Source organism: Ambystoma mexicanum, chromosome 11 (assembly GCF_040938575.1).
Source record: "Ambystoma mexicanum isolate Mex_15411 chromosome 11, UKY_AmexF1_1, whole genome shotgun sequence".
NCBI classification, from domain to species: domain Eukaryota; kingdom Metazoa; phylum Chordata; class Amphibia; order Caudata; family Ambystomatidae; genus Ambystoma; species Ambystoma mexicanum.
The window spans coordinates 149,124,172-149,412,529 of record NC_090934.1 but is presented as its reverse complement, the minus strand read 5'-3'; positions in this window follow the sequence as shown (position 1 = coordinate 149,412,529).

The following is a 288,358-nucleotide window of genomic DNA, read 5'->3' as shown; positions in this document are numbered from 1 at the left end:
TGATCTCTACATTCTCCTCTAACTTTCAGTGTTATGCGGATGACACTCCGCTTTCCTTCAGGCTCCACTCAGACTCCTCATCTCTCGCTCATTCCCGACTGTCTATCCGCGATTCAGGATTGGTGTGCCTCCAACTATCTCTGCCTTAATGTCAGTAGGATGGAGATCCTTCTCATTTGGACTCCTGCCTCTGCTTTCCCTCTCTCACTCTGGCCGCCCGCCTTGGGCCCTCTTCCTTCTCCTTCCTGTGAGGCAAACAACAGTGGTGTCATCTTTGACTCCACTCTCTTTCTCTCCTCACATCTCATACGTTGCCAAGAAGTCCCACAACCAGCTCCTCCTCCTCAAAGGGACTCTTCCCTTTCTCACTTTCCCCCAGAAGCTCACTGTCTGCAGAGCCCTGGTTCTCTCTAGGCTGGACTACTGCAACAGCCTCTTTCTCAATCTGCCTTCCTCTACTATCCAGCCCCTGCAACTAATACAGAAAAGGACTGCAAGACTTATCCTTGGCCTCAAGCACAAGGATCGTATCTCTCCAGTCCTGAAATCTCTCCACTGGCTCCAAGTTTCTGCAAGTATCAAGTTCAAGACCATCAAGGCTTTCCGACTGGTTGCTTGGCTACCCTCAGAGTCTCACTGAGTCGAGACTCTTTCTTGATCAGTCACCCTTGCACTGCCTCTGGTCCTACCATGCACTTAGGGGCTGTAACTGTAACCCTACAGTCCCTTGTTCTCCTTGCACTACCCAGAGCTGTGCTGCCCTGACAGCACTTACTCAGAGCATTGCTGCCCTGTTTTCCCCTACCCTCTCCCTTGCACTTCCCCCGTCCCTTTCCCCTTGCACTTCTCGTTATCGCACTTGCACGATCTGAATGACACAAGGCCTAGTAAGATTGTTTGTCTTGTCCTCCCTCTATCATCCATCCCTTGTCTTGTCACGCCTAGAAACACTTGTGTGCAGGTGCGTTATAAATGACTTATATCATATCATTTGATCACAGATGCCCAGAAAAATATACAATTCTGCAGTAAGAAACGGCTGACTGGCAGCACCCAAATGGCAGTCTAGTCAGGTAATTCACTTAGCAGGACTGCTTTATCATAAAAGCCCCATTAAAACAAAGTCATACCAAACTGAGGAATGACTAGACTGGCTGCACCAAAATGCCTCTCTAGCCACTAATACCACATATCATGCCTGCTTAGCCTGGACATGCACAGCCATTATGATTTGTCGTATAATCCTGCCCCCCCACACATCCCCTCTCCCTCCCACTCCAACCTCCAAAATCAGCTCTTTGGCCCAGAATTACCTCCACGTCCCTCTTCCTTGCCCCAGAGCTTACGGTTGAGGCTCCTTGCCTCATAGGTAAGTACTGGGATGAGGAAAAGTGGGACTAGGAGTAATGAAGATTACATGTAGCTAAATCAAGCATTACTTCCATGTACCTCTACCTCATCCCAGTACTTGTGTTTGAGGCAGAGTGCCTTATACACAAGCACTGTCTCATACACACTGGGACGAGGAAGAATAGGGCTAGGAGTAATGAAGATTACCAATAAGTAATCCAGGCATTAAACACAAGTATTGGTGCAACACCGTTAAGTTGACTGGGATTCAGCACTCCCCCCTCCCCCTGAAATGTTGGGCTATGTTGACCAGACCTGGCGGACCTTCAGAGCAGTTGCCAGACAGAAAAGGACACAGATGTTAAACGGCACCTGGGTTTCTCTGTTAACAAGAACCCACCAATTACTAACATAAAGCATTTCACTGTTAGTACCGGCATTCAAATGCCAAATTTTTTAGGCAAATGAATTCGTGATGTGGGTTTAATACTTGCATGCCAGGGGAGTGATTGGAAGGGTAGAGAGGGAACAGGAGACCACTCATTCTCACAGCAGTCCATAAGTGGGTGCCTTAAACCTTAAAGGAGACAGTTAACTGCTTGTAACATTGAAGCTGCACTAGAATAGTCTCATAAAAATGCATAAAGAAATTAGATGACCCAAACAAATAAGTTTGCCCCTCCCCCACCACCCATGAAGTTGGCACCCCTCCCAACATTTGAAGGGTTAGCCCCCGAAATGTAGGTTTTGTTGCGCCCCTGAATGCAAGCACACACACCATTCACCATATAAACACACACACACACACACACACACACCCAGCCATCCATACATTTAAGTGTGCATTCTTTCACCATACTGGCACACCCAGGCAGCCATCCATACATTTAAGTGTGCACCCTTTCACCATACAGGCACACCCAGGCAGCCACCCATAAAATTACGTGTTCACCCTTTCACCATACAGGCACAAACACCCAGGCACCCACCCATACATTTAAGTGTGCACCCTTTCACCATACACTCACACAAGCAGCCACCTATACATTTAAGTGTGCACCCTCTTTCACCATACAGGCACACCCAGGCAGCTACCCGTATATTAAAGTGTGCACCCTATCACCATACACTTGCACAGGCAGCCACCTATACATTTAAGTGTGAACCCTTTCAACATACACTAGCACACGCACACATCATGGTGTTGAAGGGAGCTCTAACACTTAAAAAAGAAATTGGGCCTCATTACAACTATGCCGGTCTCTAAACAACGGTGCTGATAAGCTCACCGGCACTGTGGTTTCCGGGCCGGCATATTACAGCTCTGCGGGCGGTTGCCGTCCTGCCCAGCAGGTCAGACCTGCCGGGCAGAATGGCACCCACCTGCATAGTTTTCACGGAAGCACCGGCACAGTTATTAACGGTGCTGGTGCTTCTATGGTCCCTATTCCCATAGAGTCCGATAGGACTTTATGGAAATGGGCACTTACCATTTGCCGGCGCCTGACTTCCCAGACCGCCGGGGTTGTAATCCCCTGGTGTTACCGGGAAGTCGGGCGCAGGTAAATCATTATGGGTCTGGTGGCAACCTGCTGTTAGCAATGGCACGGTTGCCGCCAAGCCCGTAATGAGGCCCATCATTTCTTTTTGAAGTCACTCTGACTTCATAAAGAAATTATTTCTGTTACAGAAATAATTTCTTTATAAATGCAGAGGGAATTCAAAAAGAAAAAAAATATTTTCTTTTTTGGAAAAAAAATGTTTTTTATTTTTCTACAAGTGGGGGCCCCTCTCAGGACATGTGCTGGCGGGCCCCCCGCACCGCGGGGGATTTGGGGGCCCCTGTTATGCCAGTGATAAGCCATTAAAGCCAAAACAAGTGACTAAGTAGGGCAAATACATTTCTGTACTTAGAATCCTGCCTGTTTTATTAAAGGTGAAATGACATTTGACGGTACTTGTGCATGTCGGTTGCTATTTGAAGGACAATATCATTAAATGTGCAACTTGAAGTTTAGTGTTCTACATTGACAGGAAATAATGTGAAATATTTGCAAATGAATAATATTCATCATAAACCACAACATATATATATATATATATCTGTTGATGGACCCATTCATTGTCATTTTATTATTATAAGTAAAAATGCTTTAAATTGCACATTTTCTCTTACATGGGACAAAATATACCAATCGTGTTGTATTGACATTCTGTGAACTCTAATTCACCTGATACCTTATGCTCAAGCAGAAGCAACAAATAATTAAGCGCTGTGTAAACAACAATCTCAGACTCCAATTAACATAGCCTACATCAGTGAAGCTATGTAATTTAACTATGACTGTTATCGTGGATCAGACCTTGAGAGGATCTGTTATGGATAAGAGACATTTTATAATTACTAATGTAGAAAAACCAGCAGGGCTGGAACCAAAGGATGCACTCAGAAACAAAGTGCTGGCATGGTTACACCAGAAGAGTGGGCTTGGGGTTTGCAGAACCTCCGACATTAAGGTTGTTTGGCGAAATGAGATAGACAAATGGAGTTATCAGAAAAACAGGGGCTGTCTTGTGGGTTGCGGTAATAGCTATCTCACATTTTTCTTGAGCATCTGCAAAGATTTACCCCATGGCCCTCTAACCTGCAATTTGTAGTTGAGTATATGCAGAACATTTAATATGAACTGTGGCATTCCTATTGTTTTAATATAATATGGCACAGACAGTCCTGAATGTCATTTTGTCTGCTGGGAAGCTTGGTCCTGGTTTTAGTTTGATCAGGCTTCTTTCGAACTTCGTGTGGTACTTCTGCTTTTATGTATCTTCAGTTTCACGTGGTCATGTTTTTATTATTGCTGTTGTCTGTTTGTTTAGTTCTCTGAGTTGGGTGAGTTGGTTAGCGCTTTATAAAAAATAAATCAAATCAAACCCATAAACTTGAGAATTTTTTTCTTAGGAGAGCAGATGGTTGCCATTGATAATAAACAGACCAAATGTAGGAAATGCACTTGTATATGATTTGATGTATACCAAAATCCTATTTAAAAAGTGCACAGCACAGCATAAATACATTATCCATAGTATTAGAGCCATGGAGCAATTTGTCTCCATGAATAATCAAACACAGATCTGCATTTCGATTAAAGAAATCAACACAATGTATACAGTGGAGACATTTTATAATCTCTATTTTATTAATAATGTTCATATTTGAATAACTCCATCAAACATGTAGTGACAATGAATCTGAATGTGTGTTTTTCAAAGTGTCGTGGAAAAATGACCTCTGACGATTCTGGTGGATTAGTGAACAATTGAACAATTTATTAGTAAAAAGAAATCAATAGGACAACAATAAACTAATGACAACACATGACTTTGATGCAAGAGTGTACCCCTCTCCCTCCGTGCACATTTCTCTTATACTGAAAGGAACACATGTATTTTAATGGAAGGGGTGGTCCAGACAAAACAAGGAAGCATACTTAATCATGGTTGCAAACAGGGAGCAAATCCTCCCTATACAAGTCTTTGATACCAGCTGTGTTCTTACATGTTAGTCAGTGTTATTAGGAGGACAACATACTGTGATACATTTAGTGAAGGTGAATATACCGCTTAAAGATTCACACATGCTCTGAGGCAGGCAAGCATGCTTACTGTATGTTGACTCCTGTCTACTAACGCCGCATTTCCTATGAATGCGGGAGCCTAAAATCGACTTACATATGCCAAAAGGAAATCCCATACGAAGCACAGATGTGAAGGCAAGCATTGATACACACTAATCGAAGAGCCTTCATCGTAAAGACATATGCAGTCAAGCCTAGGCCTCACTTCGCACAAGCAAGAAACAGTTGTTTAAACATGGCAGTTTGCAATATCTGCTCAATATTATAATGCAGCAATGTACAAGCAGAGTACATAACATATTCAATTCCAAACTTTCCACCACACCCAACATCACGTTTCCATGTACACAATTATTAGAAAAATGTATATTCCAGTACACTATTGTTTTCATTGTAAAGTAGGGGGCTGGTTTGTAGATGGCACGTCCCCATAGGACACATTATTTCCAAAGGGCTAACAAAAGAAAGAAGAGTGTTTCAGGTATGTGCGAGAAAGTGAAGGGAACTGTTTTGCCTTCCTGTTTTCTCAGTAATTTAAAGATATATTGTTTAACTTAAGGGGTGCCCCTCTGAACTTACAAAAAAGCCTGAAAGGCAATGTTCTTTATCTTGGAATGCAAAGAATTCATTCACACTTCATTTACACTTTGAAATAGACCTGTCTCAGGTCTCTTTATTATCACAATTAAAGATAATCATAGTAAAAGACAGAAATGAAACAGAAATATATCACCATTAGTGTTTCTCTAACATTCTTCATCTCTGCCAAGCCTTCGCTGGGAATCACGAGGATGGGAGAGAGAATAATTTGCCAACACGAACAGGCTAACGGAAACACGTCTGCTTCAGTCAGCCCAGCCGGAGTTCAAAGTAAGAAGTCAAGAAATGAAGTGACTTGCTCTTTCCCTGTCTGTGTGATGTCTTTCCCTCCAAATATAATCCAGTATCTGTCCAGAGATGGCTACCATCAGTAGAAACCAACTGCTGTGCAGTCGTTGCAGCTACTGGACTCAACTGAATTTGTAAATAATCTCTGGATTCTCATGAGAAGCCAAAGGACTTTGCTCTCGGCTGCTAAAAGAATGCAAAACAGGCTTCATCTGAACACATAAACAAGCTGTCTTTCTATGGCTATATCAAACACACAGTTTGCTTAGAGAAATGGGCCTTTCTTTAAGCTTGAAGTCAAAAGTTCACATGTCTTCACTGAATGCATTTCACTTCGAATCCATCTTGGAATCATAGGTTACTTTTTTGTATTGCATTACAGGTTCCTTACACATGGGCCCTCATTACAACCCAGGCGTTAAGGGGTTAACGGTGCCGTAAAAGATGTCGGCGCCGTTAAACCCTTAACGCCTGATTACGAGGTCCCTTTGCGGGTGGCACTTTAACGCCTGCTTTTAGCAGGCGTTGAAAAACCAACCTGCAAAGGGACCTAGGAGCTAATTACGGCACCGTAATTTACGGTGCCGTAATTAGCGCCTTCCCCAGTCCCATTGAGCCCTATGGGGCAAAAATGGGAATGGGGAAGGGCCATGGCGGCATGGGGAATTACCGCCCTGCCAACCTTGGAATGGGGCGGTATTTCCCCATTCCACCATGGCGGACTCGTTACAACACCGGCACCAACCATGGTGCTAATAGCGCCATGGTTTAGCGCCGGGGTTGTAATGAGGGCCATGGTCTCTCCAGTCCAAAACTCTCTGTCAAATAAGGATGTATGTGTAAAGTTGGCTTACTAATTAAGCTGAAAGACATTAGGGAGAAGAGGGTTTTTGTGGTGAGAGGGGGGCGACAGACAGGAATGATAGCAGACCTTGGAGAAGAAAAGCAGATTTGGATTCCAACTGAATGCAGCTGATGGGGAAATCTCTTTAAAATGGACTGATCTAGATTAGACGACAGCAGAGAGGTCTTCCCCAAAGCAGGACCAGATTACCAGCAGGATGTTGGGAGCAGATTCACCGACTGGAGGAAAATCTTACCTGATAGAGCTGTCCAAAGCCAGTCAGTGTCCCTACTGTCTTGGACATTTATCAAACGAAAAGTGAGACCATCTGAACTCCAGATTATTTAGACTTTTTCTGGAGAATTAATTAAATCCCAGCTAGCATTAAAATCATTTTGGGAACCCTGTTTAAAACTTACAGCATTAAACAAAGGAATATAGTGCAAGGGGTATGGGGCTTGTGAATAAAATACTAAACCTATGTAGCATCACTGTAATTGGACATTCCCCCTGCATTGTAAGCTCTCAGTAAGCTTTAGACTGTAATGAGGAAAAGCAATGCTTTTGATTGGTGTCTATCATAGTCAATAATTTTCTTGAAATGAATTTCTAAATGAACACTTGGAAATTGGATTAGGTGACAGTGAACCTGATCCCTTGAAAATAGTGAGTGTGTTAGGCTCTGCTGTCCCAGCATTCCTAAGGTAAAAGAAATCCTGAGAAACCCAAGCCTTTACAATTATTTGCAAAAAATCCAACATTATACAAGATTAAATGAAGTGCTGTCTATGGTAGCCAGTGATATTATCATTACAATACACATTGTTGGGGAATTCATATATTTCATCCACTATCCAGCACTTTCCCAATATATTCTAGTATTGGAGTGTGTTTATATAAGTGTATCAGTACTAGGAAATGCTAAGACGCGTGTTTAGTGAGTAAAAAAGAAATGTTACTTTTATTGGTAAAATCACATACTAATGTGTCTATGCCCAAGCTAAGAACCACATGTTTGTCACAGATAGTGTCCAACAAGGTAGGTTTAAGAATTGGCGAGTCTTATGTTAAAGCAAGCATATTTCTCTGATGCCAATACGTGTTAATGGTTTCAGAGACAACTAAGTCAATTCACTTGTTTTAAACTTGATTCTGAGAACTGCTTGTCTAAATTAAACATAACTCTCTACTTTAGCTTGTTTGATTTAATCTCTGTGAACACATCTATGTCACTTTGTGTGTCTACCTAAAATATCTGAGCCCACTGTTTATAATAGTTCATATTTGTTTCTCAAAGTATGGATGTTTGTGTGAAGTTGCAAAGAAGACTGGATATGTTATGTTAGATGGAAATGTGAGACAAAAGTAGGCAGGCTGCAATCTAGTCATTAGCACTGTACTTAAGAGTTATTTGCATGTTCTTGATTTAAATATTTTTGTGTTTACACAACAATACAATGTTATGAATACAACTGCCTGGGAAAGGGAACAGAAGAAAGACATTGAAAATTGTTATGAAAAAGGGGGAAAAGACCAAGGATAGCTAACAGCTGGCTTCCATTTCTTCAATAAGGAATAAGGCCCCACACATGTTTTCAAAGAATATATGTTTTAAGTAAGCCACACATAGGCTATTGATAGCATGTGCAATTTGCTCAAAGATACAGCATGGCCACATTGAGGTGTGGTCCACCTCCATATGAAAGTAGGTTGTGAATAAAGTATGTTCTGTGACCCCCTGTCACTTTGTGATCTATGTTGCAGGACATTAACATTCTGAGTATTTTAGTTACATTACATTGATTTTTTCAATGTTTGTCAGCAGGTGCAGCAATTTATTGATCTTAGAAACACAGATTATAGTAAGTATCAGCATTCAATGAATTTAATTAATTTCACTACAAAATGTGAATATAAGCATTTTCATTATGATGATCATATTGTTATTATTATAAATGGTCTGTCCAATAATTACAGATCCTGGCAATGAATCGATCAACTAATACGACACCAACATGCAGGATGTATGCCTGGTACATGAGAGAGACGGTTATTAACCTCTAAATGGCAAACACTACACCATATATATATATATATATATATATATATATATATATATATATTCACTGAAGTCACTTTGTTAAAGGGGCGTTATGGTTAAGTTGCAATAATAAAAACCTATTAATTTCAATAAATAAACTTGTTAAAAGGACATTATTGTTACCAGTTATGGAAAGCTAAGCAACCATAACCATAACACAATACAAGAGACTATTAATCCACTGCTTTAAAAACAACAGTGCTTTTGAAGCTGTAATCAAGGAGCATGAGAAACACTGCTCCCTGCCATATATTTAACACATGTGCAACATATTCCCCTGTCCATCTTCCCCTGCATATATGTGGTTGGTGCCCCTTCCCAGATTTACCTCCCACCTTACATTCTGGCCTCTCCTTAAAAAAAAAAAAGAAATATATACATTAAAAAAAACTTTAAATAAAAGGTTCTTTTAGGCACCACCTTTCACAGTTAAACTATAGAACAAAAAAAGCCTATAGACTCCACCTACTTTACATTTTTCAGTGATGTAGTTAGATTCAATAACATTCTCCTACGTTCCCATTGGCATTTTCTACTATACTAATGGAAATAACGGACAGTTGTATACTAGAGAAAAACAAAAAAGCATAGAAACAATTTTCTGTCTGAAATTCTTCTCTCTAGTATACAATAAAGACCATAATCCATTGCCCATTTTAACTATCCACAGTCTCGGCATTCCCCTGTCTAGCCCATGCCTTATTGGAAAACCCAGATTGCACATGCACACCATCCCACAAGGCAGCTCATCTACTCTTTTTACTGTTATGTTTGTAACACTCAATCATTGCCTGCTTTAAACCATTCAGACACATATCCACCAATCAGTTAAAAACAACTGTACATATAGCCTTTCAACATATAAAATGTCCACTTGCCACTTAGCAATGTTCTGTAACTCTTTTGCATCTGCATTTCCTATACTTACACCAAACTATTGTACATAGTGCTCATATAAATGCACATATGCTTTGTGCAGTGAGAGAAGTGCATAAATAAAAGGGTCATTACAGATGGGCGAGTGCTCATGGGAGCCCAGGAGGGAAGTGCCAAGTGGTACCAAGGTGGGAGGCCACTAGCTAACTGCTGGGGCAGAGAATTCCCAAGGGTGGGTTACATCTTAACCGTAAGGTACTTTAACAAAGTCTTTTCTGTGAAGTAAATAGGGTTTTATAAGTGAAAATGTTTCCTAATGTTACATCACTGTATATATGTTATTAATATTTCCTCTTTTAACCTATACAATAACTACAAACCTTCTTTAATAAACATTTTTTTTGCAATGCATATTTATGTGTGTCATTATTAGCAGCGCATGCTGATGATTCAAGTCATTGTTCAATTGCCGACGGCATTATGCTCGATCATGTCCCTATCCCCACCAAACCACCCCATTATCCACTGCACCTATCCAGCATCCTAGTTCAGTGTCCACTATTCCTTATAATGTGACCAATGGCCATTGCTTATAGCATACATGGACAGTCTCCACAATCCATTGGGCATGGGCTTTGGCCATGTCACATTCCTCAATAGGCAAATCAGAAGAGACATTTGTCCTTGCCGAGGGCCAGGCCCAGTGCCCACTGCAGCAAAGTTTTATCAATATGATTTCTACTTACATTTTGACATTTTCAAAAAAGTAAAACACAGGACCGATTTGTTAACGCATGCTTTCAGAATCAGAGAACACATATGCCCTTGCTCAGTGCCATGCCCATTGCCCAGGCACCAAAGTTAATCACAGGTTTGTGTACTTACATTTTCACACTTTAGAAAAAATAAAATACTGGACAGATTTGCAAAACCATGCTTTCAGGTCCTTGCTAATACTCCTCACGAGTTTTTGCCACAATTGTGTCCGACACTTCGGGCTGTTGTCACGAGAAGTATTTTGTTCCCATTCAAACCTATCCTGATTTTGAAAAACATTGCCACTGGTGGCCATGCCCACTTTAATCCCATTGCTGGTCCCTCATAGTTATGGACAGTAGCCAGATTTTCTGGGTCATGACCTTTGGCCATGACTCAGACAATCTGGCCACTGCCCATGAACACACATTATATCTCAGTCACCAAAGGTACTTTTTTCCGATTGAAACCGATCCAGATTTCGATAAACTTGACCACATAGCCAATCCCTGCACCAGACTTTGTAGAACCATTCAAAGTGAAGTCTAGAATGATATCACACATTGTCTTGCTTTTTGATTGAGTGACGCCAAAGTTATAAGCCATCCAAAAACTGCTTTTCATCAACCCTGTAATCCAAAAATATGCATGGATGCCCCCAAACATCTTACATGTTTGCGGACTTCATAGGAGACAAACGCCAGTTTTTTGGCTTGTTATGGCCATATCCCATCCCATCATCATCACCCCTCAACTCCCCACGAACAATGGCAACAGTTCACGGATCCAACATGGTGTCATTTCAAAATGGCTGACGCACCTCACGTTTTTGAATATCCAAACAACCGGCAACAAAACATTTTCTTTTTAAATAAGTAAAGGGATCTCAAAGAGTAGAAGTCCAGGTTTCGTAACATCAATGCACTGTAACCATGAGCCTGTGTCTAATTTTATATAACCATTCAATGGAGGTATGCAGTAGGTGCACATAGAATATGAACTCTCCATGTTAAAAAACATCTAATCTGCTTGACTGAGTTCATTTTTACAAAAAGTCACTCAAGTGGTGACCTTTTCAATAATGAGTCAAATGTGACATGGGTGATTTTCCCTTGTTTACAGTATTTCTGTGATTTATACACATTTCACAAGCTGTTTAGTTGAGTTCCTTCTGGGATACCCTTGGTTAATACAAACACAAAACAGGCAAAAGGGGGAAAATAGAATACTACAATCGGGACAGCAGACCGGGGACTGCACACAACTCCCCTGCCTGCCTGCCCTCTCAGAAGAAATTCATCCCAATACGCTGATGCCTCGGATGCCGCCTCATCATGTAGGTAGGCCCACATGGGCTTATGTGAATATCGTTTCTTAAACATAAGATCGCTGCTCCCTTCACAAGCTGCGTACAGCCTTTCTTGAGCCCGGAGCCTGCCGCATTCTGATTGGTCGCATTTGATTCTTACTGGGCAATTGAGGGAGCCTTTTTATAATCAATCAGTGCACACCCATATGCAAAACATGTTCAACCAGATATTCATAATGATATTTCAAAACTATATGGGTGCAGTGGAGGAATACGAGCCCTTGCACAGAGCTGTAACATAAAATAACAACAGATATTGTCCAATCCTTAGACACTCCCGTCCCCTGCACACTGTAAAGCTGAATACCAGCCAAAACTTTTTCTTAAATAGCAAACATAATTTAATACAGTTTCAACAAAAATGGCATATTCATATATTCCTGAATTTAACTTCCAATCTTGTTTAAATAATGTTCTATTCTTTCATAAATTCCTTAAAGGTCTACTCTACGCATTTTGGGGTAATGAGCTCCTTCTTCAGGAGCAGACTTCTGTGGGTACAAAACATAGACGAGGATCAGTTTCAAAAGTGTACAAATCAACATGTAAACAACCATAGTTAACATGGTCCAGAGCTAATTTCCTCATTCCACTTGCCCCAAAGTGCAAATAATGAACATGCTTTTTCAATGATATAAGGCTTAATTTTAAGCCCATCACCAAATTTATATCCCCCTTATGTTGGGGCTCACATGTCAAATGTTTCATAAGAACACAAGGACTGAAGTGGGTATTGACAATTCCAACTATAGCGTCTCTAGTGTACATTTAAACCATTCCCTTGTGTGTCATCATGCACATGCATGGAATATGTGTTACAGGGTGATTTCCCTCACCTACCTGCACACCCATGTATCCTTAATTTGTTCACACACTTAATGTAGATGGGCCGGTATGGCAATTCTACCTTTTCCTTTCGAAAATGGCAGAGTCATCTGTATTCCTGAAGAGGTAGATCAAATCATAGTCACAATTGTATTCTGGCTATACTCGGTCATTGATAGATAATCTGACAATCCCTCAATCAATAGAAGGCTGAACAAACAGCCCATTACATGTATTCATTCACATATCGTAACTGGGTGTGTGACAAAATGTGTCTGGGTGTGTGACAAATGTATCCCAATGGAGATAATGAAGTTTCAAGCCTAGAGTAACGGATACATAACTCATGAGTCTCTATTGGGAAAAACCGTGTAGATCCCTTTCTGGTACTGTGAATAGTAAAAAGGCTAAGTGTATCCCTCCTATTAAAGTCAATATTAACCAGGGAGGTGAGTGCACTTCGTTCTCAGCCAAACTTAACTAAAACAGTTCAGACTATATTCTTCGTTCATCCCCCTGGGATAGATCGTGTCAAGGAGATGTATCCAAATCATTTCTCTTTGTGCTAACAAGTTATTGAAATCTCCCACTCTGTGAGGACGTTTCACTGCTTCTAGCATGGCAAACTGCAATTGTGTAATGGAATGTCTTTGCTCCTTATAATGTTTCGCCACTGGTGATTTCATATTCATGCAGCATACATTGGACTTGTACTCTTTCCATCTTTCTCGTGCAGTTCTTGCCATATGTCCTATATATAGGAGGCCACAAGGGTATTGCATGCTGCATATTCCCCCTGCAGTCCTGCATGTGATGTTGTTACAATTACTACTTCTTTGCTGTTCACAACACCAATTGTTTGTCTCTTTGTGGTCTTTCTGATCGTACATGTTTGTCCCATAGATTGCTACCAGGTTTGTAGGCCCTCATCAGTGGTGTGGGGAACATTTTAAGGAGTGTCGGGTCATGCTTTAGAATAGCCCAGGTTTTTTAAGTATGTTACCAGTCTAGAATTTCTGTATGGAATACTTAGAGATGTATAATATGGGTGGTATGGTTTCTTTATGCTTAAGTGTTAATATTTATTCTTTGGGCTTTCATGGTGCTATAGCTTCCACCTCACTGAATACTTCCTCCGGATACCCTCTTTTGGAAAATCTCTTGCTGAGTTCTGAGCTTTTTGTCTCATAGGATTTCAAATCTGAGATGATCCTCCTGAGTCTCACCATCTGACTGTGGGGTAAGCCCTGAATCATGGCCTTAGGGTGAAAACTCGCAAAATGTAGTAAGTTATTTACATCTGTAGGTTTGTGATACACCATGGTAATAATTATATTCCCTGCAATTGACAGTTGTACGTCCAAAAAATAGATAAAGTGTGGGTGCCTACCTCCAGGGTAAACTTGATGCATGTGCGTACTTGGTTCAGATACTCAAAGAAGCAGAAAAGTTCTTGTCTGGATCCCACCAAATTCCAAAAATATCATCAATGTACCTCTTCCAAATCTGTATCTTAGATGACCATTCTGGTTTCTCCAATATATGCATTTTTCCAAAAATGTACATACGTATGTTTGCGTATGCAGGGGCCGATCCCATAGATGTACCAGAAGCTTGTGCATAGAATTTCCCTCGGTAGTGTAAAGAATTGTTGAATAAGATGAGTCTATGACAAATAGTTTTTCACATACCACATTCCTAGACATTAGCAATAGCCATTTTATTGCCTCAATGTCCTCATCATGGGGAATTGACGTGTAGAGACTACTCACATCAAGGGAGAAGAGTAAACATTTCAAAGTTAAGGTGTAAATATCTTGAATACATTTCAAGAAATCTGTTGTGATCCTCAAATAGTGTCATGATCCCTAGCATGACCCCTAGTAGAACAGAACACATACATGTAGTGTAGGCAGGGCCTGGACACTAAGGGTTGCTGGCTGGCGCAAGTTGCAGTGTGTCAATACTGCCCACTGCCACCACCAAAATGGCCCCCAGAGCCGGATCCCATACAGGAACCAAGATGGACCGAGGCAATCCTTATCAAATTATCCTTGGTGGTCTAGTGGTGCTGGGTACAGCCTAGGGCTATATAAGCCCCACCCTGGGCCACACCCAGCACTTAGCGTTTTTTCCTAGCTGAAGATTGCAAGCAGCTTAACGCTCACTGTGGATTCCACGTGCTACCTGGCTTCTCTTGCAGTACCCTTGCTTACCTGATCAAGCCACTCTGCATAGAATACTCACCATAGGCTTTCCAGATTCACGGAAGAGCCTTGTTCCATTGCAGCAGTCCACATTTCCTACGAGACAAGAAACAACATGCAGTAAGCTGTCAGTAGTATCCGAAGTGTTCACAGCATGCACCCGCTTCCCCACTTACCTCCGATCATAGACCAGCAGCATTGCAGGCGTTTCACGCATAGGGGGGGTTCTTCCAGCATCAGCAGGCAAACCAAAAGCATTGTGCTGCAGAAAGCTTGCAAAGGAAAGATACTGTAAGCAGCGCTTGACAAAGTAACAGGCATTCAGAACTCCAAACCAACTATGATAGGACACCTTTACAACGCTTATTGCGCCACACAAGCTCGGTAAGCTTATGGAAAATAATAAAGTTAAGAAGGACATCAAACAACATGCGTGGACACTGCTCTAAAGCGCGCAAAGCAGGAACCCTCACCACTGGAATCACGTGCGCCGCAGCAGGTCTCGGACTCCACCTCAATGAAGCAACTGGGAGACAGATGTCAACCTGATGTCCTGCACATTGTTTGTGACTACAAGGAGAGCATATTACCCACATTTCCAGACAGCCAGCATATCAAGGGGAGCGTTGCGGTGGTGCAGAGGACGTCTTCTAGTTTGTCCACCTGTAGGTTCACCCAGAGGGCCCCACACCAGAGCCATCCCATCAAGGTCCTCCAACTCATTCCCAACCTAACAGCATGCTGGGCAATTAGCCTTTCAGCAGAACAGTGGGAAGGGAGTGATTTGGATTAGCAGCATACCACCAGGAACCAAACAGCAGGCGATCCGGACCAGGCACTCCTACAGCTCACCAGTGTTACAAACAGATAGGGATATTCTGGACCAAGGGTTGTACAATTGTATCCACATATACAGCCAATGGGTCGAAGGCACTATCATTGCCTGCCACAATTGGTCTCAATTTTGGTCTTAACTGGTCCTAATGAATTAGTGCCAATCCATAGAAAACCGCTATAATAGGGACCAGTTCAATAGATACATCTTAGGGCCTCATTCCGACTTTGGAGGCAGCCGCTATTAGCGCCATGGCTGCCTCCAGAATCCTGTCCGGGTCGGGTCTAGTGGAGGGGGGACTTACCGGGACATTCCGCCTTAGGTGGACCCGGTAAGTCCCCATTCCAAAAGCCATTCTCCATTCCCATTTGAGCCCCCTTAGGGCTCAATGGGAAGGCGCTAATAACGGGCCCGCTAATTGCGGGCCGGTTATTAGCTCCAAGGTCCCTTAACGGGTCCTGTAAAGAACGTTTGGTCCGACCACAAGTCATTTACAGTCCCTGCGAAGGGACCTTGGAATTGGGCGGTAAGGGATTACCGTCACCGGTCTCCTTACCGGTGCCCGGTATCCCTTGCCGCCCAACTTGGAATGAGGCCCTTAGTCTTTTCAGTGATTCAATCATATTCATATGCTTTCTCGATTGTGGTGTTTATCAATGTTTTTATCTTTATGGTAGGATCCTGGCAGAATGGTATATATGTAGATTCATCATTAAGTAAAGAGATGCACCTTTCATGATAAAATGTAGAATCCATAACTACAATAGCACCCCCTTAGTCTGCAGGTTTTAAGGTCAGCTGCTCATTCTTAGATAATAGTTCAATCCCTCTCAATTGACAGTCCTTGATATTGCAAGGAGTCTTTTTTGGGTAATCCATTTTCTTTATGTCCAATCTTACTTAATGTTCAAACATATTTAACGCCGGCCCCCTCTTCAAGACTCACTTACTAGGCCCCTGTCTGGCCTGTTTGGCCATGGCCACCTGGCTGGGCTACTCTTCACTCTGCATTCCTTTCCATTTTATCCTTTTCCTGTTTTGAGCTGCTTGTGAGAGAAGTCAATGGGCCTGCACCCTTTCTCCAGCCCAGCACTCTAGCCATGACCCAGTGGGTAAGCGTTGCCTCCAGACTGCCTCCCCTCCTCATCACGGCTGGTCTACTGCTTGTGCTCATATCCCTGCTCTCAGGGAGCCTGCCTCTAACCTCGCCCCAAAATCACTTATTGCATACTTGCTGGTGTGTCTTTTCATGACTTTGCCTAATACTCTAATGAACTAACATCCGAATCATTCTACTCTGCCTTTCTGAGTCCCATACTAATTACTTACACGTGTGATCCGAGTCCACCTTACCTCAATGTTGTGTTTACCTACTGATGCCATAATATAACTTGTGCTGCTGCAACACTACTGGGCTCTTCAGCTCGGCATGCACTGACCTCCACTTGCCCTCTTCAAGTACTTTTACTGTTGCGTGCATTTCAGGCCTTCTCTCACCGTTCTGGAATGCTATGGTATTTTATCCTGAAACCTCTGAATGTGGGATTGCGGCTATGAAACGGTGACCTTATTCTAATTGCTGCTTCTTATCTATTTTTCCTGTTTTTCGTTCAGAGTAATGTTGCACAGGTTTCTGCTGTTTGCATTTCGTCTACATGCCTGCAATTTCTGATTCTAGTTGCTTGATCCTTACTGTCCTTCCGATATTAATGCATTATTGCATATATGTCTAATCATCGAACCTGCCTATGCTGATTTTAACTGCCCTTCCCACATTACCACTGCATTTCTGCATACATCTCTGTATATCAAATCTGCCTATTATGATTTTAACTGGCCTTCCCACATAACTGCATGTCTGCCGATATGTCTGCATATCGAATTTGCCTATATGATTTTAACTGTCCTTCCTACATTACTTCATTTTATCTGTCTTTAATTTGCAACCTTTGCCCTACACAATCCTGCTGACTGTATCTTGTTAAATTAATCTCTCATGTTCCTTTGGTAACTCTTTCCTTGAAACACCTGTGTATAGGCGTGTTACAAATACCATATCATATCATATCATATCATCTGACTCCTCCTTTGCTGACTGCTGTGAGGCCACCTGGTAAGTTCCTCGTGCATTGTGCAGCTCCCCCCCACTTCGACTCACCTTCCTCCTCTGCCCTTTTTCCTCATATATGGCACTCTCCATCCCTCCTATCGTTTCTAATTGCTACTCTATCTCCTTTCCTACCTCTCTAACAAAGTCTGGAAGAAAACAATTCAAGCCAGCACTCCTGGTCTCCAACCCTGGACTGACCATTGCTGACACCTATGTCAATGCTTCCTCCATACAATCACTGAATCCTCTTCACCGTCCTTTCACCTGACCTATGGACTTCCCATATGGTCTCTGTCTTTTCACCTTTGTCATCCTCATCCATTAATGGTGGAACCAGATGGGAACTGTTCTTGGCTCACTTCACATCGTCTAGGTGCATCATTAATGTATACCTGAATGACACTGTCATGGTCCAGGGCTCTCAGCCCAATCTCCTCCTTCTGTATTGGTGTCTCCTGTCTCTCCTTAACTACCCCCTTTCTCCTTCTACTTCCCCCTCCAACACCCCTCTGGCCTCCATGCCCCATCCGAGGGCTGTAACGAACCCCTGTATACCTCATTGGAAAACCTTTAAAGGAGGCAGTCAGCTTCATTTAGCTACCCTCAACTCTTGCTCTGCTGTCAAACATGCTGACATCTGTCATCTCTTTGAAGACCTTGATCTTGATGTCCTTACTCTCACTCAGCCTTGGTTCAAGGCCAGCTCAGTCACTGCTTTAGACACTCTCCTCACTGATGCTACAAGATCCTCACCAATTCATGGCCAAACCTGTCCGGTGAGGGAATGGCCCTGATTTTCTCACTAAATCCTACTCCTCCTTTCAATGCCTCATCTGTAGCCTTGGTGTCTCTCACTCTCACCACCATATGTATGCACCCTGGATGCACCACCCTTTTTCTCTCAGAATGGGGCAACCTCTCCTCTTCTCATCTGTCCACCTACCAAAAACTTCTCTTCCTTAGAGATTTCAATATTCATCTTGACTCTCCTGGCACAGCCACTTTACTCTTCTGCGACCTCTGTGAATCTCTTTTCCTCACAATTCTTCCCTCTGGTCCGACACACTCAGCAGACACACTTTGCATGTGCTAATTCCACAGATATCCCTGTCTCTAACCCTCTCACCACACCTCTCTCCTGGTCTGACCATGCTCTCCTCTCCTCCCACCTGGAGCTCTCAGGTCCTCTGGCTATGCCTTTGCCCCCACTGCCAGTCGCCTTCGCTGTCTTTCAACCAATGAACTAAGTGTCAGTTAATGCATTTGCTGCCACCTTCATTCAGCCTTCCACCCTGTTCTTGACACTGACACTGACTCTGCTGTTGCCAACCTGAATCTCTCCATCTTCAACACCCTGGATATCCTTGCCCCTGTCATGAGGATCTGCATAAAGGCTGCCTCCAAATGCAATTACTGGTATGACTCAAACCCTCTGACAAACTGTCCTGCCGCCTGCTCCAAAGACAATACTGACTCTCCATTCACTCTAGGAAGACGGCCAATTTCCAAGCATGCATCTTTGGGGCCACCAATAACACAGCAGAACTTTTCAAAATCTGTAAGGAACTTGACATTGCTACTGCGGTATCCAACTCTTTTCTGCCTTCCCAGGCCCACTACACTGCACTGGCCACCCACTTCACCTCCAAAACTCAGGACATTCGGTCCTCACTCTCCTCTTCTCCCCACCCGACCCCCTACCCTCATGCCTCCCTTGGCCTCCGTCTCTCCTTCGCCCATACTCTCCTCCTTATCTCCTATTACACTGGATGAGTTCTCTAAAGTACTCCGCTCTATGAAAGTCTCCTCCAAAGAGGTGATCCTTGCTCTTACAGAACCATCAAGGACAACATCTCCTCTCTCGCCCCTGACTTGGCTGACATCTGTAACCACTATTTTGTCACAAGCTCTTTTCCACTACGCCTCAAGCACTCCATTATGCACACTCTCTTAAAAAAACCATCTGCAGACCCTGCCTGCCTGTCTAACTATCACCCTACGTCCATCCCCCTTCCTTGGGCAATCACCTGGAGAAGTTGGTCATCCCACAACTGATCCTCCACACTGGATCTGTTGTCTGTCTACACGACCACTAGTCTGGCTTCAGGCATGGAAACTGCTCTCCTGAACACCCGTGATGTCCTGCTCATCCTTATTCCAACACCCCCTCCACTCTCGTCCTCATAGATCTTTCCTCTGCCTTTGCCATGCTCAATCATGCCACCCTCATAAAACGTCTCCATGATACACTTGGCATAAGAGATCGGGCACTGGCTTTGCTGACCATCTTTCTATCAAACCGATTTTCCCAGGTGCAACTGTTCCCTTTGCTCTCCTCCACATCTCTCTCTACCTGCACAGTCCCTCAGGGCTCTATCATATCACTGTGGCTTTTCAACATTTGCCTCGCCCCTTTGGCCCACTTCATCTCCACCTTCTCCTTTCACGTCCAGTGCTATGCTGATGATACATAGCACTTCTTTGAGCTTCATGCCAACAATCTCTGCCTTAATACTAGTAAAACTGAGATCCTTCTCATTGGGATCCCTGCCTGCTCTTTCCATGCCACTCTCTGGCCATCCTCCTCGGGCCCCCCTTCATCCTCTTGTGAGCTAAAAAACCTTGGTGTCACCTTTGACTCTTCTCTCTCCTTCTCCCCTCACATCACGGCCCTTGCCAAGAAGGCCACCTTTCAGCTCCACCTTCTCAGAGGCATTCTCCCTCTCTTCACCATCCCCAGAAGCTCAATGTATCCAGAGCTCTTGTCCTCTCAAGACTGTACTACTGCAACAGTCCCTTCCTCAATCTGCTTCTTTCCTCTCTTCGCCCCTCCAACTAATCCAGAATAAATCTGCAAGTCTTATCCTTGGCCTCAAGTGCAAAGACCACATCTCTCCAGCTCCGGTGGCTGCAAGGATCGAATTCAAGACACTCTGCATCATCGACAAGCCTTTCTGCGGCCTTGGACCCCGCTACATTAAACTATCTCTCCCTAAATACCTCCCGGCTCAAGCACTCAGGTCTGCTGGATCCAACTCTCTGCAGATTCATTGTTTCTCCAAGCAGAGAGTGGGGGGTAGATCTCTATCTTCGAAAGGAGCCTCCCTCTGTAATGACCCCCCTGCCTCTCTCAGACTTGAGCCAGATCTCTTTATGTTCCAGAAGCAGCTCAAGACCCTACTCATGTCTTCCTCTTTCCCTCTCACCCTCTTGTGCTAATTCCCAGTTATATCTGCTGTGACTGGTGGCCTGGTCACATATGAGTCTGACAAGGCATCAGATGCTCTTCGTTCTAGTCTTCCTCTCCACCCTCCCAACCTAGCACTGCCCTTGCCGGGCCCCCTGCACTGACCAGCCTGAATGGCTGATACACCCCTCCTGTCCCCGGTCCACCCCCTTCCACGCACTAGTGGGCAGATCCCCGTCACACCTCGGAAAATGCCCTCTGGGGCTCCCCATAGCGCGTGCCCTCCTGGGCTCCCCATAGCACCTGCCCAACCCTGGGCCCTCCCCCACCTCTTCCCTTTCTCACCCCAACCCCTGCACTTCTTGTTGCTGCACTTGCATGATCCGAATATCACAAGGCCTAGCAGAACCATTATTGTTTCTATTCCCTTGTTCCCCCACCCCTTTTTGTCTTGTGGTGCCTGGAAACACAATGTGTATAGGCACCATATAAATACGCAATAAATAAATAAAATAATAAACAAATCAATCGCAGCTAATGCACCATCAAGACAGATCACCAAACTCCTCCAAAATCCTCCCCAAATCCTACAAAATCTCTCTAAAACACAAGCTGGTGGCACTCCCATTAAACCCATGCTCCCACAGCTTAACAAAACCCACAAACAGAAAACAAAAAGGGATGTTTCCTTTTATAGCGCTCCTAAACCTAAAAACACAAACGATTTCACCTGTTGATTCAGTGACTCGGATTGGATGGCAAAACAGACCTCTTTCTCCCAAATCCTGCCTGATAGGATCTGGCACCATTCTTGGTTGCCGAATCTCACAGGAACTCGGAATCTTGAGGTGCGCATTCTGTTTGAGCTATGTGCCTGGCAGGGCCGAGAATGCCCCAGCCTTCACCTTGATTGCCAACGAGTGCGTCTCCCATATGATGAAGAGCACCTAGTATCCAATGCTATGATTTCAATGGGAGAGTTTGGACCCAAGCCTCAACTTCGCGATCCTTTTTCAAAAGACCAACATTCAGAGTAGATTAATTGATCTATCTAAATTAGACATTGCGGATATGGTCAGTGGGGCATATCACTTTCAGCTCAATTCAGATGTCAGCATAGAGATGTGGAAGGGATTGTGCTGTTATGTCAAAGGCTGCATCATTGAAAGTTAGACCAAGTACTCTTTAAATGTGGCACCAAAGCTGCAAAGCGCCACCCTGTGGAGAGAGAGGATGGATGCTGTGGTTTCTTACTAGCGCCACCCTGTGGAGAGAGAGGATGGATGCTGTGGTTTCTTACTAGCGCCACCCTGTGGAGAGAGAGGATGGATGCTGTGGTTTCTTACTAGCGCCACCCTGTGGAGAGAGAGGATGGATGATGTGGTTTCTTCCTAGCGCTACCCTGTGAAGAGAAAGGCTGGATGTTGCGGTTTCTGACTAGCGCCACCCTGTGGAGAGAGAGGATGGATGCTGTGGTTTCTTACTAGCGCCACCCTGTGGAGAGAGAGGATGGCTGCTGTGGTTTCTTCCTAGCGCTACCCTGTGGAGAGATAGGATGGATGCTGTGGTTTCTTACTAGCGCCACCCTGTGGAGAGAGAGGATGGATGCTGTGGTTTCTTACTAGCGCCACCCTGTGGAGAGAGAGGATGGATGCTGTGGTTTCTTCCTAGCGCTACCCTGTGGAGAGAGAGGATGGATGCTGTGGTTTCTTACTAGCGCCACCCTGTGGAGAGAGAGGATGGATGCTGTGGTTTCTTCCTAGCGCTACCCTGTGGAGAGAGAGGATGGATGCTGTGGTTTCTTACTAGCGCCACCCTGTGGAGAGAGAGGATGGATGCTGTGGTTTCTGACTAGTGCCACCCAGTGGAGCGAGAGGATGGATGATGTGGTTTCTTCCTAGCGCTACCCTGTGAAGAGAAAGGCTGGATGTTGCGGTTTCTGACTAGTGCCACCCTGTGGAGAGAGAGGATGGATGCTGTGGTTTCTTACTAGCGCCACCCTGTGGAGAGAGAGGATGGATGCTGTGGTTTCTTCCTAGCGCTACCCTGTGGAGAGAGAGGATGGATGCTGTGGTTTCTTCCTAGCGCCACCCTGTGAAGAGAAAGGCTGCATGTTGCGGTTTCTGACTAGTGCCACCCAGTGGAGAGAGAGGATGGATGTTGCGGTTTCTTACTAGCGCCACCCTGTGGAGAGAGAGGATGGATGCTGTGGTTTCTTACTAGCGCCACCCTGTGGAGAGAGAGGATGGCTGCTGTGGTTTCTTCCTAGTGCTACCCTGTGGGGAGAGAGGATGGATGCTGTGGTTTCTTCATAGCGCTACCCTGTGAAGAGAAAGGCTGGATGTTGTGGTTTGTGACTAGCGCCACCCAGTGGAGAGAGAGGATGGATGCTGTGGTTTCTTCATAGCGCTACCCTGTGAAGAGAAAGGCTGGATGTTGTGGTTTGTGACTAGCGCCACCCAGTGGAGAGAGAGGATGGATGCTGTGGTTTCTTACTAGCGCCACCCTGTGGAGAGAGAGGATGGCTGCTGTGGTTTCTTCCTAGTGCTACCCTGTGGGGAGAGAGGATGGATGCTGTGGTTTCTTCATAGCGCTACCCTGTGAAGAGAAAGGCTGGATGTTGTGGTTTGTGACTAGCGCCACCCAGTGGGGAGAGAGGATGGATGCTGTGGTTTCTTCATAGCGCTACCCTGTGAAGAGAAAGGCTGGATGTTGCGGTTTCTGACTAGTGCCACCCAGTGGAGAGAGAGGATGGATGCTGTGGTTTCTTCCTAGCGCTACCCTGTGAAGAGAAAGGCTGGATGTTGCGGTTTCTGACTAGCGCCACCCTGTGGAGAGAGAGGATGGATGCTGTGGTTTCTTACTAGCGCCACCCTGTGGAGAGAGAGGATGGATGCTGTGGTTTCTTCCTAGCGCCACCCTGTGAAGAGAAAGGCTGCATGTTGCAGTTTCTGACTAGTGCCACCCAGTGGAGAGAGAGGATGGATGTTGTGGTTTCTGACTAGCGCCACCCTGTGGAGAGAGAGGATGGATGTTGCGGTTTCTGACTAGCGCCATCCTATGGAGAGAGAGGGTGGATGTTGTGCTTTCTGACTAGCGCCATCTGACTAGCGCCACCCTGTGGAGAGAGAGGATCGGTGTCATTAGATTCTGACTAGCGCCACCCTGTGGAGAGAGAGGATGGATGTTGCGGTTTCTGACTAGCGCCATCCTATGGAGAGAGAGGGTGGATGTTGTGCTTTCTGACTAGCGCCATCTGACTAGCGCCACCCTGTGGAGAGAGAGGATCGGTGTCATTAGATTCTGACTAGCGCCACCCTGTGGAGAGAGAGGTTGGATGTTGCGGTTTCTGACTAGCGCCACCCTGTGGAGAGAGAGGCTAGATGTTGCGGTTTCTGACTAGCGCCACCCTGTGGAGAGAGAGGATAGATGTTGTGGTTTCTGACTAGCGCCACCCTGTGGGGAGAGAGGATGGATGTTGCGGTTTCTGACGAGCGCCACCCTGTGGAGAGAGAGGATGGATGTTGCGGTTTCTGACGAGCACCACCCTGTGGAGAGAGAGGATGGATGTTGCGGTTTCTGACTAGCGCCACCCTGTGGAGAGAGAGGATGGATGCTGCGGTTTCTTACTAGCGCCACCCTGTGGAGAGAGAGGATGGATGCTGTGGTTTCTTCCTAGCGCCACCCTGTGGAGAGAGAGGATGGATGCTGTGGTTTCTTCCTAGCGCTACCCTTTGAAGAGAAAGGCTGGATGTTGCGGTTTCTGACTAGTGCCACCCAGTGGAGAGAGAGGATGGATGTTGAGGTTTCTGACTAGTGCCACCCTGTGGAGAGAGAGGATGGATGCTGTGGTTTCTTCCTAGCGCTACCCTGTGAAGAGAAAGGCTGGATGTTGCGGTTTCTGACTAGTGCCACCCAGTGGAGAGAGAGGATGGATGTTGTGGTTTCTTCCTAGCGCCACACTGTGAAGAGAAAGGCTGGATGTTGCGGTTTCTGACTAGTGCCACCCAGTGGAGAGAGAGGATGGATGTTGTGGTTTCTGACTAGCGCCACCCTGTGGAGAGAGAGGATGGATGTTGTGGTTTCTGACTAGCGCCAGAGAGGCTGGATGTTGCAGGTTCTGACTAGCGCCACCCTGTGGAGAGAGAGGGTGGATGTTGCGTTTTCTGACTAGCGCCACCCTATGGAGAAAGAGGGTGGATGTTGTGCTTTCTGACTAGCGCCACCCTGTGGAGACAGAGGATCGATGTCATTAGATTCTGACTAGCGCCACCCTGTGGAGAGAGAGGTTGGATGTTGCGGTTTCTGACTAGCGCCACCCTGTGGAGAGAGAGGCTAGATGTTGCAGTTTCTGACTAGCGCCACCTTGTGGAGAGAGAGGTTGGATGTTTTGGTTTGTGACGTGGAGAGAGAGGATGGATGTTGCGGTTTCTGACTAGAGCCACCCTGTGGAGAGAGAGGATGGATGTTGTGGTTTCTGACTAGCGCCACCCTGTGGAGAGAGAGGATGGATGTTGCGGTTTCTGACGAGTGCCACCCTGTGGAGAGAGAGGATGGATGTTGCGGTTTCTGACAAGCGCCACCCTGTGGAGAGAGAGGATGGATGTTGCGGTTTCTGACTAGCGCCACCCTGTGGAGAGAGAGGAGGAATGTTGCGGTTTTTGACTAGCACCACCCTGTGGAGAGAGAGGATGGATGTTGCGGTTTTTGACTAGCGCCACCCTGTGGAGAGAGAGGATGGATGTTGCGGTTTTTGACTAGCGCCACCTTGTGGAGAGAGAGGATGGATGTTGCGGTTTCTGACGAGCGCCACCCTGTGGAGAGAGAGGATGGATGTTGCGGTTTCTGACTAGCGCCACCCTGTGGAGAGAGAGGAAGGATGTTGCGGTTTTTGACTAGCGCCACCCTGTGGAGAGAGAGGATGGATGTTGCGGTTTTTGACTAGCGCCACCCTGTGGAGAGAGAGGATCGAAGTCATTCGATTCTGACTAAGCCTATCGGCGATGGAAAACATACATACAGTCACCAGTGGTCACTCCACAACAAATGCATGCGCGTTCCTCAATTTACTGCGAGTATTACACATTTCGATGGCAATATCTGTATGTGCAACACGAATGCAACGTTTTTCATGAAGTACTTTTAGCAGGTGAATTTTGAACACATGGGTCTTCAAGGCCTCAGGAAACCGAAGAAGCTCTCGTGATTGTGAAATGTTCGATATTCGGAGTCTATGCAAGAAAACATATTTAAAATGGTAAATTATTCACTTAGCATGCGTTCCTATAGGCCAGATAATCTCACTGGTGTAATCTCTGTTGTTTATACATGTTTACATTCTCCCCCCTCCTGTTTCATGCTGCCAATTACCCCACTCCCTTAAAATGTAAGACACTCCGCGGGGCACTGAGCAGAGTGGGGCCGAAGTACATTATAGACAACATTTTGAGTCTAATCAAAATGACCTCTGCATGTGGACTGCTCGCAGATAACTACTTCCCTGCACTGCTTTCAACGATCACTCCGCGTTGGTTAATTGGGACGTTGATTGCGGCGCGCGTCCCTTTTACGGCGCGCCGGACACTAGGGCCCCATAGGGAGTTATTACGGGGTGTGAAAGGCAGCTAATTGGTAAAGAATAACGCCTTGTTAACATCAATATGTGTCTTGTTATGGTGATATGCAGAAGCGCATTTCCCAAGTGTGTTTGCATATATTTTAAGTTATATTTTCTGCTTAAATATTTATAGAACGCTGCGGCCCCCCGCCCCCTCTGGTTTTCTGTAACAACAAAGTAAAAAAAAAAAAAAAACAAGAGAAAAACAACACTTGCTTGTAGCAAGTGTCTTTTTTTCTCTTGCTTTTTTTTTGGGGATACATATCTTTCTACTTTGTTTACATGGTTTCATGTAACAGTTGTAAGGGTATTACATAATTAAATGTTATATATATTTACACACTATACTTGAACTTTTTTCTTTGTAGAGCAGCATAGTTTTTTGTGTGCCAGAATTGTTTGCTTGCAGTCATTGGACAACAGGTTACATCTTTTAATTGATGTGTGACCTTCAGGGGTCATAGTTGATTTTAAAAGGTGTGCCCTAATAACATATACATGAAAAATACAGATGTTGTGCTTTGTTCTGACAATACAATTTCTTTGTAGGCTTGATTCCCTTCTAGACCCTAACACTTTGAATCTGAATCTCAAAGGGCTTTGTCAGTGCAAGCAAACAATGCACTTCTGCATGTCTTACAAAATGCACAAGTGCAGAATGTGCCGTTTTCACACCAGCCTAGGTCAGAGATGTACAGACCCAAAGCAAAATGTCCTTAAAATGTCAAAAATGCACAAATGTAATGGTGGCAATGGCGGGATACGATGTAAGCTATGCAAAGGACCAGAATTAGTCCTGCAAATAGGGAGTGGGCATATAAGTACATCAGGCGTGCAGAAGAACCGACCTGCCTGTGGAAGGAGGACAACAATGCATTTTCACTAAAAGGACCTTTTGGTTTAAGAGTACTTCAGATGGAATAAAGTGCTGGATATTTTGTTCATGGCCTCGGACCAAGAATAATACCAGCTACTAATTCCAGAGGGGTTGAAGAGTTGGACTTTATGCTTATGTTCTTGGAGTAGGAAACATATTAGAACTTACTACTAGATGGAGTAAAAAGTGGGAATTTGTGCTAATAGTCTAATCATGTGTAAAGATGTGCCCAGGATCACACAATTAGTCAGAATAATACTCTTTGATGGAGGACTCAGGTGCATGTCAAAACCCAAGCTTTATTCAAACAACGAATCTAAGCTGGGACAGCATACACACATCTTCATTCTCATAGCTCTCTACTTTTACAATGATTTAAAGCAGGCTTTGTACCAAAACTACATCAGCAATGATATCAAATGTCAATATCAGTTTACAAAACCTACAGGGAAGTTGGGTTGGTTAATAGTCCAAGCTACATATAGGATGTATAAGGGTTAGTCATTTTATTGGTCAATGTCTATCTGATAGCTCTGCCTTGACCTATCCTTCTACAAATACTATTTCTAATAGATCATTTACAGGACAGCCTATTGGATGGCATTGTTCATAATAGGTGGTGTGGCAAAGGGGTTTATCATTGGTTGGAATCTAGCTTACCAACCAGGGTCATTTTGACAAGGCGTAAGGTATGGGTCAGACACAAGTGGGGGATCGAACTCCGTTGTCTGGCATAATTGCAATTAAAAGAATACTTCTGATCATCCCGAGGCGATGAGGCCTTCCCTCTCCTTTTGAACTTGGTTTTGTGTGTGCTCTGGTGTCTGCATGTGCTTTGAGGGAGTTCTGTAGGTGTTGCATCAGTGTTTGACTTGCAATGAATAGCTGGTGATTTAATGTATGGATCACATATTAGGGTACTGTGTTTCAGGGAAGTCATTTTACCAAAATGCCATGTGTAGTGGAAGTGACATCAAATGACCCATGTCCTCTGATGACATCACAGGAAGTGATGCCATTTGATCCCACTCCAAAGTGACATCACTGGAAGCAATGGAACACAAGATTTCACCCATTGACAAAACAGGATGTTGCATCACATAGCATTGTTTCTAAGTACACTATGAAAAATATGGTTAAAATATCACTGTAATGTGATATACATTTCCTGCATGAGTGGATCGTCATACGTATCGTTAATATCAATGTGTATAAACGCATGTTACCAAATTACTGTGAATGCAAGCAGATGCCCAGGGCCAAATGATAATGATGCATTATTATGTAGCAATAATGCTTACTCGCTTTATAGAGAACACATATACGTACAATATTACCCAATCTGCGTTGCTACTCATTTATCAACCCCAGAAGGGTAAATGGCTGAGTTAGCCTTGTTGGGATTCGACCCTGCATCCTGCCGATCACAAACACATCACTGCGGCGACCGCTCAACCCCCTGAGCTATCTTACCATCTATAGATGTCTTACCGGTTATAGTAAAATTAGCAATTAGATTTCTGAATGTTCTCAAAGTCACAAAGCAGATTACACTCTGTCGTGGATACCATTAAAATGGTAACAGATTTAACGTCAGGCCAGTTCATCTGCAGGTCTGGTGCAAAGTTGGCCACATGTCAAGCCGGCATGGATCTACTTTTCAGGCTCAGAGGTTGGTCTCACATGGCATACCATACTCTGGGCACTGGTTACCTTATGCATGCAAAGAAGCATCCTGAACAGTATGCCATTGAAATAGGAAATAAAGACACATTACAACAAGGCATTCAATGTGGCACAATGAAATCAAGGGCCATTTTATGTCCTATGGTCAAGCATTTCTACATTGTACACAAGCTTTACGGCATAAGGATGTTGTCAAGTGACCGAGGACACTGAAATGGAATGTCATGTGATGATCATAACAGAGAGACAGCAGCAGAAAAAAATCATGCTATAATTGCAACTTGCAAAAAGCAAAATACATAGTCCAAAATGGATGCTTATTCTACGCTAAATGCTTTGTGGAAGTTTTTGTCTGCATTGTACATTTGAGGTCTTTAATAGCAAACTAGACCAGTAACTCACTCTCTGAAGTGTTCCTGAAATAAACATTTGAGCCTAGTAATTATTTATATAGAATTCCAGAAAGACACATTATTCGTAATTCCTATTCTTTCCTATTTAGGGTCATGGGTCAAAGTGGTACACTTGTGGAACCCCCTGTTTGTTTTTTTTTTTTTTTTTTTTTTTTTTTTTAATGTAGACTGAACAACAACGCCAGCCACTCCAGAAACAAAGAGCCATATGTTGCTGGACCCAGCCCAGGAGTTTCCATTTTTAGGGGTAGCAAGGGAGACCTCAGGGGTCGTTGTTGTGACCCCTGCAACCTCTAAATGATATCCCTGCTGTGTTTGAGAGTTTCCTTCTATATATTAAGATTTTAGCTAATTCAAACATGAATGTTGTGTTCTCTATGTCCCTTTTCATATTCTCTATGGAGTCTCTTGGCATGGTACTCTTGTGGACCTGGACATGAAGTGTTGGTTGTTTCTATTAATTCAATGAACTTGGAAGGATACTGCTTTGGCTCCTGGGAACACTTATCTTGTATTTGTGCTCACTCTGCAAGCCCACTTCTCCTTTCTGTTCCTGACCTCTAAGTCTACTATGGATACTGATCTGGGCAGCTTCATAGCATCTAAAATAAATGTGTCTTTGAAAGTCCAGCATTCCTCTGAGGTCTTGTTACTTCTGGGATCACTGCGGTCTTTGTGCTAGGAAAAGGGCTGCACCTTGGTTAATTCTCTTTCACGCTGTGCTTTGTACCTCATATATGTTATAGTGGTTAAAAATTCAAATGGATGAACTAAAGGACAATGGCAACTTAGCTTTCCTCCTCCTACTGGATCTATCAACGGCTTTCGATTTAGCTGCAAACACCTGACATCAGCAGCCCATTTCTCCTCCAAAGCTTCTACATGGATACAGGCCTTCCTGACAGATGACAGTTCTCAGTTTTAAAGATGACAGAATGACACGATTCTACGAGGCAGTTCTAATAGGCTAAAATAGTTTGAATTCGATTATTTTAAACTAAGAGATTGGTTTTGGCACAGTGAGTACTCACACTATATTTTTGAAATAAGCCGTCAAGGTCTGGTCAGGTTGGACGGGACTTCCGGCGGGTGGTTCTGAAGTCCCGGCTATCTGGGTCAGCTCTGCTCTCTGGGTCTGTCAAGCTCTGGTTCTGCTCACAGCACTGCACAGTTCTAGTCTCTCTGGATCTCTGGTCTCTCTGGATCTCTGGTCTCTCTGGATCTCTGGTCTCTGGAGGTTGATGGATTTGAAGTCTGGAGTCTCCCGGCAAAGCGCCCCGCAAGAAAGTGGAAAGTGAATTCCCTACCTGGGTTTCAGTGGCCCTTTTTATGTGTTTTGAAAATGGGTGTGTGCCTGGGCCTAGCTAAGCCTGCCCCTCTCACTTATCATTGGCCAAGCTTTCCTCCCTCCCTTGATTGGGGGGAAGAAATGGAGTGTCAGAGTGATGCTGTAGGTTTTATGGTCAGAGGAACCTCCCCTTGTCAAATTGCAGACAAATCTATTTCTGATCCAAATACATATTTATCTATGTACCATTTTTCTCATATTATAGGTCCAGTTAACATATTTTCTGTAGCACCAAACCATCCGATCCCTGTCTTTGTACGATGTTGTGTCCACTGATGACAGAATTCTCCCCTTTTCATCCAGATAACGACCTCTAAACCTTTCCAGATTTTACACAAATATGCACCAGGGATATGGATTACAGATGATAAAGCGTCAGATTTTTAACATGCAGACATTTCAGTAACAACCTTTTTTTCCGCTACTATCCCCAGGAAATACCACAAGGTCCTAACACCTCTTAAAATGTGCACCGAAAAATCACAAGAATAATGGTATTAATTATATAATTCTGAACAGTCTGCACTATGAGTTATCTATCTTTTTAAAATTATGCCCTGGTCAAAAAGGGGTGTGGCTTCCCACATCACAGGGTGGAATAACTGGTTTATCCACTTCCCCCAAGCTCAGCTGCTAGCAGAGGCACTGCCCCTCCCAGTTTCCCCGAAGAGGAAGCCATTTTAAGACCCCCCCAATATAACATTTGCCTGCAGTCCCCAGGTGCCACTCCCCTTTCAATCAACAGGGCCATGTGATCTCCTTTTGGTGGGGCCAGCAGGATGCAGCCAGGCCTGGGAAGAGTTGTTGAGCCAGTTCAACTCCTGTCGGGGGTAGTTGTCAGGCAGAATTCAGCTAAATGTCACTTTAGTTCCCAGTTTTCTACATTCAAATCCAACTTACATGCAGCTATTTTTTATATATACATTAAATAATGACTTCCTTCAAGTCATTTCAGAATATAGTTTTACATTGTATCCACCTCTTAGCAAGTCTTTCTTTGGCCTGGTTTCGGTTAATTTGTTCAGTTTTACACAAAGGTCTGGTGGTTTTAAAACGCTGGCTTTCTGATAGTGGTGAGCACCGGTACTGCATCCATTTTTGACATTAAGAAAATGAATTCCCCACAGTTTGCTTTTGGGTTGCTTTTGGCAATCAGCATTGCCATTCCCAATGGTTTCAGGCTACTGTGTGTGTAGCCCAATGGTGGTTTTAGGCGGTGCCCTCATGTGCTCACAACATAGGCAAAAATGGGTGGCAGCCTATTCTTCATGTTTTCCCTGTGCACTCTCTGCGGAGTTCTGGCCATCATGATGTTTTCCATGCCAGTACTGCACAGTTTTATGGTAGGGCTTGGATGCATGGGTAAAAAAATACCACAAGCCCCCCCTCTTGCGATGGCCATTCTGAGCTTTCACTGATGGAACTCGCAAGATCTGGGATGTTCGCCTCATCTTCTTCCAATTCCGTAGATGGCACAGTTCAGCATCTTTTCCTCCCTCCAGTTGATCAATCAGTTCTCCTTCCCGGTCCTGATGGGAATATTGGGCGGTACCCCGGGCCCCTCAGATCTTCGCTCCCGGTCCCCCAGGTCGCCTTCCGTGGTCAGTCTCCATGGTTTCATCTCTCCTAGGATGATAAAGCAAAGCGGCAATACACATTCCTAGACATTTTTACACCACTATTAATGGTGTGGCGAACATATACATTTTATAAATCAGAAGATATGAACATATACATTTTCTTTTTTAAATTAGGAGACAAGAACATATACAAGAATCACAGAATTTTATATGCTATATGTGGATTATTTTAGGGTTGGAATTGAATTACTCTGGAGCGGCCCCCTCTGGGATTCCAGTGGATTCCTCCAGTTGTTGCAGAGTGTGCCTGGGATGGCAACACTTCAGCTGATTAATATGGACCCACTTATCTTCCCCTTCCGCCAAATTACCTTTGGGGATGCAGATTTTGTAGGCAACAGGGGAGATCTTGTCTATAATTTCAAAGGGTCCCTTCCATGTAGGCAAACATTTTCGCTGTTTGGCCTGGTTCCTTTGGAAATTGTATAGATAGACCCGGTCCCCCACAGTATATTCCTTCCTGGTGGTCTTCAGGTCGTAGTGGGTTTTCATGCTATCAGCTGATCTTTCTAGATTCCGCTGAGCATAGGCAAAAGCATGCTGAAGGTGTTTCCTTAAATTCTCCACATACTCATGAGTTGTGGAGGCATTTATCAGTGTCTGCTCTTGGGTACTGTAGAGCAAATGCTGAGGAAGCACCATCTTGCGTCCAGTCATCAACTCAAATGGTGACATTTTAGTTGCAGATGAAGGGGTAGATCTGATGGCCATTAGGACCAGAGGTAATCGGATATCCCAACTTGGCCCAGAATCTGTCACAAACTTTTTTAAGATGCTCACAATGGTTCAGTTGTAGCGTTCTACTGCCCCAGAGGAAGCTGGCCGGTAAGCAATATGTAACTTCCTTTTGACCCCCAGTATTTCCCACATCTTTGTCATTACTTCACTGGTGAAGTGGCTACCCCTGTCTGACTCAATCCTTTGAGGAAGACCAAAACGGGAAAAGATGTGGTTAATCATCAGGGCAGCTGCTGTTTCTGCCTTGCAGTTTGGGGCCGGGAGACATTCCACCCACTTGGTAACCAAGCATGTAACGGTCAACATGTACTTGTTTCCTCTAGACGAGCGAATTACAGGTCCTACAAAGTCGATTTGCAAATCTGACCATGGCAGTGTCATCCCCCTCTTTTGGAGAGGCGCACAGTGTGTGAGGGATGATGGCTGAAATTGTGCACACACAAGACAACCCTTCAAATATTGGTTGAGGTCCTGGACCATGTGCGGCCAGTATGCAACCTCTCTTAAGATTTCAAGTGTTGTGTGAAACCCCCTATGACCGGCTGTGGCCGCATCATGGGCGTGACTTAACATCAGGCTTCGGAATGAGGTAGGAACCACCCACTGATCATGGCCAGCTTGGGATTTCCTGACTAGTTCGTGGAGTTGATGTTGGACGGCAGTGAGGATGGCCTGATGCACAGCCATCAACTCTGCCACCTGACTACTTCGGGGACCAATTTTGTATCCAGCAGAGGGTTCTGGGGACTCATTCACCCATGCGTTCCTTACACTGGCCACCAGTTATTTCTCCCCGTTGTTGTCAACATGGTAAGAGCATCCATCCACATAAACAGTGGGCATTCCCTCACACTTGTCTTCTTCAAAGACTTTGTGTGGGGAATTAAGGTATGCCTCCATGTTGTCCTTGATTTTTAGACTTTCGTCCTCGAGACAGTTTTCTCTGGCACAATCATGCAAGTCAGCCAGACCTTGCGCGAGGGGACTCTTCTTGTTTTGGCCATATCTGACCTCTACAGGAAAGCCTTGCATTGACAGAATCCAGGAAGTAATTCGGGAATTACTCACATTTCCGGCCCGGATTCTGTCACTTTGGAGATATTGCAGAGGCTGGTGTGGAGTCTCCACTATGATGTGTTCCCCCTGGATAAACGGGTGGTAATTCTTCAATGCCCACACCGTTGCCAGGAGTGCCTTCTCACAATCGTTGAATTTTCCCTCCACAGAGGATAAAATTTTGCTCGCATAGGAGATTACTTTATTGACCTTGTCATGCTTTTGGTATAATACTGCCCTCAAGCACATATTAGAAAACCCTGTCTCCAGGAAGAACTCCTTGTTTCTGACAGGGTAAGCTAGGCAAGGCGCTTGTGAGAGGCTTCTTTTGAGTTGTCTTACTGCCTCAGATTGTTCTGGACCCCATGCTCACTTGCCTCCCCCTTCAGGAGATGAAACAGGGGTCTAGTGATCTCTGCGTAGCCCTCAATGAACTTTCGCTGTAATTAGTCAGTCCAAGGAGGCTCCTTAGTTCCCGCAGAGTTGTGGGATCCTTCAGTTTCTGAAGTGCTTCCACTTTCTTTACTTGGGGACAGAGACCCTGAGTAGTAATCTCATGCCCCAAGAAATTAACACGGGTTCTACAGCACTGTGCTTTCTGAAAGGAAATTTTCGCTCCGGCGGCCCTCAACTGTGTCAGAACATAACGGATCTCCGCTATGTGTTCTTCCACAGATGAACTTTTGATGAGGACATCATCTACATAAGACAGGTTACCCCTCGCACCCAGGTCGGGCATGGCCTTATGTAGGAAAATGTTGAATTCATTGCCGGAGTTGAGGTATCCGAAGGGAGTCCGGGTCCATGTGTACTGCTGGCCCCCAAAGGTAAAAGCCAGTTTGTATTGGTCCTCCCTACTGACAGGCACGGTCCAGTATCCATTGGTCAGGTCTATTGCAGTGAATACCTGTGACCCCTGAATCTGCGCCAGCCTTTGGTCAATGTAGGGCAGAGGCCATCAGGAAGTATGGACCCGTTTGTTGAGCTCCCTAAGGTCAGCGCAGAGTCTCCATTGGCCGTTTGGCTTCAATATTCCCAGCACCGGATTATTGAAGGTGCTGTGGACTGGACGGATTATCCCCCGGGACTCAAGGTTCTTAATTATTTCAGTAAGGGACTCCATGGATGCAAGATGTAAGTGATATTGCTTCACAAACACTGGAGTCATGCCAGGGTCCGTGGGAATTGTTGTTGTGCGGATGTTGGTGCGACCACAGTCATATGAGTCTACCGCAAAGAGATCTTGGAAATCCAAGAAAACTTGTTTCAACTTTTGCTTTTGTTCCAGAGTCACGCAGGCATCAGCTAGGTTGACTCTCTCTTCCACCATCTGCCTGAAGCCTGGAAAGACATCTGGTTTGGCTATCTCAGCGGCCTCCTCCAGCTGGGTGGAGAAGTCCCTGGTCAGAGTGCTGATTTGGACTGGAGGCTTCAGGTGGGAAAGGCAGCCCTCATGGACCTGGAAAATCAGCTCATCCCTCCTGAAGTCACAAGTCACATCTTCCTTACCATAAGGGCAGGAAGTGTACACCAGGAAGTTCCCCCCATGCCTGGTGAAGATCATGTCTGGTGTTGTATTGTCCTCACTCTCACTGTCAAAACAGTCCTTGGGGATCGGTCCTAACAGTTAATTTCCTAGATCAATGGAAAAATGTCGGTCATCAACCGCCATTCCAATAATGGTGCCTGCGGCTAGAGTAATGCTCTTTAAGTCACTGTTATCCACCTCTATTGGAATGGTGTCATGTTCTATGTTGACTAATGGAGTTGGGTTTACCCCCAACCCTTGCTGTTGGAGAGAACCATTTAGATATATGTAAGCATCAGGGTTTTTCAATTTTTGTCCTCTTTTAACTTTCACTTCCAGGGAGAATTGTCGGGTCCTTTCCGGGATGGTGACTTCCTCTTTAATCTGAATTTCAACTGCATAAGGTAGCAATTGAGCTGACCTAAATGCTTTTTCTGGATCATCAAAGCCCATGGGATTATCCGCTAATCGGAACCAAGCTTTGAAGTTTATTAGGTCCAAACTAATGGCAAAGCGATTGAGAATGTCACTGCCTAAGTAAAAGTTGGCAGTGATGTCTCGCACGCCCCAACAATTATGGACTATGCTCTTGCTGCCAATGGAGATTTTGAGCATGCACCTGCTTGGCAGGAGATGTTTGGAATTGGGTGCTTCCAGGTCCATTTCCCATTTGTCTATCAGTTTGAATGTGGGAATGGCTGAATCTTTTGGGAGTTGGCGGAACATGGCTTTGCTAATGAAGATCTTACCGTTGTTCACACGGATGTATACAAATTGTTCGAACTACAATTGTTCGAATTACAATTGACCTTTGCACAATTGACCGAATTGTGAAGGTCAATTGTTACATATGTGCGGGGGGAAACCCCCCGTAACCCCCATTATATATATAAATATATATATATACATATATATATATATATATTACCAAACCAATATATATATATATATATATATATATATATATATATATATATATATATATATATATATATATATATATATATATATATATATATATATATATATATATATGTGCGGTCAATTGTGCAAAGGTCAATTCGGACCCTCGACTTTCGGTCAATTCGGTAATTCGAACAATTGTGTTCGAACAATTTGGGTAATACCGTTAACACACACTCGAGCGAGAACAGAGTCCTTCCCATCATTTAACTGAACAGGGATGAACAACTGCTCTCCAATTTGCTGGATATCATTCAGGCTCTGAGCTGATTTCACATCTTTCTGGACTATAGGAGTGGGAGTGTCTGATTGTGGATTGGTAAAGAATTTCAGAGTGTTTCCTTCCAGTGTGGAATACCACCTTAAACTGGAAGGAAGGTGGATTTTCAGAAATAGAGAGGACCCCCCACCACCAGTCTGTTGTCCTACTGCTATTACTGTCACGTCTGGAATTTGGTTGTTCTGGAAGGGAAATTCTACTTGGCCACATTTTTGTTCAACCATGTGGCAGGTGCCATTTAAACTAACATGGTTGACACTCTGTTTTAATTTTATTGGTCGGCTAGTCTGGGTCCAGAGGACCTTGTTTATGCAATCTATTAGGGGTGACAACCTTCTCAGGAGGTCATTCCCTAGTAAACAAGGGGTGCCCTCTGGAGTCACTACTATGACCGGGTGTTTCACCTTGTGTCGCCCAATTTTGATGTCCAAATCTGCAGTCCCCTCGACATGAATTTCCTTCCCGTCAAAGTTCTGCAGTTGTCCAGGAAGAGAGTTGAGAGGAATACGGTAATTCTCCCCCCTTCCTGCATTTACTTAATCAAAGGCCCTTTTGGACAGAAGGGTAGCTTGGGATCCAGTGTCCACCAGTGCCGAAATTGTACCCTGCCCCTGTATTTGTACCAGGGCATAATATCTTCCCTCCTTCTCCTCAAGGGGGCACAGATAATGCACATTTTTGGACAACTGGTGGGCTAACTTTCTGGTTTTGGACATTGCTAGCGAAGAGATTTGGGCAGAATTCTGTGGAGAGCCTGGGGAATCTGAAAGAAAAGGTTGGCAACTGGAATGGTTTCGGGTCTGGTCCGCCCCCCCCCCCCTTTTTGGAGGCAGTCATCAGGATGGGTTTGACCCATGGGATTTTGGTATTGTCGGTTCTGGGATGAGATGATGGGCGGCGTTAGCTCAGTCTCCACATCTCCCCAGTCTGAATTGGCATACCTTGGGACCCATTTTTCCTTGGGAGGAGTTCCCCCATCTCTGAAGGAGAAGATCCTTTTGCCAGGATCTTCTGAGGATCCCTCTCCCTCAAATTGGAAGACCTGTACCTCCTCCACAAAGTGGGTCTGTTTGGGTCCTTTGTTTATCCTACCTCCTCTCTGCTCCTTGGGTGGCAGACTTTCAGGGGTAGGAGATTTTATTTCCGGCTCCTGGTTTTCCAGGGGCTGTTTACAAGTTGGGAAGGACGCTTCCTCCAAGGCTTTACACTCCCCTTCCTCTTGTGCCTCCTCCCTGGGAACCGGTGGGTTATCGGGGTGCTGCCCCCGTCATTGTTCTGGAGCACCAGGTCCAGAGTTTGGGGCATTCTGCGGTGGCATGCTCATCTGAGGGTTCTGTTGAGCCCTCAGTATGAGACCCAGATCTCGTGTCATATTTTGGACCTGGCGCTCAAGTTGTGAAACCCAGTCAGGCTGATACGTGGCTCTATTTTCTCCCCTGGGCTGATCCCGGGAAGGGTAGCTATCCCTTCTCTGGTAATACCCCGGATTGGGAAGATTTGGGTACCCCTCCACCCTTTGCCTCCCCTTTCCGGATTAGGTTGTCTGGGCTCAGGGAATTGGGGAAAGAAGGATGGATGATTTTGGGGCTGGGAATTGGGTGGATACCTGGGGAAAAGGTTCTGCCCAGGATTTGGTGAATTTCTGCCCTCCTGGGGGAAGTTAGGAGGGAAGTTCCCCGGGTCAGGTGCTTGGCTGGGTCCCCCCCTTGGGCTGGAGGAGTCCACACATAACCCAGGATTGGTCGGTTTCCCTTGTAGCGGGGACTTACATAGTCAAGGGAGCGGGGGACCCCATTTGTGGGACTACCTCCTCGACTCCCTGTCTGTGACTGGCCCGAGGGCCTTCTGGGCTGTGAATTATTTGGTGCAGGCAGGTTTTTAATCCTTCCATCTCCAAATCTAAAACGGGGACAACCTTTACCTCCGCCACCTTGGCAGCAGCAGGGGTGCTGTTGGTTTTGGGGTTTTTCTGCGCATTACTTTTATTTTCTATAGGCTTCTGCGCCTCATAGATCCGGGTAGCCTGTTCAATGACCCAGTCTAGTGACCTCTTCTCGTGAAAATCTCTCACTAGCTGGGTCATGATGTATTTGGGCAAGGCATGGAAAAAATAATTGACAAATTCTCTGCTGTCCGTGCGCACCCTTCTGGTGATCTGCGCAAAGGCACGCTTCAATTCTTGCACGAATTCTTGTGGGGCCTGATCCTCCCCACATTGCAAATTGTAGGCTGCCTTGCGAGCCTCTTGAGGATTTCTGTGCACAGAAAAATGTTTCAAGATGGCCGCCCTGTATGTGGACCACCTTGAATGGTTTTGATCCTCCAGCCCCGCAAAGAAACTGGAGTATTCTGGTGAGAAGGTCCACTTTACATATTGAATACAGCTTTGGCTGTCCTTCAAATGGAAAGTCTACATCATTTGCTCATAGAGCTCCAAGTGTTCCCAAACAGAATACTTGGCATTCTTATGATAAGGCGTGATGACACTCCTTATTGCCTTTATTTGTTTCAATGGGTCCTTAAGCAAGGACCTTTTTGCCTTATTGGCCTTTTTGGTTCGGGTAACCCTGGTCCATTCATCCTCCGACTCAGAAGCGCTGCTCCCAGAGGTGCCCGTCTGATCTTCCAGGTTTTCCCGGATTCTGCGAGCCTGGGAATGGCTGGCAGAATGTGGGGACCTGGTCTCCTGTATCCTGTGACGCTCAGAGGAGTCTTCAGATCCCTCCTTGCTACCAGGATTTGATGGGTATCCCCCCACTGATCTACCTGGGCAGAGGTTTTCAGGATGGCCTTAGTGGGCCTACTCTCCTGGGGTTCCCCACTAAATTGCACTGTGCTTGGGTGCCCATACCCGGATGCCCGCCCCTCCATCCTGGGTGGTACTGGCCTATGAGCCCCATACTTTTAGCTGGATAGTAATCTGCCATCCCTGTGGCCCCGTGCTCATGTGCGCCAGGGAACATGGGGGTGGCAGAGTCCAGGGACTGGTAGAGGTGAAGGCCTCTGGCACTAGGGCTCCTGAGGTTATGCTCAGGAGTTTCTCTTTCCCAGCGAACCTCATCACTATCCGCCCCTGATCCCTGTTGCAATGCAAGAGCCTGCGCTTTCAGTTCCTCAGTTAAGGCCTAACTAGAATCTATCAGTCTCTCCTGCATCGCTACCTGTTGCTGGAGCCTATCATTGTGCTGGCAGAGAGCCTCATTCTCTCTCTGTGCCTCCTGATTGGTCCTGGACTACTGGGCCAGTCTTTGCTGCAGGAGGGTTACCGCCTGCGCTGTGTCCATATTGGCCTGCTCCTTTCTTGCCAGAGCATCCTCCACCCTCCTGGTGTGCTCTATCAAGTTCTGGTGTTCTTTTTGGAGGTCACCCAGTCCCTGGAGGGCCAGGTGATTTTCTTCCATTTTCCTTTTTAAATGGCAGACTTCCTGGCCTAAGGTATCCCTTTCCTGACTAAGAGCCTGCATCTGTGCCGCCAGGTCGTCCCTTTGCCTTTGGAAGGCACCAGCTTTCTGGCGCTCCTGATCAAACTCTGCCTGGGTATCCAGGTCTTTCAGAATCAATTTATTGATTTCCTCTTTCTCTCTGTCTAATCAAATTTGCAGGGTGGCTACCTGCTCTGTGCATGCCCTGTTGAAGTCCAGTTGTTGCTCCAGCTTTTTCTGGCTCTGCAGAAGGGAGTCCAAACCTTCGTGGTACTCCTTCTGCAAGGCCAGAAATCTGGTATCCTGGTCAGCCTTTTCCTGTTGCAGCCTATCCATATCCTCCTTTGTTTTAGTGATGTACTGTCTGCTGTCATTTTCTGACTCCTGGCTCCCGTGCAGCCTCTGCTCAGAAGAGACCAGGTCAGATTGGGCCTTTTATAACGCCATCTGTTGCCTATTTGCCAGATCTTGGCCTTCAGCACATTTGTCCTGCGTGACTTCCATATATAGATACAAATATGCCGCTATCCTGGCAATCTTATTGTGTTCATCTTTTGCCTTAGGAGCCATATATATTTCGCTCAGGGCCACATGTAGGGGACCCTGATGTCTCCATATATCTGACCCTGTTTCAGTGACCTGTTCCGCGATTGCCTGCAACCAGACCGCCTGGTCCTGATGAGTCCACTCACCTCTCACAAATAGCTTATGTAAGAGGTGCTCCCTCGCTATTTTCATATCTACCACGGTCGTCATGCTGGTGATTGATCTCCCTCCTGACTTACAACAGTTAGTATTTTATTTTGCAAAACAGACCGTTTCCTTAGAGCGTTCCTTTGAGGGGTGCTTCCACAGTATAAAACAGCGTGGTGATCTAACCGGATATGTGTATCTGGTCAGTTGGCACACTGTATTAATCTGCACAAGTGGTAAATCTAACCCAGAATATCCCGGCTCCGAGCCCCCACTTTGTAAGCGGATTCAATTCAACAATACAGCTAAGTCAATGCCTAGTCTGGGATGCTGATGGAAACCCTTATTTATATATTTTATGGCAAGTTATAATCTGGATGATGAACCCTTGTATAACACACCTCTCTTAGAATCCCCCTTGACCCCACTGAGCCCAAGAAGTAGGCTTGTTTTGCAAATTTAAAAGGTATATTTGAAAATTAAACAATATATATATATATATATGTATATATATATATATATATATATATATCACTTCTGTAAATAAATTGATAATGGATATTACACTTGTGAATATGAGCAGTAATCAGCAAGAGGTAACTTATGAATAGGAACAGAAGAATAAGGTGGGAAAGAATGCTTTATATGGTTCAAGGAAATGCAATGATGAATGAAATGCAGTACAGAAAATAACTTGATATGGCTTCAACAAAAGACAATGTAATCACTTTTCCTTGACAATTCACTCCCCCCCTATGCAATGTAAGAAATGGAAGGAGAGCACACAGTCTTCAAGAATCCCAACAAAATGCAATACGAAATGCAGTTCCCCCAGCAAGCTTAGAGGAAAACAGGTAGAGGTTTGAAACACAGGCCCAAAATGCTTTGAATGTGATGACAATGAATTGAGAAATGTGCTAAAAATGGTTTTAATTCCCTCTAGAGGTTCAGGGTGGGTGATATCTAGTTTATATTAGTTCAGGCTCACTTTAGCAATGCTCTATGTGTAACCAGCATGTTAAAACGAATTTTAGCAAAGGAAAGCAAGAAGCTACTGATTTTTACACGTGGCTGAAATTGTGCAAAATGTCAAATCGCGGCAAATTTACTCGCGCGCGTCGAGCGTAATTACGGAGGCACTATACGTTTCCGGAGATACGGACGATTTTGTGAAAGTAGTTTTTCGGATTTTAAATTTTAAAGCTCAGAATGACAGATGACAGTTCTCAGTTTTAAAGATGACAGAATGACACGATTCTAGGAGGCAGTTCTAATAGGCTAAAATAGTTTGGATTAGATTATTTTAAACTAAGAGATTGGTTTTGGCACAGTGAGTACTCACACTATATGTTTGAAATAAGCCGTCAAGGTCTGGTCAGGCTAGACGGGACTTCCGACGGGTGGTTCTGAAGTCCCGGCTATCTGGGTCAGCTATGCTCTCTGGGTCTGTCAAGCACTGGTTCTGCTCACAGCACTGCACAGTTCTGGTCTCTCTGGATCTCTGGTCTCTCTGGATCTCTGGTCTCTCTGGATCTCTGGTCTCTGGAGGTTGATGGATTTGAAGCCTGGAGTCTCCCGGCAAAGCGTCCCGCAAGAAAGTGGCAAGTGAATTCCCTACCTGGGTTTCAGTGGCCCTTTTTATGTGTTTTGAAAATGGGTGTGTGCCTGGGCCTAGCTAAGCCTGCCCCTCTCACTTATCATTGGCCAAGCTTTCCTCTCTCCCTTGATTGGGGGGAAGAAATGGAGTGTCAGAGTGATGCTGTAGGTTTTATGGTCAGAGGAACCTCCCCATGTCAAATTGCACACAAATCTATTTCTGATCCAAATACATATTTATCTATGTACCATTTTTCTCATATTATAGGTCCAGTTAACATATTTTCTGTAGCACCAAACCATCCGATCCCTGTCTTTGTACGATGTCGTGTCCACTGATGACAGAATTCTCCCCTTTTCATCCAGATAACGACCTCTAAACCTTTCCAGATTTTACACAAATGTGCACCAGGGATATGGATTACAGATGATAAAGCGTCAGATTTTTAACATGCAGACATTTGGAGTAACAACCTTTTTTTCCGCTACTATCCCCAGGAACATACCACAGGGTCCTAACACCTCTTAAAATGTGCACCGAAAAATGACAAGAATAATGGTATTAATTATATAATTTTGAACAGTCCGCACTATGAGTTATCTATCTTTTTAAAATTATGCCCTGGTCAAAAAGGGGTGTGGCTTCCCACATCACAGGGTGGAATAACTGGTTTATCCACTTCCCCCAAGCTCAGCTGCTAGCAGAGGCACTGCCCCTCCCAATTTCCCCCAAGAGGAAGCCATTTTACGACCTCCCCAATATAACATTTGCCTGCAGTCCCCAGGTGCCACTCCCCTTTCAATCAACAAGGCCATGTGATCTCCTTTTGGTGGGGCCAGCAGGATGCAGCCAGGCCTGGGAAGAGTTGTTGAGCCAGTTCAACTCCTGTCGGGGGTAGTTGTCAGGCAGAATTCAGCTAAATGTCACTTTAGTTCCCAGTTTTCTACATTCAAATCCAACTTACATGCAGCTATTTTTTATATATACATTAAATAATTACTTCCTTCAAGTCATTTCAGAATATAGTTTTACATTGTATCCACCTCTTAGCAAGTCTTTCCTTGGCCTGGTTTCGGTTCATTTGTTCAGTTTTACACAAAAGTCTGGTGGTTTTAAAACGCCGGCTTTCTGATAGTCGTGAGCACCGGTACTGCATCCATTTTTGACATTAAGAAAATTAATTCCCGACAGTTTGCTTTTGGGTTGCTTTTGGCAATCAGCATTGCCATTCCCAATGGTTTCAGGCTACTGTGTGTGTAGCCCAATGGTGGTTTTAGGCGGTGCCCTCCTGTGCTCACAACATAGGCAAAAATGGGTGGCAGCCTATTCTTCATGTTTTCCCTGTGCACTCTCTGGGGAGTTCTGGCCATCATGATGTTTTCCATGCCAGTACTGCACAGTTTTATGGTAGGGCTTGGATGCATGGGTAAAAACATCCCACAGGGTTGGTGAAATGCAGTTCTTGAATGGCTTATAACTTTGGCGCCACTTAATAGAACTGCATGAAATACTGCATGTATTTTTCTGACCTGATTCTGAATGAGTTTTCAAAGTTTGGTAGGATTCTGTCATGAGGGGGCAAAATTAGAGGGAGGTCCCAAAATAATGTAATGGCTTATAAATGAGGTGCCATTTGACAAATCTACACAAAGGTTTTCAAACAGATTATAGATCTAGATATGAATGTTTTCACAGGTGTCACGGTGAAGGAAGAAAAATCCTCTTTTTTAGTACCCCGGGTTCCCGCTTTGGGAACCTAGTCTGCTAATGGCCTTCATCCCCCATTTCAGGGACTGGAATGGGGGGATAATGGTCCAGACACCTTGTTATCCACCCTCGCTTCGCTTGGGCTGTTAACTTCGGCTGCTGGGCCGGTATCCACCGTTCCAGTCCCTTGGAACAGAGGATCAACGCCAGAATATTCCCATTAGCGTAACACAAAATGGAAATGAGAATGTTGGAAATACTTATTGAGTCAATGGCCCTCATTACGAGTTCAGCGTTAACCATGCCGCTATTGGCGGCATGGCTGCATCCAAAATCGCGTCGGGCTCCGGGTCCTCGGAATGAGGACTTACTGGGCCATTCCGAGTTCAGAAGGCCCTGTAATTCCTCCCTCAAAGGACCCGGACACCGTCCTTCCCCATTCCCATTTCAGCCCCCATAGGGCTGAATGGAAGTGGGAGAGGGAGCAAACAACGGGCCATTACGAGATGGCCCATTGTTTGCTCCCTCTTCCCCTCACAGGACCCGCTAAGCACGCCTGCTTTTCCCAGGCGTGCTTACCGTGTCCCATGAGGGGAACTCGTAATGCGGCGGTACGGGGTGAACGGCGCCAGCACCTTTTACGGCGCCGTTCACTCCGTACCTCCAGGGTCATAATGTGGCCCAATGTATTTTACTGAGAAATATAAAGTAGATGGAGTCTATATGTTTTTTTTTTTTAGTTCTATTTTTTAACTGTGAAAGGTGGTTCCTAAAGGAACATTTATTTTGTTTTTGGATGCATTTCTTTTTGGCAGGAGAGCTTAGAACGAAAGCTGGGGAGGGAAATGAGGGAAGAGACACCAAACACTAATAATATGGAGGGGCAGCTGGACAGGGGGAAATGTTGCGCGTGTGTTATTTCTAAGGTAGGGGGCAGTGTTTCTCATGCTCCTTGATTACAGCTTTGGTGGTGTCTCTTGGGGAGGAGGGATGGCATTAGCTGATTCTATTTTAAGATAAATAGCAGTTGTGCTAAAAGTATGTACTGTGTACTAGATTGTTAATGGACGAGTAGGAATAGGTGTTGGAGCTGTGCAAGGGAAATTTTGAAGTTGAAAGTTCCTAGATCAGTAGAAAATGCAGTTCCGAACTGTCTGTGAATCACAGATCTTATTGTGAAGTGCTTACGGGTTCTCGGACACGTCATCATGCCGCGCGCCAGCATATTGTCATGTGGCACACTCCGGAAGCTCTGCAATGAAGTCAGATTTCCGTAGACATTATGGTTAAGTTGCACTAATAAAAACCAATGAAATTCAATGAAAAAACTTTTTTAAGGGGACGTTATGGTTAAGTTGCACTAATAAAAACCAATGAAATTCACTGAAAAACCTTTGTTAAAGGGACGTTATGGTTAAGTTGCACTACTAAAACCAATGAAATTCAGTGAAAAAACGTTGTTAAGGGGACGTTCTGGTTTCAAGTAAAACCGGAAAACCACTGAAATTCACCAGTTATGGTAAGCTAAGCAACCATAACTCGCACCACCACCGTGCACTGCTAAGACTAACACCCAGGACATCAAAGATGACATCACAAATGTCATTGATGACATCACTGATGACATGACATGTCTGGCTCACTCTTTTTTCCTATACTGATATATCTATGCCAGTAACAGCCAGGAACTAAAAATTCACTATACTATAGTACAAAGTACTATGTTTGTAGACTTATACTTCAAATTCTTACGGTAATTCATTTAGGGTCTACTCAAAGCATATGAAACATATACAAAGGGGAAAACACAGTCTTGGAAGATAGCAATGTTTTCAATGTATGAAGATGATTAGTAAGGTTATCAACACTGTCTTATAGTTCTGTTCTTTTTTTTATTACTGTACTTTCCCTGGATATGCTTATATTTGTACACATTGCACTTACACTACTTTCCTTAGGGTCTAGTCACAATATGTGATAGTTATACATAAGGAAGTGGTAGCTTTGAAGCAGAGCAATCATTTCTGTGCATGAAGATAATCAGTTAGGTTATGAAGATTGTCGGGTGATACTGCTGTTTTTTTGTTTACTTCACTTTCCCTGTATATGCTCTATTTGTATGTGTTGTTGTCTATTTGTGTTTTGTGTGCAGTAATGCAGTAATGTAGTAAGTGGGTTTGATTAGGTACTTATGAAATGTTCCACAGTATGCAAGACTCTAATAAGAAAGCATTTATAATTTTAGTATTTAACATGGCAAGGTTATTAATATTGCATCTCCATCATGTCTTCTGCACACTATGCCTATGTTACTATATGTGTACCTTAGTATATTGTAAAAAACTTCATAATACAATGCTATTTGGATTAATGCATTACTTAATGCACTATGTACCTCATGATATGTATTCCAATGATCCTTGACACTTTTTTATTAACATTACAATAAGAATCCCTTGTTCAGATTTTTCGTGAAAGGTAAATGCACATGTGATGTCATCAGTGATGTCATCAATGACATTTGTGATGTCATCTTTGATGTCCTGGGTGTTAGTCTTAACAGTGCACGGTGGCGGCGCGAGATATGGTTGCTTAGCTTACCATAACTGGCGAATTTCAGGGGTTTTTCGGTTTTACTTCGGACCATAACGTTCCTTTAACAAAGATTTTTTACTGAATTTCATAGGTTTTTAGTAGCGCAACTTAACCATAACGTCCCTTTAACAACGTTTTTTTTAGTGAATTTCATAGGTTTTTAGTAGCGCAACTTAACCATAACCTCCCTTTATCAAAGTCTTTTTACTGAATATACATTTTCATAGAGTGAATTTGATATATGTTTACTAGGATACCCTTACTTTATATACATGTATCATTTAACATGCTGAATCCCCTGTTATTGATTTTGACATGATGGAGATGCAATATTAATAATCTTGCCATGTTAAATACTAAAATTATAAATGCTTTCTTATTAGAGTCTTGCATACTGTGAAACATTTAATAAGTACCTAATAAAACCCACTTACTACATTATTGCATTACTGCACACAAAACACAGACAACAACACATACAATTAGAGCATAAACAGGGAAAGTGAAGTAAACAAAAAAAACAGCAGCATTACCCAACAATCTTCATAATCTAACTCATTATCTTCATGCACAGAAATGATTGCTCTGCTTCAAAGCTACTACTTCCCTACTGTGAAAACAGATAAATAATATGAGGCCGGGAAGCCCAAAGGAAACACACCAAACACCGGTTACAAAGGAACATACAAAGTACATTATTTTAAGCTCAAGCAGTGACAAAGTCAATGACAGATTGGATAGCTATCGGCCCTCAGTACAACACAACGAACTTCAACGGGGTTCGATGTATTCAGTGAGAGACTATTCATTGGGACAATCAGGCTTTTATACATTTCTCCAGCCTTTTGTCCAACCCCTTCGCGGGTTAACCAGTCCATGAATGTATTACTCGTCTAGGGTCTCTGCCAGGTCAACTTTTAATATATTTATCAGTATGTGCATAGATCAGTTCCGTTGATACAGGTAATCCATTTACACACAGGTCAACAGAAGGACAAGGTCTCAGTTCATGACCCTAACAAGTGGCCTGTAGGCAAGTTATGCATTAGCTGTACGGAGGTCATGACTACCAGATTCTGTTCGGAATGGCATTGTCCGCCATTTTGATGTACAGGGTGACTTTTACACAGCAAGAGAACCTAAAATGGTGGCTTGATTCAAGATGGCGGCTTACATCAATTTCTAAGGTCAAGACCTTGCCATAGAGAGTTATTCGCGTACAGTTTTAAGCAACTTGGCGTAGGCCAATATACATACAATCGTTACAATAGGAGGCATAATTTAATATCCAGTTTGACAAACCCTCCCTTTGGCCTATGCCAAGTGCTAAAACTACTTCTGATCTCCTTGCAAGTAACTCCATACGTCATCGTCCATACACCCTGAATCACTGTCAGAGATATCTATGGCCATCAGGTCGTTCACTAAGATCTCTTTTTACACATACTCCATGGAAGTTTTATCCGGGGCATATACTTTATGTCCTATCGTACCTATCGCCTGAGCACAACATCCCCCTAGCATCGAACATATACTAGGTAGACATTGGATACAACAACAAAGGAATAGCAGAATTCCCAAAATGATCAGCAAGACTGAAGGCACCTTCCAACCCCAAGATCGCAAGAAATCCCAAAACCAAGCACTAAGATTCCAGTTCCCTACGGGAACATGCACTTCTGAGCTAAGGACGTGCAGATTCTGAATTGCTTTGAAAATGGTTGGGGAGGAATCTGGTGCGAAAACACAGCAAGCGGACCCCACTAATTTACATACTCCACCACGTTCAGCCAGAATGAAATCTAATGCCATCCGGTTCTGGATTGCTACTAATCTTATCGCTTTCTGCTCTAATGTCATGTTATAGAGTATATCTGTGGTCCGGTTGATGGTTCTCACCAGTACTCTCGCTAGTCTCCTGATATCTTCGGAATTTGCTATCTGCCCCGTAAATGGCACAACTGATTTTGCTATATCTCCCAGGATTTGTGCGGGAGTATCACCATTCTCGTCCCGCCGTTGACGAGCCTTTGAAACTTCCAAAGTGCTTGCTATGAACACCCCAGGTAACAGGATCCCTAGATAAGAGGTTCCCTGCCAGTTCCTGGGCAACCATGGAAATGCGACATTACTGCAAACGAAATAGACAGGTTCTCCTACATACAAAGGTCTGTTTTCCCCAGTCAAATTTGCAACGTTGGCACAACTTTTAAAATCTCCCATTGACCGGGTGCCATTCCTCTGTATGCAAAAAGAAACTGAATCGGGGCTATGGTTAACAGAGTAAGAAGGAGGCACAGCATCCTTATTGCCTATCGGATCCATTTTAAAGGAAATCAAAGATTGGAACGGACGAGATAGTCTATCAGAAGGTCTAATAGAAGCAACGTTGAGCTTACTCCTATTTGCGAAAAGCGAGCATCCCAGGGAGTCAGAACACGTTTTTCAAAACTATTCAAATTAGTTCCATCAAAATTCCCCGAGATGCTATCATTCCATCGGCCAAAGAACAGTGCTCTAAGAGAGGCATAACAAGCAGTCGTCAAACGTAAGGGATGAATATATCAACCTAGCCCCTTATCCCCATGTTGCGGTAAATGCGAGCAGACCCAGCAATTGGTTTTGTTAAAAATGGCATGTGTCGAATTCATAATCAACATCAAAGTATTGTTGTGATACGTCTGTCTATGCTGAGAGTGCCTAGGTGACAGAGTATGCAAATGTACAAAAGGAGTAAAAACAGTAGGTACAATTTCAGTTGGCAAAAGAGGCTCTAGAGGATAAATCTCCTCGACGTACCAGAATCCTAAAGCAGTTACTATAAAACCCCCAATTATTATCATCAAAACACAGCAATACGTTTTCGGGGGCCCAGACACATTGTTCATTGTCCAAGTTGGTCACCCCCTTATTTACAAGTCCAATACGAGCAATAGCGGTGGCAGGCATGGTCTTCGGATGGAAACCCCAATGTTTGTTGCTGGCGACCCCCGGTCGCGCGGCTTCTTAGTCCTTCTCCAACCCTAGCCAACAGAATCCCCTTTCTCAAATTTGGGCAAAAGCAAGCCCTCAATGATCCTTTCCTTCTTTGAATGCACAGTCGAACCGTGTCGTAGGTCTATTTTCTCTGCCGGAGATTATATCTGGTGGTTCCCGGTACTGTTTGATCCAGAAATAAGGTAACGTCACTTCCTGAGGGAAGCAACGTATCAGGAGCAACGGAAGTTGCAGAATTCGGAGCAATGGTTTCCGGAAATGACTTTTCCAAAGAGTGTGGAGACAAAATGGAAGGTTCCCAAGCCCCACAGGCTCAGAGAGATTCTCTGACTCACTCACAGTGCTATTTGCTGCTTCAGGATCATCGATTGCAGCGTTAGCGAGGGGTTCTGTTTCTTCTGTAACGTGCAGCTTTGGGTGAGGAAGTTTCTTGACATGCGTCGCGTGGATCCAATTCTTCTTTCCAGCCACCCGCACTGCCGTTTGGGTGACCAACAAAACCTGGAATGGTCCCCGCCAGCGAGGCGCGAGGCAAGAGGACTGCTCGTATGCTCTCACCAGGACCCAGCTTCCAGGCTGGATGTTGTAACCTGGGCCCTCGTAGCATACAGGTAAATCTGATCGTACCTGATGATAAATGAAATACAGATTTTTAGTCAACTGGTTACAGTAGTCTGAAAGCAATACATTCTCAACACTTCTCAGTGCTTTAGGTTTCAGAAGACCCCAAATATTGGCAGGCCTCCCCATCACTACCTCAAATGGAGAGAGTCCAGTCTTAGTTTGAGGGGTAGTGCGCATGGCTAGTAACACGATCGGTAAGGCATCCGGCCATTTTAGTTTGGTGTCGGCACACGTCTTAGCGAGCTTGTTCTTTAGGATACCGTTATGTCTCTCTACCAACCCGGCACTTTGAGGATGTCTGCCCGAATTAAATCGATTATCAATATGTAGTGCCGTACATATCTGAAAAATTACAGCAGCAACAAAATGTGGACCGTTGTCCGACCAAATGACTCTTGGCAACCCAAACCACGGGAAGTACTCCTTTATCATAATTTTCACAGTGGTCATGGCTGTAGCATCTTTGACAGGGAAAGCCTCAACCCATTTACTAAAGGCACAAATGACCACAAGGACATATTTTAAGCTATTGCACCGCTCCATCTCAATAAAATCAAAATGAATCACTTCAAACAGGACAGAAGGAGGCCCAAAGCTACCCCTTGGAGTTACTGTCCCCATCCCCACATTGTGCTGTAGGCAAATCATGCAATTTAGGACATAATGCTGAGCAATTTTCGAAATCTTATAATTTACCCAGACTTTCTCTAACATTTTCATGATCTGTTGAGCACACACATGTGTGGGACCGTGTGCCATAGTAACCATCATGACTATGTAGGCATTAGGAAGCAACCTTTTCCCTTCAACTGTGTCCAACCAACACCCATCATTATCTAATTTCCCCAAGCCTTCAGCCCATTTCTTACATTCTTCCATTGTGGCATCAGCTTGGATATCCCGCACAGACCCAATATCCTCGTCCATTACGTAGATATCCCTAGTTTCTCTTAGAGCATACATTTCTGTGCGAAGATCTATGGCAGTTTGTCTGGCCATCTGATCAGCGAAAGCATTCCCTTTTCCTACATCGTCTGTGATCTTGCGATGCACTGCGCATTTCATGATCGCTAACTGACTGGGGAGCGCGAGCGCCGAGAGCAATTGTACTATTAGGGGGCCATGCTGAATCTTGGTCCCATGTGAAGTTAGAAACCCTCTCTCTGACCAAAGTCTCCCAAAGTTGTGAGCCACCCCAAAAGCATACTGACTGTCAATATATATATTCACCGTTAGCCCTTCGGAAAGCTCACAAGCTCGGGTTAATGCTGTAATCTCTGCGGCCTGCGCGGAGTTATGCGTAATTCTCTTGGTCTCTACAACCGTACTTAATGTAGTGACTGCATAAGCAGCTGTGGATGTACCATCCGAAAGGTTGAAGCAGGAGCCATCACAAAATAGCTCCCCTTCCGCATTATCCAAAGGAGTGTCCTTAAGATCAATTCTGCCCTTTGTTTCTTGTTCAGTAGTATACAGGTAGTCATGTGACTCATCATCACCGCAAACAGTATTTTGTGGGAAAGGTAGGAGTTCAGACGGATTAAGAACGCAACACCTCCTAATTTGGATGTGGAGAGCAAACAAGATCAATTCATATCCCGTAAATCGTGCGGAAGTGAGGTGTTGCGTTTGGGTTTGTTCAATAGAACATCTACAGAGTGAGGCACCATCAGGGTTAGATCATGGCCTACGACCATTCCCTCACTCTGCTTTACAGACGCGGCAGCAGCAGTGACAGCTCGCAAACATCTTGGCAAAGCGCATGCGACAGGATCAAGGGCGGAAGAGTAGTAACCGCACGGCCTATTCTTCCCTCCATGTTCCTGCATTAATACAGATAAAGCAGATCCATCACATTCATGGACAAACAACACAAAGGCCTTGTTGTAATTTGGTGTACCCAAAACCGGTGCAGAGCAGAATGCAGTCTTGAGAAGCTCAAATGATTGTTGATGTTCTGATTTCCATGGCAATGGCAAAGAAATGCCCTTCTTTGTCAAGGCCAACATCGGTTTTATCACTAGTGAAAAGTTCAGGATCCATAACCTACAGTAAGAAGCCATACCTATTAAGGCTCTGACTTCCTTCTGTGTATTTGGGACAGACATGCCAGAAATGTGTTTTATTCTTTCAGGTGTCAATCTTCTTCCCTCCTTTGACAGGAGGTAGCCTAAATAGGCAACCTCATGGCAACAATATTGAAACTTTTTAAGCGAAGCTTTGTGACCATGCTTAGCTAGATGGATGAGCAACAATACAGTGCCCTCTTTACAAGAGCTCTCAGAATCTGCTGCTAAAAGCACGTCGTCAACGTACTGAAGCAGCGTACAAGTATGGGGTAATTCAAGAGTATCAAGCTGTTCTTTCAAGGCCCTACTATAAATGCTAGGACTCTCGGGGTAACCTTGAGGTACACGAGTAAATGTGAACGAGCGTCCCCCTAAGGTGAACGCGAACAAATATCTACTGTCTTTGTGTATAGGAATACTGAAGAAAGCATTCTTCAGGTCCACAACACTGAAGTAAGTAGCCGTAGCTGGAATCATAGTTAATATCGTCGTCACATGAGGCACAATTGGAAATTGCGGAGCGACAACTCTATTGATGGCGCGCAAATCAATTATAAAACGAAACGGAATGGCATTATCGCCTTTTTTGTACATGGGTAAAATCGGACTATTGCACAAACTTCCAGCAATCTCCTCAATCACCCCACGATGCCCAAAATCGGAAACAATGCTCTCCAAAGCTCGCTCACCTTCAACCGAGATCATATAATGTGGAATGCGTGGCAGCTTAATTGACTATTTTAACAGGCTCAATCTGTAGAACACCGACATCATTGTCGTCAGTTGCCCATAAACACTCTGGTACATCAATGAATTCTGGCGGAAAAGGTCTAGTCAAGAATTGAGAGACAGAAAATTGCTGTGGTCAAATCGTCAAACGCACTCCATCAGACGAACCATGAATTACCGCATTTAATTCCTTAAACAGATTCAACCCCAACACATTTTCTCCACAATTCGAAGTCAAAAGGAATGGACAGTGGTCCGTAAAGGGACCCAAAGAAATAGGTACCGGCGAAGAAACCGGACAAATGACTGGTGTGCCAGAAAACCCTACGGAGACATTGGTTTGCCCTGACAGTGGAATGTTTGGAACCAGAGAATGATCAATGGGGCACTTCTGTGCTCCAGTGTCTATCAAGAACTGATGTTTCCTATTTCCCACTACCATTTCAACGTAGGGACCTTTCTGACTAACAGGAATAGGTGTAGGTTCCAAACCCTGCTTCGGGCAATTCTAACGAAACAGAATATCATCAAAAGGAAGCTCCTCAGAGAGGTAAGCAGCAGAAGGGTGATCGAATATGTTTCTAGCATCCACACTCGAAGTCTGATTGTCCTGTGAAAAAGGTTGCTGAGGAACCTGCAAAAACTGACCTCTACCAGGGCCACCCACCCCGGGGCGACCTCTGGGTCATCTACCCATACTCCCAAATGTGTTATTCGACCTCTGTCGAAGGATGGGGCATTGTGCACGCCAATGACCCTCCTTGCGACAATAGGCACACTGGTTAATGTTCACAGGACCCAAGGGCACGTTCCCTTGTGGAACATACTGACCTCTAATCTGCGAACTGCCCCCTCTGGGGCCTCTAACAATTTGTTGTAACAATACTTTAGTCTTTAAGTCTCCTTTTCTCTTCTCAACTCTATCTTTTTCATTATTGACACGGTTCTCGTAGTACTGAGCCATGTGCAGTACTTCTGATTGGGATTTCGCCTGCCAAGCGCTCTCGGAAGACATAATCTGTGACTGGATGTCAGGCAGCAATCCACGCATGAATTTGTCCACAAATAACCTTTTCCCAGACTCTGTGCCTAAATCTTGTCCACTGAAGTCCGAGAATACTTGTTTGAACTGATTAAAGAACTCAATGGCACCCTCAGATTTCCCTTGGACACAGGCCGTAAGCTTGGCCCAAATAAAAATTCTTTTTTCGGGAATTATAGTTTTTAATTTTGCAATGATTCTGTCAGGTAAAGTGAGTATCGCCTGAGGCGGTCTCTCACCAGCTGGCCTTTCCCCGTCAAGCCTAGTTATATTAGCCCACGTATCTCCCAACCCAGGTGCATCATCTATTGTTCTAACCTGCTTCCACAAATCTACGGGCAGGAGTACAGGGAATAACAAGTCAATATCGCCTAGGGTGAACACTGAGGACTGCAAGACGGACTCTATCTCTTTATAGAATTCTGTCGGATTTTTCCTAATGTCGGGAATAGATTGCCTAATAGTGTTCACTTCCTGTCGCAAAAACGGGACATGAACAAACTGTGATACATAATGTGCGGGAATGTCCACAGCAGGTGTACCTGCTGCAACATTAGCGGGAATCTCAACTTTGGGACAAATGTCAGAGGTACCTCTCTCATAGGCAACTGAGATATAGGCAACTCCGAAAGCTTACTAAGCAACAGAGCCAAGTCGAGCGCTAAAGCAGTCGAAGAAGTGTCAAGTGAAAAAGCTCTTATAAATACCTAGTAATTCTGTGGGACAACTAACCTTCTTCCTTACACATTCATCCTGCAGGTACTCTACCATTACCTGAATCACCTTCCTCTGCATTTCTAGCGTATATTGACAGTATGTGTCATATACTTCAACTGGAGTTATCGATAAATCCGAAATCCACCTAATCGCATCTTTTGTACAAATTTGCGCTTCCTCAGATGCCGATTTACGACACGGAAGAAATCGTTTCTGTACATACATACTCTCCTCTTCGTCATCTACATTCCGTAACTTTTCCAAATCTCTCCTATACTCAAATAACCTCTCGACATGCTCATGTACTTTCTCCACAGTGTCTCTTGAAAGTGCTAAAGTATTCAGATCCCTCAGCCCTTGTGGGAGATCCACATTATTTAATTTACCCCACATTACGCATAAATGAATCCCTAAACCTTCAATGAAAACATTTTCCTCAGGAAAATTATCCATATTAGACAGTGTGGCAAAAACATTAGCTCGATCATCTCTCTCCATACAATGCTTAGCCCATGCAAACAAATCCCGCTTCTTATCTGTAGGGACAGTATTACGAGTAACAACCTTCGACCCCGCACCCCAATCAACTATAGTCGGTACGGAACCACTCAGGAGTGGAGGTGCAGGCAGATTCAATGGAGGTGTTATTACTGGTGCAATGGGAAGAGGTGGTAGAGCAGGCGGTAGGAACAACAGCCGGGAGAATAGGAACAACAGGTTGAGCAGGGAGAGCAGGAATAACAGCACGAAGAGGCAAAGCAACAGGAAGAGGATCATACGGAGGTGGTGCAGAGGCACCAGGCCTTCGCTCGTTTAACAATTTGTCGAGAAACTTGTCAGAAACATGAAGGTCTTTAGAAGGAAAGATTTTCTGAATACCGAGTGAGAAAGCCCTATCCATATTCCTAACCGACTCAAACTGTTTGTCCTGATCATATAACAACGCCTTTTCAGCATTCCTTTTATGACGGCGCGCATGTTTTTCCCTACTCTTAAGCTGCTGCAACGCTTCTCTTTTCCAATTCTGCAGAACATCAAATGCTGCGGGTCTGGCCTTTTTCTTTAACAAGACTGACCCTAAGTATTCAAAACTACCATTGATTGGCCACTGAAGTTCGGAGGCATGTCTGGTTTGTCTGTGCCAAATATCATTAAATACTACACTTCCAATGCCATGCTTACAATACATAGTAAACGCCGGCGACCCCTCCTGTGGTGCCGGGTGGCTAAATTCCAAAGATTGTCGATCGCTGCGGAATAATGCGCTAAAGCAGCTAGACCATTTCCCAGGCATTTCTCAAATACTTGGTGTTACCTGGTCAATAATTGTGTCTCCAGAATCAATGCGCCAAATTCAAATTGTCAGGGTTAAATTAAGAGTCGGGTCATGACTCACCTGACCAAACCTAAGGAGGACCGTACGGTTTATCAAAAAACGTACCTAACGGATTTTACCTTGTGTTTGGTGATTTCGGCAAATCTGCCCGCCTCAAAAGTGGACCCTCGTCAAGATGCCGTCTCAGACCACACGGCTATCGTCCAAGGATCGGATCGTGCAGCGCTGTAGAGGTGTTGCATCTCGTTCAGTCGGGCCTGTAGTATCACACCATCCGATCCCAGTCCGATAGCATGCGTCAACCTTCAATGGTCCGGCATCAATCTTGAGGGTCCCTATTCAGGCGCCAACTGTGAAAACAGAAAAATAATTTGAGGCCGGGAAGCCCAAAGGAAACACACCAAACACTGGTTACAAAGGAACATACAAAGTACTTTATTTTAAGCTCAAGCAGTGAAAAAGTCAATGACAGATCGGATAGCTATCGGCCCTCAGTACAACACAGCAAACTTCAATGGGGTTCGATGTATTCAGTGAGAGACTATACATTAGGACAATCAGGCTTTTATACATTTCTCCAGCCTTTTGTCCAACCCCTTCGCGGGTTAACCATTCCATGAATGTATTACTGGTGTAGGGTCTCTGCCAGGTTAACTTTTAATATATTCATCAGTATGTGCATAGATCAGTTCCATTGATACAGGTAATCATTTACACACAGGTCAACAGAAGGACAAGGTCTCAGTTCACAACCCTAACAAGTGGCCTGTAGGCAAGTTATACATTAGCTGTACGGAGGTCATGACGACCAGATTCTGTTCGGAATGGCATTGTCTGCCAATTTGATGTACAGGGTGACTTTTACACAGCAAGAGAACCTAAAATGGCGGCTTGATTCAAGATGGCGGCTTACATCAATTTCAAGAAGGTCAAGACCTTGCCGTAGAGAGTTATTCGCGTACAGTTTTAAGCAACTTGGCGTAGGCCAATATACATACAATCGTTACAATAGGAGGCATAATTTAATATCCAGTTTGACACTATGTATAAGTATCACATATTGTGCTAGACCCTAAGGAAAGTAGTATAAGTGTAAGTGTAAGGGATGTTATGGTTCCAAGTAAAACCGAAAAACCCCTGAAATTCACCAGTTATGGTAAGCTGTGCATCCATAACTCGCGCCACCACCATGCATTGCTAAGACTAACACCCAGGACATCAAAGATGACATCACAAATATCATTGATGACACCATTGATGACATCACATGTCTAAATCGCTGTTTTTTTCTTTTAGTGATATATCTTAGACAGTTTTAGGAACAAAGAAATCAAAAAGTACTATATTTGTAGACTTATATTTCAAATGTGTCCTTACAATAATTCAGTTAGGGTCCACTCACAGCATATGAAATTTATACATAAGAAAAATACACACTTAAAAGATAGCAATGAACTCCCCATTGTGTATAGTTTGTTAATAGTGGGTCACTGCATAGGAACTGCCATGGGACACCTACAGGTTTAAAAAAAAATAGCAATGCTTTCTGTGTATGAAGATGATCAGTAAGGTTATGAACACTTTCATATTGTTCTGTTTTTTTATTTTTATTACTGTACTTTCTCTGGATGTGTTCATATTTGGATTTGCACTACTTTTTTAGGGTGCAGTCACATCATGTGATATTTGTACAAAGGAAAGTACTAGGCTTGAAGCAGAGCATTCTTTTCTGTGCATAACGATAATCAGTTAGGTTGTTCTTCTTCTCCTGCTGCTTTTTTTGCGCACTTCACTTTCTCCATACATATGTATATTTGCGTGTGTTGTTGTGTCATTCTGTTTTGTATGTAGTAATGAAATGATGTAGTCAATGGTTTTATTAGCTACTTATTACATGTTGCACAGTACAGAAAACTCAAATAAGAAAGCATTTATTATTTCACTATTCAACATGGGAAAATTATGAATATTGCACTTGCATTATGCATGCTGCACACAATCCTCATATTTATACATGAATAGCTTAGTATATTCTTAAGAACTTCATAATAGAATGCAATTTATATCAATGCACAATAATAATACGAGCTACTAATTCCAGAGGGGTTGAAGAGTTGGACAGCATACACACATCTTCATTCTCATAGCTCTCTACTTTTACAATGATTTAAAGCAAGTTTTGTACCAAAACTACATCAGCAATGATATCAAATGTCAGTATCAGTTTACAAAACCTACAGGGAAGTTGGGTTGGTTAATAGTCCAAGCTACATATAGGATGTATAAGGGTTAGTCATTTTATTGGTCAATGTCTATCTGATAGCTCTGCCTTGACCTATCCTTCTACTAATACGATTTCTAATAGATCATTTACAGGACAGCCTATTGGATGGCATTGTTCATAATAGGTGGTGTGGCAAAGGGGTTTCTCATTGGTTGGCATCTAGCTTACCAAACATGGTCATTTTGACAAGGCGTAACGTGTGGGTGAGACACAAGTGAGGGATCAAACTCCGTTGTCAGGCATAATTGCAATTAAAAGAATACTCCTGATCATCCAGAGGCGATGAGTCCTTCCCTCTCCTTTGAACTTGGTCTTGTGTGTGCTCTGGTGTCTGCATGTGCTTTGAGGGAGTTCTATGGGTGTCGCTTCAGTGTTTGACTTGCAATGAATAGCTAGTGATTTAATATATGGATCACATGTTAGGGTACTGTGTTTCAGGGAAGTCATTTTACCAAAATGCCAGGGGTAGTGGAAGTGACATCAAACGACCCATGTCCTCTGATGACATCACAGGAAGTGATGTAATTTGATCCCACCCCAAAGTGACATCACGGGAAGTGATGGAATACAAGATTTCACCCATTGACAAAACAAAACAGGAAGTGGCATCACATAGCATTGTTTCTAAGTACACTATGAAAAATATGGTTAAAATACCACTGTGATGTGATATACATTTCATGCAAGAGTGGATCGTCATACGTATCATTAATATGAATGTGTATAAACCCATGTTACCAAATTACTGTGAATGCAAGCAGCTGTCCAAGGCCAAATGATAATGATGCATTATTATGTAGAAATCATGCTTGCGCGCTTTATATAGAACACATATACGTACAATATCACCCAACCTGTGTTGGTACTCATTTATCAACCTCAGAAGGATGAATGGCTGAGTTGGCCTTGTTGGGATTCGACACAAAGGAGATTACACTCTGTCGTGGATAGCATTAAACTGGTAACAGATTTAACGGCAGGCCAGTTCATCTGCAGGTCTGGTGCAAAGTTGCCCACATGTCAAGCCTGCATGGATCTACTTTTCAGGCTCAGAGGTTGGCCTCACATGGCATACCATACTCTGGGCACTGGTTACCTTATGCATGCAAAGAAGCATCCTGAACAGTATGCCATTGAAATAGGAAAGAAAGACACATTAAAACAAGGCATTCAATGTGGCACAATGAAATCAAGGGCCATTTTATTTTTGTCCCACCTCACCAATTGCAAAACCAAAAATGTAGTTTACTGCATTGAATGTCCTTGCGGATTAAGATATATCGGACAAACAAGCAGAGCTATACATATCAGAATTGCGGAACATCGATCCCGCATTAGATGTAAAACTTTGACGGCTCCTCTTCTCAACCATTATGTGACTTTAAAACACTTGCCAAATGACATGCTATGGTGGGTAGTGGAAACGGTCAGAAACTCGATTAATATACATAAGAGCTTGCTAGAGAAAGAGGCACGTTGGATTTTCTGACTAGGCACTCACACTCATGGATTAAATGAGGAATTTATTCCACCTTTGTAACTGTGTAATACCCCTAAATTACATTGCCCTCTGTGAGTATTTGCAGATGGTTTTCTCTATTGCAGCCTCTGACCTATTTTCGATTTTTCGGTCTTTTTGTTTCTTGCCTTGAGCACGTAGCCAACTTCTCTGCATTATATTTACTAAGATATCAGTTGATAATCGCCTTTAGTATTCTTGCAGGTACTTTTTCATTTTTTATTCAAGACCACTTGATGTTTCCAGTTTGACCAACACTTACGTTACGTGCTGGACCGTGTTTTACTTTTAGCTCTACTGTCCGGTCTTTTTCTTTGCTTTTCCTTTTACTTGCGCATTTTCCGCAGGTTCTTATTATTTTTTGAGACAGTACATGACTTCAGTCATTTGTAACTGATACTTACGTTTTGTGCACAGTCAAGTTCCACTTGTGCAGGGGCTTTTCTAGATACAAGGGTTCCTCCCACATCAATATATCTACGTACGAAGTTTTTCCTGCAAGGTGCCTACAACTCCGTCCGCACTTTCAATTTGGCCCGCATCGCTCGGACGATAAAAGACACTCTGTTTTTTCGAAAGGGTGTGCATTGGCCATCACATTTCGGTTGGCGATGTCCCTTGAGCAACTCCAGCAATGGTTGTGTTGGTCTCTGTTTAGTGAGGCCGTAAAGCAACAGTTCCCATTTGAAGACACCAAAAGGGTGTGTCTTGGCTATCACATTCGGGTTGGCCACGTCCCGTGAGCAATTCATGCAAAGGGTGTGTCGGGGCTTACCCAATAGCCGCATAGCAACAGTTTCTAGGAACTGAGCATTCGCTCACAAGGAGCGCGTCATCACGCCCCCCTCAGTATAATAACACGCAGCAACGGCTTCAGTCTTGTGTTGCCAGACCTTGACGAGGAATCTTTCTGACAGGCTGCAGTGACCTATGTGCAGCTTTAACGCCTCCATTGTTGAGGGTAAGTGAATAGGCTGTAACTGTTGTTAGATGGATATTTACCCTAGTGCTTTCACGAGCGCTTGCTACACTGTCTTAGCCTAATTTAAATAGGGCTCTTTTTCACGTTCTTCAGCCAGATTTAGAACTGGCATGTTTACATTCGTGAAATCGAATTTCATTGCATTTAAGCTTGTACTGAAAGGGGTGTTTTATTCTCTTCAGCAGGTTTTCTTGTTCCCATCACTGGAACTAATTATTATTTACGGATGGGTTACCTATAATTTGCACTTGTAGGAAGCATTTCCTGGCATTTTATGTTTCAGCGAAAAATTAAATAAGCTTGACTAAAGTAAGCAATTCCTTTATTCTTTTTCATGTTTCTTTTTGTGGTTACCTTAATAACGCACCACTTCAGCAATAAATCCCCTTTATTCAGCTTTCTCTTTTCTTCTCTTTTCTTCTTTTCCTTCATTTATTGTTCTTCTATCCATGATGAATTTTCATCAGAAGATATTACCCACGTGTGGATGGACCTTGCATTATTAACTTCAGGACTTAATTCCTTTCCATACTGGAAGACTATGTCTACAATCAGGTATATATAGGCCTGTTAGTATTGATACATCTTGCTATAATAGCAGTCATACCCATCTAGAAAACTTGATTCATTAGCTTTCTGACTTGGAGTGTGTATCTTTGGTCCCTTACCAGACACTGTTGCCCATGCTTGACACCGAGCTGAATCTGACGTCCAGAAACTCTGTCTTGAAGAAATTTTCCCCCATATTTATTTTGGGTAAGGTTCCTCTTCAGGCCAGAATCATTGAGTAGTATTTGGTAAATAACATTTCTTAGTAATAATTAACTTGGCAAAACTGACCTTTTCATTTAAGTAGCATACTGAAAGTCATACCCCCTCTCTTAATTATTATTTTTTTTTGCAATATTGTTTTTTTTCTGCTTTGTATTTATATGTTCTGTCTGCTTCCCCACAGGGATTATTATTACTGACTCTGCCCCGACGAAGGCGTTTCTTTAACAGCAGTGGCCCTACAGGTGGCTCGCCGAAACGGAAATGTGGGATTTTTTTCGGCTTGAACATCAACCCAGTTCAAAGCATTATTTCTCTGAATCCCTTTCTTTTCAAATATTGCGAAAAGTTTACGTTGGCAGACCTGTACAAGTGAATTTACAGTTTTGTATAAACAAATTGAATTGAATATTTTTTATTCTTTATACATATTTTTTGTTTTTATTTGAATGTTAAACCATGGCAAATTTGTATATGTACACCCAGATTTATTTGTTTGGAATGTTTATTTCTTACTGTAAATTTCATGTCACTTTCAAGATCACAATTTCTCTTTTCCAATTTTTGTAAAATAAAAAAACAATTTTTTTGATAGAAAATGTTCATTTGATTATCTCAGTTTGCTACAAGGTAAAATAATTAGGATATCCCTGTTTGGATACCATGCAAATTAGGACTACGGTCTATTAATTTATTTTTTACAGCTTTTGAATTACTTTGTGTGACTGCATGGATCTAATTTTCAGGCTTCAGAGGTTTTCCTCACACGACATACCATACTCCGGGCACTGGTTACCTTATACATGCAAAGAAGCATCCTGAACAGTATGCCATTGAAATAGGAAAGAAAGACACATTACAACAAGGCATTCAATGTGGCACAATGAAATCAAAGGCCACTTTATGTCCTATGGTTAAACATTTCTACATTGTACACAAGCTTTACGGCACAAGGATTTTGTCAAGTGACCGAGGACACCGAAATGGAATGTCTTGTGATGATCATAACAGAGAGACAGCAGCATAAAAAAATCATGCTATAATTGCAACTTGCAAAAAGCAAAATAGAAGTTTTTGTCTGCATTGTGAATTTGAGGTCTTTAATAACAAACTAGATCAGTAACTCACTCTCTGAAGTGTGCCTCAAATAAACATTTGAGTCTAGTAATTATTTATATAGAATTCCAGAAAGACAAATTAGTTGTTATTCCTATTCTTTCCTATTTAGGATCATGGCTCAAAGTGGTACACTTGTGGAACCCCCTGTTTATTTTATTTTTTTATGAGGACTGAACAACAAAGCCAGCCACTACAGAAACAAAGAGACATATGTTGCTGGATCCAGCCGAGGAGTTTCCATTTGAAAAAAAAATGTGTAAAACACATTTTTTTATGGGTAGCAAGGGAGACCTCAGGGGTCGTCGTTGTGACCCCTGCAACCCTTAAATCATATCCCTGCTATGTTTGAGAGTGGATTTCCTTCTATTTATTAGGATTTTAGCTAATTCAAACATGAATGTTGTGTTCTCTGTGGCCACTTAGGACACCTTTTCCCTATTCTCTATGGAGTCTCTTGGCATGGTACTCTTGTGCACCTGGACATCAAGTGCTTGTTGTTTCTATTAATTCAATGAACTTGGAAGGATACTGCTTTGGCTCCTGGGAACGGTTATCTTGTCTTTGTGCTCACTCTGCAAGCCCACTTCTCCTTTCTGTTCCTTACCTCTAAGTGTACTATGGATACTGATATGGGCAGCTTCATAGCATATAAAATAAATGTGTTTTTGTAAGTCCAGCATTTCCCTGAGGTCTTGCTTCTTCTGGGCTCACTGCGGCCTCTGTGCTAGGAAAGGGGCTGCGCCTTGGTTAATTCTCTGTCACACTGTGCTTTGTACCTCATATTTGTTATAGTGGTTAAAAATTCAAATGGATGAACTAAAAGACAATAGCAATTTAGCTCTCATCCTCCTACTGGATCTATCAATGGCTTTCGATTTAGTCAACCATAATGTCCTCTGCAAACACCTGACATCAGCAGCCCATTTCTCCTCCAAAGCTTCTACATGGATACAGGCCTTCCTTGATAATAGAACCATGAGGGTATTTGCACCGACTGCTTTGGCTGAGCATGCCCCAGTCACATCATCAGTGATGTCATCAATGACATTTGTGATGTCATCTTTGATGTCCTGGGTGTTAGTCTTAGCAATGCACGGTGGTGGCGCGAGTTATGGTTGCATAGCTTACCATAACTGGCAAATTTCAGGGGGTTTTCGGTTTTTCTTGGAACCATAACGTCCCTTTAACAAAGTTTTTTTTCTGAATTTGATAGCTTTATAGTAGCGCAACTTAACCATAATGTCCCTTCAACAAAGTTTGTTTACTGAATTTCATAGGTTTTTAGTAACGCAACTTAACAATAATGTCGCTTTATCAAAGTTTTCTTTTCCTGAATACACATATACATAGTGTGAATTTGATAGATGTTTACTAGGATTCCCTTACTTTATATACATATAACATGCTGAACCCCCTGCTAGTGATACTGATGTCCGCGGACTATGCGAATGTCCGCGGGCGGACGCGGACAACATCAACACTACCCAAAAACTCAGGGGGTATCTTAGATTGTTCTATCCTGCTATATAAATACTGAAAAAGTTCCAAAAGCAGCACATAACACATTATATGTAATAATAAATAAGAAATGATCTTATATATGTAACACATCAACCATCCATTTAAATACCATATGTACTAAAATGGAATATACCACACCAAAAAAAATATGCCCCTAACATAATTACCTGACAGAAACTGCACACCTAAGAGCAACAGCAGACCTACACAACAGTAAGAACAGAACTTACCAGAAACTAGTAAGTAAACTTCATTTTTATTATATATTTCTAAACTTTCTGTATTTGGTACACTAAAAGTAATATATATATATATATATATATATATATATATATTTTTTTTTACACAGAAATGTCCAGTACTTTTTAATGGCTTGAGGAAAATTTCCCACGTGAGGAAATGTCTGAAGACAGTGATACTAATGGGAGACACTTTTCTATATAAGCAAATTAATAACCATTACTTGATGTGTACTTAACATATATATATTTTTTTTAACAGACCATACAAACATTGGAAATAATACACCAAAAAAGACATTAGAAAATACTCTGCAGCACATGGAACAAAAAATGGACATGCTTATGGAAAAATTCAATCTTTTGAAACATTTTGTGGAGTTCCACATAAAAGAAAAAAATAAATATCATTGTCCCACATGCATCTGTTCCCCCTCTCCATGTCCGAGTCAACTATCCTCAAACAGTCAACACCAAGAAAAACGTTTTGATGAGAGATCCATCCCTTCATCCCCTCCCATCCATCCTCTCCAAACCCCTAATTCCCCTGTGTTTGTGTCACTTTCTGCTTCCCCATCTCTTTCATACATTTTATATCTGTATATATTAAAAAAAATAATGTGTTTTAATTTAGTCCTTTGTTTCTTATTTTTTTTAAAAAGGCAGTTAAGGAGTCCGCAGACAGCGCGGGTGTCCAGAATGTCCGTAATTAACCAAAATGGGGGTGTCTTGAGGACACAATACCTGTCCGCACTGTCCGAAAGCAAGATAGAACTGTTCTTAGAACACTTTCGGTGTCTGGAATGTCCACAATTAACCAAAATGGAGGTGTCCTAAGGACACTATACCTGTCCGTACTGTCCGCAAGCAACATGGAACTGTTCTTAGAACACAATGGTGTCCGGAATTAACCAAAATTGAGGTGTCCTAAGGACACTATACCTGTCCGTAGTGTCTGCAAGCAACATGGAACTGTTCTCAGAACACAATCAGTGCCCTGAATGTTCACCAATTAACCAAAATGGAGGTGTCCTAAGGACACTTTGCCTGTCCGTTCTGTCTGTAGAATATTTACGCACATGCGCACCACACCCATAAGTCCTACGAACATCGCGCCTGTCTGTAACTGTCCGTATTACTTGTGTCGCACTTTTAATTAGTTTGAGGACCCAAACACTGTCTGTAGAACACCCGCGCGCATGCACACAACTGTTCATGTGCATTTGGTGTCCTGTGGACTCCGGTTCCCTTCGCGGACGTGTTCGCGACGTCATCATGTGACCGCACCCACGCTGAGTGTGTGTCCTGAATTGCAGACACTGTTCAGGACCACAAACATTTTAAAAGTACTGTTTTGGGCAATTCAAAGTGTTTTACAGTAAACATTCACCATTGCACATGTCCCAGACAATGACCCTGACTTTCTACATACTTTTTGGAACTTTCTGAGCCTTTCTGGGGTATTCAATCTGTCCGTGGACAGTGCGGCTGTCCGCGGAGCGCGCCTGCACCCCTATAAAAGGCTACACCCCAGAGCTCATCCTCATTGTGCTTCTGGCTATCTGACAGAGCATTGTCTACTGTGGCTGCTAATCTTTCTGATTTTGCTGCTCTTGCTGCTTTCCATCAGACCTGATGGCATCTATGCTTGCTGCTCCAGCTGGTAATATATCTGCCTCAGCACTACCCCCACCCACTCCGCCACCACCACCTCCCCAAGGGCCTGAAGAGGGGAACAGGTGTGAGGATATATAGAGGAGGATGAAGAGGATGAAGAGGATGAGGTAGTGGAAGTCCCTACTACCAGCACTCGCTGTGAGTTCATATAGCCTATAAACCTTTTAAACTCGGAAAAATGACAATACAACCATCATTTCAGCAGATGATAACAATTTGAAAAGTAATGTTAGGATTCAGATATCAGATTACAAGCAAATCCCTGGACTAGACATTGTGATTTGTTGGACAAAAGAACAAAAGGTAACTCTCATTTTACTATTTAAACTTTTTAAACAGATCCTGTATCTCTAGGAGAGGTAGGTAATATTTCCGTACATAATCCAAATGGCATATTAGTTGTTAGTCAAACATATGAAAAAAGTGCTTACCCTACAGGGTACGAAAATTGTGCAAGGGTAAGGTTTTAAAGAAGTGCTTCAGGTCAGAGTGTTCAAAGTTCTTTCTTTGAGTCTCTCTATATTATGTAAAAAGAGTGTTATGAAAAAGTAGTCTAAGTACCGATAAAAAAGGATAAGATAAGGATAGGTGAATGGCAACTTAAATGTCGCTCTTGAATCAAAATGCTATTTAGCATATTCCATCGGATGGTTATCTCCAAAAGGGAATGGTAACAGGTAATGTCCAGGAGGCGGCAGTCGGCTGAGTATTAGAAAAAGGACAGGTAAAGAAAAGAAGGTGAGTATATGTAGTGGCCTATAGATTGGAGGTCAAGTATTCGTTGCCGAAGAGGCCAAAGTACTTACTTAAATCTAGAGAAAAGGAGCTTAGAGCCTTCACGGTGGGTCGCTTCTACCAGGCTGGAGATGCGACTGCACCGTGAGGCGTCTCCTTTTATACTGTCATCAAATGGGTTGTCACAAGAGTCATGCGCTGCAGATACGCCAAAGTGCGCATGTGTAGATTTCTACCATCCTGTTTGTTGATACGTGGTGTGGGTCAGACGAGTGACGTCACAATCAAGTTTTGCGTAAGTAAATAGAAACCATCGAGTGGGAGATGCTAGAAAGAAAACTGGCGTGTTGCATAGTATTTTCAATGTGAAGAAATTCAAGTAGTGAAGTTGTGAAAGTGATATGGGCAATCCGATACTGTGGTCAAAAATAACCGTACAATATTATGTATCGAGTAGTCAACCGAAGTGTGTCGTTAAATGTATTATGCGAAAAGAAAGAAGTGGTGAGCAGAATTGCCTAAATATAAACGCAAATAGACATAAATGTGAACATACACATGAGAAATACATATTGATATAAATCAGACAATGCTCCATCAGCGGAGGGTGATTATATGCTTACATATTTCCTGTCCCAAATTGGATGCACATTCTCATAGCCAGAACATGTATAACATGTAAAACATATAAAATGTATAACATTTTAAATGTATAACATTATAAATGTAATGTGTAAATGTAAATGTATGTAAATGTAAATGTATGAACATTATAAATGTATAACATAATAAAATAGCCAGGACATGTATAACATGTAAACATATAACAGCCAGAAACAATTGCAGAAAATGATAAGTTTCTCCTAAGAAAGCATCAACTAAACAGTTACCAGCGGTATGTGTTTGAGTGGGCCCTATCCCGGAAATGTCAATATGTTACGGCCAGCAATGTAATTTCCTGCCAATGGTGACCTTTGACCCTGGCAGTGTTCATTTAGTTTCTGGAAAAGCAGTTCTTTTATTGCCCACCTTGTTTCTCAGTCCTTCAGTTTTCTACTGATGAAGCAAGTAGGGTGTTCCCTGTCTTGCTCATCCATTTGGTTCAAGAGTACCCCTATTTATGTATTTGATGCATCTGTCTGTACAATAAAGGTTTGGTTGTAGTCAGGAGCTCTCAAGACTGGAACTTTGCAGGGGGCTTTTTATAGCCCTTCACAATCCTTAGTTAGTTTTGATAATGAGATGACATTCTGGGGATAAGCTATGGTGCCCTACTTCTGAATACAATTCTGGTGGTACCCAGTGAGACCCATTAAGGCTCGCACTTGGTTCCGAGTAGTGAAGGTGGTGCAGTCCTGTACATCTTGTACTCAACTCGGCAAGGGGCCAATCTCACCACCTCCTACCTCATGTCCAAGGTAGACCACTTTGCTTTGACCAAAAGACATTTACTTGCCTTTATGGTCAGATGAGCCTGTTCAAAAGCCTGCAATACATATCCTAGGTGATGAAGATGGTCTTACCAAGTGGGGCTGTACACTGCTATGTCATCCAGGCATGCCATGCAGAAGTCCTCTACCCAATTCAGAACCTGGTTCACCATCCTTTGGAATGTAGCAGGTGCATTCTTTAGTCCAAGAGGCATAACCCTAAACTGGTGTACGCACCCTGGGCTGGAAAATGTAGTTTTCTCCTTGGCATGGTCTGTCAGAGCTATTTGCCAATAGCCTGAGGTCAAGTGAAAAGTGGGGAGGAACTTGGCAGATCCAAGTTTGTCTACCAGCTGATCTGTCCTTGGAAAAGGGCGGACATGAGTCAGACTGCATCCAAAGACATATAGTCTACACAGAATCTCAACTCTTTGGTTCCTGCGTTTGGCACAAGTGCAACTTAACTAGCCCATGGACTGGTAGATGGCTTAATAACCCCAAGGTCAAGCATCCTGTTTGACCTCTTCCTTTAAATGAGATCTTACTTGATCTGACATTCTGTAGCCACTGTGTTTGACAGAGAGCCTGACAATAGTGAGAATATCATGCTGGCCCCAAGGGGCCAGGCCTGGTGTCAGAGAAAATAGGGAGGCAAACTGAGTCAACAGACATTTGCACTCCCCCTGTTGCTGCAGAGTCAGATCTGAAGAGAGTTATACTCCTTCTATAGTTGCACCTGAAGGGTGTCCCCTGAGGAGATTAGGGTGAGGCTCACACTCTTCCGCCTCTTGATCAGTGGTTAGAAGTAAAGCTCCTTCTTCTGGTCTAGAGACATTGGCCTTCAAATGATTAGTGTGAAAGACCCTAGGGGCCTCCTTGGGGTTACTAAGTGCACTAAATAAAAAACCTCTCTTAGTTTGCCTACACCTTTAAAGGCTCCAATCCATTTGTCCTGGAAGGCCCTCTGCCTTGTAGGGATCATATGAGAACAAGCTGGTCTGGAGAAAACTCCACCATGTTGGCTTTCTGATCATGCCATTGCTTGATCGGGGCTTGACCAGCCTTCAAGTTTTCTGAAGGTTCAAACATCAGCTGTACCATCCTCTTTCTGAGGCCTAGTACATAGTCAGTGACACGGACTGGCTTTTGGGAAGGATCACTCTCTAACCCTTCTTTGATCAGGGCAAGGGGGCCTTTGACAGGATGAACATAGAGGATCTCAAAGAGGCTGAAACTCACTCCAGCTTTAGACACCTCTCTATAAGCAAATAGAAGGCATAGCAATAAAAGGCCCCACTTTCACCTAAGTGGCTCTTCTAAGGCACCTATCATGCTCTTCATTGTCTGATTAAACCTCTCCACCAGCCTATTTGTTTGAGGGTTTGTAGGCTGTTGAGAACTTATAAGTAATTCCACTGTTTTTCCACATGGCCTGCATGTAGAGGGACATAAAATGTGAACCCCCTGCAGAGATCACTTCCTTTGGAAAACGTACTCTGGTAAAAAATACAGGGAGACCCTTAGCTACTGCTTGGGCAGTCACAGTTCTCATAGGTATTACCTCAGGGCACCTATTAGCATGTCTACTGCAACCAATAAAAATTGGTTGTCTGAGGTGGTTGGAGGGTCTAGGAAACCAACAATTTCAATCCCCACCCGCCTAAAAAGGAACTCCCACCACTGTGTGGGACACTAAAGGTGCCACATTCTTGGAACCACTGTTGCCAGAGGTCTGGCAAGTGTGGCAGCTCCTACAATGTTTATCAACATCGGCACGAAACCCATGTCACATCTGCATCGCAAGGTTACAGTTTGCCACAAACATCGAAAAGCAGACCTTTCATTTCCAAAACGTTCAGAATATTGATCCCTTTTTCCTCGAAAAGCTAACAAGACAGCATGCTTCTGAAGCAGCGGTCAGAATGTGTCTTACTTAGCATCTGGGCGCCAGGGCTGGACTGGCCTATAGTGAACGCTGGAAATTTCCTGGTAGGCCTCGGCACCCTGGGCCTCTTTTCTGCAGTATTTCCAAATTATCTCATAGGAAAAGTGTAGGGCTTGCTGAAAATGTGTAAAATGGGGACATTTTGAAAATTATTTCCACAGCCACTTTTGGTTCCCAGTAATTATTTCCAGGGCCTCTTTTGGATACCAGTCCTCCCCTGCTTGGTGCTCTAGAAATATGACCCGGTTGTGCCAGTAGGTTAGCTGTTCGGGTGCGCAAGACTGACAGTTTCTTGCACATAAGCGTGCATTCTTCTTCTTCTAACGAGAGCACAGTTTAAAGACTCAAACTCTGCAGCTCTGCCCAGAGGCATTGCTAAGGAGCCTGGGGGAGGAGGGGGGAGCTATAGCCCTTGGCTTTTTGGTTGTAGTCCCAGGTAAAAGCTCAGGGGCTACAACCAAAAGTCTAGCTAGCTTGAGTCCCGACAGTACCGACATAAGCGTAGCCCCAGAATGTTTGCAGACCTAGCAACACCCCTGGCTTTTTGGTTGTAGTCCCGGGTAAAAGCTCAGGGGCTACAACCAAAAGGCTAGCTAGCTTGAGTCCCGACAGTACCGACATAAGCGTAGCCCCAGAACGTTTCCAGACCTAGCAACACCCCTGGATCCTCTGCTCCTCCATCTTTGATTAATTTCTAATTAATTACTATCTTATTTGTCTTTGATGAACTGGTATCAATGTTTTTTGATACAAGGCCCATTGAAGTAATCACTGTGTTTATTGTGCTAATGATACACTATCGATAGGCAACTTTATGATCCCACTTGTCAAGGGATGGATCTAAGTCCCAGGCCCTGGATTGGCTTATGGCAATATGGGATAAGAGCCCTTCTGTTTGGATTAAGGCCCTCGGATCCTCTACTACTACTGCCATTTGCATGTCATCTTTCTATGTACAGTGCTCTGTTGCTACCCCGCAAGGGTTGCACTTTCTAAATTGTAATAGCAAACATATATGGCTCCTAGACAGCACCATAACACAAAACATGGAAACCCTCTCAGTGAGGGTCACCCACAAAATTCCCTTTGAATGTTGGCATCAAAGGGCCTTCATGTGTCTGCTATGACCATGGACTTTGCTTGATGGCAAGGAGGGTGAGTGGGGCAAATGGGGCGGGGAAGTTGCTGAGTGGTAGCTATCAAGAAATGGTATTCCCTGATTTTTAAAATAACAAAAAAAAGTGAAAACATATTTGAGATGTCTAATAGCGAACATTGGACAATTAAAATCTACCTTGTGTTTAAGCCATGGCATGCCCGCGTCTGGACTAGAGCAACTCAAGCAGAGTAACAGTGCTTCCCATACCAATGCATGGACTCTGGTAGAGTCATCAAGTTTTCTTTCCTTCAGAAGGGGACTTGAGATGCAACCATATTTACTGAAGGCACAAGGAGTGTTTTTGAGATTAGAAAATGCTTGGGACTTCGGAATTAAGGGTGTCCAGGGAGACCCCTTATCAGTCTGTTTCGCCATGGCTGCGCTCAATGCTGATTTCGATTTGCAATGCCAGGCATCCTCGCAAAGGCATAGGGCAAGTACCGGCGTGGCTTGCACAGTGCACGCTTGGGAATGTGTGATACACAGCACTACTCTGGATGTGTGGCTTTTCTCTTCCAGAATTCTATCCTTCAGTAAACAAATATAGATACCTGTTGACGTGGTATGACCCACAAAGGCAAGGATGTCATGTAGGGGTCGCCAGATGTCGGAACTGCGACCTCTAAGGTCTCCCTTGAGCTCTGTGGCCTCCCTTGCGACCTCTAAAAAAAACAAAAAGAACACAAAACCTTTTTTGTAATACAAGCTCCTGGGCTGTGGCCCGCACCATGTGGCTCTTTACTTCTGGAGTGGCTGGCTTTCTTGTTCAGGCCCCTTAAAAAAAAGAAGAATAATAAGAACAGGAGTGTCACAAGTCTAACACTTTCAGCACTGACCCTAAATAAGAAAGAACAGGAATACCAAATAATGTGTCTTTCTGGAATTCTATACAATAATTGCTAGACTCATTAAAGGTTTATTTCAGGCACACTTCAGGGGATGAGTCACTGATTTAGCCTGTTCTTAAAAGCCCCAACTCAGCCTTTCATCCTTCTGGGGTCGATACATGAGTACCAACACAGGTTGGGTGATATTAAGTGTATATTTTTTCTACATAAAGCACTTAAGCTGAAGTGCTATATAATAATACATCATTATCATTTGTTAATGGACGTCTGCTTGCATTCACAGTAATTTGGTAATATGGGCTTATACATACTGATCTTAATGATACATATATTGTATGAAATGTACATCACATTATAGTGATATCATAACCTTATTTTTCGTAGTGTACAATGTTATGTGATGCCACTTCCTGTTTTGTCAATGGTTGAAAGGTCGTGTTCCATCGCTTGTCGCAATATCACTTCAGGGTGGGGTCAAATCACATCACTTCCTGTGATGTCATCAGAGGGTCAAGGGTTGTGTGATGTCACTTCCGCTACCCCAGGCATTTTAGTGAAATGACGTCCTTGCACAAAGGTACAGTACCTGTTGACTGTTGCTTCTATTTCCTTTTGTGAACTGGACAGTTTACTCATTTATAAACGATGCATCTAAAGTGTGTCTAAAAGCTTTTTAAAAAAATCTTTCTTTTTGCAAATTGCCCCCGCCGTGTGTTTAAAATGTCGCCCATGTTATCAAACTTCACACATTTAAAATGAGCGCTCTGGACGTGGTGGGACCCACTCCCCCAATTGTAACCATGTATGTGTTTGGACCTCGCAAACAACTGAATGCGATGAAAACTGTTTTGAAATTCTCTCCCAAAACATGAACTGATGCACTTCTGGGGATTGTGATTCCATTTGGGGGTCAAGCAGTTTGACGAATGGGGTGCACGTTTCCGCCGTTCAGTCTTGCTACGCCTTCAAATACCACTTGGTTTAGCGACAGCAGGGCATTTCCGTGGTGCTGTATTTTGCGACCGCTTAATGCAGGATGTTTGCAGAGGAATTAATTGTAAATATCGAGTGTCTAGTGTAAATAGCAGGTGGCATGAGCACTTTTTTTCAAAACAGAGTGCACAAACTATTTCCTTAGGTGATTAAACCTGTATTTACACTTTTTTGTGCACTCTGTTTTGCCAAAGATATGGAGAAAACCAGATACCAAGTACCTGGGAACATGACTGGTCCCCTCCTTGTAATTTGCACATTTTGTAAAATGATCTCCTTAGTGTTCTTGGTGCAGAAGACATATACATATATATTTTTTTACTGAATATACATATATTCAGTAAAAAAACTTTGCTAAAGGGACGTTATGGTTAAGTTGCGCTACTAAAAACCTATGAAATTCAGTAAAAAAATGTTGTTAAAGGGACGTTATGGTTCCAAGTAAAACCGAAAAAACCCTGAAATTCGTAAAGTATGGAAGGCTAAGCAACCATAACTCGTGCCACCACTGTGCACTGCTAAGACTAACACCCAGGACATCAAAGATGACATCACAAATGTCATTGATCACTGATGACATCACATGTCTGCCTCACCCTTTTTTCATTTACTGACATATCTAGGCCACATGGTTTTCTTCAGTAACAGTCAGGAACTAAAAATTGAAAAGGTACTATATTTATAGACTTATTCTTCAAATATGTTCTTACAGTAATTCCCTTAGGGTCCAGTCACATCATATGAAACATATACATAGTGGAAGACACAGCCTCGAAAGACAGCAATCATTTTTGTGCATGAAGATAATCAGTAGAGTTATCAACACTTTCTGATAGTTCTGTTGTTTTTTTATTACTGTACTTTCCCTGTATATGCTCATATTTGTATACATTGTACTCACACTACTTTCGTTAGGGTCCAGTCACATCATGTTATACATATACATAGGGTAAGTAGCATCTTTGAAACAGAGCAATCATTTCTCTGCTTAAAGATAATCAGTTAGTTAATGAACACTTTCTGCTACTACTGCTGCTTTTTTGCTTACTTCATATTTACTGTATGTACTCATATTTGTATGTGTTGTTGTCCCTTTGTGTTTTGTCTGTAATAATGCAATTATGTAGTAAGTGGGTTTTATTAGCGACTTAGTACATGTTTCACGGTACACAAAACTCTAATAAGAAAGCAGTTATAATTTCACTATTCAATATGCTAAGATTATGAATATTGCACCTCTATCTTGTATGCTGCACACAATGCCTATGTTTCTACATGAGTAGCTTAGTATACTGGATAGATCTTCATAATAGAATGCTATTTATATCAATGCATTGCTTAATGCACTACATAGCTCATGGTATTTATTCCAATGATCCTTGACACTTTTTTGTCAACATTATAATAAGAATCCCTTGTACAGACTGTTCATGAAAAGTAAATGAACATGTGATGTCATCAGTGATGTCATCAATGACATTTGTGATGTCATCTTTCATGTCCTGGGTGTTAGTCTTAGCAGTGCACAGTGGTGGCGCGAGTTATGGTTGCTTAGCTTACCATAACTTACGAATTTCAGGGGGTTTTCGGTTTTACTTGGAACCATAACGTTCCTTTAACAAAGTTTTTTTTACTGAATTTCATAGGTTTTTAGTAGCGCAACTTAACCATAACGTCCCTTTACAACGTTTTTTTACTGAATTTCATAGGTTTTTAGTAGCACAACTTAACCATAATATCCCTGACTTTATATACATGTAACAAAGAACATATTGAACCCCCAGCTAGTCTTTTTGATCTCTGCAGACTGTGCATATGTTTGCAGACGGACGCGGACAACAGCAACACTACCCAAAAACTCAGGGGGTATCTTAAATTGTTATATTGTACCATATGAACAGTGCACAAGTTCAAAAACAAGCACACAAACACATTATGGGGGTAATTCAAAGAATTCAGCGCACAAGTGGCGCACGCGGCTGGCGCACAGTGTGCGCGTGCGAATCCCTGCGCCAGCCGCGTGCGCTAAAATCCATTTCCGCGCACAGCGTATTCATGGATTCCAGCCACCAAAACCAGCCGTGGCGCACAGTGGCGCAGCGACCCTGCAGCAGCGCCAGTTACGCCCCCAAGAACGCCTCTTGCGCAGGGAAAAGCCATCAATGTACCCAATCCAGCGCAAAGGGCTGCGCTAACCCTGTACCAGCACGGCAAGCGGGCTACGTGTATTACTGGGGTGCGCGGGAAGTACCTCACGCGATTGGCCCCGTGCGAGCACGGTACGCGCATTTCAGGGGTGCGCGGGAAGTGCCACACGCGATTCCAGCAGGGTACGTGTATCTCAGGGGTGCGCAGGAATTTCCACACGCGATTGGGCCCGTGCGAGCAGGGTACGCGTATATCAGGGGTGCGCAGGAAGTGCCACACGCGTTTCCAGCAGGGTACGTGTATCTCAGGGGTGCGCAGGAATTTCCACACGCGATTGGGCCCGTGCGAGCAGGGTACGCGTATATCAGGGGTGCGCAGGAAGTGCCACACGCGATTTCAGCAGGGTACGTGTATTTCAAGGGTGTGGGAATTTCCACACGCGATTGGGGGTACGCGTATGTCAGGGGTGCGCGGGAAGTGCCACACGCGATATCAGCAGGGTACATGTATTTCACGGGTGCGCGGGAATTTCCACACGCGATTGGGGGTACGCGTATCTCAGGGGTGCGCGGGAAGTGCCACATGCGATTTCAGCACGGTACGTGTATTTCAGGGGTGCGCGGGAATTTCCACATGCGATTGGGGGTACGCGTATCTCAGGGGTGCGCGGGAAGTGCCACACGCGATTTCAGCAGGGTACGTGCATCTAAGGGGTGCGCGGGAATTTCCACACGCGATTGGGGGTACGCGTATCTCAGGGGTGCGCGGGAAGTGGCACACGCGATTTCAGCAGGGTACGTGTATCTAAGGGGTGCGCGGGACTTTCCACACGCGATTGGGGGTACGCGTATCTGAGGGGTGCGCGGGAAGTTCCACACGCGATTCCATCAGGGTACTTGTATTACAGGGGTGCGCGGGGAGCACCACACGTGAATTGCACGTGTGGGTCCTCCCAGGTGTTCCCTCTACACCCTCCACGGCCCCTGCAGGTGGCTCACACCACAGGGGCCTACCCTGCACATGTCCTGCAGGCACACCATCCACCATGGCCATGACCCCCAGCCAACCCACATGTCAACTTGCACTACTGCCCACCAACGCACGTCCCCCTGCACCCCCAGCAACCAGGGGCACCCTTCACCAGGCCCCCACCCATGTTTCCTACCACCCCCACCTCCCAGCCACCAGGGGCAGCCTCCACCAGGCCCCCACCCATGTCTCCCACCACCCCCACCCCCCAGCAGTGCAGGGGCAGCCTCCACCAGGCCCCCACCCATGTCACCCAGCACCCCCACCCCCCAGCCACCAGGGGCAGCATCCACCAGGCCCCCACCCATGTCCCCCAGCACCCCCACCCCCCCAGCAGTGCAGGGGCAGCCTCCACCAGGCCCCTACCCATGTCTCCCACCACCCCCACCCCCCAGCCACCAGGGGCACCCTCCACCAGGCCCCCACCCATGTCTCCCACCACCCCCACCCCCCAGCACTGTGGGGCACCTGCCAGCAGGCCCCCACCCATGTCCAACTCATGTCTCCCACCACCCCCACCCCCCAGCCACCATGGGCAGCCTCCACCAGGCCCCCACCCATGTCTCCCACCACCCCCACCCCCCAGCCACCATGGGCACCCTCCACCAGGCCCCCACCCATGTCTCCCACCACCCCCACCCCCCAGCAGTGCAGGGGCAGCCTCCACCAGGCCCCCACCCATGTCTCCCACCACCCCCACCCCCCAGCCACCAGGGGCAGCCTCCACCAGGCCCCCACCCATGTCTCCCACCACCCCCACCCCCCAGCAGTGCAGGGGCAGCCTCCACCAGGCCCCCACCCATGTCTCCCACCACCCCCACCCCCCAGCACTGTGGGGCACCTGCCAGCAGGCCCCCACCCATGTCCAACCCATGTCTCCCACCAGCCCCACCCCACAGCCGCCAGGGGCACCCTCCACCAGGCCCCCACCCATGTCTCCTACCACCCCCACCCCCCAGCACTGTGGGGCACCTGCCAGCAGGCCCCCACCCATGTCCAACTCATGTCTCCCACCACCCCCACGCCCCAGCACTGTGGGGCACCTGCCAGCAGGCCCCCACCCATGTCCAACTCATGTCTCCCACCACCCCCACCCCCAGCACTGTGGGGCACCTGCCAGCAGGCCCCCACCCATGTCCAACTCATGTCTCCCACCACCCCCACCCCCCAGCAGTGCAGGGGCAGCCTCCACCAGGCCCCCACCCATGTCTCCCACCACCCCCACCCCCCAGCCACCAGGGGCAGCCTCCACCAGGCCCCCACCCATGTCTAGCACCACCCCCACCACCCAGCCACCATGGGCACCCTCCACCAGGCCCCCACCCATGTCTCCCACCACCCCCACCCCCCAGCAGTGCAGGGGCAGCCTCCACCAGGCCCCCACCCATGTCTCCCACCACCCCCACCCCCCAGCCACCAGGGGCAGCCTCCACCAGCCCCCCACACATGTCTCCCACCACCCCCACCCCCCAGCACTGTGGGGCACCTGCCAGCAGGCCCCCACCCATGTCCAACTCATGTCTCCCACCACCCCCAGCCACCAGGGGCAGCCTCAACCAGGCCCCCACCCATGTCTCCCACCACCCCCACCCCCAGCCACCAGGGGCACCCTCCACCAGGCCCCCACCCATGTCTCCCACCACCCCCACCCCCCAGCCACCAGGGGCACCCTCCACCAGGCCCCCACCCATGTCTCCCACCACCCCCACCCCCCAGCACTGTGGGGCACCTGCCAGCAGGCCCCCACCCATGTCCAACTCATGTCTCCCACCACCCCCACCCCCCAGCCACCAGGGGCAGCCTCCACCAGGCCCCCACCCATGTCTCCCACCACCCCCACCCCCCAGCAGTGCAGGGGCACCCTCCACCAGGCCCCCACCCATGTCTCCCACCACCCCCACCCCCCAGCCACCAGGGGCACCCTCCACCAGGCCCCCACCCATGTCTCCCACCACCCCCACCCCCCAGCAGTGCAGGGGCAGCCTCCACCAGGCCCCCACCCATGTCTCCCACCACCCCCACCCCCCAGCCACCAGGGGCAGCCTCCACCAGGCCCCGACCCATGTCTCCCACCACCCCCACCCCCCAGCAGTGCAGGGGCACCCTCCACCAGGCCCCCACCCATGTCTCCCACCACCCCCACACCCCTGCCACCAGGGGCAGCCTCCACCAGCCCCCCACCCATGTCTCCCACCACCCCCACCCCCCAGCACTGTGGGGCACCTGCCAGCAGGCCCCCACCCATGTCCAACTCATGTCTCCCACCACCCCCAGCCACCAGGGGCAGCCTCCACCAGGCCCCCACCCATGTCTCCCACCACCCCCACCCCCAGCCACCAGGGGCAGCCTCCACCAGCCCCCCACCCATGTCTCCCACCACCCCCACCCCCCAGCCACCAGGGGCAGCCCCCACCAGGCCCCATGTGCGCCTCAGTGGCGGCCTACTCCTCCTCTGTGGAAACCACCAACCTGGATGGCTCCTCGACGTCTACCACCGTAGCAGGCCCCTGTGGGGGCTCACCCACCCCTTCCGCTGCAGCCGTGGGGGCATCCCCGCCGCCTTGCTCCACAGCGCCGTCTCCACCCTCTCCTTCACTAGCCGCTGCGTAGAGGGAGACATAGAACACAAGCATCAGGGTACTGTACAATGGTACCCTAGACAGGAAGCAATAGCAGATGAGTGCCACTGTCAAAGTACACTTCCATCATGTCACACCACAACACATGTGTCAGTCCAGGCAAAACACACACAGTGACAGTCATGCTGCGTGCCATGGACATTTCTATGCATGTCCAATGGACTCACGAATCATACAATGTAATGGGACTCACATGCATCATGGGTCATGCCTATCACATGCACACACTTCACCTCAGTCACATCCATCTGGCCCCGTACACCCCAATCACAGTGCATACAGGGATGACTAGGCTGCATCAGTGAATCAGTACATTGTCACAGACATGTGTCATGCATCCATGGCACTCACAAGTCACAGACACGCAGGTCAGGCACACAGACATGGATACCACATATGTATCTGGCATCAGCACCCATCCCTGGCCCCCACCCATGTCCAGGAACAGAGACTGCCATGCTGTCATGTGTGCAATCTGCACAGGGCTCCCCATGTCACATTCAAACACATGCAACAACCATGCGGTTCACGCATTACAGGTCGCACATGCATTACCATGATGTCCCTGCACACATACATGCGTACATGGCCTATGTCACACATGCAGGCAAGTATCAGACAACCAGCACACTGCAACATGCCCTGTCTCACACAGCAATGCTTGGCCACTTACCGCTCAACTCCAGACGGGTCTCCCTCTCAAGGACCTGGCCATGGAGCGCTGGGTGTGCGCGTTCCAGGACCCTCAACTGGATGGAACTCATGCGGCCCCGGCCCCCCTCCACGAGGCGCCCGGCCTTCATGAGGGTCCTGGACCTCAAGTCCTCCCAGCGCTTCTTGACCTTCTGGATGGTGCGGGTTGCCACCCCCTCCGCGTTGATGGCAACCACACAGTCGGCCCAGATCCTCTCCCATCCTTCCCTGTTGGCGCGGGACGATCCGAAGAGGGCATCATAATGCCCCAGGACATGCTCCACCAGGACACCAACTTCGGTGGCAGTGAAGCTGGTGCCCCTCTGTCCCTCTGTCCGGGGGTTGCCACTGGTGTCAGATGTGGATGTGCCCGACATGGCAACCCCAGGGGCAGGAGTGGGTGGGCAACTGGGTCCTGGGCCTGGGCTGTGGAGCAATGTCATTTGAGTCGGGAGTCGTCTGTACCAGCAGGGGTGGACACAGCAACTGGACCCCTGCAGATGGCTGATGTGCAGGCACCAAATGGCAGGGCACGGTGGCAGCAGGCAGGCAGGCAGCAGCAGATGGCACGTGGGAGGCTGCTTGGGGCACTGGGGGCCAGTGAATTGGCCTTCTGGCCAGGAGCGTGGTCTTCCGTGTGTTTTCGCGTGGCCAGCTTGATATGGAGTGATTAGGCACGTGAAAAATCTGCACGCAGCGTGTAAATCGACGAAAGGCCCTTAGCGCGTAAGGCGTCTGCACGCATAAGCATTAACATTGGACAGAAGGCCCCTCGAGCGCAAGCGCCCCTGTGACGTGACGCGTACAGACGTGCATGGGCAATACAGCGCGCGTGAAAAAATGCACGTCCGCGTGTAAGCGTGAAAAAATGCACGTCCGCGTGTAATGCGCGTAATCAAACGTGAAAAAGTGCACGTCCGCATGTGACGTGACGCGCGCGTGCGTTTCCCTCAGCACGGGTTAAAGGTGAGCGGGCCCAGCAGTTCGCTGTACGTGCCTTTCGTGGAGACCGACATGTGTTGCTGCTTCCAGTAGTTTCGCGCGCCATCTACTTCACAGCTCTCAAGGACATATCTCTTCTTTTGGCAGGGGTATTGGCTACGCATGTTTTTCTGCATCACGCTAGTCAGACGGTGAGTCGCAAACGCTCCTTTTCCCACTGCGGGTGCCCCTGTGTATCGCACCCATTTTTGATGTCATCGTAGCCTGCGTGTCCCACGCGTACGCGTTATTCGTGTTACTGGGTGCCACCGCGTACTGCGGGAGGTTTAATCCACGCACGTAGGCTGCAGGGTTGCGTGCACGGTTTTACTGCAGTTTTGGGGTGCCTGAGCGTTGTGTGACCCGTCACCACATCACCGGGGTCACATACAGCCTTGCAGGTGCAGGGGGGCTGTTAACATCTTGCTTCCCACCCCCTTCACCCCAATTGCCCAGGTCAATTGTGCTGTACGCCTCCCATTGGCACCACTCCATCTGTGCCAGCACTATTACATCTGTGCCATGGTAGGGAGGCCACCAAAGGTGAGGGGCGCCTCAGCTGGGCGTACTCCTCGTGGCGGGCGTGGTCGGGGACGTGGCCGTGGTGACCAGGGAGTAGGGGGACTCCAGGGTGTCCAGGGCAGCCACAGAGGGGGAAGAGGCAGGGGTGCGCCACTTGAGCACAATGTTGTGCCATGTGTCGGTGCAGCCATGCCACCACCCCCTGTGGTTTCTGGGGGATGCAGCTCCTGCATCTGGCACTGGCACCCATATGACCCGGCAGTCCGTTCCATCGACTGCCACGGGCCCAAGGGTAGCAGTAGCTGCAGGTGCAGCTGTGGACACCGCCACCCAGGCTCAGGGTCTGCCAGCGCAGGCTGCGTTGGCACTTGAAGAGCCCTTGGTAGATCTCCAACAGGCCAGGGGGGAAACCATTGGGGCAGGCCGGGCTGCTCAGACCAAGAGACGTGTCCCTGGGGTAGTCATGTCATCTGCTGCCCCGAACAGCCGGGTGTTGGCAAGTGCAGGGGCAGATGCAACCAACAGCACCCCGGTTGTGAGTCTGCCAACCAGGACCGTTGCGGTCAATGACCCTGCCACAGCTGATGTTGCTGCGCAGGGTCCATTAGTGGGCACCCAGCTGCCACTGACACAAGTCAGGCCTTTGGTCATCCCTCCACCTGCCACTCCCTCGGCTCAATCCACCGAACCCACTGGCCATACTGGTCAGGGCGGCATTAGCCAGCCAGGGTCTGCGCCACAGTCCAAGAGGAGGAAGGTTGCACCTGCAGCACAGGCTGGGACCCCACACACAGCCACGACCTCCTGCACGTCGAGGAAGAAGCCTTTCTGTAAGCAGGAACTGGACTTCCTCGTGGACTACGTGCGGGGACACAGCCGTGACATGCTAGTGGGTGCCAATAGTCAGACTACGGCTGCCCAACGTGACACCCACTGGAAGCATGTTGCGGAACATGTCAGTTCATTCGGCCATGAGGTGCGCACGGCGCAGGAGTGCAAAAAGCGCTGGAATGACATCAAGCGCAGCACTAAGGCTAAGCGTGCCTCAAATTACAACTTGACTCTGGTGACTGGCGGTGGGCCTGCACCAGAGGAGGAAGAACTCACTCCGCATGAGGCTCTCGTTGCGGAGTTCATACCACCAGAATTGGTCGAAGGTGTGGGAGAGATGCTGGACTTTGATGCCCAGTCCAGTGAGTGTTGATGCGTAGTTGTTGAGGACGTGTGTGTTTCACTTGTGGGATGTGTTGTGCATGATTGCTGCTACATGTGACGTGTACATGGTTCTGATGTGTAAGTAATGCAATGCCACCGTCATGCATGTCTCCTCTGCCTGCATGCGGGACTCCATGTGGCCATGCTCCCTTGCCCCTCCTCCGCCACTCTGCACCCCAGTTCCACCTTTGCACTGGTCTGCTACATTCTTGCCAATGTGTAGTTTCTTGTTCATGTGTCCTGTGTAGATGCTAACTTCCAGCTTAGAAAGTGCCAGACATATGCCGTGTGGTACAGCCTTAGTACTCGATGCAGGGTATCCCACTTGTACTGTGCATGGGTCAGATGTCCCGCAGGGACATGAGTGCCCATTCATGCTCCATGTGCATTGCACGCATGCCCCTATGTGTCCTTGACTGGATGATCACTGTAATATGAGTCATTGGTTACATACATTGCCTGCCATATCATCGGCCTCCCCATGTCAACTGTGGCTCAGTCCTGCGTTGCACACATGTTTAGTCTCTGACAATCTGTGTGGCTCACAGGCCTCAGCCTGTTCAATGGCCAATGACTCTGTCCAACTCTTGTCGTGTCTCCTTCACACGTGGCCGGCCTCCGGATCTCCCATCATGTGTCCTGCCCACTGTCCCAGCATCATTTGCAGTGTTGAAATTTCAATCACATTAAGCTGTTGATGCCAGTCAACACTGCCTGTCAATACACAGGTGTACGGTCAGCCTTTTGATACCATGCTAGGCATCCCTGCTTTGGTACTGGGGTGGAGGTGTGCTTGGCTTCTAGACATGGTACACATTGAATACACAATGCACGTGATGTCTGAATTTGACATTGCACTGCCTTCACATTTCCTGGCACACACCATGGAGTGCTTGTACATGTAGGTAGTGAGTGGCGTACACATTTTCTGCACTGCATAGACCCACTTCCATGGAAACTGCCACCTTTCAACAGGTCTGATCACAGAAGCTATTCAAAGTAGACCCAGCATGCATGCCAGGTCATATGTTGTGTGTCACATGTCTGCTGGATGCCTTTGCTGTCGGTGTGTGTGTGTGTCGTGTGCTTCTGACATGTGTACTGACCTTTTCCTCTCTATTTTTCAGGTGATGACGCAATGGATGCAGAGGATGGTGTCGTCATGCCAGACACAGGGTTGGTAAGACCACATCAACCCGGCACTAGTGGGGGTCGTGGGGTGGTAGGCCACGAAAACCCCCAAGTGCTGCAGTCCATCCTGTCTCTGGCTGCCTATGAGTCCAGCCATGATGACGACTCTGACGTCCATGTTGAGTTGGATGAGCATCAAGTCCATGTGTCAGGGGTGAGTGATTCTGATGTGGACACTCCTCTGTCTGCGACACCTGCACTGAGGGATCAGACAGTCTTGGTTCCTCCGCCCGTGGTGGATCGGGATGCAGGGTCACCCTCCACACCAGTCACTGATGTGCCTGGGACATCACGTCGACGGGGGCATGTAGTCGTGCAGCCGCAGGCGGTGCCAACACAGTGAGGACCCCCGGTCCTTGGGTCCCGCAGGGGTCAAGCCCGGCAACGCGGTCGCCGCGCGCAACCGCTGTATACTGAGTGGGAGGAAGACATGACTGCCAATTCTGAACGGCAGGGGGCAGCAATGGAGAACATCGCTGACAGCATGGAGCGTGTGGCCCGATCTGTGCTCCCCCCTGCTAGGCAGGTGCTTCTCCAGCAGCAGGCGGCACGGTCCACGGCCCGCTCGCTCAGGCTGGGCATGGCGGCCTCAGACAGGGCACGCCAGGCTGAAATGTCGTCTCTGCGTCAAGCAATTGCTGTTCACGCAGAGGCGCACATGGATGCCCTGAGGGAGGAGTATGCCTCCCTCAGATCCACTCTGGGTGTCCTTATGATGTCCCAGAGGCAGCAGGCAGAGGAGAGGTTTGCACAGCTTGAGCGCACCATCTCGGCTGAGCTACAGGCTTGACGGGAGGTGCAGCGGTTGTCCAGCCAGGCCTTGCAGGAGGAACTCTGTGTTACACGTGCTACCTTGCAAGAGGAAGCACGTGTATCACGTGAGGTTCTGCATGCAGACCTATGTAACATCGCCACACAGAACCAGGCTCACCTGTCCGGCAGACTTGCTGCCGACGAGGGGCAAGCTGCGGCTAGGCGTGGCCAGGCTACTGTGCCACGTCCTCCTTTACAGGATGAGCCAGACTCGGACGACCATCTATCTCCCACATAGGTCGTGCTGTGAAGGCGTTGAGCGCATGGAGGTTTTTTTTGGTCAGCATCATCGCATGTGGATGTTGAGCAGCACCCTGTACCTCCCCCCTCCTGGGTGCCTCCCCTCCCCCCCGGGTCGTATGTGGCCATTTTTGATTTTTCTTTTAGTTTAGTTAGTTAAGTTTCTGTTTGATAGTTAGTTTAAATAGGTAATGTAGGTTTTCCATTGTTAGTGTAATTAGTTAATAGTTGAGTTATTTTAAAATGTGTAGTCTATTGTGCTTTCATGTGACAGTGCGGTGCCTTGTGGTTTTTGAAGGCATCCACTGTCTGTTCCAGCTGGGCCCTTCATGGTTGTCTTGTGTATGTGTTTGCTGCTTGGGTTCCTTCACTCACATATGCCACTCCTGCCTCCCTTATCCATGGGCTCGCAAGGATGGTTCGGTGTTACAGAATTTTACACAAGGGCTTTGGACTGTCATCTCTGTGGCATGTCTGGTGCTTTGTGACTTGTGTTGACACCCCTAGTGGGGATGATTTAGGTGTAATTGTCCACTGTTCAGCTTTTGCTAGATGGGGTGTGTCATGATTAATGTGGACATTGGTTGCTATGCATTGTGTATTATGTTTCATATCTTTCCTGTACACGTGCTTGTTGCAATTCATGCTGTAGATAGTGTTCCACACTTTGGAGGTCAAAGACGGACTGATGGTGTGATTTGTGATGTGACTCTCTGACATGGTCAAGTAATGAGATGCCTGATGAGACACACACAGATCACTTTGATGCATTAATCATGTGTTTCATGCACTTTCTGCAGGGGGATGAGGCACCAGAGCACCTTTGCCAGCAGACATGGGCCATTGGACGACGGAATTCCTGACCCGTTTGTTGGTGCCCACATGCACATGTGTGCACGAGCAGAGCCACAGTGATTGCAGACCCACATCCTAGAACTGCTGACATGTTCCAAGGAACTCCAGGCAAGGTGAGCATCACAGGGGGGCCACGAGACAGCAAAGCTTGCACCAGGCGAGTTGCACATGCAGGCTTAGTTACAGCACTGAGGGTGAGCTTAGACGAATATTGGTGTTGAAGCACACAATGCAGCTCAGATGTGTTTGTGGACTGATGGCTGTTGATAGTAGGGTTGTCTGGGACACATGCGGGGGCAGTGGCACATACCCTGCGGTACACCAAGGTTCATTGAGGCACTTGTATCAACCATGTAGCCTTCCGAGACATGGAAAGGGGCAGCTCACAGGGACATACATCAAGGGACATACTCGGGTGCAGTGCATGTCTATTCCACGTACTTCATGATGAATGCACTGGCAACTTTGTTTTGGTCATGGTGGTACGCAACTTGCTCTGTAGTCATGGCTTGCCATATGGGTCTGTCTGCTTACCCAGGGAACATTGCATGTTGTGTGAATTGTGACACATTGGTGTTCCATTTGCCACGCACCCACCAGCGGCTGACTTACTGCATTGACTGTGAATGACCCGTCACAGGGGTGATGTCATATATGGGTACGAAGCATGGAGCACATATTGTCTGTTAGTAGAGTAGTTTGTTGCTATGGGGCATGTTTTGTGTTGTGTGTTGTGTGTAATTGGCACGTACAGGTTGTTGACTGTGTCTCTCTTTGCAGCATTGCAGTGCTCCTGTAACCGGACCTGAGAGTGCGCAGGCAGGAGGCCAGCACTCAAAGCCAGAGCTAAGTGTCTTGTTGTTATTCTCACAAACTGCCCTGCATAGGCTTGCTGGGGAGTGTACTGATGCATGGATGTATGTGTGGTCCTATTTGGTATGTTTTTCACCCTAATCACCCATGATCCTATGCAATTTTGAAACCTGTACCCTCTACCCGGTGTTCCTGCTTCCCGTGCCTATCCAAGCAACGTTCCCTGACCCTCTTTCCCCACTGGGGTTGCGGATGCCTGTGTAAGACCCGAACTTGCAGGCGCCAAAACCCTAGAGGGGGTGGTTGGTTTGTACCACTCCTGAGCCTGGACTACAGAAGGCCATGACAATGATGTCCAAGTTTGTTTGGATTGTGCATGTCTTCATGCAGGTTGTACATTTTTGTGCATTCCCTAGTTTCATGTGACATTCCTCCTCCCCTCACCTGCCACTCATTCCAGTCATCCAGTGTGTCTACACCTGTCCCGACTGCATATCCCTGAACCTCATTCCCCACCAGGATCTCAGGGGCCTGCGTGAGTTTGACCTTGCAGGCACCCGGGACATGGTGTGGGTGGTTGTTTCATGAGACTCCGGCACCTGTACAGGGGACCTGTGACAGTACACATCCATTCATGGTGCATCATCCTATGTCATGTACCACACATGTCTCACATCCTGTCATGACATTGTTTTGCTGTGCTACCTTGGTTGTTGCATCATTGTGGTAGTACTTGGCCTTTGAGACGTACTGCTACGTCAAGTCATCTACTGGAGGGTGTTTGGGTTCCTTTTCATGCCTTGGATTATGTGATTTCGGAAATGAGTGTGGATTCTGAGGGTTCAGGCATCTCTTTACACACAAGGTGGGAGATGGACACGAAGGGTAAAGGTGATCCTGTGGCCAGGTGGGAATGAGGGTTGGAGGCTCCATGACCCAGGTGCAGTTGTTCAGTGGGTCATGGTCATTTGCAAGGGAGGGGGGGGGGGTTGTTGTTGATAGTTGCTTTGCCCTGCAGTGTGATGGGAACTCTGACATTGTAATGTTGTTGTCCTATGTACATGTTGTGTTCTGCTGATCAATGCCTGTTCATGTGTTGTGTTTTCATTTCAGGTGCAAGGGGATAGTTGTGTTTTGACATGCTGGGGTGTACACATGGTGGATGTTCACATGTGACGTGTAGGGAACACTGATGGTCACTTGAGTGCACATGCATGTGTGGAGTGCATGTCCTTGCAGAACAACACACTTGCACTCGGATGCACTCCATGTACTCCCACCCTTGCATATCCACGTGTACACTGTTTGCCTTCTGGTGCCCACTGTGTCCTGGCAGCACATGGTCTGTGACCGATTATGGTTCCAGTACATGCCTAATTTGATGTAGTCTGTCACTTAGATGTGATGCTCAGGGTGTGCATCACACGCAATGGCTGTTCACTGTGCTGTGCGCTGAGCAGTGTGATGCAGGAGTAGGACACTGCTCACATGAGCTGCAGTGTTGAATTTGCAATGCATAATGTGCATATAGACAGGCATTCATTGTGATGTTACGTCTACGACTGTTGTAATGCATTTGGAATCGACTTATTTTGGGTGGGACATTTTGTTGGTCTGTCATTTCATCTGATTCCGGGTCAGGCATCATTGTCCGATGCCACTGTACATTTAGGACATGGCAATGTGTGCCTTATCGTTACTGGGTCGGTGTATGGGTATTGCTTGCCATGTCATGTTGATGTTTGTGAGGGTTTGAGTGACATGACAGTGATGGCCATGGCCTGTTTTGCAGGTGTGTGTGATGCACACCTTGCATGTCCAGGTCATCCGCTTCTCAGAGCAACTAGCTGGGGGTAGGTTTCTCTCCGCAGCAGGGCCCTCCCCCTGGAACGGACTTCCTGCCTGACTTGAACTTGAGGGGAACCATCTCCAGTCCTGGAAGCACCTCAAGACCTTCCTCTTTGCTTCTGCTTACTCTCTGCCTCTCCCTTGCAGGATTCTTCACTGGAACTGCACAGGAGCTGCAACTGGGACACTCTCACCAACCTCGGTCCCTGGGCCAGCCACTGTCCACTTGCACTGCCACCCTGGCAACCCCTGCACTGCAGTACTGTCTCTCTATCCCTACAGCCCTCCCTTCACAGCACTTGTCTGCACTTACCTTTGCAGTTGCCACCAGGCGACCTATGTCATATTTTATTGGCCTACTTCCCCTGTACTGGACTCCCCCCCCACCCTTCCCCTTGCACTTTTCCCTTCCCCCTGCACTTGCACAATCTCAATGACACCTGGCCTAGTAGTACCGTTCTCTGTGTTCCCTTGTTCCCCCCCCCCTGCCTCATTGCGGCTTGGAATACTTGTGTATGGCTCATGTCATGTCACATGTCATATGTGTGCATTTTGTTTGCACAGGATAGCTTGTGTTTAAGTAGCTAGGGATGCAGACGATGTGGCACTTCCATGGCAACTATCTCAGGGTGGTAGGGTTGTGACAGTTGACTGTCACTTTGTCATCATCGATTGTCACCTGGTATGTGCCAGGCCTGTGTGCACTCCGCAGGGGTGGGAGTTTAGGTGAAAAATGTGGCCACAAGCTGGGTCCGGGCTTCCTCGCCACGTGCCCTGTCCCCTCCCATGGGCAGCGCCTGTGCCTGTGGTTGGGGATGTGGGGGCACCACCATGTCCACCGGGACGCCCTGCCGTGTTGCAACATTGTGCAGGATACATGCTGCCACAATGATCCTGCACACAACTGGTGGTGCATAGAGTAGTTGCCCACCAGAGCGGTCAAGGGAGCGGAAACGTGACTTGAGCACTCCGAATGTGCGCTCCACTATGCCCCTGGTTGCAATATGGGCAGCGTTGTATCTTACCTGGGGTGGTGTGGTGGGGTTCCGGATTGGCGTCATCATGTGGTTGCTCAGAGGGTAGGCACTGTCCCCTGGGGAGGTGATAATAATTGAGCTTATTAGGGTTGGTATATTTGTCTGTGTGTGACATGCATGTGCAAGGGCATTTGTACTGACCTAGGAGCCATGTGTCGCCATGCTGCCCAGCTTCCAGGGCCCGGCTCAGGGCGGACATTCTGTATATGAAACTGTCATGGGTGGAGCCAGGGTAGTTTGCATAGACAGAGGTGATGATTCCCTTTGCATCGCATACCACCTGTACATTGATGGAATGCCAGTGCTTGCGGTTTCGGTAGATGTGCTCAGTGGCCCTAGGTGGACGTAGGGCCACATGGGTGCAATCTATGGCACCGAGCACTTTGGGGAAGTGTGCCACCCTGAAAAAATCCAGGACAACGGCCTGCCTTTCTGCGGGTGTTCTGGGCATGTATATGTGCCTGCGGACTGAGGGGCGCGCTGTCATGATTGCCAGTACCTGGTGTAGGCAGCGTGACTGCGTGGCCTGTGAGACCCCCCCCACTATGGCAGTGGTCCGCTGAAACGACCCAGTGGCCAAAAAATGCAAGACATTGAGCAGCTTCTCCAAGGGGCTCAATGCTTGGGAGCAAAGGGTGGGGGATGTGAGGTCATCTTCCCACTCCCTGACCAGGTCTAGGATGATATGGGGTGGAAACCTATACCTGCCGTAGACCTGGTCGTCAGGCATCCCAAAAAGGCTTGTCCGTGGTGCAAAAATGCGTGCCCTGGCTATTCTCCTCCTCCTGCGGTGTCCCACGATCAGTGCAGCAACAAATGGGTCATTCATCGTCGCTGTATATACGCGTTTGTTGTTTGCGCGTACTTTTATGCTGTGCGCGGGCGCGGGACGCCTCCGTGTGGGCGGACTCGTTGGTTTCCCCTATTCGGGTGTCATTGCGTGTGATCGGAGGAGAGCGAGCGTACACGCGATTGGCCTGGGTACGTGTGTTTCGGGGTGTGCGGGTAGTTCCACACGCCATTGGCCTGGGTACGTGTGTTTCGGGGTGCGCGGGTAGTTCCACACGCCATTGGCCTGGGTACGTGTGTTTCGGGGTGCGCGGGTAGTTCCACACGCCATTGGCCTGGGTACGTGTGTTTCGGGGTGCACGGGTAGTTCCACACGCCATTGGCCTGGGTACGTGTGTTTCGGGGTGCGCGGGTAGTTCCACACGCCATTGGCCTGGGTACGTGTGTTCCGGGGTGCCGTGAACTTTCACACGCGATTGGTTGGAATCCACATGTGTACTGTCATCACGTGCAATGAGGGATACTCCCTCGCACGTCACGTCACAGACGCGCTCACGCGCTGAGGGCCTTTGGTCCAATGAAAATGCGTATGCGTGCAGACGCGCTTACGCGCTAAGGGCCTTTCCTCGAATTACACGCTGACGTGCAGAATTTTCACGTGCCAAATCACTCCGTATCAAGCTGGGCACGCGTAAGCACACGGAAGACCACGCTCCTGCCCAGAAGGCCGAACTACTGCCCCCCAGAGCCCCGAGCACGCTCCCACCTGCCATCTGCTGCTGCCTGACTGCCTGCTGCCCACGTGCCCTGCCATTTGCTGCCTGCACATCAGCCAGGGGTGCTGTTGGTGTGACCACCCCTGCTGGAACCAAAGACTCCCGACTGGGATTCCATCGCTCCACAGCCCAGCCCCAGCCCCAGGACCCAGTTGCCCACCCACTCCTGCCTCTGGGGTTGTCATGTCGGGGCAAACTCCATCTGTGACCACTGACAACCCCCGGCCAGAGAGGCAGAGGGGCACCAGCTTCAGTGCCACCGAAGTTGGTGTCCTGGTGGAGCAAGTCCTGGGGCAGTATGATGCCCTCTTCGGAAGTTCCCGCGCCGACAAGGAAGGACGGACTCGGATCTGGACTGACATCGTGACTGCCATCAACGCGGAGGGGGTGGCAGTCCACGACTTCCAACATGTCAAGAAGCGCTGGGAGGACTTCAGGTCCAGGACCCTGAACAAGGCCCGGCGCCTCTTGAAGGCAGCGGATGCCAAGGGGCGCCGGGGCCACTTGTCGGAAGAACAGATGAGGGTCCTGGAACGCATATACCCAGCGCTCCACGTCCAGGTCCTTGAGAGGCAGACCCGTCTGGAGTCGAGCGGTGAGTGTACATGCATCCTGATTGTGCGCAGTGCGTGTGGTGATTGTTCAGTAGTGTGCAGGTTGCACATCTGTTTGTATGGGGTCGAGTATGGGTGCGGGTGTACAGGGCTGTGGGGCTGACACATGCGAGGGCTGTAATGTGTGAGACATGGATGGTGCCTGTGTGTGTGGGCTTGCATGCCAAATGCAGTTGTGTGGGCACACAAGTTTGTATGAATGTGAATGTGAGTAGACATGTCCGTGATGTCACGCATGTATGTTGTTTTCAGCTGCATGTATCAGCGCTGTGTACATGTGCATGTGTGTGTATTTGACAAGGGTGCAACAGTGATGCAACATGGATGCATGTGACAGCTTTGAGTGGAAGCCTGATGGGCAGATGTGACATGGATGCCCGTCTGAACACTGCGACACTTGGCAGAGGTGTACACATGCATGCAAGTGTGGTGGTGTGTGTACATGTGTGGTGCACTTACTGTGTTGCATGTGATGTCTGGCTCACCTTTGGCTGCTCATGCTGTTGTATGTGTATGGATGGTGTTGGCAGTTGCGATATGGCTGTGGTATGGCTCGTGTGTGCGAGTTGTAATGACATGTGTGTTGGGGATCGTGATGACATGTCTGAGGTTTGCCAATGCCACTCATGTACAACTGTCATGTGTGTGTGTGTCCATTGTACAGTGCCCTGATGCGTGTGTTTTGTTTCTCCCTGTCTGCAGCGTCAACTGATGAAGAGGGCGGAGAAGGTGCTGTGGAGCACAGCGGCGGGGATCCCACCGCCAGCCGGAGACGCAAGGCCCGGCTCCCCTCCCATGTTGTCATCTCGTCGGGGAGTGAGGAGTCCGGTGCCGCGTCCCAGGCCGCAGCTGCCGGGGGGAGGTCCAAGAGGCGGAGGTTGCAGTTGGACTCCTCGGCAGCAGAAGGGGCAGCTGGGACCCCACAGGGCCCAACGGGGGAAGATGGCACAGAGTCATCCAGGTTGGTGGGGGGTTTGGTGGAGGAGGAGGCCGTGCAAGCACCGGAGACGGGGTCTGGGGGTGGGGATCCCACTGGTGCTAGTGGTGCAGTGCAGGACCAGGGACAGGAGGCAGCACAGGCCGCCGCGGAGGTGCCTGTGTGCAATCCTGTCCCTGATCCTGTCCCTGCATCATCTTGCACCAGCAGGGATGCCTATGTCCAGACCAGTTTTCAGGCAGGGGATGAGCTGACGTCAACTGGCCTTCCTCTGCCTGCGGACAGCCTGTCCTGGCTGGTGTGGCGTTGCGTCAACGGGCCATGCGAGGTGACCTGCAGTCTTTTCATGAAGAGACTGCAGGTCATCTCGAATGGCTCGTTGACCACATCAGCCTGCTGGGACAGGTCACCCAGGCCGGATTCCTCCGTCTGATGGGGCTTGCCACGACCCCCTCCTCAGCTGGACCCCCTACGCGCCAGTCGTACTCTGTGCCATCTTCCCACCCATCAGTCACCTGGGTGCCCTGTGGAGCTGCCTCTGACGGTGCGGCCAGGCTGGTGGAGGAGGCATCCCTGCCACAGTCGGGAGTCGGACGTCCAGCAGGGGTGGCCACGTCAACGACTGCACCCCAGCCGGCGGAGGATGTGCAGGCAGCAGGAGGCAGTGCAGGGGCAGAAGCCCAGCAGCAGCAGCACCATGGTGGGAGCCATGAAGGCTCGGGGCCTTCAACATCGGAGGGGCAGGCATCGGCCGGAGGGCAGGAGGACCCAGGACTAAAAGTGTCTTCCGTGTGGCAGCGGTTGGGCCACGCCATAGATGCGGAGCGGCAGCGGGCGGAAGAGGCACGGCTCTCAATGGTCAGGGCGGAGAACTCCATGCAGAGGGCCCTGAGGCGGGTCGAGTGCCTCGAGGCAATCCGCAGGGCTTTGGAGGTGGACACGTCGACGGCCCTGCGGACCCTCGGGGCCATGGAGGAGGACCACCTCCGGGACATTGAGGAGGAGTTCGATGATGCCCTGGCCCGGCACATCCAGAAGTGAGCCGTGGAACTAGCCCGCTGCCCTTGTCCATAGTTATGTAGGTAGTGTTAGGTTTCATTTTTGTTTTTATTTCATTTGGACCTTTTGGACATTGGCCACATTTTTGTATATAGTTTTTTTTATTAGTTAGTGTAGTTAGATAGGTTTCCTTTATTTTGTTGGGATAATGGACCCTGGCTTCTTTCATTGTACATAGTTGTGGACTTGTACATACTTTCTTTTTTAACATTCTCCATGGATCAATGGCTTATTATTTTTATTTCCCATTGGATTTTGTTTGGTGGACATTGACTTTGTACTACATTACTTTGGATTTCTATATTCTTTATTTTTTTAAGTTTTGAACGGACATGCTTCTTTTCATTTTTTTCCATTCACATTTCTGTTTCTTCATTTTTGTTTCTATTCATCTTTCCTTTAATACATTATTTTTTTGTTGAACTTCAATGTGTGGTATCTCATTGTTTTCATGCATTTCATGTTATGTGTTTTGAGAATCACTGACACCCATTGGGTGTATGTGAGGGACATGTGTTTGTTTTGGAACTTGCAATTGGTGTTCTGTGATGTAATTGCAAAATATGAGTGGGTGGATGCAATACTCGGGTGGGTGTTTTGCATTTGGGGGCTGACCATAGAGACCAGGGATCTGGACTGTGATGACATGTTGGGTGGGGAACATGAGTTGGACATGGGTGGGGGCCTGCTGGCAGGTGCCCCACAGTGCTGGGGGGTGGGGGTGGTGGGAGACATGAGTTGGACATGGGTGGGGGCCTGCTGGCAGGTGCCCCACAGTGCTGGGGGGTGGGGGTGTTGGGAGACATGGGTGGGGGCCTGGTGGAGGCTGCCCCTGGTGACTGGGGGGTGGGGGTGCTGTGAGACATGGGTGGGGGCCTGGTGGAGGGTTCCCCTGGTGACTGGGGGCGTGGGGGTGGTGGGAGACATGGGTGGGGGCCTGCTGGCAGGTGCCCCACAGTGCTGGGGGGTGGGGGTGTTGGGAGACATGGGTGGGGGCCTGGTGGAGGCTGCCCCTGGTGACTGGGGGGTGGGGGTGCTGGGAGACATGGGTGGGGGCCTGGTGGAGGGTGCCCCTGGTGACTGGGGGCGTGGGGGTGGTGGGAGACATGGGTGGGGGCCTGCTGGCAGGTGCCCCACAGTGCTGGGGGGTGGGGGTGTTGGGAGACATGGGTGGGGGCCTGGTGGAGGCTGCCCCTGGTGGCTGGGGGGTGGGGGTGCTGGGAGACATGGGTGGGGGCCTGGTGGAGGCTGCCCCTGGTGGCTGGGGGGTGGGGGTGCTGGGTGACATGGGTGGGGGCCTGGTGGAGGCTGCCCCTGCACTGCTGGGGGTGGGGGTGCTGGGGGACATGTGTGGGGGCCTGGTGGAGGCTGCCCCTGCACTGCTGGGGGTGGGGGAGCTGGGAGACATGGGTGGGGGCCTGCTGGAGGCTGCCCCTGGTGACTGGGGGCGTGGGGGTGGTGGGAGACATGGGTGGGGGCCTGGTGGAGGCTGCCCCTGCACTGCTGGGGGGTGGGGGAGCTGGGAGACATGGGTGGGGGCCTGCTGGAGGCTGCCCCTGCACTGCTGGGGGGTGGTGGTGCTGGGGGACATGTGTGGGGGCCTGGTGGAGGCTGCCCCTGCACTGCTGGGGGGTGGGGGTGCTGGGAGACATGGGTGGGGGCCTGGTGGAGGCTGCCCCTGGTGGCTGGTGGCTGGGGGTGCTGGGTGACATGGGTGGGGGCCTTGTGGAGGCTGCCCCTGGTGACTGGGGGGTGGGGGTGGTGGGAGACATGGGTGGGGGCCTGGTGGAGGGTGCCCCTGGTGACTGGGGGCGTGGGGGTGGTGGGAGACATGGGTGGGGGCCTGGTGGAGGCTGCCCCTGGTGGCTGGGGGGTGGGGGTGCTGGGGGACATGTGTGGGGGCCTGGTGGAGGCTGCCCCTGCACTGCTGGGGGGTGGGGGTGCTGGGAGACATGGGTGGGGGCCTGGTGGAGGCTGCCCCTGGTGGCTGGGGGGTGGGGGTGCTGGGTGACATGGGTGGGGGCCTGGTGGAGGCTGCCCCTGCACTGCTGGAGGGTGGGGGTGCTGGGGGACATGTGTGGGGGCCTGGTGGAGGCTGCCCCTGCACTGCTGGGGGGTGGGGGAGCTGGGAGACATGGGTGGGGGCCTGCTGGAGGCTGCCCCTGGTGACTGGGGGCGTGGGGGTGGTGGGAGACATGGGTGGGGGCCTGGTGGAGGCTGCCCCTGCACTGCTGGGGGGTGGGGGAGCTGGGAGACATGGGTGGGGGCCTGCTGGAGGCTGCCCCTGCACTGCTGGGGGTGGGGGTGCTGGGGGACATGTGTGGGGGCCTGGTGGAGGCTGCCCCTGCACTGCTGGGGGATGGGGGTGTTGGGAGACATGGGTGGGGGCCTGGTGGAGGCTGCCCCTGGTGGCTGGGGGTGGGGATGCTGGGAGACATGGGTGGGGGCCTGGTGGAGGCTGCCCCTGGTGGCTGGGGGGTGGGGGTGCTGGGTGACATGGGTGGGGGCCTGGTGGAGGCTGCCCCTGCACTGCTGGGGGGTGGGGGTGCTGGGGGACATGTGTGGGGGCCTGGTGGAGGCTGCCCCTGCACTGCTGGGGGGTGGGGGAGCTGGGAGACATGAGTGGGGGCCTGCTGGAGGCTGCCCCTGCACTGCTGGGGGGTGGGGGTGGTGGGAGACATGGGTGGGGGCCTGGTGGAGGCTGCCCCTGCACTGCTGGGGGGTGGGGGTGTTGGGAGACATGGGTGGGGGCCTGCTGGAGGCTGCCCCTGCACTGCTGGGGGGTGGGGGTGGTGGGAGACATGGGTGGGGGCCTGGTGGAGGCTGCCCCTGGTGGCTGGGGGGTGGGGGTGCTGGGTGACATGGGTGGGGGCCTGCTGGCAGGTGCCCCACAGTGCTGGGGGGTGGGGGTGTTGGGAGACATGGGTGGGGGCCTGGTGGAGGGTGCCCCTGGTGACTGGGGGCGTGGGGGTGGTGGGAGACATGGGTGGGGGCCTGCTGGCAGGTGCCCCACAGTGCTGGGGGGTGGGGGTGTTGGGAGACATGGGTGGGGGCCTGGTGGAGGCTGCCCCTGGTGACTGGGGGGTGGGGGTGCTGGGAGACATGGGTGGGGGCCTGGTGGAGGGTGCCCCTGGTGACTGGGGGCGTGGGGGTGGTGGGAGACATGGGTGGGGGCCTGCTGGCAGGTGCCCCACAGTGCTGGGGGGTGGGGGTGTTGGGAGACATGGGTGGGGGCCTGGTGGAGGCTGCCCCTGGTGGCTGGGGGGTGGGGGTGCTGGGAGACATGGGTGGGGGCCTGGTGGAGGCTGCCCCTGGTGGCTGGGGGGTGGGGGTGCTGGGTGACATGGGTGGGGGCCTGGTGGAGGCTGCCCCTGCACTGCTGGGGGGTGGGGGTGCTGGGGGACATGTGTGGGGGCCTGGTGAGGCTGCCCCTGCACTGCTGGGGGGTGGGGGAGCTGGGAGACATGGGTGGGGGCCTGCTGGAGGCTGCCCCTGGTGACTGGGGGCGTGGGGGTGGTGGGAGACATGGGTGGGGGCCTGGTGGAGGCTGCCCCTGCACTGCTGGGGGGTGGGGGAGCTGGGAGACATGGGTGGGGGCCTGCTGGAGGCTGCCCCTGCACTGCTGGGGGGTGGGGGTGCTGGGGGACATGTGTGGGGGCCTGGTGGAGGCTGCCCCTGCACTGCTGGGGGGTGGGGGTGCTGGGAGACATGGGTGGGGGCCTGGTGGAGGGTGCCCCTGGTGACTGGGGGCGTGGGGGTGGTGGGAGACATGGGTGGGGGCCTGCTGGCAGGTGCCCCACAGTGCTGGGGGGTGGGGGTGTTGGGAGACATGGGTGGGGGCCTGGTGGAGGCTGCCCCTGGTGGCTGGGGGGTGGGGGTGCTGGGTGACATGGGTGGGGGCCTGCTGGCAGGTGCCCCACAGTGCTGGGGGGTGGGGGTGTTGGGAGACATGGGTGGGGGCCTGGTGGAGGGTGCCCCTGGTGACTGGGGGCGTGGGGGAGCTGGGAGACATGGGTGGGGGCCTGGTGGAGGGTGCCCCTGGTGACTGGGGGCATGGGGGTGGTGGGAGACATGGGTGGGGGCCTGCTGGCAGGTGCCCCACAGTGCTGGGGGGTGGGGGTGTTGGGAGACATGGGTGGGGGCCTGGTGGAGGCTGCCCCTGGTGACTGGGGGGTGGGGGTGCTGGGAGACATGGGTGGGGGCCTGGTGGAGGGTGCCCCTGGTGACTGGGGGCGTGGGGGTGGTGGGAGACATGGGTGGGGGCCTGCTGGCAGGTGCCCCACAGTGCTGGGGGGTGGGGGTGTTGGGAGACATGGGTGGGGGCCTGGTGGAGGCTGCCCCTGGTGGCTGGGGGGTGGGGGTGCTGGGAGACATGGGTGGGGGCCTGGTGGAGGCTGCCCCTGGTGGCTGGGGGGTGGGGGTGCTGGGTGACATGGGTGGGGGCCTGGTGGAGGCTGCCCCTGCACTGCTGGGGGGTGGGGGTGCTGGGGGACATGTGTGGGGGCCTGGTGAGGCTGCCCCTGCACTGCTGGGGGGTGGGGGAGCTGGGAGACATGGGTGGGGGCCTGCTGGAGGCTGCCCCTGGTGACTGGGGGCGTGGGGGTGGTGGGAGACATGGGTGGGGGCCTGGTGGAGGCTGCCCCTGCACTGCTGGGGGGTGGGGGAGCTGGGAGACATGGGTGGGGGCCTGCTGGAGGCTGCCCCTGCACTGCTGGGGGGTGGGGGTGCTGGGGGACATGTGTGGGGGCCTGGTGGAGGCTGCCCCTGCACTGCTGGGGGGTGGGGGTGCTGGGAGACATGGGTGGGGGCCTGGTGGAGGGTGCACCTGGTGACTGGGGGCATGGGGGTGGTGGGAGACATGGGTGGGGGCCTGCTGGCAGGTGCCCCACAGTGCTGGGGGGTGGGGGTGTTGGGAGACATGGGTGGGGGCCTGGTGGAGGCTGCCCCTGGTGACTGGGGGGTGGGGGTGCTGGGAGACATGGGTGGGGGCCTGGTGGAGGGTGCCCCTGGTGACTGGGGGCGTGGGGGTGGTGGGAGACATGGGTGGGGGCCTGGTGGTGGCTGCCCCTGCACTGCTGGGGGGTGGGGGAGCTGGGAGACATGGGTGGGGGCCAACTGGAGGCTGCCCCTGCACTGCTGGGGGGTGGGGGTGCTGGGGGACATGTGTGGGGGCCTGGTGGAGGCTGCCCCTGCACTGCTGGGGGGTGGGGGTGCTGGGAGACATGGGTGGGGGCCTGGGGGAGGGTGCCCCTGGTGACTGGGGGCGTGGGGGTGGTGGGAGACATGGGTGGGGGCCTGCTGGCAGGTGCCCCACAGTGCTGGGGGGTGGGGGTGTTGGGAGACATGGGTGGGGGCCTGGTGGAGGCTGCCCCTGGTGACTGGGGGGTGGGGGTGCTGGGAGACATGGGTGGGGGCCTGGTGGAGGGTGCCCCTGGTGACTGGGGGCGTGGGGGTGCTGGGGGACATGTGTGGGGGCCTGGTGGAGGCTGCCCCTGTACTGCTGGGGGGTGGGGGTGTTGGGAGACATGGGTGGGGGCCTGGTGGAGGCTGCCCCTGGTGGCTGGGGGGTGGGGGTGCTGGGAGACATGGGCGGGGGCCTGGTGGAGGCTGCCCCTGGTGGCTGGGGGGTGGGGGTGCTGGGTGACATGGGTGGGGGCCTGGTGGAGGCTGCCCCTGCACTGCTGGGGGGTGGGGGTGCTGGGGGACATGTGTGGGGGCCTGGTGGAGGCTGCCCCCGCACTGCTGGGGGGTGGGGGAGCTGGGAGACATGGGTGGGGGCCTGCTGGAGGCTGCCCCTGGTGACTGGGGGCGTGGGGTGGTGGGAGACATGGGTGGGGGCCTGGTGGAGGCTGCCCCTGCACTGCTGGGGGGTGGGGGTGTTGGGAGACATGGGTGGGGGCCTGCTGGAGGCTGCCCCTGGTGGCTGGGGGTGCAGGGGGACATGCGTTGGTGGGCAGTAGTGCTAGTTGATATGTGGGTTGGCTGGTGGGCATGGCCAGGGTGGATGGGGTGCCTGCAGGACATGTGCTGGGTAGGCCCCTGTGGTGTGAGCCACCTGCAGGGGCCGTGGAGGGTGTAGAGGGTACACCTGGGAGGACCCACACGTGCAATTCACGTGTGCTGCTCCCCACGCACCCCTGTAATACACATACCCCGCTCAATCGCGTGTGGAACTTCCCGCGCACCCCCGGAATACACGTACCCCGCTCAATCGCGTGTGGAACTTCCCGCGCACCCCCGGAATACACGTACCCCCCTCAATCGCATGTGGAACTTCCCGCGCACCCCTGAAATCCACGTACCCGGCCAAATCGCGTGTGGAACTTCCCGCGCACCCCTGAAATCCACGTACCCGGCCAAATCGCGTGTGGAACTTCCTGCGCACCCCCGAAATACACGTACCGCGCTCATTCGCGTGTGTAACTTCCCGCGCACCCCCGGAATACACGTACCTCGCTCAATCGCATATTTGACTTCCCGCGCACCCCCGAAATACACGTACCCCGCTCAATCGCGTGTGTAACTTCCCGCGCACCCCCGAAATACACGTACCCCGCTCAATCGCGTGTGTAACTTCCCGCGCACCCCCGAAATACACGTACCCCGCTCATTCGCGTGTGTAACTTCCCGCGCACCCCCGGAATACACGTACCTCGCTCAATCGCATATTTGACTTCCCGCGCACCCCCGAAATACACGTACCCCGCTCAATCGCGTGTGTAACTTCCCGCGCACCCCCGGAATACACGTACCTCGCTCAATCACGTGTGTAACTTCACGCGCACCCAATACACGTACCCTGCTCAATCGCGTGTGGAACTTCCCGCGCACCCCCGGAATACACGTACCCCGCTCAATCGCATGTGGAACTTCCCGCGCATCCCTGAAATCCACGTATCCGGCCAAATCGCGTGTGGAACTTCCCGCGCACCCCTGAAATCCACGTACCCGGCCAAGTCGCATGTGGAACTTCCCACGCACCCCCGAAATACACGTACCCCGCTCAATCGCGTGTGTAACTTCCCGCGCACCCCCGGAATACACGTACCTCGCTCAATCGCATATTTGACTTCCCGCGCACCCCCGAAATACACGTACCCCGCTCAATCGCGTGTGTAACTTCCCGCGCACCCCCGGAATACACGTACCTCGCTCAATCACGTGTGTAACTTCACGTGCACCCAATACACGTACCCCGCTCAATCGCGTGTGGAACTTCCCGCGCACCCCCGGAATACACGTACCCCGCTCAATCGCGTGTGGAACTTCCCGCGCACCCCTGAAATCCACGTACCCGGCCAAATCGCGTGTGGAACTTCCCGCGCACCCCTGAAATCCACGTACCCGGCCAAATCGCGTGTGGAACTTCCCGCGCACCCCCGAAATACACGTACCCCGGTCAATCGCGTGTGGAACTTCCCGCGCACCCCCGGAATACACGTACCCCGCTCATTCGCGTATTTTACTTCCCACGGCGCCACTTTTTTGATGCGCTGGGACTCTACCGCCTGCCTTCGTGTGGCGGCCGTGTTTCAGCTTGTGCGTGGCTTTGGCTGTGCGTGGGTTTGCCCTATTCCATTCCATGAATACGTGTGGTTCGAGTGCGTGTGGGCGTTCCCTCTGCTTCCGTGCAGTACATCCCCAGTTACGCCCTTATTTTCGCGTGTTGTTCCCCATTCCGCGCGTTACGCCCCATGTCCCGCCCACTTTCTGGTGTGTGCGCTGAGGTTGTGTGCTTTCACTGTGCGCGTCGCGCACCGTCGCGCACGCCTTTCGCGATGTTGCAGTGACTTGTGCGCCATGCACGGGTTTGGCGCACATCCCGCGGTGAACACGCGCAGGGACTTCCATGAATCACACGCGTGCGTGTGCGCCTGTTTTTTTCCGCTTGCGCATGCTTGCGCATGCTTGCGCATGCTTGCGCCTAGATTTTCGGCGCACGTTTGTTCCATGAATCGGCCCCTATATGTAGTAATAAATAAGAAATGGAACCTATGTATCTAACACATCAACCATCCATTTAAATACCATATGTACTAAAATGGAATATACCAAAATAAAAAAAAAGGATAGGCTTCCAACATAATTACCTCACAGAAACTGCACAACTAGGAGCAACAGCAGATCTACAGACCAGTAAGAACACAACTTACCAGAAGCTAGTAAGTGTACTTCATTTTTCTAATATATTTCTAAAATGTCTGTATTACATACAATAAAAGTAAGATTTTTTTTTTCTCACAGAAATGTCCAGTTTTTTGGAGTGGCTTGAAGAGAATTTCCCATGTGAGGAAAGGTCTGAAGATAGTGATACTAATGGTAGACACTTCTCTATATAACCAAATTATTAAGCATTACTTTATGTACCCTTAACATATATATATATTTTTAACAGACCATACAAAAATTGAAAATAGTACACCAAAAGATACATTGAATAAGACTCTCCAGCTGTCAAGGGTTTTGACCCATGTTGAATTATTAGGCGACAACAAAAACTGAATCAATAGACTGGGTAGATGTGGGGATGAGCTGTCGCCGCCCATCATTCTATCCCAGAACAAAACTAAATCAATAGACTGGGTATATGTGGGGATTGAGCTGTCGCCGCCCATCATTCTATCCCAGAACCAGGAGAACCGCGCAGTTTTGCGCAAACCAAAATGGTCACCTAACCTGCCACCCACCAGTGCAAGCGTGATGGACCGGAAGCGCAAGGGGTGAAAGGTGGTGCCAAAGGAAAAATAGCAGTGCCTGTTAGATCAAATGCGTCTTGAAATCACTGCTGTTTCTCTGAAGTGCAATTTCAATTTGTTCAAAATCCGTTTTTAATTGATGTCAAAAAGTTGCTAAAATCATGGGCACAAGACCACTCTAAAGATTCAACCTTCTTGAGGGGGGTTCCACATCACCACTCTACTGTAAGGATGCCCATCAAAACAATGCAGCAAGGATTAGAGCTGTCAAGCAAAATCCTCCTGTCAAATTCAAAACAACTCCTAAAAAAAGGGGTGCCGTACCAGCTTTGGACACAAGCCAGCACTAGCGGTCTAAACTCTGACAGTAGAACTGTACTTCAGGAGTTGCCAGCCTCCTGAGACAGCTGGAAACTTCAAAGCCTTTTTGGTTAATTGAAAATGTAAACGCATGCTGTTCCCTGAAGACAGGCTGATTTAATTAACATTGCAAGAGGCTGGGAAACCTTCTCACCTCAGAACTACACACAAGAAGCCAGGAGATCACATGGACATGATAACCAAATGCAGAGTGGCCCCCTGGCCTGCTGACCTCAGCCGACATAATAGGCTCTTGCAATTGAATGGGGTATGTTAATTTGGGTGTGGTCTGTAAACAGAGCTCTGCCTGGCAGAAGAGACATGTGATCCCTGACTGTTAGGGAGAATTCTCTATTTAGGCTGAATTGGTATACAGTATAATAGAATGCTATTTATATCAATGCATTGCTTAATGCACTACATAGCTCATGATATTTATTCCAATGATCCTTGACACTTTTTTGTCAACATTATAATAAGAATCCCTTGTACAGACTGTTCATGAAAAGTAAATGAACATGTGATGTCATCAGTGATGTCATCAATGACATTTGTGATGTCATCTTTCATGTCCTGGGTGTTAGTCTTAGCAGTGCACAGTGGTGGCGCGAGTTATGGTTGCTTAGCTTACCATAACTTACGAATTTCAGGGGGTTTTCGGTTTTACTTGGAACCATAACATCCCTTTAACAAAGTTTTTTTTACTGAATTTCATAGGTTTTTAGTAGCGCAACTTAACCATAACGTCCCATAACAAAGTTTTTTTACTGAATTTCATAGGTTTTTAGTAGCACAACTTAACCATAATATCCCTGACTTTATATACATGTAACAAAGAACATATTGAACCCCCAGCTAGTCTTTTTGATCTCTGCAGACTGTGCATATGTTTGCAGACGGACGCGGACAACAGCAACACTACCCAAAAACTCAGGGGGTATCTTAAATTGTTATATTGTACCATATGAACAGTGCACAAGTTCAAAAACAAGCACACAAACACATTATATGTAGTAATAAATAAGAAATGGAACCTATGTATCTAACACATCAACCATCCATTTAAATACCATATGTACTAAAATGGAATATACCAAAATAAAAAAAAAGGATAGGCTTCCAACATAATTACCTCACAGAAACTGCACAACTAGGAGCAACAGCAGATCTACAGACCAGTAAGAACACAACTTACCAGAAGCTAGTAAGTGTACTTCATTTTTCTAATATATTTCTAAAATTTCTGTATTACATACAATAAAAGTAAGATTTTTTTTTTTCTCACAGAAATGTCCAGTTTTTTGGAGTGGCTTGAAGAGAATTTCCCATGTGAGGAAATGTCTGAAGATAGTGATACTAATGGTAGACACTTCTCTATATAACCAAATTATTAAGCATTACTTTATGTACCCTTAACATATATATATATATTTTTAACAGACCATACAAAAATTGAAAATAGTACACCAAAAGATACATTGAATAAGACTCTCCAGCTGTCAAGGGTTTTGACCCATGTTGAATTATTAGGCGACAACAAAAACTGAATCAATAGACTGGGTAGATGTGGGGATGAGCTGTCGCCGCCCATCATTCTATCCCAGAACAAAACTAAATCAATAGACTGGGTATATGTGGGGATTGAGCTGTCGCCGCCCATCATTCTATCCCAGAACCAGGAGAACCGCGCAGTTTTGCGCACACCAAAATGGTCGCCTAACCTGCCACCCACCAGTGCAAGCGTGATGGACCGGAAGCACCAGGGGTGAAAGGTGGTGCCAAAGGAAAAATAGCAGTGCCTGTTAGATCAAAAGCGCCTTGAAATCACTGCTGTTTCTCTGAAGTGCAATTTCAATTTGTTCAAAATCCGTTTTTAATTTATGTCAAAAAGTTGCTAAAATCATGGGCACAAGACCACTCTAAAGATTCAACCTTCTTGAGGGGGGTTCCACATCACCACTCTACTGTAAGGATGCCCATCAAAACAATGCAGCAAGGATTAGAGCTGTCAAGCAAAATCCTCCTGTCAAATTCAAAACAACTCCTAAAAAAAGGGGTGCCGTACCAGCTTTGGACACAAGCCAGCACTAGCGGTCTAAACTCTGACAGTAGAACTGTACTTCAGGAGTTGCCAGCTTCCTGAGACAGCTGGAAACTTCAAAGCCTTTTTGGTTAATTGAAAATTTAAACACATGCTGTTCCCTGAAGACAGGCTGATTCAATAAACATTGCAAGAGGCTGGGAAACCTTCTCACCTCAGAACTACACACAAGAAGCCAGGAGATCACATGGACATGATAACCAAATGCAGAGTGGCCCCCTGGCCTGCTGACCTCAGCCGACATAATAGGCTCTTGCAATTGAATGGGGTATGTTAATTTGGGTGTGGACTGTAAACAGAGCGCTGCCTGGCAGAAGAGACATGTGATCCCTGACTGTTAGGGAGAATTCTCTGTTTAGGCTGAATTGGTATACAGTTTAGAGTGCTTTTCGACACTTTAGGATAACTAACCACAAAGCTTAGCACTAAAGTAAAGCAATTTCCAAAACATGTCTACTATGGAAGTTTACAGTCAAGAGTCCTTGTCAGGTGAAAATGCTGAGAGTTTACGAGCTCTCTGTAGGCAAGAGAATTTTTCTGTAAGAGGCAAAAAGATATAACTAATAGCGAGATTGCTGGAAAACCAAAGTCTGGGTACTGGTTCAGAGGAACCAACTTCTCCAGCAAATGTAGATATCAGTGATGGTGTTGATCTAAATCATAATTCTAATGATATTGATGAAGAGGCTGAAGAGGAAGGAGAGGCTAACGAAACTGTCTACCCAGCTCCTCTACTGCCTTACCAGCTGTACCTACGGGGCCCATACCAGGTCCCACATGTAACCCTGCTTATTTTGAACTTGAAAAAATGAAGCTCGAATTAGAATACAAACGGTTCTTGGCTCAATCTGAAAGAAACCAAGAGCTCGAGTTCAGACGGATGAATGCCCAGGCTGAGCAGAAGCAAGCTGAGTTGAGGCTCAGGGAAATAGAACTTAATCACGAGTTAGAGATGAAAAAGTTGTCTATAGAAAATGCATCTCTCTCCTCTGGTTCCTCTAGGAGCTCCAGTCCCAAAAGACCCTGGATGCCGAAGGAATTAGTGGGTATGTATGAACTGAGATTGGATGTGTTAGATTGGTTAAAACTGTTTGAGTACAATCATGGGCTCCAGGACATCACCGGGAATGATTTACTTCTCTGGTTGTTCTCTAGGCTACCCCCTGTTGCGACTGATGTGGTAATGGAGTTGGGGGAGGCGGATAAGACGGATTACGAAAGTGTGAAACTAGCTTTGATAGCTAGGTTTGGGAAGACCCCTTCCCAGTATCTTAAGAGGTTTAGAACCCTCAAAAAGCATGATGGTACCCCTTGGGCTACCTGGGTGAGTGAAGGGTTGAAAAACTTAGAGGGATGGATTAAGGGTTACAAAGTGAACACTTATGATGGTATGAAGAATCTTTTTATGTTGGAGTCGATTTATGATGCCTGTTCTCCTGAGCTCAGACAGCACTTGGCTGATTCGAAGGAATTGGATTCCCGGAAACTGGCTAAGGCTGCTGACTTGTGGGTTGCCAACAGGGCTACTCACAAGGATTCTGGGGCAACTCAGAAAGAGGATGAGGGAAAACAGTCTAAAAAAGACTCAAAAGAGAATTCAAATAACTCAAATTCCAAAGAGGGCCCCAAACAAAACCAGAAGGGTAAGCCACAAGGAAAACCACAGCAGAATAGTGTGTCTTCTGGTGCCAAACCGGAAGGAGGCCAGAACAAGCCACCATTCCAGAAAGCATTCGGTAAATGCTTTGTTTGTGGCTCGACTGACCACGTGAAAGGAGATCCCAGATGTAAGGGTAAACTTTCAGGGTTCCAGCTTGTCTCCTTAGCCTTCGCTCCAGAGGAGGAAGTCCAAATGGCAAGTGGAAACTTTCTATTGCTAGCTGACAAACCCATTGGAGTCTCAGCCAGCGTTTCTTTAGTATCTCTGGGGTTGTGGGAACAACAGAATTTAGATGTCTATAATTCTATCCCCGATAATACTAAAGAGTATTATAAGGACAGTGGCCAGGTGAATGGTCAGGAGACTCCTGCCATTAGGGACACTGGGGCCAGCATAACTGTGGTGTATAAATCGTTTTTTCAGGCTGAGGATGTTGCTAAGGCACCCAAACGCCTCACCAAGTTAGCTGGAGGGACTGTGCAGATGCTTCCCCAATTACCAGTTCTCATCCAGTGTAACGGCATGACTGTGAAGATACCTGTCAGCATACAGAGTGAGGTACCAGGACGCGTACTGTTGGGTAACGATTTGAAAACTCTTGGAGTTGTATCGCATACTCCCAGACCTCCTAGTAAACGGTTACAGGAGCTAACCAGACCCGCAAGAGAGAGGACCATGCGCAGTACTCTCCAGGAGATGATGAAGAAAGAGATCACTCCTGCTCCACTAGAATTGTCGGCAGCTGTCTCTAAGAAATCAGAAGCGAAAGGGAAACCTAAGACTTCTACCCCGAAACCAGCAGCCAGCATTTCAGGACAGCCAACCAGGACTTCCCCACGGTTGTCCAAAGTTACACCCGTAACTCCACCTCCAGCTGAGGCTGAGAGGGAGGTACAACCCTGTGTGGTAGAATTAGACTCTGAGGAAGAGCTAATGGAAGGCCAAGAACTCATTGGAGATCTGGATCCTGTTGACCATCCTGAGCTGCAGTCTTTACTGGCAGAAGGTGGACCCAGCAGGGCAGGCTTCAGTAAGGGACAGAGAGAATGTCCAACTCTGGAAGGTCTTCACCACCAGGCAGAAGCTCAGGCTCAAGGGCAAGAGCCTGGGAAATAAAGGTTGCACTGGGAGGATGGCCTCTTCTACAGTGAACCGACCGAGTCTGCACCTGGAGACTACAAGCGGCTTGTAGTACCCCAAGAGAACAAACCACAGTTCTTGCAGTTAGCCCACGAGATTCCTTTGGCTGGTCACTTGAGTTTCAAGAAGACTAAGGAAAGGCTCTCTCTCTACTTTTATTGGCCAAAGATGGGGGCCAAAGTAGAAAAACACTGCAGGAGCTGCCACACCTGCCAGACCTCTGGTAAGGTTGGCTCCAAGAATGTGGACCGTTAGTGCCTCTCCCAGTTGTGGGAGTCCCGTTTGAGAGAGTAGGGATTGACATTGTTGGTCCCCTTGATCCTCCAACCTCCTCAGGGAACAGGTTTCTACTTGTTGTAGTAGACCATGCTACTAGGTATCCTGAGGCAATTCCTATGAGGACTGTTACAGCTCCGGCTGTGGCTAAGGCCCTCCTTGGTATTTTTACCACGGTCGGGTTTCCTAAGGAAGTAATCTCTGACAGGGGGTCAAACTTTATGTCCCACTACATGAAAGCCATGTGTAAAACCTGTGGAGTTACTTACAAGTTCTCAACATCTTACCACCCACAAACCAATGGGTTGGTAGAACGGTTCAACCGAACCATGAAGCGCATGATAGGTGCTTTAGAGGAACCCCTTAAGCATAAGTGGGACCTTCTACTGCCATGCCTTCAATTTGCTTATAGAGAAGTCCCTCAGGAGGGAGTAGGTTATTCTCCCTTCGAACTTCTCCATGGTCATCCCGTCAGAGGTCCATTGGCCCTGAATAAGGAGGGGCTGGAGAGTGCTCCTTCCCCCAAGCCAGTCAGAGTGACTGACTACGTGATAGGTCTCTGGGGGAGAATGTCGCACATGATGACGGAAGCAAGCGATAACTTGAAAGCTGGACAAGCCTTGGTCAAGCACTGGCACGATCAAAAGGTTAACATGGTTGAGTTCGCTCAAGACCAGCTCGTTCTCGTTATGATCCCAACAAGGCAGAGGGCCTTGCAAGACAAATGGATGGGACCCTTCAGAGTTGTGGGTAAACTTGGAGAGGTCAGCTATCTGGTGGACTTGGGCAATCCCAAGGAGGCTCCGACAGTCTTCCACACCAACCGACTCAAAGCGTATGTCTCCCGACCTGATGTAGGAGCGTTGCTTCTAGCATCATCCGAGGAAGAAGAAGAGAGTGAAGCTCTTCCGGATCTCCTCAGAGGCTTACCTTTAGACGAAAAAATGGAAGGAGTAAATCTCTCCTCCAATCTGACACCCGAGCAGCAAGAAGAGTGCAAATCTATGTTGAATCAGTTTGCCTCTCTGTTCTCGCTTTCACCAGGCTTGACCCCTTGGGGCCAGCATGACATACTCACTGGTGACTGTCTGCCAGTCAAAAGCAGAGGATACCGAATGTCAGAAAACGTACGAACCCACATCAAAGGTGAGGTCAGCAAGATGCTCGATCTCGGGGTAATAGAGCCCTCTACTAGTCCATGGTCTAGCCCAGTTGTGTTAGTACCAAAAGCCGATCTAAAGAGCTTAGATTCTGCGTGGATTATAAAGCTTAATGCAGTCACCAAGACTGATGCCCACGCTTTGCCAAGAACAGATGAGTTGGTGGATAAACTTGGTGCCGCCAAGTACCTCAGCACATTTGACTTGACGTCAGGCCATTGGCAAATAGCCCTGACCGACCATGCCAAGGAGAAAACTGCATTTTCTACCCCTGTTGGCTTATACCAGTTTAAGGTAATGCCTTTCGGATTGAAGAATGCACCTGCTACGTTTCAACGGATGGTAAACCAGGTTCTGAATGGGATGGAGGACTTCTGCATGGCATTCTTGGATGACATAGCAGTGTTCAGCAATTCCTGGGAAGAACATGTAACCCACCTGAGAGATGTTTTGCAGGCTCTTGGACGAGCCAATCTGACCATAAAGGCGAGTAAATGCCAAACTGGACAGAGTAAAGTAGTCTATCTTGGACATGAGGTAGGAGGTGGAGAAATAAGGCCTTTGCTCAGTAAGATCGAAGCTGTGCAAAATTGGACAACACCTACTACTCAAACCCAAGTGAGAGCCTTCCTAGGCCTCACTGCGTATTACAGGAATTTCATAGAGAACTATGGGACCATAGCTTCTCCACTGAATGTCATCTCCTCGCCCAAATTTCCTAAGAAGGTTAGATGGAACGAGGAGTGCAATCAGGCTTTTGAAAACCTGAAAAAGGCTCTTTGCCAAGCCCCAGTATTCAGAGCTCCTGATTACTGCCAACACTTCATTGTGCAGACAGATGCTTCAAATGTAGGAATAGGTGCAGTACTCAGTCAACTGGATGGGAAAGGTAGGGAGCACCCCGTTTGCTTCCTCAGCCGCAAGCTGAAGGATCCTGAAACAAGGTGGGCAACAATCGAAAGAGAGTGCTTTGCTATCGTGTGGGCTCTGAAGAAGTTTAGGCTGTACTTGTATGGTTCGACTTTTGTCATTCAGACTGACCACCAACCCTTGAGATGGTTAATGCAAATGAAAGGGGAAAACCCAAAACTACTGAGATGGTCGATCTGCCTGCAAGGGTTTGATATCACCATTGAGCACAGGTCAGGGTGTCACCATCAAAATGCTGATGGTCTCTCTAGGATGTATGTCATCGACTAGAGGTATGAGATTCATCCAGGAGTGGATTAAATCCTCCTGTCCCTTAGTCTGGGGGGGGGCGAGTGTTAGGGAGAATTCTCTGTTTAGGCTGAATTTCCTAACCTAGTGAGTCCCCCAGCAGCTTTGCTGGATTTCTGGAGTTTGTTTTTTTCCATCCTGCCAAGAGTGAGACTCTTTTTCTCCCACTCTTGGACGTGAATGTGTGTAATTCCTTTAAATGTCGATGTGTTCTATGGGCTATCGGGTCTTTTACTCCCTAGGGTGTCATATGTTTTTCTATGTGTGTTAGACCGCACCCTACATGCCGTAGCACTGTGGCGTCCTAGCAGACCTCCATCATAGACTCCATACCCGGGGACTGACTACTGTCTCCCAGGGCATGTAAAGTCACCATTGGCTTTACTAGACCTAAATTTACTAACAGAACTAGTACAAACCATCCTATTATGGACGTACTAGTAGGGGTAATTCGATTACTCCTGGGTCTGTTATTCGAGGGGGCACTGTCCCGTCCCCCCTCGTCGAGTTTTGGCTGGTGGCAGTGGAAACTACTTGTTATATTCGACCCCGAATATAACCCTATGGGATTCTTCCCATTGTTGGAGATTGATACTGTTTCTCGTTAATCTCTAACATACCACCGGTCTACTTATCTTAAATAAGTCTATCGGATGGTATTTTCTGCCAGAACTCGGTTTTTTAAAATGGCGTCTGTGTTCGTCTCTGTGACTCCTAAACCAAAGGTTGAGCCCTTTGTTCCACTTTTGGCGGGCTTCTGTACAGAGACCCTCCAAAGTGGTGCCATTCTGTCTGGGTTATCACAGGGGTGTGGGAGGGGGTTTAGGCACCCTGGACCGAGTTGCCTTGCCAACTCCGGTCGCACTCTGGTGTGATTGGCCCAAGTGGTGAGCCTCCCCGCTCACCACTTGGCGTGTTTTGAGTGACAGCTAGGCTGAATGAATGGGGGTTTTCTGCATAAAAGCAGGGCTTTTGGGACTGGATCTTCAGAAGTCGCCACAGGACCTAAGAATCCGACAAGGGTAAAGCTGAGCCGACCTGCAACGATGACACCTCTGGTGGAGCACTGCAGAACCGACTCACCACCTCCCGATGACAGAGGAGATCTCCCTGCCGGACAGTCTCTTCCCCTGACTGGTGGGAACAACCAGTCACCTTTGATTTTTCTTCGCTTCAGGACGCAGTGGTCGAATTGCCCGTGCAGAGCACCCCGGCAACCGGATAGCCACTACGCCTGTACCGCGACCAAAAGGTGGTGCCTTGTGATGGAGCACTCCGCGGCTGGTCTCTTCCCTGGTGGTGCACCGGACTTCACTTTTCTTCGACGACGAGATCATCTCTACTCTTGGCAAAGACCCGACGTGCATCCACCACCAGGAACAACTGCCCCCGCCGGAGCTGTCTCTCCACAAACAAGGTACCGTACCCGCCTGGCTTCCCTTCCTGCAGGATAGAGTGAGGTGTCTGAATCCTCGCCTTTCCATTGGGTCACCTCCAAGCGTTCTTTAACTTTCTGTTCTGAACTGGTCCAACCTTTCCATAACAATTTGCGATAAAGACTTGAAGCGCATTTCCTCTGAGACACTTTTGGACATATCGCCTCGCCTCTCTCTGAGTGGGCCTGGCCTCTGAACTTTGTGATCTACAGTAACCTGACTTACTCGCCTTGCATTTGTCCGCAAAGTATTGGTACCGAGTTGATTTCATAACCTGCCCTGTTTTTCTCTCCCGTCCTAACGAATACTAGAGTGCCATCTAGGGTAAAGCGTACACCTATGTCTGCAAATAAGTGATGCCGGTGACCCTAGACTTGTCGAAATATTGTTAGGGGGTTTGATCTATTGCCTTCATATAGTAATTTGTGATTGAAGTTATTTTGCTGTAAGAGTGCCAGAGTGTTTTCCATAGATGTGTTGTTATAAATAAATACCTTTATATCTTTACACCGAAGCCTTGTTCCGTGTTTGCTTGTTCTACTGTGTAGATTGCCCTATCTTGTATACTCCACATACTGTCTAACTCTTCTTGAGGGAAGTCTGACTGCTCAGCCACAGCTACCAAGTGAATCTGTGTGGTACAGACTGCTACCAAGTGGGTTTACTGCCAAACACCTGTAGTTCTAAATCTTTTGCAGTGGTCCCAGAGGGAACTGCACAGGTTTCCGCCTAACACTGACTCCCAAGTTTCTGGGGGCAGACCCAAACACTGAAGTGAATTGAATTGAAGGCAAATATATGTTTTATAAAAACACTGATAACTAATTGTAACCAGATGACAGAAATGTACAACTTTGGGATCTTTAAATTGACTCATTCACTCCCAGTTCAAAACTAGGCTGGTCGCTCTGTGATGTTCTGAGCCAAAACCCCGCTAATTATTAATACTACAGACACTGTGTTTATGCTAGAGACCTAGTAAATTAATGGAGTATGGGTAGAAAGGCGGTGTACATGTGTGCCATTTTTGGTAAACGTCCGATATTGGTAAATAAACTAAAAACGAAAATAAGTTGTCATTTTTGTATGCAAGCCCCCAGGAAGATCAGAGTTGGGCCAGAATGTACCTTAAGTAATCTGCAATATGTACATGTAATGTCAAACAACTGTGTATCTGGGAAATATGTGTAGTTATGAAAAATGATTTCTAAGGTAAAAGCAAAGAGGCGTTTCTTCAATAGATCGTAAATGGCTGTCATCACTCTGACACACTATCCTTTCTCAAATCAGGGACCAAAGAATCCTTTGGTCTATCAAATCTTGAGAGGGTTGGGCATGCAGAATTAGCCGACCCACCCATTTTTCAAGACACATAAAAAGAGCCACTGGAAGCCATTCAGGGACTTTTCTTTTTCACTTTCTGTGGAGCATTTTGACAGACAACTTCACATCCAGACTTCAGACTTCAAATCCATCAATCTCCAGAGACCAGAAATTAACTCCAGAACTTCTAGCAGAGAGGCCTGAATCCACAAGCTGAATCCTTTTTCAGCAGGCCTCCAAATCATTTGCAAACTATTCAACAGCCGGGCAAGCTGAATGAATTTTTGCCAAGAACTTTTGCCAGAACCAGAGACCCAGAAGGCAGAATTATCCAGAGAGTCCAGGCCCAGACCAGATCGCTGTGCAGTGCTGAGAGCTGACCCAGATTGCTGTGCGCTGAACCAGTACCAGAGAACCGCAGCCAATCCTGACCCGATCCGTGATGAAGTCGCATTCCTGTCCAACATATAGTGTGATTACTCAGCCAGGACTGTGCAAAACCAATCTCTTAGTTTAAAATAATCTAATTCAAACTATTTTAACCTATTGAGAACTGCATCATAGAAATCGTGTCCCTTCCTTTTGATTCAAAGCTGAAAAATTGTCCTCTGTCATTCTGAGCTTTACTTTTATTTTGAGAATCTACCTTCACAAAATCGGCCGTATCTTGGGAACTGTTTGTCCTAGGAAGGACACACTCAGAAAAATTATTACGGTTTGCGATTTAGCTCAACTTCTTCACTTGTCAAAATAGCAGTGTCTTGCTTTCCTTTGCTGAAATTCGTTTTCAACCTGACAATCATTCATAGAGCATTGCTAAAGTGATCCTGAACTAATTTAAAGTAGCTATCACTCACCCTGAACCTCCTATAGGGAATTAAAAGCAATGTGAGTATATTTTTCACTTCATTGCCACCACCTTTAAAAGGATTTTGCCTCTGTTTGAAATCATACCTGTTTTCCTCTAAGCTCGCTGGGGGGATCTGGCACTTTGTATTGCATTTGTGTGTATTCCTGAGAATTGTGCGTGTTACTTCCCTCTCCTTACATTGCATAGGGGGGAGTGAATTGTCAAAAAAAAAGTGATCACATTATCTTTTGCTGAAAACATATCAAGTTTATTTCTGTACTGCCTTTTATTCATCTTTGCATCTCCTTGAAACCATAAGGCATTCTCTGATACCTTATTCTCCTGTTCCTAGTCATAAATTACCAGAACTGTGCTATTGTAGGATTACCTATTGCTGATTAATGCTCAAATTCACAAGTGTGATATCAATTATTAATTTATTATGAAAGTGTGATATATATATATATATTGTTTATTTCTCAAATAAATCTTTTAAATTTGCAAAACAAAGTTACTTCTTGGCTCAGTGGGGTCAGGGGGATTCTAAGAGAGGGGTGTTATATAAGGGTGGTCATCCAGAGTACACGAACTGGACATAAAAATATATAAATAAGGGCTTCCCTTGAGCAATCCCAGACAAGGCACTAATTTAGTGGGACTGCTTGATTGGAGTCTTTAACAAAGTGGGGGCTCGTAGCCGGGGATTCTGGATTAGATCTATCACTTGTGCAGATTAATACAGTGTGCCAGCTGACAGGATACATATCCGGTTAGATCACCACGCTATTTTACGCTGTAAAGCACTCCTCAATGGAACGCTCTAAGGAAACGGTCTGTTTTGCAAAATAAAATACAAACGTCTGTAAGTCAGGAAGGAAATCAATCTCCAGAATGACGACCTTGGTAGATATGAAGATAGCTAGGGAGCACCTCTTACATAAACTGTTTGTGAGAGGTGAATGGTCTGACAGGACCAAAATGTATGGTTGCAGGCGATCACACAACAGGTCACTACAGCTGGGTCAGATAACTGGAGAGATCAGGGTCCCTTACATGTGGCCCTGAGTGAACTATATATGGCTCCTAAGGCCAAAGATGAACACAATAAGATTGCCAGGATAGCGGCATATTTGTATCTATATATGGGAGCCATGCAGGACAAATGTGCTGAAGGCCAAGATCTGGCAAATAGGCAACAGATGGCGATAGAAAAGGCCCAATATGACCTGGTCTCTTCTGAGCAGAGGCTGCACAGAAGCCAGGAGTCAGACAACGAGAGTAGACAATACATCATTAAAATGAAGGAGGATATGGATATCCTGCAACAGGAAAAGGCTGACCAGGATACCAGAATTCTGGCTTTGCAGAAGGAGCACCAAGACAGTTTGGACTCCTTACTGCAGAGCCAGAAAAAGCTGGAGCAAACAGATAGATTTCAACAGGGCATGCACAAAGCAGGTAGCCACCCTGCAAAGCCAATTGGATAGAGAAAAAGAGGAGAGCAATAAACTGATTCTGAAAGACCTGGATACCCAGACAGAATTTCAGGAAGAGCACCAGAATGCTGGTGACTTTCAAAGGCAGAGGGACGACCTGGCGGCACAGATGCAGGCTCTTAGTCAGGAAAGGGACACCTAGGCTAGGAAGTCTGCCAATTAAAAACAAATTGAAGAAAATCACCTGGCCCTCCAGGGGCTGGGTGACCTCCAAAAAGAGCATCACGACTTGCTAGAGCACAACAGGAGGGTGGAAGATGCTCTGGCAAGAAAGGAGCAGGCCAGTAGGGATGGGACTCAGGAGGTAACCCTCCTGCAGCAAAGACTGGCCCAGTACTCCAGGACCAATCAGGAGGCACAGAGAGAGAATGAGGCTCTCTGTCAGCACAATGATAGGCTCCAGCAACAGGTAAGCCATGCAGGAGATACTGATAGAGTCGAGTAAGGCCTTGGTTGAGGAACTGAAAGCCCAGGCTCTTGCATTGCAACCAGGATCAGGGGCTGATAGAGATGAAGTTCGCTGGGAAAGGGAAACACCTGAGCATAACCTCAGGAGCCCTAGTACCAGAGGCCTTCATCTCTCCCAGTCCCTGGACTCTGCCACCCTCATGTACCCTGGCGCACATGAGCACAGGGCCACAGGGATGGCAGATTACTATCCAGCCAAAAGGATGGGGCTCATAGGCCAGTACCACCCAGGAATGGATGGGCGGGCATCCGGGTATGGGCACCCAAGCACAGTGCAATTTAGTGGGGAACCCCAGGAGAGTAGGCCCACTAAGGGCATCCTGAAAACCTCTGCCCAGGTAGGTCAGTGGGGGGGTACCCAGCAAATCCTGGTTGCAAGGAGGCTTCTGAAGACTCCTCTGAGCATCACAGGACACAGGAGACCAGGTCCTCACATTCTGCCAGCCATTCCCAGGCTCGCAGAATCCGGGAAAACCTGGAAGATCAGATGGGCACCTCTGGGAGCAGTGCTTCTGAGTCGGAGGATGAATGGACCAGGGTTACCCAAACCAAAAAGGTCAATAAGGCAAAAAGGGCCTTGCTTAAGGACCCCTTAAAACAGATTAAGGCAATCAGGAGTGTCATCACGTCTTATCACAAGAACTCCAAGTATTCTGTGTGGGAACACTTGGAGCTCTTTGAGCAAATGATGGAGACCTTCCTTTTGAAGGACAGCAGTAGCTGCATCCAGTACGTCAAATGGACATTCTCCCCAGAATACTCCAGTTTCTTTACGGGGCTGGAGGACAAAAAATCATTCAAGATGGTCCACCTATAGGGCGGCCATCTTGAAACACTTTTCTGTGCATAGAAATCCCCAAGAGGCTTGCAGGGCAGCCTACAATTTGCAATGTGGGGAGGATCAGGCCCCACAAGAATTCATCCAAGAATTGAAGCGTGCCTTTGCGCAGACCACCAGAAGGGTGCGCACGGACAGCAAAGAATTCATCAACACATTTTCCATGCTCTCCCCAAATACATAATGACCCAGCTCGTGAGAGATTTTCCCGAGAAAAGATCTTTAGACTGGGTCATTGAGCAAGCCACCCGCATCTATGAGGTGCAGAAACCGGTGGAAAATAAGAATCAGCCCAAAAACCCCAAAACCAACAGTACCCCTGCTGCTGCCAAGGTGGCAGAGGTAAAGGATGCCCCTGTTTTAGATTTGGAGATGGGGGGACCTAAAAACCTGCCTGCACCGAACAATTCACAGCCCAGAAGGCCCTCGGGCCAGTCACAGACAGGGAGTCAAGGAGGTAATCCCACGAATGGGTCCCCCGCTCCCCTGACTATGTAAGTCCCCGCTACAAGGGAAACAGACCAATCCTGGGTTATGTGTGGACTCCTCCAGCCCAAGGGGGCGGATCCAGCCAAGCACCTGACCCAGGGAACTTCCCTCCTAACTTCCCACAGGAGGGCAGAAATTCCCCAAACACTGGGCAGAACTTTTTTCCCAGGTATCCACCCAATTTCCAACCCCAAAACCATCCATCTGTCTTTCCCCGATTCCCTGAGCCCAGACAACCTAATCCGGGAGAGGGGAGGCCAAGGGTGGAGGGGTACCCAAATCTTCCCAACCCAGGGTATTACCAGAGAAGGGATAGCTACCCTTCCCGGGATCAGCCCAGGGGAGAAACAGGACCCCGTATCAGCCTGAGCGGGTTTCCCAGTTAGAGCGCCAGGTCCAAAACATGGCCCGGGATCTGGGTCACATGCTGAGGGTGCAACAGAACCCTCAGATGAGCATGCCAGCGCAGAATGCCCCAAACTCTGGGCCTGGTGCTCCAGAACAATGACGGGGGCAGCACCCCGATAACCCACCGGTTCCCAGGGAGGAGGCACAAGGGGAAGGGGGGTGTAAAGCCTTGGAGGAAGCTTCCTTCCCAACTTGTAAACAACCCCTGGAAAACCAGGAACCGGAAACAAAATCTCCTACCCCTGAAAGTCTGCCACCCAAGGAGCAGAGAGGAGGTAGGAGAAAGAAAGGACCCAAACAGACCCATTTTGTGGAGGAGGTACAGGTCTTCCAATTTGAGGGGGAGGGATCCCAAGAGGATCCTGGGGAAAGGATCTTCTCCTTCAGAGATGGAGGAACTCCTCCCAAGGAAAAATGGGTTCCAAGGGATTTCAATCCAGACTGGGTAGATGTGGGGTTTGAGCTGTTGCCGCCCATCATTCTATCCCAGAACCAACAATACCAAAAACCCCTTCTTCAAACCGATCCTGGTGACTGCCTCCAAAAAGGCAGGGGCGGCCCAGAACCGGAACCAGGGGAACCTAAAACGGAATCAACAGACTGGTTAGATGTGGGGATTGAGCTGTCGCCGCCCATCATTCTATCCCAGAACCAACAATACCAAAATCCCATGGGTCAAACCCATCCTGATGACTGCCTCCAAAAAGGGGGGGGGGGCGGCCCAGAACCCGAAACCATTTCCAGTTGCCAACCGTTTCTTTCAGATTCCCATGACTCTCCACAGAATTCTGCCCAAATCTCTTCTCTCTCAATGTCCAAAACCAGAAAATTAGCCCACCAGTTGTCCAAAAATGTGCATTATCTGTGCCCCCTTGAGGAGAAGGAGGGAAGATATTATGCCCCGGTACAAGTACAGGGGCAGGGTACAATTCTGGTACTGGTGGACACTGGATCCCAAGCTACCCTTCTGTCCAAAAGGGCCTTTGATGCACTAAATGTAGGAAGGGGGGAGAATTACCATATTCCTCTCACCTCTCTTCCTGGACAACTGCAGAACTTTGACGGGAAGGAAATTCCCATCGAGGGGACTGCAGACTTGGACATTAAAATTGGGCGACACAAGGTGAAACACCCGGTCATAGTAGTGACTCCAGAGGGCGCCCCTTGTTTACTAGGGAATGACCTCCTGAGAAGGTTGTCACCCCTAATAGATTGCGTAAACAAGGTCCTCTGGACCCAGACTAGCCGAACAATAAAATTAAAACAGAGTGTCAACCATGTTAGTTTAAACGGCATCTGCCACATGATTGAACAAAAATCTGACCAAGTAGAATTTCACTTCCAGAACAACCAAATTCCAGATGTGACAGTAATAGCAGTAGGACAACAGACTGGTGATGGGGGATCCTCTCTATTTCTGAAAATCAACCTTCCTTCCAGTTTAAGGTATTCCACACTGGAAGGAAACACTCTGAAATTCTTTACCAATCCACAATCAGACACTCCCACTCCTATAGTCCAGAAAGATGTGAAATCAGCTCAGAGCCTGGCTGATATTCAGCAAATTGGAGAGCAGTGGTTCATCCCTGTTCAGTTAAATGATGGGAAGGACTCTGTTCTCGCTCGAGTGTGTGTGAACAACGATAAGAGCTTCATCAGCGAAGACATGTTCCGCCAAATCCCAAAAGATCCAGCCATTCCCACATTCAAACTGATAGACAAATGTGAAATGGACCTGGAAGCACCTAATTCCAAACATCTCCTGCCAAGCAGGTGGATGCTCAAAATCTCCATTGGCAACAAAAGCATAGTCCATAATTGTTGGGTCGTGCGAGACGTCACTGCCGCCTTTTACTTAGGCAGTGACATTCTCAATCGCTTTGCCATAAGTTTGGACCTAATAAACTTCAAAGCTTGGTCCCGATTAGCAGATAATCCCATGGGCTTTGATGATCCAGAAAAAGCATTTAGGTCAGATCAATTGCTACCTTATGCAGTCGAAATTCAGATTAAAGAGGAAGTCACCATCCCAGAAAGGACCCGACAATTCTCCCTGGAAGTGAACGTTAAAAGAGGATAAAAATTGAAAAACCCTGATGCTTATATTCATCTAAATGCTTTCCTCCAACAGCAAGGGTTAGGGGTAAACCCAACACCATTAGTCAACATAGAACATGACACCATTCCAATAAAGGTGGATAACAGCGACTTAAAGAGTATTACTCTAGCCGCAGGCACCATTATTGGAATGGCGGTTGATGACCGACATTTCTCCATTGATTTAGGAAATGAACTGTTAGGACCATTCCCCAAGGACTGTTTTGACAGTGACAGTGATGACAATACAACACCAGACAGGATCTTTACCCGGCATGGGGGGAACTTCCTGGTGTACACTTCCTGCCCTTATGGTAAGGAAGATGTGACTTGTGACTTCAGAGGGGATGAGGTGATTTTCCAGGTCCATGAGGGCTGCCTTTCCCACCTGAAGCCTCCAGTCCAAATCAGCACTCTGACCAGGGACTTCTCCACCCAGCTGGAGGAGGCCACAGAGGTAGCAAAACCAGAAGTCTTTCCAGGCTTCAGGCAGATGGTGGAAGAGAGAGTCAACCTAGCTGATGCCTGTGTGACTCTGGAACAGAAGCAAAAGTTGAAACAACTTTTCTTGGATTTCCAAGATCTCTTTGCGGTAGACTCATATGACTGTGGTCGCACCGACATCCACACAACAACAATTCCCACGGACCCTGGCATGACTCCAGTGTTTGCGAAGCAATATCGCTTGCCTCTCGCATCCATGGAGTCCCTTACTGAAATAATTAAGAACCTTGAGTCTCAGGGAATAATCCGTCCAGTACACAGCACCTTCAATAATCCGGTGCTGGGAATATTGAAGCCAAACGGCCAGTGGAGACTCTGTGCCGACCTTAGGGAGGTCAACAAATGTGCCCATACTTCCCGATGGCCTCTGCCCTACATTGACCAAGGGCTGGCCCAGATTCAGGGGTCACAGGTATTCACTGCAATAGACCTGACCAATGGAAACTGGACCGTGCCTGTCAGTAGGGAGGACCAATACAAACTGGCTTTTACCTTTAGGGGCCAGCAGTACACATGGACCCGGACTCCCTTCGGATACCTCAACTCCGGCAATGAATTCAACATTTTCCTACACAAGGCCATGCCCGACCTGGGTGCGAGGGGTAACCTGGTTTATGTAGATGATGTCCTCATCAAAAGTTCATCTGTGAGGAACACATAGTGGAGAACTGTTATGTTCTGACACAGTTGAGGGCCGCCAGAGCCAAACTTTCCTTTCAGAAAGCACAGTGGTGTAGAACCCGTGTTAATTTCTTGGGGCATGAGATTACTCCTCAGGGTTTCTGTCCCCAGGAAAAGAATGTGGAAGCACTTCCGAAACTGACGGATCCCACAACTCTGCGGGAACTAAGGAGCCTCCTTGGACTGACTACTTACAGCAGAAAGTTCATTGAGGGCTACGCAGAGATCACCAGACCCCTGATTCATCTTTTGAAGATGGGGGTCAAGTGGGAATGGGGTCCAGAACAATCCGAGGCAGTAAGACAACTCAAAAGAAGCCTCTCACAAGCGCCTTGCCTATCTTACCCTGTCAGAAACAAGGAGTTCTTCCTGGAAACAGGGTTCTCTAATACATGCTTCAAGGTCAATAAAGTAATCTCCTATGCGAGCAAAACTTTATCCTCTGTGGAGGAAAAATTCAACGATTGTGAAAAGGCACTCCTGGCAACGGTGTGGGCATTGAAGAATTACCGACCGTTCATCCAGGGGGAACACATCATAGTGGAGACTCCACACCAGCCTCTGCAATATCTCAAAAGTGACAGAATCCGGGCCGGAAATGTGAGTAATTCCCAAATTACTTCCTGGATTCTGTTAATGCAAGGCTTTCCTGTGGAGGTCAGATATGGCCAAAACAAGAAGAGTCCCCTCACGCAAGGTCTGGCTGACTTGCATGATTGTGCCAGAGAAAACTGTCTCGAGGACGAAAGTCTAAAAATCAAGGACAACATGGAGGCATACCTTAATTCCCTGCACAAAGTCTTTGAAGAAGACAAGTGTGAGGGAATGCCCACTGTCTATGTGGATGGATGCTCTTACCATGTTGACAACAACGGGGAAAAAGAACTGGTGGCCGGCGTAGGGAATGCATGGGTGAATGAATCCCCAGAACCCTCCTCTGGGTACAAAATTGGTCCCCAAAGTAGTCAGGTAGCAGAGTTGATGGCTGAGCATCAATCCATCCTCACTGCTGTCCAACATCAACTTCACAAACTGGTCATAATCACGGATTCGGATTATGTACGGAACGGGATCGTGGAGCACCTGGTTAATTAGAAAACCAGAGGCAGGTTATGTGCTAATAACAAACCCTTGAAACATGGGAAGTTAATCCAAAACATTGATGATCTGGTCACATCGAATGGGATGACCATCTACTGGAAGAAGATCAATGGTCATTCCCAAGTAGAGGGACTAGACAAAACTGGAAATGAATTAGCTGATCAGCTGGCCAAAACAGGGGCCATCCAAGGGGATCTAATAGAAATAGAGTCCCTGTTGGGGGAAATCCAGGTCACTGCTATCACTAGGTCCCAGACAAATGCTCACAATGATCTTTCAACTGCACAATGGAGTAAGGAGACCCCTGATGCTGATTTAATTATGGCTCAAAAGGGGGTTCCAATAATTGGTAAGTTTTACCAACACATTGAGGACCCTGAGAACTTTCCCCTGACGGATACCGATTGCATTGGGAAAGAGGACCTTAGAGTGTTGATGAAATGTCCAAAGATGTTCCGAATCCAAGACGGTTTGTTGGTAAGGAAATCCCAAGCAGGCCATGATCAGTGGGTGCTCCCTACCTCATTCCGAAGCCTGATGTTAAGTCACGCCCATGATGCGGCCACCGCCTGTCAGAGGGGGTTTCATACAACACTTGAGATCTTAACAGAGGTTGCTTACTGGCCACACATGGGGCAGGACCTCGACCAAAACTTAAAGGGGTGTCTTGTGTGTGCACAATTTCAGCCATCATCCCTCACACACCATGCGTCCCTCCGAAAAAAAGAGGGGGATGACACTGCCATGGTCAGATTTGCAAATCGACTTTGTAGGCCCTGTAATTCGCTCGTCTAGAGGAAACAAGTACATGTTGACTGTCACATGCTTGTTTACCAAGTGGGTGGAATGTCTCCCGGCCCCAAACTGCAAGGCAGAAACAGCAGCTGCCCTGATGATTAACCACATTTTTTCCCGTTTTGGTCTACCTCAAAGGATTGAGTCAGACAGGGGTAGCCACTTCACCAGTGAAGTAATGACAAAGATGTGGGAGATACTGGGGCTCAAAAGGAAGCTACATATTGCTTACCGGCCAGCTTCTTCTGGGGCAGTAGAACGCTACAACCGGACCATTGTGAGCATATTAAAAAAGTTTGTGTAATATTCTGGGCCAAGTTGGGATATCCGATTACCTCTGGTCCTAATGGCCATCAGATCTACCCATTCATCTGCAACTAAAATGTCACCATTTGAGCTGATGACTGGACGCACGATGGTGCTTCCCCAGCATTTGCTCTACAGGACTCAAGAGCAGACGTTGATAAATGCCTCCACAACTCATGAGTATGTGGAGAATTTAAGGAAACACCTTCAACATGCTTTTGCCTAAGCTCAGCGGAATCTAGAAAGATCCGCTGATAGCATGAAGACCCATTACGATTTGAAAACTTCCACGAAAGAATATAAGGTGCGAGACCGGGTCTATCTATACAATTTCCAAAGAAACCAGGCCAAACAGCGAAAATGCTTGCCTACATGGAAGGGACCATTGGAAATTATAGACAAGGTCTCCCCAGTGCCATATAAGATCTGCATCCCCAAAGGTAGTCTGGCGGAAGGGGAAGACAAGTGGGTCCATATAAATCAGCTAAAGTGTTGCCATCCCAGGCACACTCGGCAGCAACTGGAGGAGTCCTCTGCAATACAAGAGTGGACCGCTCCAGATTAATTCAGTTCCACCCTAAAATATTCCACATATAGCCTATAAAATTCTATGATTCTTGAACATGTTTTTGCCTCCTGATTTAAAAAAATGTATATGTTCTTGTTTTTGACTATAAAATGTATATTCCGCCCCACTATTTCAATAGTGGGGGAGAAATGTCTAGGAATGTGTATTGCCGCTTGGCTTTATCATCCTAGGAGAGATGAAACCCGGAGACTGACAACGGAAGACGACCTGGAGACCGGGAGCAAAGATCCGAGGGGCCCGGGGTACCGCCCAATATTCCGATCAGGACCGGCGAGGAGAATCGATAGATCCAACTGGAGGGAGGAAAAGATGCTGAACTGTGCCATCTACGGAATTGGAAGAAGATGATGCGGACATACCAGCGTGTGGATCAAAACATCCGTTGCACCCGACTCCCCCTCGACTCGAAATCAAAGCACAGTCAGGCGGGGGGCTTGTCAAGGGTTTTGACCCATGTTGAATTATTAGGCGACAACAAAAACTGAATCAATAGATTGGGTAGATGTGGGGAGAAGCTGTCGCCGCCCATCATTCTATCCCAGAACAAAACTAGATCAATAGACCTGGTAGATGTGGGGATGATCTGTCGCCGCCCAGCATTCTATCCCAGAACAAAACTAAATCAATAGACTGGGTAGATGTGGGGATTGAGCTTTCACCGCCCATCATTCTATCCCAGAACCAAGAGAACCGTGCAGTTTTGCGCACACCAAAATGGTCGCCCTACCTGCCACCCACCAGTGCAAGCGTGATGGACCGGAAGCGCCAGGGGTGAAAGGTGGTGCCAAAGGAAAAATAGCAGTGATTGTTAGATCAAAAGCGCCTTGAAATCACTGCTGTTTCTCTGAAGTGCAAGCTCAAAATGTCCATTTCAATTTGTTCAAAATCCGTTTTTAATTGATGTCAAAAAGTTGCTAAAATCATGGGCACAAGACCACTCTAAAGATTGAACCTTCTTGAGGGGGGTTCCACATCACCACTCTACTGTAAGGATGCCCATCAAAACAATGGCAGCAAGGATTAGAGATGTCAAGTAAAATCCTCCTGTCAAATTCAAGACAACTCTTAAAAAAAAGGGGTGCAGTACCAGCTTTTGACACAAGCTGGCGCTAGCGGTCTAAACTCTGACAGTAGAACTGTACTTCAGGAGTTGCCAGCCTCCTGAGACAGCTGGAAACTTCAAAGCCTTTTTGGTTAATTGAAAATTTAAACACCTGCTGTTCCCTGAAGACAGGCTGATTCAATTAACATTGCAAGAGGCTGGGAAACCTTCTTACACACAAGAAGCCAGGAGATCACATGGACATGCTAACCAAATGCAGAATGGCCCCCTGGCCTGCTGACCTCAGCCGACACAATAGACTCTTGCAATTGAATGGGGTATGTTAATTTGGGTGTGGACTGTAAACAGAGCTCTGCCTGGCAGAAGAGACATGTGATCCCTGACTCCCAAGTTTCTGGGGGCGGACCCAATCACTGAAGTGAATTGAATTGAAGGCAAATATATGTTTTATAAAAACACTTATAACTAATTGTAACCAGATGACAGAAATGTACAATTTGGGATCTTTAAATTGACACATTCACTTCCTGTTCAAAACTAGGCTGGTCGCTCTGTGATGTTCTGAGCCAAAACCCTGCTAATTATTAATACTACAGACACTGTGTTTATGCTAGAGACCTAGTAAATTAATGGAATATGGGTAGAAAGGAGGTGTACATGTGTGCCATTTTTGGTAAACGTCCGATATTGGTAAATCAACTAAAAACGAAAATAAGTTGTCATTTTTGAATGCAAGCCCCCAGGAAGATCAGAGTTGGGCCAGAATGTACCTTAAGTAATCTGTAATATGTACATGTAATGTCAAACAACTGTGTATCTGGGAAATATGTGTAGTTATGAAAAATGATTTCTGAGGTAAAAGCAAAGGGGCGTTTCTTCAATAGATCGTAAATGGCTGACATCACTCTGACACACTATCCTTTCTCAAATCAGGGACCAAAGAATCCTTTGGCCTATCAAATCTTGAGAGGTTTGGGCATGCAGAATTAGCCGACCCACCCATTTTTCAAAACACATAAAAAGAGCCACTGGAAGCCAGACAGGGACTTTTCTTTTTCACTTTCTGCGGAGCATTTTGACATACAACTTCACATCCAGACTTCAGACTTCAAATCCATCAATCTCCAGAGACCAGAAATTAACTCCAGAACTTGTAGCAGAGAGGCCTGAATCCACAAGCTGAATCCTTTTTCAGCAGGCCTCCACATCATTTGCAAACTATTCAACAGCCGGGCGAGCGTTTTGAATTTTTGCCAAGAACTTTTGCCAGAACCAGAGACCCAGAAGGCAGAATTATCCAGAGAGACCAGACCCAGACCAGATAGCTGTGCAGTGCTGAGAGCTCACCCAGATCGCTGTACGCGGAACCAGTACCAGAGAACCGCAGCCAATCCTGACCTGATCCGTGACAAAGTCGCATTCCTGTCCAACATATAGTGTGAGTACTCAGCCAGGACTGTGCAAAACCAATCTCTTAGTTTAAAATAATCTAATTCAAACTATTTTAACCTATTGAGAACTGCATCATAGAAATCGTGTCCCTTCCTTTTGATTCAAAGCTGAAAAATTGTCCTCTGTCATTCTGAGCTTTACTTTTATTTTGAGAATCTACCTTCACAAAATCGGCCGTATCTCGGGAACCATTTGTCCTAGCAACGAAATTCTGGGCTTTCCAACGAACCCAGAACCGACTTTCTATTCATTATACTTTTTCCGTAATCACGCTCGACGCACTCAGAAAAATTGCCATGATTTGCGATTTGGCTCAATTTCTTCACTTGTCAAAATAGCAGCGTCTTGCTTTCCTTTGCTGAAATTCGTTTGCAACCTGACAATCATTCATAGAGTGATCCTGAACTAATTTAAAGTAGCTATCACTCACCCTGAACCTCCTATCGGGTATTAAAAGCAATTTGAGTATATATTTCACTTCATTGCCACCACCTTTAAAAGGATTTTGCCTGTGTTTGAAATCATACCTGTTTTCCTCTAAGCTCGCTGGGGGAACTGGAACTTTGTATTGCATTTGGGTGTATTCCTGAGAATTGTGCGTGTTACTTCCCTCTCCTTACATTGCATAGGGGGGAGTGAATTGTCAAAGAAAAAGTGATCACATTATCTTTTGCTGAAATCATATCAAGTTTATTTCTGTACTGTCTTTTATTCATCTTTGCATCTCCTTGAAACCATAAGGCATTCTCTGATACCTTATTCTACTGTTCCTAGTCATAAGTCACCAGAACTGTGCTATTGTAGGATTACCTATTGCTGATTACTGCTCATATTCACAAGTGTGATATCAATTATTAATTTATTATAAAAGTGTGATATATATATAGTTTAATTCTCAAATAAACCTTTTAAATTTGCAAAACAAACTTATTTCTTGGCTCAGTGGGGTCAGGGGGATTCTAAGAGAGGGGTGTTATATAAGGGTGGTCATCCAGAGTACACGAACTGGACATAAAAATATATAAATAAGGGCTTGCCTTGAGCAATCCCAGACAAGGCACGGACTTAGTGGGACTGCTTGATTGGAGTCTTTAACACAGCGCATGGAAGAAAAAATGCACCTGCTCATGGCAAATTTCAACCATTTGAAGAACTTTGGGGAGGTCCATATAAAAGGAAACATGAAATACCATTGTCCCACATGTACCTGCCCCCCTCTCCATATCCCAGTCAATTATCCCCAGACCCTCTCCATGAAGAAACACGTTTTGATGAGACTTCCATCCCTTCATCTCCTCCTATCCATACTCTTGAAACCCCCAATTCCCCTGTGCTTGTGTCAGTTTCTGCTTCCCCTTCTCTTTCATAAACTGTACATCTATATATAATAAAACAAAAATATTATGTATCTTAATTCAGTTCTTTTTTGTGTTTTTTTAAAGGCAGTTAGGGTGTCTGCGGCCATTACGGCTGTCCGGAATGTCCGTAATTAACCAAAATGGGGGTGTCCTAAGGACACTATACCTGTCCGTACTGTTCGCAGACAAGTTGAAACTGTTCTAAGAACACACTCGGTGTCCAGAATGTCCATAATTAACCAAAATGGGGGTGTCCTAAGGATACTATACCTGTCCGTACTGTTCGTAGAAAAGTTGAAACTGTTCTAAGAAAACACTCGGTATCCGGGATGTCCGTAAAAAACAAAATGGAGGTGTCCTAGATACACTATACCTGTCTGTACTGTTCGCAGGCAAGTTGAAACTGTTCTAAGAACACACTCGGTGTCCGGGATGTCCGTAAAAACCAAAATGGAGGTGTCCTAAGGACACTATACCTGTCCATACTGTTTGCAAGCAAAATGAAACCGTTCTTAGAACACACTCGGTGTCCGGGATGTCCGCAATTAACCAAAATGGAGGTATCCTAAGGACACTATACCTGTCCATACTGTTCGGAAGCAAAATGGAACCGTTCTTAGAACACACTCGGTGTCTGGGATGTCCGCAATTAACCAAAATGGAGGTGTCCTAAGGACACTATGGGGTAATTCATAGAATTCTGCGCACAAGTGTCGCACGCGGCTGGCGCACAGTGTGCACGTGTGACTTTCTGCGCCAGCTGCGTGTGCTAAAATCCATTTCCGCGCACAGCGTATTCATGGATTTTAACATCCAAAACCAGCCGTGGCGCAGAGTGGCGTCGCGACCCTGCAGCAGCGCCAGTTACGCCCCCAACCCCTCCCCGTGCGCCATGTACAGCGCACAAATCCCGTACATGGAGCATAGGCTCAAAACCATGAAAACGCTGTAAAACTCCCTGTGCACCCCTCTGAATACACGTACCCCGCTGTGCGGGTAGTCTCACACGCGATTGGGCTTGTGCGAGCAGGGCACGTGGATTACAGTGGTGCGCGGGAAGTTTCACACGCGATTGGGCATGTGCGAGCAGGGTACGTGGATTACTGGGGTGCGCGGGATGTTTCACACGCGATTGGGTCTGTGCGAGCGGGGTACGTGGATTATTGGGGTGCACAGAAAAGTTTCACACGCAATTGGCCCTGTGCGTGCGGGGTACGTGGATTTGGGCGGTGCGCAGGAAGTATCACACGCGGCAGGCCCTGTGCGTGCGGGCTATGTGGATAACTGGGGTGCGCGGGAAGTTTCACACGCGATTGGGCCTGTGCGAGGAGGGTACGTGGATTATTGGGGTGCGCGGGAAGTTTCACACGCGATTGGCCCTGTGCGTGCAGGGTACGTGGATATGGGGGGTGCGCGGGAAGTATCACACGCAGCAGGCCCTGTGCGTGCAGGCTACGTGGATAACTGGGGTACGCGGGAAGTTCAGACGCGATTGGCCCTGTGCGTGCGGGCTACGTGGATTACTGGGGTGCGCGGGAAGTTTCACACGCGATTGGGTCTGTGTGAGCGGGGTACGTGGATCACTGGGGTGCGCGGGAAGTTTCACATGCGATTGGCCCTGTGCATGCTGGGTACGTGGATTTGGGGGGTGCACGGGAAGTATCACACACGGCAGGCCCTGTGCGTGCGGGCTACGTGGATAACTGGGGTGCGCGGGAAGTTTCACACGCGATTGGCCCTGTGCGTGCGGGCTATGTTGTGAAAACAGAAAAAGAATATCGAGGCTGAGTACCCCAAAAGGAAATACACCGAACACTGGTGACAAAGGAACATACAAAGTACTTTATTATATACTGAATCCAGTTACAAAAACAGAGCAAAATCAGATAGCTATCGGCCCTCAGTACAACACAACGAACTCCAGCGTGGTTCAGTGTGTTCAGTGAGAGACGCTGTACATTAGAATGCATTCGCTTTTTATACATTTAGTCGGTGCGATTTCCAGCCCCACTTCGGGTTAATATTCCTTTTAATATATCACCGATCTAGGGTTCGTGCCAAGTCTCAAACAACCGCATATAACTGGTTTGCCTTTAATACATATATCAACAAGCGTATGCAATAACTGTGTATTTTAAAGTTTTCCATGCAGGCCTTCTTAAACATTAATACAATGTAGTTAAACAGATGTTCTTCGTTCAGTATTTGAATACATTGTTTCAACATATGCTCGTGGATTAGTTTTCATTGTACGAGTAATCCTTCTATACATAGGTCAGTGAAGGACAAGGTCTCAGTTCATGACCTCAACAAGTGGCCTGCAGGCAAATTACATATTAGCTATGTACAGAGTTCAAGACGGCCATGCTGTATTCTGGAATGACATCGTCCACCATTTTAGCTCACAGGGTGACTTTTACACAACGAATCCTAAAATGGCAGTTTGACCTAAAATGGCGGCTTACATGGATTTAAGGTCAGGACCTTGCAACACAGATTTCTTTCGCAAGCGCCTATGCCAAGTGCAAAAAACTACTTTGGATCTCTGTGCAAATAACTCCATGCATCATTGTCCATCACTTTATGTCCTATCGAACCTATCGCTTGTGTGCAACATCCCCCTAGTATCGAACACATACCAGGCAGACCCTGAATACAGCAACAAAGAAACAACAGTATTCCCAAAATAATCAATAAGACCGAAAGCACCTTCCAACCCCAAGACCGCAAGAAGTCCCAGAACCAAGCGCTCAGATCTCAGTTTCCCTCGGGAACATGCACTTCGGAACTAAGGACGTGCAGATTTTGTATTGCCTTGAAGATAGTTGGGGAGGAATCTGGTACGAAAACACAGCAAGCGGACCCCACTAATTTGCATACTCCACCAGGCTCAGCTAGAATGACATCTAATGCCATTCGATTTTGAAGTACTACTAATCTTATCGCCTTTTGTTCTAACGTCACATTATAGAGTATGTCCGTGGTCCGGTTGATGGTTCTCTCCAGTACTCTCGCTAGTTTTCTGATATCTTCTGAATTCGCTATCTGCCCCCAAAATGGCACAACTGATTTTGCTATATCTCCCAAGACTTGTACCGGGGTGTCACCATTCTCATCCCGCCGTGGACGAGCCTTCGACACTTCTTTTCTACTTGCTATAAAAACCCCAGGTGACAGGATCCCTAAATAACAGGTTCCCTGCCAATCCCTGGGCAACCACGGGAATGCTACATTACCGCAGACAAAGTAGATAGGTTCACCTACATACAAAGGTCTGTTCTCCTCAGTCAAATTTGCAACTTTGGCACCACCTAAAAATGATCCCATTGACTGAGTTCCATTCCTCTGTATACAAAAAGAAACTGAATCGGGGCAATGGTTAACAGTGTAAGAAGGAGGCATGGCATCCTTATTGCCTATCAGAGCCATTTTAAAGGAAATCAAAGATTGGAAAGGACGAGACAGTTTGTCAGAAGGCCTAATAGAAGCAACATTCGGTTTACTCCTATTTGCAAAAGGCGAGCATCCCAGGGGCGTCAAAACACGTTTCTCAAAACTATTCATATTGGTGCCATCAAAGTTCCCTGAGATGCTATCATTCCATCGGCCAAAGAACAGTGCTCTAAGAGAAGCATAGCAGGCAGTTGTCAACGGTAAAGGATGGATATACCAACCTAGCCCCTTATCCCTGTGTTGTGGTAAATGTGAGCAGACCCAGCAGTTGGATTTATTAAACATGGTATGTGTAGCATTCATGATAAGTAGTAGAGTGTTATTATGGTACCTTTGTCTGTGCTGGGAATCCCAAGGGGATAAAGTGTGCAAATGTACAAGGGGAGTAGGAACAATGGGTGCACTTTCAGTAGGCAACAACAGTTCTATAGAGTGAGTTTCCTCGTGGTACAATAATCCTAAGGCAGCGACTATTAAAAAACCAAATATCATTATAAGAATACAGCAATACATTTTTGTGGCTCAGGCATTTTGTCCATTGTCCCAGTTGGTCACCCCCTTATTTACAAGTCCAATACGAGCGGCGGCGGTAGCAGGCATTGTAGTCTTCGGATGGAAACCCCAATGTTTGTTGCTGGCGACCCCCCGGTCACGCGATTTCTTACTCCTTCCACAACCCTAGCCAACAGAATCCCCTTTTCTCAAATTTGGGCAAAAGCAAGCCCTCGATGACTCTTTTCGTTCTCCGAATGCACAGCCGAACTGTGCCGTAAGTCTATCTTCGTGGTCGCAAATTATATCGTACTTTTCCTGGTACTGATTGATCTGGAAACAATATGTCATCACTTCCTGCTGGAAGAAACGTGTTGGAGGCAAGTGAGGAGGCTGAATCTGAAACAGCTGTTTCCGGGTGCAAAATTTGTGGAGAGTGTGGAGACAAAATGGCAGCTTCCCCAAGCCTCCCGGGCTCAGAGATATTCTCTGACACACTCTGAGTGCTGCTTACTGCTTTGGGATCATTGGTTGCAGTATCAGCGAGGGGTTCTGTTTCTTCTGTAGCATGTGGCACAGGGCAAGGAAGTTTCTTGATGTGTGACGCGTGGATCCAGTTGTTTCGTCCAGCTACCGCTGTCTGGGTGACCAACAGGACCTGGAATGGCCCACGCCAGCAAGGCACGAGGCAGGAGGGGCGCTCAAATGATTTGACGAGCACCCAACTCCCAGGCCGTATGCCGTGGCCCAGGCCCTTGTATCGTACTGGTAAAGCTTCTTGTACCTGGTGATAAATCAAATAAGGGTTTTTAGTCAATTGGCTACAATAATCTGAAAGTAGTACATTTTCAACATTCTTTAAAGTTCGACATTTTGGAAGGTTCCAGATATTGGCAAGTCTCCCCATTACCACCTCAAATGGAGGAGCCCAGTCTTAGTTTGAGGGGTTGTATGCATGGCTAGTAAAACGATTGGTAAGGAGTCCGGCCATTTTAGTTTGGGGCCGACACACGTCTTAGCGAGCTTGTTCTTGATGATACCGTTGTGTCTTTCTACTAGTCCGGCGCTCTGTGGATGTCTGGCTGAATGGAACCGTTTGTCAATTCGTAACGCTGTACATATCTGTAGGATTACAGCGGCGACAAAATGTGGACCATTGTCCGACCAGATAACTCTCGGCAAACCGAACCAGGGAAGTACTCCTTTAACATGGTTTTCGCAGTGGTCATGGCTGTAGCATCTTTAACAGTGAAAACCTCAACCCCATTTACTAAAGGCACAAATGACCACAAGGACATACTTTAAATTATTGCATCGTTCCATTTCAATGAAATCAAAGTGAATAACTTCGAAGGGGACAGAAGGTGGGCCAAAACTTCCCCTTGGAGTTGATGTCCCCTCTCCCACATTGTGTTGTAGCAAATTGTGCAGTTCTGGACATAGTGCTGGGCAATTTTCGAAATCTTGTCAGTTGCCCAAACTTTTTCTAACATTTTCGTAACCTGCTGGGCACAAACATGTGTAGGGCCGTGTGCCATGACAACCATCATCGTGACATAGGCGTCAGGTAACAGCCATTTTCCTTCGACCATGTCCACCCAACACCCATCATCATCAAGTTTCCCCAAGCCTTCAGCCCACCTCTTAGACTCTTCCATTGTGGGATCAGCTTGGATATCCCGTACAGACCCAACACCCTCATCCATTACATAGGCATCTTTAGTCCCCCTTGAAACATACATCTCTGTGAAGAGACCTGTGGCAGTTTGTCTAGCTATCTGATCAGCAAAAGCATTGCCTTTTCCAATCTCATCTACAATCTTTCGATGTGCTGCACCTTTCATAACTGCTAACTGAGTAGGGAACGCAAGCGCTGAGAGCAGTTGCACTATTAGGGAGCCATGTTGAATCTTGGTGCCATGCGAAGTTAGGAACCCTCTTTCTGACCAAAGCCTCCCAAAGTTGTGAACTACCCCAAAGGCATACTGACTATCAGTATATATATTTACTGCAAGCCCTTCGGAAAGTTCACAAGCTCGGGTCAATGCTATAATCTCTGCGGCCTGCGCAGAATTATGCGTAATTCTCTTAGTTTCCACAACCGTGCTCAATTTAGTGATTGCATAAGCGGCTGTGGATGTACCATCCGGAAGTTTAAAGCAGGAGCCGTCACAAAACAGCTCTCCTTGCGGATTATCCAAAGGAGTATCTTTCAAATCAATTCTGCCCTTTGTTTCTTGTTCGGTCGTATACAAACAATCATGTGACTCTTCATCGCCGCAAGTAGTATCCTGCGGAAAAGGTAGGAGTTCAGCCGGATTAAGGACACAACACCTCTTAATTTGAATGTGAGGAGCAAACAAGATCAATTCATATCTTGTCAACCGTGCAGAGTGAGGTGTTGCGTTTGAGTTCGGTTCAATAGAATATCTACAGAGTGAGGCACCATCAGGGTTAGATCATGGCCTAGGACCATTCCCTCACTCTGCTTTACAGACGCGGCAGCAGCAGCGACAGCGCGCAAACATATTGGCAAAGCGCATGCTACAGGATCAAGGGCGGAAGAATAGTAACCGCACGGCCTATTCTTCCCTCCATGTTCCTGCGTTAATACAGCCAAAGCACATCCATCACATTCATGCACAAACAATACAAAGGCCTTTTCATAGTTTAGTGTGCCCAAAACTGGTGCAGAGCATAATGCAGTCTTAAGCAAGTCAAACGACTGCTGGTGTACCGCGTTCCATGGCAATGGCGAAGAAATGCCCTTCTTTGTCAAAGCCACCATCGGTTTGATCACTAGTGAGAAATTCGGGATCCACAACCTACAGTAAGAAGCCATACCTATCAAGGCCCTAACTTCCTTCTGTGTATTTGGGACAGACATGCCAGAAATGTGTTTTATTCTTTCAGGTGTCAATCTTCTTCCCTCCTTTGACAGGTGATAGCCTAAATAGGCGACTTCCTGACAACAATATTGAAATTTTTTAAGCGAAGCTTTGTAACCATGCTTAGCTAGATGAATAAGTAATAACACAGTGCCCAGCTTATAGGCACTCTCAGAGTCATCAGCTAGAAGCAAATCGTCAACGTACTCAAGCAAAGTACAGGTAGAGGGCAATTCAAGGGTATCAAGTTGTTCTTTCAAAGCCCTACTATAAATACTAGGACTCTCTGTGTACCCTTGAGGTGCACGAGTAAATGTAAACGAGCGTCCCCCTAAGGTGAACGCAAACAAATATCTACTATCCTTGTGTATAGGAATACTAAAGAACGCATTCTTTAAGTCCACAACACTAAAGTAAGTAGCTGTAGCTGGAATCATGGTTAGAATTGTCGTTACATCAGGCAAATTTGGAAATTGTGGTGCCACAACTTTATTAATGGCACGTAAATCAATTATAAAACAGAATGGAATTACATTATCGCATTTCTTGTACATGGGTAAAATCGGACTATTACACAAACTTCCTGAAATTTCTTCACTCACACCGCGATGCATAAAATCGGAAACAATACATTTCAAAGCTCGCTCGCCCTCAACCGAAATCTTATACTGGGGAATGCGTGGCAGCTCAATTCCATGTTTCAAAACTATCTTAACAGGCTCAATCTGTAAAACGCTGACATCATTGTCGTCGACAGCCTACAAGCTCTCTGGTACATCAATGAATTCTGGAGGCAAAGGTCTAGTCAAAAATTTGCGAGGCAGAAAATTACTGTGGTGAAATCGTCAAGCGCACTCCATCAGAAGAACATTAAATCACTGAATTTAATTCTTTTAACAAATTCAACCCCAGCAAGTTCTCTCTGTAATCCAAAGTCAACAGAAATGGACACTGGTCCATAAAGGAATAGGTACCGGCACAGAAACCGTACAAACAACTGGTGTTCCGGAAAACCCTACAGAAACATTGGTTTGCCCTGACAGTGGAATGTTTGGAACCCGCAAATGATCAATGGAACACTTCTGTGCTCCAGTATCTATCAAAAACGGATGTTTCCTATTCCCCCCCCCCATTTCAACGTAGGGACCTTTCTGATTGATGGGAATAGGTGTAGGTTCCAAACCCTGCTTCGGGCAATCCTAAAGAAACAGAATATCATCAAAAGGAAGCTCTTCAGATAAATATGCAGCTAAAGGATCATCAAATATATTCCTAGTCTCCGCACTCGGAGTCTGATTGTCCTGCGAAAAAGGTTGCTGAGGGTCCTGTGTAAACTGACCTTTACCAGGGCCCCCTACGCCCGGGTGACCTCTAGATCGCCTACCCATATTACCAAATGTATTATTCGACCTTTGTTGAAGGACGGGGCATTGTACTCGGCAATTACCCTCTCGACGACAATAAGCACACTGGTTAATATTCACAGGACCCAAGGGCACATTCCCCTCCGGGACATACTGACCTCTAACCTGAGAACTACCCCCTCTGGGGCCCCTAACAATTTGCTGCAATAGCACTTTAGTTTTTAAAGCGCCTTTCCGTTTTTCAATCCTATCTTTTTCATTATTGACACGGTTCTCATATTACTGAGCCATGTGCAGCACTTCTGATTGTGATTTCGCCTGCCAAGCGCTCTCAGAAGACATAATCTGTGACTGGATGTCAGGCAGTAATCCACGTACAAATTTGTCACACAAATAATCTTTTCCCCAGACTCTGTGCCTAAGTCTTGTCCACTGAAATCTGAGAACCGATTAAAGAACTCGGTAGCACCTTCAGACTTTCCTTTGACACAGGCCGTAAGCTTGTACCAAATAATTCTCTTTTTTGGGAATTATGGTTTTTAATTTAGCAATGATTCTATCAGGCAGAGTTAATATCACCTGTTGCGGTCTTTCGCCAGCTGGCCTTTCCCCATCGAGTCTGGTTATATTCGCCCATGTATCTCCCAACCCGGGTACATCATCAATAGTTCTAACTGGTTTCCATAAATCTATGGGCAGGAGTACAGGAAACAACAAATCAATGTCACCTAAGGTGAACACTGAGGATTGCAAAACGGATTCCATCTCTTTATAGAACCCTGTCGGATTTTTCCTAATATCGGGGATAGATTGCCTAATAGTAGTCACTTCCTATCTTGAGAACGGGACGTCAACAAACTGTGATACATAATGTGCAGGAATGTTCACAGCGACTATATTATTTACAGTATTGGCCGCAACCGCAAACTTTGGGACAAATGTCGGAGGAACCTCTCTCATAGGCAACTGAGAAATAGACGACTCTGAACGCTTACTAATCAATAGAGCCAAGTCGAGCGCTAAAGCAGTCGAAGAAGTGTCAAACGAAAAAGCTCTCTTATAAATGCTCAATAACTCTGTGGGACAGCTAATCTTCCTTTTTACACATTCATCGCGCAGGTATTCTACCATTACCTGTATCACTTTCCTCTGCATTTCCAACGTATATTGACTATATGTGTCATATAGCTCAACTGGAGTTATCGATATGTCTGAAATCCATCTAATCGCGTCTTTCTTACAAATTCGCATTCCCTCTGATATCGGTTTACGACACGGAAGGAACCGTTTCTGTACATACATATTCTCCTCTTCATCATCCTCATTCTGTAACATTTCTAACTCCTTCTATACCCAAATAAACTCTTGACATGCACATTTACCTTCTCCACAGTGTCTCTAGAAAGCGCTACAGAATTTAAATCCCTTAACCCTTGCGGAACATCCGCATTATTTAATCTTCCCCACATTATACATAACTGAGTCCCTAAACCTTCAATAAAAACATTTTTTTCAGGAAGATTATCCGTATTACAAAGTGTAGCAAAAACGCAAGCTTGATCATCCTTCTCCATACAATGCTAAGCTCATGCAATTAACGCACGTTTCTTCTCCGGCGGTACAGTATTGCGAGTGACAACTTTTGTTCCTGTACCTAGATCGATTACAAGCGGCTCAGGACCACTTGGAAGAGAGGGAGCAGGTAAATTCGATGGAGGTATTATAACTGGTGCGATAAAAAGAGGTGGAGGAGCAGGGGGAGGGACAAAAACCGGAGAAATAGGAACAACAGGTTGACCAGGAAGAGCAGGAATAACAGAAGGAAGAGGTACAGCAGTGGGAAGAGGAACATACAGAGGTGGCGCAGAGGCACCAGGACTTTGTTCATTTAATATTTTGTCAATAAACTCATCAGAATATGAAGATCTTTAGAAGGATAGATTTTCTGAATTCCAAGTGAGAAAGCCCTATCCATATTTTTAGTCACCTCAGACTGTTTGTTTTGGTCATATAACAATGCTTTTTCAGCGTTCGTTTTATGACGACGTGCATGTTTCTCTCTACCTTTAAGTTGTTGCAACGCTTCTTTTTTCCAATTCTACAAAACATCAACTGCTGCAGGTCTAGCCTTTTTCTTTAACAAGACTGACTCCAAATATTCAATGCGAGGGATCTCAAAACTACCATTGATTGGCCACTGAAGTTCGGAGGCATGTCTGGTTTGTTTATGCCAAATATCATTAAATACTATACTTCCAATGCCGTACTCACGGTACATAGTACATGCCGGCGACCCCTCCTAAATTCCAAAGATTGTCTATCACTGCGGAATAATGCCCTAAAGCAGGTAGACAATTTCCCAGGCATATCTCAAATTCTTGGTGTTACCTGGTCAATAATTGTGTCTGCAGATACAATGCGCCAAAATTCAAATTGTCAGGGTTAAATTAAGAATCGGGTCACGACTCACCTGACCAAACCTAAGGAGGACCGATCGGTACTTCTAAGAATCATACCTAACTAATCTTACCTCGTGTATGGTGATTTCGGCAAATCTGCAAGCCTCGATAAGTGGACCCTCGTCAAGATGGCGTCTCGGACCACACGCTTATCGTCCAAGGATCGGGTCATGCAGCGCTGTTGAGGTTTCGCGTCTCGTTCAGGGGGCCCCTTATGTCACACTGTCCGATCCCGGTCCGATAGCGTGTGTCAACCTTCAACAATCCGGCATCAATCTTGAGGGTCCCTTTTCGGGCGCCAACTGTGAAAACAGAAAAAGAATATAGAGGCTAAGTACCCCAAAAGGAAATACACCGAACACGGGTTACAAAGGAACATACAAAGTACTTTATTTTATACTGAATCCAGTTACAAAAACAGAGCAAAATCAGATAGCTATCGGCCCTCAGTACAACACAACAAACTCCAGCGTGGTTCAGTGTGTTCAGTGAGAGACGCTGTACATTAGAATGCAATCGCTTTTTATACATTTAGGCGGTGCGATTTCCAGCCCCCCTTCGGGTTAATATTCCTTTTAATATATCACCGATCTAAGGTTCGTGCCAAGTCTTAAATAACCGCATATAACTGGTTTGCTTTTAATACATGTATCAACAAGCGGATGCAATAGCTGTGTATTCTAAAGTTTTCCATGCAGGCCTTCTTAAACATTAATACAATGTAGTTAAACAGATGTTCTTCATTCAGTATTTGAATACATTGTCTCAACATATGCTCATGGATTAGTTTTCATTGTACGAGTAATCCTTCTACACATAGGTCAGTGAAGAACAAGGTCTCAGTTCATGACCTCAACAAGTGGCCTGCAGGCAAATTACATATTAGCTATGTACAGAGGTCAAGACGGCCATGTTGTATTCTGGAATGACATCGTCCACCATTTTAGCTCACAGGGTGACTTTTACACAACGAATCCTAAAATGGCGGTTTGACCTAAAATGGCGGCTTACATGGATTTAAGGTCAGGACCTTGCAACACAGATTTCTTTCGCAAGCGACTTTCGAGCAACTTGGCGTAGGCCAATATTAAATATATTTATTACAATAGGAGGCATGGTATACTTTCTATTTCGACAATGTGGATTACTGGGGTGCGCGGGAAGTTTCACACGCGATTGGCAAAGTGCAAGCGGGGTACGTGGATTACTGGGGTGCGCAGGAAGTTTCACACGCAATTGGGCCGGTGCGAGCGGGTTACGTGTATAAGGCGGTACGGGGGAAGTTCCACACGTGCTTTCGCTGTCAGAGCAGGGTACGTGTATCCAGGGGGATGCGCGGGGAGTCCCACACATCATTTGGCAGTGTGGGTTCTCACAGGTGTGCCATCTACCCCCTCCATGGATCCTGCAGGCAACCCACACCACAGGGGAATACCCAGAACCTCTCGTCATGTCCCGCAGGCAGTCCATCCACCATGGGCATTCCCCCAGCCAGTCCACATGTAACCTTGCCCTAGTGATCACCAACTCATGTCCCCCAGCACCCCCACCCACCAGCAGTGAGGGTCACCTGCCAGCAGGCCCCAACTCATTTCCCCCTGCACCCCCACCCCCCAGCAGTGAGGGGCACCTGCCAGCAGGCCCCCACTCATGTCCCCCTGCACCCACACACCCCAGCAGTGAGGGTCACCTGCCAGCAGGCCGCCACTCATGTCCCCCTGCACCCCCACCCCCCAGCAGTGAGGGGCACCTGCCAGCAGGCCCCCACTCATGTCCCCCTGCCCCCCACCCCCCAGCAGTGAGGGTCACCTGCCAGCAGGCCCCCACTCATGTCCCACTTATGTCCCTCTGCACCCCCACCCCCCAGCAGTGAGGGGCACCTGCCAGCAGGCCCCCACTCATGTCCCACTCATGTCCCCCAGCACCCCACCCCCCACCAGTGAGGGGCACCTGCCAGCAGGCCCCCACTCATGTCCCCCAGCACCCCCACCTCCCAGCAGTGAGGGGCACCTGCCAGTAGGCCCCCACTCATGCCCCCCTGCACCCCCACCCCCTGCAGTGAGGGTCACCTGCCAGCAGGCCCCCACTCATGTCCCCCTGCACCCCCACCCCCCAGCAGTAAGGGGCACCTGCCAGCAGGGCCCCACTCATGTCCCCCTGCACCCCACCCCCCAGCAGTGAGGGGCACCTGCCAGCAGGCCCCCACTCATGTGCCCCTGCACCCCATCCCCCAGCGGTGAGGGGCACCTCCTAGCAAGCCCCCACTCATGTGCCACTCATGTCCCCCAGCACCCCCACCCCCCAGCAGTGAGGGAAACCTGCCAGCAGGCCCCCACTCATGTCCCACGACACCCACACCCACCAGCAGTGAGGGGCACCTGCCAGCAGGCCCCTACTCATGTCCCCCTGCACCCCCACCCCCCAGCAGTGAGGGGCACCTGCCAGCAGACCTCCACTCATGTCCCACTCATGTCCCCCTGTACCCCCACCCCCCAGCAGTGAGGGTTACCTTCCAGCAGTCCCCCACTCATGTCCCACTCATGTCCCCCTGCACCCCAACCCCCCAGCAGTGAGGGTCACATGCCAGCAGGCCCCCACTCATGTCCCACTCATGTCCCCCAGCACCCGACGCCCCAGCAGTGAGGGTCACCTGCCATCAGGCCCCCACTCATGTCCCACTCATGTCCCACTGCACCCCGACCCCCCCAGCAGTGAGGGCCACCTGCCAGCAGGCCCCCACTCATGTTCCACTCATGTCCCCATGAATCCCCACCCCACAGCAGTAAGGGGCACCTGCCAGCAGGCCCCCACTCATGTCCCACTCATGTCCCCCTGCACCCCCAACCCCAGGAGTGAGGGTCACCTGCCAGCAGGCCCCCACTCATGTCCCCATGCACCCCCATGCCCCAGCAGTAAGGGGCACCTGCCAGCAGGCCCCCACTCATGTCCCACTCATGTCCCCCTGCACCCCACCCCCCAGCAGTGAGGGACACCTGCCAGCAGGCCCTCACTCATGTCCCACTCATGTCCCCTCACCCACTCACCCACCCAGCAGTGACATGCCCATCTTATGACACAACCAAAAGTCAACTATGTACATCAACACATGTCTGTCACACACACACACGCATACACACACACACACACACACAGGTTGCCATTGATTGGGTAAACCCACATGTCGACATGCATGAACCCAATGAGCGAATCCCACACATTGAAGTAAAAGATCAAAATGTACTAACATGAAAACCAATTGAAAGAACTTAAAGCATAAAATAATGGCAAACATTAAATGAAATGCATGTCCAAATAAAAATAAAAAAATTCCTCAAAAAAACCCAAGTAATCCAAAAGAAAAATGGACAACACTCTCTGTCCACCAAACCAAATCCAAATAAAATGCAAAAAGGTAAATCCATTGATACATGGTGAAATTAAATTAAAATGTCCAAATAAATCCAACGTCCAACTATGTACAATCCAATTTTCAAGGGTCCATGAGCCCAACGAAACAAATTAAACCTATCTAATAACCTACCTAACAAAAAAACTATATACAAAAGTGTGGGGCATAGTCCAAAAGCCCCAAAATAAAAAATAAATAAAACCTAACACTATAAACTATTTACAATGGCGGCGGGCACGTCCTGCGGCTCACTCAGTGATGTTTTCGGCCAGGGCATCATCGAACTCCATGTCTATTTGCTGGAGGTGGGCCTCTGTCCTGGCCCCGAGGTCTCTCAGGGAGGCACTCATGGCCTGTTCCAACTCCCTGCGAGTTGCCTCGAGACACTCTGCCCGCCTCAACGCCCGACGCATGGAGAACTCCGCCCTGACCATGGTGAGCCACGCCTCTTCCGCCCGCCGCCGCTCGCACCTATACGCTGGCCCAACCGCAGCCACACAGAAGACACACCCATTCCAGCATCCTCCTGCCCTCTGGCCGATGCCTGCCCCCCTGATATCGATGGCCCGAGCCATCATTGCTCCCACCTAGAGCCTGCTCCTGCTGCTGCAGCTGCTGCTGCTGTTGCCCAAGTGCCCTGTCCGATGATGCCTGCACATCCTCCATCAGCTGGTCTCCAGTTGTGGTGTCCACCCCTGCTGGAACGCCGAATCCCGACTGTGGCAGGGATGGGATCTCCACCAAGCTGTCTGTCTTGCTCAGGCCAGGTCCACAGGGGGCCATTGTGGAATCTGGGCCGGAAGACAGCAGGGAGAATAACTGGCGCATAGTCTCCACAGAGGAGGAGAGGTCCGCAAGAGTGCGCGTCACATGTAGGAACCCACCGACCAGGGCCCCTCCAACAGTGCCACGTTGCGACGCTGCTGTTCGTGATGGCATGCGTTCTGCGCCCAGGAAGAATGCATGTCATCACGAGTGTCATGCGTGCGCAACGCGACAGCATTCAGGACGGAGCCCATACGTTCATGTGACCCCTTGTCCGCAGGTAGTGGAGAGGCAGATGACATGGCACTCTCCACTACCTGTGGACAGGCCTGGGATGGGGCATCCCTGCTGGTGCATGGTGTTGCAGTCACAGGGTCAAGGACAGCGACATGCACAGGCCCCTCCGCGGTGACCTGTGCTGCCTCGTGACCCTGGCCCTGGACTGCACCACTTGCACCAGTGGTACTACCCCCACCTGGCCCCATGTGCGGTTCAGTAGCAGGGTCCTCCTCCTCTGTGGAGACCACCAACCTGGATGTCTCCACACCGTCTTCCGCCATTGCAAGCCCCTGTGGGGGCTCACCCGGCCCTTCCGCCACAGCCGTAGTGGCAGTCGCGGCACCAGCCCCCTCGCTCCCGGATGATGGCAAGTCCTGCAAGGGTGGCTGTGCCTTGCGTCGCCGCCTGGTGGAGGCATCCCGCCGCTTGGCTCCACAGTGCCGTCTCCGCCCTCTTCTTCACTTGACGCTATGTAGAGGGAGACATAGAACACAAGCATCAGGGTACAGTACAATATTCCCCTAGACAGGAAGCAATAACACATGAGTGGCAGTGTCAATTTTCACTTCCATCCTGTCCCTTCACAACACATGGGTGAATGCATGCAACACACATGCAGAAACAGGCACGGCGCCTGCAATCAGCATCCATGTACAAGGGCCTCTATTAACCAAAATGTTGCCTTCAAACTCACATGCATAATGGCTCACACTGATCCCAAAAGACTAAAGTAGCAGGGGATACCAGGGAAATCCAACTACTGTGACCTGGCCTGGATAGAAAATTTATTAAAACGACATCAAAGGTCAGAGTAATAAAGTGTTCAGGTAGTTGTTGTTGGTATAGCACCTAAATCTACATACTCAAACTAAATAAGGAATCTGCATCTGTCACCATCTAAACAATTAATGAGGAGAAGCAATTAAATTCAAACCTCTAGACAATCGAACAATTTAGTATTTTTATTTATTAACATTTGTTAAATAAGTCTCTAAAAAAAGTCATATAAAAACATACAATAACATTGGTATCAAAAACATTATTAACAATAATTCATATAGATCAATCCCTCTATTTCATTATCGGATTGGCCTGATGCATCATTCTCATCCATAAATCACATCCAACCACACTACAACCATACCACATACATACACAAGCCCATCACAAAATCATTCATCAAACAAACAATGATAAGACAATTTATCCTCAATAAAACATCCAACAATCTAAAACATCATAATACAGTATCTGATCCTTTATTAATACGGACCATCAATATAACACCTAAAAGCCTGTTCCATGTAGTTATGAACTAGACTAACTCGGGTGGGCTTGACTTCTAATTTTGTTCATAAATAACAAAACATCCCCAACCCGACATGTTTCTTTCTGTATCACGTCCAGTAACCAGAAATTCTTCAGGGGTGTAATGGTCCAGCAGAGTCAGATGGATTGTACATGGACAAGAAAGAGATATGTAGAATGCCCCAACAACAAGCACCTAGATGTAAACAAAAGAACACTTAATCAATCAAGCTATAAATGCTCGTATTATATGATTGATCAATACTGCCAACGTGTTATTCTTAAACGTGGCGTAGACTAGGTAGTAAATACCTTATAACCATCCTCTACTGTGAAGATTAGAGATACCATAATGAATTAGTGCCTCTGAAATCTATCCACCATCACCAACACCTCGTGAAACCTCTTGGACATTCCAAATCAACCATGTAAAACCTCGCCCGGGAATACAAGCGCGAGTGACCCAATGAAAAGCATCTCCAAGACACTACAATAAGGAAATAATCCCATAATGAAAGTGTTAATTTGGAAAAACACACTTACATTTCGTCTTTTATGATTAGGCGGTACACGAACGAAGGCAGGGGTAATCTGCAAAATCACGGTAGTATAGGCATTGTGTCACCAAAAAAGTCATCCGGAATCCAGACTATGATTTTCAGAGGGGAGAACTCTCGACCTGTGTTCAATACAGGATAGACGGCAACTTGGTAACTGTCTTGACATATAGGGGTGACAAGCAAAAGACAGGAACAACCAATTAGACTGGAAACATAGTCACCAAAAGAATCGTGGAAAACGTCATAAAACGTCTTCGATACCGGTGTTGTAACAGGAAAGGGGGTGAAAAAAGAAAGAAAGTACCCGACAAATCTGTCTGTGTACTTAACACGTCATCTACGTGTGCCTACATCCTAACTGTGAACCCACTCACCTCTATAGGGTAATCAGATTCAGTTCGGATTCTGTATAGGTCTTGATCACATCAAGGCAGACAGTTTCTGGACCATAGATATCGACCGCGGTAACGAGGTTAGTTGAGGTTATAAGAAATTTCGATATCTGAGACAAGAGAGAAGGAACCATGAACAAAAAATGTAACAGGAACCCATACTTGATCTATATAGTGTCCCTTGACTTAACTAGGATCAAACTGTTATGACTATAAACAAACAGTCTAATACAAAGAAAATCTCTTTCTTGTATATACAAAAAAAGTTTTAACTTCCCTCCCGTCAGCACTTCCTAGTCTAAACCTGGGAACAAATCATACGTGAGCTGACCACAAGGGTATGCCAAAAAATCCTAGTATACAGTGTCACCAGCCAAGAGGTCAAAAAACGAATGTAACAAGGTAGCCGTATTTAGATGGAAATATCATGTACACGCCATTGAGTTATACGCGGACATCCTCAAAACCGTTAAATCTCAGTGACTCAATACCAATAATGGACAGATGTAATGTCCACGTGTGAGTCAAAAAGACGTACACGTGGAGTATAACTCCACGAGGGAACTGTCCCTCAAGACCTGTCTTACCTCAATGGTTGTGTTCCAACTGGCGGGGCAAACGCGTAGAAACCGGAGTGACGGAGTATCCACCATTCCGGCTCAGAAACCCTGATAAAAAAGCGTTCCTGTGTTGTCACGTGACTGTCACGTGACTCGCACGTAACGTCAGTAAGATCAACGGGCTACACCCCCGGCAAGATCACTCGAAAAGCGGTCGGACAAAATACCAGGGAAAGAGGAAAGAGACACCTCGAGAACGGGGATACCGGCGTACACAAAACAGGAAGCAACGATATATGCACGACAAGAGAAGGACTCTCCTCAAATAAATGTCGAGATGTAAACATAATCAATATTCCCAGACCGGTGGGGCAGCACTGTGATCCAAGACATCAACATCAAATTATATGTCAAGAAACACACGCCACCAATAACATTAAAATGCCCCTGACACCGGGGGGTTGTATATATGAGGGGGACAGGGTCAAAAAGAAGGCCAACAATCTGGGCGCCAGACTGGAATACCATCAATGGAGACACTCTACATCAGAAATTCCAATCAATCGCCTCATTCAGGCCGATCAAATGGCTTTTACTCAAAAAGATGAGTTTAGTCTCCTCTTTTGATAAGGTGTATTTATCCACAGAGGCATTGTTGGTAATCATGATCTTTTTCAGTATGGTCCATCTTAAATCCTCACAATTGTGATTCCGCATTATAAAATGTCCCACCATTGGTGCTGTTAGATTTCTCAATCTAATACAGCTCTTGTGTTCGCTGATGCGGACTTTAATTCTTCGTTCAGTTTTACCAATATAGATTTTCTTGCAGGGGCACCAGATAGCGTATATTACAAAACTTGAATTACAATTAGTAAAACCTCTTTGTTCCCAAAGTCTGGGAAGTCCAATGTCCACCTCGGTGGTACGTCTCGTTAGGGAACAACATGCACACATGCCACATGGTGCATGGCCCTTCAATTTAGGTAACCCCCACTGTTGGGTGATGGTGGCTTGTGTGTTGAACTTAATACTAATGTCATTTCTACACACCATCTCCTTAACATTGCGGCCCCTTTTAAAGGCGCATCGTGGTGTTGATATTGGTATCTTGGCATGCGCCAACAGATGCCAATGTCTCTTAACAATCTTAACCACCTGGTTGGAAAGATGGTTAAAAGTGCTAACGAACACTAAAGAGTCTGGCTCAGAAGAATTGGTTTTAGGTCTATACTCTAACAAGGCCTCCCGATGGTTATTGGAGGCCCTTTTAAAAGATCTCTTGACAATTTTGTAGGGATATCCGCGTTTCATAAGATTTTGGCTCAAGTCTGAGGATTCAGACTCAAACATGTCCTTCTCACTGCTGTTCCGTTTGAGTCGGAGGAATTGTCCAAAAGGGAGATTATCCCTCAAGGTTTTAGGGTGAAAACTATCATACCTAAGAAGGGAATTCCTATCCGTACTTTTGTGAAAAGGTTTCAGTCCCAGTACATTGCTGTAGGGTTTGGAGTAAATGGTCAAGTCGAGAAAATCTATATGTTCCCTATGGAAGTTCATAGTGAACTTCAAAAAGGGGTTTATGCTATTCAGCCATTGGAAAAAAGTTTGTAAAGTAATTTCATCGCCATGCCATATTAACAGTACATCGTCAATATACCTACGCCATAAAAGGATATGTTCTTTAAAAACATTCTGTTCGCTGTAAATGCTCATCTGTTCAACAAAATCAACATAAAGGTTAGCTAGAGAAGGCGCCACGGCCGAGCCCATGGCAGTGCCATGGACCTGTTGGTAAAACCGGCCGTCAAATTGAAAATAATTTTCAGTTAAAGCCAGCTCCGTACACCATAACACAAAAGAATTAGGTGTCATCCCTGTGCTCCGTTTAGATATCAACAACTCCTCAATAACATCCAAAGTAGATGACTGGGGAATTTTGGTATACAAAGAAACAATATCCAACGTGACAAGAATATCCTCATGGGGATTGAAATGGGAATTTTCGACCAACTTGATGACAGCCATGGAATCCTGGACATAAGATTTCATTTTGCTGACGTATCCCTTTAAGAAGGAATCAGCAAATTTGGCCAATGGTTCTAATACTGTGTTAGTTCCCGATACTATTGGTCTGCCTGGTGGATTTACTAATGTTTTATGAATCTTCGGTAAGATATAAAACAGAGGAACACTGGGATCCTTTTTAACCAGATATTCGGCTTCCTTCCGGGTAATCCACTTCCTGTCCCTAGCCTTTTCAACTTTATGGGCGATGACATTCATCAACCGTGCTGTAGGATTCTGCTCAATTAGTTTATAAAAGGTGGTGTCTGAGAGCTGTCTAGAACATTCGGCGATATAGTCATGGCGGTTCAATAATACTATTGCACCACCCTTATCAGCCCCACGTATTACTATGGCCTGATTGCGTTTTAGAGAGTCAACCGCTTCTCGCTGTGCCCTCGAACAATTCTGGAAGGAAAAAGGCGACTTAGTACGTTCCAACATATCCAGATCTGCTAAAACACGTCTTTCAAACACCACAGATTCTGGACTATGACTCGTAGTAGGTGGACAGAAGGTGGAACGATTATACAAACCACTATTTCTATCTTCTTCCTCAAAAGGATTTTCACGGAAGTACTGTTTTAAATGTATCTTCCTAAAGAGTTCTTCTATTTCTACTCGAGAAATAAACCGATCATAAGAAACAGTGGGAACAAATCCGAACCCCTTTTCCAACACGGAAATCTCAGCTGGATTCGGTGTGTATGCGGACAAATTAATCAATAGGCTTTGTTGCTCCTCGTTACTGGTGGTTCGTAATCCCAGTTTTGTTGGTCCTGGTCTAAAAAACCAACAGAGGGTCCCCTACCTCTAGTAAAAGGACGGGAATTCTGGGACCGTCGTCTATTAGAATTGCCACGACCCCGGTTGTAACCTCGTCTTTGTTGCCTGCCTCCCCCTCCACGAGCGAAAGTGTCTTCATCTGAACTGTGTGAGCTAAATGAGGTATTGGTGTATCTTACGTTTTTCTGCTGTTGGTTTTTGAATGCCCCATCATAATGTTGATCTGGTACATACCCCTCTTGGGTGTAACGAAATGCCTTCTCGTGGGAGAAATCATTAATATCTGTTTTGAGCCGTCTAATGCGGTCTCGTACTGTGGACTCTTTAAAATCATTCATTTCCCGAATGATCTCATCCAGTCTCTTGGTATAGACATCCAGCGGTACAAGTTTTTTAATAGCTTCTTCTAATTTAGACAATTCTTCAAATCACACTGATCCCATGCACACACATCACCGGAGGGTCATGCATCATGGCTTGTACACCACAGACACATTGGATAGACACAGTGCATACAACGGTGACCGCACTGCATGAGTGAATGTACACATCATCACGGACATGTGTCATACATCCATGGCATTTCAAAGTCACACACACACTTCTCAGACACACACACATGTGCACCATACATGTTCATGACAGCAGCACCCATCCCTCACACCCCCTCCATGTCCAAGAACAGAGACTGGCATGCTTTCATGTGTGCATTTGGCATACAGCTCCCCATGTTGCATCGTAACACATGCACCAACCATGTGGTTCACACATTACTGGTCTCACATGCATGACCATGATGTCCCTGCACACACACATCCATACATGGCCTATGTCACACATACAGGCAAGTATCAGACTACCAGTACACTGCAACATGCCCTGTCTCACACCCCAATGCTTGGCCACTTACCGCTAAACTCCAGACATGTCTTCCTCCGAAGGATCTGGGCATGGAGCGCTGGGCATACGCATTCCAGGACCCTCCTCTGGATGTCACTCATGCTGACCCGGCCCCCCTCCACAAGGAGGGGGGCTGGGCCTTGTAGAGGGTCCTGGACCTGAAGTCCTCCCAGTGCTTCTTGACGTGCTTGATGTTGCGGGTTGCCACCCCCTCCGCGTTGATGGCAACCACTACGTCGTCCCAGATCCTCTCCCGTCCTTCCTTGTTGGCGCGTGATGTTCTGAAGAGGGCATCAAAATGCCCCAGGACATGCTCCACCAGGACACCAACTTCCTTCACACTGAAGCTGTGGCCCTCTGCCTCTCTGGCTGAGGGTCGCCAGTGGTCTCAGATGGTGTTGGCCCCGACATGGTGACCCCTGAGGCAGTGTGGGTGGGCAACTGGGTCCTGGGGCTGGGCTGTGGAGCGATGGTATCCAAGTCGGGAGTCTTCTGCTCCAGCAGGGGTGGGCACAGCAACTAGAACCCTGGCTGACGTGCAGGCAGACGATGAGTCGCGCACGTATTTACCAACTGTGCTTGCCCCGTGTGTCGCGTACCCCTTCAAAGGTCATTGTAGGCTGCGTGTATTACGCGTACGCTTAATTTTGTGTTTCTGGGTGCCACAGCATAGTGCAGGTTCATTTTTCCACGCACGTGGTCTATGAGGGGTTGCGTGCACATTATTTTTTGTTTTTGGGGTGCCTGTGCGTTGCGTGACCCGTCATCTTCCCCCAGGGGTCACAGACAGCCTTGCTAGAGCACTAGGGTATGAATTCCATCTAGTACCCTACCCCTTTCACCCCCAATTGCCCAGGACAATCGTTTACTGCTACTCCGATACGCACAAGAACATCAGTGCCATGGTTGGGAGGCAACCAAGCGGTAAGGGGGGCAAAGGTGGCCGACCTCCAAAAAGATGGGGGTGTGGTGGGCGCGGTAGGGGACGTGGCCAGGATTTGCAGGGTGCCACTAGACCCCATGTATGGAGGAGCAATCAGGGATACTTATGCCACCCCCCATGGTTGTGGGAAACGTAGCTGACACCATCCCAGCTCAGCCCTTGTTGGACCAGCCCATTGTGGCACCTGAACCGGCACAGGATGACTCCCAGGCTGACTTCCAGGTCAGCAAGTCTAAGCCACGTGTGGCGGTGCAAGTTGGTGTCACCAGGCCACGTGGATCTGGGGCAGCTATGTCATCTGCTGCCCCAAGTAGGCAGGGTGTGGAGGCTGCAGGGGCAGCTGCAGCTCGATCCACCCCAGCTCTGAGTCTCCCAGCCGGGACAGTGTCCGTCCCGGTCCATCATACCGACGTTGCCCCTGCCAACATCACCCTGCAGCCAATGCCTGCACCAAGACCTATGGTCATTGTGCATTCGCACACTCCTAGTACCCAGTCCACCGGTGCTTCTGCCCTTACTGACCAGAGCGGCGTAAGCCACTCAGTATCCGCACCACCTTTGAAAAAGAGGAAGAAGGGTGCTCTGGCACTACAGGCTGATACCCCAGACACGGCTACACACTCCGGCACGTCAAGGAAGCCTAGCTTTAATGACGCCAAACTTGATGCACTTGTGGCCTATGTGTCGTCACATAGCCGCTAAATGGTGGTGACTGCAGATGCAAGACCACACCTTGTCAACGTAAGGCACACTGGCAGACCATCGCGGACATAATTAGTGTCCTTGGATTTGTGAGGTGCACAGCTGATGATTGCTACAAGCGGTGGAATGACCTGAAACCCAGAGCAAAGAACAAGGTGGCCTCAAATCATGCTTCTACTCTGGTGACTGGCGGTGGGTCTCCACAAGAGGACAACCAACTCACTGAACATGAGTCTGTTGCTGGAACCTTCGTCACAGAGGAACAGATCCAAGGTGTGGGAGACCTACCAGATTCTGACACACATTGTCTGGTGAGTGCCCATGCATGTGTGTGTAATCCATGTGTATGTTGTGTGGGTGACGGGTTCTGATTGAGTGCCAGGTGAGGGTGTGTGCACCTGAGTGGTATGGGTCACCCATGTGCTTCCTCCAAAACATTCACTGACCTTGGATTTGGGTATGACAGTATCCCTTCTGCCCACAGTAGCCATTTAGCGCCACATTACTGCAGTTGCCCTTGAACTGTCATCTTGCAACCACATTGTTCAGAATTATTCAGTGTTCATTCAGGCTGATTGTTTCAATTCTCCCACTTTTGCAATGCATTTTTCAGCTCTAATGCTCCATGTGTGACATGCTTCTGTCATTGTTTACACCCTACTTTGTGCCACTTTAGTTACCTGATTATGTGAATGATTAGACCATTCAGGGTGAGGGAGTATTGGCCTGCTGAAATTTATTTTTAGGGCCTGTTTGCATGTGGAACATGATAGTTGTTTCCTGTCATGTTGAAGTGACCCACCATTGATGTGTACATCTGCCTACAATCACTGTTTTATTGTACACTGGATGTGTTGCAGTGTGTGGCACGTGCATATTTTGCAACACTATTCTGCATTAATCTTCTCATCATGTCCATGTGACATGGATGTGTGCCCGTACTCATTCACTGACATATCGCTGTAGTTGTCTAATTTACCATGGCTATGCTACATGACATATGTGTTCTGGCATGTGTCATGTATGTGTATCGGACATGCCACTCACAGGCTGATGTGTGATGCCAGTGCTACACAACATGCTGCAAATGTGTTGCTTTTCCGTCTTGGTGTCCTCATTGTCTGCCTTTTTGACTACCCTTCAAACTCATTGACAGTGCATGCATGCCAGGGTTATAGTCATGTGGGACATGTGTAAACCATGTACAGGATCTCTGTCTTGTCAGGCCTATGTGTGTGCTATGGTGCTCATGCCTGTTTCCATTTCTTGTATTTCATGTTTTTGCAGGTTACGACGCACTTGATGCTGGTGAGGTTCAGGAGATGGTGCAGACCCAGGAGGATTCTCAGCCACGACCAGGCACCAGTGGGGGGCGTGGTGTGGTGGTGGGTGAAAACACTTTGGTACTGCAGACCATACTGTCGAGGGGTGTCTCTGGGTGCAGCTCCCCAGACCTCTATTCAGGTGCTGAGTCAGATGATGAGACTTTGTGCTATCGCAGGTCAGTGCTTCTGGCAGGGATTCTGTTCTGTCCAACCCACCTGCACCAGGGGTAGAACCCTCTATGGGGATGTCAATGTTGGTAGGTCTGCCTTTGGGGGTTACGGATGCAGGATCACACTCCACAGCATCTGATCCTGCTCCTGGGTCAGCAGATCAGAGGGGGAATGCAGTCCTGCAGCCTCAGGCTGTGCCAGCACAGCAAGGTGCAGATGGCCTTGCCCCGAACAGATGTGGTGCCCGCTGATGCAGTGGCCGTGCGCCACCAGGCAATACTGTATGGGAAAGCTCCATGTACCGTATGGCAACCCAACAGGTAGCATCAGTAGAAATGATGGCTCAGGCAATGGAGAGGGTGGCCACTTCCATTATCCCCCCTGAAAGGCAGATGGAGCAACAACAGCAGGCAACAGACTCCATTTGCCAATCACACAGGGAAGACATGTTGGCGTCCAACAGGGACCGACGGGAGGCACTGGAGACTCTGTGCGAATCCATATCAATAGAGTCACAGGGCCACAGGGAAGCCCTGAGGGTAGAACTCCATAACCTCAGGCAGAGTCTGTTTGAACTTGAGGCTTCCCGAAAAGTAAGGGGCAGAACAGCAGCTGGAGCAGCTCACACATTCGCTCTCAGCTGAGCTGCAGGCAACACGTGAGGAGATCCGGGCATCCCGCGAGGCCATGCGTGCAGAAGTGCAGGTAAACCGCACTTTAATTCTCCAGAATCAGACCTACCAGACCTGCATGGTTGCTTCCATGGAGGACCATACCAGGGCTTTGCGTGGGCTGCCTCCCATAGTGCCACCACCTCATGATGCAGCAGCAGAGCGTGAAGAGAGCGACAGCAGTTCTCCCACAAAGGAATAGCCGTGCAGGCCATGAGCCCATGGAGGTATTTTTTTTTTCTTGCAACATCCACACAGGTGGGGGTTGGTGTGCCCCCTGTCCTCGAACCTCCTGGGTCCCCCCCCATCCCCCATATGGCCATTTTTTATTTTTTTTATTTTTATTTACAGTGTGTTGCCTTGTGTGGCTCCCGTGGGCATCCACTGTATTCCAGCTGGGCACATGCAGGCTTGTCCTGAGTTTGGGTTAGATTCTTGGGTTTGTGACACACACACCCCTCCTGCTTCCAGTTTCAATGGGCTTGCAAAGGGTGTGACCAAGTGACAGTGACTTACACAGTGACATTGGGCTCCCATGAGCTGTGTGGGCAGTCTGTAGTCAATACTGTGGGTACATCCCTAGTGGGTATTGTTGTTGTATTGTACACTGCATGGTGTATTGATATGTGCTTGTGCATCCATGTCTTCCTCCTAATTTGCAGGTTCCTTCCTTATGTCTTCACAAGGCTGTCTACTTTGCAGATGGAGTTCAAGTTGTATGCAGTACACTGACACATTTGAATGGCAGCAACACTCTACATTTGGAAGGGGTCAATGTGCTGGCTTATTCAGGTTGTAAGACTACCACTACTTTGACTTAGTACTGTCATGTTTTTGCAATGTTTCATGGTGTGTTGCTGTATTGTGTTGGTGGTAAGTAGTATTTGTTCATGTGTGCTGTTTGTTAATGATTACTGGGAGCATATTGTCTGTGGGCAGTTTCCATTTGGGACAGTGCACTTTGTGACACTTGTGTCAGGTCTTGTGCATTGCTTTGTTTGCTTTCACATTGCATGACATGCCATGGTGTGTTGGGTGGCGGAGCTGGGGAGGGGTTGGGTGACATGGCGCAAGGGGGTAGTCATTCATGCAGCATAAATGTGTGTTTTTTTGTGACACAGCATTGGTTGTCTTTCGGTAGGTAGGGATGCACACAATGTAACAATTCCAGGTGACCAATCTCAGGCTGGTATGGTTGTGACAGTTGACTGTCCCTTATGTCATCATCATTGATTGTCAGCTTGTATGTGCCAGTGCTGTGTGCACTCCACAGGGGTGTGATTTTAGGTGAAGTAATTAGCCACCAGCTGAGTACCGGCTGCCTCACCACGTGCCCTTTACCCTCCCATGCGCAGCGGCCGTGCTTGTGGTTGGGGATGTGGGGGCACCACCATGTCCACCGGCAGGCGCCGGCGTGTTGCAACGTTGTGCAGGACACATGCTGCCACTATGCTCCTGCACACTACTGGGGGCGCGTATAGCAGCTGCCCACCAGAGCGGTCAAGGGAGCGAAAGCGTGACTTGAGCACTCCGAATGTGCGCTCCACTATGCCCCGGCTTGCAATATGTGATGTGTTGTATCTTACTTCGGGTGGTGTGGTGGGGTTCCGACTTGGCATCATCATGTGGGTGCTCAGTGGGTAGGCACTGTCCCCTGGGGAGGTGAAGATGGGTATCATTAGTGGGGTTCTGACATTACTCAGTATCTGACATGCATGCATGTGCAGGGACATTTATACTCACCAAGCAGCCATGTATCACCCAGCCGCCCAGCTTCTAGGTCCCGGTTTAGGGTTGACATTCTGTAAATTAAACTGTCATGGGTGGACCCTGGATAGTTGGCATATACTGAGTTGATGATTCCCTTGGCATCACATACTACCTGCACGTTGATGGAATGCCATTGCTTGTGGTTTCCGTAGATGTGCTCAGTTGCCCTGGGAGGACGTAGAGACACATGGGTGCAGTCAATGGCACCTAGCACTTTGGGGAAGTGCGCCACCTGTAAAAATCCTGGACGACAGCCTGCCTTTCTGCAGGTGTTCTGGGCAGGTATATGTGCCTGCGGACTGATGGGCGTTCAGTCATGATGGCCAACTCCTGGTGCAGGCAGCGTGACTGCATGACCTGTGACACCCACCCACTATGGCACTTGTCCGCTGAAATGAACCAGTGGCCAACCAGTACATTTAGCAACTTTTCCAAGGGGCTCAGTGCTTGGGAGCACAGGGTGGGGGATGTGAGGTCATCCTCCCACTCACTCACCAGGTCGAGTATTATGTGAGGTGGAAACCTGTACCTCCCATACACCTGGTCATCAGGCATCCCAAAAGGCTGGTTCTCGGTGTAAAAATTCTGGCCCTGACTATCCTCCTCCTCCTCCTGCTGTATCCCACGACCACTGCTGCGAGGAATGGTATATTCATCTTGGCGTCTGAGCTTGTTTGTGGTGTGCGCGCATGGGTCCATGTACGCCTGCTTCCTGCTGCCGTACGTGTTTCTGGATTAGCGTTTTTTGTTGGCGCACGCGTTAGCCCCGTTCGATTCCATGAATACGTGGTGTAGGCACGCGTGTGGGCATTTTGCGCATTTGCCTCCTGTACTTCCCCCGTGACGCCCACATTTTCACGCGTTGTTCCCCATTCCACATGTTATGCCCCGTGTTACGCCTACTTTTGTTGTGTGCGCTTCCCTATGTGCGCTTTCGCTGTGCACGTAGCGCACACTGTTTGAAGACATGTGCGCCAGCGTGCGCCATGCAGGATTTTAGCGCACATCCATGGATTTACATGCGCACGGACTTACATGAATTGCTGTGCCCGGGTTTCGCTGCGATTTTCGCACTTGCGCTGCAATTCGCACTCTTTCGCACGCTTGCGCAGGAATTTTCGGCGCACATTAATTCCATGAATCGGCCTCTTAATCTACTCTGACTAACCAAACCCCAGCATCAACAGATCTGTAGCAACCACCCTGACCCAAACTCCAACCCTTATCCTAACAACAATATTTACTGTAACCCTAAACCCTATCCTTACCCTAAACCATATCCTAACCCTGAACCAGGCCATCACAAGACGAAACAACCTTAGCCCTAACAATGAACCTAGCAGCACTACATCTTGGCTACTTTTCAGCTGCATTGTGGACTACTTTTTGCTTGCCAATATTTTCACTGCATTTTCATCACGACTTTTGCACTGACTGTACTTCTGCTGACAACATTTTCAGTGGATATCGTCACATACAGATGCTAAACTTAGACAGAGACCCCACAGGCCATGGTATGCCCATTCATGTGCCTTGGCTGTCCTTTTCTGATAGATTAAAGGAGACAGCATGATGCCCCCTGCCAAAGCTACAAGAGTAGATCCAAGTCAAGCAATTGGGCAACACTCTGAAGAGATTCTCAGAAGCAAACAGAACAGTGGCACAACTAGGCAAAGAAGCCAAAGATGTCAGAGAACACAACTGACAGGTTGAAAGTGCAACACATACACCAGACATCCTTATTGCTGCAAATAACTCCATATCATGGGGAACACACTCATACAACATACCCTTCATACAAGGTAAGTATGGAGGTGCATGAGCCAGCTACTACCACAAGCTGGTAAAAGTAAGCCATTGGCTTTGCCACAGACCCTGGTTTCTTAACTCTGGCAGGAACCTCTCATACCACACCTTGGATTGAGCCATTTGCCTTTCTGCTGCTTTGGCCTGCCATTACACCCTGACCGTAACCTGAAATTGTATGTAAGAAAAAGCTGTTAAACTATGTTGTGACCAGAAGTCGAAGTGAGTGGGAAATATCTTTAACTGGGAGGCACCACTTTAATTTTTTTTGTTTACTGTTAACAGTTCCTATACCTTTCACAACCATATTCACCATTCTGGAATTGTTCCTTTAGAAGTGAAAGCATACCTCTTCATTTTTCCACCCTGTAGCTGTTACAGCTAAGCTGAAATCAGTTTGATCATACATTCGCAAAGCCTGGATGGACTCTACCTGGCTTCATATCAGAGAAGGAAAGATGGTGGATGTCCTGCTAACAATAAGAAGGTATCTCACCTCACACCTTATCGCCCCCTGTTTTATTTGGAAAACTTGTCATGTTTTTATCTCTGGTTAAATGTTCAGACTGTATAGATGTGGCCGGGGCTATCTAGCAGTCACCCCAATTATCAACCGAGAAATCTTGGGTCATCAAAGACTCACCAACACAAGAATGGAAGGCTCAGCCATGGGGCAAAGTTACTGCCTTTTACTAGCACAACAAAATGACAGGGGTCACACCAGAAAAACATGTCAGCTCCAGAGCTCTCGCCTTCTAAGCATGAGCCATCCAGTTTTATCCCAGTATGATGTAACACGTTCAGGTTCCATCCCAGAAACCTATCACACATTTACATTGGTCAGTTTGGGTAAGATGCATATATAAAATATAAGGGTTATTTTTACTATAGGATAGCCACATCTAGTGGGTCCTGTAAGGAACACCTCTACTAATATTGGCCTACAATGCTGCAGAGTTGCATAGAGACCATTGGAACTTGCAACACATTATATCTCCACGTGAATGGTGAGTCTGGATAGGGCAGAATATGTCTTCCCATCCCTTGGACCCTGGATGGGTACCAGAATGAGTGTACCCTTTCAAGGCAATGGGAATGAACATGGAGGTGCAAAGTGTTCCCTAATGTTGCCATCTCTGATCACCTAAGCCTGGGAGAGTGCAGTCAGTTGGCAGCTTGTGGGCAACACTTGGAACTTTTTCCCCTCTGCTTCTATGAGAACAGTCCTCTTTGTCTACCTCAATTGCATTGGCATTATCCTGTTCGGCTGGGTCACGTATGTTGGGATCACAAAATGAAGCTGTCCCGCTTGTAATTATGTGGATTTTAGCCTGATGTTCTGCAAGCGGCTCATTGTCTTGGTAACTGGAACTTTCTGTCTCCACTTGTCCTTTTCTTGGTGCCTTGTCTCTGCACACCTCTGGCTGCGGCAATCATATCAGCATGTCCATGTACTCGAAGCTTGTCTCTCCTTTGCCATGCATTTCAGAGACCTATAGCTTCCATATCATTCTTTATGGCTTCTCCACATTAGTAGCAGTCAAGCATGCGCAAGCTAAATATATGAATACTTGGCACATTGCGGTTTCAGTTTTGACGAAAGATATGAAGATTTGTATGCATATCTGTCCTCTACCTACATGAGTCATAAGCATGTGCTTTGTGCCTATATGCAATAAACCAGTGCATGTCTGTGTAATCTTCATGAATCGATGAGCATGTACTTCATGTATAAGCGTGGCTACGTCATGATGTCAGTGATGATGTCATTGATTTCTGGATCTGCCATCAGCCGACTTGCTCGATCAATGTCATTTCTATATCGTCCCAATCACCGATTAGGTATGGTCTAAACGGCTGTCTTAGAGAATAACACTTCTCACACCTGCGATACATCGATGGTTGTGGTGATGGGCCTAAGAATGAGGCACATCTGTTGTTTCTCTGCCTTTGTGTTGAGAGTCGTGTTCGGGGGCATGAGCGTCAGATTTGGTCCCCCATCAACAAGACGCTAGAGCTGGGAAATGCCCATGCCATTCCCAAAGGATTCTCTTTTAATATCAGGTGTCTACCTGTGAATCTTTCCTTCACTCCTCTTGTCAGGTGAGCAGTTTTAGCAGGAGCCTTAGTGACCCGCCTCTGGGGTCCTAATAATGTACACAAAGGGCTATATCAATAAATCTTATTATGAGGAGGTTCAAAATGGATTGGCTCTTGATTTAGGAAAATTGATCAGGTCCAAGCTGCCTGTAAGGACCTGCTGTGGGTTCTGTTACAGTAGAAAATGCAGTCTAAAAGCATGTGCATCATCTTTAAATGCATCCATGGGGCTGCTCCTTAAGAATACCATCACACATCATTTCCCAGGGTGGGATCTTTGGTCTATGCAGGATCAAAAATTATACTTCCCTAGTATTCTCTGTGAGACCAGAGCGAATAAATGACTTTTACTCTTGGGACATAGGTCTTGCAATATATTCTAAATTGTTTCCATGAAAGCACATGTTTTTATAGTTTCAGGCCTCTGTGTAACAGCACCAGTTTGGGTAGGGCATGTAAAGTATGGCCTCTATTTGATATTTGATCTGCTAGCAAAGGCTACTGATTTTGAAATGCACATTTTACCTGATTTCCTTTTCCAGACAGGCCTTGTTATTCGACCCTTAGCCAATTGGGATTGATGTATTCTCTTTGGCCACATGAATGGGGCCAGGCAGTTAGAAGTGGGAGCTGACTATTGGATCTGCGAGAGGTAAGGAGTTGGGTGGGGGTAGGTGGGTTTTCTTGAGAGGTGGGCATGGGGGACAATGATGAGGAAGCAGCCACTATACGTGGAATGAGCAGTGCCTGGTGGGAGATCAGTGGCAGCAGGTGTGCCCCCCGCACAATAGAAGGGTGGTGGGGTGAGTAGGAGAGGAAGACAGGTAGGAGGCGGTGAGGGCAGTGGGGGAACATAATGTAATTCCCCATAGCACCAAATGAAAACCTGGTTAATCAGGTCTTGGCAAAAGTGGCCTGTGGGGAATTTCAAGTAATCATTGATTTATAAATGTTTTAACTGACTGGCCAACTGAGAGGAAAACACAATGCAGGAGACCTCCTTATTTTGCCCATTTGACCCACTTGTCTGTCAACATGCCCTTCATTCAGCCCCTTGACATGTGTTGCATCCAATGATCCGGCCTATCCTGTCCCCTATCCCCTGCCGGGCCCTAATTTCATTTTCAGACACTACCATGGTTCGCTTTTGCAGTTGTCACTAATTACATCCACAGAAATACTTGAGACTTCAATTGACCACCTTAGCAGATGTTAAAAAAGAGTGAGGATAAAACTCCCTACTTTTTTTTATATTTCATAGCAACACCTGCAGGAAATCAGGTGGACAGCAACATGAATCTGACAAAGAAACCCTGATTTACTCCCATGTCCTCCTACCAGGACCCCCACCCCTCAACCTGCCTGACCATACCTTACAGCACTTACCTAGCCTCATGCTCTCCCCCACCATCAAGGATCCTGGCCAGCAAGCTCCCTTCACAACTTCCAGTGGCCATTTTGGTTTGTTGCATTTTTGTGGAAATCGACATGCACTTGAAAGGAAATTACTAGTTGTGGTATTTGTGCACAGGATGTTTGCTTGGACGGGTAATCATACTTACCAACATGACCCATTCCAATCTGTAGGTGCTTATCCAATCCTGTTATTTTCTTAGCAGTCTGGGAATTGTAGTTCCACTTTCACCATAATAAAACTCAGACTACAGGTTCCAGAATGCAAAGAAAAAAAAAACAGGACTGGATAAGCACCTACAGATTAGAACGGGGCATGTTGGCAACTATGCAGCTACTAGTTTTAATGTGTATGGTAAGGCTCACACAGCAGTAATTGCCAACAGGGCCCGTGAATGCCCTTGCTTTGCTCGGACCTATGAGGTTGGGCTAACATACCATGACCTGCTGCGTATGCCCTACATCTGGCTATACGTTGCATTTGATGTAATATTGTCGCAGCCTGTTATAACAGAATGTCATCTGTGAGGTCTAAATAGCATGAGCTTTTTTTTTTTTTTTTTAGGAAGGATTTCATATGGGTAGATTTGTCTGTGGGGGGCTCTGCTACACAGATCCCCTTCCATAATGGTCCATGCTTAGTCGCATAGTGTGACAATGTAACTCCGAAGAGCCTGTCTACTGACACCACTAAGAAGAAGCTTTTTAGTTTGGCAAAACACGGCAGAGACAAAGGGGCACGTGCATGCCTCAAGAGCTTCTGGAAGCCAAGGGTACAACAGCCAGGGACTACCTGTATTAACCGTGGGCACCCAATCTAAATGACATACACTGGTGTATTTTCAGAACCTAGTTCTCAGGATCCAAGGCTCTCTCGCCTAATCCTGACTTGGCGCTGAAAGCTCACAAACATCTGGTTCGATGTGGACACGCCTGCAAAGCAAGGACTCAGGTACTGGTAGTGGGTCTAAACACCTGGCCTGCTTTCAAGGACCTTAGTAATTTGTATGACCCCAATCCGAACATTTTTAAAGACAATATATTGAACTGAAATATTTGCTGACCTACCCAGTCTTCAAACCCAGATTGCCTTTCCCCTTATTCCAAAGCCTGCATTCTCTGTGTTTTCCCTTGCAGGGGCGGGTCATTCATTAGTGTTTTTATTAGTTGTATGTATATTTAGTTTAATTAAATATCCTATTGTTATAGAACCCTGGTTGGGCGTTCTTTCATTTTGGCACTACATCAGTATTGTTGTTTGGTTTGGTTCTGGGCTAGCTTGCATGCCTCCTGCGCCAGGAGGGGGTATACCTTTCGGGCTGTGCCTGCTTCACCTTTGCGACTCTGATCACTACTGGCTAATAGTAGTGTGGGGATAAATAGGAGCTGTTTTCACTACTCAGCCCTGTACTCCTGCAGATCCGTAGTCATTTTGTCACACCTGCCCTTCTTAATTAATCAGATATGTTAGCAGGCGCGCCCCCTCCGCAAGGAAGGGTCTGCATGCTCGTGTGCCCCTGATGCTCTGCTTACACCAGGCATGCTAGCAGTAAAGTCACCGAGCGGCAAAGCAGCCATGCACACTCCCTAATGAATCAGGTCGGCAAAGAAGCTGTCAAGATTTCAATCTTCTAAAAATCAGCACTATAATTAGCAATCAGTAATCACTGTTATAGAGGGATAAGGCTTGTAATTTTCAAATTACCTGTTTGCACCAATTACGTCTCGCTGATGAAACGTACCAATCAAAGCGCCATTTGCTCACAGGCACCCGACTGTATGTTTTCTGCAAGAAACACTCGGCAGCCTCCCGTCTTAGCCCCGTTGCTATGCTTTTAGCAAATATTCACAGAATAACACTATAACATCTCGCCCTCGAGCTAAGTAAAAATGTTTAATGTTTAGAAATGCACTTAAAAGCAAGGTATGCCTGCTGCCATTATGTATGGTACACGTTCTAATTTAAAGCAACATTTTATCTAGGTACTTGCAAACAGTTGGATAGAAACATATTCAGGCAACCAGCTGTCAGTTTTTTTATAATAATACAAAAAAACATATTTTAACACTGCTTCCAAGCCATTAAAACATAGCAAATGAAAATGTACGGTACTCCTCCTCCACCTGTGCTACTGTTCTTGCAGTGTCTAACTAGAAAGCTAAAAGTGTGTACATATGTATTTTTGACTCATCTGCTGATGAGCTGATCTCATTTGCATTTTCTTCTGTGATTTGTAATATCCAGGCCCTACAACCAGGATAGTTCTCGCACTACCCTCCCCCGCCCCCCTAATTAGCATCCTTTTCTTGGCAAGTGACAAAAATGTAAAATAATTAAGATAAGGCATGAAACTAAACATCTCAGAAAACATGATGAAGACACATCAGGGAGTTGCATCGAAGGTCACCTGTTTTCTTTGCACAAAGGCGGAGCTACTACAATGCTGTGAATGTCGTGGTGCCTATCAGTATTCAACATCACATTTAATAAGTGCAAAACTTCAGATTTTCAACACTAATTTATAGGAAGTCAGAATTTTATTAAAGAGGGCCCGATTCTCATCTTGGCGCAGTGAGCGTGCTAAATAGCATGACCCACTGCACCATTTCTTGATGCCCATGCACCACTGCTATTCTCATGTGAGCCTGGGCGTCTTCGCAAAGCACGACAGTGCTTTTGCTGTAATCCGCCTGTTTCTAATGGAAAAAGGCATATTGCAGAATCTCTGCAGCATTTTCGTTAAATAACGAGGAATCGTTATTTAACGAAAATGCTGCCGAGAACACAATTCCTATTCACCAAAGTGAGCAGCTTCAACATTGCAGGATGTTGAAGCTGCTTACTGCAGTGTCTAGGAAAGTGTTCATATACACCCATGTGGTGTATATGACAGTGGTCGAAGTGAACGGGAGCCGTCGGGAGCAGTGCTCTTATACTTTTTTAAATTACCTTGTACAGCTCCTATACTTGTATTTTAAAAAGAAACCGTTCCGGAATAGTTTTGTTTTAAAATAAAAGTGAAGAAGAAGTTGAAACCTTCACTTTCAGTGCACTGCACTGAACGTTCTCTTAAACAGCAGGTGCAAGTGTTTGGGGGTGTGTATTGTGTGTGGGAGGGGTTGTGGCAATGGGGTTTGTGGGGAGCAGGGGCAGGCCAGCAGGGAACATAGTTCCACTACTTCTTTTCGTACACTTCGACCACTGGTATATGAACACTTTCATTTAAAGCAAGCAGCTTCAACGTTGCATCCTGCAAATTTGAAGCTGCTCGTTTTGGAGTAAATGAAAATGTTCATATACACTTGTGCGGTGTATATGAACACTTTCATTTACACCAAAGCGAGAGGCTTCAACGTTTCAGGATGCAACGTTGAAGCTGCTCGCTTTGGTGTAAATGAAAATGTTCACATACACCCGTGTGTTGTATATGAACACTTTCATGTACACCAAAGCTAGCAGCTTCAACGTTGCAGCAACGTTGAAGCTGCTTGCTTTGGTGTGCATGAAAGTGTCCATATACAACACGGGTGTATGGACACTTCCACTTACACCAAACAAGCTATAGTGGCACTCCTCCAGTTTAACGGCACCAAAAGGGTACCGTAAATGTGTGCTAGTTTAGCGCACATATTAAACTGGAGGAGTGCCACAGGAATATGCTTCCAAAAAGCCAGTTTACGAATGTGGCGGTTGCTAGGTTGGTTTCCAACCCATCCTAGCAACCGCCACATGTATTCCGAAAGTGGCACATTCCATACGACTTCGGAAGAATGCGCCACCTTCAGAATAGGTCTTAAGTATCGAAAAGGTTGTTAAGCCTTTTAACGTCCTTTTCGGTATTTAACACCTACATGAGAATCGGGCCCACAGAGGCGAAGGATTATATTAACTGCATTCTTTACTACTTGAGCAGCATAGCAATAGCATAACATGTTAAACCAAACGAAATATGAAAAAACTACAAATTCCATGACATTTGAGTATTTTCATAGTTTCTGTAGAATTGGTGTGTTATGACACGTGAAACCTTGACCAATCCACTTCTCCTTCATGCCATTATCTGCTCCATGCACTGTCACTTCCTCCTCTTTCTTTCGCTGTGGCTTAACACTCTGACTTTTGGTCCCCAACGGGTTGAAGCCAACTTCAAGCTCCACTCTGTCTTACGACTTATTCTCAGAATGTGCACAAATACAGACAATGCCTTAAGATTTGACTTCGGCTGGGCACTCATGCAAAATCACACATTGCAGTTGTTCACATAATAAACAGTCAATAAATACATTTCCAACTACATTCTAGAATGTAAGGGTGTGATAATCCTTCGCCTCTGTGTCTTCAATAGAATTATGGCTTACTATAAGGTTGGTGTTGAAAATCTGAATTATATGTGAAGACTGGAGGCATGGATTATGCTTGTTCAAAACATACTCACCACCAACGCCGACATCTGTTCAATTGGTCGAAAATAATCATTCTTAAAAGTCGACTCTTTCGACCAGTTTGCTGCTTTCAGGATATCTTCCAGCTGAGCCCCTACGTTATATGCCTTAGAGGCCATCATCCCCCTGACTGTGTGGGCACCTTAGAATTCCACATCTATCCCAACTTGCTGCATACACCATCTCACCCATCTCGCCAGAGTAGCTGGTGTTCCTGTCACATACGGTCTAAGTAATGCTAAAAGCAGTTGGGTCTCACCTGCCGGTCTAAGATGTTCTGTCATGGCTTCGTAAGCTGCTAGACATCTGACCGGACAAAGCTCCGTCTGACCGCGGGAATGATGCATAAGACACAAGCCTTATTCTTTTCTTTGTCTTCAAGATGGAGAATGCAATTCCTATTGATTTCTAACACTCTTATGTCCGATACTCTTTTTCAAGAGTGGAGATAGAGCAGTGTTGTCACTTTGGCCAAGAAAGCCTTTCCTCATTGTCAGGCCAATCCCCATAGAGTTTTAACACCATGTTCGCATCACGTGTACTTAGGTGCAGGTGGCTTCACAATTATTTTCTCTCTCAGCAGCCTACATACTAAGGGGTGTTTCCCTAATGGTAGGTCCTCGATGCAAGGGTGTTGCGCTGATATCAACAAGCGAGCTGTATTAATTGTCCTAAAAGCCTTGCCCTGCAAATCTCTCCACTGGCTCCCAGTGGATGCAAGGATTAAATTCAAAACCCTTTGCATTGTTCACAAAGCTTTCTGGGGCCTGGGTCCAAAATACCTTCCGCTGTCCCTCTGTAAATACCACCCCTCTTGAGCTCTTCAGTCCTCTACCTCCAACTCCCTCAGGGTCAGTCGTTTTTCAAAGAAACAAGCTGGGTGCAGTTCTCTGTCTGTTCTGGGCCTCCCTCTGGAACAGCCTCCCTGCCACCCTGAAACTTGAGGAGAACCATCTCTGGTTCTCGAAGCACCTCAAGACCTTCCTCTTTGCTTCTGCCTTTGTCCCTCCACTCCCCTGCTAATCTGCTCTCTCTGCATCGTGCAACTGGCCTACCCTCTGACTTCCAGGCCAAGATACCTGCTCACCATGCCAACCACCCGCACTGCCTCCTGGCAATGACTTGTACTAGGGTCTGTATCTGTAACCATACAGTCCACCCCCCTGCACTTACCAGGCACACCCTGTCTGTTGCCTTAAACCCTGCACTTGCCACCTGCTAGCTGCACTACCACTGTTTGTTGCTTTTATTATTTATATTGTTATTATCTGTTTTTCCCCTTTCCTTCTCCCATGCACTTGAGCGTACTCAATGTTACTGGGCCTAGTAAGATTGTTGTTTTTGTTCTCCATTGTTCCCCTCCCGTGCTCTGAAACACTTGTGTATGAGTACGACACAAATAAAATATCAAATATCAGTATCAATAAACCATAAACCGCAAACATCCAATGTCTGCCAAGTGTCTGGCCAAAGACTGGAAACAGCAACCGAACAACACAAGTCGAACCAGAAAAACAATGGTCTGGAGGGTTGCCCAAAGCTGTGCTAGTGGTTATGAAGGATGCAAACCTTCCAGCCATCACCTTTCTGTTTTGCTTGCTTCGTAAGTAGCCCACATTTATTTTGTTAGCTTTTTGTTTGTTAGATGAGAGATAGAGAAGGATGTGTTGCAGGTCAAAGTAATTCCCTGGTTTTTCTTTTTTTAATTTTTAAATGTACACAGCAGCAGCTCCATGACATCACCCCTAGAAAAGGCCTATTTTATTACTTTCTTTGGTCCTTCATATCTTGCTCAATCCTAGCCTCCTCCAGCTACAAAGCACTGGAACAGGAACTGAACCCATGTTGCACTGCATCCTCTTTTTCCCAAAGCAAGTGCACTGCCCCTGAGCTATCCTTCCATACAAATATTATTTTTTTGTTTCAGGAAACAACAGATGGTTTACTTCAAAGGCAGAGGCCACCTTCATGTAAATGATTTATCTCACCTTGCATCTATCTACAGTGTGCCGTGAAGCAGGTCTGGCAGATCGGGTTCAGGTCTCACAGTGCCAAGGCAGGATTGGGGGCAAGAGCCACTGGAGCACACCCCTCTCATCACAGGCCCAGTGGCTCACTGGATGTGCAAGGCAGACAACGAGAAACACTGAGATTTGCCTTCATGCTGTGCTGTCACTGAATCAGTTGTTACTGAGGGGAGCACCAAGACTCCTTCAAAAAGCGCTTCAGGAGAGAGGGGCTGGGACTACGTTCCACTATTGTGAGGAGGCTGGCCTGATTAGGATAGCAGGACTAGCAGAGGTGAGCAGAGGGAGCTGTGCGCAGAGGGAGCATGGAGCTGACCGCATAGTAAGAATCCAGGCTTGTGGTCATTGTTTGACAGACATGCATTTTAAAAATATTCTTTTTCCTTGCCCTCACTGATTCCATCCCTATCCAACCCTGTTCATCAATCTCATAGTGAAACACACACACACACACACACACACCACCCCCCGCCCCCTCAATACCCCTCAACCCCCCTCAAGCCCACCCTGATCTGAACACGTGGGCTGTAGCCAAAATGGCAGCTTGGGGAATGGGAGCGAGTCTTGCCCTTCCTCCACGCCAATGGGTGGGGGGATTAACTGAGCACGACAAAATAACCATCTGCCCTCCACCAACACTGCTGCGCTACTATTCAAAAACGCCATGCATGCCCAACTCTGGCTTCCGCACTCTGTAAAACGTTCCGCTGCTCTCCCACTAGGTTTGCGCTATAAACGATAAAACAAGTGGGGAGAAACACCTGGGACTTGAGTCAAAAGGCAGTTGCCAAGGTTTTATGTCTTATATTTGACTGAACTAAGGAAATCTGTTCAGAAACAAAAATAGCAATAGCACCTACATTACTTTGGGTACTCATAAGAAGAGCATTTTGCAATATCTACAATTCCATTCTTTTCGTCACAATGTCGCTCCATAAAGGATACCATGATTTTCAGTAAACTTTCTTTTTGTCCTATGTGGTCAACGTTCTCCGTTCTACTAGTGGCAATAATTCTTCCCCACCTGACTCCCCCACCCAAATAGGGGATAGTAGTTTTGGCAGAGCTCCAACTCATTTTCCATCTCTAGCCCCGCCCCGCATCTCTGTGGCGAGGCAGGCCATCTTTAGAGACACTGCCAACAGCAGTAACTCACGATGACCATGGGGCTGCATGGTTTGTTACCCGAACTGCTGACACATGGCTACCACGCCTACTAAATCTTGTCGTCCCCACAAAACAAAACCCATCTAGGATGACGGTGGATACCTGCAGCATTCTCTTCTGGTGTGTTACTTTTTTCATCGAATTCTGTAGCTCCTTTTTCCAGCTGATTGTGTTGCTGTGCAGCCAGGGAAGATGTAAATAAGCAACAAACAGTACATTTTTCATACGGGGGGGCTGAATAAAAGGCCTCTAGGAGCGTGTGGGCCTGGATGCAGTGGGAATGGGGGGGTTGGCGAGGGCGTATAAAGTCTGCCATCTATGTACCAGCTGCCCATGCCCCCACCACTGTTAACGACCGGTAGTGTCAAGTCTCAAATGACTATTTCCCTTCAAAGTGAGCTAACGCCGGAACGCACCACAGTGCTGTCAATCAACACCAAACGGTTGCAACGCGCCTGGCTCAACGCTTACACTAACATTAAAACAAAGACAAATCCGTAATGCCGTTTTGCACTACCTCTTAATATTAACCTGGGAGGTTGCTGATATTCATTGGCAAAATAGGTTAGACAGTAAAACATACAGAATCGTCTTCCATCTTCCCCTGGCCCCTTCTATCCACCCGACACAACCATTATTGCCCACTGGGTGGAACCCCCTCCCCTCAAAGCGCACTGAAGCATCAGAAATTAAACACGTTGGCAGTATAAACTACATCAAGATATTTTAAAATAGTGTCACCTGAAAAATATTTTAAGAACCATTAACAACGTTTCGTTGACAAGAGTGGCTGTCAGCCAGACACCACTGCCCACGTTGCTTTCTCTCCAGAAAGCCCTTACTTCCACCATGTAGGTATTTCAGCCCAAAACAACTTTCATACAATCTACATGCTGCCCCAAGCCCCATCTACAGGTTGCATTTGGGGAGGCGTAGGCTTTCATCGACTCTGGGTACAAAGCAACATCAATCATTGCGTTTGTGATGGTCCCACAAACAGCCCTTTAATTCCAACACACCATCCATAAGTCCTGGACCTATTGGGATTTCTAGAAAGCTAGTTCAGGCCACTAGCTACACCCAAACACCCAGCCTTTGACTATATACCTCTCCCTTTAAGGAACAGAGTTAGTTGCACAGTTCCAAGTTCACAGGCAAGCATGGACATATGTGCCACTCATCAGCACAGCTGCTGGAGGAAAAGCTCAAGTAATGAGGCAGATATGCACATAACGTGGGAGTCAGGATCCCGTGCCTCCACTCACTGAATTCAAACAGCGATTCAATATCTGCGGTGCTCGCAGCGTCCGAGTGAGCCGACAAAGTGATAGACGATGGACTCAGCTTGCCGAATAGACAGAACACACACCATTCAGGCCAATGATGTAAGCTCCATCCACCATGTTGGAGCTGAAAATGTACCTGAAATGAAGAGACAAACAGCTCTATAAATCACTTAATGCTTGCAGGCCATTATGTGATTTACAGAGCAGTGTTTGCCACCGGAAGGGGCTTCTGTTTAAACATACAAAATAAGAAATTGCAAGTTTTCTTTTTTGCAGCAGTTGCGACTGATACCTCAGGGGTCACAACTGCGACCCATGGTGACCTCCAAATGATGTCCCTAAAGTTCCACTTCTCTGGTAAAGATCAGTTTAGTTTCCATAACACACATTAATTCATTAATCTTTTATAACACGTGTAATACTGGAGCCCAGTCTCTAAGCACAGGCCCGGGATTGCCCCTGAGCTATCCTCCCTGCCTATTACACATTAGGTAAGTCATTAGGTAAGTCATATTTTTTCCAATCTGAATGATACTTCATATCTTGGGTGGAGATCTACCCTCATATGTACCGTCACATTTAGAAAGGAAACTAGCTGTACAAGGATCTCCAGACAGGCTAAGGAGAACTTATGCAAAATAACACCGGTGGATGAATGCAGAAACCTTGACCCATGGTGGACAATCTCCAATTTACTGGCCTGTGGAGCTTAAGGTATGGCCAGTTCATTTCACCTCTCTCTCTCTCTCTCTCTCTCTCTCTCTCTCTCTCTCTTTCTCTCTCTCTCTCTCTCTCTCTGTTTCTCTCTCTGTTTCTCTCTCTCTCTCTCTCTCTCTTGCTCTCTCTCTCTCTCTCTCTCTCTCTCTCAATATCTCTCTTCCTCCATCACTCTCATTCCCTCTTTTCTTTCTGGGATGCCCTGATTTACTAAGCTGTGGACCAACCTGACTACTGCTACCATTACTAATAGTCTTGAGTCCAGTCATGTAGTCACCTGATTTCCTTATATGCCAAAGCCCATCCAAAGTGGTTGCCAGCTCTAACCCCTAACAGCCTCTCTCGTGGGTAGCTCTACAAATGAACAGGAATATGCCTTGCATGAGAACATTTTATAGAATTATTTTGGGATCCGTTTCTGCCTAGCAAAGAGAGGGCTAAGGCCACATCTTATATTGGAAGCCCCATGTATATGTTGTCAAGGTCCCATAGCTGGACAACCACAGGAAAGGTCTGATGTGGCCTCTCATTTTCTAGACTGAAATATACTTCATCTCCTTTTACCACCTCTTGATCTCTACAGGTCTGAGAGTGCTGAGAGGTAAAAACCACCTGTCATTGCTATAGGCCTCCAATGGGTAAGGCCACCACACCAGTCTTCTGTAACTCTCATGTCTACACTGTTTCCTTATATCCTCAGTGAGCCTCCACACTCTCCATGCATTTACCAGAAGGATGATGTCCCCATTGCTACTCAGGGTAGAAATGATATGGTGATGGTGATCTCATGTTGCTATGGCCTGCATACTAAGTCCCTGCAGAGGATCATATGCTTTTAACTTGTGCAGATGGTACATAACATACGTAGTTACTTCCCAAAAGATATACCTCGACCTTCCTAGCTGCAAAGCTAGCTTCATTGCTTGTCCATCCTACAAATGTATCCTTTTTTCCTCACTCCTCTATATCCCACATTGGCATGTTTGCCACAACTTCTTGTATAGAGTCGGCTTCAAAGCCATTGCAAGAACATTGGGCACGTTGGGTGAATAGCTTCTCAATAGGTGAGTCAGGCAGTGTTAACTGAGAAGTAGTCTCCTGGTCGAGTTTGTTGCCTGCAAAGGGTTTAAGCTTTTAGAGAGGAGGTGATCAAATTATTGAACGTGTGAGCAGTTGTGAGTGACACAGCAAGTTGGAATGCAGAAATAGACATTTTGTATTTATAACGGTGCACATAGCCCTGAGGCATCCAGCCACTAGTTACAGTGTATATGGTGTTACAATATGTAAACAGGTTGAATCTCATGATATCGGATAAGATGGCATATTAGCTGATCAGCAATATTTGACACGCACAGTTCAATTTTAGTTTTGGCTTTGAGTGGTTACTTTTGGGAAGGTGTCAGGTAGTAACGTTAAGACCAAACATCACAATAAAAGATCTCTGATTTTCTTCACTTTGTTTTCCCAATGGCTTCCAATTTGTTGATCGCATATTTGCATGTATGTATGTGTGTGAGCATTGTAAGGAAGGAGTGGCTCGGTTTGCCCCCCCTGTACATTCGACACGAAAGGGATGACCTGCTCTTGCAATAAGTGGAGGGACGCCTTCCTTGTCCTTCTGTGGCCTCAGTGGACAAACCCTGACACATACAGAAGTGAGGCTATTGCAAGATACAGTTGGACTCCATTTTGTGTACCCACAACTCCATCTTTGGACTAGGCAGCATTCTGGTAACTGTGAAGCCTTCTCTCCACTAAGCAGCGCCGCACACAGCAAATATTGACAGCCCCAACCTTTTTCCTCCCACGCCTGTGCCACCCAATCCCATTTCTCACGGATGCTCTGGTGCAAATTGTTGCAAGCAAACATTGTATTCTTTTCATCCTTCATCTGAGATCATTGCCCTGCATGTGACTGTCCGAATCATGACTTGTGGCCCATCCGTCTCCACAAACCCACTCCTACACCTCTCATCCCCACTGTGGAAAGCTACTGCCTGTTCAACCCTGTGGCCTCCAGCCTTCTTTTGATGTAACAGAAGTGTGACCCCTCCTTGCTGACCACACTAGAGCGCCCCCAATGAAACTAATCCCATGTTGTTATATATTCTGCCCTAAACTAACACCTAGCAATCTGTCCCCTCCCGCTCTGAAGTGCCAGAACATTCGACTGTTAATTCTCACCCCCCAGTAAGTCACCTGGAGGGCAAGACCCCCAAACCCTTCAACTCGCCAATGATATGAGGTGGGATAAGGTAAATATGTTTGTACAATTTATAGGCCTCTCTTAAATACCAAAGGCTTAGGTTGTGAGTTATTATTTACTGCATGAACTGTGATAGCTTGTAGATTAGTTAGAGACAGTACCAGCCGCTTCTCCGGGACCCAACCCGACCTTCACCTCACATGGACCAACCAAGCTGAAGCCACGTGATGGCAACCAACCCGCCGAGCTGTCAGCCTATCTCATGGAGCTTGCCCCTAAAGCGCTATACTAGAACCCATTCCCTCACCAATCCAAATGTAACTTGTAGACTGTATAGAAAACGTCATCTATGATGCTGTAACCCTTTAGAATTTATTGTATCTGTATTGTTTGGCAGAGCGCTCTCAAGGAAGCAGAGTTCTCTGGATGCTGAATTCTACATAAACTCATTATTTTACCGACAACCAATTCTCAGTGGCTTCATTCCCTACTGGGATATGTCCATTATTTTGTGTTATATTGTACTAATTGGGGAGTGACCACCTTCTGTATGTATGTTTGTAGATATATACAGGTTTTGGAAAGCAACAGAGAACTGTGTAGGGTTGGAGCGACTAGTAGAGCATCAGCGAGGTGGACCCTGTAAGTGATGCTAGGATGTACACTGGATGGTGATCTGGTGGTTAGAGATCTACTTGAGGGACTGTTTGAACAGTGGCATCATCTGTTGTTTCCTGAATCGAGGTGTTGGAGTTCTACAAATGTCTCTATGAGGTGCTGTTCCACTGTTCAGGCCTGCAACAGGAGAATATGTGCCTCGTGGTTTTCTGTCTGGCAATTATTTGTTTCTAGTCCTGTGATAGTGATTAGTTTGGCTTTTGTAATTGAACTGACCCCCAGAAATGACTAGCTTTAGTGGTGTTGGGTGGGTGATACAACATTGACTGCAATGCAGTCTGTTTTGGAGGTGACCCGAGCTGGTGTTGGCAAGTAAGGACACCTGTGATCAGCTTGTTCCTCCCATATAGGTGAGATAGCAATAGGATTTGGATGGGGGTCCATAAGTCAGGGGGAGGCAGAAAAGCATGTATTTTACATTGGAGTGACAGTTCACATCAACCTGTTTTGATTTTGTTTTGTTGGGGAGGGATGTGCTCCTGTCAACGGGAACACACAGAGCTTCAGTGCTTTAGGGTAATTTTGGCATATGGTTACCAAGAGTCATGCTTGATCATCATCATGATTCAATGAGCAGTTGCTTAGTTGGGTTGCCAAGAATCTCTAGCTCAGTTTTTATGGGAGTGTGTTTCGGGGTTGCATTGCTCCTCAACTAGCCTTGGATGAATACTAGACATTATTTTAGACATGAGATTTCTTGAATGCAGCCTAGCTTTATGTATATTTGTGTGCATTAGCATGGTGGTGCACTGGGTTGTCAGTGACCTTTAGGACATCTCCCAGGGGTTATATTCATTGGTTGAACATAACTGGCAATATGATAGACCTTGCAGGGGGGGCACTTCACACATGAATGGACAACATTGGGAAGTTGGTGAATGTCAGGCAGATAGGACACAAACCAGTCCAGCAGAGAATCTGTGAACCTCATCCATGGAGCGAGATGTGTGTGTGTGTGTTGTGTTTTGCTGAAAATGGTATCAAACGCTGCAGCGTGATTTTATGATTTGATATAATAGGTTATTTATAACGCCCTTATTACCCAGAGGATTCTAAGCGCGGACCCGGGGATCGAACCTGTGTTGCTCCGTGTCGTCTTGTTGCCCCTGAGCTATTCTCCTGAGACACATACAGGAACAGGAGACAAGCAAACCCGTTGTCTATGTTGTGCAGCACATCATCACCATCTGGTATGGTTGCTGTTTCAGTACTTCTATCTGGGTTTGAACCCTAAGTGGTAGTACTGCGGCAGTCTTTATCATTCAACTTGTTCATGCAGTTTTAAGAACAGAGTCACCCCCACATTATACGTGCCAGTGCGGGAACGTTATGTGTAATGTATTTGCACCTCCATTCCCCGTTCTGCCCCATTTTCCTGCTAACGCAAGGCAGAGGTGGGAAGGGGAGCAGCGATGAGAACTCCTCCGTGCTCACGTTCTCCCGTCTCATTTGGGCACTGAGATTTTCATGCAAACATAAAATGAGTGGATGTCCATGGAATCTGCCTCGGGTTTGCACTTGGTCAAGACCAGGCGGATTCCACAGGAATCGATTAGTAAGCACTGCCTGGATAGTATATGTGTATGCAGTGTTTACTTTTCCAGGAGACTGAGTGTAAAATGGAAGAGTCACTGCAACAATGCCTTGTTTTTACACTTTCGTCGTCCCTGCCACCTCATGGACATTTAAAATTGCATGGAGGTTCCATCACATCATGTAAGGGCATGCACCTGCCACCTCTTCTAAAATGAGGCTATATCTTTTCAAATATCATCCTAAGATAGAGTCAAAATGTCTTTTTTTCTGACCTTTTTGAGTTATTGTTTGAAGCTCATTCTATAAAAAGAATCCGACTATTTGGACTTTGTTGTATTAACATTTTGAAATACCATTTCAATATACATTTCATATATATATGATAGCCTTGAGTCATCGAAAATCTTAAATTCTATTGCTAATAGCTTTTGACTTGCATGACCAATTTGGAGGACATTTTCCAAACAGAAAGTTTGTCACAGGCTCCCTCAAACTGGATATTTTGCGAACGATGCGTTAAAAAATGAACATGTTATTAAAAAAAGCAAAGAAACACTGTTTTTGACCTACTCTCATTCAGTTTCCTGTAGAGAAAAGTAAGTAAAGCCGAAGCACAAAAATTGGTGGGCAGATTTGAATCAAATAAGAAACTACCTGGGCACAAAGCGTTGACTTAATTTCTGGGACAGATTTGGGGTAAATCCACCCGGCAGTTTCAAAAATGTATGATGGGAAAGAGGGTGCCCCCTGCTCCCAAATAATACCTACATCGCTGATGGTGCTTTGCAGAAGAAAGGATTTCAAAAATGTTAAATTGGTCCTTTTTTTGATTGATGCAAGCGATTACTGGGGTAAAACCAGGGGAATGCAAACACAAAAAGTGTGCAAAAAGCTATTTGATGGAGGAAAAAGGTTGCAAGTGCATCAGACTAGATTTGGAGAGGGATAAAGAGAATACCATATGAAATTAAAGAGTTGGGGTGGTCTGGGGAGCGTATTGGGGAATTTTGCACATTTCCTGCGGCCACAATGGAAGACGTGCTCGGAAAAGAAAATGCATTACACAAACCAAAGAGTGAAAGATGGTGATGGGAGAGGACCAGAGAGGGCAACAGCAGCTGAGGGGATCATGGAAAGAGGAAGGAGGCCATTGGTGAGTGCCTGAAAGTTTTGGGAAGAGTTTTTGATTTTTAAACTTTTTTGGATTATCGGGGGAATATCAGGGACATCCCGCAGGCATGGGTAGTTTGTTGTCGTTATATGTGTTGTTTGCTGCCTTTATCAGTGGAATATCAGGGGAAATCTGCAGGAATCAGAAGAGATTTGGAAAAAAGTTAATTGTGCACCTACAATGATCATATCTGCTAGGCAGGGGGTAATGAGTCTTTCTGCCACTGGCCATGGCCAAAGGCTATTGCCATTGTGCGCAAAGGAACCTATTGGTGCAATATGTAGAGTGGCCACGACCCAAGGCCAGGGCTAGTGCGCCTCAAAGAATTCTATTAGTGCAACAATTAAAGTGGCCTACAGGAAGGCTGGGGCCACTGGCCATGGCCAAGGGCCATGGCTACTGAACCCCAAAGGAACTTACTCGTGCAACATGTACAGTGGCTACAGCCAAAGGCCATTGCTAGTGGGCCGCAAAGAAATGTATCGCTGCAACAAGTAGAGTGGCCAAGGAATCTGGCTGTGACCTCTGGCCATGGATAGTGGGCACAAAAAAAAACTATAGCAATACAAACCTTTGATGTTCAGTGCAACGACTTCACTTGAGAGTTAAGGTGATCAGATTTAATGTGAAAAACCATCGCAACAAGAAAGAGTTAACATGATCAGATTTAACGCAACAATAATGCACTCACAGTTGAAGCAAGTCCACCTTAACTTTGCACCTCCTTTTGCGCAGCGTATGACAACAATAATGACATCACAGATGACATCATAATTACATCAATGTGACTAAGAAGAGGGCATCCCCCTTGGTGTGGAATATATATCTACAATGGCTCGTTAGCATGACTCTGTTGGGGAAGCAACCTCGGACCTGGATATACAATAGGAGGACATTATAGAAAGTATTAGTATCAACTGCTGACTCCTAAGCAAGGACCATTGCAGGGTACATGGAATGCTAATGCAATGATTTGGTGGCTATTCTACCCCTGGTGGGAGCAACAACCATGATGATGTCAAAGATGTTGGAAGTCTTGAGGAGAAGACACCTGAGATCACGCGTGAAATAAAGCTGTACATTGATTGTCAACGGATGTCTCCCGAGATCCTTTTGACCTGTACCCATGCCATGAAGAACTGTGACCAGTCCCTGCTTCAAAAAGGTCTCTGAATAAAAAAGAAAAATATAAGGTTTGTCAGATACACATTCCAACAACAAGATTTCAGTATAAGGAAAACCCATTGCAAGACAGATGAGGCCAAAGAACTATGGGTGCTAGATACGGAATCAACCAATGTCTTGTCCAAAATCTAGATCATCGAATAACATGTCTGTTGACATAATTAGGAAAACAAGGGAGTGGGCACCTGCTGAGTAGTGGAGACATCACCCACAAGGTCACATACAAATATTAAGAGAACACAACTCGAGACTGCCTGGGCTGTTATTCAATTATTACAACTGTTGTTCAATGTGAGATATTTTATTCAGAAAATCAGCCAACACGTGTTTTGACTCTCCTAGGTCTTTGTCAAGGCTTGTTAGATATGATGATAAGCATGTGCAAATATCCAACAAGGAATTGCTATAACATTCACGTGCAACCAATTACAATTCGTTTCATTGCCACATGGAGTTAGAACTGAGCATTCTTTGTTAGATGCAGATCCTTATCCTTAAAACACGCCTTGACAACATGTGTCATTTTTAAGAACCCTTATTTAATGGGTAAGCAATCCATCACCTATGTATTTTCATGTAATATCAAGAGATTCGCTAATCATTCAAAGTAACTAAAGGCCTTTATTCTTTTCTCTCCCTCTCCCCTCCCTCCTTCCCACTTTTATTCTTTCCGGTTTTTCTGATTGTTTATGTGGTTACATATCCATGTGCTTTACGTTTGAATGCTTTGATTTTGGAAAATGCATTCGTATAACTTTATTTTTCGCCCATTACATGATGTTTTGCGTACTACCATGAGCCATGTGTTAACGTGGCTGCACGCTAATGTTACAACAATTCCATGTTGGATATTTGCACATGCTTGTCTTAATATCTAACGAGCCTTGACAAAGACACAGCAGAGTCAAAACACAGGTTGGCTGATTTTCTGAATAAAATACCTCACACTGAACACCAGTTGTCATAATTGAAAACCAGCGCAGGCAGTCTCGAGTTTTGTTCTAAAAAAAACGAAAGTATGAAGGAACTACGGTACAGCCATACAGTGAGTAGACGAGCAGATCCCCAAACAACTCCTGGAAAACAGAAACAAACATTAACTGTGTTTCATCTTACACTAGCTGAGGACCAGGGTACCTGGGTCCACAAGATGCTGCTGAAAAGGCTGGTTTTGATAGGCATCCACATGTGTGTCACTGTGTGTTATTGTCTCTTGTATTTTGCTTATTAAATCCTCTATAAATATCGTAGTGGGTGGGTTGAGGCAAATTAGCCCTGTTCATTAATGGCATAAGCCAACCGATTCCAGTTGGCCTCATCAACTGTTGGAGAAAACATTGTCAAATGTTTTTTGCTTTGGAAATGCAGTGTTAAGTCAATGTTGATTAATGTCTAAAACTTCCTGTTAATGTCAAACACATATTTAACAAGCAGTGCTGTTCCCAGAAAACCTGAATAACAATAGACTGAGTAAGCTAATGGAATTGACCTCAGAGCGAGGCAATACATATATGCATTGCTTACTCTGGGAGAGAATGGTCTTCATGGGAACACTTGGGAGGATAGCTCAGGGGCAACATGCTGGCCTTGGAAGCAAGACGAAACAGAGCAGCACTGGTTTGATCCCCTGCCCGGCGCTTAAAAACCCTCTGGGTATTAAGCATATTATAAATAACAAATTACAATTAAAACCTGTTACACAGTTTCTCTAATCACTAATGCTTGGTATTCTGTTTTGGGGATGAAAAGCATGCTTTCGAAGCAGAGGTTTTCGGGAGAACTAACCAATAGTTTAATGTCCTGATTTCAGGCAAAGCATAACATTAAAATGACCTCGTCCCTCAATACCCCATTAAAGATAACGTAATTGAAAATTATATTTGCTTAACACTGGGTCCTTAGCATAGCAGTCCTCGCTCCCCCTTGTAACCAATCTAAATGGCATTTGAATTTGAATTGGTGACATGTCTTTGCATTGAGTTCAACACTTCTCATCCTCGTCTTTCTATTGTATGTTATCTCAAAGCAGACTTAAACAAAAAAACAATAAGTAATAGATAGGATAATGGGTAGAACATTAGAAAAGGAGCGGTTGCCTTCTACATGTGTCACATCTGTCCAAAAACGACTGTACTTTGTACTCTCTGAATTCAATAAACCATACTCAAATATCTTTAACAGTCTGCTTCCAAAATGTTTTTTTACCCAATTTGTAACAAACCAATTATTTATAAACCTTAAGTATTATAAAACCTTAAAAAATGCTGTCCACAAAAGACTCCAAATGTGATTGCGCTCGCATGCCTAGACAAATGTTTACCAGTGACTAATTGTAATTGGTAATTTATAATGTAATTGTAATTGGTATTTTATAATGTGCTTAATACCCGAGGAACCTGTGTTCGATGTCGTCTTGCTTCCAAGGTGAGCGGATGGCCACTGAGGTATTCTCCTGAGACAATATGAGCACACCTCTATCCCCATCTCCAAGACTTGTATAATAACTGAATATCATGCCACCCTCACAACAGCACAATTCCCACTTCTGGCACTATGCATGTGGTAACCCCCTTATCGTAGAGTACACACACCTTTCTATATCGATGATATTGACAATCTATTTCAATGATATTGACAATCAGTGTTTTCAGGATTGCGGCCTTGCAAAACTGGAACAGAAAACAGATGCTTGGGCTATCCAGACAAGATGAAATGATATCTGCTGCAGTGTCTGCACACATATGTTCTCCAAATATATTGGATAAAGTAATCAATGCCCTACATTACTAAGATATGAGTTGGTCTATCACTGAAGAGAGGAAGGAGGCTGAAAGGTGAGATCCTTTGTATGGTCACAAAAGTCCAAGGTGACTTGCAATATGCTTTTCACACATGGTCACACCATAATCATCTTCACAACTAGGTCTTGTGCCAATGCTGAATCAAGACATGTTCCAATATTCCTATGATAACTGTACAAACTATTACGTTTTTCCAACAAAAACACTGAAACAACGACTTATGAATGAAGGGCTGTTTAAAACAAGTGCTTTCACACCCTTTCCAGATGGCATTCGTCACAGGAACACGTGGCAACAGCTTAACAAACAACAGCTGCATTAGAAATTGTTGACAAATTCAAGTACAATAATCATTGAACCATACCCTCATCTCACAGAAGACCTGACAAGGAGTGTTACTGAATTTGGAATGGAAGGTTGTACCCTCAACCACAATGCTTGGTCCCAACTTCCACCCTGTCTTGCGCTGCACAAAATTTAGTTTTTTTGAGAGCCCATCTAACACGGAGAAGTGCATTATATTGAGCTTAGAGGCTTGAAGGCTTCTCCGCAATAGATGATCATCAGACTGTAGAGGGACAGGTAGACGCATTCTCCCTAATCACTGTGCCCTCACACCCATCCTATTGGCATAACAGATGAAGAGCCACAATTCCGACCTTGTGTATGAACCCCTGCAATATTCCTATACCTTGCTGAGTATATGAAAGACGATATGCACTTAGGCAACCGCTCAGTACGCACCCTCATGTTGAAACATTGGAAGAGTGCTATCAAGAAGGATTCCCCTTGCCGGAATGCAGCCATGAATAAAATGGTGCTTGACATGGATGTACACTAAACAAAGTCTAATGACAGCAACGGAATGTCCTAAAGAAGATATATGAAACTATGCTTAAACGATATGAAAATACTTAAGAATGATGATGTAAGTGAAGTACTAAGAGAAACATGTACTCCATCATGCAGTACTTACGTACACAAAGAAGAATGAAGTGACTCACTGGTCAATAACTGTAAATACGCTGAAATGCAAGGTACAAAAGAATACATGGAAGCTTTCTTATGAGAGGTATATATTCAATGTTTAGGACGACCATTAGAAGAAAATGGACGATGGCTCATGTCAATCATCCCTGCTACCTCAAAATAGGAGCCCAGGATCATAACGTGGAAAGATGACAAAGAAGCTTTTTTCCCTTGCAAATTAAAGGAGTACATTGGCTTGGAACCGAGGATGCTATTACGAGAGATGGAGGAAAAGCACAAAGGGAGTCTATGAGCAGGCCATGTACAAAGATTAGGAGGAACATTTACTGATACCAAATAGTGGACATTTAAAAGGGTGTGAAGTTAATATGGGATAGTCTGAGCAAGTCTCTCAAGGCCAAGAGGAGCAACTGCACCCAGCATAATTGAATCAAATGGTGTTAAATTCACTGTCATTATTGACAATTTCATGGTCTTGTAACACTTGATGAAGAGCGTGCAAACAAGGGCTATTCATTAAGTCTGAAGCTAAGATAATGAGGTGCTTACACTCCCTCGAATGTCCCGAGACAGTGCAGACTGGCAAGTTCAGCCTTCAAAAAGAAGACACTGACATGAGGCCTACCAATGAGAGAGGGCAGACAAATTGAGAAACAAGGGGAAAGCTCACATATCACCAAGCACCTGGGGTTCGCTTCTATGCACGTGCTGCTAGCGAGCCGAATGTCCAAGGTTGGATTCGGGTTGCCAGCCAATTAGAACAGCATCCCATGCACATTTACATCAAATGTTGCAAAGTATTATTTTGCTGCCATATTCTCTGCTATGACAAGTGCCTTATACCACATGTATAGAAGTAGCTCAGGGTGTGTCTCACAGACAAGAGACCAACAATGTGGGACTAAGACACGTATTCTCTATATGTAGATATGTTCCCCTAATCCAATCCCACAGCTCTATAGGTTTTTGCAGCTTGCCACATAGGAGGACGTCATCGATGACGCATCTAGCATTATATAAACTAAGTATAATCAAGAAGACAGTGTGATCCTGCATGAATCGACTTGATGAGTGTTTATTCGCCCTGCTTTAATTCTTTGAGATTAACGCAGTATTTTAGCATCTCCTTTGAGTATGGCCGATTATTTGGTCTGAGATATTTTATTGGCAATTCCATATAGCACACAGATGCTTCAATGTGCTAGAGCACAATACCATCCATAAAAAGATGTTAGAGAATATCTCTGGTCATAGATAGCAAAGTGAAGAGAGCAAGGGCACTCCCAGAAAGTCATTTAAACTCAGTCATGGCTGGTGAATGTTTTCGGTGGAGACAGCATTGAGTATACTGCTGGCCATGTGACCAGGCCCTGCCACTCAATTGCACCACCCACCTCCAGCTTTCGTGGCTACCAAGCCTCTACTTAAGGACTCTAAGACAGCTCAAGGCAGACAGCACTGACTATGCTGCTGGTCACGTAACCAGGCCTGCCACTCAGTTGCACCATCGACCTCCAGTTTTCATGCCTTCCAAGCCTCTGCTTAAGAAATCTAGGCCGGATCTAGCAACACAGCACTGAATAGGCTGCAGGTCAGGAGACCAGGCCCTACCACTCAGTTGCTCTGCCCACCTCCAGTGTGTGTGCCTTTCAAGCCTCTACTTAAGGACTCTAGGCTAGCTCCAAGCAGGACCTCACCGAGTAGGCTGATGGTCACATGACCAGGCACTACCACTAAGTTGCTCCACCCTCCTCATGTTTTTGCACCCTCCAAGCATCTACTTAAGGACTCTAGGCTAGCTCAAAGCAAGACCTCACCGAGTAGGCTGCTGGTCACATGACCAAGCACTACCACTAAGTTGCTCCACCCTCCTCCAGTCTTTGCACCCTCCAAGCATCTACTTAATTACTGTAGGCCAGGTTTACGCAGACAGCATTGAAAAGGCTGCTGATGACGTGACCAAGCCTTGCCACTCCATTACTCTGCCCACATCAAATGTTCAAGCCTTCCAAGCCTCTACTTAAGGACTCTAGGATTGCTCCAGGCAGGACCTCACTGAGTAGGCTGCTGGTCACATGACCAAAGTCTGCCACTAATTTCCTCCACCCACCTCCAATTGTTGTTCCTTTCAAGCCTCAACTTAAGGACTCTAGGCCAGCAGCTGGCAGACAGCACCGAGTAGGCTGCTGGTCAGTTGATCAGGCCCTGCCACTAAGTTGCTCCACCCACCTCCAGTTTTCACACCCTCCAAGAATCTACTTGAGTACTCTAGGCCAGGTCCAGTGAGACAGCATTAAGTAGGCTGCTGGTGACATGACCAAGCCCTACCAATCCATGCTCCGTCCACATCCAAATCTCAAGCTTTCCAAGCCTCTATTTAAGGACTCTAGGCTAGCTCCGGGCAGGACCTCACAGAGTAGGCTGCTGGTCACATGACCAAACCCTGCAACTAAGTTGCTCCACCCACCTCCAATTTTCACGCCTTCCAAGCATCTACTTAAGAACTTTATGCCAGCTCCAGACAAACAGCAGAGAGTGGATGCTGGTCACGAAAACAGTCCCTGCCACTTAGTTCCTCCACGCTCCTCCAGTTTTTGCACCTTCCAAGCCTCTACTTAAGGATTCTAGGCCAGCTCCAGGCAAGACCTCACCGAGTAGGCTGCTGGTTACGTGACCAAGCCCTGCCAATACGCTGCTCCACCCATCTCCAGTTTTTCGCCTTCCAAGCTGCTACTTGAGGACTTCAGGCCAGCTCCAGGCATACATCACTGAGAAGGCTGCTGGTCACGAGACCAGGCCCTGCCACTAAGTTGCTCCATCGCCCCAGTTTTCACGCTGTCCAAGCCTCTACTTAAAGACTCTAGGCCAGCTACAGGCAAAAAGCATTGAGTAGGTTACTGGTCACATGACCAGGCCTTGCCACTAAGTTGCTCCACCCACCTCCAGTTTTTGTGCCCATAAAACCTCTACTTAAGAATGCTAGGCCAGCTCCAGACAGACAACAACAAGTGGGCCGCTGGCCACATGACCAGGCCCTGCCACTAAGTTGCTCCACCCACCTCCAGTTTTTGTGCTGTCCAAGCATCTAGTTAAGGACTCTAGGCAAGCTCCTTGCAAACAACACAGAGTAGCTGCTGGTCACATGACCTGGCCCTACCACTCAGTTGTTCCACCCAACTCCAGTTTTCGCGCCCTCCAATCTTCTACTTAAGGAAGCTAGGCCAGCTCCAGACAGACACTATTTAGTAGGCTGCTGGTCATGTGACAAGATCAAGTCACTCAGTTGCTCCATCCTCCTCCAATTTTCAAGCATTCCATGCCTCTACTTAAGGTCTCCAGGCCAAGTCCAGTCAGGCAGCACTGATTGGGCTGCTGGTCACATGACCTAGCCCTGCCACTAAATTGCTCCACCCTCCTCCAGTTTTTGCACCCTCCAAGCATCTACTTAAGTACTCTAGGCCAGGTCCAGGCAGACAGCATTGAGTAGTCTGCTGATGACGTGACCAAGTCCTACCACTCCATTGCTCCACCCACCTTCAATTTTCAAGCCTTCCAAGCCTCTACGTACAGACATGAGGCTACCTCTAGGCAGGACCTCACCGAGTAGGCTGCTGGGTACATGACCAAGCCCTAACCCAAAGTTGCTGCACCCAACTCCAATTTTTGCTACTTCCAAGTCGCTGCTTAAGGACTTTATGCCAGCTCCAGGCAGACAGCACTGAGTAGGCTGCTGGTTACAAGATCAGGCACTGCCACTAAGTTTCTCCCCCCACCTCCAGTTTCCATGCCCTACAAACCTATACTTAAGTAATCTAAGCCAGCTCCAGACAGAGAGCACCGAATTAGCTGCTGGCCACATGACCAGGCCCTTCCACTGAGTTGCTCCGCCCACCTCCAGTTTCTGCACCTTCCAAGCCTCTACTTAAGGATGCTAGGCCAGCTTCAGGCAGACAGTATTGAGTAGGCCTCTGGTCACGTGACCAAGCCCTGCCACTCAGTTGCTCCACGCTCCTCCAATTTTCAAGCCTTCCAAGCCTCTACTTAAGCACTCTAGGCCAGCTCTAAGCAGAATGCACCGATTAGGCTTCTGGTCACAAGACCAGGCCCTGTCATACAGTTGCTCCACCCACCTCCAGTTTTCAAGCCTTCCTAGTCCTCACTTAAGGACATTAGGCCAGCTCCAGGCAGCCAGCATTGAGTAGGCTGCTGGTCACATGACCAGGAACTGCCACTCAGTTGCTCCACCCAGCTCCAATTTTCAGCATTACAAGCCTCTCCTTAAGCTCTCTAGGCCAGCTCCAGGCATACAGAACTGTGTAGGCTGCTGGTCATGTGACCATTCAGTGCCACTAAGTTGCTCCACCCATCTACGGTTTTCGAACCTTCCAAGCATCTACTTAAGGACTCCAGGCCAACTCCAGGCAGACAGCACAGAATAGGCTACTGGTCACAAGACAAGGCCCTGATATTCTGTTGCTCCGTCCACCTCCAGTTCTCACACCATGCCAGCCTCTACTTAAGGACTCTAGGCCAGCTCCAGGCAGACAGCATTGAGTAAGCTACTTATCACATGACCAGGACCTGCTAATAAGTTGCGAGCACACCTCCAGTTTTCGCCCCTTCCAATCCTCTACTTAAGAACACTAGGCAAGCTCCAGGCTCCAGGCAGACAACCACGAGTAGAATGTTGGTCATGTGACCCGGCCCTGCCACTAAATTGCTGCACTCACCTCCAAAGGCCAGCTCCAGGCAGACAGCATTGGGTACCTGACCAGGTCCTGTCACTCAGTTGCGCTGCCCATGTCCAGTTTTCATGCCTTCCAAAGCTCTACTTAAGGACCCTGGGCTAGCTAAAGGTAGACAGCATTGAGTAGGATGATGGTCTCGTGGACAGGCCCTGCCACTCAGTTTCTCCACTCACCCCAGTTTTCGTACCTTCTAAGCCTCTACTTACGGACTCTAGGCCAGTTCCAGGCTAACATCATTTGGTAGGCTACTGGTCTCGTGACCAGGCCCTACCACTCTACAACCCTAGATCCAGACAATCTGCTGGCTACAGTCCCATTAAGTACCTTCTTTTTATTGGCAAAATCTTTGAAAAAGTAGTTGATAGCAACTACTTCCCATAATCGAACAACTCCACCTCCTAAATAACTATCAGTCAGGGTACCTTCCCAAGTGTAGCATTGAGATGGACACCATCCAGGTGGTGGATTATGCTCTCCAAATCATGGCTAAGGGTGAGTCATTCCTCCTTGTTCTCCTTGTTGTCTCAGCTGCATTCGACAGTGTCTACCACCACATCCTTATCTCCCTCCTTGCTGACTGAATGGGGTTCTCTGGCACTATCCTGAATTGGTTTACCTCCTACCTCTCAGGCAGTCACCAGGCTGTCTAGATGAGCTTATTGTGTTCTAACCGACTCTAGGTCTCCTGCGGAGACCCCCAAGGCTCCATCCCCTCACCAATCCTGGTTGACCTTTACATGGACCCTCTGGGCACTCTCTTCAGAGATCCTAATATAACCTTCAACCAATACAGAGAAGATGCTCAGTTGTACATGAGAGTAAATAGCATGCAGGATATCATTTGTCACTGCGATTATCATCCAGTCCTGCCTATCTCAAATTAAACCCAACCAACACTAAATTCATCCTCATTGGTCTGCATGCTAAAAAAACAACTTGTCCAACATTGGCTCAATGATATGCACATAGAAGGATTTGATCCACAACTTAGACTCAGAATAATCCTTAGGCATCATCATTGACAGCAGCCTGTCCTTCCAGAAACACATACCCAAAAAGTCTCAAATAGCCTGGCTCAGAATCTCTATCCTTTGAAAAGTCAAACTCTTCATCCACTGCTGGACTTCCGGACTGTAGTGCAGGCTCATGTGGTCTTGCACATTAATGGGGGAAGTACTCTCCCGACAGGGCTTCCAGCTGCTCACTTGGCTAAAAGCAGTGCACCATGTTGCAGCATGTCTTATTACAGGAGCATGGAAATGTAACCAAATGATCCCATCCTCTGTGAACTATATTGAGTGTCACTCCAAGCCAGGATACTGTTCAAGACTGCATGTATCATCTACAAAGCAGTCACGAGTAGCACACCAGAGTACCTGGTGGCTAAGCTCCACATATCTGGTGGCACATGCTCCTAATGGAGCAAATTGACCAACCCGCTTGAATTACAACTCATCCGTGAAGAGAGGACTGGCAAACAATCCTTCTCTTGTCATGCACCCAGCCTCTCGAACTCGGTCATGGTGTTTGCTCGGAATGTGCCCACATTTGTCCAATTTTGAGGATCTCTCAAAATATGGCTCTTTCAACAACACCTGACCAAGGACTAATTCCAATGGACATACATACCAATGCACAGACCTAACAGTACTTCGCTACTATTAAAAAATGCCAGCCCAAATTCCAGCTAGCCACACTCTGTACAGTGCTCCGCTGCTCTCGAGCTAGGTTTGTGCTTTAAACAATAAAATAAAAAAATAAAAAATGATTAAAGTAGATGCACTTATATTGCACATACATTAGCACACACAAACGTGTGTATTGAGAGAACACTTACAAAGTTGGCAGGTTCCAGAGATAGAGATTCCCTTCCCAAAAAATATATGTTAATAACTCGCCATTCCCGGCATACAAAACACCACTCTAGCTAATCTTCAAGGTCAATATCAGTTGGTAATTCCTAGGGTCACTGCTGTTCCCCTTCATAAATATCAGAACTACCACTGATCACTTCCAGGAAGGGGGGGTAGGTCCCTATGACTTATCAGTGGGCATTTAAAAGGCTAAACGTATGGGTAACAGTCTTCTATTGAATTTGAAAGGCATATTTGTATCAAATGGAATGAGAGGTATGCGCGGTATAATGAACAGTAACTAAGTTCCATTGATTACATAGGCCTCTATGATGTGCCTTTGTAGACGCGTAATAGTCAACCTTGTTCCATTGCAGAGTCCCCATGATGGCATAAGATTGCATAGCAGCATAATTAGAGCACCTACTTTCAGTTTTAGCTTGTGTGGAGGCTTTCGTCCTTTTGCATTTCGCTCTTTAGAGACTGAAACGTTGAGTCAGTAGTTAACTGCTCATTGACACTTGAACTGCCGTGCCCTCTCTGAAGAAAAGCGGGGGTCGCAAGAAGTAACGTGAAATTATTCCAAATATTTGCAATAGTGGAAGGTGAAGGTGACCATGTATATCCGTGCTTATTCTGTTTGTTAAAATGATAGCTGTTGTTGAATTGGAAGGGTACACAGAGGTGCACCTTGCCATTTGGACAGCAGAGGGCAACCTAACACTGATAACTTGAATCAGCTCAGTACGAAAACAAACCTAAGCATTTCAAATATATAGATGGGCTGTAATGCTACATTTTACAGCACATTTTGTCCAAAAAAGTATAAACGGTCCACCAGGATTAGACATGAAAAAGTCAAATTGGGGTCACCAGCAATACACAAAAGCATTTTACAACATACTCATGAGGGATGTGTTCAAAATATATGGCATTGCTCCCACTGTAAATCACTTTTATGAAGCTGCTTTCAGAATACAGGCACACATTACCATGGTGAATAACATGTGTGATGTTGTGCATTGCCACTCTAAATCACTTTCCCGATGTTGCACTCAAGAATATTGTAACATTTTCACTTAAAATCACTTTTGTCATGTCACATTGACTATATATAGAATACATCAAGGAGAAAGGTATACAACAATTAGAAAAACATAATCCTATTGGTCCAATAAAAAGGTGGGTTCATATAATACAGAACAAACTGAAAAAATGAATATCCTGCACAGCCTCAATACATTATTAGAATTTCATTCAATTTATTCAAAAATACTTTTTTCAAATATTCTTTCTTTAAAAAAATAAAAAAATTCATAGTAAAAAAGAATGTTTACAATTTTGTAAAAACAATCACCTGTTCAAATCCCTTAAACACCTTTACATTGAAGGACATCACGTATGATGTTAAACTCCAAGCTTACAAAGTTCACCATCGAGTTATGTTGTATACGCACCACTGATGTATAGTTCTTCCAAATACTACGATGAAGGTTATATTGGCATTGTAGTATTTGGAAGAACTATACATCAGTGGTGAATCAGCAACGTGATCATTAAATAACGTGTGAATGAGTGATCTGTTGGGGTTTTCATACTATTTAATAGCGTGATTGATACTTGAAGGATTTGATGTTTCAAGGTTCAGCAACTAATACGGAGAAGACAGTTGCAGGAGACTTTATATTCAGTCAGAGGTGATTTCTAACCCCCACATTTGGGGGTTTGTTTTTGTCCCTTACCTCGAACTGTTGATGTTGAAGGAATCTACTGCTCTAACAAAATTCCCCCGATGAATGTTCCATCATTGAAGACATTGTGAACAGAAACATGTTGGGATTTTATGGTCTGAGAGACATGTTGAAGAATGTATTTTATATGTAGGGTCTTGGTTATATGTTGGTATGTTTACTATCTGATGTATTTGTGATTTGCACAAGTGATGTCCTTCAAGTAAAGGTGTTAAAGGGATTTGAAATGCTGATTGTTTATACAAAAATGTATATATTCTTTTTTACTATGAATTATTTTTTTTTTTTAATGAAAGAATATTTGAAAGAAGTATTTTTGAATAAATTGAATGAAATTCTAATAATGTATTGAGGCTGTGCAGGACATTCATTTTTTCAGTTTGTTCTGTAGTATATGAACCCACCTTTTTATTGGACCAATAGGATTATGTTTTTCTAATTGTTGTATACCTTTCTCCTTGATGTATTCTATGTAATTGGGTCTATCCCCGAGCGTGGAAGGGTTTTTCCAAAAAGAGGGGGCCTGGTTATTTGTCCTGATTTATATACACACTGACTATATATTCAGTCACTGCCACTGTAAATCAGTTTCCTGGTATTGTGCCCACACAATATGGCACTATCTCCAATCTAACACACAATATGGAACCACCATCTCCAATCTATCTCACTTTTACCAGGATGCACCCACAATATATGCAGGCACTGCAAATCACTTTAATGCTCTTGCACTCACAATTTATGGCAGCATTCCCAGTGCAAACCAATTTCACTGCAAACCATTGCTACACCAACAATGTATGCCAGCATGTATTTGATAAATTACTTTGCTGATGCAATGTCCAAAATATATGCCAACATTGCCACTATATATCACCTTCATGATACTGCACCCACAATGTATGCCAGTATTGCCAATGTATATCCTTAACACAATACTGAGGTAGCCTCCCGACAAACACATATGCCCATTACATTTGCACACATGCACTCTTAGTAAGATATGCTCACAGAGACATGAATATGCATACGAGTATGCACACAGATTCACACACGCATACACTCATTCAAATTCTTGAATGTATGCAGACTCACACACAAACAAGCATTGTTTAATTTTCAAAATACTGTTTTAATAGTTTGCTTAACATGCATGTTAAAATAGTAATGTTTTGGCCTGGAATCTCAATACCTGCACAGTGGGTGGTAGGGGTACATAACAGATTAAAGGGCCATATGAGATGGATCCCTCACATAACCATTGCTATAAGGTACACAGGGTATGAGAGAAATGGACAAAAGAGGAACATAGTATACAAATGCTGTTTTTACTGGTGGCAACCACTTTCCAGCTACTATGATCACCAAAACAATATAAAATCATCTTGTTGTGGCAATAAAGATATGTCCCAATAGCTGTCTAGCTGAAGTGTTGCTTCAACAGATCTATATTCAATACTTTTGAAACTTCAATGGCTGTTGTCAAGGTGAGATTGTTCCAAAATGTAGGGTTATTGACTGAGCGGGGCTTCGAACTGATGGTAATTTTCTTAGAGTGTTCACCCTTTCGGAGAAATTTGTTTTAAGTACCTTGTATTTTGGATATATTGAAGAACAAACGTTACTTACAATATAGTCAATAACAGAGAGTAGAGACAGTCCTTGGATAAGGTGTCTTTACATTCAAGCATTGATGTATTGATTGATATAAAATGGATGGTGAAGGGTAAGAATAGCAACACAAACCAGAGACTAGGACAGGAGGACAGTAACAATTGGATCCTGAGGCCATATTTAAATATTTACACATTACTTATTATGAGGGCAGAATGCAGGAGGGGTGTGTGGGGTGGTTAGTTTCTATACGATGTTGGAGTGGCTTACTGTGCTTCTTCCATTGCAGCTGTGCCAGTATTTACCCACACGGCTACCGCCAGAGTCATAATGAGGCCCATTATGTTTTCTATGTTTTGCATATTCGGAAACCATGATAAACGTAAGGTTTAAATGTTTTGCTACAGTGTTTTAAACCATAAAAGCAAGGTTTACAAAACTGTGAAACAGTTTGCAAACTTGATGTGTAGTTGGTGTTTATAAAGCATGCTGATAAGTGTACCTGGGGTTTGCAAAGTTATTCTGTTTTGTAAACCAGGTAAACCTAATGTTTACAAAAGGCTAGAACTTGAAGTCCAAATGGATTTGCAGAGCAACATGGTTTGCACGTTTGAAAATCAACATGCAAACCAAAGTTTTACAAAATAGTTTGTGTAGCATATAAACCAGTGAACACATTTACAGGCCGATTCATGGAATTAATGTGCGCTGAAAATTTCCACGCAAGCATGCGAAAGCGTGCGTATCGCAGCGCAAGTGCGAAAATCGCAGCGAAACCCGCGCACAGCGATTCATGGAAGTCCGTGCGCATGTAAATCCCTGGATGTGTGCTAAAATCCTGTGTGGCGCACGCTGGCACACACGTCTTCAAACAGCGTGCGCAACGCGCACATAGTGCAGCGCACACAACAAAAGTAGGCGTAACACGGGGCGAAACACGCAGAATGGGGAACAACGCGTGAAAATGTGGGCGTCACGGGGGAAGTACAGGAGGCAAATGCGCGGAAGGCCCACACGTGAAAACCTACAACACGTATTCATGGAATCGAACGGGGCTAACGCGTGCACCAAAAAAGATGCACTTATCCGGAAACACGTATGCCAGCAGGAAGCAGGCGTACGTGGACCCACGCAACATAAAAGTGCGCGCAAACAACAAACAAGCTCAGACGCTAAGATGAATATACCGTTCCTTGCAGCAGTGGTCGTGGGATACCGCAGGAGGAGGAGGAGGATAGTCAGGGCCAGAATTTTTACAGCCAGAACCAGCCTTTTTGGGATGCCTGATGACCAGGTGTATGGGAGGTACAGGTTTCCACCTCACATAATACTCGACCTGGTGAGTGAGTGGGAGGATGACCTCACATCACCCACCCTGTACTCCCAAGCACTGAGCCCCTTGGAAAAGGTGCTCAATGTACTGCACTTCTTGGCCACTGGTTCATTTCAGCGGACAAGTGCCATAGTGGGGGGGGGGGGTGTCACAGGCCACGCAGTCACACTGTCTGCACCAGGTGTTGGCCATCATGACTGCATGCCCATCAGTCCGCAGGCACATATACCTGCCCAGAACACCTGTAGAAAGGCAGGCTGTCGTCCAGGATTTCTACGGGGTGGCACACTTCCCCAAAGTGCTAGGTGCCATTGACTGCACCCATGTGGCTCTACGTCCTCCTAGGGCAACTGAGCACATCTACAGAAACCACAAGCACTGGCATTCCATCAACGTGCAGGTAGTATGTGATGCCAAGGGATTCATCACCTCAGTATATGCCAACTATCCAGGGTCCACCCATGACAGTTTAATTTACAGAATGTCAACCCTAAGCCGGGATATAGAAGCTGGGCGGCATGGCAATACATGGCTGCTTGGTGAGTATAAATGCCCCTGCACATGCATGCATGTCAGATACTGAGTAATGTCACAACCCCACTAATGATACCCATCATCCCCTCCCCAGGGGACAGTGCCTACCCTCTGAGCCCCCACATGATGACGCCAATTCGGAACCCCACCACACCACCCGAGGTAAGATACAACACAGCCCATATTGCAACCCAGGGCATAGTGGAGCGCACATTCGGAGTGCTCAAGTCACGCTTTCGCTTCCTTGACCGCTCTGGAGGGCAGCTGCTATACGCGCCCTCAGTAGTGTGCAGGATCATAGTGGCAGCATGTGTCCTGTTGCAACACGCCGGGGCCTGCCGGTGGACATGGTGGTGCCCCCTCATCCCCAACCACAGGCATGGCTGCTGCGCATTGGAGGGGAAAGGGCACATGGGGAGGCTGCCCGTACGCAGCTGGTGGCTAATTACTTCACCTAAAATCACACCCCTGTGGAGTGCACACAGCCCTGGCACATACCAGCTGACAATCAATGATGATGACATAAGGGACAGTCAACTGTCACAACCATACCATCCTGAGATTGGTCACCTGGAAGTGTTACATTGTGTGCATTCCTACCTACCGAAAGACAACCAATGCTGTGTCACAAAAAGACACACATTTATGCTGCATGAATGACTATGCCCTTGCAAAATACAACATGAAAATAGCGCCATGTCACCCAACCCCTCCCCATCTCCGCCACCCAACACACCATAGCATGTCCTGCAATGTGAAAGCAAACAAAGGAATGCACAACACATGACACAAGTGTCACAAAGTGCACTGTCCCAAATGGAAACAGGCCACCGACAATATGCTCCCAGTAATCAATAACAAACAGCACACATGACCAAATACTTACCAGCAACACAATACAGCAACACAGCATGAAACATCGCCAAAATATGACAGTACAAACTCAAAGTAATGTAAGTCATACAACCTCAATAAGCCAGCACATCGACCCCTTCCAACTCCAGAGTGTTGCTGTCAGGCAAATGTGTCAGTGTACTGCATACAACATGAACTGCATCTGCAAAGGAGACAGCCTTGTGAAGACTTGAAGAAGGTACCTGCGGATAAGGAGGAAGACATGGATGCACAAGCACATATCAATACACCATGCAGTGTTCAATACAAAAACAAACCCCACTAGGGATGTCCACACAGTTATGACTACAGACTGCCCACACAGCTCATGGGAGCCCAATGACACTGTGTAAGTCACTGTCACTTGGTCACACCCTTTGCAAGCCAATGGAAATGGGAAGCAAGAGGGGTGTGTGTGTCAGGAACCCAAGCATCTAACCCAAACACAGGACAAGCCTGCAGGTGCCCAGCCGGAATACACAGTGGATGCCCACGGGAGCAACACAAGGCAACACACTGTAAAAAAAAAAAAAAAAAAAAAAAGAAAATTGCCATGTGGGGGCCAGGGGGAGGAGGCCACCCAGGAGGTTCCAGGACAGGGTGTACACCAACACCCACCTGTGAGGATGTTGCGGGAAAAAAAAAACACCTACATGGGCTCATGGCCTGCACGGCTACGCTACTGTGGGAGAAGTGCTGCTGTCGCTCTCATCACCCTCTGCTGCTGCATCAGGAGGTGGTGGTGCTATGGGAGGCAGCCCACACAAAGCCCTGGTATGGTCCTCCATGGCAGCAAGCATTCAGGTGTGGATGGTCTTCTTCTGGAGGATGATAATACGGCGATCCCCATGCAGCACCTGACGGGTTGCCTGCATTTCTACACGCATGGCCTCCCGTGATTCCCGGATCTCCTCCCGAGTTGCCTGCAGCTCAGCTGAGAGTGAACGTGTGAGCCACTCCACCTGCCTCAAGTTCAACAAGAGTCTCCCTGAGGTTATGGAGTTCTACCCTCAGGGCTTCCCTGTGGCCCTGTGACTCTATAGAGATGGCTTCCCGAAGAGTCTGCAGTGCCGCCCGTCTGTCCCTGTTGGACGCAAACATGTCTTCCCTGTGTGATCGGCAAATGGAGTCTGTTGCCTGCTGTTGTTGCTCCATCTGCCTTTTAGGGGGGATAATGGAAGTGGCCACCCTCTCCATTGCCTGAGCCATCCTTTCAACTGATGCTGCCTGTTGGGTTGCTATACCTACATGGAGTTTTACCATACAGTATTGCCTGGTGGCGTACGGCCACCGCGTCGGCGAACACCACACCTGTTTGGGGCAAGGCGATCTGCACCTTGCTGTGCTGCACTGCCTGAGGCTGCAGGACTGCATGCCCCCTCTGATCTGTTGGCCCAGGAACAGGATCAGATGTTGTGGAGTGTGACCCTGCATCCGTAACCGACAAAGGCGGACTTACTAACACTGACATCGCCATAGAGGGTTCTACCCCTGGTGCAGGTGGGTTAGACAAAACAGAATCCCTGCCAGAAACACTCACCTGCGACGGCACATAAGTCTCATCATCCGATTGAGCACCTGAATAGAGGTATGGGGAGGTGCACCCAGAAACACCCCTGGACAGTATGGTCTGCAGTAAGATTGGGTTTTCACCCACCACCACACCACGTCCCCCACTGGTGGCCGGTCGTGCCTGAGATTCCACCTGGGTCTGCACCATCCCCTCAACCTCAACAGCATCAGGTGTGTCATCACCTGCAAAAACATGAAACACAAAAAATGGAAACAGGCATTAGCACCATAGCACACACATAGGCCTGACAAGCCAGAGATGCAGTACATGATTTACACATGTCCCACATGACTATAACCCTGGCATGCATGCACTGTCACTGAGTTGGAAGGGGAGGCCAAAAGCAGACACTGATGACACCAAGATGGAAAAGCAACACATTTGCTGCATGCTGGGTAGCACTGGCATCACACATTAGCCTGTGAGTGGCATGTCCAATACACATACATGGCACATGCCAGCACACAGATGGCATGTAGCATAGCCATGGTACATTTGACAAGTACAGCCATATGTCAGTGAATGAGTACTATCAGCCATCCATGTGAGATGGACATGATGAGATGAACAATGCTACATAGTGTGACAAAATATGCATGTGCCACTCACTGCAACACATCCAGTGTACAAGAATACAGTGATTGCAGGCAGATGTACACATCAATGGTTGGTCACTTAAACATCACAGGAAACAACTATCAAGTACCACATACAAACTATCAAGTACCACATACAAACAGGCACCAAAAATCAATGTGAGCAGGCCAATACTCAATCAGCCTGAATGGTCTAATCATTCACATAACAAGGTAACAAATGTGGGCCAAGGTGGGGTGTAATCAATGACAAAAGCATGTCATATATGTGGCATTAGGGCTGAAAAATGTGTTGCAAAAGTGGGAGAATTGAAACAATCAGCCTGAATGAACACTGAAAAATTCAGAACAATGTTGTTGCAAGATGACAGTTCAAGGGCAACTGCAGTAATGTGGCGCAAAATGGGTACTGTGGGAAGAAGGGATACTGTCAAACCCAAATCCAAGGCCAGTGAATGTTTTGGAGGAAGCACATGGGTGACCCATACCACTCAGGTGCACACACTCTCACCTGGCACTCAATCAGAACCCGTCACCCACACAACATACACATGGATTACACACAAGCATGGGCACTCACAGGACAATGCGTCGTAATCTGGTAGGTCTCCCACGCCTTGGATCTGTTCCTCTGTGATGAAGGTTCCAGCAACAGACTCATGTTCAGTGAGTTGGTTGACCTCTTGTGGAGACCCTCCACCAGTCACCAGAGTAGAAGCATGATTTGAGGCCAGCTTGTTCTTTGCTCTGCGTTTCAGGTCATTCCAGCGCTTGTAGCAATCATCAGCTGAGCACCTCACAAATCCAAGGGCACTAATGATTTCCGCGATGGTCTGCCAGTGTGCCTTACGTTGACCAGGTGTGGTCTTGCACCCTGCAGTCACCACCATTTTGCAGCTATGTGCCGACACAGGCCACTAGTGCATCAAGTTTGGCGTCATTAAAGCTAGGCTTCCTTGACGTGCCGGAGTGTGTAGCCATGCCTGGGGTCTCAGCCTGTAGTGCCAGAGCACCCTTCTTCCTCTTTTTCAAAGGTGGTGAGGATCCGGAGTGGCTTACGCCACTCTGGTCAGTAGGGGCAGGAGCGCCGGTGGACTTGGTACTAGGAGTGTGCAAACGCACATTGACCATAGGTCTTGGTGCAGGCATTGGCTGCAGGGTGATGTTGGCAGGGGCAAGGCCGGTTTGATGGACCGGGACCGAAACTGTCCTGGCTGGGAGACTCAGAGCTGGGGTGGATTGAGCTGCAGCTGCCCTTGCAGCCTCCCCACCCTGCCTACTTGGGGCAGCAGATGACATAGCTGCAGCAGATGACATAGCTGCACCAGATTCATGTGGCCTGGTGACACCAACTTGCACCGCCAAACGTGGTGTAGACTTGCTGACCTGGAAGTCAGCCTGGGAGTCATCCTGTGCCGGTTCAGGTGCCACAATGGGCTGAGCTGGGATGGTGTCAGCTCCGTTTCCCACAACCATGGGGGGTGGGCATGGGTGTCCCTGATTGCTCCTCCACACATGGGGGTCTAGGGGCACCCTGCAAATCCTGGCCACGTCCCCTACTGCGTCCACCATGCCCACCTTTTGAAGGTCGGCCACCTTTGCCTCCCTTACTGCTTGGTCGCCTCCCAACCATGGCACTGATGCTGTTGTGCATATGGGAGCAGCAGTAAACGATTGTCCTGGGCAATTGGGGGTAAAAGGGGTAGGGTACTAGATGGAATTCGTACCCTAGTGCTCTAGCAAGGCTGTCTGTGACCCCTGGGGGAAGATGATTGGTCACGCAACGCACAGGCACCCCAAAACCAAAAAATAACGTGCACGCAACCCCTCGTAGACCACGTACGTGGAAAAATGAACTCGCACTACACTGTGGCACCCAGAAACACAAAAATAAGCGTACGCGTGTTATGCGCAGTCTACAATGACCTCTGAAGGGGTACGCGACACACAGGGCAAGCACAGTTGGTAAATACGTGCGCGACTCACCGTCTGCCTGGAAAAAGAACGCGAAAAAGACGCGCATGTGTGCGTTGGCAACACCCCCATCAAAAGAAGAATTGTACGCTGTCTGAGGAGACAGGACAAAAGAAGAAGTGAATGCTGTTTGAGGAAACAGGCCCAACAAAAAAAATGAACGCTGTCAGAGGTAACACAGAGTACGAACTTGAAACGCTGTGAAGTAATCGCGTGTGAACCGGAAAGAAGTACAGAATTCACCCACTCGCTCTCCACGAAAAGCACGTACAAGGAAATGTGGTCCTACACATACTTTTAAACCGGCCCACATGTACAACATCACTTACGCATGTACGCGCTAAGGCCCTTTCCTCCAATTACACGAGCTGACACTCGGACGTGCAGTTTTTGGACGTGTACAATGAACATGCATCCGTGGTGAGGGAAACGCCTGCGCGCGTCATGTCACAGACGCGTAGACCCTTTCCTCGGATTACACGCATTCACATGCGGACATGCAGTTTTTTCACGCATCAAGAACCACTATGCCCACGTCACAAGGGAAACACCCACGCGCTTAACGTCACAGACGCGCTTACGCACTAAGGGCCTTTCCTCAAATTACATGCAGACGCGTGCTTACGCCCTAAGGGCCTTTCGTCGAATTACACGCTGACGTGCAAGATTTTCACGTGCCAAATCACTCCGTATCAAGCTGGCAAGGCAACAACACACGGAAGACCACGCTTCTGCCCAGAAGGCCGAATTACTGCCCCCAAGAGCCCCGAGCACGCTCCCACCTGCCATCTGCTGCTGCCTGCTTGCCTGCTGCCCAAGTGCCCTGCTATTTGGTGCCTGCACGTCAGCCAGGGTTCCAGTTGCTGTGTCCACCCCTGCTGGAACAGAAGACTCCCGACTGGGATACCATCGCTCCACAGCCCAGCTCCAGGACCCAGTTGCCCACCCACGCCAGCCTCGGGTGTCGCCATTTCAGGGCAAACACCATCTGAAACCACTGGCGATCCCCTGCCCAAGAGGCAGAGGGCCACCAGCTTCAGTGTGAAGGAAGTTGGTGTCCTGGTGGAGCATGTCCTGGGGCATTTTGATGCCCTCTTCGGAACATCATGCGCCAACAAGGAAGGACAGGAGAGGATCTGGGACGATGTAGTGGTTGCCATCAACGCAGAGGGGGTGGCAAACCGCGACATCAAGCACGTCAAGAAGCGCCGGGAGGACTTCAGGTCCAGGACCCTCTACAAGGCCCGGCGCCTCGCGGAGGGGGGCCAGGTCAGCATGATTGACATCCAGATGAGGATCCTGGAACATGAATGCCCAGCGCTCCACACCCAGATCCTTCGGAGGAAGACACGTCTGGAGTTGAGCGGTAAGTAGCCAAGCATTGGTGTGTGAGACAGGGCATGTTGCAGTGTACTGGTGGTTTGATACTTGCCTGTATGTGTGACATAGGCCATGTATGGATGTGTGTGTGCAGGGACATCATGGTCATGCATGTGAGACCAGTAAACCACACGGTTGGTGCATGTGTTACAATGCAACATGGGGAGCTGTATGCCAAATGCACACATGAAAGCATGCCAGTGTCTGTTATTGGACATGGTGGGGGTTTGAGGGATGGGTGCTGCTGCCATGTTCATGTATGGTGCACATGTGAGTGTGTCTGAGAAGTGTGTGTGTGACTTTGAAACACCATGGATGCATGACATATGTCCTTGATGATGCGTACATTCACGCATGCAGTGCGGTCACTGTTGTATTCACTGTGTCTATCCACTGTGTCTGTGGTGTACAAGCCATGATGCATGACCCTCCGGTGATGTGTGTGCATGGGATCAGTGTGAGCCATGATGCATGTGAGTTTGAAAGCAACATTTTGGTTAATAGAGGCCCTTGTACATGGATGCTGATGTTGATTTCAGGCAACGTGCCTGTTTCTGCATGTGTGTTGCGTGCATTCACCAATGTGTCGTGGAGGGACAGGATGGAAGTGACGTTTGACACTGCCACTCATGTGTTATTGCTTCCTGTCGAGGGGAATATTGTACTGTACCCTGATGCTTGTGTTCTATGTCTCCCTCTACGCAGCGTCAAGTGAAGAAGAGAGCGGAGAAGGCGCTGTGGAGCCAAGCGCGGGGATGCCTCCACCGAGCGGCGACGCAAGGCCCAGCCACCCTCCCAGGACTTGCCATCATCCGGTGCCGCGTCTGCCACTACGGCTGTGGCGGAAGGGCCGGGTGAGCCCCCACAGGGGCTTGCAATGGCGGAAGACGGTGTGGAGACATCCAGGTTGGTGGTCTCCACAGAGGAGGAGGAGCCCGCTACTGAGCCGCACATGGGGCCTGATGGGGGTAGTACCACTGGCCTGGCCCTGGACTGCAAGTGGTGCAGTCCAGGGCCAGGGTCAGAAGGCAGCACAGGTCACTGCGGAGGGGCCTGTGCATTTAACTGTCCTTGACCCTGTGACTGCACCACCATGCACCAGCAGGGATGCCCCTTCCCAGGCCCGTCCGCAGGTAGGGGAGAGTGCCATGTCATCTGCCTCTCCACTACCTGCGGACGAGGGGTCCCATGAACGTATGGGCTCCATCCTGATTGGTTTCACGTTGCACACGCATGACATTCGTGATGACCTGCGTTCTTCCTGGGCGGAGAACGCATGTCATCACGAACAGCAGCGTTGCGACGTGGCACTGTTGGGAGGGGCCCTGGTCGGTGGGTTCCCACATGTGAAGCGCACTCCGGCGGACCTCGCCTCCTCTGTCGAGACTATGCGCCAGTCGTTCTCCGTGCCGTCTTCTGGCCCAGATTCCACCAGGGCCCCCTGTGGACCTGGCCTGACCAACACAGCTAGCTTGGTGGAGATCCCATCCCTGCCACAGTCGGGAGTCGGCGGTCCAGCAGGGGTGGACACCACAACTGGAGACCAGCTGATGGAGGATGTACAGGCATCATCGGACAGGGCACATGGACAGCAGCAGCAGCAGCAGGAGCAGGCTTTAGGTGGGAGCAATGATGGCTCGGGGCCATCAACATCAGGGGGGCAGGCATCGGCCAGAGGGCAGGAGGACCCTGGAATGGGTGTGTCTTCCGTGTGGATGCGGTTGGGCCAGCGTAAAGGTGCGGAGCGGTGGCGGGCGGAAGAGGCGTGGGTCACAATGGTCAGGGCGGAGTTCTCCATGCGAAGGGCGTTGAGGCGGGCAGAGTGCCTCGAGGCGACTCGCAGGGAGTTGGAACAGGCCATGAGCGCCTCCCTGCGAGACCTCGGGGCCAGGACAGAAGCCCGCCTCCAGCAAATAGACATGGAGTTCGATGATGCCCTGGCCGAAAACATCACTGAGTGAGCCGCAGGACTTTCCCGTTGCCATTGCAAATAGATTATAGTGTTAGGTTTCCTTTTTTTTTATTTTGAGGCTTTTGGACTATGCCCACACTTTTGTATATAGTTTTTTTGTTAGGTAGGTTATTAGATAGGTTTAATTTGTTTCGTTGGGCTCATGGACCCTTGAAAATTGGATTGTACATAGTTGGACGTTGGATTTATTTGGACATTTTGATTTCATTTCACCATGGATCAATGGATTTACCTTTTTGCGTTTCATTTGGATTTGGTTTGGTGGACAGAGAATTTTGGCCATTTTTCTTTGTTTTTTTTAGGACATTTTTTATTTTTATTTGGACATGCATTTGATTTCATGTTTGCCATTATTTTATGCTTTAAGTACTTTCAATTGGTTTTAATGTTAATACATTTTGATCTTTTACTTCAATATGTGGGATTCACTCATTGGGTTCATGCATGTTGAAATGTGGGTTTACTCAATCAATGGCAACCTGTGTGTGTGTGTGGGTGTGACGGACATGTGTTGATATACATAGTTGACTTTTGGTTTGTGTCATGAGATGGGCATGTCACTGCTGGGTGGGTGAGTGGGTGGGGGGACATAAGTGGGGGCCTGCTGGCAGGTGCCCCTAAATGCTGGGGGGTGGGGGTGCTGTGGGACATGAGTTGGGGCCTGCTGGCAGGTACCTCTCACTGCTGGGTGGTGGGGGTTCAGGGGGACATGAGTGGGACCTGAGTGGGGGCCTGCTGGCAGGTGATCCTCACTGTAGGGGGGTGGGGATGCTGGGGAACAGGAGTGGGGGCCTGCTGGCAGGTGCCCCTCACTGCTGGGGGGTGGGGGTGCTGGGGGACATGAGTGGAAGCCTTCTGGCAGGTGACCATCACTGCTGGGGGGTGGGGGTGCCGGGGGACATGAGTGGGACATGAGTGGGGGCCTGCTGGCAGGTGACCCTCACTGCTGGGGGGTGAGGGTGTTGGGGGACATGAATGGGACATGAGTGGAGGCCTGCTGGCAGGTGACCCTCACTGCTGGAGGGTGGGGGTGCTGGGGGACATGAGTGGGGTCCTGCTGGCAGTTGTCCCTCACTGCTGGGGGGTAGGGGTGCTGGGGGACATGAGTGGGGGCCTGCTGGCAGGTGCCCCTCACTGCTGGGGGTGGGGGTGCTGGTGGACATGAGTGGGGGCCTGCTGGCAGGTGCCCCTCACTGCTGGGGGGTAGGGGTGCTGGGGGACATGAGTGGGGCCTGCTGGCAGGTAACCCTCACTGCTGGGGGGTGGGGGTGCTGGGGGACATGAGTGGGACATGAGTGGGGGCCTGCTGGCAGGTGACCCTCACTGCTGGGGGTGGGGGTGCTGGGGGACATGAGTGGGGGCCTGTTGGCAGGTGACCATCACTGCTGGGGTTGGGGGTGCTGGGGGACATGAGTGGGACATGAGTGGGGGCCTGCTGGCAGGTGACCCTCACTGCTGGGCGGTGGGGGTGCTGGGTGACATGAGTGGGGGCCTGCTGGCAGGTGCCCCTCACTGCTGGGGGGTGGGGGTGCTGGGGGACATGAGTGGGTGCCTGCTTGCAGGTGACCATCACTGCTGGGGGTGGGGGTGCTGGGCGACATGAGTGGGACATGAGTGGGGGCCTGCTGGCAGGTGACCCTTACTGCTGGGGGTGGGGATGATGGGGGACATGAGTGGGGGCCTGCTGGCAGGTGACCCTCACTGCTGGGGGTGGGGGTGCTGGGCGACATGAGTGGGGGCCTGCTGGCAGGTGCCCCTCACTGCTGGGGGTGGGGGTGCTGGGGGACATGAGTGGGGCCTTCTGGCAGGTGCCCTTCACTGCTGGGGGGTGGGGGTGATGGGGGACATGAGTGGGGGCCTGCTGGCAGGTGACCATCACTGCTGGGGGGTTGGGGTGCTGGGGGACATGAGTGGGACATGAGTGGGGGCCTGCTGGCAGGTGACCCTCACGGCTGGAGGGTAGGGGTGCTGGGGGCCATGAGTGGGGGCCTGCTGGCAGGTGACCCTCACTGCTGGGGGGTGGGGTGCTGGGGGACATGAATGGGACATGAGTGGGAGCCTGCTGGCAGGTGCCCTTCACTGCTGGGGGGTGGGGGTGCTGGGGGACATGAGTGGGAGCCTGGTGGCAGGTGACCATCACTGCTGGTGGGTGGGGGTGCTGGGGGACTTGAGTGGGGGCCTGCTGGCAGGTGACCCTCACTGCTGGGGGGTGAGGGTGCTGGGGGACATGAATGGGGGCCTGCTGGCAGGTGACCCTCACTGCTGGGGGGTGGGGGTGCTGGGGGACATGAGTGGGGGCCTGTTGGCAGATGACCCTCACTGCTGGGGGGTGGGGGTGCTGGGGGACATGAGTGGGACATGAGTGGGGGCCTGCTGGCAGGTGACCCTCACTGCTGGGGGGTGGAGGTGCTGGGGGACATGAGTGGGACATGAGTGGGGGCCTGCTGGCAGGTGACCCTCACTGCTGGGGGGTGGGGGTGCTGGGGGACATGAGTGGGGGCCTGCTGGCAGGTGCCCCTCACTGCTGGGGGGTGGGGGTGCTGGTGGACATGAGTGGGGGCCTGCTGGCAGGTGACCATCACTGCTGGGGGGTGGGGGTGCTGGGAAACATGAGTGGGACATGAGTGGGGCCTGCTGTCAGGTGACCCTCACTGCTGGGGGGTGGGGGTGCTGGGGGACATGAGTGGGGGCCTGCTGGCAGGTGACCCTCACTGCTGGGGGGTGGGGGTGCTGGGGGACATGAGTGGGGGCCTGCTGGCAGGTGCCCCTCACTGCTGGGGGGTGGGGGTGCTGGGGGACATGAGTGGGGGCATGCTGGCAGGTGACCATCACTGCTGAGGGGTGGGGGTGCTGGGGGACATGAGTGGGGGCCTGCTGGCAGGTGACCCTCACTGCTGGGGGGTGGGAGTGCTGGGGGACATGAGTGGGACATGAGTGGGGGCCTGCTGGCAGGTGACCCTCACTGCTGGGGGGTGGGGGTGCTGGGGGACATGAGTGGGAAATGAGTGGGGGCCTGCTGGCAGGTAGCCCTTACTGCTGGGGGGTGGGGGTTGCATGGGGACATGAGTGGAGGCCTGCTGGCAGGTGACCCTCACTGCTGGGGGGTGGAGGTGCTGGGGGACATGAGTGGGGTCCTGCTGGCAGATGTCCCTCACTGCTGGGGGGTGGGGGTGCTGGGGGACATGAGTGGGGGCCTGCTCGCAGGTGACCCTCACTGCTGGGGGGTAGGGTTGCTGGGGACATGTGTGGGTGCCTGCTGGCAGGTGACCCTCACTGCTGGGGAGTGGGGGTGCTGGGGGACATGAGTGGGACATGAGTGGGGGCCTGCTGGCAGGTGACCCTCACTGCTGGGGGTGGGGGTGCTGGGGGACATGAGTGGGGTCCTGCTGGCAGGTGACCATCACTGCTGGGGGGTGGGGGTGCTGGGGGACATGAGTGGGGGCCTGCTGGCAGGTGACCCTCACTGCTGGGCGGTGGGGGTGCTGGGGGACATGAGTGGGGGCCTGTTGGCAGGTGACCCTCACTGCTGGGGGATGGGGGTGGTGGGGGACATGAGTGTGACATGAGTGGAGGCCTGCTGGAAGGTGCCCCTCACTGCTGGGGGACATGAGTGGGTGCCTGCTTGCAGGTGACCATCACTACTGGGGGGTGGGGGTGCTGGGGGACATGAGTGGGACATGAGTGGGGGCCTGCTGGCAGGTAGCCCTTACTGCTGGGGGGTGGGGGTTGCAGGGGGACATGAGTGGAGGCCTGCTGGCAGGTGACCCTCACTGCTGGGGGGTGGAGGTGCTGGGGGACATGAGTGGGGTCCTGCTGGCAGATGTCCCTCACTGCTGGGGGTGCTGGGGGACATGAGTGGGACATGAGTGGGGGCCTGCTGGAAGGTGCCCCTCACTGCTGGGGGACATGAGTGGGTGCCTGCTTGCAGGTGACCATCACTACTGGGGGGTGGGGGTGCTGGGGGACATGAGTGGGACATGAGTGGGGGCCTGCTGGCAGGTAGCCCTTACTGCTGGGGGGTGGGGGTTGCAGGGGGACATGAGTGGAGGCCTGCTGGCAGTTGACCCTCACTGCTGGGGGGTGGGGGCACTGGGGGACATGAGTGGGGGCCTGCTGGCAGGTGACCATCACTGCTGGGGGGTGGGGGTGCTGGGGGACATGAGTGGGACATGAGTGGGGGCCTGCTGTCAGGAGACCCTCACTGCTGGGGTTGGGGGTGCTGGGGGACATGAGTGGGGTCCTGCTGGCAGGTGCCCCTCACTTCTGGGGGTGGGGGTGCTGGGGGACTTGAGTGGGGCCTGCTGGCAGGTGACCTTCACTGCTGGGGGGTGGGGGTGATGGGGGACATGAGTGGGGGCCTGCTGGCAGGTGACCATCACTGCTGGGGGGTGGGGGTGCTGGGGGACATGAGTGGGACATGAGTGGGGGCCTTCTGTCAGGTGACCCTCACTGCTGGGGGGTGGGGGTGCTGGGGGACATGAGTGGGACATGAGTGGGGCCTGCTGTCAGGTGACCCTCACTGCTGGGGGGTGGGGGTGCTGGGGGACATGAGTGGGGGCCTGCTGGCAGGTTCCCCTCACTGCTGGGGGGTGGGGGTGCTGGGGGAAATGAGTGGGGGCCTGCTGGCAGGTGCTCCTCACTGCTGGGGGGTGATGGTGCTGGGGGACATGAGTTGGTGATCACTAGTGCAAGGTGACATGTGGCCTGGCTGGGGGCATGCCCATGGTGGATGGACTGCCTGCGGGACCTGACCAGGAGTGCTGGGTGGTCCTCTGTGGTGTGGTTTGCCTGCAGGGTCCGTGGAGGGGGTAGAGGGCACACCTGTGAGAACCCACTCTGCCAATTGACATGTGGGACTCCCCGCGCACCCCCCTGGATACACGTACCCCGCTCTGACAGCGAAAGCACATGTGTAACTTCCCCCGTACCACATTATACACGTACCCCGCTCGCACAGGGCCAATCGTGTGTGAAACTTCCTGTGCACCCCAGTAATCCACATACCCCACACGCACAGGGCCAATCGCGTGTGAAATTACCTACACAACTAAATAATCCACCTACCCCGCTCGCACAGGCCCAATCGCGTGTGAAACTTCCCGCACACCCCATTAATCCACATACCCTGCACACACAGGGCCAATCGCGTGTGAAACTTCCCATCACTGCTGGGGGGTGGGGGTGCTGGGGGACATGAGTGGGACATGAGTGGGGGCCTGCTGGCAGGTGACCCTCACTGCTGGGCGGTGTGGGTGCTTGGGGACATGAGTGGGGGCCTGTTGGCAGGTGACCCCCGCTGCTGGGGGATGGGGGTGCTGGGGGACATGAGTGTGACATGAGTGGAGGCCTGCTGGAAGGTGCCCCTCACTGCGGGGGGGTGGGGGTGCTGGGGGACATGAGTGGGTGCCTGCTTGCAGGTGACCATCACTACTGGGGCGTGGGGGTGCTGGGGGACATAAGTGGGGGCCTGCTGGCAGGTGACCCTCACTGCTGGGGGTGGGTGTGCTGGGGGACATTAGTGGGGGCCTGCTGGCAGGTGACCATCACTGCTGGGGGGTGGCGGTGCTGGGGGACATGAGTGGGACATGTGTGGGGGTCTGCTGGCAGGTGACCCTCACTGCTGGGCAGTGGAGGTGCTGGGGGACTAGAGTGGGGGCCTGCTGGCAGGTGACCCTCACTGCTGGGGGGTGGGGTTGCTGGGGGACATGAGTGGGGGCCTGCTGGCAGGTGCCCCTCACTGCTGGGGGTTGGGGTGCTGGGGGATATGAGTGGGGCCTGCTGGCAGGTGACCTTCACTGCTGGGGGGTGGGGGTGATGGGGGACATGAGTGGGGGCCTGCTGGCAGGTGACCATCACTGCTGGGGGGTGCGGGTGCTGGGGGACATGAGTGGGACATGAGTGGGGGCCTTCTGTCAGGTGACCCTCACTGCTGGGGGGTGGGGGTGCTGGGGGACATGAGTGGGACATGAGTGGGGGCCTGCTGTCCAGGTGACCCTCACTGCTGGTGGGTGGGGGTGCTGGGGGACATGAGTGGGGGCCTGTTGGCAGGTGCCCCTCACTGCTGGGGGGTGGTGGTGCTGGGGGAAATGAGTGGGGGCCTGCTGGCAGGTGCTCCTCACTGCTGGGGGGTGATGGTGCTGGGGGACATGAGTTGGTGATCACTAGTGCAAGGTGACATGTGGCCTGGCTGGGGGCATGCCCATGGTAGATGGACTGCCTGCGGGACCTGACCAAGGGTGCTGGGTAGTCCTCTGTGGTGTGGTTTGCCTGCAGGGTCCGTGGAGGGGGTAGAGGGCACACCTGTGAGAACCCACACTGCCAATTGACATGTGGGACTCCCCGCGCACCCCCCTGGATACACGTACCCCGCTCTGACAGCGAAAGCACATGTGTAACTTCCCCCGTACCACATTATACACGTACCCCGCTCGCACAGGGCCAATCGTGTGTGAAACTTCCTGCGCACCCCAGTAATCCACATACCCCGCACGCACAGGGCCAATCGCGTGTGAAATTACCCACACAACTCAATAATCCACCTACCCCGCTCGCACAGGCCCAATCGCGTGTGAAACTTCCCGCACACCCCAGTAATCCACATACCCCGCACACACAGGGCCAATCGCGTGTGAAAATTCCCGCGTACCCCGCACACACAGGGCCAATCGCGTGTGAAACTTCCCGCGCACCCCAGTAATCTACGTAGCCCGCACACACAGGGCCAATCGTGTGTGAAACTTCCCGCGCACCCCAGTAATCCATGTAGCCCACACGCACAGGGCCTGCTGCGTGTGAAACCTCTCGTGCACCCCCCAAATCGACATACCCCGCACGCACAGGGCCAATCGCGTGTTAAACTTCCCGTGCACCACAGTAATCAACGTACCCCGCTCACACAGGCCCAATTGCGTGTGAAACATCCTGCGCACCGCAGTAATCCATGTAGCCCGCATGCACAGGGCCTGCCGCGTGTGAAACTTCGCACGCACCCCCCAAATCCACTACCCTGCACGTACAGGGCCAATTGCGTGTGAAACTTCCCGCGCACCCCAGTAATCCACGTACCACGCACGCACAGGGTCAATCGCCTGTGAAACTTCCCACGCACGCCAGCAATCCATGTACCCCGCACACACAGGGCTAATCGCGTGTGAAACTTCCCACACAGCGGGGCACATGTATTCGGAGGGGTGCGCAGGGAGTTTTACAAGCGTTTTCATGGTTGTGAGCCTGTGCGCCATGTACAGGATTTGTGCGCTGTACATGGCACACGGGGAGGCTTTGGGGGCGTAACTGGCGCTGCTGCAGGGTCGCTGCACCACTCTGCACCGTGGCTGGATTTGGATGTTAAAATCCATGAATACGCTGTGCGTGGAAATGAATTACCCCTTTATTTTTCACTGGTTTACATGCATTTTACTAAATTAGTAAACTATTAATTTCATGCAGTGAGACTGTTGGAATCTGAACAGCAATGTGCCTTTGCTCTATTTAGATATGGTGTATCTTTTCTCCAACTATGAACAGAAAGTGTGGTACTTTAGTGCACTCAAACATAGTGCACTGTATCAAACGCTGCAAAAAGAAAGATGAATGCTATGAAATGAAGAGCAGCATTTCAGATAAATCAATAATAACACGATTCCCTGCAAATAGTGTGGAGCTCACCAAGCATGTTAAATAATACATATTTAGTGAACTGTACACAGCAAATTGTAAGCAAATAACTGGCTAATGTTCTTCATTTACCTGAAAACTGGTGCCATGTAGTGTCAATGTATTTCATTCAATGCATGTGCAATAATGTGAATGTAAAAGAAGCTTCTTTCTCCAAAGTTGATACAATTTACCCAGTTTACTATCAATTTGAGACTATGGCCCTCATTACGAGTTTGCAGGTAGAAGCTACTCCCAAACTTGGGTCTGAGTCCTGCAAAAGTGGACTTACTGGGTCATTCTGACCTTGGAGGGCCCGATAATTCCCTTTCACGGGACCCGGACCCGATAGGTCCCCATTCCCATGTGAGCCCCCATAGGGCTCAATGGGAATAGGGAGGATGGTAAAAACGGTCCTGTTAATGATGGGGCCGTTGCTGCCACACGGTACTGCTCACGGGTGCCGCTCTGCATGCCTGGTCTGACCAGGCGTTCCAGAGCGGCACCCGGCAGCCTACTCGGAATGTTGCAGTGATGTAACAACAGCGCCTGTAGCACTACCGGCACCATTGTTGCCTTACCGTAACAATCCTAATGAGGCCCAATGTCAAAGAAATTGTTGTAATGGAACTATAAATGGAGAGAATCATACCTTAAATCGGTGTCAAATTACCATCTTTATATGTTACATTGTTAAAATCTATACACAAATACATTACTGTTTAACCTGCATGGGCAGATAGCAGTTATAATTTTGAATTAGCAAATTCTTGTTTTGCTGTTTCTTAAGTGAGTCTGATACTAGCTAAACATCTATACAACTTGCTCAAGAATACATTACTGAAATGGGAAGATGTATGACCCTAAGAATTTAGCTGGTCAAGCTGGAGAAAAACAGACCTATGTATCTTTCATTAAACGAGCACATTGAACCCAGTTCAATGAAAGGATAGCATTCTCAGGGCTCAGAAAAATAAAATTATATATATATTCAGTGAAAAAGCTTTGTTAAAGGGACGTTATGGTTAAGTTGCGCTACTAAAAACCTATGAAATTCAGTGAAAAAACGTTGTCAAAGGGACGTTATGGTTCCAAGTAAAACCGAAAAACCCTTGAAATTCGCCAGTTATGGTAAGCTAAGCAACCATAACTCGCGCCACCACTGTGCACTGCTAAGACTAACACCCAGGACATCAAAGATGACATCACAAATGTCATTGATGACATCACTGATGACATCACATGTGTATGTACTTTTCATGAAATATGTGTACAAGGGATTCTTATTGTAATGTTGCGAAACAAGTGTCAAGGATCATTGCAATAAATATACCCTAATTAGTGCATTGAACGATGCATTTATATAAATAGCATTCTATTATGGGGTTCTATCTAGTATACCAAGCTACTCATACAGAAACATAACATTGTGTGCAGCGTACAAGATGAAGGTATAATATTCGTAATGTTAATATGTTGAATAATGAAATGATAATTGTTTTCTTAATAGATTTTTGTGTACTGTGAAATATGTAATAAGTAGCTAATAAAACACATGTATTACATAATTGCATTACTATAGACAAAACACAAAGACACAAGAACACATACCAATATGGGTATATACAGGGAAAGTGAAGTTAACAAAAAAGCACAAGTAGTAGCAGAAACAATTCATAATTTAACTGATTATTTTCATGCAAATACATGATTGCTCTGTTTCAAAGCTGCTATTTACCCTAGGTATATGTATCACTTGATGTGGTTGGACCCTAAAGAAAGTAGTGTGAGTACAATGTATACAAATATGAACATATAAAAGGAAAGTATAGCCATAACAAAAAAAAAAACAGAACTATCTGAAAGTGCTCATAAGTCTATTGATTATCTTTATGCACAAAAAGGATTGCTGTCTTTCAAGCTTGTGTCTTCCCGTATGTATATGTTTCATATGATGTGACTGGACTCTAAGGGAATTACTGTAAGAACCTACTTGAAGGATACGTCTACAAATAAAAACATTTTTAGTTTCTGACTGTTACTGAAGAAAACCATGTGGCCTAGATATGTCAGCAAAAGAAAAAAGAGTGAGCCAGACATGTGATGTCATCAGTGATGTCATCAATGACATTTGTGATGTCATCTTTGATGTCCTGGGTGTTAGTCTTAGCAGTGCACGATGGTGGTACGAGTTATGGTTGCTTAGCTTACCATAACGGGCGAATTTCAAGGGTTTTTTGGTTTTACTTGGAACCATAACGTCCCTTTGACAAAGTTTTTTCACTGAATTTCATAGGTTTTTAGTAGCGCAACTTAACCATAACGTCCCTTTAACAAAGTTTTTTCATTGAATTTCATAGGTTTTTATTAGTGCAACTTAACCATAACGTCCCTGTAACATTTTTTTTTAACTACATTTTAAAGGTTTTTATTAGTGCAACATCACCATAACATCCTTTTCAATAGATGAAGACCACTAACATCTTATGTCCTCAAAGTGGGAACGCCGGGTGGTAAAAAAAACAAAAAGATTTTCCGTCCTACACCGTGACGCCTGCGGCATCCCGGTGTAGGAAGGAAAATCTTTTACCAAGATGGCCACCATGGAAAGGGAAGGCGGGGTGTATAAAGGACACAACAGGGCATGAGCGGGGGGTGGAGGGGAACAGGTGAGACACATGGGCATGAGCGGGGGGTGAGAGGGAACAGGGTGCAAACGGGGCATGAGCAGGGGGCGGGGGGGAAACGAAGGAAACACAGGGCATGAGCGGTGGTGGGGGAACACGAGAGAGACACGGGGCATGAGCAGCGGGTGGGGGAACACGAGGGAGACATGGGGCATGAGCGGGGGTAGGGGGTAACACAAGGGAGACACAGGACATGAGTGGGGGGCTGGGGGGTAACACAAGGGAAACACGGGGCATGAGCGGGGGATGGGGGAAAACGAGGGAGACACGGGGCATGAGCGGGGGTTGGGGGGCAACAGGAGACAGGCACGGGGCATGAGCGGGGGTGGGAGGAACAGGAGACATACACGGGGCATGAGCGGGGGATGGGGGGAACAGGAGACAGATACGGGGCATGAGCGGGGGTGGGGAGAACAGGAGACAGACACGGGGCATGAGCAGGGGGGTGGGGGCAACAGGAGACAGACACGGGGCATGAGCGGGGGGGTGGGGGTCAACAGGAGAGAGCCACGGGGCATGAGCGCGGAGTGGGGGGTACAGGAGACAGACACGGGGCATGGGTGGGGGCAACAGGAGACAGACATGGGGCATGAGCGGGGAGTGGGGGGAACAGGAGACAGACATGGGGCATGAGCGGGGGGTGGGGGAACAGAAGACAGACACAGGGCATGAGCGGGGGGTGGGGGGCAACATGGTGAGAGACAAGGGGCATGAGCGGGGGGTGGGAGGGTACAGGAGACAGACATGGGGCATGAGCAGGGGGTGGGGGGGCAACTGGAGAGAGACACGGGGCATGAGCAGGGGGGTGGGGGGTACATGAGACAGACACAGGGCATGAGTGGGGGGTGGGGGGCAACAGGAGAGAGACACAGGGCATGAGCGGGTGGGGGGCAACATGAGAGAGACACGGGGCATGACCGGGTGGGGGGCAACAGGAGACAGACACGGGGCATGAGCGGGGGGGCAACAGGAGAGAGACACGGGGCATGAGCGGGGGTTGGGGGGTACAGGAGACAGACACGGGCATGAGCGGGGGGTGGGGGTACAGGAGACAGACATGGGCCATGAGCGGGGGGTGGGTGGCAAAAGGAAAGAGACATGGGGCATGAGCGGGGGTTGGGGGGAACAGGAGACAGACACGGAGCATGAGCGGGGGTGGGGAGAACAGGAGACAGACACAGGGCATGAGCGGGGGGGTGGGAGGAACAGGAGACAGACACGGGGCATGAGCGGGGGATGGGGGAACAGGAGACAGATACGGGGCATGAGCGGGGGTGGGGAGAACAGGAGACAGACACGGAGCATGAGCAGAGGGGTGGGGGGCAACAGGAGACAGACACAGGGCATGAGCGGGGGGGTGGGGGTCAACAGGAGAGAGCCACAGGGCATGAGCGTGGAGTGGGGGGTACAGGAGACAGACACGGGGCATGGGTGGGGGCAACAGGAGACAGACACGGGGCATAAGCGGGGAGTGGGGGGAACAGGAGACAGACATGGGGCATGAGCGGGGGGTGGGGGAACAGAAGACAGAAACAGGGCATGAGCAGGGGGGTGGGGGGCAACATGGTGAGAGACACGGGGCATGAGCAGGGGTGGGAGGGTACAGGAGACAGACATGGGGCATGAGCAGGGGGTGGGGGGCAACAGGAGAGAGACACGGGGGATGAGCAGGGGAGTGGGGGTACAAGAGACAGACACGGGGCATGAGTGGGGGGTGGGGGGCAACAGGAGAGAGACACAGGGCATGAGCGGGTGGGGGGAACAGGAGAGAGACATGGGGCATGAGCGGGAGGGGGGCAACAGGAGACAGACACGGGGCATGAGCGGGGGGGCAACAGGAGAGAGACACGGGGCATGAGCGGGGGTTGAGGGGGTACAGGAGACAGACACGGGGCATGAGCGGGGGTGGGGGGTACAGGAGACAGACACGGGGAATGAGCGGGGGGTGGGTGGCAACAGGAAAGAGACATGGGGCATGAGCGGGGGGTGGGGGGAACAGGAGACAGATACGTGGCATGAGCGGGGTGTGGGGGGAACAACAGAGACAGACACGGGGCATGAACGGGGGTGGGGGGCAACAGGAGACAGACACGGGGCATGAGCAGGGGTTGGGGGGCAACAGGAGACAGACACGGGGCATGAGCGGGGGTAGGGGGCAACAGGAGACAGACACGGGGCATGAGCGGGGGTTGGGGGGAACAGGAGACAGACACGGAGCATGAGCGGGGGTGGAGAGAACAGGAGACAGACACGGGGCATGAGCGGGGGGTGGGGGCAACAGGAGACAGACACGGGGCATGAGCAGGGGGTGGGGGGCAACAGGAGAGACACGGGGCATGAGTGGGGGTGGGGGGAACAGGAGACAGATACGGGGCATGAGCGACGGGTGGGGGGAACAGGAGACAGACACGGGGCATGAGCGGAGGGTGGGGGGAACAACAGACACGGGGCATGAGCAGGTGGTGGGGAGAACAGACACTGGGCATGAGCAGGGGGGTGTGGGCAACATGAGACAGACACGGGGCATGAGCAGGGGGTGGGGGGCTACAAGAGAGAGACACGGGGCATTAGCGGGTGGGGGGAACAGGAGACAGACACGGGGCATGAGTGGGTGGGGGGGACAGGACACAGACACGGGGCATGAGCGGGGGTGGGGGGAACAGGAGACAGACACGGGGCATGAGCAGGGGGCGTGGGGGGCAACAGGAGACAGACACGGCACAAGAGGGGAACAGGAGACAGATACGGGGCATGAGTGGGGGGTGAGGAAAACAGGAGACAGACACGGGGCATGAGCGGGGGAACAGAAGACAGACACGGGGCATGAGCGGGGGGTGGGGGGAAGGGGAGAGAGACACTCGGGGCATGAGTGGGGGTGGGGGGAGGGAGAGAGACTCACGGGGCATGAGCGGGCGTTGGGCGGGAGGGAGAGAGACACACGGGGCATGAGCGGGGGTGGGCAGGAGGGAGAGAGAGACACGGGGCATGAGCGGGGGGTGGGGAGGAGGGAGAGAGACACACGGGGCATGAGCGGGGGTGGAGGGAAGCGAGAGAGTCACACAGGGCATGAGCGGGGCATGAGCGGGGGTGGGCGGGAGGTGGAGAGACACACGGGGCATGAGCGGGGGTGGGCAGGAGGGGGAAAGACACACGGGGCATGAGCGGGGGTGGGCGGGAGGGGGAAAGACACACGGGGCATGAGCGGGGGTGGGCGGGAGGGGGAAAGACACAGGGGGCATGAGCAGGGGTGGGCAGGAGGGGGAGAGAAACACGGGGCATGAGCGGGGGTGGGGGGGAGGGTGAGAGACACACGAGGCGTGAGCGGGGGGCGGGGGGAAGGGGAGAGAGACATGGGGCATGAGCAGGGGTGGAGGGGAGGGAGAGAGACACACAGGGGCATGAGCGGGGGTGGGGGGGAGGGAGAGAGGCACACGGGGCATGAGCGGGTGTGGGGGGATGGCGAGAGACACACGGGGCATGAGCGGGGGTTGGGCGGGAGGGGGAGAGACACACAGGGCATGAGCGTGGGGTGGGAGGGAGGGGGAGAGACTCACGGGGCATGAGCGGAGGGTGGGCGGGAGGGGGAGAGACACACGGGGCATGAGCGGGGGTGGGCGGGAGGGAGAGAGACACACGGGGCATGAGCTGGGGGTGGGCGGGAAGGAGAGAGAGAGAGACACACGGGGCATCAGCGGGGGTGGGCAGGAGGGAAAGAGAGACACGGGGCATGAGCGGGGGGTTGGGAGGAGGGAGAGAGACACACGGGGCATGAGCGGGGGTGGAGGGAAGCGAGAGAGTCACACGGGGCATGAGCGGGGCATGAGCGAAGGTGGGCGGGAGGGGGAGAGACTCACGGGGCATGAGCGGAGGGTGGGCGGGAGGGGGAGAGACACACGGGGCATGAGTGGGGGTGGGGGAAGGGGAGAGAGACACACGGGGCATGAGCGGGGTGTGGGCGGGAGAGGGAGAGCCACACGGGGCATGAGGGGGGGTGGGGGGAGGGAGAGAGACACACGGGGCATGAGCGGGGGTGGGGGGAAGGGGAGAGAGACATGGGGCATGAGCGGGGGTGGAGGGAGGGAGAGAGACACACGGGGCTTGAGCGGGGATGGGGGAGAGGGAGAGAGACAGACGGGGCATGAGCGGGGGTGGGGGGAGAGAGAGAGACACACGGGGCATGAGCATGGGGTGAGGGGGAGGGAGAGAAACACACGGGGCATGAGCGGGGGGTGGGGGGAAGGAGAGAGACACACGGGGCATGAGCGGGGGTGGGGGGAAGGCGAAAGAGACACGGGGCATGAGCGGGGGGGTGGGCGGGAGGGGGAGAGACACAAGGGGCGTGAGCGGGGTTAGGGGGAGGGAGAGAGACACACGGGGCATGAGCGGGGGTAGGGGGGAGGGAGAGAGACACACGGGGTATGAGCAGGGGGTGGGGTGAAGGGGAACGAGACACACGGGGCATGAGTGGGGTGTGGGGGGAGGGGGAGAGACACACGGGGCATGAGCGGGGGTGGGGGAGGGAGAGAGACACACGGGGCATGAGCGGGGGTTGGGGTGAAGGGGAGAGAGACATGGGGCATGAGCAGGGGTGGGGGGAGGGAGAGAGATACACGGGGCATGAGTGGTGGGTGAGGGTGAGGGAGAGAAACACACAGGGCATGAGCGGGGGGTGGGGCGGAGGGAGAGAGACACACGGGGCATGAGCGGGGTGGGGGGAAGGGGAAAGAGACACATGGGGCATGAGCGGGGGGGTGGGCGGGAGGGGGAGAGACACACGGGGCATGAGCGGGTTTGGGGGGAGGGAGAGAGACACACGGGGCATGAGCGGGGGCGGGGGGGAGGGAGAGAGACACACGGGGCATGAGCGGGGGGTGGGGGGAAGGGGAAAGAGACACACGGGGCATGAGCAGGGGGTGGGCGGGAGGGGGAAAGACACAGGAGGCATGAGCAGGGGTGGGCAGGAGAGGGAGAGACACACGGGGCATGAGCGGGGGTGGGGGGAGGGAGAGATACACACGAGGCATGAGCGGGGGGTGGAGGGAAGGGGAGAGAGACATGGGGCATGAGCAGGGGAGGGAGAGAGACACACGGGGGCATGAGTGGGGGTGGGGGGGAGGGAGGCACACAGGGCATGAGCGGGGGTGGGGGGGAGGTAGAGAGATACACGGGGTATGAACGGGGGGTGGGCGGGAGGGGGAGAGACGCACGGGGCATGAGAGGGGGTTGGGTGGGAGGGGGAGAGACACACGGGGCATGAGCGGGGGGTGGGCGGGAGGGGGAGAGACTCACGGGGCATGAGCGGAGGGTGGGCAGGAGGGGGAGAGACACACGGGGCATGAGCGGGGGTGGGGGGAGGGAGAGAGACACACGGGGCATGAGCGGAGGGTGGGAGGGAGGAGGAGAGACACACGGGGCATGAGCGGGGGGTGGGCGGGAGGGGGAGAGACTCACGGGGCATGAGCGGAGGGTGGGCAGGAGGGGGAGAGACACACGGGGCATGAGCGGGGGTGGGGGGAGGGAGAGAGACACACGGGGCATGAGCGGAGGGTGGGAGGGAGGAGGAGAGACACACGGGGCATGAGCGGGTGGGGGGAACAGGAGAGAGACATGGGGAATGAGCGGGTGGGGGGCAACAGGAGACAGACACGGGGCATGAGCAGGGGGGGCAACGGGAGAGAGACACGGGGCATGAGCGGGGGTTGAGGGGGTACAGGAGACAGACACGGGGCATGAGCGGGGGTGGGGGGTACAGGAGACAGACACGGGGCATGAGCGGGGGGTGGATGGCAACAGGAAAGAGACATGGGGCATGAGCGGGGGGTGGGGGGAACAGGAGACAGATACGTGGCATGAGCGGGGGGTGGGGGGAACAACAGAGACAGACACGGGGCATGAACGGGGGGTGGGGGGCAACAGGAGAAAGACACGGGGCATGAGCAGGGGGTGGGGGGCAACAGGAGACAGACACGGGGCATGAGCAGGGGTAGGGGCAACAGGAGACAGACACGGGGCATGAGCGGGGGTTGGGGGGAACAGGAGGCAGACACGGAGCATGAGCAGGGGTGGAGAGAACAGGAGACAGACACGGGGCATGAGCGGGGGGTGGGGGCAACAGGAGACAGACACGGGGCATGAGCAGGGGGTGGGGGGCAACAGGAGAGACACGGGGCATGAGTGGGGGTGGGGGGAACAGGAGACAGACACGGGGCATGAGCGGGGGTGGGGGCAACAGGAGACAGACACGGGGCATGAGCAGGGGGTGGGGGGCAACAGGAGAGACACGGGGCATGAGTGGGGGTGGGGGGAACAGGAGACAGACACGGAGCATGAGCGAGGGGTGGGGGGAACAGGAGACAGACACGGGGCATGAGCGGAGGGTGGGGGGAACAACAGACACGGGGCATGAGCAGGTGGTGGGGAGAACAGACACTGGGCATGAGCAGGGGGGTGGGGGCAACATGAGACAGACACGGGGCATGAGCAGGGGGTGGGGGGCTACAAGAGAGAGACACGGGGCATGAGCGGGTGGGGGAACAGGAGACAGACACGGGGCATGAGCGGGTGGGGGGGACAGGACACAGACACGGGGCATGAGCGGGGGTGGGGGGAACAGGAGACAGACACGGGGCATGAGCAGGGGGTGTGGGGGGCAACAGGAGACAGACACGGCACAAGAGGGGAACAGGAGACAGATACGGGGCATGAGTGGGGGGTGAGGAAAACAGGAGACAGACACGGGGCATGAGCGGGGGAACAGAAGACAGACACGGGGCATGAGCTGGGGGTGGGGGGAAGGGGAGAGAGACACTCGGGGCATGAGTGGGGATGGGGGGAGGGAGAGAGACACACGGGGCATGAGCGGGCGTTGGGCGGGAGGGAGAGAGACACAAGGGGCATGAGCTGGGGGTGGGCGGGAAGGAGAGAGAGAGAGAGACACACGGGGCATGAGCGGGGGGTGGGCAGGAGGGAGAGAGAGACACTGGGCATGAGCGGGGGGTGGGGAGGAGGGAGAGAGACACACGGGGCGTGAGCGGGGGTGGAGGGAAGCGAGAGAGACACGCGGGGCATATGCGGGGGTGGGCGGGAGGTGGAGAGACACACGGGGCATGAGCGGGGGTGGGCAGGAGGGGGAAAGACACACGGGGCATGAGCGGGGGTGGGCAGGAGGGGGAAAGACACACGGGGCATGAGCGGGGTGGGCGGGAGGGGGAAAGACACAGGGGGCGTGAGCGGGGGTGGGGGGGAGGGAGAGAGACACACGGGGCATGAGCGGGGGGTGGGGGGAAGGGGAGAGAGACATGGGGCATGAGCAGGGGAGGGAGAGAGACACACGGGGGCATGAGTGGGGGTGGGGGGGAGGGAGGCACACAGGGCATGAGCGGGGGTGGGGGGAAGGGGAGAGAGACATGGGGCATGAGCAGGGGAGGGAGAGAGACACTCGGGGGCATGAGTGGGGGTGGGGGGGAGGGAGGCACACAGGGCATGAGCGGGGGTGGGGGGGAGGGAGAGAGATACACGGGGTATGAGCGGGGGGTGGGCGGGAGGGGGAGAGACGCACGGGGCATGAGAGGGGGTTGGGCGGGAGGGGGAGTGACACACGGGGCATGAGCGGGGGGTGGGCGGGAGGGGGAGAGACTCACGGGGCATGAGCGGAGGGTGGGCAGGAGGGGGAGAGACACACGGGGCATGAGCGGGGGTGGGGGGAGGGAGAGAGACACACGGGGCATGAGCGGAGGGTGGGAGGGGGAGAGACACACGGGGCATGAGCGGGTGGGGGAAACAGGAGAGAGACATGGGGAATGAGCGGGTGGGGGGCAACAGGAGACAGACATGGGGCATGAGCAGGGGGGCAACAGGAGAGAGACACGGGGCATGAGCAGGGGTTGAGGGGGTACAGGAGACAGACACGGGGCATGAGCGGGGGTGGGGGGTACAGGAGACAGACACGAGGCATGAGCGGGGGGTGGGTGGCAACAGGAAAGAGACATGGGGCATGAGCGGGGGGTGGGGGGAACAGGAGACAGATACGTGGCATGAGCGGGGGGTGGGGGGAACAACAGAGACAGACACGGGGCATGAACGGGGGTGGGGGGCAACAGGAGACAGACACGGGGCAGGGGGTGGGGGGCAACAGGAGACAGACACGGGGCATGAGCAGGGGTAGGGGGCAACAGGAGACAGACACGGGGCATGAGCGGGTGTTGGGGGGAACAGGAGGCAGACACGGAGCATGAGCGGGGGTGGAGAGAACAGGAGACAGACACGGGGCATGAGCAGGGGGTGGGGGCAACAGGAGACAGACACGGGGCATGAGCAGGGGGTGGGGGGCAACAGGAGAGACACGGGGCATGAGTGGGGGTGGGGGGAACAGGAGACAGACACGGGGCATGAGCGGGGGGTGGGGGCAACAGGAGACAGACACGGGGCATGAGCAGGGGGTGGGGGGCAACAGGAGAGACACGGGGCATGAGTGGGGGTGGGGGGAACAGGAGACAGACACGGGGCATGAGCGAGGGGTGGGGGGAACAGGAGACAGACACGGGGCATGAGCAGGTGGTGGGGAGAACAGACACTGGGCATGAGCAGGGGGGTGGGGGCAACATGAGACAGACACGGGGCATGAGCAGGGGGTGGGGGGCTACAAGAGAGAGACACAGGGCATGAGCGGGTGGGGGGAACAGGAGACAGACACGGGGCATGAGCGGGTGGGGGGGACAGGACACAGACACGGGGCATGAGCGGGGGTGGGGGGAACAGGAGACAGACACGGGGCATGAGCAGGGGGTGTTGGGGGCAACAGGAGACAGACACGGCACAAGAGGGGAACAGGAGACAGATACGGGGCATGAGTGGGGGGTGAAGAAAACAGGAGACAGACACGGGGCATGAGCGGGGAACAGAAGACAGACACGGGGCATGAGCTGGGGGTGGGGGGAAGGGGAGAGAGACACTCGGGGCATGAGTGGGGATAGGGGGAGGGAGAGAGACACACAGGGCATGAGCGGGCGTTGGGCGGGAGGGAGAGAGACACACGGGGCATGAGCTGGGTGTGGGTGGGAAGGAGAGAGAGAGAGAGACACACGGGGCATGAGCGGGGGGTGGGCAGGAGGGAGAGAGAGAAACGGGCCATGAGCGGGGGGTGGGGAGGAGGGAGAGAGACACACGGGGCATGAGCGGGGGTGGAGGGAAGCGAGAGAGACACACGGGGCATGAGCGGGGCATGAGTGGGGGTGGGCGGGAGGTGGAGAGACACACGGGGCATGAGCGGGGGTGGGCAGGAGGGGGAAAGACACACGGGGCATGAGCGGGGGTGGGCGGGAGGGGGAAAGACACACGGGGCATGAGCGGGGTGGGCGGGAGGGGGAAAGACACAGGGGGCATGAGCAGGGGTGGGCAGGAGGGGGAGAGACACACGAGGTGTGAGCGGGGGGTGGGGGGAAGGGTGAGAGACATGGGGCATGAGCAGGGGTGGAGGGGAGGGAGAGAGACACACGGGGGCATGAGCGGGGGTGGGGGGGAGGGGGAGAGACACACGGGGCATGAGCGGGGGTGGAGGGAAGCGAGAGAGTCACACGGGGCATGAGCGGGGCATGAGCGGGGGTGGGCAGGAGGGGGAGAGACTCACGGGGCATGAGCGGAGGGTGGGCGGGAGGGGGAGAGACACACGGGGCATGAGTGGGGGTGGGGGAAGGGGAGAGAGACACACGGGGCATGAGCGGGGGGTGGGCGGGAGAGGGAGAGCCACACGGGGCATGAGGGGGGGTGGGGGAGGGAGAGAGACACACAGGGCATGAGCCGGGGGTGGGGGGAAGGGGAGAGAGACATGGGGCATGAGCGGGGGTGGAGGGAGGGAGAGAGACACACGGGGCTTGAGCGGGGATGGGGGAGAGGGAGAGAGACAGACGGGGCATGAGCGGGGGTGGGGGGAGAGAGAGAGACACACGGGGCATGAGCAGGGGGTGAGGGGGAGGGAGAGAAACACACGGGGCATGAGCGGGGGGTGGGGGGAAGGCGAAAGAGACACGGGGCATGAGCGGGGGGTGGGCGTGAGGGGGAGAGACACAAGGGGTGTGAGCGGGGTTGGGGGGAGGGAGAGAGACACACAGGGCATGAGCGGGGGTGGGGGGGAGGGAGAGAGACACACGGGGTATGAGCAGGGGGTGGGGTGGAGGGGAACGAGACACACGATGCATGAGTGGGGTGTGGGGGGAGGGGGAGAGACACACGGGGCATGAGCGGGGGTGGGGGAGGGAGAGAGACACACAGGGCATGAGCGGGGGTTGGGGCGAAGGGGAGAGAGACATGGGGCATGAGCAGGGGTGGGGGGAGGGAGAGAGACACACGGGGCATGAGTGGGGGGTGAGGGGGAGGGAGAGAAACACACAGGGCATGAGCGGGGGGTGAGGCGGAGGGAGAGAGACACACGGGGCATGAGCGGGGTGGGGGAAGGGGAAAGAGACACACGGGGCATGAGCGGGGGGGTGGGCGTATGGGGGAGAGACACACAGGGCATGAGCGGGGGTGGGGGGGAGGGAGAGAGACACACGGGGCATGAGCGGGGGGTGGGGGGAAGGGGAAAGAGACACACGGGGCATGAGCAGGGGGTGGGCGGGAGGGGGAAAGACACAGGAGGCATGAGCAGGGGTGGGCAGGAGGGGGAGAGACACACGGGGCATGAGCAGGGGTGGGGGGAGGGAGAGATACACACGAGGCATGAGCGGGGGGTGGGGGAAGGGGAGAGAGACATGGGGCATGAGCAGGGGTGGAGGGGAGGGAGAGAGACACACGGGGGCATGAGTGGGGGTGGGGGGGAGGGAGGCACACAGGGCATGAGCGGGGGTGGGGGGGAGGGAGAGAGATACACGGGGTATGAGCGGGGGGTGGGCGGGAGGGGGAGAGACGCACAGGGCATGAGAGGGGGTTGGGCGGGAGGGGGAGAGACACACGGGGCATGAGTGGTGGGTGGGCGGGAGGGGGAGAGACTCACGGGGCATGAGCAGAGGGTGGGCAGGAGGGGGAGAGACACACGGGGCATGAGCGGGGGTGGGGGGAGGGAGAGAGACACACGGGGCATGAGCGGAGGGTGGGAGGGACGGGGAGAGACACACGGGGCATGAGCGGGTGGGGGGAACAGGAGAGAGACATGGGGCATGAGCGGGTGGGGGGCAACAGGAGACAGACACGGGGCATGAGTGGGGGGGCAACAGGAGAGAGACATGGGGCATGAGCGGGGGTTGAGGGGGTACAGGAGACAGACACGGGGCATGAGCGGGGGTGGGGGGTACAGGAGACAGACACGGGGCATGAGCGGGGGGTGGGTGGCAACAGGAAAGAGACATGGGGCATGAGCGGGGGGTGGGGGGAACAGGAGACAGATACGTGGCATGAGCGGGGGGTGGGGGGAACAACAGAGACAGACACGGGGCATGAACGGGGGGTGGGGGGCAACAGGAGACAGACACGGGGCATGAGCAGGGGGTGGGGGGCAACAGGAGACAGACACGGGTCATGAGCGGGGGTAGGGTGCAACAGGAGACAGACACGGGGCATGAGCGGGGGTTGGGGGGAACAGGAGACAGACACGGAGCATGAGCGGGGGTGGAGAGAACAGGAGACAGACACAGGGCATGAGCGGGGGGTGGGGGCAACAGGAGACAGACACGGGGCATGAGCAGGGGGGGGCAACAGGAGAGACACGGGGAATGAGTGGGCGTGGGGGGAACAGGAGACAGACACGGGGCATGAGCAAGGGGTGGGGGGAACAGGAGACAGACACGGGGCATGAGCGGAGGGTGGAGGGAACAACAGACACGGGGCATGAGCAGGTGGTGGGGAGAACAGACACTGGGCATGAGCAGGGGGGTGGGGGCAACATGAGACAGACACGGGGCATGAGCAGGGGGTGGGGGGCTACAAGAGAGAGACACGGGGCATGAGCGGGTGGGGGGAACAGGAGACAGACACGGGGCATGAGTGGGTGGGGGGGACAGGACACAGACACGGGACATGAGCGGGGGTGGGGGGAACAGGAGACAGACACGGGGCATGAGCAGGGGGTGTGGTGGGCAACAGGAGACAGACACGGCACAAGAGGGGAACAGGAGACAGATACGGGGCATGAGTGGGGGGTGAGGAAAACAGGAGACAGACACGGGGCATGAGCGGGGGAACAGAAGACAGACACGGGGCATGAGCTGGGGGTGGGGGGAAGGGGAGAGAGACACTCGGGGCATGAGTGGGGATGGGGGAGGGAGAGAGACACACGGGGCATGAGCGGGCGTTGGGCGGGAGGGAGAGAGACACACGGGGCATGAGCTGGGGGTGGGCGGGAAGGAGAGAGAGAGACACACGGGGCATGAGCGGGGGGTGGGCAGGAGGGAGAGAGAGACACGGGGCATGAGCGGGGGGTGGGGAGGATGGAGAGAGACACACGGGGCATGAGCGGGGGTGGAGGGAAGCGAGAGAGACACACGGGGCATGAGCGGGGCATGAGCGGGGGTGGGCGGGAGGTGGAGAGACACACGGGGCATGAGCGGGGGTGGGCAGGAGGGGGAAAGACACACGGGGCATGGACGGGGGTGGGCGGGAGGGGGAAAGACACACGGGGCATGAGCGGGGGTGGGCGGGAGGGGGAAAGACACAGGGGGCATGAGCAGGGGTGGGCAGGAGGGGGAGAGACACACGGGGGCATGAGCGGGGGTGGGGGGGAGGGAGAGAGGCACACGGGGCATGAGCGGGGGTGGGGGGAGGGGGAGAGACATACGGGGCATGAGCGGGGGGTGGGCGGGAGGGGGAGAGACACACGGGGCATGAGCGGGGGTTGGGCGGGAGGGGGAGAGACACACAGGGCATGAGCGGGGGGTGGGAGGGAGGGGGAGAGACTCACAGGGCATGAGCGGAGGGTGGCCGGGAGGGTGAGAGACACACGGGGCATGAGCGGGGGTGGGGGGAGGGAGAGAGACACACGGGGCATGAGCAGGGGTGGGGGGAGATTCAAGAGACACACGGGGCATGAGTGGGGGTGGGGGAAGGGCAGAGAGACACACGGGGCATGAGCGGGGGTGGGCGGGAGAGGGAGAGCCACACGGGGCATGAGGGGGGGTGGGGGGGAGGGAGAGAGACACACGGGGCATGAGCGTGGGGTGGGGGCAAGGGGAGAGAGACATGGGGCATGAGCGGGGGTGGAGGGAGGGAGAGAGACACACGGGGCTTGAGCGGGGTTGGGGGAGAGGGAGAGAGACAGACGGGGCATGAGCGGGGGTGGGCGGAGAGAGAGAGACACACGGGCATGAGCGGGGGGTGAGGGGGAGGGAGAGAAACACACGGGGCATGAGCGGGGGGTGGGGGGAAGGAGAGAGACACACGGGGCATGAGCGGGGTGGGGGGAAGGGGAAAGAGACACAGGGCATGAGCGGGGGGGTGGCCGGGAGGGGGAGAGACACAAGGGGCGTGAGCGGGGTTGGGGGGAGGGAGAGAGACACACGGGGCATGAGCGGGGGTGGGGGGGAGGGAGAGAGACACACGGGGCATGAGCAGGGGGTGGGGTGAAGGGGAACGAGACACACAGGGCATGAGTGGGGTGTGGGGGGAGGGGGAGAGACACACGGGGCATGAGCGGGGGTGGGCGGGAGTTGGAGAGACACACGGGGCATGAGCGGGGGTGGGCAGGAGGGGGAAAGACACACGGGGCATGAGCGGGGGTGGGCGGGAGGGGGAAAGACACACGGGGCATGAGCGGGGGTGGGCGGGAGGGGGAAAGACACAGGGGGCCTGAGCAGGGGTGGGCAGGAGGGGGAGAGACACACGAGGCGTGAGCGGGGGGCGGGGGGAAGGGGAGAGAGACATGGGGCATGAGCAGGGGTGGAGGGGAGGGAGAGAGACACACGGGGGCATGAGCGGGGGTGGGGGGGAGGGAGAGAGGCACAGGGGGCATGAGCGGGGGTGGGGGGAGGGCGAGAGACACACGGGGCATGAGGCGGGGGGTGGGCGGGAGGGGGAGAGACACACGGGGCATGAGCGGTGGTTGGGCGGGAGGGGGAGAGACACACAGGGCATGAGCGGGGGGTGGGAGGGAGGGGGAGAGACTCACGGGGCATGAGCGGAGGGTGGGCGGGAGGGGGAGAGACACACGGGGCATGAGCGGGGGTGGGGGGAGGGAGAGAGACACACAGGGCATGAGCAGGGGTGGGGGCGAGATTCAAGAGAAACACGGGGCATGAGTGGGGGTGGGGGAAGGGGAGAGAGACACACGGGGCATGAGCGGGGGGTGGGCGGGAGAGGGAGAGCCACACGGGGCATGAGGGGGGTGGGGGGGAGGGAGAGAGACACACAGGGCATGAGCGTGGGGTGGGGGGAAGGGGAGAGAGACATGGGGCATGAGCGGGGGTGGAGTTAGGGAGAGAGACACACGGGGCTTGAGCAGGGATGGGGGAGAGGGAGAGAGACAGACGGGGCATGAGCGGGGGTAGGGTGAGAGAGAGAGACACACGGGGCATGAGCGGGGGGTGAGGGGGAGGGAGAGAAACACACGGGGCATGAGCGGGGGGTGGGGCAAAGGGGAGAGAGACATGGGGCATGAGCAGGGGTGGGGCGGAGGGAGAGAAACACACAGGGCATGAGCGGGGGGTGGGGCGAAGGGGAGAGAGACATGGGGCATGAGCAGGGGTGGGGGAGGGAGAGAGACACACGGGGCATGAGCGGGGGGTGAGGGGGAGGGAGAGAAACACACAGGGCATGAGCGGGGGGTGGGGCGGAGGGAGAGAGACACACGGGGCATGAGCGGGGTGGGGGAAGGGGAAAGAGACACACGGGGCATGAGCGGGGGGGTGGGCGGGAGGGGGAGAGACACACGGGGCATGAGCGGGGTTGGGGGGGAGGGAGAGAGACACACGGGGCATGAGCGGGGGTGGGGGGAGGGAGAGAGACACACGGGGCATGAGCGGGGGGTGGGGGGAAGGGGAAAGAGACACACGTGGCATGAGCAGGGGGTGGGCGGGATGGGGAAAGACACATGGGGCATGAGCAGGGGTGGGCAGGAGGGGGAGAGACACAAGGGGCATGAGTGGGGGTGGGGGGAGGCTAGAGATACACACGAGGCATGAGCGGGGGGTGGGGGGAATGGGAGAGATACATGGGGCATGAGCAGGGGTGGAGGGGAGGGAGAGAGACACACGGGGGCATGAGTGGGGGTGGGGGGGAGGGAGAGAGGCACACAGGGCATGAGCGGGGGTGGTGGGAGGGAGAGAGACACACGGGCTATGAGCGGGGGGCGGGAGGGAGAGAGACACACGGGGCATGAGCAGGGGTGGGGGGAGGTTCGAGAGACACACGGGGCATGAGCGGGGGTGGGGGGAAGGGGAGAGAGACACACGGGGCATGAGCGGGGGCTGGGCAGGAGGGGGAGAGACACGCGGGGCATGAGCGGGGGTGGGGGGGTTATAGAGACACACGGGGCATGAGCGGGGGGTGGGGGGAAGGGGAGAGAGACATGGGGCATGAGCGGGGGGTGGGCGGGAGGGGGAGAGACTCACGGGGCATGAGCGGAGGGTGGGCGGGAGGGGGAGAGACACACGGGGCATGAGCGGGGGTGGGGGGAGGGAGAGAGACACACGGGGCATGAGCAGGGGTGGGGGGGAGGTTCGAGAGACACACGGGGCATGAGCGGGGGTGGGGGGAAGGGGAGAGAAACACACGGGGCGTGAGCGGGGGCTGGGCAGGAGGGGGAGAGACACGCGGGGCATGAGCGGGGGTGGGGGGGGTTATAGAGACACACGGGGCATGAGCGGGGGGTGGGGGGAAGCGGAGAGAGACATGGGGCATGAGCGGGGGTGGGGCGGAGGGAGAGAGACACATGGGGCATGAGTGGGGGTGGGGGAGAGGGAGAGAGACACACGGGGCATGAGCGGGGGTGGGGGGTAGAGAGAGAGACACACGGGGCATGAGCGGGGGGTGAGGGGGAGGGAGAGAAACACACGGGGCATGAGCGGGGGGTGGGGGGAGGGAGAGAGACACACGGGGCATGAGCGGGGGTGGGGGGAAGGGGAAAGAGACACGGGTCATGAGCGGGGGGGTGGGCGGGAGGGGGAGAGACACACAGGGCATGAGCGGGGTTGGGGGGAGTGAGAGAGACACACGGGGCATGAGCGGGGGTGGGGGGGAGGGAGAGAGACACACAGGGCATGAGCGGGGGTGGGGGGAGGGAGAGAGACACATGGGGCATGAGGGGGGTTGGGGGGAGGGAGAGAGACACACGTGGCTTGAGCGGGGGTGGGGGGAGGGAGAGAGACACACTGGGCATGATCGGGAGTGGGGGAAGGGGAGAGAGACACACTGGGCATGATCGGGAGTGGGGGAAGGGGAGAGAGAGACACGGGGCATGAGCGGGGGTGGTGGGAGGGAGAGAGACACACGGGGCATGAGCGGGGGGTGGGGGGAAGGGGAAAGAGACACACGGGGCATGAGCGGGGGTGGGGGGAGGGAGAGAGACACACGGGGCATGAGCGGGGGTGGGGGGGAGGGAGAGAGACACACGGGGCATGAGCGGGGTTGGGGGAGGGAGAGAGACACACTGGGCATGATCGGGAGTGGGGGAAGGGGAGAGAGACACACGGGGCATGAGTGGGGGTGGGAGGAACAGGAGACAGACACAAGACTTACTGTGCAGGCGGAGAGGAACAAAGATGGCGGGCGTCTCTGAAGCCAGACGCACTGCACACTTGCACCGCATCCAATGAGAGAGCACGTCAGATGTCCGCGGACATCACGCAAGCTGCTTGCCCAATCACGGTCCAGTCCGCGGAGCGAACAGGGAAGTGTGTCCGCGAAGCGAACACAGATATCACTAATTTTTCCACTTACATTTTTGTCATTCTTTTAAAAACTACTGGACGGATTTACACCAAATAAAGCAAAACACGCTTTCGGGACCAAGCCGCCGCTCCTGCCGCAAATTTGGTGTAAATCCGTCCAGCTGTTTGGGCAGTAGGCGTGAGCAAATTTTGGGAAAAAAAAAGTTTTGGGACCCCCCCTATATCTTTGCCCCCCCCCTGGACGAATCCTCACCAAACTTTGCAAAAAATTCAGAGTGACCCAAATACTTTTTTTGCAAAGTTTGGTGAGGATTCGTCCAGGGAGAGCGAATTCATAAGCTGCCCAAAAAGTGCTCTTCCTATGGAAACACCAACTTAACCATAACTACATGGCCACTAGCGTGGCCATGTAATATATATATTCAGTAAAAAAAATGTGTTAAAGGGATGCTATGGTTAAGTTGCGCTACTAAAAACCTATGAAATTCAATGAAAAAACTTTGTTAAAGGGACGTTATGGTTCCAAGTAAAACTGAAAAACCCCTGAAATTCGCCAGTTATGGTAAGCAAAAACAACCATAACTCACGCCACCACCGTGTACTGCTAAGACTAACACCCACGACATCAAAGATGACATCACAAATGTCATTGATGACATCACTGATGACATCACATATTAATTTACTTTTCATGAAATTTCTGTATAAGGCATTCTTATTATAATGTTGAGAAAAAAGTGTCAAGGATCATTTGAATAAATATCATGAGCTAATTATTGCATTAAGCAATGCATTGCTATAAATAGCATTCTATTACGAATTTCTATCGAGTATACTAAGCTACTCATGCAGAAACCTAGGCATTGTGTGCAGCATACATGATGAAGATATAATATTCATAATGTTGATATGTTGAATAATGAAATTATAAATGTTTTCTTATTAGAGTTGTGTGTACTGTGAAATATATAATAAGTAGCTAATAAAACCCACGTGGTACATAATTGCATTATTACAGACAAAACACAAAGGCACAATAACGCATACAAATATGTGTATATACAAGGAAAGTGAAGTAAGCAAAAAAGCAGAAGTAGTAGCAGAAACAATTCATAATCTAACTGATTATCTTTATGCTAATAAATGATTGCTCTGTTACAAAGCTGCTATTTACCCTATGTATATGTATCACATGATGTGACTGGACCTTAAGGAAAGTAGTGTGAGTACAATGTCTACAAATATGAGCATATACAGGCAAAGTATAGTATAGTAATAAAAAAACAACAGAACTATCAGAAAGTGCTGATAACTCTACTGATTATTTTCATGCACAGAAAGGATTGCTGTCTTTCAAGCTTGTGTCTTCCCCTATGTATATGTTTCATGTGACATGATTGGACCCTAAGAGAATTACTGTAAGAACATACATGAAGGATAAGTCTACAAATATTGCACGTTTACAATTTTTAGTGCCTGACTGTTACTGAAGAAAACCATGTGGCCTAGATGTGTCAGTAAAGGAAAAAAGAGGTAGACAGACATGTGATGTCATTTGTGATGTCATCAATGACATTTGTGATGTCATCTTTGATGTTGTGGGTGTTAGTCTTAGCAGTGCACGGTGGTGGCACGAGTTGGGGTTGTTTAGCTTACCATAACTGGCGAATTTCAGGGGTTTTTTCGGTTTTACTTGGAACCATAACGTCCCTTTAACAAAGTTTTTTCATTGAATTTCATCGGTTTTTAGTAGCACAACTTAACCATAACGTCCCTTTAACAAAGTTTTTTTACTGAATTTCATTGGTTTTTAGTAGCGCAACTGAACAACTTAACAATAATTTATATACAAGTAACATAGAACATACTGAACCCCTCTACTGAATTTTGATGTCCGCGAACTCTTTTAATTTCCGCGGACAGATGCGGACAACAGCACCACTACCCAAAAAGTCTGAGGGGTATGTTTAATTGTTATTTCATAACATATGAACATTTTACAAATTCACAACCCAGCACACATAGACATTATATGTAGTAATAAATAAGAATTGTAACCCATATATATAACACACTAACCATTCATTTAAATACACAATGTTCTAAAATGGAATATACCAAAAGAAGAAAGATAGTATTTGAACATGATTACCTCACAGAAACTCCACAACTAAGAGCAACAGTTGATCTACAGACCACTCAGAACACACCTTACCAGAAGCTAGTAAGTGTACTGTATTTTATTCATATATTTGTAAACTTTCTGTATTAGATACAAAAAGAATGATATTATGTTTTTTTTCTCACAGAAATGTCTAGTACTCTGGAGTGGCTAGAGGAGCATTTCCCACGTGAGGAAATGTCAGATGACAGTGAACCTAATGGTAGACACTTTACTATATAAACCAATTAATAAATATTATTTTATATACATGTAACATATATATTTGTTTTGTACAGACCATACAAAAATTGAAAATACTAAAGAAAAAGCAGTATTGGATAAGACTCTTCAGCACATAGAAGAAAAAATGGACATACTCTTGGCAAATTATAATAATTTTAAAAACTTTCTAGAAGATCACTTGAAACAAACAGCTAAATACCATTGTCCCACATCTACCTGTCCCCCCTCACCATATCCCATTCAATTCTCCCCAAACCCTCTCCATGAACCAAAACATTTTGATGAGACTTCCATCTCTTCTTCACCTCATATAAATCCTATTGAAAACCCCGATTCTCCTGTTTTTGTTTCCATTTCTGCCTCACCTTCTCTGTCATAAATTCAACATCCATGTAAAATGAAGTAAAATTATTATATTGTGTCCTAATTCATTTCTTGTCTTTTTTTAAAAAGCAGTTCAGGTGTCTGCGGTCAGCGCGGGTGTCCGGAATGTCCGTAAAGAAACGAAAATGGGAGCGTCCTAAGGACACTATATCTGTCCGTAATGTTTACATGCAAGTTGAAACTGTTCTGAGAACACAGGCGGTGTCCTGAAATGTTCGTAAAGACACAAAATGGGGGTGTCCTGAGGACGCTATGCCTGTCCGTATTGTTTGCAGCCAAGTTGAATCTGTTCTAAGAACACAAGCTGTGTCCTGAAATGTACATAAATAAACGAAATGGGGGTGTCCTGAGGACACTATACCTGCCCTTACTGTTCGTAGACAGGTTGAAACTGTTCGAAGAACACATCAAGTGTCCTGGGATGTTCGCAAATAAACAAAATGGGGGTGTCCTGAGGATGCTATGCCTGTCCGTATTATTTGCAGGCAAGTTGAAACTGGTCTAAGAACAAACGCCTGTCCGTAACTGTTCGTTTCACTTGTGACGCACTTTTAATCACTTCAGGACCCGAACAGTGTCCGTAGAACACCAACGCGCATGAGCAAAACAGTTTCAGTGCACCCGCTCTCTTCGCGAACATGTTAGCGAACCTATCATGTGACCGTGCCCACGATGAGCGCATGTTCTGATTGCGAACACTGTTCGTGTACCTGAACAATTTAAAAGTACATTTTTAAGTAATCTACAATATTTTTCAATAAAAACTCATGATAGAATAAGTCCCACATAGTAATCCTGAGTTTCTACATACTTTTTGTGACTTTTTTAACCCTTTTTTTGGTTTGATCTATCCGCGGACAGCGCTCCTGTTTGCGAACCACGCAAAAGCACCCCTATAAAAGACCACACCCTAGAGCTCATTCTCATTGTGTTTCTGGCTATCCTACAGAACACAGCGAATTTTGCTGCCAATTTGCAGATTTTCATCCCGAAGCTGATGGCTTCCATGGCTCCACTCATGCCACCTGGTGCTGCATCTGCCTCAGCACTACCCCCGCCCCCTCCACCACCACCACCTCCCCAAGGGCTTGAAGAGGGGAACAGGAGTGAGGATGCACAGGAGGATGAAAAGGATGACGACAATGAGGTAGTGGAAGTCCCTAGTACCAGCACTCGGCGTGAGTCTTGGGTGTGCCGGTTATTTACCATTCGTGGTAATGATCCTATGGCGCGTGCGAACCGAGTCACCTGCAACGAGTGCAAAATGGTACTCAGTCGCGGGAGGCCTGGTTCATACAACTTTGGGACAACTACCATGAAGCGACACCTAAAGTCATTCCACACTGGGGCCATTCAAAAGCTTGTACCTTGTGAGGAGCGTAGCAGGTTGACTTCCTCTACTTCATCCTCCGTTTCTGATCCTGTCACCACAAGGAACACTCCTCTGGGACAGCGTATTCCTCAAGCTGCCTCACAGGCCATACGCAATACTGATGACCCTTACCTTTCGAGGGTCACAGTTGTGTGCATGTATTGCGACGAAGTACTGTGCAGGGGATAGAGACTTTGTAGTGCTTTTGAGGCTATCGTCTCATAGCACGAGAAGATCAGCTCACTACCCAAGTAAATCCACTCTACATCTTCCTCTCAGCTCGCCCTTTCTTATCCCGGTGGTTGGTGTCCCCTCTTACCCTCCTTTCCCCTCCTCTCCTAGTGTGTTGTGTATAAAAAAAAACAAAAAAATATAAAACACAAAAATAAAAAAAGGCTCTTTCCAGAGCCGCCTTTCACAGTTAAAAAATGGAAGTGAAAATAAATGAAGCAGGGCCCTGTGTATTTTTTAGAAGTCCGCGGACAGTCCACGAACATCTAAAATTTTGGAGTGCTGCCCTATCATAATCATTGCAGTTTTATCTGGGAGGAAGTGGAGGCTCTGAAAAGAGCCTTTTGGTGGTGTTTGTTTGTGTTTGAAAAATTTGAAATGCTCAACACCTACTACAAAATGGATGCTGTAATTACAAACAAGGTTGCAATGCATTTTGTACATTTCTCAGAAAAAATCTGATTGCCAGCATAAGTAAGATGGACTCCATCTCTGCGAAAAATGTATGTACTACGAAACATAATATTTTCATTGTGAAAAGAGGACATGCCAAAATCTCTTAGAAAGGCGCAAACAGCCTTATTGACATTGCGCCTTGCTTTCTCCATTTGTGGACCAAATGAAGAAGAACAAAGCCACATTTGTCTCTGCGCAATCCGTGAAAAAATTACTTGAGAATTTGGAAACATGCCCATGACTTTCCCAAGTCCTTCTTTCATTGCAAAATCCAAAGAAATTCCAGACACATGTCCTAAACTGTTCCCTCCACAATGAATTACAATTATGTCTGGATGTTGCTCTGTCTCCAAAGTAGCACAGAGAGGTAGCAAGTCCAACCACTTCATTCCACGACTCCATGCTAGTGCACTTCCACATGTGGGAATCCAAGATCTACAGCTACTCCACAGCTTTCTGCATGCACCTTCAACCAATGTATCTACGAGTCTCCCAAAATCCAAACAATCTGTTTTCTAAAACACACAGCCATAGCTATCCGTTCTTCTCTCAGCAAAAAGAGTATCTGAGAAACTCTCTCCTGGCACAACACACCCACTAAACTTTCCTGACCAATCCCTTTCTCTGCTCATTCTCATTTACATGGCTCCCCAACCCAAAATCCCTGGATGTAACACCCGATGTCCGCGGACTACCGCCGTGTCCGCGGACATATCGTAACATGGACAGTCCTTCTACCATTTCCATTTCACTTTCTGTGCCATTCCCTCATTGGATATAGCTAAGAAGTCACATGAACATCCACCAATCACATCCAAGACCTCTACATCTAACTGCATCATCATAGATCAGCACTTCAAATGTACTCTTAATCTCTCTGAGCACAAGTGTCATATCATTGGAAAGCACCTTCTACCAGAAATACTGTACAAGTCTCCAAGATGTCTACTTGCAGCTGCATGCATATCCATATGCATGGACACAAACTACAGGTATGCATATTTTCTGTATAGTACATGTACAATTCTAATAGATTCATATAAACAGATTAACTGACTTTTAGCTTGTATAATCTATCAAGTGAATTTACTGACATTTTTTCCATCTCTTAAAATCAACTGTCACTTCCAAACCTATCTGCTATTTAATTTATTAAATAGCAGATTTTTACACACACATTTTCAAAGCATGTTGAACTAGTATTTTTAAAGTACAAATATGAAGAGTTAACATACTCAAACAAAATTGCATGCACACAGTATATTCAAATATCAAACAACAATACTTGTACAAAAACATAAAAATTGATTTACTTATATTTATATAGTGCGTAAGCAGCCCATGGCATTTAGGCACTGTTACTTACAAGAGCTTAGTTACAGAAATAGTGTTATTCAGTGGTACATTATGAATTCCACAAGGCATACATATGATATTTTGGTTGGTACAGTTAGTCATTACAATACAGTTTATGCATTAAGAACATATGATATGTATTCAACTGGTGTGACGCATCTTATGTGAATAAGATAGTTTTCATGATTTTGAGGAAGGTGCTGAGGGTCAATGTCAATAAAAAAAAATCAATGTCTAAATTAAAAACAGTGCTATATACAAAAATAATTACTAATTTGTTTCCTTTACAATTGCAGCAAAGACCATTCTGAAAAGAAGCAGCCAAATTTGAAGTACAAAGAACAACTAAGAAGAAACCTGCTCATTTCAGAAAAAAAGTAAGTTGAATACCACCATATTATTTGTACTATTATTCAAAGACACTGTAAGGTTAATTCATGCATTTCTGTGCCTAAAAATAGAGATTGTGCACCATTCTGTCTACAAATCCCCATTTCTTAAACAGAGATTTACGTGCAGAATGGCGCACAATTTCATATTTTTCGACACACAAATGACCCAACTCAGCCCCTAGAATTTTGATTTTATAGAACAAACAACTGTTTTAATTGTATACCATTAGATTTACTATTTCTACTTCTCCACACCACTAGCTTACTTTCTACTGTCATCTGAACCCCAGTTTAGTAGCACATAAATTCAAGAATACCCATCCCAACTAGTTGTAGTTGCCCAATACACAATCGCACACCATTACATACATATTTATCATCTTACTCAGACACTCATGCACACAGCACACATACATTAAGAACACCCCAACCCATACCTTCTTTATTTTTTTCAACTGACCCTAAAGAATGCCTGCCAAAAATCAAGTCCGTATAAAGCAACGGAGAAGCAGAGCAAATGAAAATAGAAGTGTCCAAAACAAGCTCCATCTCTAGCAGAATTTGGAATAAAAGTTTTTAAAAAACTACTAATACAGTCATTTAGCGAAACAAAACAAGCTTCAACTACAGAAACTTTGTCTCTTCTATCAAAATGTAAAACGAACCACAAAACAATGAACAAAAAATCAGCTACCACTACAGATAAAACTGCTCCTATAAATCTCGATATAGTGCAAAGTAAGCATACCAAAAAAGTATTTTAGCAAAAATGTTCCATCACAGAGTCCTTCAAAATCTTATAAAAACAGGAGAGAAACAAGGCTCAACCCTTAAAACCTATCGTAGGAAATTAATTTTAGAAGCGTTGATAGACAGTGCAATCCTTCTCAAAAGAAAGTTATTTATTTTAGTGTTAAACAAAATGAAACCACTAACAAAACTAATGACTAAATTACAAAAAAACTTCTTAAGTATCTGTGGAGGTGAATGGAGTCACACTAAGAGCACAGAACCATACTTTAATGAAGAAGCATACAAACAAAAGCAAACAAATACAATTGCCATACGTAGCAGTGGATTAGGTTATGAAAAGGTTAATAATACCATAATGGAACAAGAAATACTGCTTACAAAAATATCACCAGAAAACTTAGAATTACCTCTCCATTCAACCGAATCGGAAAGTCTAGTATACAAATGGCCATGCACGTCAATGTGTAACATTCCCAAAAAAATATTTCAAGTCTTTATGCCAATTCCTCAATCAATATGGGAAAGGCAAAGACAAAATCAAAATTAAACTACTGCAAAATATGGATACCTGTCCTGTGCGCAAGCACACAGGATTACAAGGACATTCATTGGCCTGCATTTCAGGACCTACTGGCAAAACCACCTTCCATTATATCAAAATGATATCAACACATCATTCAATTATAAGAAATATAGGGCCTCATTACACGGATGGCGGAGAACAATGCCCCTATTAGCGCCATGGTTCATGCCGGTAAAATACCGGCACAGCCTTTGGCGGAAAGGGGAATTACCGCCCCATTCCAAGGTTGGTGGGGCGGTAATTCCCCCTTCCACCATTGCTCTTCCCCATTCCCATTTTTGCCCCATAGGGCTCAATGTGAATCGGGAAGTCGCTAATTACGGTACCGCAAATTGCGGTTCCGTAATTAGCTCCCTGGGTCCCTTTGCGGGTTGGTTTTTAATGCCTGCAGAAAGCAGGCATTAAATCCACAAACCCGCAAAGGGACCTCGTAGTAAGGCGGTAAGGATTTACCGGTACCGGTATTTTACCGGTAATGGTAAATCCTTACCGCCATCCGTGTAATGAGGCCTACAGTCTATAAACTGTATTATGCTAAAAGCCCTGCTTTAGCACTAGCCAATTTAAATAACATTCTTCTACATGGTACAGCATAAGACCTACTTGAAGAAATCGACTATATCCAGAAAAAATATTTTGGAAGTAAAAGCCACTTACAGCATGGAATGAAATAGCTTTAAAGCAAATTAGCAACAATTCTATGCATGGCAACCTTCTACTACACACATACAAAAAAGAAACACTGAAATTTAACAGTACATCTGCTGAAGTACCAAACCATGTGTGTGTATGTTGCCATAGAACTTTTTATAAAAGTAACACAAAAACTGTAGACCTAACATACAAAATAGAAACAATTAAGATTCTAAATGGTTTGAATTAGCTCTCTACCTTATAGCAGAAAACAAATACGAAATAACTGACCCCTTAATACTTTGCAGTTACTGCACTACAAAACTTGACAACAACCAAACGCTTTCACGTGCTATCACAAATAATTTGGAATTATTTCCACTACCAAAACCCCTACAACAACTCAATTTATATGAGAGCATCATAATTCAAAAAGTGCACCCATTTCAAGCAATAATACGCCTTCAACCAAAAACAGCAAAATTACTTCCCTCTGAATTTGTGAAAGGTTTTCTGGGAAAAGTAGTGTATTTACCATTAGATCTAAAAGAAAATGTGCACACTCTAGGAGTGCAACGTCCAATAGAGCATCTTTAATTATCTTAGTAAATGGTGTACCTACAAAAGACAAAAAAATTTGGCAACAACTGGTAGATTTACATAAAGTTAGACAAGACTTGCAATATCTAAAAGACAATAATGAATACTACAAAGAAATTAATATTGAAGAGAACTTGAAGAATACCACTGAAATAATTCATGAGTCACAAGAAGCTGGTCAATTTGAGCTCCTAGATCCTGCTACAATATCAAACACTTTAGACCATTATACAATTCACCCATTGCACTCTAATGACACCGTAGAAGATGCACTAGAAACATACCAAATGCGTCAAACAAAAGGATCACCAATCAGCATATGGGATAAAAGTATAGAAGCACGTGCTTTTCCTCTACTCTTTCCTACTGGCAAAGGAGGAAGGTACGATGATAGACATATTCAAATAACAGCATCAGAATACCGCTCATTACGGATGTATTCTGAAGATCCCAGATTTAGACAAAATATGGAATACATATTCCACCTACTCTTTGAAAGTGAACTAGCAACTTTATGTTACGGAGTGGCACACATATTGAAATCAGGAACCCACTTTCAAAATATGTCAGCTACGCAATTAATACAAAAAGTGCAAGAAAAAAGATGAGGTTTTACAATCAAGCATAACAAATCTGTTTGCAAACATGCGTGGTACGAAAGAATACTGGTTCCGACGTCACGGAGATGTACGTTGTATGATCAGAAACATTGGACCACCCATTTGGTTTGTTACATTAAGTTGTGCAGAATAAGCATGGGAAGATTTACATGATTTCCTACACATATCAAACAAAAACAAAGCAAACATAGATACACTAACACCTGGAGAACTTTGCTTTCTAGATCCTGTTAATGTTTCAAGATATTTCCACCATCGTTTCATTGCTATGCTACACTTTATTTGTAATAAAACTGTCCCTCCCCTCAGAGAAGTGCAACACTTCTTTTGGAGAAAAGAATACCAAGTCAGAGGAGCACCACATATCCACATGCTTTTATGGATTAAAGATGCTCCTACATTTGGTCAGGACACTGATGCCACTGTTTTGCAGTTCATCCAAAAATATGTCACTTGTGAAATCCCTTCACAATCAAGACATAGTGACCTTCATGCACAAATTGTACAATTTCAAAGACACAAATGTGGCAAATATTGTCGTCGTAAATACAAAAACAAAGGGAAATACTACACCAAATTCCGATTTGGTTTCCCTAGACCAGTTACATAAAAAGGTGAAGTGAACACCTTCATGTCTTCAGTTAGACATATTGTTAAAGGTAAATCACCTAAAAACACGTATTACATAAAAAAGAACAGAAGAATCAATATATATCAATGATTACCATGCAATCATTGCCCTCTTATGGAATGCAAACATAGATGTGCAGTACATTGTAGACAATTCCACTGCAGTTGACAAGTATGTTACAGCCTACTTAAGAAAAACAGAAAAAACAGAGCTTCAAGACCTTTGGAATGGCCTATCATCAGACAAAACACTGTCTCAGAAATTGTACAGCTTAGGCATAAACATGCTCTCTCATAGAGAATGTGGTGCCTATGAAGCTGCAGATCATTTAACCGGTACTGCTTTGTATGGAAAATCCAAAAATATAGTATGGCTAAGTCTTGGTCCTGCTAAATCTAGAAAAAGAGTTTTCAAATTATATGAGGACATAGAAACAATAGCCAAAAATGATCCCAACAGCCAAGTCATTTTGAAAAACAATTTACTGGAAACATACTACCCGAGCAGGAGTACCACTTTGGAAACCATGTGTCTATACCACATAGCCCAAAACTAGGCATACAAAAATAATATAAAACCCGATGAAAGCAAAGGTAGATATAGGGTGACAGAATATGAAGGCAGCTTAGTGAAACTTGCCAAACGAAGTTTAATTAATCATATCAAATTGTCATTAAAAACTCCTCAACAAAAAGAACTATATTACATGTCGCTGCTACAACTTTTTAAACCATGGAGAAAAGAAGAAGAGATACTAGATAACTATGACTGCTGTGAAGATGCTTTCAAAGAAAATGAAAGCGCTATCACTGGTGTGAACTTTACACACTACAAAACAATGTTGCACAATGAACAGCAACACAAAGAAGAACTCCAGGCCCAACTAGATAAGGACACTTCTGACAGTAGTCAACCTTCTGTAACAGGAAGCCAAGAACCACTGGGACAGTCACTAATAGTAAATGAGGAAGAATTAGCTATGACAGAAGTAGAAAACAGCATGTGTCACTATGAAGAAGATACAGAAGACTTAACTGCACTACAATCAAAACTTAACAAATACCAGCGCACCATTTTTGAAGAAGTAACAAAAGAAATTGCACATAGTGTACAACACGAAAATAAAGAATGTACCTGCCAAAATTACAAACCCATACTGCTATATGTCAGTGGTGAAGCTGGTTCAGGCAAAACATTCTTAATCACAATCATCAGCAAGTTCCTTCAGCAATTAACAAACAACAAACTGTCAGCTGTTGTAACTGCCCCCACAGGTTTAGCTGCCTACAACATAGGAGGTGTCACTTTACACTGATTACTACTCCTTCCAGTAGAACACCAAAACAAATTAGACTATTACAAACTTACTACAGAAGCTGCAATGGAACTACGCAGATTATTAAAACAAATTAAAAGGCTAGTAATAGATGAAGTGAACATGGTCTCCAACCTAATGCTGGCTTTGATTCACCTCAGATTGCAATAAGTACTTAAAACAAACTACAAAGAACTCTTTGGAGGAAAACACATTATTGTTTTCAGAGATCTTCTTCAATTGACACCAGTGAAAGGTGAACCTATTTTATAACCTTAGGACACAAACTGTGCCGTAAAACTGTTGGCAGCATAGGCAATGTCAACCTTTGGCAACATTTCCAATACAGAGAATTAACAGAAAACATGCGCCAATCTGCATATCTCACTTAAGTATTAGAGTTGGTGTACTATCTCAAGAAGCACAAGCAATATTAAAAACCCGCCACATCCATGCACATTATGGCAATAACTCATGTGCTACTGATGTTATGGAACAATTAGCGCACAGAAATGTCAATTGTAAGGCCTTAATGCCAACTCTTGCAAGCTGTGCCAAAAATCAATGAAACAATGTTGAAAAAAGAAATGCAACCAATAATTGAAATTTGCTCCACAGACAAACTGGACGTACATAGTATGACACTACCCATGTGTCAGCAAGCCACAACAAGACTAAATACCTTAGAAAATTCAATTTCCAACACAGCTGGGTTGGAAAAAATATTAAAATATCCTTAAATTGTAGAATAATGCTTAAACGTAACTTTGAAATGGAGCATGGACTAGTTAATTGAGCACTGTGTACAGTTGTTGGCTTTCAAACATACCCACGTGACAACAACATTTAGTTTGTCAATATTCTCTTTGACAAACTTTCAGAAGTAAAAAGGATAGGGTGCTCAACAGCTCTATTCCTACTCTTCAGAGACATGTACGTACGTAGAGAACAATTTGCTCTAACTCTTGCATATGCAGTCACCATTCATAAATCCCAAGGTCTTACCCTAGACAAAGCATTGATAGATATTGGGAACACAGTCTTTAAAGAATGCATGAGCTATGTAGCACTATCACACTTACGTACACTTGAGGGTCTATTTCTAATGAACTTTGATGCAAGTAAAGTAAACGCTGATATTCCTTGCATTTTAGAATACAATAGACTATGTTCACTAAACACCACCATCTAAAATCATATTCTGTTCCACAAAAAGGAAAATGTTGTAAAAGAAAACGAATTCAAACAGAAATGCAACAGGATCTGACTGCAAATCCTTCAAAGAGAGTAAAAGAAGCTAATAATTAATCAATTACCACAACCAAAGAAGAACCTATTAGTGAAAGTAACTCAAGTACTTCTTCAAAGAAGCAACAGAAACTCTGAAAAAATGACTTGGACACAGAACTATCTGGTCCAGTCAAATTTTCAAATGTAACTGGTGTAAGTTGCTATGCAAATGTAGCAATGAATATTCTATTTCAATTGCCACAAATTGTTAACAACATTTACTTAAACAGTACAGACCAACTGTGTTTGCAAATGTTAGTCCTTCCTAGAAACGCAACAAACAATCCTGACAACACATATAGTGTTTACGGAATAAGACAAGAATTGGACTACTGTGCTGGAAGGGTGAAATTCACTATAAACTCACAAGAAGATCCACAAGAATTTCTAATGTACTTACTACAAGTACTGGAAAATAAAACCATACCTATAAATGAAATCTTCCAGCTTTCATACATGTGGAAACATACATGTAATCTCTGCAACAATGTGACACAGGAACAAATCCCTAATGAGTGCTTCTTGTATGTATCCATACCTAATTGTGAATCCATTCCATTTCAGCAACTTGTACAAAATGCAAACGATGGCAGATTATGTACTATCTGCAATTCAGATAATCGCTCCACCTTACTAATACAAACACATAGTAACTACGCAATACTAATGCTTCTACGCTACAATGAAGATGGTACCAAAACAACTGCAAACTTACTGGATTCACACACGGTCAAGTATCACTTGGTAAGAAAACCTTCACAACAATAGGTATAATCTACCACGCATGAGCCACAACCAATGCAGGTCACTACACTGCATATATTAAAAAGAAATGTGTATGGTTCGAATGTAATGATAGTACCATTACTCTAAAGCAGAGATTACCAGCAAATCTTACAAACGCTTATTTATTCTTCTTAAAACCAAAATTTAATAACTAATCTGTACTTCAACATCAACACAAATGCAATTAAAAAACTATTAACAGTTAGAATATGCCAACAGGTATCTAACAGGCCCAAGATTCTATAACAACACACAGATAAATGAATACCAGTACATTGTTACAAAAATAGACAGTTAGAATATGGCAACAGGTATCTAACTGCTTCAAAAATCTGCAACAAGCCAACAGATAGAACATTAACCAGAAACAACAAATGAACACTGAAAGAAAACAAACAAATCATTTGTAGCAATCCGACAAGGATTTTTTTTTTCCCACAGTCCCAATGATTTGAAAAACAAACACAGAAACTGAGCAAAATACACAGTACACTGGTTTGTAAACTAATTATGAGGGTTGAAAAAAGCTGAAATGTCGATTATACAATGTAATAAGTTCTTTATAAAATACATACACTAACATGCTCTTTTCTTTCTAACACAGAAATTGAAACAGAATATTTCCTCCAGGAACTGAAGTCATGTTAAAAATATATTGAATCTCAACAAATGAAACAGTAAGTATAATTTAAAACATTTGATAGATATTCAAATCTATACGTGTGATCTATGGCTGTGATATGGTGCGGTGGTTGTGACCAGGGCCTAGAGTCTTGGGTGTATAGCCTACGGCCTGCAGCCTGCAGCCATGCACCCAAGACTGTAGGTCATGGACACAACCACCGCACCAGATCACACCCATGCTGACTTATAACTTCAGTGCTTATAACTTTGGTCTTGGGTGCATGGCCTTTGGCCATGCACCCAAGACTCTACATCCTGCCCACAACCACCACAGAATTTGAAACCAATGGTGGCTTATAACTTCAATGCTTATAACTTTGGTCTTGGGTGCATGGCCTTCAGTCATGTGCCCAAGACTGTAGGTCCTGGCCACAACCACCGCAGCATATCACACCCATTGTGCCTTATAACTTCAGTACTTAGAACTTTAACTTTGGTCTTGGGTGCATGGCCTTTGGCCATGCACCCAAGAATCTAGGTCCTGGACACAACCACTTCAGTATATAACATCCATGGTGGCTTATAACTTCAGTGCTTATAACTTCACTGCTCATAACTTTCGTCTTGGCCAAAACCACCGCAACATTTCACACCCATTGTGCCTTATAACTTTAGTACTTAGAATTTTGGCCCTTGTCCATGCACCCAAGACTCTACATCCTGCCCACACCACCACAGTATATGAAACTAATGGTGGCTTATAACTTCACTGCTTTTAACTTTGGTCTTGGGTACATGGCCTTTGGCCATGCACCCAAGACTATAAATCCTGGCCAAAACCACTGCAACATATCACACCCATTACTAAAACATCAGTAGCATCTGCCACCTAAACAAATACAGTATTTGACCCATCTCTTCCTTCCTAAACTTCCCGAGGCACTCTTGCACATCAAAACACTCCCCAAAACTGCATTTTGCCTCTGTTCGCCACCGCGCTATTGGCAGATCCAAGATGGCTGGCGCATCGGAACAATGTGACGCACATCACACCTCACTGCAGCCAATCGGCGGATGCGTCACGTGTTTGGGGACATGACATGAGCCCATTAGCATATCAGTGTCCTGCCCGCGGAGCAAACAGCGAAGTGTTTCCGTGTAGCGGGCATAGATATCACTAATTTTTTTAGACCTACTTTTTGGTCTTTTTAAAGAAAACGTCCAAATTCACAAAAGCACACTTTCTGGACCAAGCCCCTGCTCCTGCCACAAATTTGGTGAAAATCCGCCCAGCGGTTTCGGCTGTAGGCGTGTGCAAAGTTTTTTCCCCATCAGTCTATGGGGAAAAAAAGAAGTTTTGGGACCCCCCTATAACGTTTCCCTACCTGGACCAAACCTCACCAAACTTTGCAAATAAATTCAGAGTGGCCCATGTACTTGCAAAGTTTGGTGAGGATTCGTCCAGGGGGAGCGGAGTTATAAGCCGCCCAAAAAGTGCTCTTCCTATGGAAACAGCAACTTAACCATAACTACACAGCCACTAACGTGGCTGTGTAATACACTGACTTGCATTCAAAAAAATTGTCCTATATCTGATAAAGATCTGAGTTGGTTAAGTGAGGAACAAGACTACTTGTTAACCAAGTGGCTTCAAAGGAAAATATTTGCACTTAAGAATTTAAACTCTGAACTCTGCCTCCCTAAATGATTCTCCATCTGGAGTGATTGAAAGGCTTTGCAAAGGGACCTGTCAGCCACTCGATGAACCATTAACTGCACAAAGGACCTCTGACAGATACTCTCATGTGTCACTAAGCTGACACAAGTCTTGGCATACCCAGTTCAACACAAATAAAATTGACCATTTAAATTAGCATTATTTGGTGCATTCAGATCAATTGTGGCTATGTCTTTACAATTCAGAGGTTTAGAATCAAAAGGACAAGTCTGATGAAACAATGGCAGTCTCCCCTACACAATTATACTAAACATGACATATAGTTATATTGATCAATAATTGATACATTATAAACATATCAAAAATTCAATCAAAATTAATCGCATAAACTTAATTCTCATATGTCTGAATTCGGCTTGATCATTCAAATTTAACAATCCATATTGTATTGATGGGAAAAATCCATATCAGAAGATAAGGAAACAAATATATCTTGAGTCCAAATTGTCCAACTGCCCCGGTATCACATGCAAAAGTATGATCAACCTATGAAATGAAGGTGTGTATTCTCTGGGAGTTTCAACCAGTTAAGCAAGCAAAAGGGAAGATTGCACCAATCAGAAGTTGCATTTTCAATTGACAACTGTGGGAAAAGTGGAGTGCATTTAAGTTACAACCCACATAAAGGAGGGAGAGCACTGGGATTTTGAAGTCTGCAGAAAGGAGACATTGGGCCTCATTACGAGATTCGCAGTAAAAAACAGTTTTTACCAGCATGGAGGCAATACCGTGTTCGGGTAGCAATGACGCCGCTAACAGCAGCCAATTACGAGTATGCGTGCACGCGCGAATCTGCATGCAGGTTTCAACAGTACCGGCTTGCCGCAAAAGTCCCAAAAACTTGCATTAGCGGCATCATGATAAGCGCAGACAGTCCTTCTGCCTCCGTCCACCTCCATATAACAGGCCTGGCTTAACGGGCCCGGCTTAACGGGTCCAGCATTAGCAGGCACCGCTATAATTGTCCACTGCTAATAGCGGGCACCGCCAATACCGGGCACCGCTAATGCCGGAACCGGAAGTAACGTCATCGCGCCGGAACGGGAAAAGGCACGGCAGCCATCCTGAAAAACACAATCCATTGCCATCCTCGATACACAAGACCTGGAGCCTCAATCCAACACCAAAACATCTCCTACACCACCAGCACCATGCCAAAGGCTATTAAGAAAGGGGCATCCCGGCAGCGGAAGTAGCGGTTCTCCGAGGATGAACTGACCATGCTTGCTGACACTCTGGCTGAGAATGCAGAGGTGGTCTTTGCCAATAACCTGAAAAGAGCAGCACAGCTAAAAAAAACAAAAAGAGATTTGGAAGCTAGTGGCCTAGAAAGTGAGTGCAGTTGGCAACACCCCCCACACAGTAAAGGACGTCTGGAAACGTTGGGACGACCTGCGCCTTAGAGTGTGGAATATATTATCTGCAAACCGGAATCAGGGCCTGGCTAATGGCGATGGCTCTGACTCACTGATAAAACTCAGCCGCTGGGAACAAACCTGCGCCAGCACAATCAGGATGGAGTCAATAGAAGGTGTTGGAGAAATGGAACATGGAGCTTCGTCATCGGCAGATGGAGGTGAGTGTCCCAAGGAAACACTGTATTGCAAAGTATGAAGATAGTCCACCAATGTGACCGTGCCATGAGGCAAAGCATGGGCCATCACACACACATGGACACATCCCTGCCTAGATGCCGTCTCCAGCACTTACACATCCACATGCATGCAGCATGCCTGTGCCATACCTGACACACATCACATATATTACGTATCACAGAATAGTGCAGAGAATTAGGAGAACGTGGCCTGAAACGGTACTGGAGGAAGAACCAGATGCTACTATAGATACAATATATGACATATAGCGGAAGGGGGCACGAGATCTCTAGACTGTACGAGATGATGATGTCTAAAGTTGGGAAGGAATTAACACAATTGAGACTAGACTGGTAAGCGGAAGTAGGAGCCCAGATAGAGGACGGGATGTGGGAACGTGCCCTGGGGTACCATAAGACGGTGTTGAGGAATGCGAGATTAAAACAGATACAACTATACATTAAGCACAGGGCATATATGACACCTCAGAGGATATCTAGGTTTGGAAATGCAGGATGACAAGCATGTCCTAAATGCGACGAAGAAAAGGCTTGCATGGTACACATGTTTTGGTCATGCCCGGTTATTGAGCTTTTTTTGGGAGAAGTAGCACAGAAACTAGCGGAGAAGGGGGTCATGATTATTATAGATACAGCCTGGGCCTGTTTGCTGGGGGTTCCCCAGATTGCAGAAACTCAACCATGTTAGTAAATTGAAGGATCTAGCATATGTGCTCGCAAAAAGGAGGATTGCCATGGGATGGAAGACATGCCACAGACCACGGGCGGAGGTGTGGTGAAAAGAGTTGCAGAAATGGGCAGAGGCAGAAACTATGGTATGGTAAGAGGCGAGTAATATAGGGGGAGAGGAGGAGGTGGGAACCCTGATGGCCTGGCAATCATTAATAGCATACTTTTTTGGATCAATACAAGATCTGACAGATCCCACGGAAAGGGAGACCCCACAACGTGATGTAGAAACAGAGTGTGGGAAGAAATAGGCTCGTAATGGGGGGTGGGCTAAGGGGAGCAGTGACCGAAATTAAGCAATGTACAACTGAGCTGTTGATATATGCACTGCATGTTTGGTTTGTATTGCTTTTGTTTGTTTGAATAAATCAATAACATTGTTTTAAAAAAAATACCTGACACACACCACAGACAGGGAAACGGCATGTGTCACACTGCACACAGTCCACAACACAAAAGCATGTTTTACAGCAGACACCACCTCACACATGTGTGAACCTAACATATGCCTGAGCAACCCCAACAAATGGCAGATAACCTGTATGCCACAAGAGTAGGACAGAAAGTCATCAAATGTGTACAACTGCACTAATACCATTGTATGCATGATGCATGTATAACCATCACTGATGCCGTCCCTCTATAGTCCCTCACAGGCCGAGATACCGACAGAAATCCAGAGGACTCTGCAGCACAGGCCACCACACCTACCAAGAGGGCCAAGTCCAGGGAAGAAACCAACAGGCCTTACACCTCCAAGGGCACTGGCAAGGCAGATTGGCAACAGAGGAGAAAGGCACCAATGGAGGGCATGGAACAGGGGCGTCATAGCTCATCCACGACTGCACAAATTCCAACACCTGTGGTATCCGCAGCTGTAGAGCCAGTGGCAGATGGGACGCTGTCAGCAGCCACCAGTTCTGTTGGGGAGGCAGCTGCCACTGCGCCACAGAGTGGCGATGAGGTCCATTCAGAAGGCGAGGTCTGTGTCCCTGAGGAGGACTCACGCTCCATGGAATACCTTGGCACACCCAGCCCCACCCAAGCACAACAGTACACACCCATCAGCGCACCCGATGGCACGTCTCATGTCCAGTCGGGAGGAGAGGCTGAAACAGAGGCCTGGAGCCCCAAACTGGACACACCAGATATGGGCCCCTTGCCACACCAGCCAGTCACCTCCACAGGGGTCCCGGACGGGGAGTTCAGGATGACACTGATGGAGGCACGCCAGCAGGTGTTGACTGGCCTAGTGAAGCAATATGTCACTAATGGTGATGTGACAAGGAGGGAGGCCAGAGACAACACTGCGGCCATGAAAAGGGCCATAGAGGCAAGTACACAGAAGATCTGTGAGGAGCTGTCGGCAGTGTGGCAGGTCCTTTGCAGGATTGTGGATGCCATGGAGGCTCTGCGTCCTGCCCCGGCAGTTGAATATGCGCCACGGCATCTTCCTCAAGCTCAGCACAGACAATCCCCCTGTGCAGGTCTGTGCGCACCATGCGCCACTCCAACATGCCACCCCCGGAGTCAGACACATGCCATTAGTTGCACACCTATGCAGACTGGAGTGGCATAACATTGCACGCCATGTGTGGGGGAGGTGTGGGGGGAGGGGGACGGGTATGGGGTGTGTGGGTGAATTTTGGGGGGAGGCAGAGGGGGGATGGGGTGTGTGGGGGAGTTGTGGGGGCAAGGGGGAGGGGGGCTGGGGTGTGTGGGGGAGTTGTGGGGGGAGGGGGAGGGAGACGGGGTGTGTGGGGGAGTTGTGGGGGGAGGTGGAGGGGGTACAGGGGAGGGTGTATGTGTGCGCAACCACATCTTCTTCATCTTTTTCATCATCACCTGGTGGTTGCAATTCAATGTCAGGGGGCAGAGGCACGTTCCGTCGGATGCACATGTTGTGCAGCATGACACATGCCATGGTGATCTTGGCCACCTTCTCGTGCCTGTAGAGGAGTGCCCCACCCGACTGGCTAAGACAGCGAAAACATGCCTTCAACAGGCCAAAGGTGTGCTCGATGATCACATGGGTACGGGTATGGGAACGATTGTAGACCTCTTTGTGCCTGTTCTGCGGGTTCCGGACAGGGGTGAGGAGCCACGTCTTCAAGGGATAGCCACTATCACCTGCATGGGTGCAAATAAGGTTTGTGTTAGTCAATTCCAGATGGACACCTGTACTTATCACACATGCCTGCAGATATTTGTTGTTCACATGCACATGTCTCTGGTTGTATGCACACATTTTACCTTGCCACAATGTGTGCTGTGCCATGGTCCTATGGTGTGGATTGCGTCTTCAAGATGATACAGGGTGTACACTCCCTTGATGTTGCTCATGCACTGTGGTGGCATACCGCTGTGTTTATTTTAATTATGTGATGTGTAGTGATCAGTATGATTTTATTGCTGGCAGCGTTGGCAGTAGTCTCAGCATTATTTATCATTCAGCGCTTTTTATTCCCATGGTGACATGCAGCGCTACTGTGGTGGTGGCCCTGTGACAAGCACTGTATTCCCTTGGTGGGATTGATTTGTGCACTCTCATGGATGCTTGTCCTGTGTTGTGAATTGCTGAGGACATTTACATTGTGTATACTCACTGCATGTTGCTGGATTGTGTTACAGAGGGCGAGGTCTGATGATGGGTGGTGGACGTGTTGTGGGATGTGGGCTGGTTGAAAGTTAGGCATGTTGTAATTGGTGTGCAGCTTCCATCATTGCTATGGGGATTGGTTGTCATGTTCAGTTTGGGATGCTTTGGGGCACAGTGTTTTGCGATGTGGACATTGTGCTGTCACCACAACACTGACGCCATGGTGGTGTGTGCATCTCTCCTCCCAATTCACTGCCATGTGCCTGTCATGCGACTTACCAAGCAGCCAGGCATGTCGTCCTGCATGTTGCTCCATGTAGCGTGGTAGCGTGGAATTGCGCAGGAACATTGAGTCATCAGTTGATCTGGGAAATCGGGCACAACAATGTGTGATGATCTTGCTGGAGTCACATGCCATCTATACATTGATGGAGTGATATAGCTTACAATTTTGGTACACCACCTCCGTGGCATGCGGGACCACCAATTCAACATAGGTGCAATAAAGTGCACCAATACAATTTGGCATGCCTGCCAGTGCATGGAAGCCAACTTTCATGTCAAAGATCTCCTGGGCAGTCTGTGGTAGGGATCTGTAGTTCCTTGAGTGCTTCAGGAGGGCATCCAGCACTTGGTTCAACATGCGATTCAATTAGGGTTGTGAAATGCCATGCATGTGCCCCACTGTGTGCTGGTACGTGTCTGTGGCCAGGAAGTGGAGCACAGACACTACCTTCAGTAGAGGTGGGATGGCGGTGCATATTTCAATCAGGCTGACAATGTTGTGTGCATCATGTCCACAATGGTGGTTATGGTGTCCCGGTCCAGATGGTACAGGGTGTGGATATGCTCAGGGGTTAGACTGAATGGACTGGCACTGATGCGAGGGATTGGGGGCTTCCTGCGTGGTACCACTGGCTTCACTGGTGGGGCTTGCTGGGTTGTCTCATCCTCCTTCTCCTCCTGCGTCTCCTCTGTGGTGCCTGTTGTTGTTGTTGTTGTTGCTGGTGTAGCAATGCAAGCATGTCCTCCATCCCCAATATTGCTACTGCAAGTGGAAACATTTTGATGTGGAATGGGGTGTGGTGTGTGGGTGTGCTCCTTTTGTGCTGGGCCAGACTCCATTGCCTCCACCTGTGCTGATCGTGTGCACCTGTCGCAGTTGGGAACACTGCACATTGCTGTTTGCGGGTGGTTCGCGATGCCGGTAATGCCGGCATCCCGATATCCCTTATTACCGTCTTCATGATGACGGTATTTGCATGTCCACTTCACTTGTGATCTCCTCCTGTTTGCGCCATCCTGGTATTGCCAGGCCGAAGGTCTGTGTGCCTGCGCGCATGCCGGTACGAGGGTGCACGGTATCTGGGGTGGTGCTGATACCGGGTTGCTGACTCGTAATAGGCCAGAGCGGTATGCGGTGCCGTTAATCCCTTACCGGCATTGTTTTTCCATTACCGCCAATCTCGTAATGACCCCCATTGTGTCCGCTGGATGAGTGATGATGTGGGATAATATCTGGAGATGGGTGAGATCATGGGGATTGTGCAAGAGGAAACCTGAAGCTGATTTTACCTGAAGCAGACCTGATTTCCAAAGGTGCATAAAGTGGAGAGCAAGCCTGTTTGGCTTTTCCTGTTTGACTGTTGAGATTAGATTGAGGCTGTGAGGGTGCATGCTGGCTCTGTGCTTTAAAATATTAATTTAAAGTGAGTATTAAAAGACGCAATGCGAATTGGTATACATCCTCCAGAATCATTTATTTGCTGTGTCCCTGGAGTTTTTGTAATTGAGGATGAATGGCACTAGAGGGAATTGATTCCAAATAAAATTCCCTAGCATTGTAGTGTGAAATGCAATTAACATGATCACTTTTTTCAAAATCAGGCGAGGCCTGAGTTAGTGTAGAAATAATGGTGTTTTCCAGTGCACATTATGCAGTGCCTGACAAAACATTAACACATAAATGCAAGTAGAATAGCATGTTATTTAAGCTGCAACCCAATAGCATTTCTGCCCAGGGCCCAGATTCCCTTGCAAATAAATCGAAGTAAATTGAAACCCGGGCGCCTTCACAGGTGAAGTCAGCAACCCATGCTATAATCTAAGATGCATGCTTTATAGCCTGTAAAAGAATGTATAAACCAACATATGTGAGATGCTAGTAACGTTAAAAGAGATATTGAGATGAAAGAGAATTTGGCTGACCCAGTTACATTCCCATTGAGAATTATGCAATTTCAAATGAGCAGTTGCATTTTGCCAATGGTATTGTGTTGACATGAGAGGAGCCTGAATTAGATAATCCCATATCATCCAAAGGGACTTTGGGGGATGGTTGTTGTCATTTCAGAAAATCATAATTTTGGGTTTATACATGATGTAGATACATCAAGATTATCTGCATTGGAAATTGATAGTAAAGCGTCACTAAACTCTAGCCTGTAGAATTTGATGCAACCATAATTTGTTTTTCATTTGCATGCACATGACAAGAAAACACTGCACCACATCTACACACAGGGGGCAATTCATTCTAATCGAATTCATATTAATGCTGGTTTTTATGTAACTTATCTCTGATACTATTGTTTGCCATTGATTGGAGAAAATAAAGTGTTCTATAGAATCTGTGAGGTCAGTTTCATGTATGTGCTGTGCAAAGTATTTAAACACACTTGCAAACAAGCATGAGGAAATATAAATTGCACTGCAATATTTAGATTAGAGGTTTACAAATATATTTGATTCATGTGAATGGCTGTGTGTGCTCTAGAATTAGGGAGCGTTTTTCAGACATGTTATTTAGTTTTGTACCCAACCTGTTTCTAGATGTAAATTATACTTTGAGGACTTTGCCAGCAAAACGTTAGGGCACCACCTTTGATTTAATATATTCCCTCAAAATAGAGTACAGTATACATTAAAGTACAGCCTGTTTCTTGTCCCAGAATTTTGGGGTGGGATTGTGCATGTTAAAACAGAGAGTGTCCCTTACCTGATTTAATATTTAAATCTATAATAATGATCAGCATGCGTGGTAGGAGAATAGGCAACATGGATTAAGCATAGTCTAAGTGGGGTGTCTGGAGTGGAACCCTGATTGGATGGGGTGAGCAACTGAGTGTACCTTGAGATAGTTGACTATGCAGTTGAAAAGAACCCCCTTGAAGATTTTAGAGTGGTAGGAAAAGAAAAATCAAGGTCTGTAGAATGGGGGTTTGTTTAGGCCAGCAATTGGTATCTTTAGGAGAGATATAACTGAGCTGTTTTGTAACACGCTGGGAAGATACATGTTGGTGAGTGGAGGTAACAGTGCAAGTTCCTTAACAATGTGTGGTGCAAAGGTGTCAATTGGAGTGCAGTATGGTTTGCCAGAGCCAAGGATGGTTAGAGGTTCAGTAAGTGAGGTGAAGGAGAAGTGAAATAGACAGATGGGAAATATGGGAGGAGACTAAGGGAGAGGCTGGTAGAGACTGAGGAGTGGAATGGTGTCCAGTATTTTTGCGTTTTAAGGAGATTGAGGAGGGCAATGAGGTCTCTTAGGGGGAAACGCTTGGCCCGAAGGATACTGGATAGTTTGAGAGGGTGCAAGAGAATAAGCATGATTAGAGTAATAAGAGCAATATTATAATGTGTCTAGAGCTGTGGCCAGGGTGTGTGGATAGTCCTTGAAGGTATTGAGAAGTGTAGGGATTGGTCTTCATGCCAATTGCATAAGCAGTGACTTATTATTGTACTCAGAAGTTGGATAGTGGAGAAGATCCTTTGTTGAGGATGCAGATGGGAGAGGTAGAGTAGTGGGCATGGTTGTGAACATTAGAGGTGCTAGACAGTGTGCAGAGGTATTTTGGTTAAAGCAAGAACAATGGGGTGAGCAAGTGGAGGTGAGAGAACTTGGAGCACGATGTTGACTGGCTGAGATATGGGACAAAGGAGTCAGGATCACATTTACATTTGGCCATAGAGGAGGGTGGAGGATGGAAGAGATGGGTAAGAATGGAGAGTAAATGTGAGAATGGTCAGAGATGAAGAGTTATATTGCAGGAGTAGAGATGACCAGGGCGAAAAATAGAAATATGAGATCAAGAGAGTTTACATGGATGCTGGTTTCAAGGTTATGTAGATAGACTAGTCAGTTGTCAGGGAGAGTGGTTTTAAGATGGAGCTGTTGGGCCTAAGTCATATTGGTGATGTTGAGGCAACCCATTATGATGGAAGAAATATCATGTGGGAGTGTTTCAAGTGAAAGGTCACATAGAGAGAAGAAGAGGTTCAGTGTGCTCGGTGGGAGGTAGATGACAAGGGGCGGAGGTGAGAATTTGTATGGAGGAGAGTGTGAAATTAGCAAGAGCAATGGTGCTGGTGGTGTTCTCTTACTGATCATGAGATACACAGTTTTGCTTGTTTGGAGAGATTGAGAGAAAGAGGTATAATTGGTGTTAAGGAGTCGCAGGGTGGTGGTGCAATGGGAACAAGCGCCTATGTTTCAGGGATACCCATCACCAAAGGATTGGGGTATTATGATTCAACATGATGAATGAGAAAGGAGTTTTTTTTTTTTTTTGCAGAAGCACTAGGCATTCAAGAGACCGATGGAGAAATCAAAAGGAGAAGAAGAGGCAGAGGAGATAGCTGCTGGTGTAGATGAAGAGGTGCAGGCAGGATGAATTATAATGGAGATGGTGGTATGGGATATAGAAAGCAAGAGAGAGAGGAGCATCCTGAGTGATGTTTTGAAGGTGAGTGAAGAATGTGGAGGGAAAGACCAAGGAAGAGGAGCCGGGGCAGTGGAAGGAAGAGAGGAAGTGGGAAGAGTCCATGGGAGGGAGAAGGGAAAATAACAGTAAGGAGGAGCTAGATTAGCAGGAGCATTGCAGGCAAGGAGTGATGGGGTGGGTGTAGCACGGACAACAGGACATAGGCAACCAAGGAATGCAATTTAAGAAATCACTGGGTACTATGCGACCAAGGCAAACAATTTAAGAAAACAGAGGGTCTTACGTAACAAATGACTGCACATTAGGAAACCACAGGGTTGTAGAGAACATTAAGAAATCACAGGTTTCTAGGTGACCAAGAAATGCTGTTTATGAAACCAAAGGATCCTATGTGACCAATGAATGCAATGTCCATGTTGCAGTTGGAATATGAATTAGTAGAAGTTCATAACAATGACTGTGCAGATTTAGGAAATTAATCTCACATGGTAGTTCTGCCTTCAACTGAAAATTGTTGGATAGGGTAATTGTGCAGAAATGATGGCACCTACAACCCTAACACGGCCAATTTGAACCTTCGCTTGTCTGTGCTGTCCTTTGCTATAGATATCTGAAGGTGGGACGCCTCTGGGCAAAGATTTTATGGATACTTGGAAAGTTCAATGAAGGAGCAGCCTGCATATGAAATGGCTGTTCAGGGACAAGATAAAAGTCAGGCAAAACAGTGATCCAAGTGCAGGGATCTTCTTCTGCTGATATCTAACTCCACCGTGGAGTGAGCAAGTGATGCTGGTGCTGACTGTTAGGGTCTCTAAATATCTTAAAGAAGATAGATCCTAATCACTGCACATTCTCAGAAAGTCATCTCTGTACCTGAAGGTGTGGACAGCCAGTTCTGTGTGGTTTCATCAACCACAGTTTGTTTGTGGATATTTAGTGTTACTATGCACTTCAACCCGTTTTTAATCTACTGTTAATGGGGGGCTGTCCCCAAGTCCCTGCCCCATATCCTATTCTGTTTCACCTTGCCCACCCCCTGCAATACTAGCCATTTTTGAAAATTGCCTACCAGGATAGTACTGGGGTAAGACAATCAGAGAGGTAGGTAGGAGTGATTTTTCAATAGCATCTGTGGATAAGGCAAAGTGATTTGAACTGAATTCTGTTCACAGTTGGTGGAATGTGGCACGCATACAGCAGGGGAGATGGGCTGTGTTCGTGCCCAGGCTCTGTTTGAGCCAATTCATGGTTGCCTAATGATGTTTTTCAGTGGGACAAGGTAGAGATCTTTTTAGTTTTCAAGATTGCTAAGGAGAATCTTCTGAATCGACCACCCCCTGTGTGTGTAGGCCAGGAAAAGCCTGATTTATGTTTCATTAGATGGACTTTGAAATGAGTATTCATTGTAAGTGTGTGGATTTGCTTGGTAACGGCTGTATGACCATCAAAGGTTATACGTTTCATGCTTGAATACAAACGTGTAGGAAGGTCCACAAGATGGGGGCTTCCAAGGAAGGATCGCAATGGAAAACCATTGATAATCTCCATCTTGCCAAAGTTGAAACAGAGTTAGTTAGTGCTGTGTTATCAGGGTTGCTAAAAACCAGACTATGCTCAGGCATTCTGTGATCTGTCCAGAGGAATTGTGTTCAATGTTGTCCTTGAAGACCATTTGGCCATCATCCTCATGAGGCCATCTTCACCAGGCTGCATGGGGAAGGATGTCATCCCTGACCGGATTTAGGGGAAATGACAATCAACTGGGATGATCAGTCTATCAGAAAGGACGTTTCCATAATAAATGGGGTTGAGCCAGCTGATCAAGCTAATACAGTGGACAGTATGGTAATGGCCCAAAATGTCGCCCTCACAATTACGATGGCCGAAAATAGTGACTTTTGTTTGTAGACCCCTCCCCCCTTACACCATATATATATGTGGGGGGTATGTAAAATAATGGTAATATGAGGGGATGCAGGGGTCTCCCCCCACATGTGCATGTGGTGTAAGGGGAGTTTTCAAAAAATAAAATCACCATTTTCAGCCGTCGTAATAAAAGTGGTCGCAATAATCACATAGATCCGCCAGTATCATACGCCGGCCGGATGTCAAATAGAAGTAGATGGCACTTTGGCGATTGTCCATTTGGTTTTTCAGGGACTGTGTGTAAAGCCACAAGGACAATCACCGAAGTTGCCCATGAACCATTATTTTAATTTTGATTTTATATGACTGTTATATATGTTTTCTGACACATGGCAAATTATTGTCCACACATTGACTTTTGCCACAAGGTTTTATGCAGTTTTCTTAAACTATTATTTTTTAGTATTTGACATTGGAGCAACATCTCACTGGAGCACTTTACATAGAAAGTGTATTGTAGGAAGTTCATCTCAGGTATGGGATGGATCAGACATATAGATATATATAGATGTGTGCAGATATGTTTTGTTGCTGGTTTCAGAACTCAGCACAAGGTATATGTCTATAAATTGACCATGCAAGGATAAAGTGAATGGGTTTCTTGGCACCAGTACCAACATCTGGAGCACAGCAGGCATCCCATTGCTTTTCCCCTGGGCTGCAGATTCAGCACTACTGGGATACCATTGGCCCACCCCAGAGCACTTGAGAAGACATAAAGAAGCCAATGCAGGGCCAGGATCTATCCTGCAAGGGCATGTGACCACAAGTCATCTCTTTATTAGTTCTCTCCCAGGATGACAATGCTCCTGCTGCCAGAAATCAATGATGGCAAAGGACGCCACAAGCGTGTCTGTTCACCAGCTTGTGCTGTACTTCAACCAGGCCAATACACTGTGAAGGTTTCCACATGGCAGCCGCTGTCATCTGCAGCTGCACTGATCTCATCGGTGAAAACTTCAGTACTGGTTATCTATTGGATGCACGTTCATACAATTTTCCCAGCTGACATTTTCCAGAAATGCACTAGTTGCAGAAAATGATCCTGGACAAATTGTGATCATAATGTGATGTATGTAGTACCTTCTATGGCAATAATCCACACTCGTTGTCCAAAAGTCTATCTCCCCTTCTCCCGTCTGCTATGCTACAGGACTCCCGCCTGAAAGCTAAAGTTATGCACTCTTTGTCCTCTGGTTATCTCCATTCTCCTCTCCATCCTTGGTCTGGAACTATGATGTGGTCTTCAGGCCCTGCTGTGACCATCTCCTGATCCTGACTCCCCCCTCTCTACAGGGACGTCATTTGGGGGTCGCCAGAGGTCGCAAGTGCGACCTCGCTGGTCTCCCTTGCGACAACTAAAAAAAAAAGTTTTGCACCATGTGGCTCTTTAAATCGGGAGTGGCTAGCTTTCTTGTTCAGGTGCCTTACAAAAAGAAGAAAAATAAGAACATGAGGGCTACAATTCTAACATTTTCGTAGTGTACAATACTGTGTGATGCCACTTCCTGTTTTGTCAATGGATGAAAGGTCGTTTTCCATCGCTTCCCGTGATATCACTTCAGGGTGGGGTCAAATGACATCACTTCCTGTGATGTCATCAGGGGGGTCAAGGGTCGTGTGATGTCACTTCCGCTTCCCCTGGCATTTTGGTGAAATGACGTCCCTGCCTCTCTGTCTAGTCGTTCTCCCTCGGTTCTCTTCTACCAACAGTCAGACTTTCGAATGCAGGTTTCAGATACTTTAACTGTGCATGCCACCTGATCATTTCCTCCCTACTCAGACCACTTTTTTCCTCTTTTCTCTCCTTCACTCACACAGGATCTGAACTGTGGATGTGAACTTGCCATGACCCTTCATTGGCATCTATAATTCCCTCTCCATTATCTGCCAGTCTCATTCAACATTTGGAATGCAGCCTTTGGGATTAGCTGTAAACATCGCCTGACCATCATCAATCTATACCCTCTTTCGCTAAACATTCACTCCCTCTTCGAGGAATAATACAGACTGGGGCCTTTCTGCTTGGCTGTGACAATTCCTTGGCTATTCTCTTCCATCCAACTCCACATCCCCCCCCCCCACATTCTCTCTCTCCCTCAGTCGTGATCCACAATGCAGCCCCTTGGCTTAGCTTTGAACACCACCTGTCCCCATCTCACCTCATTCTTCATGTTCTGATTGGTGATTAGGTATTGGTATCCAGACAGTAAGGAGAAATCACATGCCCCCACCATGGGCATTGCCACACATCTCCCGGATTCATGCTCAAGTAAATGTACATGATGTTCTCGTCATCTGGGCATTGCAGCCTTCTCTATCTGGGGATGCTCAGTTGGACCACATTGATGTAGCCACCTCATTCAATCAGTGTTTTAAATATCATCTTTGATGATAACCAAGACTGATAGGTGTTGATTTCAATGAGTTGACATCACACAGACTTTGACCATGATGAACTAGAAAGAAGAGGGAAGAAAACAAATACATCCAATACATTCAAAATATTACTAACACATATTAAATGCTTGCTCTCAGATGGCAATCGAATGGCTCGGCTGTCAGCCGTTGCTGTGCCAAAGAGTCATGCATCTAGGAAGGTAGAGGTGCAGACAGGTGCCCATAGCATGTTACATGGTGGCTCTCAGATGACCATGGAATGGCTCTGCTGTGACCAGTTGCTGTGCCATAGAGTCATATCTCTAGGGTGGCAGAGGTGCAGAAGGGTGACCGTAGCATATTACATGATGGCTCTCAGATGTCCATGACATGGATCAGCTGTCACCGGTTGCTCTGCCACAGAGTCATTTCTCTGGGGTGGTAGAGGGGCAGAAGGGTGCCCGTAGCATATTACATGCTGGCGCTCAGTTGACCATGGAATGGCTCTGCTGTTGCCAGTTGCTGTGCCCTAGAGTCATTTATCTAGGGTGGCAGAGGTGCAGAAGGGTGCCCATAGCATTTTACATGTTGGCTCTCAGATGGCCATGGAATGGCTCTGCTGTCACCAGTATCTGTGCCCCAGAGTCATTTCTCTAGGGTGGTAGAGGGGCATAAATGTGCCCATAGCATATTACATGTTGGCTCTCAGATGACCATAGAATGGCTCCGCTGTCACCAGTATCTGTGCCCCAGAGTCATTTCTCTACGGTGGTAGAGGGGCATAAATGTGCCCACAGCATATTACATGCTGGCTCTCAGATGACCATAGAATAGCTCTGCTGTCACCAGTTACTGTGCCACAGAGTTATTTCTCTAGGGTGGCAGAGGTGCAGAAGGGTGCCCATAGCATATTACATGCTGGCGCTCAGATGACCATGGAATGGCTCTGCTGTCACCAGTTACTGTGCCACAAAGTCATTTATCTACGTTGGCAGAGGTGCAGAAGGGTGCCCATAGCATATTACATGCTGGCTCTCAGATGGCCATGGAATAGCTCTGTTGTCACCAGTTGCTGTGCCACGGGGTTATTTTTCTAGGGTGGCAGAGGGGCAGAAGGGTGCCCATAGCATATTACATGTTGGCTCTCAGATGGCCATGGAATGGCTCTGCTGTCACCAGTTACTGTGCCCCAGAGTCATTTCTCTAGGGTGGCAAAGGTGCAGAAGGGTGCTCATAGCATATTGCCTGCTGGCTCCCAGATGTCCACGGAATGGCTCTGCTGTGACAAGTTACTGTGCCACAGAGTCATTTATCTACTTTGGCAAAGGTGCAGAAGGGTGCTCATAGCATATTACATGCTGGCTCTCAGATGACCATGGAATGGCTCTGCTGTCACCAGTTGCTTTGCCACAGATTCATGTCCCTAGGGTGGCAGAGGGGCAGAAGGGTGCCAAAGCATATTACATGCTCGTTCTCACAGGGCCATGACATGGCTCTGCTGTTACCAGTTTCTGTGCCTCAGATTCATGTCTCTAGGGTGGCAGGGGGGCAGAAGGGTGCCCATAGCCTATTACATGGTGTCTCTCAGATGGCCATGGAATGGCTCTGCTGTCACCAGTTGTTGTGCCACAGAGTCATGCATCTACGTTGGCAGAGGGGCAGAAGGGTGCCCATAGCATATTACATGCTGGCTCTCAGAGGGCCATGGAATGGCTCTGCTGTCACCAGTATCTGTGCCACAGAGTAATTTCTCTATGGTGGCAGAGGTGCAGAAGGTTGCCCATTGCATATTACATGCTGGCTCTCAGATGACCATGGAATGGCTCTGCAAACACCAGTTACTGTGCCCCAGGGTACTTTCTCTAGGGTTGCATAGTTGCAGAAGGGTGCCACAGAATGTTAAATGCTGGCTCTCAGATGACCATGGAATAGCTCTGCTGTTACCAGTTGCTCTGCCCCAGAGTCATTTATCTAGGGTGGCAGAGGTGCAGAAGGTTTCCCATAGCGTATTACCTGCTGGTGCTCAGATGACCATGGAATGGTTCTGCTGTCACCAGTTACTGTACCACAAAGTCATTTATCTAGGGTGGCACACGGGCAGAGGGGTGCCCATAGCATACTACATGCTGGCTCCCAGATGACCATGGAATGGCTCTGCTGTCACCAGTTGCTGTGCCACAGATTATTTTCTCTAGGGTGGCAGAGGTGCAGAGGGTGCCTATAACATATTACATGCTGGCTCCCAGATGACCATGGAATGGCTCTTCTGTCACCAGTTACTGTGCCACAGAGTCATTTATCTACGTTGGCGGAGGTGCAGAAGTGTGCCCATAGCATGTTAAAAGTTACCTCTCAGATGACCATGGAATGGCTCTGCTGCACCAGTTACTGTGCTCCAGAGTCATATCTCTAGGGTGGTAGATGGGCATACGTGTGCCCATAGCATATTACATGCTGGCGCTCAGATGACCATGGAATGGCTCTGCTGTCACCAGTTACTGTGCCACAAAGTCATTTATCTACGTTGGCAGAGGGGCATAAATGTGCCCATAGCATATTACATGTTGGCTCTCAGATGACCATAGAATGGCTCCGCTGTCACCCGTTGCTGTGCCACAGAGTCATTTCTATAGGGTGGCAGAGGTGCAGAAGGGTGTCCATAGCATATTACATGCTGGCGCTCAGATGACCATGGAATGGCTCTGCCATGACCAGTTACTGTGCCACAGAATCATTTATCTACGTTGGCAGAGGGGCAGAAGGGTGCCCATAACATATTACATGCTGGCGCTCAGATGACCATGGAATGGCTCTGCCATGACCAGTTACTGTGCCACAGAATCATTTCTCTAGGGTGGCCGACGGGCAGAAGGGTGCCCATAGAATATTACATGCTGGCGCTCAGATGACCATGGATCGGCGCCGCTGTCACCAGTTACTGTGCCCCAGAGTCATGTCTCTAGGGTGGCAGAGGGGCAGAAGGGTGCCCATAGCCTATTACATGGGGTCTCTCAGATGGCCATGGAATGGCTCTGCTGTCACCAGTTGTTGTGCCACATAGTCATTTATCTACGTTGGCAGAGGTGCAGATGGTTGCCCATAGCATATTACATGCTGGCTCTCAGATGACCATGGAATGGCTTTGCTGTCACCAGTTGCTTGTGCCACAGAGTCATTTCTCTTGGGTGGCAGAGGGGCAGAAGGGTGCCCATAGCATATTACATGCTGGCTCTCAGATGCCCATGACATGGCTCTGCTGTCACCAGTTGTTTTGCCACAGATTCATGTCTCTAGGGTGGCAGAGGGGCAGAAGGGTGCCCATAGCCTATTACATGTTGTCTCTCAGATGGCCATGGAATGGCTCTGCTATCACCAGTTACTGTTCCAGAGAGTCTTTTCTCCTAGGTGGCAGAGGGGCAGAAGGTTGCCCATGGCATATTAAATGCTGGCTCCCAGATGACCATGGAATGGCTCTGTTGTCACCAGTTACTGTGCCACAGAGTAATTTCTCTAGGGTGGCAAAGGTGCAGAAGTGTGCCCGTAGCATATTGCATGCTGGCGCTTAGATGATCATGGAATGACTCTACTGTCACCAGTTGTTTTGCCACAGATTCATGTCTCTAGGGTGGCAGAGGGGCAGAAGGGTGCCCATAGCCTATTACATGTTGTCTCTCAGATGGCCATGGAATGGCTCTGTTGTCACCAGTTACTGTTCCAGAGAGTCTTTTCTCTTAGGTGGCAGAGGGGCAGAAGGGTGCCCATTTCCCCGCTCTCTGGCTATTACATTTCTATGTGTTTAGATGCAAGTTTAATGTTGGACAGATAATCCGTTCATAACCTTCCTCCCTTTGCAAGTTCTGGGATGGGCAGTAACAGTGCTAGATGTGGCCATTCCCTTTTCCTCAATTGTTTTTTTCTTTTAATATTTGGTCAGGTGCTCTGCTCAAAGTCCCCTATAGCAGAGTTACCCCCTTTCATCACTTACCACCCCCAGCCCCCACCTGTGCTTCAACAAAAATCAAGGTTGCGCGCCGCTCCCACCTCAGAGCGATTAATGTCTCCACCCCAACTGAAGCATCCCATTAATTGGCACTCATCAAGTCGGGTCCCTTTAAATATTCATGAACCCCACCATAGCCAGCACCGGGCGGATGTTGAATCCCCTTACATCGCAGGTGCTATTTTCGGATTGGTGCTAAATTGGCTGCGCTAAACCGCAGCAGAGTGACGTGCTGAGTGTTGACTGTTCATTAGACACTCAATTCCAAGATGCTTATCTTCATACAAAGAGATTACATTCCCACGGATAACAAAACAGCACGCCGAGCCTTACATGAGAATTGTTTCAGTCGCATTATCTCCGCCACTTAATGTATTTCAGCATAATTACTTACCATCATGCCGTGGCATACTTTTCAAATTACATTTGCCATTCCCATTCATACGCCGGATTCCCTTTCACACATCTGTCTGTTTATTGGCTGCAGGCCAGCAGTGTCCACAGCTGCGTTCATTAGCATTGTCACCCACCTGGTCTCAAATATTTGCGCACTTGCAGATGAGCGCATCATTTTGCTAAGTGTCTGATCAGGTTCAGCCGCCTCTCTCCTAGGCAGTGGCGCCGGCCTACTTGGAGGGGAAGGAGGTTGCAAACAGAGCAGCCTCACCGAGTAATTCGTCAATAGGCTAATTACACATAATAAATAGGGCACTCACCTAATGCAGGGCTGGGGATACGGCGGAAAGATGTTGCTAACCTGGGAGAGGAGGAGAGTTACAGAGCGCATGGAAGCTTATATTTAGATAACGTGAAAGCGCACTGATCTGACTGCCTGATAACCCAGCGCTATGGGCAGGCCGCAGCCATCATCTCTGCTTAATTGCCCACTTATTGCCATGTTGAAATGAATGCATGGCATCTGGCAGTGACTATACTGAATTTCAGCCCAATAGAATAATAATAATATGTTACCAAGTGTTGTATAATAGCATATCAGTCAGTGTAGGATAATCATATGCTCTGCTAGTTATGATAGCAGGACTAGCCAATTAGGGAGTACCCCAATCCAAGAATATTTTGGGAAAGTGTTTGATTGTCTGGAGGGTGCATTTTTAAGAAAATGTCGCCACCTGGCGGCCATTTTCAGAGCGGCATTATCAGTGGATACGCCAAGCATGCAATAACTGCACATAGGTGAGTTGTCACATTTCAGAATTGTCATTGCCCTAGCCACGCTCCTCCCCCAGGGACCACACCTTCTCCTCACCCCGAGTCCCAAAACACCCGTATGCCCATTCCTGCCACAAAGCCCACATCTATTGGAGACCCATCCCGTCTGAATCTTAGTCTTATACGAAGGCCCTGGCATGCTGTGAGGTCCAGCCATGCTCCAGGCCCATACACATCCCGTGGATATCCCTGATCTAGGCCCGTACCTTCAATAATGCTCATAAATAGATTGAGGCCTATCTTGGCCCAGGCACCCTCTCCAGCCCCAAGTTCCAACCCTGCTCCAAGGCCCATCCCTACTCAAGAACCTGGGTCCACCAGCTTTCTTGAGCGCATTCTTTCTATGAGGCCCATCCTTACACTGAAGCACAGCCGTACCCAGGACCTAAAATCCCACTGGAAAACGCCCTGTGAATAAGGGCCTCAGGATCATCCCTGCCCGAGGCCTATACCTGCAGCACACTGATGGTGTACCAAGGACACTGTTTAAAATAATGAGACATCGAAAACGTGTCATAAAAAAAATAAAAAAAACAGTCTCACTGCATTGCTCCTTTGGTCAATCAGAACAGAAAATGTAGCTTGTTGTTTCTTGTTATTTATTTTTGTATGATAAGGAATAAAAGAAACCCTGCATGGACATTACACCTTTAGTTAAGTTAGTACATGAAAACCTTTAGGTTTTTGTTTTGCTTTCTTAAACCAGAAGCACTTTTGAACCTCATCAGCACCCTAACAATCCTCTATAATGTTCTCTTAAAATGCTTAACTGAACCCCTGTTTTTATGAATGGTACTTGTAAAAATCAAAACAAATACATCAATACATTAAAAATCACTTTGCAGTGCTGCACCTGTTTAAAGCTATTTGTCTGGAATCCTAGTGCTTTTTATGCCGGAAAGATAGCTCAGCGAGATGGGGGCGTGCTGCTCTGATCTGTATATGATTTGCAGATTGCAAGTTCGAATCCCGGCAAAGTCAACTCCGCCTTTCTTCCTTACGAGGTCAATAAATATCAATTTTGCTTTTATATAAGGCCAGTGAACAGTGCTTTGGCGAAATCTATACATAACATATCATTCTCATCATGTGGGATGGAACTCCCCAGTAACTTTAAATATACGTTTCTCTGCTGAACACAGAAAATATACATCTGCGTATAATACAAAATATGAGTTAGTGAATCTAAAATTATATTGTTATAGTCGTATTTCTATGTAAGTCATGATATTACAAATGGGTGTATACATGCGAGTCCTATAACAGTGACATGTCGATTGGACCAATATATATATTTTTTTTGTAACTTTTTTTTATTTACAGATTTTACATTTTGTCACACAAAGAAAACCATCACAAAGAAAACATATGCAATGCAATGTAAGACCAGGGATAAAAACCCCACCGGAAGTAGCAGGATATCCTGCCAATCTATACAACGTTCTCTAGAGTATTAAAACTTAGTCTAACAGCAAAAAACTCAATGTGCACCATTTCAAACTTTCCCTCCCCAGACGTGATCATAACCAAACACATAAAGCAAGAAAACTCACCACATACATGCACCCATTCAAACACACACCCATACAACACGCCCAGATCCCCTACCAACCGCTTGGACATAGCAAAACCCAAAGCAATCAATACTACCCATGCAAATTGTGAAAGGGCGCCTGAAGTTCCAGATAAACGCCCTCTCGACCTTGCTTGCAGAACAAAACTCTCTCAAGGTCTGACAAAACCTGCATAGCAGTCAACCAACTCTCCAGCTGCTGCCTTTTCCAGGTTTTGCACAACTTCAGAACCTGCTTCTCCGCCACCACCAATGCTTTGTCTATCCACCGCCCACAATGCCTAGCAACCTCACATCACCCACTTCCAGACCATAAAAAATAACTTGCAAAGGCATCCTCGGACTACTCATATAAAATTGTGTCCATCCTGTCCAACACACCCTCCTAAAACTTGCATGCCCTGGGACAACCCCACAACATATGCAACAAAGTGCCCCGCCCCTTACCACAGCCCCAGCACACATCATTATCCATAAAACTATGCATCGACAACAGGACCCAATACAAACATCCTAAAATCTTCTGTTGTGTAAGTCTCAGGTTCAGGTCCAATTTAGCCAGTCAGATAGCACAGCGAGCTATGCGCTTGCCCCTGTGCAGCCTGCTGTGGCAGGTTTCAATACCGGCAGGGTCAACTCAGCCTTTCATCCTTCTGAGGTTTATAAAATGAGTACCACTCTGTGGGATAATACTGTCTTCTGTTATCTGAGCGCTCTGAGATCTATGGGTGTGAAGCGCTATATATAAGAAATAACATTATTATTATTTACTCTTAAAAACAACCTTCTGCACCCATCCCCACTCCTTATCCAAAATGTCAAACCCCAATTGGCACTCCCAACTCTGTCGTACTTTATCCCAGGATTCAACATGTAACGGATCCATCAGCAGTATATTAAGGAACATAGATTCCATATAGGATGCCCACGCAAATATAGTGCATGCACCTGGCTCAGCTTCCAATGCAACAGACAACATACCCAGCCTCTGTGACAAAAGTAACTCTAACTCCATACATTTACCGAATTCCCTATTCCACAGACCCAACTGACGACGAAGATCTGCAATAGGCACCAGCCGCCCCTCCTCCAAAACGTCACCTATCTTCAGTACCCCCTTTGAGATCCAGCTCCGCCAACACAGTGTTTTATTTGCAATCTGAAGTCCTGGATTGTGCCAGAGCGAAGCTGCATAGTGTAGCCACACATTCTGACCATTGGCAGCCAACCACAAGGCAAGAGCCTTTCGAGTGGCATCAGTAGAGTGTCATCTATCATTTACAATCAGCGTTTTCCTCATAGCATAAATATTATCAAACAAGAAAGGAGAGAACCTATCCTTCTCTATTGTCATCCAAAGTGGCTCCAGGGAACTCTCTGGCATGAAGTAGTGAGCCGCCTTTTTTAATTAAAAAACCCTCTGATAATTAACAAGTTCCGGGTCACCAAAGCCACCCCCAAACACTGTGCATCCGAATTAACCTTGAGATCCTCTGCCTTGTCTTCTCACCCCAAAAATAACCTTGAAAGAACGTATCAATTCTCTTCAACAACTTCTTAGGGAATCGATAAAGAGAGTGAGGCTTCGTGCAAGATGGGGTTTTGTGCACTACAATTCAGGGCCATTATATTTATTAGCTTATCAAATCTCAACTGGCTGCTTATGGAGTGATTCTTTTTACTAATTTCATAACTGGTTGATTCCTTGTTCTTTCTGTATTATAAACCTCTGAACTGGCATGCTGTACTGAATTCCTGTGGCTGAGATGTCAGTTGACACTTACCAGCAGGCGGTGAAACTCGTTAAAGGTAGCATGTGTTTTTGGTTCTACGATCTTCAGATAAACACCTGAGGACATAAATTCACTGAGAGCACTACTCCACAAAAACAAAACAAAAACAGACCGTCTAGATTATTCAACCTTGTCCCGCATACTTGTTGACTGCTTTGGAGGAGAAACAGCCAAAACCAGTTTGATGGTTTACAGACTTGCAACTAATTCACCCACATCAAGTACATGTTAAGTTAAAGTCACCTATGAAGACCCTGCCCGGTAGGAAGAACTCTGTCTATAGGCCCTGAACTCTGCAGTGACATATCAGATCCTTAAAATGTACAGATGGTTATACTTTATTTGGTAATTCAATTCTGGTAAAACCTTCAGATCACTGGGATCTAGCAGACCAAAAGGAAAGTGTGTTAAGAAAACTGAAGAAACAGATTTACAAACACTACATTGATAAGCAAATGAAGCTGCCACCTTATCTTCTTATGAATTATTAATCAGGGTGAAAGTAAAACATAAGGGAAGAAGTTACCAGAACAAAGGAACTTGGGTGACTGGAAAGGCAATTGCCCATTGTTTCTCAATGAGCAGATTGCACACGCACATGCACTTCTTAAAAATGTGCCCAATGGCACATCAGTGTCGCTCCAAAAATCTCCAGATTGCTCCAGTTTTAGGGTTTGTGAAACACACTTAAGGTTGCAGGTGCAAATCAGAGATGATCATGGATATCTCTGATTTGCTTCAGTACAACTCTTTGTGATTCAGGCAGTGAGAGAACAATCATCTCATCACAATTCATCTGCAAGGCACAAGTGTAGCCTCTCTTGTTACTTTTGACAAAGAAATTGAACTTGACATCGCCCTTATTAGCAGCATGTTCGGACTGCAGTTATGTAAAATTACACACAACTGAAATCAGCACTTGAATTTTAAAAGCTAAAAGTAACCAATATAAATTTGTTTTACAATTATTTCCTTGATAAATATAATATTGGAAACATGGCACTGTTCTGAAAACATACATAGATGTGATGTGATTTTGTGCTGTAACTTCAAATCCTAATATGTACAGTTTATAAAATAAAATGATGCTGAATTCATCATTCATTCCTCATTGAACTAAGATATGTAGTTTGTCAATCCAGAAGATATCGTTTTTACCATTTCTGTTGAATATTTCCATCTTGTCGTGAAGGATGAATAGTTTAACTTTAACAATGTGCACATCATTTGACTAACTTGATAACTCACTTAACTAAAATATGTTTTACCCTTTAAAGCTTATTATTCTTTTATTTGATCAGTGTGTTCAGTGTATCAGTTTTATTGAGCAAATTTTATATCCGAAATAGTAAATGCCATACAGCAATAAATAACTTAATTGCATTTACATTGTCTCAACTGTAAAGATTCCAGCTAAAGAATATTGCCCTCATGGTCTGGTAATGTGCACAGTTTTTGGTGGTTTAGGGCCTCATTACATGGTAGGCGGTAACTATGGCGCTATTAGCGCCATGGTTGCCGCCGGTATTTTACTCTGTCCGCCTTGGTGGATGGCGGAATTACCGCCCTACTCCAAGGTGAGCGGTGGCGGTAATTCCCCATTCACCAAGGCACTTCCCCATTCCCATTTTTCCCCCATAGGGCATAATGGGAATGGGGAAAGCGTTAATTACGGTACCGCAAATTGCGGTACCGTAATTAGAACCAAGGTCCCTTTGCAGAACCCTACTTTAACGGCTGGTAAAACCAGCCGTTAAGGTTGGTTCCCGCAAAGGGAACTCGTAGTAAGGCGGTAAGGGTTTACCGGTACCAGTGCCTTTACCGGTACCGGTAAACCCTTACCGCCAACCGTGTAATGAGGCCCTTAGACAGGTCTCCTACGAGAGTTTGGATGTTGCTACTTTTACAAAAAGTCCAAAAGGTTCTGACTCCTTGATAAGCATTGATAAATTGATATGTATTTTATAATATTTGTTTGATAATATTTTATTTGTTGTTGGCATTGATTGCTTTGTAATAATGTGAAATGTTTAAAGAACTAGACATGTTAAAAAAAAAACACTGGCCAATCCAAAAGCAATTCTTTACATTTGAAAACATGCTCGAAGTTGTCTCTTTTCTCATTGATAATTCACTTGCTTCTAGCACTTTACATTGAATATTTTCAATGCGGTAAGGGTTTACCGGTACCAGTGCCTTTACCGGTACCGGTAAACCCTTACCGCCAACCGTGTAATGAGGCCCTTAGACAGGTCTCCTACGAGAGTTTGGATGTTGCTACTTTTACAAAAAGTCCAAAAGGTTCTGACTCCTTGATAAGCATTGATAAATTGATATGTATTTTATAATATTTGTTTGATAATATTTTATTTGTTGTTGGCATTGATTGCTTTGTAATAATGTGAAATGTTTAAAGAACTAGACATGTTAAAAAAAAAACACTGGCCAATCCAAAAGCAATTCTTTACATTTGAAAACATGCTCGAAGTTGTCTCTTTTCTCATTGATAATTCACTTGCTTCTAGCACTTTACATTGAATATTTTGAAATCAAGATCAACTTAGGCTGGTCTTTTTGAAATTGGTTTCTGTGTAAACCTTCTCTTGTGCTTTGATGATTTCCTCGTTGCACGGGGAAGCAGTGACCACCATATCAGATTGTTTGACTGAAGCACCACTTGCACAGGCTGGCAGGAGAGCTCCTGGGATCAGTGTCCACCATGCAGCAATCTGGTCCTAAACAGAGTGTGGCACAGGTGGAACACTGGAATATATTAAGCAAGACCCAGCCCGGACATGCTTCGACAGATTGAGTACCAGAATTTAAGCCCCATTAGCAAACTGAAATTACATTGGTGAGAGTGCCCACAGTGCTCAGGGGAAGTGCAGAATGTTTAAAGAGAGTGCCAGGTTCACCCACAGCTCTGTTAATGCACTCTGCCGGTGCCTCTGTGCTCATATAGAAACCCGGTGCCATTATCACCCACTATTTCTGAACCTTTTAACGGTTGGTCCTGTCTGCATTTGCACCCATGTGCCTGAGGCCATCTATTCTACTGGTACAACGTCCTTTCATCGCGGGCCATTTTTTCGCAGGGTTTTTTACCCATCCATTTTTTTGGAGGGGTTAGAAAATTATATATATGGGATGTGGTTGTTTGGGAATAGATAAAACATGAAAGGGAATGGGGGGTTTGGGCGGGGATACCCCCAAAAATAAAAACAAATTTGATGTTTTTTTCCATAAAAAAATTTGCTGTAAAAAACCCCACCAAAAAAACATCCCGCGAAGAAATGCCATGGAACCATTTTACCATCTAAATCGCTCCACAAGGGGGCAATCTGATTGTGCACCATCTTGCCAGTGATACACATGCATAGCACAAAGGGATTCCCAGACTCCCAGGGCCTGATTCACAAATAATTGCACTGGATCAAATCAGGAGATGCCACTTTGTGTCTACAATTTGCTCCTACTGCCTTATACCATATTCACAAAGCCTATAACTGGAGTAGATCTGGAGTTGCCAGAAGCATCTTTGAGATTTGCTCAATTGCAAATTTGATTAAAAAAGATTTGCTCAAGTCCATCTCAGAGATACTCCAGGCAGCTCATAGATGTTCGCAGGTTTTTAGGGTCTGTGAAAAAGATGTAAGGTACCATGAGCCAATCAGTAATGCTCAGGAAATTGCTTGATTTTACTCCAGTGCAAATCTCGGTGAGTCGGGCCCATCCTGCGCATGTTTCTGTGATACTGCGCATCCACATCCATGCCGCCATGGCCCTTCCCCATTCCCATTTTTGGCCCATAGGTGGCGTAATTAGCTCCTAGGTCCCTTTGCGGGTTGGTTTTTTAACGCCTGCTTTTAGCAGGCGTTAAAGTGCAACCCACAAAGGGACCTCGTAATCAGATGTTAAGGGTTTAACGGCGCTGACACCTTTTACGGTGCCGTTAACCCCTTAACGCCTGGGTTGTATTATTTCGCTTTGTTTTAATTCTTGGCCTGGTTATTGATCGCCATCTTCCTGCTACTACCTGCAAGGCAAAAAAAACTCGGGGTCATCTTTGACTCCACACTCTCCTTCTCTCCTCACATATCTGACGTCTCTAAGAAGTCACACTACCAGCTGCACCTCCTCAGAGGTAGCCTTCCTTTCCTCTCCTTCCACCAGAAGCTCACTGTCTCCAGAGCCCAGGTTCTCTCGAAGCTGGACTACTGTAACAGCTTCTATCTAAAGCTGCCTGCCTCTACACTCCGCCCTCTGCAACTCATCCAGAACAAGACTGCGAGACTTGTCCTTGGCCTCAAGCCCAGGGACTGCATCTCTCCAGGACTGAAATAACTAAACTGGCTCCCAGTGGCTGCGAGGATTTAGTTAAAAACCCTCTGCATTGTCCAGAAGGCCTTCTGGGGCCTGGGGCCAAAATACCTTCAACTCTCTCTTCCTAAATATCTTCCTTCTCGAGCTCTTCGCTCTTCCGCCTCCAACTCCCTCAGGGTCAGCCGCTTCTCCAATCAATGAGTTGGGGGTAGATCTCTCTCCACAGTACGGGCCTACCTCTGTAACAGCCTTCCTGCCTCCCTGAAACTTGAGGAGAGCCATCTCTGGTTCCGGAAGCACCTCAAAACCTTCCTCTTTGCTTCTGCTTTCACTCCCCCTCTCTCCTGCTAAATTACTGAAACTGCACCGAATCTGCAACTGGGCCACTCACCAATCTCGGTTCTTGGCCCAGCCACTCTCCCCTGCACTGCCTCCCTGGCAACCCCTGCACTGCGGGACTGTCTCTGTATCCCTATAGCCCCCCCTTCCCAGCACTTGTCCGCACTTACCTTGCACTTGCCACCAGCTGGCCCTTATTATTTATCTTGTATTCTACTAACCCTGTACTGCACTTTCCCCTCTCCCTTTCCCCCTTGCACCTTTCCCTTCCCCTCTACCCTTGCACTTGCGCAATCTGAATGACACCTGCCCTAGTAGGATCGTTGTCTGTCTCCCCTTTGTTCCCCCGTCCCTGCCTCGTCACCCCTTGAAACACTTGTGTATAGGTGCGTTACAAATGCCATATCATATCATCAACCTCGTGACACTCCGAATGAGTGACAATCATAGAGGGTTACAGAGTCTCAAAAATCCAAGGGGTCTAAGGGGTCTGCAGCCCTCCGGATGCCTGTGGCTTTGTTGATGGTAATCAATAAATCAACAATAATTACCATTTTGAAATTCATGGCTTTTCTATATATGCCAATCATTGAGGGTCAAGCTGAACTGGTGCTGGCCTCCAAGGATGGCATCCGTAAGACTGGTCTGTGCATGAATGAAGAACTGTGTGCACTTTTAACAACATACGTATTGCCAGACTTCTGATACCTATCTCCTTCTGGAAGTCAATTACTTGCAATACTTGTCACCAAGATTCATAACCTCGCTGACACATGATGTGCCCTGTACCACAATATGATAACCTGTGTCTCGGTGAACCAGCTCCCACACATGTATTTATTTTTCCCCATCATGTATACTCCTAAAAGAAAACTAACTGCAACACTCCATGTTCTTCATGGTGCAGCACTAGACACCAACCACACTGCCTATATATGAGGTTTGGCCATATCCAATATTTTGCATTTACTAGTGATATGCAGTTATAGTAATGGAAGAAATTAATGCCACACCAGAGATGATGCCCATCATCAATTGATATATAAGACTTTTTTTTAAGCTTGTATTTGGCTGGATGAGTTAATCTAAAAAGATTATGTGAGAAATAAGGTTATTTTAGAGACTTATGCCTTATATTCAATGCATAGGCCTGCTATAGTTAGAGAGACTCCATTTTGAATTATATATGCTCGCTGTCTGAATGGAGAATGGAACTTCGACATACCAATATTTTACTAGCACAGTAGATTCCTGTGGCCTCCGAACATGTTTTTGTAATATTGCTTGCCTTGCTAGGAGGATGTTTGCTAACCTAAACTGCTTACAAATGACTAGTGATAACTTGTGCAACTTAATTGAATAACGATTTCATCATCTGCATTGATATCGCTTGAAGGTGGTAGGAATGAACTAGAAGCAGAAAGGCTTTCCCATCTTTTTTTCTCACCCCCCCATCACCTTTGTCTGACTCACATCCTGACACAGCCCTCTCCATGCTCCACTTTGCATTATCAGATGCTCTCGATGTTCTTGCACCTGTCATGAGGATCCGCTTGAAGCCCAAAGCCAAGTGAAACTCCTGGTACGACTAAGATCTCGCTATCCTTAAACGCAAGTGCAAGGTGGCTGAGAGCAAATTGCGTGCTTCTGGTGAATCCTGTGACAAACTGGCCTGCCACCTGCTCGAAAGGCAATACCAGCTCTCTGTCCATACCAAGAAGAGAGCCCACATCCAAGTCTGCATCTCTGCAGAATCTAACAACTCGGCCAAATTCTTTAAAATTAGCAAGGAGATGGTCAAACCTGCTGCAGTCTCAACCTCTCCTGTCCTGTCCCAGGCCCTCTGCGCACCCCTGGCTTCGTATTTCATCTCTAAACTCTCGCTATTCCTTTTCCCCTGCCCCCTCTACTCCCTGCTCTTCATCTTGCCTTCTTCAGCCACTTCTCCTCCCTCCTTCTCTGCTTTTTCCCTTTTCTCCCCAGATGAGGTTTCTAGACAAGTTCGATCTATGAAAGTCTTGTCAAAACAGGTTCACCCCTGTTCCTCCAAAACCATCAAGGACCTTGGCCCCTGCTCTGGATCACTTCTGCAACCACTCCTTTGCCACAGAAGTCTTTCCTTCCCCCCTGAAGAACTCCTGTGTGCACCCCCATTTTAAGAAACCCACCGCTGACCTCTCTTCCCTGGCTAACTGTCACCCAATCTCCATCACTCATTTCCTGGTCAAACTCCTTGAAAAACGGGCCATCCCCAGCTTAATATTTACAATGGATCTATTGGATGTCTCCATGACCATCAGTCTGGCTTCAGAGCTGCCAGAAGCATGGACACTAGGCTCCTGTACATCCGTGAAGACCTGCTCTCCAACCTCGATTCCAACACCCCCTGTGTCCTCATCTTACTTGAACTCTCATTTGCCTTTGACACGGTCAACCATGCCATAATGCTCAACTTTCTCCATGATAACCTGGGTATCACCTATCAGGCCCTGGCTTGGCTGACCTCTTTTCTCTCCGATCAACCTTCGCAGGTCCAACTTGGGTCCTTCCTCTCCTCTATCTCTATCTCTACCTGTAGTGTTCTCCAGGGGTCTAACCTTTCTCCCTGGCTGTTAAACCAATACCTGGCACTCATTGCTCACTGCATTGCTGCTCTCTGCCCCAACCTTCAGTGCTATGCGGATGACTCTCAACTCATTTTCAGCCTCCCTCCCACCACTTCTTCTCCTTCTCCCATCTCTGACTGTCTGCTATCCAGGAGTGGTGTGCCGCCAATGATCTGTGCCTTAATGCCAGTAAGACTGAGATTCTCCTCATCGGCACACCTGTTCCCTCCTTACCTGTCACTCTCTGGTTGGCCTCTCTTGGCCCTCCTCCTTCTTCCACCTTTGAGGCTAAAAACCTCGGTGTCATCTTCAACTTCACACTCTCCATCTCTCCTCACATCTCTGATGTCTCTAATAAGTCACACTACCAGCTGCACCTCCTCAGAGGTATTCTTCCTTTCCTTTCCTTCCCCCAGAAGTTCACTGTCTCCAGAGCTGTAGTACTCTCTAGGCTGGACTACTGCAACAGCCTCTTTCTAAATCTGCATGCATCTACTCTCCGCCCTCTGCAACTCAGCCATAACACAACTGCAAGACTTTTCCTTGGCCTCAAGCCCAGGGATCGTATCTCTCCAGGACTGAATTATCTGCACTGGCTCCCAGTGGCTGTGAGGATTAAGTTAAAAACCCTCTGTATTGTCCACAAGGCCTTCTGGGGCTTGGGGCCTAAATAACTGTTAGGAAAGATTTCTTAATTGTGGGTAATTTTCCTTCCATGTGGCAACCCCTAAACTTTTTGCTGTTGTTTTCACCAGGATCTACACTTTGTCAGAGAAGTGCAGCCTTCTGCCGCACTCCTCTGGGCTTTCACTCCATTCTTACAGGGAAACTGACATGCCCTTAAGGCAGTCAGTACCGGGAAACGTTTTCTGTAGTTTCTTTATCATGTTGCAGCGTTCGTGCAACATGGCACAAGAGGGCACTGTAAGCTAAGTTACTGCTCTCTTTGGGTCTCTAGTCTGCTACAGGCCCTAGATACTCTCTTGGGATTGTTAACGAACGGTGCAAGTGAATCACGGACAGGACTGGTGGCAGCGATCGTTTCTTTGTGTTTTTGAGCTCCTTTTGGCGTTTAAGCGCGTTTCTCGCGCTTAGCCCAAAATGGTGGCCTGGCTCCCAAAATGGCCAGACCATGAGGCTCATTGTCCTGTCCGCTGACCGTCTTGCCCCCTTCACCTTCCCCCGGTCGAGCCGACCCAGGGCCTTCCTTATTTGGGCATGTACTTTCCCACGAAACACAGATGCTTTTGCGGGCTTCTACAGGCCTTGTGTGTGCCTCCAGGATGTGGGCTGGGATGTCTGGTCCCAATACACATCCTGGGTGCCTTAGAGTCTAGGGTGGTGTGAATGCCTGGTACCTCCGTGGTCCGTGATAGGTCCACGTATGGTGTGAGTGTTTTGTGAGCAGATCTCCCATTGGATCCCCTCTGTTTTGGCACGAAGGGAACCGTGGATAAGAGGGGGCTGGAAACACCACTACCATGTCGATCTCGTGAGTTCTCACGAACAAAGGAATACAGGAGCCAAGTATCCTGCAACCACGAGGCTGAACCGAGGAATCGCTGGTGACCCGCTGAAGGACTGCTCCTCTGCACTGCTGTCGCCTTGTGAAACCTTTTCTTCCCCGGATCGAACGAGAAGGCCTGTACTGGTACTTCGACCCTTGGAATAGTGGGAACAACTATTCTCGGCATCTTCACCATCTCCTGCACGTAAGCCTTCGGAAGTGTCTCTGGGCCATCCAGTTGACTGACCAGCCTACCCAGGAGTCTTGCTCTGTAGTCGCTGTCAGGTTGTGTTGTATTACGAGTCCTTGGGCCTCATTCCGACCCTGGCGTTAACCAAGGCGCTATTGCTGACGCCAGTATTTTTCCAACTCCGCCATGGTGAATGGCGTAATTACCGCCCCATTCCAAGGTTGGCGGGGGCGGAAATTCCCCATTCACCATGGGCCCTTCCCCATTCCCATTTTTGGCCCATAGGGCTCAATGGGAATGGGGAAGGCGCTAATTATGGCACCGTAAATTATGGTGCCATAATTAGCTCCTAGGTCCCTTTGCCGGTTGGTTTTTTAACGCCTGCAAAAAGCAGGCGTTAAGTACCAACCCGCAAAGGGAACTCGGAATAGGGCGGTAAGGGTTTAACAGCACCGGTCTCGTTACCGGTGACCGTTAACCCTTACCGCCCTACTCGGAATGACCCCCCTTGTCACTCTCACAGGATTCGTACACTTGGCATTCCAGTACATTTGGCTGAAATACACACGGCCACTCAGTTGCCCTGCTGTGGTAACAAACTGTGAGGGTTCACTGCGTTTGGGACATCTTCAACTCAACTTCTGCTGCTGCGGAATCTACACAACGCTGAGACGTCCCCTGCTCGTATCTGAACCTGCCAGCACTGAAACTGACGCGGAGAAGCCTGGGTCTGCTTGCATCGGGGACCGGTGAGTAACATCGCTAGGAACTGGTCGCCCTCCTGCAGGAGCCCATAGCTTTTCCCCGCTGTGTCTAACAGCACGCCTTTCTGTACTCACGCTCTGCTTCTGCCCACAGTGGAGGCTGTGCTTGAGTCGCGGAGCTCTGTTCATCTTCATTTGTTCACTGAACTAAACTGCCTGATTCCCTAGAAGAGACTCCCCTTTTTGCCCGTTGGCACCAGCGTGCGCAGGTACTTTTGAGCACAAGGCTCCACTCTTCGTAGGGCTTTGACTTCCTTTTAGTTAGGTGCCTCTGAAGGCGGACTGGGTCTAATTATTATTCGCACTGCCTGTTTTCCTCCCCATTTGGTGGTCTACACATTTTGTGCGTCTAACTCATTAGACTCGTTTGTATTTGTATATATATTGTATTGGTTTGGTATGTGTTGGTTTACTTGAGTTTTATTGTGATTTCTCGCTACGGTCAATGTTACAAAGTCCTTGTAATAAATGTGTATATATTTTTAATATAACACCTGCTTGGAGTAATTTGTAAGTGTCCTTGCTTTGCGTGCTCATTGCGGGCTTTCAGTCACCCTCACCCCTCCTGAGATCTAGTCTTGACCGCCGCGATCGCTACCCTGATTGGTCTGGCTTGTCCAGAGTTTACCCTGTTCCAAGAAACTAGGTTGGCCTTCTGAACCTCTGCCCCTTCAGGACAGAGTTCAGAAATCCGTCTTAACAATAACATCAACTCTCTCTTCCTAAATATCTTCCCTCTTGAGCTCATTGCTCATCTGCCTCCAACTCCCTCAGAGTCAGTCGCTTCTCCAAGCAAAGAGTTCTTGGTAGATCTCTTTCTTAGGCTGGGGCCTCCTTCTGGAACAGCCTCCTTGAAAATTGAGGAGGACCATCTCCAGTTCCGGAAGCACCTCAAAACCTTCCTCTTTGCTTCTGCTTTCTCTCCTCCTCTCCCCTGCTAAACTCCTGGCTGAAACTGCACTGGTCACCTGTCTACCCTCTGATCTCGAACCCAGGTCCCCTACCCCGCCAAAAGCACCCCTCCACTGCCTCCTTGGCATTCCCCACACTTGGGGACTGTGTTTCGTATCCCTACATCCCCTACCAGCACTTGATTCCTGATGTCTGCACTTACCCTTGCACTTGCCACCTGCTGGCTGCACTTTTATTTTTGTTTATTACCTATTTTTTTCTCCTGTCATTCCCATATACTGCACTGCCCCTTCCCCCTTCCCCCCCACACTTTTCCCCTTCCCCCTTCCCTGCACTTGCACAATCTCAATGTCCTATGCTCCTATGATGACTTAGTCTACTTGCATTTCAGCGTCTTTACAATTATTCAACGGTTGATTTTATGTAGAACTTTCCACACACAAATCTTCTAACCATATACAAAAGTTTACTCATTTCTTAACTTCATCATCAGGTTCTGTAAAGTTTATGTATTCTCTTCAGCCAGTATTTTCCATGGCATCACACTTGTATCTTGTCACGTCACTAGCTTCTAACTTTTGCTACTTGTCATATTCCTTCAGGGAGTTCCTCCCTCAGATTGTTGTCTCTTCAGGGATACATTCCATAGGGTTTCCTCAGTGGATACCTTTTTTCAAAGATTCACAGCGGTATTGGCACAACTGCTGGTGCTAAACATTGCACAGTCTCAAACTTCCAACATATAGGAGGTAGGGGTGGGATTTCCTGCAGAGGCATGCAGCGGTTCCTCTACACTGCATTGACAATGATACAGTGCTGGGCATTTCAGGGTGGAATTGCATCTTCCAGATGTAACTCCAGACTACCGGGTGCCATGTGTTAAGTTCCACTTATGTGAGGGAGGGGGAGTAAAGGTGACCTTTACATGGGTGCTATAGGAGCATCCATTAACAGAAATAGTTAAATAGGACATCAGATGATATTGCTGGATCAAAATGCGTCACAATATGATAATGATTATGTAAGAAGCATGTTGCCTTTAATGGTTGTGGCATGACTCTGCACCCAATAGTTAGGTTATTGAAATGATTGACGTTTTTACTGAATGGATCGTAAACCATTGGCCAAAATGAATGACCAGCTTTTCACAAACTTGCTTCCCTGTGTACAAATCCATGTCCCACTTGCTTCTCCCTGAAGATTATAAGATCATCTTCCGGCCACAACCTAACTGCACTGGTTGTGAGGCTGATCTGATATTCCATGAGTGAGTCCCTTCCTCCCTCATACCCACCCATCCTTACTCTTCCTTCGAGAGCCTGGTTTGCAAACTGGTCTTCTCTCCCACTTCCTCCATGACCATTGCCACTACATACAGGCCACCTAGCTCTACTACCCTGTTCCTCTCTGAATGGGCTGATTTCTCATTCACCTCTGAAATCATTTCCCTTGCTGACTTCAACATCCACCTTGATTCCTAAATCACAGCATCCACTCTCTTCTGTGCCCTCTGCCCCTTGCTCTGCATCTCCATTCTCCCCTCTGGTCCTACCCACTTGGCTGGACACACTCTCAACACCCTCATCCATCCTGATCTCTTGCTCTCCTCTCCACCTACCCCCCCACTCTCCTTGTCAGACCATTCTCTCCTCTCCTCACATCTGGGCCCTCTCTGCCACCTGACTGCAGCTCTCCCAGCACTGCCAACCTTGTTCAAGAACATCTGTCTGATGAAACGAGTGCCAGCTGTTGCCTTTGCATCTACCTTCATTCCCCTTCTCCCCCTGCAGACTCTACCTCAGCACTCTTCATCTTGCCCTAAATAATATTCTTGACATTCCTGTCCCAGTCACGAGGATATGGCTGAAACATGCCTCCAAGCATGACACCTGGTATGACTCTGAACTTGCAGCCCTGAAACCCAAGTGGAGAGCTGTGGAGCGGAAGTGGCAGACCTCAGGCTCACCCTCTGACAAACTCGCCAATACCGACTCGCCATTCGCCCCAAGTAAAGAGCCCACTTCCAGGCTTGGTCTCTGGTGCATGCAACAACATGGCTGAACTCTTTAAAATCTAAGCTAACCTTTCTGCAGTTCCACCTCACCTCTTCCCTCTGCAATGCACTGGCCACACACTTCACTGCAAAATCTCAGGACATCCTGAGCACCCTTGCTTCCCTGTCTCCCTCCCCATTCCACACCCTCCTGCCACCTATGGTGTCCCAACCCCCCTTAGCCTTTCTATCCCCCTTCTCTCCTATCTCAGCTGATGAGGTCACTAGAGTCATCTACTCTATAAAGGTCTCCTCCAAACAGATCGCCTGCTGTTCTTCCAGAACTATTGAGGACAATATTGGCTCTCTTGCTCCTGCACTTGGTGATTTCTGCAATCACTGTTTGCTGCTGGTTCCCTCTCCCCTTCCCTCAAGCACTCTCTTGTGCACACCCCTCCTGAAAACACCTTCTGCAGACCCTTCTTGTCCGGCTAAGTACCGCCCCATCTATATCACCCCTATCTTGGGAAACCCTTGGAAAAGCTAGTCCTCTGTAAACTGACCCAGGATACTGAGCTTGTTGGTTGCCTACACAACCATTAATCTGGATTCTGAGCATCCAGAGGCACAGAAACTGCTCTTCTGAACACCGTAAATAACTACTCCAATCTCTTGATTCTAACTCTCCTGCCATTCTCATTGTACTTGATCTCTCCTATGCATGTGGCACGGTCAACCACTCCATCCTCACAAAACAGCTCCACAATACCCTAGGTATCTTGGAGCGGTCACTGGACTGGCTAACCTCTTTTCTCAATGACTCTCCTTCTCCAAAGTTATCCTGGGCTCTTTCTCCTCTCCCACCTCTATCTCGAACCATGGCATCCCCCAGTGCTCTATCATTTCTCTGTGGCTCTTTAACATCTATTTTTCCATGCTTGCACACCTAATTTCCAACTGTTCCCTCTACTTCCAGTGTTATGCAAATGACACACACTTCTTATTCAAACTTCCCTCTGATTCTCTCCTTACATCCTCCATCATTCCTGAATGCCTATCTGCCATCCAGACCTGATGTGCCTCCAATGATCTCTTCCTCAATGCCAGCAATACTGAGATTCTTCCCATTGGGACTCCTGCTCCCTCTTTCTTCCCCTCACTCTGGCCTCCCTCCATGGGTTTGCCCCTTTCTCCTACATCTGAAGCCAAAAATCTTGGAGTCAGCTTTGACTCCTCTCTTTCCTTCCTCCCCACATCCGGGACCTTGCCAAGAAGGCCCACTTTCAACTTCACCTTCTCAAAGGAATCATTCCTTTCCTCATTTTCCCCAGAAGCTCAATGTCTCTAGAGCTCTGGCACTCTCTAGGCTCGACTACTGCAAAAGCCTCTTCCTTAATCTAACTTCATCATCTCTACATCCTCTCCAAGTAATACAGAATAGGGGTACAAGACTTATCCTTGAACTCAGGCGTGGAGACCCCATCTCCCCAGCCCTAAAAACTCTCCACTGGCTCCTGGTTGCTGCAAGGATCAAATTGAAATCCCTTTGCATCATCCATAAGGCTGTCTGGGGATGGGGACCATGCTATCTACAATGTTCTCTCACTAAATACACTCCCTCCAGATCTTTACATTCCTCTGGCACCAACTCTCTGTGTGTCAATTGATTTGCTAAACAGCAAGCTGGTGGATGATCTTTTTCCTCGGATGGCTCCCTCCTTTTCACCTCCTCCTTCCCCAACCCCTCCTTTGCTTAGCACCACAGTCGCTGAGATTGTGACCAGGGCCCTTATGTGTCCTACTGGTTCCTGGCCTCCCACTCCCAACCACCTTCTGTCTCCGCCCACTACCAGCACTTGATTTAGGCATCCACTGGCCTGTGCTACCACAGGCCTGCACTTATGTATTAGGAGTTGACCACTCTCACCAAGTGATCTCTGCCAGTCACTTAACAGTTTGCAACTTACTCCCTCTCCATGTTATTCCTAGCATGTAACCCCAATACCTCTCTCCCTCTCTGTACGTGCATGCTCTGAATGCTCATGAGGCATATTAGGACAGCCTCTCTCTTTCATTGTTATATTTGGCCATACCTTCCCCATTCCCCCCCCCCCTCCCCCTTGTTGGGCACATTGAAACACAATTTACTTGATGTATAAGCACCTTACAAATGCACAGTAAATAAATAAATGCATAAAGAAATAAATAAATAGCGCGCATGAACACATGTAAGCCTAAAATGCATAGATAAATGAATTATTGTTTTAGCTAGCAACAGGACCTGGAGGATCGCTCTTGCAAGTAGTACAAGACAAAATCCTACAGGCTTCTAGCATCTTTCACAGTATTTTGGCTCATGACACTGTTCCACTGATTACCCAAGCCACACAATGCCTTGCATGGCAGAACCATTGTTGAGTTTCTTACTGTGTGTCTCACAACCAGTTGGCTAACTTTGACAAAGGACATATTTTGAAAAAGTAACAGTCTATCATGTAACAGCAGGACATTTGTTTTTAACAGGAAGACTGTGCTCACAAGGTCTGGTCAGAGTTACCAGTGCTTTAGTCTTGCTGTTACTAAAAACAACGCTGCATGGCTAGAAGTGGAGCTGCCACAAAAGCATGGGCGAAGACTTGCGGTAGCCAGAGAGCAGAGGTAGGAACCTGGAGCAGATGATCGAGAGAGCAGTAGAATGCAGAAACCCAGAGTCTAATGGTATCGTAACATGCAATGATAACAGGCACACATTAGTACTGATCATTCCAGAGGTCCATACTCATCCCAAGGAAGCAGCTTTCGGAGGCAAAGTCCAAAAAGTCAGAGACCCCTATATTGTTCCTAAGAGCAGCATTTGGACATAGTGCTAAATGTACTCACACTAAAAGTGCCATTTCATCAACTCCTCTGCTTGCTTCCCCAGCTGAATGTGTAAAGCTCAAGTCCAACAATGCCCTGGCTCTGACATGCACCTGAGCAGGTATATGTACCTGATCACATATGTGCCTGTGATCAGATTGCGTGTGTGCATACTCAACAGGGAATGCATGTACAGGCATTATGGCCTCAGGTTAACCCGGCGCTTTCCCGTTGATGTCCGCCATAATGCTATGTCCCCCATAATGCCATTGTGTATGTTGTTTTGAGTCCCGTGTGGGTTTTGCAACGGGAAAGCACATAGTAGAGCTGGTCATGACTTCCCACATCCACCGAATTCAAGGCTTTTGTTGCATTAAATCTGCTCAACTTAAATGCACTTTAACTCAAGATTTTTCAATGAACATAATATATGCAGTGATGGCATAATACATCTTTCTGCACAGCACCGTACTAATCATGATTTATGCTTTAGATAAAGATTCAACTTTTGCTCATCCTATGGACATGTCCTTTAAAGTTGACTCGTTTTACCATAATGGTATCAGCCAGTCCTTATTTGACTGGGGGCACCAGAGCAGTCCTTCCGTTTGCCTTATCATCAGCGTACGGGGCCAGATTACAGAAACTTTGCACCGCTGCAAGTGCAAAGTTGATAGGTATTAGCACTAGGGCAACGTTTGCCCTATTTTTCAAAACAATGGGACACATTAGAAAACTATTGCACCATGATAAGTGCAGTTTGGCATAGTATAAGCACCAGGGCAAAAATTGCCCTTGGGCAAAAATATACATTTTCACTGTATTACTGCAACAGGGCAAAGTTTGTGCTCGTGCAAATACAGAATGGTATTAGCACCTGGGCAAACTTTGCACTGGTAAAAAAAACTAATTGAATATGTATCCTTATTGCACTATGGCAATGTTTACCCTCGTGCTTCATACCTTCCCAAGCTGCACTTGTCATGGTGTAATAGTTTTCTAATATCTCCCAGTGTTTTCAAAAATAGGGACAACTTTGCCCTAGTGCTAATAACATGCAATTTCTGCACTTGCGCCAGTGCAACGTTACTGTAATCTGGCCTAGGTGATGCACTAAAAACGTTGACACAAGCGCATATTTACTGACTACTCTTGCATGCCTCTCTTGGAATACTGCTTGTATCCTATGACAGTTCTTTGTAACACAGCCACCCTATGCTGCTTTAGTCTTGAAAACAGCTGGCCAGTGGCATCCAACGAGAGCATGAAGTGTGCCATTGATGCCTCCTCGACAGTAGCTATTCTGGTCCTTGTAATAACTCAGAGCGACATTCCTGGGGACAATCAGCATACTGTTATCATACAATTCAGGCCTTTGTGTCTACCACCAGCAAGTGTCACCCCGCGGGTTATATTCAGATGCTGCCGGGCGGCTTGAGGTGCAACCAGTCCAAAAGGGCCAAAGAAGTGCCGTCATAGGGTGCAGCTGGAGGAATGGAAAAGACATCTCAGGACCTCAATTGTTAAGATGGCTGAAAGATGCTCCTTCACCCTGGAAAGCCAGGGCCATACATTTCTGGTATGTGGCTTACACAGTTTCATTGATGCTCCAACTCCATAAACAAGCTGGTCAAAAGGCCATGTAGAATAGCCCCTGGCGATGCCCCACTTAACATGTGCAATGCAAGTAAAATTCTCCAAGACAATTCTTCTATTCAGAATAATAGTAACGCAGTGAACAAGGTAGCTTAAATGTGACTACTATTTTATAATTAAGAGATTTATAAAGACGGTCCACTTGCGCTGGGAAATAAATACATCATGAACTCTTTGATTTTTCAAATAAAGCATATGTCTACTTCAATATTCAAATTATACATAATTTTACCCATGAGTCATCTTACAATTCAATTAAGGCGATATTTTCCAATTCAATATTCACACATGTGGAGGTCAGCATTTATTTCCTCATAATACCAACTATAAACAGTGTATAATATTATCACATTCCACTTTCAATGTTTCTCTTAGTTGTTTAGACCTTTCACGATTATTAGCTTCGACTCGCAGGTCTTTGTTAATTGATTCAGGACCTAGTTGTATTAATTAAACGTATTATTTATTTGAAAATGTACGAGTTCATGATATATATTTTTCTCAGCACAAGTGGCCAGTCCTTTTACATGTTGCCAGTACATGATAAACAAACACGTACAGGTGTAGATTATTTTTTTTTAACTGATCCCATGTGGCAGCTTTACATTTAAAATTAAAAGTTATGTATAAATGGTGTTGCAACAGGAATCTAATTATCTAATTAGGCACCTGTTTTTGAGACAAAACAGGCTTGAATATAGCCATTCACCCTCCATTCGTTTAGATGTGTATTTTATTTATTTATTTTAATTTGTAGAGCGCTACACGCCCGTAGGCCTCAGAGTAAATACATGTCCCTTAGATATTGTGTAAGGCTAGACGTTATTAATGAGCATGTACATACTTTGCATACACCCCACCCCACCCCCCTCACTCTCCTGTCAAACCACTTGAGCTGTAAGAGCACTGGGTTACATACAAACAATCATTGCATGTCATGAAATCTTGAAGAAACATTATGCAAACTTTAATATTAACGTACACAATAAAAAACAGCCTTGTTATTCAAAAATGTCACCCCCTATTAATTTACTGACGTTCTTTGTATGTTGAAATCAACCTTTTCCTGGTGCTCATTATTTTTATTTAGTGCATCATTGATGGGGGGGGGGCTCGCTTGTGAACTCCCTCAATCATAACATAATCCTCTGGGACACAACCCCGTTCCTCTGACCCCAAAAGCGCTCGGAATAATATTTGCAAAAACTCGAAATCACCCAAATATTGGGTGACTCTCTGCCCATCAGATCTGCACACATTTTGGGAGATTCGTGCTTATTTATTATTATTATTTTTTAATTTTTTTACCTAGAGTCATCTTGAATTTTCACTTGCCATTAATAAAATACGACGGGCCTGATTCATGGAATTGTTAGCTCGGTGCAAAGTGACTTTGCACTGCCAGCAAACATCCCTGATTCACAGAGCGTTGCAAATAGTATTTTTTAGTGCACTGCAAAAGTACTCTTTGCACCGTGAATTATCCCTATTTAGCACGGTGCAAAGAGTGCTTTTGCACTGCAAAAATAGACTTTGCACTGCTCTATGAATCAGGGTGTTTGTTGGCAGTAAAAGTGAGTTTGCACCATGCTAAACATACCACGAATCAGTCCCTATGTCGAGTGTCGGATATAGTTTTTTAATTTTTTTTATTTTTTTATTTCATTTAAGTAACCACTGCCTTTTTGAGGGGTTGTTTGTCAGTGGGGTCTACATTAATGTTTCTTAAACTCCTTCCCAACACAGCATAGCTTAGCATTCTGTCTATGTACAGCAGTAGTGACATAGCTTTAAAAACACGCATTGGCAAAGGCAACAGTATTGCAGTATTGGTATAGGCATTTTCCAGACACCACCATGATGGTACTACCTGGTCATAAGATGATAACAGCTGCCACATTATGTTAATGCTGGGACCTATTATGGCTGTTCCTGGAAAATGCCCATACAAGAACAACAACGGTTGCCTTTGCCAATGCTTGTGTTTAACAGGAATTCAGTGCAAGGAACAGATGTAAGGACTCATACTGTTTATAAATAAAGCGACTCACTTGATTAAGATATTTTTTTGTATACTAGAAGTTGGTATACAGCTGCAATGAACCCAATACTTTTCAGAAGCTTGCTTAGAAAAACCAATGGTATCCCCTCAAGAACAAAAAGTGATAGCCCAAATTGGTGTGTTCTTCTGGGATGTAGTGAGCGTATAGCAAACGGGTGGATAAAAAGTAAAAAGACACCCACAGGCTGTGTATCTGTCCTCATATCCCATCTCTCTTCTCTCTTCACCTCTCAGGATAATATTTCTGCGTTATCAAAGCCCTTATCGTGCCTCCTTACAGTTACATTAAAAAGAAACCGTTCCTCGCTACCAAGAGGGAGGCTGCCAGGACACGTAGGACCGTGGACATGTTTCCATTTTTCAAATCTTCCCTTACCACAATAGAAATAGATGCAAGTGTATACCTGGCAATATCAAAGAGTCCTTCAAAGAAAAGAAAATCCATGCCCACTGCCCTGTGGCAGCTAGCATGCCAACTTGGGCATGATTTTAACATGTGTTATTAGTTCACGCCCCGGTCTTTTCTGGACTTAATCATCTTTCTATGTCTCAAATCCTTATTCGGGACCCAACTTTCTCACAACCCTCAGAGCAAGTCTGTGGCACTTGTGCTATCTAGAGATTGGGAGCCCAGAGTGTTAGCTAAACATATTACACATTTCCTGAGCAGGATGTGACATACACATGTTGAAAGGTCACATTTAACAAAGGCACCCCATTCTTGTACTGCAAATGTGCCTCACTCACATTGATGTTCTGTTGTACTTACTATGTCCTCGATTTTTCATTTCCACAAGTCACAGATTTAAAAGTTGATGTTATCCAACCATGCAGACAGCCTAGTACAATCCTACTTTGTAGACAATTATTTGAGAGCAAACATCACTGGATGCTAGACTCAGAAACGTATCCTCCCAAAGGGGTTCAGTAATGTAAAGGTCATTGCAGCCCATGGCTAACGTGTCATAACCGTGGATGTAGCATTACATTTACACTTCTGCTCCACTTTCTATGGATGATGCACAATCCCATTAGAAGTTGCTTCTTCAAAGCTATTCTGCTCGTGCTAGGGGCAACACAATCCAGTCTTATCACTCCTAAAGTATTTAAGCTGTACTTACTCCCTCTTCAGGCCACAATACAAGATACCATGCCCATCCATCACAGCTAGTATAATCTTAAAAACGACTTGCATCACATACAAGGAAACTATCGCCTGAACTCCAGCTTTCCGACCCACAAGACTTGCAGGCTCAGATATTACACCCTCTCTGGGAGCCAGACCTCTGTGAGGCTTTTGACTAAGCTGGCACACAAAGAGAAAACCAGGAAATAGTCCTTCTCTTCCTATGCCACTGCCTACTAGATGACCATCCAGTCTGCCGTCAGCACCGTTGTAGCGCTGCTGCAGTGCAGGAAGCAACTCAACTAGGACTTGCTACACAAAGGCATATATTACTTTGTAGTATGGCGTCCAAACTACTGTATTATTTATTTATTTATATATTTATTTATTTATTTATTTTAAATTTTTTTATTTATTTGGACTCGAAAGCCATTAGGCGTCAGGGCGCTACATACATTCAAGGACGTCAAAAGATGGGCCAGTAGCATTCCCTTTCACTCATCTCTGTTACCACCAAATTACTTGTACAGTCCTCTGTTGCTTCCTAGCTAAATGTGCGCTATGTATGCAAATATATATACTACGGGGTGCATTGAAAGGCCCCAAACAGATGTCCCTTTTGACATGAATGGCAGGATTTTAAACACTGAAACAAAAACGGCCTGACCTTTGTTTTTGTTTTTCAAGTACAATTAAAGAGCCATGTCGGAAGGGTCCTACCTGTCAATACCATTGGATAAGCAGCATTTTAATGTACAAAAGAAGGAAGAATAAAAGATCCCTGTCATATGGAAAACAGGATTTTTAAACATTGAAAACAAAAACACCCTGCACAGGTGTGGTTGTTAAAAAAAACAGTTTTTAAATATAACAAAACATGATTACTGCTCACAGAAAAATGGCAGGAAAAGAAACATGATGTGCGGGTTGACAAAAAGCAATGTATATTATGTTTCACCCAAAAAACTCGAGTGACATTGGAAGAACCACTTTGTCTTCATGAAAAAATGGCAGCCCAAGGCAGACCCTTTTGGTGGCTGTGGGCAAAACTTCACAAGGAAATGTCCTATTCTCAGCCTGGATGTCACATCTCCCATATAATTACCAATTGCAATTAGATGTCCTGCAAAAGTTGTCAAACTTCAGTATTCTCCAGACCGGCTAGCTCTGAAAGCA